At 40.1% G+C, this 288,358-nt stretch overlaps 1 protein-coding gene across 3 annotated transcripts; it reads left to right on the top strand.

Moving 5' to 3' along the window:
* Positions 1–56,879: 56,879 nt before the first annotated feature.
* On the top strand, positions 56,880–266,250 carry nlgn1 (neuroligin 1). Of its 3 annotated transcripts, XM_036586466.1 has the most exons (7): positions 56,880–57,390; positions 57,993–58,052; positions 131,307–131,366; positions 135,432–135,584; positions 258,351–258,563; positions 261,221–262,010; positions 263,631–266,250. In XM_036586466.1, exons 1-7 carry the CDS (start codon positions 56,895–56,897, stop codon positions 264,463–264,465), a joined length of 2,607 nt encoding a protein of 868 aa, XP_036442359.1. In that variant the 5' UTR covers positions 56,880–56,894; the 3' UTR covers positions 264,466–266,250. The 3 variants fall into 3 exon arrangements, with proteins under 3 accessions (XP_036442359.1, XP_036442360.1, XP_036442361.1); XM_036586467.1 differs by lacking the exon at positions 57,993–58,052; XM_036586468.1 differs by lacking the exon at positions 131,307–131,366.
* The last annotated feature ends 22,108 nt before the right edge of the window (positions 266,251–288,358 follow it).

The raw sequence follows: 288,358 nt of genomic DNA, 5'->3' as shown, positions 1-288,358 counted from the left end.
AACACAATCATAACCACTTCCCCAACATGGGTGGAGGCTAAAAAATCTACATTTTTGCAGAAACTAAGTCTGTATATGCCAACTTTACTCCCTTTGACTGAATAGAATTGTGAGGTATTAATGTTGTGTTGATTTTTTTAATTGACTTTGTTAAATTGGCACAAGTTCTCAGTGTGTTTGCTCAGTACTCAGGTGCAGAGTTGTTTGGAAGAAAACAGCTTTATTGGAAATTGCATGTAGACAGAGCTGTCTGTAAAGGCTGCATTTCACATAGCATGTCAATAGGACAGAGCATTTTTATACAGTGTGAGCTTATACTTTGTAGCAGTCCATGCACAATAGTCTATTTAAACATAAAGTGAGTTACCAAAGAACATGATTTCAACAATCGCACTGTGTTCCTGGCTTCAGAGGACATTCAGCTACAGCTCAACCAGTCAATTAAAATTCAGATCCTTTAAATCAGTGGGCAACAACCTTTTCCCTGGAAATTTCCTGCAGAGTTTAGTTCCAGCTTAAATCGAAAATGCTCTGCCCCCCTTACCGAACACTAATGCAACTGATCCAGCCAAACAAAGACTTCTGAAAAAGTCAGTTAACTGGAGCAGGTGTGGCAGATTGGGGTTGGATCCAGACTCCACAAGAAGGTAGCTCTCCAAGACCAGGGTTGGTGACCACTGCTTTAAGCCAATTAGGATCTGATTTGTTGTTCCAGAGAAACACCTTGAACTCTTACTCATGTTCCTTAATCGCTTAAATGGCGAGCGCCTGCTGACAGGCCCAGTTTTATTGCACACTTGTATAACCTAAGAGTAGCTCAACCAGTTTTTACTGAAGTCCATGTAATTACTGAATAATAAGCTATAGTATGTAATAAGCCTGGGATTTTAAGGGGTTAAACCATTTCTAAACAGTGTATTTAGAGGGCTACAGGTGAAACTCACTACAGTAAAGGCTCAGTTTCAGTAATGACGCACAAATACCACCTGTTTAGAGGATAAAGAATCTGGGAGCACATCGAAAGACTGGTGTTGGAGTGACAGACAGAATCTAACTTGTTTTGTGGTGAGTGGTATGTGTATAGCGATTAGCTTGTTAACAGTTAGTTACTCATTTATGTCGTTTTTTTCAGTATTTCCTGGCTTTGATTTACTGACACAACAGGTGGAAAAAGAAACCATAACCACTCTCAAGAGTCCGGACCAGCGTGGAACGGCACAGTACAGCCCTGAGAACCATTCGGCCTGACAGTGGAAATGAGGCCAGTGTGGGCAGTGTGGCAGGGTGTGGAAGAAGCTGGTGCCATTGGAGAATACCATGGCGATGAAGGGGGTACCTGATCCATAATGATGTTTAGGTAGATGGCACGTGTCAATTTGACATCCGCTGTAGATGCTTTCAGCGGTGGACAGGGGTTAGCACGGGTACTCTGACTGGTCTGCTGCTATGAAGCCCTATTCACAGCAGGGTGCGATGCAATATGTGATGTGATACATTTCTCCTCCCTGCAACCAGCACTAAAAATTTCTGTGACTTGTGCCACTGTACCTTTGTCAGTTCTGACCAGACAGGATAGCCTTCATTCTTCATAGGATGAGGAGCGGAGTTTGAAATCTAGAACTAATCGTCCAACATCAGTACCTGACCTCACTAATGCTCTTGTGGCTAAATGCAATCAAATCCTCACAGCAGTGTTCCAAAATCTAGCGTGAAACCTTCCCAGAAGAGTTGGGGGAGTTACTGCAAAAAATAATTAGAGCTAGATTATTTCGTAATAGACGTTATGTATTATTCTAGAGATTTTATTATTATTATTATTATTAGATTACATAATTAGAGGAGGGAATTCACCAAGCTGTGGGGCACCTCTGGATTAAATACTCTCTAAAGGCACAAGGCCTTTTTTGACATAACATGAGTGGATAGTAGATGGTAACTCACATCTTTCTACCACTTAAGATGCTATTGTTAATGTTAAGATGCTATGACATCTCATTGGCATTTGTGCAGAAGAGCATCATTGATTACTATCAAGCAATGCTTGCTGTGCTATCAGATTTAAGTCCTGGCATTCGCAGTGCTGCACAAAGTAGTGTTTCCTCTGCTTTGACACACCTGCTACAATTTCTGAGCTAATTATCAAGTCTTTCACAAGTCATATCAGTTGCATTCAAGCAGGAAATACAACAAACTCTGCAGTACTGTGGTCCTCCAGGAATCAAGTTTGAAGGCTGAGCTTTACAAGAACTGCATCATTACGATGCAGATATTTAAACAAGCATATTAGGTTGATGAGAAGAGTTCTCAAAATGGAAACAGAGGATGATTTGCATTTTAGCAAGTGTTTTGTTTTGTTTTGTTTTTTCTTTTCTAGCAATAATGCAGTGTGGTGACTGTGTCAGTAATAACTTAAATCCACAACCATCTGTTCTTCCATTACACTCCAAACAGATGAAGCTTGTATTGCTGGGAGGCGAATCATATTCACATTTGTTGTTTGAGATGTTAAATGCTCTGTATGACAATGGCTCACATCTAATACAGTGTAGATGGTTTACACAAGCATTTGTCCTGCTCTGTGTTTGCATAACCCAGTTAGATGCTGTAATAAACTTTGGTAATAATCCAGTAGCCGTTGAATTCAAATCAACCTCACTACAGCAGGAATTCAAGGAATTGTTAATTGAAAATTTAGATTTAAACAGTTATTCACTTTGCCCAAATGTAGTCAATTGGCTGAGACATGTTTGGAGTCCAAATTTTGATTCTTTCGTTTAGAACTGGAATGGTGAGGATAACATTGCTAACAAACACTAGAACTCAATAGTCACCCAAACAGTCCAAATAATTCCTGTAAGATATATCACCAAAACTTCTTTCAACCCCATCCAGGTCTTCATTAAGTTTGTGCAGACTTGTTTGTGTGGTTTAGGATATAGTATACAATATACAGACTTACTGTGAACTACAAGAACAAACAAAACTGTGGACAGCCATTTCAGGCAATGTCAGACAAACAATGTCAGCTGATCTAGAATCAGTATTTGTGACAATGACTTTCATAAATATGGAGGAATCTAATGAAAGCTCTTTCCTTCTTTGTAAATACCAGCCCAGGTGTTGTCTGAAATGGCTGCCCTGAAATGGCTGCCTGAAGTTCTGTTCATTTTTAAAGCTCACAGTAAGTCATACGTTGCTCTAAACCACTTCTGCACGTCTTCACAACCTTAATGAAAACATAAATGTAATTTGAGCTGGTTGAAAGTTTTTGTGGATATATTTTTACAGAAACTATTTGATCTATTTGGGTGACTATTGCGTTCTAGTGTTTGTTTGACGTTAGTCTTGTAGCTCCACGTCTAACTTAAAGAAGCAAAAGTTGGACTCCAAACCTTTTGGCTAGTCGACTACATCTGGGGCAAGTGGAAAACTGGGTTCCTTTAAAGCTTGTGCTTGCATGTTACATTCTTAGTAAACTGTAGTAGCTGATAAAGTGACTGATAAAATTCAGCTAAAAGGTAAATTAGTGGCAACACAATAGTAACAACAGCACTGACACTAATGCTAATAATAGCTTTTCAACTTAAAATGGAATTTCCATCGATTTTTCACAGAGAATGTCAACAGAATCATTCAGAGTCATTCAGAGTGGTTTGGTGTGAAATGCTCCATTCCATAGAAACTTACCAAGTCAGAGCTGTTCACACTAGACGTCTGAAGAGTTAAATGTTGCTAAAAGTTCACAGAAAGTGATTACATAAAAAAGGTTTAGCATATGCTGACTGATGCCTTAGACATTGTTTTACAATAGTTTTGAGATAAGCTTTAGGCCAAGAATATATTTTATTAATGATTTTCATGGCAGAGTGATATAAGCAGGGTGTTGTGCTCAAAATAGTCCCCAAAGACTTTTACCATTATGTCACCATCAGCAATCAGCATTACATATAAAACTCAGAAGACACGTGTGGGTTCACTGGTTGTTTTGGATCGTAAATAAAACGGCTATATTTCTGAAAAATCAGTGGAATTCCCTTCTTGTCAAATGCTTCAACTGCTCCAGGATTGTCACTGGGTCTACTCAAATAAAACACCCTAAACATACACTGACTGACCCCTTTATAAGGCACACTTACTTTGTATCTACACTCTTTGTGTATTTTATCAGGTCTGCTTACCATATAAGTGCATTTGTAGTTGTACATTACAGATGTGTCCATCTGTTTTTCTGCTTCTGTTGGCCTTTCATTACCGCATTCATAAGTGGTCAGGCATTATGTAGATGGTGGATTATTCTCAGCACTGCAGTGACACTGACATGGCTTGTTAGTTTGTATTGTGCTGGTACAGATGAATCAGATACAGCAGTGTTGCTGGAGTTTTTAAACACTATGTACATCTAATATCCACTCTAGACACACATACCTTGTTGGTCCACCTTCTAGATGCACAGTTTATGTTAGTCATTTGCTGTTCCTTCATCAGTTGTCATTCTCCATTGGACAGCATGCTGTCGGCTGGATATTTTTGGTTGGCTTTCAATTTAAGGCATAAAACGCATTATGCTCATGTGTTATGCACAAAACCAGCATAAATGTACAGTTTATGGGCCGTGTGCTTGGTAAAATGTAAAATGTGCTTCTCTTATTCATGCATATGCATTTAAGTGAGGGCTGTGCAAAATGTGGGAGACTCATGCAAAAAGTGAGTAAACATATTACACGTGCAGTTGATTACAAATTCCGCTCAATTTAACTGAAGTTTGGCTTGCGTGCAGACTGTTTCGTGCCCACCCTTTTAAATCCAGGCACTGGGGTTTAAAAAAACATGGAGGCACAAGCCGCAAACTTATGCTGCATATCTTTTTTTCTCCAGCTTGTTGACAGCTGCATTATTTCACAGTCTCTTTTAAACCTGCCACCTCACAAGCAAGCAGAAAGTGGGCAAGGTTACGCAGCCTTAGAAAATCGAAAATTTAATTTTGGTGCATAGTGGGCTCATATTGCAGTCGCATTGAGGTATATTTTGCAATGCATCTGCACTCGTATGTACATCAAGCCCTGAGAAGTACAGTCTGTGATTGTACAACTACAACATGCACGTATATGGGAAATGGAACTGATAAAATGTACAATGAGTGTAGATACAACTTACTGATTTGATGTTGGACAAAACATTTGAATCAGCATAAATCTCTGATTTGATGAATTTGCGTTGTATTGGCCATTGATTCAACTCTGAAAAATTAACCATGTTGATCATTGACGTTGGAAAATTAACTATGTTGATCAATGTTATTTCAACAGCACTCTCTGATGGTTGAATAGATGATGATTCAATCTTGATTACAGTCCTGATGCTAATTTAATGTCGAAGCAATATATACTCTGTTAGCCTGTTTACACCTTGCATTAACATGTGTTTTCATGCTGATAGAAGGTGCAAAAAGACCCTGTGATTGAGCAGTCTTGATTTAATGTTGAAAGCAGAGTAAATTTAGTTCAGTATTTACAAAATATAACAGGGATTTAATCCACCCTAAGCCAGAACAATTTGCAAGAGTAGGTGAGTGCACTGTTTGGAGACTTACTTGAAGGCTTTTATTCCTTATAGAGGCATGGCAGAGCTTCTTGGACAGAGAGCGAATCTCCAGTCCTGTAGGCTGTTTGTGTTACCCACTGTGACTTCTTCACACCTTTACCTGATACAGATTCTACCAATTTGTGATGACAAAAGTTGGTGGATTCATGCTTGGCAACACAAGGTCTTATTAGTATGCGAAAAAGGTGTAAAGGATGGTGCCATGGGTAAAGCAGTCACCTTGTGTACAGATGTTTAATCCCCATTCCAGGCAGTGTTACCATATAGATAAAAGTCCTCAGGTAAGTTTCCCAATGCTGCGCTTTCTTACCACTGTAAACTGCTCTGGATCTGAGGTTCCCTGAGACAGCAGTCACAGGTCCTCACATGGCGAATTAATGCAAAATGTTGTACTCAACGTCGGCGTTGTTTTTTTTTTCTCAATGTAGCTGATTTAACGTTCCCTTTGCCATCAACAAAGCAAAAGTCATGCTTCTTATTCACCAGCTTCATGTTTGAATTTTCCCGTTCCACCTTAAATGGTGCAGCAGTTATTTGAAGGGCCTGAATGTAAGGTGCCAGAATGTAACTGCTGCACCATTTAAGGTGGAATGGAAAAATTCATAAGAAGCTGGTGAATAGGAAGCTGACTTCAGCTTCATTTGCCGTCATCAGTTAATACACTCTTTAGATAGTAATGTGTGATGTGAGCCCTCGTGTTTATAGTATTCCCAGAGTATTTTATTTTTATATGACACTCCTTACAAATCTGTGCCATATCCATGTCCTGTCCCTCTGCTGACCTCACCAGAAAAAAAATTCTGCACCATCTAGTGGACTAAAAATGCAATTGATTCTATTATTCTAGTACCAAAAAGATTAATTCATATTTGCTGTGTATATAATAAAATATCAATACTTGGTGTCCATATATCGATATATCAATATGGCTGTGCAAATTTTGAGATAATGTGCTATATTGATTTTTCCCCCACCTCTAAAAAACATCATCCATGTGTAAATTTGGTAGCGAGTATGTAGGTAAAAAAATAGGATCATTTTGACATCTTATAGTGATCTTCGCAGGCGAGCTGATGCCTCTTCATTGACATACCTGAACAATCTTGACAAGGTCTTAGCTGAGGAGTTAACTTTGGTTCACTTTATATGTTTTGTGAAGAATCAATTGAGTCTTCAGCAAAATCAAGACCTTTTCAGCAAACGTTAGGCCCTATCATGATCAGCCCTGTCATTTAAAATGCAATCAAATATTGCACAATGATTGATGTTGCCTATTGAATTTCACTTGCCTGTATAACATAATAAACAACAAAAAAACTAAACTTTTCTGTTTGTAGCCATGTATCTATGATGGATGAATTCTGTACAGTGTACATGCGCATGAGCTTTTATGACATCCCACTATAAAGCCACAGGCAATAATATGGCGTTGGTCCCCCCTTTGCAGCTATAACAGCTTCCACTCTTCTGGGAAGCTTTCTACTACATTTTGGAGAGTGTCTGTGGGAATTTTTGCTCATTCATCCAGAAAAGCATTTGTGAGTTCAGAAACTGATGTTGGATGAGAGGGCCTGGCTCGCAATCTCTGTTCTAGTTCATTCCAAATGTGTTCAATGGGGTTGAGGTCAGGGCTCTGTGAGGGCCAGTCAAATTATTCCACACCAAACTCACCGAACATTATTCCTCCTCTACCAAACTTTACACTTGGCACAATGCAGTCAGGCAGGTGACGTTCTCCTGGCATTCACCAAACCCAGACTCGTCCATCAGACTGCCAGATAGAGAAGCGTGATTCATCACTCCACAGAATGCGTTTCCGCTGCTCCAGAGTCCAGTGCTTTACACCACTCCCTCCCCTCATTTGGCATTATGCATTTTGATCTTAGACTTGTGTGTAGCTGCTCGGCCATGGAAACCCATGCCATGAAGCTCCTGATGCACAGTTCTTTGGCTGATGTTGCTTCCAGAGGCTATTTGGAACTTGTTAGTGAGTGATTCAACAGAAGATAGGCGCTGTGCACTTCAGCACTCAGCGGCCCCACTCGGTGAGTTTGCGTGATCTATCGCTTCATGGCTAAGCTGTTGTTGCTCCTAAGTGCTTCCATTTCACAATAGTAGCACTTACAGTTGACAGGGGCAGATCTAGCAGGACAGAAATTTCACAAACTGACTTGTGGCAGAGGTGGCATCCTTTGACAGTGCCAGGTTTAAAGTCACTGAGCTCATCAGTATGACCCATTCTACTGCAAGGCTATGTGCTTAATTTGATCCACGTGTCAGCAATTGGTTTGGCTGAAACACCTGAACTCAGTAATTAAGAAGTGTGTCTCAATACATTTGTCTGTATAGTGTAGGTCATGCACTTTGCCAGACCAATCATTAAGCTTGATTTAAACATTTAGGTCATTTTTGAGGTTGTACTTTAGCATTAATGTGCAACCTTGTGCAATTTTCTAACATTGAATTAATGGCCAATACAACGAGTATTGCAAATGCAAATTCAAAATCAACATCAAATCAACACTACTTTAATCACAGCTTGCTATCTACTTGAGTTTATGTTTGTACTGTTTTAGTTTTAGTAAACCCAGTTACAATACTAGAGTAGCTGAAGGCCATTTTTGCCAGAAGCATGAAACAGTTTTTTCTAGACGTTGAAAGGCTATTATAAGCATTAATATCAATGCTGTTGTGACTAGTGTGTTGCCTCAAATTTACCTTTTAGCTGAATTTTATCACTAAGTAGTTAATTCTGCTGACCTTTCGACACCGAGTGTAAACACTAGGTGTGTAGGTGTATCAAATAAAGTGGTCAGTGCGTGTATGCTTTTTACATTTTAGTGTCAGTAATATTGTTATTGTTTGAAGGTCAGTGGTGGAATCACAATATCATAAACTGCAGCAATCCTAATTATGCTATTTTGCTTCTAAAATTGCATAATTTATGTAAGTGGTATCTATAGCATGTTGTATATGGCCATACACTGTATCTGGTAAAGCAGTCTCATATTGTGTGAGTGGTGCAATATTTTAAAACATGAACCACCCCAGTGACTCGCTTGGCATTCACTTCACGACCTGTGGTTAACCACAAGCTATTACAAAGCACCCAGTAGGCTAATACCGTGACAAATCAACAAAGAGTGGACTTGCAGCTAATTGACTAGGAGAATTTGGTGCGAAACATTGCTTGCCTTTGGTCAAAATTATAAACTGAAAGAGAGAGAGCACATGCAAGAGAGAGACATCAAGGACAAGCAGATGGTCTTCATATTAGTTTGAAGTTTATTAGATCACGCCTTGAAGACTCTCCACCTGACATGTGAAATGAAGCTAGAACTGTTTGATTTGAAAAGCCAAATCCATAATTTGCTGCAGGGCCCATGCAGCGACATGAATCTAGCCCGAATGTACTGAAACATTGAAAGCTTGTTGTTATTTTTTTTTTCGTCAAGTGTCAAGTGTTAAAGGAGCATGGTAAAGTAACCAGAGGAGGAGGGACACAGTCAAGGTGCAACTCAGAAGGCACTTGCAGGATTAGAGAGTAATGAGAGCACGACTCCATCGGACTGCATTAATGGCTGTTAATACCTTTCAATTGTGTCAGCACTGCGAACAACAAATGAGAGGGGTTGCAGACAGAAAAAGCATTTACCCTCATTCAATAGAGGACTTTGACACTGCCTGGCATTGATCAATAATCCCCAATTGAGGCCTGAGCAATGTGGCAGTGTTTGTCTAGAGTGCAGCTAAGGGGTAGAAGGTGAGAGGAAAGTACACGTCAGGCTTTGGACATCACAATCTGTCTCAAAATGTGGAGTCCAAACTCAACAGGAGAGCTTAATCAACACTCATTGCCTGAGTTTAGCGTGCTTTCCAAAGACCTGATGGTGTTCTGAATGAAATTCATGGGCAAGTTGGCATTAATCGGCAAGAGCTTCAAACCAAAGCATTGTTTATACGTGTCACTCGGCTGGCCTTAGGACGGATAGCGTGTTGTCACAGGGAGTGGGTTTCTAATAAAGTGTGGAGGTGAATGTGAGATAGGAATAGAATGAGAGAGGCAGTCAGAAGCTGCTCTGCCTGGAGTTGACTCACTGATCAGTGGCACCTAGAGCGTTATTGAAACAGATCCCCAGGGAAGTGGTGCAAGGTTAGAGATAGATTTCGAATCTCTCTAGAAGGAGGCACACAAGAAGCTTCTCTACTGACTCCAATCTTAATACTGATTCTCTTACATGAAGAGACATGCAGGGGGGACTGTGCCCAAGAGATTTGAGATGGACAAGTTTGTGGTTGTCTACAGACCCCTTTCTGCTGGGCACCAGGTGCTTTACTTCTCTTTGTTTAAGTGGTAGTGAGAGAGCAGTTTTGCTTTCTGTACTGAGGGTAGAACTGCACTCTTAAATGGGAATTCCACTGTTTTTTCAAGATTCCTGCATAATTCAGTCAATAGGATGTAAACAAGATCACACAAAAAAGTGAAATGGTTCCATCTAGCGAAACTTACCAGGTCAGAATTATTCATAGCGGAGGTGATAGGAACCAGACATCTGAAAGCATTTAACGCCTCTAAAAGCAACCTCACAGAAAGTTATTACCTGAAATGGCTATGAAGACCCTGCCTGAGGCACTGTTTTATGATAGTTTTGAGATGAGGTTTTGGTCTTAAACATATTTTTAGAATCCATTTATGGCAGAGAGGTATGTGCATGGCATAGTATGGCAAAATAGCACCCAAAGAATTTTTTTTAAATTTACCACTATTTTACTATTCTCATTATCACAAACAAAAGCTTGCATATGGATCACTGATCATTTTGAATAGTAAATAAAATAAAAATTTGTGTTGTAGACATCACAACTCCTGGTTCCTGTCATCACTACTGTCCAAGTTGGTTTCTCTACAGTGCACCATTTCACATCAAACCACCGTGAGTGACTTAGTACCAAAAGGTACCAAAAAGGCCAAAAAGGTGCCACAGAACAGGGCTGTCAAACTCCAAGCCAAATTGGGTTCTTCTTGGTGCTGAACAATTTTAGCAAAATATTGTGTTTTTTTTCTGTGTTTGTCCAATATTGTGATTGCAATTTAAACTGGGATTGTGATTCCTTTTTATGAAATAAAAGAGTTGGATCTAGTATGTCTACAATCTTAAAATTTCCTTAGAAACTCCATAGAAAGAGTCCTTATATGGAAACTAAGCTCCAAAAATGTCCTGTTTTAAATGTATTGTTTATTGCAAAGCATCACATTTGCATATATTCACCTATTCAACCTACAGCACTTTAGCCCTGCCCATTCATATTGAGGTTGTAATTAAGTGTTTCAGGCTGGACTGCTTTTTGTATGAGGCAACATACACACACACACACATTTTCTAAGCCATTTATCCTTCTGGGTCGTGGGGAGGCACAATACAGTGTAGCCTATTAGAACAGAGGTCATTTACATATATTAGTCTTAAAGGTACAGTAACAAAACTCGCCTGTTTAATTCTAAGGGAAAAAGAGAGGTTGGAAAATGGTCATGTAAAAATAATTATGGCTGCTTTTGGTACATGAAACAAGAGAAATGTTGGTACATGAAACAAGTAGACCTCAGGGGAAAGGAATAAAATTCAAGAAAAATATAGGATATGGGCCCTTTAAGGTCCAGGCCTGTTTTTTTTTATTATTTTTTTTTTTACCAAAAACACCAGCATATCAACAATTACTGTCTTGAAATTCAAACACTGACAGATAGTGCCAGTTAGTTGTGGTTGTGTTGTCATGTACACAGCACATGTGGTCTGCTTCTAAATGATTACGCTTATTAACCGAAAACTAGTTAAGACAACGTTATTGATACAAGGCTTTCATTAAAATTGCAGCTCTGATGATCTGAAAATTGCACTTTTACAAATTGTGAATTTGATACAAAAATGATACAGTCTCTAAGCCCTAGTTCCTGTTTGGCAGGGTGTCGAGCTCCAGTCCTGGAAGGCCAGAGTCAAGCACAGTTTGATGATTTACCTGCTCAAATGCATCTCATTTAGCTAAACAGTTAACTATCAGGTTTAGTTGTGTTCTAGCAGAGAAATCACCAAAATGCTGTATTCTGGCCTTCCAAGATTGGAGTTTGACTCCACTGCCATAGAAAAACCACTTTAGGCTCTCTGAAGAATGGTTTTGCCAATTAGATACACGACTGTGAAGAACCTTCTATGCCAATTACAGGTTCTATGCCAATTAAATCTTCTCCAAGACCCATACGGCCAAGGCAAGAAGCTTATAGCATCCTTTATTTTTAAGAGTGCAAACTCTGGCTGCTCTGAGAATAATTGTGACTCATTTCTGGTCAGTGAAGGAAGGCTGTGGTGTTTGTGGGTTGGAGGTTTTCTGATCTGCTCATTTTGATAGTGCTGCAGTAATGGCTATGGTTCTGATGTGATGTCCTGGCTCTGTGCTGCTGTGCTCCCCTCAGTGCAGTCCAGGCCTTCTCGTCGCTAATGGAGCCGCGCCACTCATGCTTCAAGAGGAGCCGGCGAGCTCGCAAATGGCGCGCATAAATCATGCATCCCACGCCACAAAGCACCTGTTAAAAATGCATGCTTTGGAGTACAGCCGTCTTTGGCCACATGAGGAGGGAATACAGGGTTGCGCTGGGTAAAAAAGAAAATAGAGGGGTTGGTCTCTTTCTAACCAGCATCATTGCCATGGGTGATGAATTAATGTCTTGTCATTCTGAGGCAGTGGCTTAAAAGGCTGCTGGGGAGCATAAATAGCACCGATGTTGTCATTCATTTATTCCCGCTCTGACAGTAATTGACGCTGCACCTCGCCGGCAGTGTGTTATTGTGCCTCACGCTCGAACAGAGCAGGACTAAGTGAGTCATTTTGACTTTTGCTTCGTGCAACTGGTGTGGCCCCTCGCTGTCCATTATAAGCCCTGCGCAACAATCGCAAATGGGACTGGAGCAGAACATGGGGGCTGTGAAGGTGGATCCCCAGGCCCAAGTCACCATCGATTCTGTCTTTACTGATGGTACAGCAGTCAGACAGCAATCAAGCAGTAATGTCGAGACTGCAGCGAGGGGAGTCCGCTCAGTTAGAGGTTGCCTCAGTATATCAAATTCTCCCAACAGTGGACGTCTGGCTACAGTACGGCATGGCTGACCCCAGTAATCGTTAACCCAGCAGGGCGTCTCTCTGTTATATGGAAGAAATTTCGCTCTGCCCTGAGGTTAACACACTGGGGCTATTATTGCATCATCAAGATGCAGTGCTGATGGCAAAAGGGAAGAATGTGTGCTTTGGAATATAAAGGTTTTGACTAAGGAGCATCCCAAGTCGCCCTAAGACCCCTTTCTGGCTAATGTACAGGACTGTGCAAAAGTCAGAGACCACCCTTCATTTATTGAATTTCCAGTAAAAACAACCATTAAGTATTCATAAGTTTTTCAGGGGATATTTCTGAGGAGATTGGGCATAGATAAGATCATAATCATGGAGAAAGCCAAAATGGAAATAGGGGGAAAAAACAGGAGCTTCCATGATAATAAAAAGGTAGAGAGAAAATAGTACTTCTATCAACCATGCAAAACCTGGTACACCTTCAGATAAACAGTACTTAAAGCTTTCATCTTTAAGAGAAAATCAAGCTCTGCTCTTATTTCAGATCTGAAAAAACACAGGTATTTCTGTCCATCCTTCCACTGTGAGAACACAACTCATCACTGGGATGTGTCAAGAAGCTTTGACTAAGAGGAAAAAAAGAAAATCAAATGAAGAAGCTGCTGGTGTTATAAGAACAATGTAGACTGACACCCTAGATTCCAGACCTGGGGGATTACTTGGATCATTAGAACCAGTTAATGCAACCACTTTCTAAGACTGAACTTTAAAGATGTGAAAAAATATCCCTGCAGATTTCCTTAAAAACTTGAAGCAAGTCTCCCAAAAAGAACCGAAACTGTAATAAAGGCAAAAGGTGGACACACTAATCTCCATTCTGAAAATAAAATAAGTGGTTTGTGGCCTTTTGCACAGTACTGCACCACTAGATGTTTGTAACTCACATATTTGAATAGCTTGTTCTAGTCTTTGTGCTTGCAAGTGGGTAAAGGAGCTGAACTAATTTCAGTGCTTTTGTTCGCTGCTCTTCGTGGTTCGTGGTGCAGATGAAGACTGAACAACAAAGATGGAAGCAGGAAACAGCGCTTGATCCCTCTAAGATTTTTTTCTTCTTTTTGCTTGCACATAATTGGATCTGAGCTTGGCTGGAGAGAAAACAAAGAGAGAATTGGCAGATATACATTTTGCTGCTGTGCACCATGTCTCCATGGAACAATCGGCATTCATTTGTTCTTTTCAGATGAAAAGAACCTGAATTTTCAAAATTAAAATGTTGTTTTCTCTAAAATAATGTTTTTTTATTCCCCACGACACATCAAAGGAAGCAAGAGCAAAATGGTCCTAAATTAATTACTTAAAAAGTTAGAAAAGCATTTCAGAGAGTTGACCCTTGCCGTCTGCAGCCTCATGCAATACAATAAGAGAACATTAAGGGAATGGGTCACTGAAACTGCGATGAGCCAAGTAAGGGACATTCAATCAGTCCTGGACCAATTAGTCTTGTTATCTCAGGTCCTCTGAGTGGAAATTAGGGTTTGCATTACTATACACCCCTTAATTGTGTTAATGTTGTTTAAATGAGAACTAACACGTATGCTCATCAACATCCATGACCTCATTTATCTTTGCATTTCCTGCACCTTTAATAACAGATGGGGTTTGCTCCTACTACCGCCGCTTTTAGGCTACACTTTGGTTCAACTTTAGCTGCTAATTTGGCTAATCAAATGTGTGGCGTACAACTTTGATTGGTTTTGAATTGCTTAACTGTCAAGTTGCATGCCGTTTCCGTGTGAAAAGCCAGCCTTTGAGTTTGAGAAGATCCTACTTTTGAACAGGTTCTACACCCAAGTTTTACACTCCTGAAACAGATTAAATAAAACTTCCAGAGCAAACAGCTGTGACCTTATCAAACGATTTGCTTGGCTAGAAGATCTGGGAATCTTCCTTTGCTTGGCACATCTGTACCTGGCAGACTTACAGTCAATGCATCTTATAATCAGTGGATCAGGAGAGTGCAAGCCCTGGGTCAGCAATGAGCCTTCAAACATTGGCTAACCTCCCCTTTAGTCAAACATAGCAGTGCTGTTTAGGTTTTGTAGGCTAAAAGTGTTAGCATGCATCATCAATTACCCTCGCATCCTGTTTCTTCTGCCCTGTCATCCTTTGCTCCAAATTCCTGTCTGAAGGGGGAAGGTGGGGGAGCTAGTCGGGGGAGGGTTATCACATCACACTGCTGTGCTTGCTTCCCTTCTAAGAGCTAAGCCAGGCTAACGCTGTATGAAAAAACAGGCCAGATATGTCCTGCACTCAGACATCTAAATCCTAATCCTTTTAACTGAGATTGTGCAGTATGCATTATTTAGTGAAGAAGGGTCATTTAATAAGGGTGGGTTTCTCTTCGGGTCCTAGCGGCTGACATTATAATCTCTCACAGTTCTGCAAAGCATATGAGGCAAAGGAATACACTGGGATAGAAAAGGAAGAAAAGTGCAGAGAAGAGAATATTTCAGAGGATGAGCGTTCACTGTTTTATAAAAAGAAGAATGAACAGAAGAAAGTTAAAAAGTTAAAATTTACCTATTAAGACTAAAGAACTACAGCAGTTTTAATCATGTGTGACACCCAGTTAGGCTTCATATGTCCAAATGGGTGAGCAGAGCATGCCTAGAGAGCACAAAGATACAGTCTTTTCCTGATTTCCTCATGCATTCTTTGCGTTTGTGAGCTTTTAGGCAAAATTAAGATTAATGAGAAAGCAAAAAACAAAAAGCAAAAAAAAGTTTGTCAGTCAATTGTGACACTAACAAACCTAAAACAGAGCTAATTTTAGAAGCTCAAGAGGAATAATTGAAAAGTTTATTATATCCACTGAAGGCTCTAAACTTTGCGCTGGGGAATCACATCCCAGAATGCATATCTTTCCCGTTTTGAGTAATGAACTAAAAGCGTTAATTAAACGAGCAATTTTCAAAATTCATTTTTGTCACATGTCTAATGATAGGCACTTTAGTTATTAAAAGTCAATTGATCTTTTTATTTTCGAATAATTGTAGTTTCAGTGAGTGTTTCTCAGCCGCTGAAAAGTAAAGAAAATTAAAAAGCAGACTGAACTACTTCAAGGCGGGTTGAATGGTCCATTGTTGATTATCATGGTGTTTAAATAGCTGGGATTTTTTTCCCTTGCTGCTTTCTCGCTCTCTCATTGTTTTCAGATGACTTTATGGTGATTGCAATTTGCCATGATTGTTCATCCATTGCTCATTTCGTCCATCGCTCAGAAAATGGCGTTCAAATTTTACAATTTGATAAATTACAACTTAAGTATTTAATCATCATTTTCAGATATCCCCAGATTTTACTGTTCATGGTTCCGCTCTGACAAAATGCGCTCATGTTGCACAAAGTGTTTTTAATCTCAACATCAGGAAATGGTTCTTGCATGATTATTTTAAAATGAGATGCATTATGCTCATTGAGTATGGGAATATTCATTGTGCATCAGTGCACCATTCTTCATCCTTAATGTATTCCATGTATGAAATACTGGGTGGAACTGCTGCAGCAGCAGTAAATAATTTAGGTGGGATAAATAGTCAGCATTGGGTCCTTGTGAGGATGATAAACATTCAGCATATGTGCAAATATGTAATAACACTGCCATCGCCTGAAAGTGCCTTGTAGGGCCTTTCCCCTGATAAAAGTAATTTAGAAGAGAAGCCTGACTGTCGTCGTAAGACCAAAAATAAAAATAGCAGTGTCGTTTCCTTTATGTCAGTCAGGGAGGCCATTTAAACAGTGTATTATACTTGTCCTTTTTGATATTTACTTACTCTTTTTATTCCATGCCTGCTTGCTTGTCTTATTTTTCTGTTTTGGCATGTGCTCATTAATTTATCTATTTCACATTTCCTGTGTGCCAACATTTAAAAAAAAAAATTCTCACTCTCTTAAATGACAACGAGAAATGAGTGTTCGAAATTCTAAGTTGAAAAAACCCCAAACTGACACTAATTAATTCTCTCTGTGATTGGCTATCAGAGAACGCAGTGTGCAGTACAACTACTTGATGCGGTCTGTGTAGTGTCTGCCTCAGTTTGGCCGCTGGCTTTATTGAATTTGCTAGCTTGTATTTTACTGCTCTGGCTACTTCACAGACAAGCATAATTTATTTTGTCATGATTATACAGTAGTTTCATAGTTCATGTATAATTCATCACCGTTTGCATGTACACCTTGAAAGTTGATGTTGATGATGTGAAAGTTCTCTCTGCTGACTCCTTGAACCCACCACTAACTACCTACTCTTATCTTTACTTACCTTTTGTGCTGAGATTTAAGTAGCACCCACAGGAAAAAAGGATTCAAGTACCATCCACAGGAACATGGCCAGATCAGATTGGAGCCAAATAAAAAAAAAATGGCATACTGAAAAAACATTTGTGGAGCAGATATACAGTTGAAGTCATAAGTACGTAAGTACATACGTACACTTAAAAATCATATTTTTCCCCTCCACAGATTCCATCTACACAAACTATAGTTGTAGCAAGTTGTTGAAGATATCTAATTTGACACAAGCGATTTTCCAATAAATGTTTACAAACAGATTGTTTCACTTATTATTCACTATATTAAAATTCCAGTGAGTCAGAAGTTTACATACCCCAAGTTGACTGTGCCTTTAAATAGCTTGAAAAATTCAAGAAAATGATATCATGGGTTTAGAAGCTTCTGATAGGCTAACTGACATCCTTTGAGTTAATTGGAGGCATACCTGTGTCAGTAATTTAAGGCCTGATATCATGGGAAGATCCCAAAAAAAAAAAAATCTGTATCAACAATAAAATGCATCCTGTCCACATGACCTGAAAGGCCACTCAGCAAGGAAGAGGCCAACATCGCCATAAAAAAGCCAGGTTATTTTTTGCAACTACACATGGGGATCTTACTTTTTAAAGAAATGTTCTCTGGTCTGATGAAACAAAAATAGACCTGTCTTGCCATGATGATTATTATTATTTATGGAGGAAAAAGGGGGAGACTTGCAAGCCAAAAAAAAAAAATACCATCCCAACCGTGACGCATGGGGGTGGCAACATCATGTTGTGGGGGTGCATTATGAAGAAGGAAAATTATGTGGAGATCTTGGAGCAACGTCTCAAGACATCAGCCAGGAAATTAAAGCTTCGGCGCAAATGGTTCTTCTAAATGTACAGTGACCCCAAGCATACTTCCAAAGTTGTGGCAAAATGGCTTAAGGACAACAACGTGAAGGTAATGGAGTGGTCATCACAAAGCCCTGACCTTAATCCCATAGAAAATTTATAGATAGGGTAGATCTCAAAAAGAAGGCCTACAGACCTGACTCAGCAGCACTAGTTCTTATTGTGAGCAGCTTGTGGAAAGCTACCCGAAACTTTTGGCCCAAGTCAAACAAGTCAAAGGCAATGCTACCAAATACTTACCATGTGTATGTGAACCTCTGAGCCTCTGGGAATGTGATGAAAGAAATCAAAGCTGAAATAAATCATTGTCTCTGGGATTATTCTGACATCACATTCTTAAAATATAGCAGCGGTCCTAACTGACCTAAGAGAGAATGCGTACAAGAATTAAATGTCAGGAACTGTGAAAAACTGAGTTTAAATGAATGTGGCTAAGGTGTAAACTTATAACTTCAACCGTAATTTCATATACTGCCATTAGATGAGACTAGACTCTAAACTCTAGACCAGTGTTTCCCAACCCTGGTCCTGGAGGCCCACTGCTCTGCACATTTTAGTGCTTTCACTGGTTTAACGCACCTACTTCAACTCTGTAAGTGGTTGTTAATGAGCAGGGCTGGGTTTCCTAAAATCATCTTAGTGTCAAGATTATCTTAGCTGGTAGAGAGAGTATCCAGTGTGATGCTCGCTTTTGGGAAACCCATCCCTGATTAGTTAGCTCAGGTGTGTTGGGAGCAGGGAAACCTGAAAGCAGCAGGAACAACAGTTACACAGAGAACAATAAGCAATTAACTGTGCCACAATTATCTCTGTTCCTACACCTCACATAAAGCCCATCTGCTAAAGACAAAGCAAAAACAGAACTCAGTCATGTTCGTCATGTTTGGAGAAAAAAGGGTAGTGCATGTGACCCCATGAATACAGAACAGTGAAGTACAGAGGTGGGAGCATCATGATATGGGGCTACTCCTCTGGAAACTGTAGAGGGAATACTGGGGATATAGTAGAGAATTAAAAATCACTAAATGAAAACATGAATGGAGCAATGTACCAGGAAATTTTGGAGGAGAATGGAATTTCATCGGCCTAGAAACTGAATCTAGGTGACAACAACCCGAAACATACAGCCAAAATAACTCAAGGCTAGTTTTTAAAAAAGAAGTTTGATGTGGCCAGTCCCCTGACATGAATCCTATTTTATTATGGATTTTGATATTGTGAGTCCAACAGTGGGCCCTCGTGACCTTGGGGAATTGCAGATGGTTTCCCAAGAGAAATGGGCCGAAATTGATTCACAATGCTGCAAAAAGCTAATTACTTTTTACCATATGACATATGCACTGGTAGTCTATTAAATAATAAAACTAAAAGTGTCTGAATACTTGTTACCACTCACACTACTTGAACTCTAGGCCCAGACCTTTTGTTTACAGTTCTCTGGTGTAGCCTATGAAAGCACTGGCATAAACAAGTCTAACAGGTGTTTACCTCTATCCAAATTTTTTAACAGGCAACATTTTGCAAGCCAATGTCTGGTAGCCGGAACAGCAACAATTGGAGAGAAATAGAGGAGAAATGTTGCATTTCCACTTCAGTGTCAGAATTGCCTGCACAGGGTCCAGTGAGACTGCCTAATGACTCAGAACTTCATTGCATGTGTTAAAAGAATGGGATGCATATGAACAATTCAACGATTCAAAGACTGGGATGCACATGAACAATTCAACAGACATAACTAGACATGATGGCTTTCTTAACTTCATGAAAGCATTACAAATGGGGGCCCTTTATCATTCTCATGCCATGAAACAATGCTACTTTCTTATGTTTCTTATGTTTCCTTTTAGCTAGAATGCAATAGCATCTGCTTGTGACTAGACGACATTATACAATCAGGTTACTACACCCATGTCTGTATTCTCATTATTTACATGTTTCAATTCCATGACTTTTCAAGGCCCATAATACTTTGGTTGATAGTACTTTAAATAAAAAAAAGATGGAATACAGCCATTGCAACTCCACTGGCAGCGGCCGCCATTCTCCATCAATAATGTTCAAATTCCACCCAACAAAGCAGTTTGAGTTCTAATTAAAGATGGTCTGAACGAGAAGTGAACCGAGACCTCAGCAGAGCCGAGCTGAAGCATACCAGCAGCAAACAAACAGCTGTGGTTTTTCAAATGAAATCTCTCTTCCTGCTATTTTTTCACCTTTTTCTTCTTGAAAGTGTATTTGTGAAAATAGTCTAGGGAAATTGAGTACAACCTTTCTTAAGGTAAAGAAAAAAAAACACTTAAGTCACTTTATTAGCTGTCTCATGAGGCGAAGTCAGTGCTAATCACAGAGCCATCACTGCTGAGGGCTGAGGTCTCCTTCTACACATATTTAAAGGGTCCATATCCTTGTATTTGATTTTTTCCCTGTGGGCCAATTATGATGTTGATGTAATTTTATGTACCAAACATAGTCACAATTCATTTTTACATGGCCAATTTTCACCCTTCACCCCGTTGTTTATCCCTTTACAATTAAACAGGCCATTTTTGTTAATGTTCCATTGACTCATATATGTGAATGACCTCTTTTCTAATTTGTTTTCTTGTGGCATGTATTGAATTCTAAAAGCTTATAACTTCAGCATGAATGGATGGAGCTGACATGCCTCTAGGCTGAATAGGTAAATATAAATTTATTGGTTTTCATAACATCACAAAAACAATGAAACAACAGTGTCAAGACAGACTGTTCTGGTAGCTTCTGCTGTTATTTCCATATATGGACTGTATAGACTGGAGAATGAATGTTACAAATTTAATCGTTAACAGTGTTTACATATTACAAACCCAATTCCACAAACTGGTACAATAGGTAAAATGCAAATAGGCACTGCATTAAAAACTGGCATGTTTCTGTGATGGATATCACCCCATGTGGGCTCAGGACAACAAACCGTTGTCAGTAAACACTGCATCCACAAATGCAAGTTAAGACTGCACAGTGGAAGTCATATGTCAACAATATCCAGAAACACTGCTGAGTTCTCTGGGCTCAAGCTCATCTGAAATAGACTGACACGCAGTGAAACTGTGTATTGTGGTCTGACAAGTCAACCTTTCAGATTGTTTATGAAAATGACGGATGTTGGGTTCTCTGGGCCAAAGAAGTAAAGCACCATACCATCATGAAGTCCAAAAGCCAGCATCATTAATGCCGAAAGATATATATATACATTTTGGAGCGATATATGCTGCTGTTTAGATGCGTCATTTTTAGAGATATTGATGCTTATTTCAACATGACAATGCCAAGAAACATTCTGCATGTGTTACAGCAGCATGGTTGCATAATCAAAGAGTGCAGGGATAGACTGGCCTGCCTGTCTCCTACAGAAAATGTATGGTACATTATGAAATGCAAATTATGACAATGAAGGTCCTGAATGGTTGCATAGCTGAAGATTTGTATAACTGAAAAATGGCAAAACATTCTGGATATAATTACAAAAAACATCAAAGGTAAAACATTAAATATCATGTTTTCAATTTACTACAAGTTAAACAGAATTTACTTGTAACTTTCTGTTTTCATTCAATTTATATTTTCTATTTTTATTGATATTTCATGCACTGTCCCAACTTTTTAGATGCAAAGCATCTCATAGACCTGACTTGCAACTCACTTGCTCACCCACTCACTCACTCACTCACTTGTTCACTCACACACATTTAACAAGATTGTCCACAAGGGGGAGCTACTGGTGCTCTAGTAATGTCTGTGTGTGTCCAGACCAGCAGGAGGTCTTATATTTGCAGCATGTATGTTTGCATTTGCAAATCATTCTTGGTATGTTGAGCTTGTTTGCTAGGTTGTGCAACAACTTTGTGTTAGTTGAAATGACCATTGTGGACAAGTGACAAGTGTGTGCTTTCAATGACTTTATAGCAGGAATTGACTGACCATTGTGATGACCGGGAGAAATCCCAGTAGGCGGCTGAGCGAAAAGAGAAAAATGCGTAGTTGTTATACTGCTGTAGTCCTATTTGAAAAGAATATTTAGCACATGGGACAAATGACATGTATCAGGCAAATACTGGAGTGTGTGAAAAAAACAGAACGTTACTTAAACAACATGCAAAAGAAATGAAGAAATGGATATCAGAAGGAGGAACCGCAGGGCCAAAGTGCAGAAGGGGTGAATTAGCTAGTTCATTGAGTCTACTTGCACACTAAGGCTACAGATGGCTAGCTTAATGGTAAGTTACTATCACACCCTTGATAATTAACTAGCTAGCTAACTAGCAGTCAAGTTACAGTGTGGTTGACATGTTTACGCTCATGTATTTTACATAGATAAACTTGTAACTACGATAACAGGCTTAGTCCTAGGTGTGTGAGTGTGTGTGTGTTGGGGGGGGGTGTTGTCGTGGTCTATATATTATATATATGTCTATATATTTTTTCCATGTGGGTAGTTTTATTTATTCTTTTTTAAAAATGCAATACATATCATCTGACATTACAAGAATGAATTTAGCTTAGGAAGAGTTTCACTTTCTCATGTTATGCTACTCGAACCTATATAAGTTAGCTGGGTTATGGTAATGTCCCCTGCAACAAACAAACAAATAAACCAACCAACCAAACAAAAATACAGATGGGGTACTACATGCTGGTAATTTGCATCACTGATCCTTGTTTAGAATTGGGTTTCTTTCACTGAGCATAGTAATACATTGAATGTAATAGTTGTGATACATTGTATCACATTGTTGTAATACATTGAATGCAATGGTTGTGTTGATGGTGTATGTTTTATTCATGTGGAAATAATGCACACATTTCAGCAGATGAGACTTATTTATGGCAGTAAAGGTAGGCATGTTCCATCCCAGCGGAGACGGTGGGGGTGGGAGTTTCTATTATCCATTTTTTTTAAAGCTTCTAAATAATTGAAGTATGCAAGTCTCTTTCTCTCTGTTATTATTGATGTATTTAAGCCACCCACTGGAGAAAGCTGTTAAGAATCCTGTTAGGAGTGCATAACCCGGGTTTCTGTTAAGGCTATTTAAGTGTGTTCTGTTCGCAAATGATTTATCTTTGGGTTATGCTTTCATTTGAGTAATATACAGAGTGTGTTTTTCTCTATTTCTGTAGTCTTCTTTTTTGGCACCTACTTTTATTATTTCTGCTGCACCTGCATTCATTTTGAGAAATTATCCTATTTTTGACATTAGTCCAAGCTGAACCTTGCATTTTATGTCCCCCATTAAACTCTGGTAGCCTTTCTTACAGAGAGTCAAAAGTTTGAGCACAGCTACCCATTGAAGAGCTTTTTTTCACACGTTTTACAATAAAAGTGAAGACATTAAAAACATGTATTAACACATATGGAATTATACTGAGACCAAACATAGTGTTTGTTTTAGACTCTTGCTTCTCTGAGCTGCTTTTTCAACAGGACTGAAGAAGATTCTGAGACTGTGTTGTTTTTGAAACCACTTGTTAGTGGGAATTTAAAAAAAATACAGTAGTGTGCCAAAGTCAGACACCACCTTTCATACATTTTACAATAAAAGTAAAGACATTAAAAACATGTATTAACACATATGGAATTATACTGAGACCATTTAAGTCAAAAGTCAAGCCAGTAAACAGCTAAAGAGAATTTCTTTTTTTCAGTATTTAGTGTGCCAACACTTTGCCTTTATTAATGCGTCTAATGTTTTCAGGGAGACATGCTTTAATATTTTTTGAAGAAATCTGCAGGGATAATTTTCCACACCTTTAAAGTTCAGTTTTAGACATTGACTGCATTTTCTGCAATTAAAGTAGTCCCATCCTAAGATGTTTAGATCTGGACTCTGGGGTGGCCTTTTATTGTTCAGAGAACACCAGCAGCTTCTTTGTTTGATTTTGTTGATTTTTTCTTTTCTCACTAGCGGTTTCTTGACATCTACACATCCTTTCAGACCCATAGCGTTGAGGTATCTCACAGTGGAATGATGGACAGAAACACCTGCGGAATTTTTTTTAGATCTGAAGCAAAAGTGGATCTTGATTTCCTTTTCTCAAACATGAAAGCTTAAAGTACTGTTCATCTGATGCTGGTGGTCTAGCAGGTCTTGCATGGGTTTTACAAGTCACATTTTATTTTTCTCTTATTTTTCTCTTCCTTATACGTCTAATCCCCTCAGAATTATCTCCTGAAAAAATAACTTGGTCATTTTGATAAATAATAATAATAATAATAATAATAATAATAATAATAATTTGTCCAAGGTTTTAAGAATATGGTATAGCCTCACTTGCTACATTACATTCAATGGAGCTGACACCCAACCAATAAACTCCAAAAACCAGCTTAGCTTTGTTCTGGCTTAAACATAATACCATGCCAAATAGATCACTAATATACTGTACACTCTCAGAGAAAATGTGCCATGTTGTATCTTCTTGTCAGTAGGATGGTACCCTCAAGGGTACATTTTAGCACCTTTAGTTAGAAAACATAATTGTAGCATATTTCATTGCAGTTATAATTTTTTTCAAGTTGCACTGACTCAGTTCACCCTCAACTCCAGACTTTTTATCTCATTTTTCTATTTGAAAAAAGGGTATGTTAGTCATGTGTCTCCCTTATGAAAGTGAATGTAGTGTATCTTTAACCTTAAGGTGTTATTGTTGTACAAACCGGATTCCAAAAAAGTTGGGACACTAAACAAATTGTGAATAAAAACTGAATGCAATGATGTGGAGGTGCCAATATCTAATATTTTATTCAGAATAGAACACAAATCACAGATCAAAAGTTTAAACTGAGAGAATGTATCATTTTAAGGGAAAAATATGTTGTTTCAAAATTTCATGGCGTCAACAAATCCCAAAAAAGTTGGGACAAGTAGCAATAAGTGGCTGGAAAAAGGAAATTGAGCATATAACGAACAGCTGGAAGACCAATTAACACTAATTAGGTCAATTGACAACATGATTGGGTATAAAAAGAGCTTCTCAGAGTGTCAGTGTCTCTCTGAAGCCAAGATGGTAAGAGGATCACCAATTCCACCATTGTTGCGCAGAAAGATACCAGAATGGTGTTACCCGGCAAAAAATAGCAAAGACTTTTAAGTTATCATCATCAACCATGCATAACATCATCAAAAGATTCAAAGAATCTGGAACAATCGCTGTGCGTAAGGGTCAAGGCCGTAAAACTCTACTGGATGCTCGTGATCTCCGGGCCCTTAAACGTCACTGCACCTCAAACAGGAATGCCACTGTCAAGGAAATAACAGAATGGGCTCAGGAATACTTCCAGAAAGCATTGTCAGTGAACACAATCCACCGTGCCATCCGCCGTTGCCAGCTGAAACTCTACAGTGCAAAGAGGAAGCCATTTCTAAGCAAGCTCCACAAGCTCAGACGTTTGCACTGGGCCAGGGGTCTTTTAAAATGGAGTGTGGCAAAATGGAAGACTGTTCTGTGGTCAGATGAGTCACGATTTGAAGTTCTTTATGGAACACTGGGACGCCATGTCATCCGGACCAGAGAGGACAAGGATAACCCAAGTTGTTGTCAACGCTCCGTTCAGAAGCCTGCATCACTGATGGTATGGGGTTGCATGAGTGCTTGTGGCATGGGCAGCTTGCATGTCTGGAAAGGCACCATTAATGCAGAGAACTATGTTCAGGTTCTAGAACAACATATGCTCCCATCTAGACGTCATCTCTTTCAGGGAAGACCCTGCATTTTTCAACAAGATAATGCCAGACCACATTCTGCAGCAATCACAACATCATGGCTACGTAGGAGAAGGATCCGGGTACTGAAATGGCCAGCCTGCAGTCCAGATCTTTCACCTATAGAGAACATTTGGCGCATCATAAAGAGGAAGGTGCGACAAAGAAGGCCCAAGACGATTGAACAGTTAGAGGCCTGTATTAGACATGAATGGGAGAGCATTCCTATTTCTAAACTTGAGAAACTGGTCTCCTCTGTCCCCAGACGTCTGTTGAGTGTTGTAAGAAGAAGGGGGGATGCCACACAGTGGTAAAAATGGCCTTGTCCCAACTTTTTTGGGATTTGTTGACGCCATGAAATTTTGAAACAACATATTTTTCCCTTAAAATGATACATTCTCTCAGTTTAAACTTTTGATCTGTGATTTGTGTTCTATTCTGAATAAAATATTAGATGTTGGCACCTCCACATCATTGCATTCAGTTTTTATTCACAATTTGTTTAGTGTCCCAACTTTTTTGGAATCCGGTTTGTACTTTTAATAGTACATTCACATTGTTTGAACCTTGGGAGACATAAATGCACCTGTGTATCCTTTTTTCTAACACTGTACACTGTGGTTTAATGACAGCTGTGGTTTATGATGGCTACTGAGGGAACATTTTTAACCTAAAGTCACAATATTAAAAACTAACAATATGTATTAATATGAATTTATTGCTGGTGAGTGGTTCCTTCTGTGAGTTTTGTTCTACTGTGTGTTACATAGTCGTCGCCATTATTGGCTAGTTTTTCACTTGAGTTTATTTTCCTGTAATGTCTACTCCCTACGGTGTGTTATGTTTGGGTGCGTAATCAACACACATGCTTCATTTAGGCTTTTAATGAAGGCCGGCGGAATAGGGACTGAGTTCATATTAATTACCTTTAGTATGGAGTATATTCAGTTCTTCACTCTTCCAGATTTAATCAGTGGCTAGGGGTGCTGCTTAGATTTATGCAAGGAGAAAGAGGGAGAGAGAGGGAGAGAGAGAAAGAGCGAGAGAGAGAGCACTCCTCCATGGCATTTTTGCAGCTATTTCCTTTGTAGATCCGGTCTTGAATCGCTGCAATTACTGTACATGTCTTTCTACAATGTAGAGTTACCATATGTGAGCTGGCACATGATGCCAGAGGCTGGAGCAATGTTTCTCTCTCTCTCTCTCTCTCTCTCTCTCTCTCCCTCTCTCTCTCTCTTTCTCTCTTCTCTGTCTCTTTCTGCCATCATGCAATACAATGGTGGTTGAAGAAGCACCTTCACAGATATAGGCCACTCTATACAGACTCCCTTCTCTACACAGTTAGCAAACATCATGGCTCTCTGCACTCTCCTAAATGGCAGTTAGATGAACAGTTTTATCCTCCTCTCATGTGGCTTCTCTCTCTCTCTCTCTCTTTCATTCCCCACACTCCTCTCCCCAAGCTTCTCTCCTGCTCTGTGTAGCAGGCAGCTCAAACCCTTTTCCGCCATTGATTTTCTGCTGTGTTCACCTGACTTGGAGTGTAGGGGTAATGCGTCGCATCAACAGCGTTCTCCAAATGGAAAAAAAACGGCCTTGGAGTATCTATGGCAACGGCGGACTGAAGGCTCTTCATAACAGGGTGACAATTTTCATAGTCGTACTTCCACCCGCGGCTGTCTCCTTCTCCTCTCGCCGCAGTCTTGTGTCCCGTCTAATAATGTCTGTGCTTTGTCAGGCTGCTCTCTTGTTGCCATCTCTCACTGCCAAATGATTCGGAGCTTTGTGCTACTTAATGGGCTCATTACATGCCAGGCTGCCTGTTGCGCTCTAAGAGTGAGATCTACCACTATCATTAAGATAAAACGTCAGGATTGTGCAGAGGAGGTCACAATGCCCAACATTTAAGAAGGTAAAAAAGATTCTTTGAAGAGAAAAACAGCCCCCTCTCCGCAAAGCCTGGAAGTGATGTAAAGTAGGCTGGTGGCTGAAGCTTAATTGGTTGTTGAGTGAAGGTAGAGAGTCTGTAAAATCCAGTAATAAGATCCTGGTATCCTCCTGAGAGATGGGCAGGATGAGCCAGATCAAGCCTTTGATAATCTACATGTATCTCTTCCCGATTATGGACAACTTTTATGAGATACACTTCCATTACAGACATGAATCTACCTATAAATTACACAATGGGAAAGGATCAGAGCTCTTATGCATTGTAGCAGCTGCGTATTTCTCCTTTTACTAACCAATTACATCAATAAAAGGTTTGGAAATCTAATAGAGAGACATGCTTCACTTGTTCTTCCTGGGTCTCCATACCTCATTATAAGAAATGGAGGATGTTAGATGTTTATCAGATTTCAAAACAGGGCAAGGGATCTTTCGCTAAAAGGCATATTTCTCAAGGCAAAATCCATTTAGATCTCTTGTGCTCAGGTTATTATATCTGCACCGTGTTGATTTTTCACCAGGCTAAAACTTATTATGCCACCCGAGGGCGGCTCAGAGCAGTATGCGGTTGACAAATTCATCCATGTTTTTCACCAAGGCTTCTCCCTTCATCTGCTGAGCCTCACTCTGGCAGATGGCGCAGGAAAAACTCGCGGAGTTCCTGGCTGAGCACTTTTCTCCCCTCTGTTGTCAAAACTAAGTAAGAGATTCTTTATTTTCCCACATTAGAGAAGATATAAAGCTCCCAGCTCCATAACCCAGGCTGATCGAATCCACAGTGTTTAGGAATACAGATTAGCAGCTGCTGAGGAAAGACGGCGTACCCCTGTCCTACAAGGACGCTGCATGCAATTCCAATGCCGTCGCCATTTTTTTCAAAGAGGGCCTGTTCAGAATTCCGCCCGGATCAGTTTGACCTTGCGTCAATTGAGAAAAACAGCAGTGCCGCCCTGCTTCCTGACGCATTGTAGTCTGCGCTTTATTTATCCACTCAGAAAATGCGCTGAGCTCCACCTGCTAGCTCTTCACTCCCACCGCACTCATATATTCAACTCGTCTGCTCGGCAGGGCCCAGTCCAGCCAGCGGAAGCAACAAGCGCTCATCATTCAGTGGTAACACGGGGTCAGGGAGTTAATATGCTCCCTGTCTCTTCCCGACTCAAATCTTGCGGTGTCACTAAAACCCGCCCTTTATTTATATTATTCATAACTAACATGGTGGGGTTCTTGTTTATAGCGTAAAGGTCAAGTTAGCCTCGCAACATGGATGACAACAAGTAAAAATGCCTGCTGTCACAGACAGCGGAGGCTGGTTTGCAGCCACTCGGCAGTGAATAAGCAGACGGAAGACTCCTCTGGAGCATTTATGAACTGAATCACTGAGCTGAAAGCATTTGGAGGAGTTGGATGAACCCGAGTCAAACAAACGCTTTAGTAATGGAGACAGGCTGTGGTTTGCCTATTTTTATTTCTTTTTGAATGTCATCTGCCCTTGAAAACATTGAATCCAGAGCATGGACCCACGGATGGAATCCTTCACGTGAATAAGAATGTTTGTAAAGTGATGTCTTTCTCTGATGCAACACTCAAGCAATATTACTCAATCGTTTCTACCATTTTCTTACTGGAACTGTCTTTTTTTTGGTTACCTGTCTTTGGTGGAATGCCTTGCAGCACTATACTGCAGCAGAGGCCACCATCAAGCCTTTAGTCCGGAGTCCATTGCACTGTGGTTTTGCAAGGTGGGCTTCTTCTGCTGTCACAGTTGTTGACCCCGTGGCAAGGTATAAACAAGATTTAGTGAGAGGTCAATATGTGCTGGGCAGTCTCAGCCCTTTCACTGGCCTGATGTAATTGGAAAAGGCTCTTCATTTTTGGAGCATCCAGGCAGCAGTCAGTATTAGGTGTTCAGTAACTCTCTTTTTCTGCCATAACGGCATTGATTCAGTGGAATGTTCCTGTTCATGTTTGCATCATGTTTGCATCTACATTTGCATTAGCTCTTATTTGTGCTGCTTAGTGTACGAATTTCAATAAGAACACCCGTTCAAAAAAGCAATAAAATGAAAATATATTACAATATTATTCTATTTTGTATTTCAGAATATATTTACAACATATAATAGTATATTTCATTTTCATGGTGATGAGTCTACTGGGCTTACAAGTTGACCCATCTTTTGCCCAGTAGAGGGTCTAATGTATTGGTTCTAATGCGTGATGCTTTATGCTTCAGCTTTTGCTTTTCTATGTAGCACTTATTCCCAGTGGGTATGAGTTGTGATTTAAAGTTCTGGAGCGAAGTGAGTTCAGTTTTCCAAATATCCCCATGCATTTGTCACAGATTCAGGATCAGAGTTTAGCCAAGGGGCAGTGGGCTGTGGATCAGAATCTGCTTTATGGTGCTAGAGGAGGCTTTTAATTTCAGCCCCTGCTCTTCCCTCTCACAGATTCATTACAGTTTGATGATATCAAATGATTGCCCCTCTCTCCAGAAACAATGGGCTGCTCCCTCCCCTGGCATCAGATCCGAATTTGACGTCTCACTCCCCTAGACATCAGTATGAGTCACTTTGCCAGGACATGTCTGCCTCTAACCATATTCTTTTAGAAGGAAGCGATGCTTTCTGACTTGAATGCAAAATTAAGATGAAAGGAACTCGGTGGAAATTTCACTGGTATTCTACCACAGAAGCTGTGCACCAGGCTTTGCCATGGAGAAAAAAAAACCCAACACACTATTTATTTGTTTATTTTCTTTTGTTTACTTGCACTTGCATCTAGCAGGTGCAGGGAAATCTGAGTGTGTATTTGAAAGTGGTTACACGTGGGAGTCATCAAGCCACAGATCCAAACATGAAATTTACATTTAAAGTAACATATTTGCAGGATAATAATGATGGACAAAAATGAATAAGCCTTTTGCTATGTGAGGCAAAACATGGAAAAATGAATGTCTTTTAGTCATATAGCTTCATTTAATCAATGTCTTTTATGTTTAGACTCTATTGCCGTTTTTATGGGTTTTTAAAAATGCAGTAGCTTAATTTATATCCAGTTTCTGTACCTGATTTTGAGTTTATCACAACGGTATCTCTTGGTTGCATATGTGACCTTCAACATGATCAATATATCATTATATATATCATTATCATATCAATATATTTGAACAGTCCGGTTACCCATTCGCCTTGTGTTATAATTTCATGACAGATGGACAAATAGAAATGGTCCAAAATTATTTGGAAAAAAATCTTGTTACATTAAATTCTGTTGAATTGTTTTCATTCTTCTCCTGTAAAGGTACCATTTTGGAGATGGAAAGAAGAGAGAAGGTTTTGCTGAGACAGCAACAATATGCTACATACATGAACTACAGATGTATATCCTTTTTTTATGTTTTGCTTTTTCACATCATTTGAAAGCTCCAGTAGTCCTATAGATTGTATGAAAACGTCAAGATGAAAGGACGAATGGAAAGGGTTCAAAATGAATGGGGCAGTCATGGGCTGGAGGTTAGGGAACCAGCCTTGTGACATGAAGGTCGCTGGTTCCATCCCCTGAGCCGACAGGACATGAGTGAAGTGCCCTTGAGCAAGGCACCTAACCCCCAACTGCTCCCCAGGTGCCGTGAATAGGGCTGCTCACTGCTCTGGGCAGGTGTGCTCACTGCCCCCTAGTGTGTGTGTTCACTAGTGTGCATGTATGTGGGCGTTTCACTGCACAGATGGGTTAAATGCGGAGGTCTGTTTCCTCTGTGTGCAAGCACAGTTGGCCAATGGTTCACTATACATTCAAAATGGAAAAAAATCTTGGTACTTAAACTTTCATTAAAAGTTTCAAGCATTTTGTCCTTCTCCTGAAAAGTTACCGCTTTGGAGATGTTCAGACAGCAACGATATACTGCCTTCTTATGTTTTATACTGAAACTCTTCCCCATAGAAAGCTCTCATCAGTGCACTCTCTTGACTCCCTTTAATTACTGCATGCATGCCTTTTGCATTCCAAGCAAGAGCTGTTGTAAAATCTGATCATATAAACTTCCATTCTGTCAATAAAAATGGATGCATGGTCACTTTAAGCAAATGCGATTGGACACATATTTGATAAATGAGGTCCTGCGTCTCATCTTTTTTGCCTTTCGTCCAGGCCTGGAATGCAGCGTATCTCAGCGAACCACTGCCTTATGGCTTTCATTTGTTTAATAAGCTGCATTTTGGTGTGTTAAATGTGGCAGATCCTCTCAGCGTGTTTATCATTTTCTTATTCACATCTGACATGGCTGAACGCACGGGCCTTTGCAGATACGCAACAGCCTTTAAGGTAATTTATCACACAGCATATGCACACTCAGCCAAAGGCAGATGAGGACAACAGAATGAAAAGAGCACCAGCAGACTGATCTGTCACAAAGGACAGGGCTGCCTTTACCTAGCCCTTCCATTTGCGACTGATTAGAGGCTCTAGTTCAAAATTTTGTCGATTAATGACTTTGTCTACTTCCTCAGATGTCTGATAAATCCACTGACACCCTTTTTCTTTCTCTGCGGATAGTTAGCAGGAATGCTTAGTTAAACTTGGCAAAATGGATGAAAAGAGATCAACACTTCCCAGAACCAGAGAAAATGATATCTTACAACTTCCAAATGTTTCTCTGTTTGGACTTCATCAGTCAAACCTTTGTGTTTGCTTGCTTGTTGTAGTTTTCTTTCTTGTGTAACTTATTATCAATTATTCTACAATCAGAAATACTTAAACGCCTTCATACAGGCCAGTGCAGAGAAAGCCTGGCATCAGGGAGTCATTTAGTGGGGCAATGCCCCACCAACCAATCACCACGCCCCACTAAACTCACTGCTTTGTATATGCTTTTATAGCAGGTGGCAAAAAAATAATTATAGTGAAGCTAAACTTTATGTTAGGGTTACATCTGTTAACATAATTGGGTTTACATGCATCACTTTGTATTGCCTGCATTTTTGGAACATGCTGTGCGTTGTGGGAAGATAAATTAGCAGACAGATTTTCTAAATTGGCACACTTTAGTGTTTTCTCTGCTCCCAGCACACCTGACCTAACTAATAATCTCATTAGCATCTCCTTAGTGAGTTGAAGTGGGTGTGTTAAAGCAGGGACAGTGCTAAAACATGCAGGGCAGGGGGCCTCCAGGACCAGCACTGGGAGACTATCGTCTATTGAGCTGAGAGGTGCCACCACTAGTTTCGAGAGCACCGATGAAATGTTGAGTAAGTAAAACAAGATGTTTAATTGCCAAAATGCTGTAGCGTCTGTTTAAAGTAGCAGGCATTTTATATTAATCAGTCCTCAGTGAACTGTCATTTTCTAAGACATTTTAATCTTGAGCAAAAGCTATCAAATCTTAACTAGGAACTCACTCTTCTTTTTGACTTTCAAATGAATTTTGCAAAGTGAACAGGTCGGATGTTTATGGAACTGTAATTAGTTGCATGAGAATGCTGATTCTAGAATGACAAAACTCGCCTCCTGGCTCACCTGATCCTGCCCGAACCCTCATAACAAATGAAGCTGGCTAAGAGTGGCTTTGTGTGGTGCTGGAGGCAAGTGCAATCACAAATGGAGGCATTTTCATTTTGATTAATGCAGTTATGGATTATAACCTGACCCATTTACTAATCACCCTGCCTGTGCATCAGTGTTGTCTTTGCCCCAGGGTTGCTTTCCACAGCAGCCATTATTGAGTATCCTGCATCTCCAGGATGCTCTTTGAGGAACTGAATGTTTATATGAGGGTTTTTTTTTTTTTTATTGGCTCTGGAACAGTTTGGTCACATTGAATAGTAAGTATCTGATATGTGTTCATGTTCCTGATGATTTGTTAGTTGCTTGTAGAAACGTTAGATCTAGAATAACTGGATAGAAATACATTTATTTATTCACTGTAGTGTATCATACATGCATTACAATATTGCTTTTTTCTTTAAAAATCATTTTTGATTGTTGTCATTCTACCAGCAGCAATGATACCAACAATGCAACCACGTTTTGGCTTAAAAAAAATTCTCAGATGCACATCCCACATGAAAGATTTTATCAAGTCAGTTTTATCAAGTAAACTAGTCTTTTGTAAAAAGACGTGAGGTGTTTTGGTGTACATGATTTAATAGCTTTGTAATTTTTAGTTGTGGGAATTATACTATAGGCTTAAGCTTTGCAGCAGACAGAGGTACACTTTAAAAAATAACAGTGCCAAAAAGAATTCTCTAGACCAGCACCATAGAAAAAACACTTTTTGTTCCCTAAAGAATCTTTTAATCGATATAAAAATTATGTGTAAGTGCGAAGAACCTTTAAAGAACCTCCCCATGAGTTCTATACCACTTAAAGTTTTTTTTTTTTCTGGCTATATCCACAAACCATTTCGGAACCCTTATTTTTAAGATTGTAGAAAGTCTGCAATCCAGAGTGGTCAAACGTGTGGGGTTTGGTATTTGTAGACTGGCTCATTTTTCCCTCTTTAAGCTGGAAGGAAACGCACGCGGTAGGTGAGGAGGAGGCAGAGAGGAGGGTGAGAAGGAGGGGAAGGGAGCTGCGCCTCTGCCGTGGCCCCTGGGAACACAGCGCGGACCGGCTCCTCGGAGCCTGCCGGAGGGGGAGCGCTTATTACACCAGCGCCTCGCTTGGCACGCCGCCTTACGCTTGGGGCCATGGCGGCATGTGTTGTAGCCTTTCATCCAAAGCCTCTGTGCGGCTCCCCAAACATCTGGCTTCATGTTTGTCCTACATTGTGCCTAGAAAAACGGAACAATTTGCGGAACGGCACACCGCCTATGAGTGACGGCAAAGGCAACATATGGGAGAGTGGCTGGCATGGCAACAGGTTCTCAGAAGCTTCTCTCCAATGCACACAATTACACACAATTGCACCAATGATGTCTCAATGAGGGAATGTTTGGGCTATCACTCGGTGTTTCAGAGCAATCATCATGGTCGATATAGTGGTGTCTGTAAAGATAGGCCTTGTGGTTTCAGGCTGTAGGCTCCCAGGCATGGATTCTCAAAAGTGAAGTGAATGAGTGGTGTAATTGGCATTGTTGGGAAGCTCTTAACATTAGGAGACTTGATGATTGCTTAAATGTTGAGCTTTGATCTGTGGATCCATTGGAGAAATATAGCTTTGAAATTTGGTGGGAGGACTTAATCATAGCAGAGGTTTGAACCTTCTTTTACTCTTAAAGACTAAAATGCATCAAAGTTGAATTAAAAACTTTCAATGGCTAATTTGCTAGTGCCCACTAAAAGAGAGGAAAAAGTGCCAGCATTAATTAATATATGCAGCATTACTGACATGACATAAGACAGGATGCTACAGAGCTAGACAGACCCAGATCGCTATAGGCATTTTTTTTCCTTTCCAAACGACTCTGTAGAAGGACACAAGGACTATATCCAGTAAATTGCCTCATATCAAATGATGGAGACAAGCTGTGGCACGGTAGGGCCAGCCCAGCAGTTATATGCCCAATCCACATGGATTTTATGGAGGAGAGCTCTATCTGCACATACCCACGCAACACAAAGCCAAAGCTCAGCCCTCATTATAACATCATGGAAACCCTTATTATGACAATAGAGTCTCTGATGACTTCACAACAGACATTGCCCTGTCTTATCCTATCATTGTCATGTCTTTTTCTGCGTGAAACCCCAAGCCCTCAGCAAAGCAGCACAGGAAAACCTCAAAACCCCCTATGTCACCGTCAAACCTGAAATGGTGGGGGTCTGAATTTGGAGTAGAGAGCTCAAAACTCATGATTTCACATATCACACTGTCAAAAGGAAATGAGACAGACTTGGATCTGCTGTACTGCAAGAGACTGCTTTTTGGGAAACGTACTGTTTCTGGCATCCATGAATATGCCATAGCGTGGATTGTACCCGCTTTGTTTAAATCAACAACACTGACTGACTGAAAAGACACTTGCTTGATGCATGTGTTATACAAATATCCAAATGCAAATGGATGCATAGAGGTAAATGGATGCATTGCTCAAAAAATTACCAAGAATTCTATGGACTAAATTATCCCTTACTACTGAGTTGTAGTTGACATGTTGGGATCGTGTGCATATCAGACTTAGCAATAATAAACAAAGGGCAGGGTTAGCAAAGGGTCATTTCCAACTTAATGACACAGAATACATAACTGTTTGACTAAAATGTATTTTTATATAGTCTGGGGGAAACATATAAAAGCATTAGTTAAGTACCCTGCTATACAATAAAATATACTTTCACTACTGAAAAGCTATTTGACATTACTGGGAAATGTAGTTAAAATAATGCATGTACATACAGTGACTCTACTGCCCAACACTGTCTAAAGCTGGCTTTGGAATAAACATCAGTGCTGGCGCTGTGATTTGAGGTTTTTAAAAGATGGAAGAAGACAACCAAACCAAGTCCTTGTGCATAGATTTTTATTTTACATTTTAATTAATATATATTTTACCGTAAATCGTAATCGTAATAGGCACACATCCAAAAGAAGCTCAGGAAACTGCATTGAGGCCTTTATCTTTACTAGCAGAGGTGGGTAGAAACTGATTTTAGAGGTATTCTAAAGCCAGTAAAAGTATTGTTACGAAATGATGACCCGAGCAGAAGTAAAAGCATCTGACAAAAACTTAGATTATAATAAAAAATCAACAGGTCAGGAAAAAAAGACTAAAAATGCACAGGACTGTAATGGAACTTCCTGGTTCACCTAGCATTTATCAACAAAGGAAATGACGCTTGTAATGTGCTGCTTTTCAGTTTTCAGTACTTTACACCTAAAATAAAAGAGAAAAGATGGAACCAGAGAAGCATTAGCAACAGCAAAACAGTCCTGTCACCCTAAAGAGGAAACAGAAACTAAATGTGACTATTTATCATATTCTCTCATTTAAATATGTCTCTGAAGGTTTTTGTCTTTCAGGTTATTGTATCACGTGGTACGCCTCGTACGGTACCTTAGCATTTGAAAATACTCCGAAAGATATAACTCTAAAAAAAACTGAAACTGGGGAACTAGTTGCTCCCCGTCTCTGTTTACCTGTTTGGGGAGGGCACAAGTAGGCAGTTCTTTTAAAAAAGATCGTTTTGTGGTCACTTCACAGACTTGGACTTAGCCAATTAAGTCTGTCATCCGGAAAAATGTAATCTCTGGCTATAATAGTTACATTTGGTATGTGTATCCGGTGTCACTTTAAAAAAAATCACCCTCAGAAACAGTGAAGTTCCTCTCAGCGCCACTAGGCGTGTCGATGCTCCATTTTTGAAGCTCTCACGAGCGGTTCATCCTTTCCGTGCTACGGACAAGTGGAGATATCTGCATTTTATCAAGCTTGCACTCAGAATCGTGAGGAACGGATAAAAAAGCCCTTAAAAAGCTCCAGTTTCTTGGACAGGGTTTTTCCTTATGGCGGTAAGGTAGCGGTCGAAGCTTCTGGACGCCGTTGCCTCACGAGGAGGAGATGCGTTGTGGATTAATATCAGTCTCCAACTGCGTTTGGGAGATTCGTTTTTAGGTGACTCTACGAAATAGTTAGACCCGATAATGTTGAGCACTTGAGTGAAGTGTGTCTTTTTTCATTCCTTTTCCTGGACTTGCTTTTCGTTCGGAATCTTTCTTGTGGTACCAGTGGAGAAGAAAATGTTCTGTCAGAATTTGGGGAAGGCGAAGAGGCAAAGTGTCTGAGCGAGTACTGGGAAATCGAGCTCTGTGGTAATTATGCGAGCTATTTTTCTACTCACGTTGTTTTTTCGTTTAAGAGGGGTTGTCGTGTCTTCTTCACCACCTCAGTGCGAATATTATCAAACGGATAGTTCTAACGGATTGAAAGAAACTATGGACAGGGGGGCACAACGTCTGTGAACTTGGTGCGTTTTTTGCCATAGTGAGGCTGACACAGTTGCTGCTGCTGATGTGGTCTGAGAAATTTCCACTAAAATGGATTCTTTTAGAACAAGCTGTAGGCAAAGACAATGGTCGATAAAACAGGCATTGTATACTGAATTACCCCTTTTTCTCGATATCCACAAACTGGAATCCCTTGTAAAGTTGCGTGCATTTTCTCCTTTTTGTGTTGTATTTTGCCACTGAAGCCTGGCACCCTACTTTTGGCTATGAAAATGTGACTGTAATGATGTCTTGTTGGTTCATTTCGTGGGTGAATGTGGCGAGGAGCTGGAATAATCAGCCATTTAATAACACCTGCAGCCCTCCAAGAGACCCACTGCCAATAGTCAAGTGTGTTTAAGAGATGTGGGCTAATGTATTCCCCTGCAAATTGTATCAGAATAGTCTATTCTCTTTTGATTAAGGTGAATCTCGTTTTAGCAGCCTTAATTAGAATTAATCTCACAAATTACTCGAGCTAATATTAATTGACTGATAATGAAGACTTGGAGCTTGGGTTGCCTCAGACCGGGGTTTGCTTTTTGGATGGGAAAGCTTGGATTAAAAAGCTGGCGGATAAGAAGCCATTTGTGGTGCTGGTTGTGGTATTGCTTTTTCATTCCAGGAAAAAGGAAGAATATTTGGACTGAACATTGCAAAGTAGGCTACTTGTAGCCTGGTGGTTAAGATGGGCAACTTGACATTCAGACAGTCATTCTATTTTTTATTTTTTTTTATTCAGGCTAGTTTCAGTGGTAGGCAGTGTGGCTTTTTTCTACTTGCATAGTGAGTCTGAATATGTGACCATGATTTTGGAGATTAGAGGCTTCTACTTATGTACAGTCATTTTACATGTACATTGTACACTATGGCTGTTATTGGACTCAAGGAGAAGTTGTAATTGAAGCTAATTTATAATGACTGCTGCTTATTTCTTTTTGGCATACCTTTTGATACACAGTGAACTAAAACTTGGGATCTGGGCTTTACAATAGTCTACAAGCAGCATGGCTTCTTTAATTTATGACTTATATTTACCTCTTTCATTGGCTAGAGACACTACAGAAAAAAAGGAGTAGCAGGCACATTAGTTTACTTTAGATGGTGCATCAAGGCAGATGAGTTATCATTTATTTATCACTAAAAGAGCAATGCAGTGACATCTGTAGACATAGGAGGGCTCAGACATCTTCAGCCAAAGGGTTTTTATTCTGAATGCCTCACAAGGAATGAATTACAATGAGAAGCTGTTTATTCACCCTATAGGTCTGAAGTCCAGGTACCGAATCTGTACAGGGGAGGGAGCTAGTTCATAAATAATGGAAGCATTGACTCAGCTGCATTGGTTCAGCCTGTTCATAAATTACGAAATCCTTCTCTTAGGCCTATTTGTTTTCCCTTTTTGACACTTGTGTTTGCCATCAGATGACGAGTCTCTCTCAACCAGTCTGTGTAAGAATTCCTGTGGTGGAAGCAGTGCACTGCAGCATTCAACAGTAAAATGATAAATGAGTCTTGGTAACATTTTTCCTTCCTTTCCATACAAAAAAGTTAAAGCTTAGACTTGTGTGTTTATTGTTTGACTCATTCGTCTTCTCCAGACTGCTGAAAGATTTAATGCTGTTTCATGATTCATGTGAAAGTCTTCCATCTCCATTATTTAATTCAAATCGTACCTGATTGACACATCTGTCGAGCGATGAATAATTCCAGTCTCTTTTGGGTAGCAGGTTATATTAGGAATTATAGTACTGTTTAAATTTGCGGTCATAGGGAGCAGTTAGAAGGCATTTCTTTACAGTGCTCATTTGCAACATTGTGGGTCATTTTATTTGTTTCAGTCATGGTTGAAACATCTGTTTTGGTGTTTTTTTTACTTTGACTTGCACTTTGAAATAACCTGCAGTGGTTTAGAACAGGAATCAGAAGCACACCCCTGGCGTTCCCACCGGTTGCATAAAAAGCATCATGTACATGTTTCTTGTAACTGTCTGTCACTTTTTTGCTGGTAAAGGTTTTGACCCACTCATCCATACAGCCTACTAAGTGTGTTATCCTCAAGGGCTTTCATGCATGTACAGCCCACTTCAAGTCCTGGAGATGCATCTAGATTTGGGTCTGGGCTTTGACTTTGACTTTGCTATTGTAGAGCTGTCCCTTGGCTCTGCTATTCAAGAACTGTCCCTCTTTCCTTGTTTGTGCTTCCTTTTGGATCATAGTCCTATTGTAAAATCCATTTTCAGTTAAGCTACAGCTTTTGGACAGATGGCCTCACATTCTGCTCAAGTATTCTCCAAAAAGCTTTGGAATTTATGGTTGATTCTGCAGTAGCCAGCTGCCCAGGCCCAGAAGCAATACAGCAAAGGCAATTTTGCAGACATGATCTGTAGCATTGCAGCTACAATATTATGTCAGCTTTGACTCACTGGCCTATAACATGTCATTCATGAGATCTCAGATCTTTGCGTGCAGATGGTTCCTCCTTTTCAGCCTCTTGCTTAGGTTGAGTGTGCTTAATCTACATCTGACAGTTCAGTCATGACATTGACATCAGCTTGATCATAGCAAGTTGATCTTTTGATGTTAACCCTAGGCCCTCTGAGACTCCTTTTCAGCCTTTATCAGTCTTTTTTTCTTCTTGGTAGCTTTCCAGACCAAGCTAAACCAACCATCTAATTTCTTACATAAAGATTTAACCTTTAATATTTGGATACATGGATACCAATGTACACAATGACATTATGTACTTTGGTATCCACATATCCAAATATTAAAGGTATATTAAAGTATGAGAAGAACTGTTTCTGGTATGACCTTGATGGGATGTGGCAGATTAAATGCTCCAGTCTTCGCAGCATTATTTATTGATGTTTAGATACTGCAATGCAGACTTAAAGCCTTTTTATTATGTTAAATCTATGCTATGACTGCTTGTTATCTTTCTGTTTAGACTGCAGGCACCCCCATAGACTCAGAATGCTCTCTTTTCTCTGAAAGACATGAGAAGCTGTGTAATGAGAGTGACGTGATTTTTTGGGTCGGTTGCTTGGAGGTTTATTGCCATTTTTGGTGTTTGCATGTTTTAGACGAAATATTGTGAATATGTTTGTTTTCCGGACTAACTGACGCACAAGTGCTAGGAATGGGAGGTATACAGGCTTACCCCTGCAAAATATTGTCTCATGATATGAATTTTAGCATATTGTTGATATCATGATAAGCCCAAACACAGTGACTCACAAAGGGCCCCACCCCTGAGACAAGGAAACCTATATCCATGATTTCTTTGTAATTAGGTTAATCTCACACACAATATACCTGCGTGTGCCCAAAGAATAATGTTCAAATGTCCTGTAAATGGCTGATTTTATTTTGCTATAATGTAGTCTATGGTGGGGCATGGGAGATGAGGAACTAACAGAAAGACACTGGGAAAACTCTAAAACATGAATAAATAACAATTTATGTAAGTAACTTGTTTAATTACAATGATTGCACCATTGCAGACAAAGAAGTATGCCGTTAGATATTACGAAGTTCGTTCAGTTAACAAGTTTTGTAGGTGGGTTACGTACAGATAATGCTAACTTTAAGACTTTTTAACTTTTTTTTTAAATAATATCAGCATCAGATAGATGTTTAGATTTGGCATAAATTTCAAAGGAATATTTTATGACATATTTATTTTACTCTGTTAAAGCAGAACTTTTAGGCAATGCTACGCTAGTGTGCAAAAATGACTGTATTTTATATATTTGTAATCCCACAGAAATAAATCTTATATTTCTCTATAATATATTACTATGTTGGCAGTATGAAAGCACTCTGATGGGGAAAAAAGTGAATAAATGTGTCTTTTACAAAGAGTCTTTTACTCAAATAACATCTCCTGAAATTACTAAAATACCTTATTATAGCCATTTCTTCTCACTGTATTTCAGTAGGAGTTCAGCTAGCTCACTGACTGCACAGAAAATGAAAGCACAAAACTGAAGTAGTTTGCAGACACTGAATTTGCACCCCTGAATTGCATTCATTTTGATCAAAACGTATTGTTACTTTAAAACGGATTGATACAAAATTTAAGCATATGCTGTGTACCAGAGGTATTCAACTAAAACTTGGGAAGGTCCAGTTTCATCAGATTTCTTTATAAAAAAGGTCCAGATTAACAAACTAACATAAGTGAAAGGTGACAACAGTTAGCTTTACATGCTTAACCATTAATAGTTATCCTTATTAATTACTACTAAATAGTTGACAAATTGACTATAATAAATTATTATTAATTAGTTTAAGCAGTTAATCAAATAAGACACATCAAACATATTTTGACAAACTTTTATTTTCAATGTAGTTTTGTAAACTGAGTTTTTTAAAACTGTATGGCCATTTGTCCACAGAAGGTAACAATTCCTATCTTTTCATAATATAAAATAAATGAAATAAATAAAAAAATAAACCTAAGTTAAAGTAAACAATAATAAAGGGTATTCCTAATGAGCATTTCATGCTCTTGTGCTGTCAAGGAATGGAATGTCTCTGTTTAGATGAGCTGCCTTCAGCTAAATGTAAATGCATCAGATTGGATAAACTGTAACACCACTGTAAAGCCACTCTGGCTCACATTGCTGAAATATGACCACTATTACATACATTAATTAGCTTTGCTACAGGTCAAATGCTCGGTCTGATCTCCTGAAAGTACTTGCTGGGTCCGCCAGTTGACAAGCCCTGCTATATACTTTATGGCACTGTATGTGGGTGCACCATGAGAACATGTGTTGGAAACACTGTCTCTGTCAGTTGGTTTGTTTTTTTGTTAGTTTGTTAGCATTTTACTTGCTCCGCGCTGTATTGGCACTGCTACAACGTGCAAAATAGAATCGAGCAGGAATGAGGAGGTAGAAGATATCTGAGCGTAGGCCTGAGTGATATCTAAAAACATTTAGCACAATATCTTGTAGTTAAAAAATCATGATTATCAATAACATGCCCCCACAAACAAATACATGCCTTCTGCTGCAACCTCATTTTTTGAGCCCTTTCTTTACTGCAGCGAGTCACTTTGAGGCAAACTGAAGTTCCAAATCACATATTTGTTTCTAAAAGCATTTTTTTAATTCCATTCAGTCAAGCTAAACCTAATGTACATTAAAATAAGTAGAAAGGGAAGCCACGTGGTAATGCTAGCATTACAGCGCATAACAGAAAGAACTATGGGGCATGCTCCTGCACACTTCTTAAACGTGAGCCCCAGTTTCCCAACATATTTTCAAGCTGTTTAATAGTAAATTAGTCCTCTCTAATTATTTCTCAGTTCTTTTTCCAAAATGGCGATTATCGCCTTTTACATATTGCCATCGGGGTACATGTCCATCATCGACAATATTTGATGACATCGCCTGGTCGTCCAGGACTACTTGAGTAAGTGCAACAGTTAGTTTTTGCCCAAAGAAAAATTTAAAAAGTATAGAAAACTTTTAGTTAGGGTTAAGTAGGAACCTTTTGTTATCAACGTTGAAGAGTGTATAAAATGTATGTAATAATACAATAATACTACCACTACTACTTATGAATTAAGTCATTATGGACCAAAGAAACTTAAATATCATTTAGGCTGTTACAGAAAGATCAGATTAGTTTATTTTGCATGTGCCTTAATGCATGCGTCAGTATATGAATTTTCCTCAGTTTATCTTATGAGTCACTTTGGATGGAAATGCAACACCCATGAGAACTGAACTGTGCATTCCTTCATGTGGAGTATAACTTTACAGCAGTTAAATGAAAGTCACTCATTTGTCTTTTTCAATACTTTCTCTGTGCGGGGCATTTTTACCTGCTACCTCTTTAGACTCCTGTTTCCTGACTTCCAGACAAGGAGCTCTGTTTGCAAGTCTTCTGCATAGTTTCTCTTCTCCCTACTGAGAAAAATGATTATTTTTGCTGTAATCATTTGTGCATAGCTGACATGCCTGTGCACAGTGGGCTTAGGGAAGAACAACAGCGATTGCCCTTTGAAGCGTACTTCTGTTTTCCATTCTTATGTCTGTGGTACTTAAGATTTGCTATGCATACTTTATGATGAAGGACCAAGCGGGTGGGCTTCCTGTTGCACCTTTCATCATTCCTCTCTTCTTTTGGTCTTAGAGGCTTTACCTTCTGCACCAGGCTTTTATTCGTTTAAATGTGGTCAAAGCCTACTGCTACATAGACAGTACAGCTCACAGTGCTGCTGATCAAACGGTATGTTTGTGTGTGGAATTAGCTTAATAAGGTGAGAAGGCCAAATTTTGTGAAAGGAGAGATCTTCAGTTTGGTTTGGCTTTGGCAGATGGGGTAAGGTAATGGGGTGGAAGAGAAGGGAGATGAAGTAGGGCTGTACCATAAAAGGGCTACATTTGGTAAAATGTGAACCCACTATTTTGCTGAAGTAGGACTGCGACGATTACCACAATACTGCAGTAGTAGCATGCTGACCGCTCTGGTGGGCATGTCCTTTTTATATTTCTTTATATTACATTTACCAACACTTTAAACCAGAAACAGGAGCCATGACACAAACAAGCTTGCCTAATTTGTGCTGCTGATACTTTATTTTCAGTGATATACAGGGTGCAGTAGACTAGCCACAGTTTATCTAAGTTAGTCTCATGCAGAGATATAGCTGTATGCAAATGTTTGGGTACCCTTGGACAAGTTACATGTTTTGTTGATTTTTTCTTAGTTCAAAGTACATTTTTAATGCACAATTATTTTATGCTTTATCTTATTTTTTCCAATATGTTAAACTCAGTAAATAAATAGACATTATGCACTTAACGTTTCAAAAATGCCATATTTAATTGTATATCCTGTAGAGGATGTATTAACCCTTTTACCTAGAAAGTCAGCAAAACATGTCATTTGACTGTCATGTTCAAAATTTTGTGACTGTATAGACATGTTTTTTTTTGTTTCTGTCTTTTTTATGTTGTTGTATTAAATAGTCATCCCAAGTTTGGAATGTGTGCTACTACTGACCTCCCCCTCCCAGTTTCCTCCAGTGGTATCTCATATGGTGGTAACCAATAGGACAGAAAAATCAAAAAAGAGATCTACTTAATATCCCTGTAGTTTCTTCTAGACAGCAATAAGATTAAATCAAAAGACAAAGGAGACTTTTGCTGAGGTCTCTTGCTGCCCAGATGCTTCTTTTGAGCGAAAGAGTTGAGTAATCTCATGTCTGTGAATTACTGATGCTGTGAATTACTATTATAATTTTTATTTGGCCCAGAAGTATCTCATGTCTCCTTTTTGTCTAATGTTATTTTGGGAGGCTCCCCATTAAGTCTGCGGATACATAAAGAGCAACATTTAAGCAATAAAATTTTCCTCTTTGAATGAACTCAAACGCTGTGTTGTTGACAACTTAAGTGCATAGAAGTCATCCTCACTTGTCCTGCAGTGACCCTAGTAGTCATAAAGAAATCCATAGCAGTCCCCTGCCCCACTAGCCTTTACAGCATGAAGCTCCTTGTGGAGCTTGGTGTTGACATTCCCCTGACCATGTGCTTTCTGCTAAACTTAAAGCCTGAGCCCATTTTAAGAGCCTAGCTAGTCTGATCCAGCAGAGAGAGAGAGCTTTTATCATGGCTGAGGCATAGTACGAATGCAGGGCCTGTTCTCATGTGAGTTGCTCTTCGTTGCCCAAGTGCAGCTGCCCGGAACGACTTGACCTTTCTCCTTCTGTTTGAGCACTGCCATTTTAATGGACTGGCAGTCACTTTTGTTTCTGTCCATTATTCTCAGCACTTTAGAGACAAATATTTTTCTTTCTCACCTTTTAAGGGAAGAAGACGTCGGGCACAGTGTGTACTGGGGGGCTGAAAGTGCCAGACGAAGCTAAACTGTCTTAATGGACTTGCGTATTTTTGCCACCCTCCCATCATCAGCACAGTCAGAATTCCACTTCCCACCTCTCGATCGGTGGAAGAGTGCAAGGGCTCCATGGATCGATGGGCATCCTGCCGCTTGTAAAGTGAGAGTGAGAGAGAGAAAGGAAGGCTGGAGTGTGTCCTTTATTCTCTGGTAATATTTATACATGCACACCTGCCCACCCTTGTAGGCAAAATACAGTCGGGTCCATAAATATTTGGACAGTGACAGTTTTTTGTAACTTTGCCTGTGTACACCACCACAGTGGATTTGGAATTAAGCAGTCAAGATGTGATTGAAGTGTAGGCCGTCAACTTTAATTCAAGGGGTTTACAAAATATTGCATTAACTGTTAAGGAATTACAGACATTTTCCTATTTTCACAGGCTCAAAAGTAAATGGACAAACCTAACAATTATAAATACAAGGATTATTTTCAATACAAATCCTTTGTAGTCAATGTCTTCCTGAAGTCTGTAACCCATGGACCTCACTAAATGCTGAATCTCCTTCCTTGAGATGTTTTGCCAGGCCTTTACCTCACGCCCTCAGTTGCTGCTTGTTTGTGGGTTTTTTTCTCTTCAGTAAGTAAAAAAGCACGCTCAATTGGGTTGAGACCAGATGCCACTTAAGAACATTCTATTTCTTTGCCTTAAGAAGCTCTTAGCTTGCTTTTTCTATATGTTTTGGGTCATTATCTGTACTGCAGAGTGCCATCATTTTGGTTTATCTGTCCAAAGAATCTTTCCAGGACTGGGCAGGCTATTTTAGATGTTTTCTAGCAAAGTCTAATCTGGCCTTTCTGTACAATTCTGTAATCATCCACTTTAGCCTCTTCCAGGCCTTTTGGTGTTTCTGAGCTTGCCAGTGCATTCCTTCTTTTTAAGAATATGCCAAATTGCTGATGTACGGAGCCCTGCTGGTGACATCCTGTATAAATAAAAATTATGCATAGCCACAACTTAGTAAGGCGTGGGAATGAGATGATTAAGTCGTGGCCACGACTTAGTAAAGCGTGTCTCATGCGTTAATAAGGCATGGCCACGCATTATTTTTATTTGTACAGGATGTCATTATCAGGGCTTTGTAGATTTGGCCACTCCTAAAATTTCTGCTATCTCTCTGATAGGTTTGTTTTGCTTTTATTTTCAGCCTAATGATGGCCCCTGTCACTTGCATTGACACCTCTTAGGACTGCACATTGAGAGTTCCCATAAACAGCTACCAAATGCATATTCAACCCTTGGAATGCACACCTTTTATCTTCTTAATATATCATGAAATAATGGGGGAACAGGCCACATCTGGCCATGAAACTGCTTATCAGTCATCTGTCCAGTTACTTTTGAGCAATATTAACAGTTAATGCCTTGAATTGATGCATTAATTACATTTTGATTGGTTCATTTCAAGTCTGTTTTGGTGGCGTACAGAGGCAATACTTTTGAACCTGACTGTATTACTATCATATGAAGCACGCTTTGCAAATTCACATGCAGATGTGTGCAGATTCAGTGTAAAGCATCTTATTATTTACATGCTAACTGATTATTTGCTTTCTTTTTGTCGCTAGTCTTAACTTGCTTACAAACTAGACAAGGCAAGAACTGAGGGGTAGGAGAAAATGCGTGCCCGTCTTGTCTGTCTAAGACGCAACTGAATGGAGCAGGGGCGGAGTTTGTATGCTTTAAATTCAAGCGAGTAAATCAGACTTAGGTCTTTGCCAGCTCATACATGTTTTCATGCAGGCATGTTCTCCCACCTGACAGAGCTAACGCTGCTAGGCATGTCAATCCTGGAAATTTAGCTGACGATTAATTGCCATATAAATAATTGAGATTAACAGTTTGTCTTTTTTTAATTAATGTTTGTAAGTAGTAAAATATCATTTAAAACTAGCCAAATTGACTAAAAACTTGGCCACTTTTAGGCTAATACTAGCCCCCAACTGACAACATAAATGGCTGCAGCTCAAATAAACAAACAAACCACTGCCATCTATGGGTGTCAATCAGAAGGCAGATCTGTTTTTTTGTAAGACCTAGTATGTCTAAATAACTGTTTTGGGCTTTTTTTTATATACATGCATTTTAATCAACTCAACAGATGAAACTGCACCTAATCAATCACATTCTGTTTGTTGCGACGTAAACATAGGATTGTGAAAGCTACCAACTGGGGAAAATAATAGCAGTCAGCTCAAATAATTGCGATCAGGTGATTATGTAATGCTTGTAACAGGTCTAAACGTAGCGTCGTATCTAAAATACACTGAAATACGCTGTGTTTTTCATGCTGCGTTAGTTTCTAGTGTGTAGGCACCGTTATTCAACCAGTGGTCGCTGCTGTATTGTTTATTTCGTTTGCACATGGACAGTGGCAAGATATTTACCACCTAACAAATCACATTATCTCCACCGAACTACTGTGCATCATCATTAACCAGAAGCTAATCCAATATTTATGTTTTATGATGCGATGAAGAGCCATCAGGATTTTTTTTGTAAACAGCTTAATCAAGCAAATTAATCAGTTAGGCTCTGCTGTGCTACAGAACATGTTAAAAGTTTTAATTACCATGTTGATTTCCTAGTGACCATCCAGGCCCTCCCAAATCTCTCATCTGCACTCCAAATGAAGCATCACGAGAATAATGTACCCATTTTGCCTCCTCCCTAGTTTACAATTCTAACCCCTGAAGGTATTTAAGCATCTTCCGAGCACTTCAGCAACTGACTAATTATGACTTTGATGTCAAATAATTTAATTGGCCCTCCTGGTTCCTTGACAGGCTTATGCTGATGGGCTGAAAGGGCCTGGTTCTTGGTACAAGCTCGGGAGTTTGGAGAGCTGGCCCCCTTCCCCGTTTGCATTAGCGGGAAATGTAATCTAATTGTGCAGTTTATTATTTTCTGAATGTATGATAATGACGTTCCCACGCATGCTGTGTTCAGGCCTGGTCTTGGAGCCCTGTAGAGAGCGAGTGGGAGGTGTGTTCTCTCCTGAGGCCTGCGAATCGTTGGAGTGCTCAGGCTGTCGACAAAGCCCATTCGTTCTCCACGCCAACATACCGCTTCACTGATGACCTCGCAGTGCAAATGTCACAAGATGGCAGCCAGGTGAAATGAACAGAACTAAATGGGTGCCTTCCCACACATGCAAACACATCTTTTTTTATTGTTTGTACCTTTTACTTTTTGCATGCACGCCCTAGAGGGAGTCAAGCTCAGGGACCGAAAGAGAGAGAGATATAACAAGAACAAGAGAGCACTTTTACACTATCAGAGTTGTAGCACAGAATGTGTTTGGTTGGCATGTGGGCTGGCTGTTAGCTTTTGCTAGAATGGAGAGGAGAGAAACCAGTTGAGATCTCAGGCTGGACGGATGCTGGCGGTGCCCAGAGCCTGAGCTTCTGCCTGCAGGTCTTCAGTCTAATGCATAATGCAGTGCTCACCCTTGGTAATGTTACTGGAGGCATGTGCTAGAGCTATGAATTAACCAATTAATCTACCATCATGCACATTCATGTACGTTTTTCGTGTCTGTGGCTTTGAGAAATCTCTTGAAGTAGACATCTTTTACTCTCTATGTGCTTGAGTGTCCACAGTCAGAGTGGCCTCTTAGCATGTGCTGCACCGTTTAAAGTAATGGTTTGACAAAATATCTAACTTACAAAATTTCTTGTTACATAGAGACATGCAGGGTGTCTGAAATTTGCTTCTTTTGTTTTGCACTGGAGCTGTAGGACAAATTGACAAAAGTACAAACAAAGTCTACTACTCTTTTTAGATATGCATCTTTTTACAAAACAGTGTGTCAGGCAGTGTCAGAAACCACATAAGCAAGTCTATTTTTAATTCTGCTTTTTATGAGACATGGTTCTACCATAGTGTTGAGAAGCTTTTGGCCTACATTCATTTACGGGGAAGATGAGGTACATTTAGGATGTTGTAAGGTAAAATAGTATTTGTATGTACCACAATTGTATAAGTATGTACAATAATATCATAATCATATCTGGATTAACAGACAGTTGCCAAAAATATTGGCATTATTTTACTCCAGGAGAGCAGGACTGTGCCAAAATGTCTGCATCTAGAAATACATGTTACATTTACGTCTGTAATGGTAGTTGAGATGCTTCTCCTCACTCAAAGTGTTCAGTAATCACTCTGCTACAACTCTGCTCTGAGTTTTCTTTTTCATTCTGCTCCATGTCTGCTCCATATGATTTATTCTTATGATATTTATTTAATATCTTGAACATATGGCACCTATGGACACTCTGCAGTTCATGGTTTATATCATGTACTGACATCATTAAAGTCTGCGTAAAGGAAGTTCAGAGAATTGTTTCTAAACACTTTAGACATTTTAGAAAATAATTGCTGAAAACGTGAAAAGGCTGAACTATGTAGTACTGAATTGTGAATTAGGCTGTTGAACTGTTTTTCTTCATTTTTATATTGTGGATTTTTTGGGCAGGCCTGAAATCATGGCTCGATGACACAATGGAGCCATGACCCCTAACATTATAACAGTATAAAAACTAGGGTGCATTAACATCAGTGGTTCTCTAGCTTGATCGGAAACTTTGTTTTGTTGTATATTATTTATTGATAGCCTAACTTTATTTGGCTGGGTTATGCTAGTCAGTCATACCTATTGCTAAGTTTCATACATTGCATTCTGTTGCAGACTGAGAGGAACGAGGTTGATTCTCGGTTAGGTCAATGTCCTCTGGTTCTGAATTGGATTCTGGCTCTGGTGGCTCAAACATGTATGGCTGTACAGTCCAATAAAGCTGCTAGATGGAGAAATTCTGTGTGTTTGCGTCAGCTGAAGTGCTGCTAGTGGTTTCATTTCAATTCAAGAGAGGCTTTGCTGCCTAACCTAGTGAGCTAACGGGTATGCTAACGTTAGTACGAAGCTGGTATCAGCTTCCTATTTGCCAGCTTCTTGTTAGAATTTTCCCTTAAATGGTGCAGCAGTTACAGTTACAGCAGTTTTTTACTTGCTTCTGCTTTACACAGACTTAAAATGAAAAACTAGTTGAACATTCAGTGCTGTACACAAGTTTTTCAGTGGGTATAGGCTTAAAACAGTTGTCCCATAACAAGTCAGAAAACAAAAAGCTGTGGTTTATCCATCTGCAGAAGTACTTGTCACATGGAGCTTGGGAGACATATGTTTACAGATTATGAGAATTGACTGGTAGCAAAAGAACGACAAGTTTTAGCTTCTCCTTTGCCATTATGGCACTTTTGCATACATATCAAGTTTATTTGTTTTTTCCATCTGTGACTGCAACATTGTACATTGTGTTCAGTAATGGCTTAGTAGAAGTACTGTTAACTGACACACGTGTCAACCTTTCATGCTCAGCAGATCCATTTTTACACTTGTGCTATAAAGGTATCTCACACCATTCATTCTCACATTGTCTCTGTACCTGCTAAAAAAAAAAAACATACACGCATACACACAGTCAATCTCAGCCAGCAGCGTCATGTCTCATTACTCCTGTCCCCAAAGCATGAGTGACAGCTTTTACAGATGGCTGATGATACAATGAATATCTCCCTCTTTACACAAACGGCGGTCAATTTTTAATGAGGCTGAAGAGGAGGCTTTCCGAACCCACCTCTGAATTGCCCTGATGCTCTTGGTTTGGGCCACCCCAAATCTCATTCCTCCTCCAGCAGCGGCCTGACCTGCAAGCTAAGCACATCGGCGAAAATAGGCATATAAGCCAGCGCCTATAAATTTCCCCAAAGCCTTATTGGAGGTGGAATGAGATCATTAAGGTCAGCGCTGAAGCTCTCGTGGACCTAAAGCACACAGTGATGAACTGTTGGGGCTTTTTGACTGACTGCCGCAATAACCCGCCTTTGTGCCCTATGTTCCACGCTTCTGACAGCTCGCGCTAAAATAATAGGTCGTTTGTTTTCCACGCCGCGCTAGCGTCTAATCAAAGACCTTCCTCCAGCTCCTACAGAGCGAATATTCAGAACTTCATTAAAAGTTCTTTGATTTGAATTCTCTCCTCTGTAATGCTTCCTTCTTTAGCGCGTAGATTGCACATATATTTGGTATGCTGGAGAGAAACTTTTGTTTTAGAAAATAGCAGGGTGGCTTACTGATGTTATTTAAGGAACCAGTGTAATTTTACCTTTTTTCCCCCTCTCACTCTTTGCCAGTGAGCAAAATGCATGACTGACGTTCAGATAACAGCTTAACCACCGAGAGGAATGTGGGTCCCATAATGTGCTAAAATTGCACAGAGGACAGGAAGCGTTAGGATGTCTATATTAATGTGGATGTGTGTGAATTTTAATGGGGATTTTGCTACTAAAACTTGCATTCAGTGTGTCAGGCTGTAAACGCTTCGAGGCTAGGAGAGAGCAAAGCTTGCAGTAGAAGAGAAACTACTAAACAAACAGTAAAATGAACACAGGAACTCTTTCACAGCACCACCTGGCCAATTGTTGCAAGGCTGAGAAACATCATAACCGATTGATCCACTGAGTTTCTGAAAGCCCTGTGGAGCCCAAATATGTGAATTGCTTTCTAATTAGGTTAACACTGGTCTTGTGGGCACACAAGATGTATGTAGGCCATGTGAATAATTGGTGGCTTTCCAATGTTTGCCTGTACTTTGCCAGAATTTCTCCCTTTTCAATATAAATTGGGTAATCCTAATCATGGCTAAAGCTTGTTTAAGCTTTATTCTCACCAGTTACAAGGCCGATGTTGCTTGCCCCTCCCACATAGCGTGGCTAGATCCAAATTCAAATACTAATATACTAAATGGTATCTCAAAAACAGCCTGCCACCATGAGAAGTCATTTATTAGTATAGTATGTATAGTATAGTCATAACACAGTCGTAACACAGCGCCAGTAAATATAATATATAGCTAAAACATTTTGCTGAGCAGTAGAACTGTACAGGTCACAAAGCTTCATGGGAGTGCCAGCGTCCATGCAACACGCTTTGTAATTGTGGGAAAACACTTGTAAAAGCTGTGTTTCGGTCTTTTTTTAGCATTTTGATCCTTGATATAATGTCATATATGTGTATATATATATATATATAATTGAATGAGGGGGTGACACAGCATATTATGTTGTGCAACCTGTAATGTGTATGACCTCCAATTCATTGGGAACCTACGTTTTGAACGCAAACAGCTGAGGGCGATGTGACCTCTTTCCTTCCCTATTAGTGGGGAGTGGGAGTGGATAGTAAACTCACATGACAGCGAGCATCAGATAAGCACAATATCTTGCAAAACAGCGTACAAATTTTAGTTGTAGCTCTTCAGTAGAATATTTATTTGATGCACATTTTTTTCTCAAAAAGGCTTTTCATAATGTCCTTAAAATTCTGGAATGTGTGGTGAAAAAAACTAAAAAATGTTACCTATTATACTTTCTCCCTAAGTTCAGTTAACTTGTTTCTGTAGTAACCAGCACGCAAGAAATTTGTTTTATTGCACATACCGTGCTGTTTGCAGGATACTTTCTTCTTCTGTAAGCTGTCCTTGCCTTTTTTAAATGGTGATGCAGCACATGACGACACAGCTCAGCGAGCAAAGGGTCTGTCCGTAGCCATGGTGATGGCAGCTTTCTCCTTCTGCTGGAGTGGGACAAGGGCATCCCGAAGTTTGCCCATGCACTGAAACTCTGTCCCTTAAATAGAAGTGACCTCCACAGCTGCAAGTGCAACTTCATATGGAGTGATGGTCCGTAGAGAAGTGAGAGTTGGCAGGGACTGGTTTGGAAAAGACTGTGTTGAATGTTTTCAGCGTTTTTGGGATGATGGGCTACAGCGGTAAAATGTCTACATTTTATTAATGTCACTGCATTCAAAGCCCTGTAGAAAAAAATGAAGTTATTCTCTGTAATGAAAACTCCATAGCAGCAGAGTGAGGAGAGTGAAAATCTCCTTCGGACTGAGAAACTTTCTCTCAGCCAGCAACGATCTAACCTTCACAGCGGTGAATGAAAATCTCCTTCAGACTAGGAGCACTCAAATTTCTTCTTCCCTTTTTGTCTTAGTGCACTTATTAAGTGATGTGCTCAAACTGCGGATGGTGGCATACCGATTAAGTTTTGTAATCAAATTTGGTCGCTGCATGCTTGCGGTACACACCTGAAACAAAACAGATACCACTACATGTAAGAAACGTGCCAACCAATCAAAGTGCCACATGACAGAACTGAAAAAGTATTAGAGGGCTGAAAGTTTTGTTTCTTTGTCTCTTGAGACACAGAGATGCGTTAGCAATGATGCATTTACTCTTCCAAAAAGAGACTTTTTGATTCTGTCAGCTCATTGCAGAACACAACCTGATTCTCTTTCTTTGTCTGATTTGATTGTGCTTGGATGTTTAAGTGTGTGAGCGAGATTGTTTAGCTGTTGAACTTTCACATAAAGTAAAAATAAAATTTCTAATTCTGTATAAAGCAATTTGCATGATTACCAGAAGAATATCACAGTAAAGAAAATCACCGCTGGATAAAGTGCTGTTGTTGCTAATGACTTTAATACTAGAAATGTACTAGACAGGTATCAATGAATTTATACAGGTTGGATGCTGAAAACATAAGGGTTAGACAAGAGTTTGGCATCTATGAGATATGTACTTGAAGAATATCAGATATCTGCATTGGTCCACAATTCCAGACAGTTTTCCACATGCCCAGACAGTTTTCACTGTTGCTGAATATGTAATGTAACACTCAGATTTGGCACCATAGAAACAGTTAAATATCTTGTACTATATTTCCTCAGACTTTAAGCTACTATTGTCAGAGATGTTGGTGTAATGCTGGTGGCAGTAGCACATAAAATTGAATTGGGATAACTGCCTGTCATCACTTGAAGAATGTACTGAATGGCTAGGAAGATGCTCTTGAAAGTGCCTGACTCCTCTACAGAGGCTTGTTGAGAACACTGCCTTTCAGTGAAAAACTGAAAAACTTCAGGTGAAAAACACAAGTTCAGCTGTGAAAAGATCCATGTGCTTAAATCTGAAAAGAATGCTTCAAGGTTCTACTTCTGTCACTTGCTGTACATAAAACAGTGTAAAGAGAATGAAGACTTCCTACAGATATTTTTTTTTCATTAAAAGGTTAGACCCTGGTGCTTTCACTCAGACAATACAAACCCTCATCTCCTCTCGCTCCCTCTTTTACTTTACTTTTACTGTCTCTCTCTCCACCTGAAACTCCCCTCCATGTCATCTGTGACACACTCCTTCTCATTACATAGACAGCTTTTACAGCCAGAAATATCTGCCTTTTTATTTGCCCAGCCATAGCCTAAACGTTTGTGTTGGCTGCCAGACGTGACCAAGAGGCTCGTGGTGGGCCCTGGGTGCAGTTTTTCTTGCTGCTCTATTGTAAAAAACCTCCCAAGCAGTTTTATAGTCTCATTAACAATACAGTACACAATCAATGCAGTGGATTTTTCATTTCATGCCTCTTGTTTATTTGTTTGCCTGATTATTCGAGAGCACTGACTAGTTTGCATTTGTTTGGATGTATATCATTTGTCCTTTCCTGTCAATAGATACGGTTTGTTTTGAAATATGGAGTGAGAAGGGCAGAAATGTGGACTGGGCCAAAACAAGATTGAATGGTCATAGATAAATAAAACAACTGCAGATAAATCACTTGATAATTTCAAGACTCTTTACACAAGACCCACTTAATTACATCACAGCTTTGTAAGGTAAACAGAACTTGGAATTAGAGCTGTTAAACTAAGGCTGAGTGACAAATATTATGCTGTGAAGTCCTCTCAAGAATGAAACAATCATCAATAGTGATTAATAATTGTTAATAAATAGCTTTAGCGTTATTTCCATGAAAATATATGTATGGAAATAAATGCTATTTTCTCATAACAGTTGCCCTGTTAGCCCCCTATTCTAGTCAAAGACAGCAAAGATTGTTGACAATGACAGTGTAACCGAAATGCTGGGATTTTCCCCGCCTGATAAGGCTCCAGTTTTTGGCTACATCGTAATTTACCCATGGTGACATATTTTGGACCAAACTAATCAGAAAACCTTTCAGCAAGATCAGTGGGCTCTATTATGTTGGGGGCAGATAGCAGGTCACTTTAGATTTGCAGCTATTCAGCCATCTCTGTTCGGAAATAGCCGCTACTGTATGCTGCTCCGGAAATGCCGACTCTTCTGTGTCAGGGACTGAATGATCTGCTATTTATGAAGCTGCGAGAAGCGTGATTCTCGGGCTGTGTGTGGTTTTACAGTAATGTTCAAGACAAGCGACCCATTGTTGGTGAACTTAAACCTCTATTGTGTTGCCATGGGACTTGTGGCATTTTGTTCATTTACCATGCTAAATGAAGGCCATGTCTAAATGCAGCCGTCACTGCATCCGCTGAAGCATGCCAGCCTGCAGTTATTAATGCACCCCTATTCCTCATTAAAATTTGTTGTCTGTGGAGGATCCAAAAATAGCTTTCATATGTATGAAGTGTTGAAAAGTGCTCTCATATCACTTTGTTGTGTAAGAAGATTGTACAAATGAAAAATGAAATATGCCATGCCAGGGAGTTTTTGCTAAGCTACTTTTGATGTTTGTCCATAGTATGATACTAATTAATTAAAGCCTCTGTAGGCTAAGCTTGTTTTTTGTCCTCGCTAATAACAAGAATAAGCTGACCGAGTGTTCTTCCTCTGCATTACCTGTATTCACCCCACACAGTTCAGTAAAATGCCTTGTTTGTTAATCCCTTAATTCGTGCCACATTTTTAGACCTATTGTATCATCTCTGCTCTGAAAGTGGCTCTTTTGAAGCTGCATCGATGCCAGAAAGAGATGCGAAGATTTCCCTAAACTAACTCTGTCTCACTGGTTGGCTATGATGGATGCTGTGTCATGTCAGTGAGCTCTGATTCTAGAACATTCTGCTTGATAGCAAGCATGCAGGATTGTAACGGTCAATAAAGTTGCTCTCCCCATCTGCCTCTAGCTTCGATGCTAATGAATTCTTTTTTATTTCCTGCAGGATATAGACCCGAGGCTGCACCCAGGCGTGATTTATCTGAGGACGTCCCGCCACAAATGGCCACCGCTCCCTCACTCCGCCCCGTAGCCAGGATGGAGAGCTGCGCTGTCGATAGGATGCAACCTGATGAATAGCGCGTCTTGCAGGGTGAAGATGTTGCCTGGCCATGTGTAGCAAATCAATGAGGGAATACTTGCCATGCAAAGAGCTGTTGAGCGTTTTGACACCCCTGTGTTCTGAAGGTCCAGCCACTTGGCTTCAATCACAGCCATCCCGCAAGTGGATATTATAAACTAGTGCTGCTGCTGCTGGGTGTTGGTGGGGGGTGGGGGGGTTTAGTGCACCGCTAGGTGGTGCGGTGGAAAAGGAACCATGCTCCTGCAGCGGCCTAGCAGGTTCCGCGGTGGCTGGAGAGCCGTGCAGCCGCGACCCGGCCTCAGTGCCGTCTTTGACCTGCCGTCCCTGCTTTGGCTGCTGGGCCTGGCTCTGCAGGCCTTACCGGCCGCCTCGCAGAAGCTGGACGAGACGGACCCAGTGGTCACCACGACCTATGGCAAGCTAAGGGGCTTCAAAAAAGAACTCAACAATGAGATCCTAGGACCCGTCATCCAGTTTCTGGGCGTGCCCTACGCGGCACCCCCTATCGGGGAGAGGCGCTTCCAGCCCCCTGAGCCACCTGTGTCTTGGCCGGACATCCGGAACGCCACTCAGTTCGGCCCGGTCTGCCCACAGACCATTTTAGAGGGCAGATTGCCGGACGTCATGCTTCCAGTATGGTTCACCAACAGCTTGGAGGTGGTGTCGTCCTATGTACAGGACCAGAGTGAGGACTGCCTTTTCTTAAACATCTACGTGCCCACTGAGGATGGTGAGTTTTGTGGACCGACGGATCGGCCCTGTCTCATCACCTCTCTGTATCGGTATCTCCTCTGTGCTGAGTGTAGCGAGTGGACCTAGAAAAGCATGACCTCTGCATGTCAGCGTGCATGCCACTGCTTTTATGTGTGTGTCTGAGTGGGAGGGAGCTGGAGCGCATATGTGTGTGTAAGCGTGGTTAAGAGCGTGTGTGTGTGTGTGTGAGTGTGGCTGTACATGTCTCCTAACCTCCCTTGCCATCCCCTGCACAAGCACATATTTATGTGCCATAGCACGTCCATTTTAGGTGAAGCTGGATCCTACTTGACTACCTCCTTTGCACTTATATCTCTGCCAGCAGTTCATAATGTGTCCATTGTGTGTGCTGGCACAATGAAATAGGATCTTAGAGGGAGAAGCTCATTTATAGTGATAATGATGATGATAATGAAAATGAAGATGATGATGCTAATGACGATGAATTTGAAGACAGTGAGAGCAGCTCTTCATGTTAACCTCTTTCCCTCCTCGTCTCAGTCACTCAGTGCTGTTGCATGCTCCTGCTGTGTGTAACGGAGCTCCATGTTATTTTTTAGTCTTCTATTCATTTTGCAGTCAAAAGAATATCCAAGGAATGTGCCAGGAAACCCGGCAAGAAAATATGTAGAAAAGGAGGTATGTATGCACTGACATGAAAACAAAAAAAAGAAAGGCAGCGATCTCCCCCTCATTAGCACCAACCCACATAGAAAAGCTTTGGGTATGAAAAAAGCATGCTATTACTAATGTTGTTAACACTTTACCGAAGGGAAGCATTAGTAAGACTACAAGACACCTACATAAACCTAAATGTTCTTTTGTAAAGGCTTATTCAGACATTCGTCATAAAGCAGCTTTTGTCCACTTGACATTTGTAATTAGCCTATATAAATGACTCTGTATACCATTCTACAGAATTTGTTTAAACTGCAGTCCTACAGTTAAAAAAGATTTTTAAAAATAATTACGTATTCAGACCTTTACTACAGGTACTATACATTACTTGATATAGTAACAAGCCAAGAATAGACAAAACCATCATTTCATTTATAGAGTACTTTCTGTTGGGACCCCTTAACCCCAAATTTCAACTTGTGAAAATAGTACTTAATTTTTTTTGGCTATATATTTTTTTTAATATATCTTTTTGATTTCTTGTAAAATGAAGTTGAAAGATTTAGATTTAACATTTAGATGAGTTTTTAAATTAAAAACATTAAAAAATGCTGTCCCACATTTTCATATCACTACCAAACCACAAACATGAGTTTTAGTCCATAGGCAAAGCCTTATTTTAGCCACACTCCTGCAGAGTGAGACCAGAAAGTGAGTCTGCATCCCTGTCCCTCATGGCCCCGTGGTGAGCAGTTAGATCCTATTGTTTTAAAGTAAATGTGTCCCAAATTCTGAAAATCAGTTTGTGACTCTAGGAATTGTCACTACCGAAACACAATTTTTCCACGTATGTAAACTTTTTTTTTGTTTTAATGGAAATGTTCAGGTGTGTACAGCTGTTATCTGTGTACAGCTGTTAAAACTTGTCTTTGCTAGCCATGTACTGGGTAGTGTATTTTCTCAAAATAAGCTAAAACTGTCACTACAGAAACATTAATTACTCAGACATTAAGTAAAGTTTTGGTAGTGTTATGATTGTTTTGGTAGTGACAAAAAAGCAGTGTTCAATCATTTATTTTAATAAGATGAACATAATAAGGTACAGGGTTATTCGAATCAGTAGGATTTTATTCTGAAATCCAAGTCAGTTATAAATCCAAAATGTGTTTTGAACCAATTCTTAGGTTTATGTCATGTGTCATAAAAGGCTTATGAAGGTGTCATGTAGCCTTATGAACACTGCCCTTCAGTGAAGCGTTAATTTATTATTAATCTTAAGCGTCCTCTCCCAAAGTGCAGGCCTCGGCTCTCTGATTTGCTGCCTGGTCGCAAGTCAGAGAAAAATGGGGCCCACAATTGATTACATCTATGAGGAGTTAACTGGGGAGACCATGCCGCCTGTTAGATGAGCGCACGTTGAACTTGCAGAATCTAATCTCAATTAAAAGAGTTGCTATCTGGAGTCCATTGGCTTACACTAGCAGAATCGATCATGCCTTCATCAAGATAATTTCCCGGCCTGACATACTTTCCATTTCGCCATGTTCCTTCTCATGCCACGGTCCTGCTCTGAAGGTCCAGTGACCGTGGTCTTTATATAGAGTGTACAGTTCATATAATGTAGCCATTTGTGATTCCAGTGGGAAAAGAACACTGAAGTGTTCCCTGTTTTACCTTATCCTGCCCTTCCATGGCCAAAAAAAAGAATTAGGGAAAAAAACAAACAAAACAGAATCAGGACAGTGACGGCAGATGGAGCGGAGATGGCTTTGGTCCAGCTTCCTGTTCTGTCTGTTTTCTCTTAACCTCAGCCCACCCCCAAACCCCTCCAACCATTGAGGTTAGCACTTCACTCCCCCTTCTCTTTTGACCTTTTCTTCCTCTGACTCATCTAAATCACACTAATCAAATATTCCCTCCCTCAATACTCACCACAGCCATTATCATACAGACCTTTCAGAATCTGTTCACTTTCGCTACTAAACACCTTGTGTTTGTCACAGACCCCTGTTCAATGTTTACAGCGTTACAGAAGAAGGAAAATTCACCTGTGCTCCACGAAAGACTTAACATGTCATTTTTTAAAAGAATTAGAGTGACTTTCACCTAATGGTCAAAAAGATGATTTGGTGTAAAAAAGTGTAGGCCAATGGGGAGACTGATAGCATCATCTTGATTGTGTACAGAATGTTTATACTACAATGTGAAAAATGTGTGGACATGTTTTATATACTAATGTGCTTAAGTTGTTCCTAACCAAAGCTCTACAGTGTTTCAGTGCTTATGCTACCTGTCTGTCTGCTTTATTTCAGCTATAGGAAAAATATTCATGAAACACTACAACACTGTTATACATGTGTATAAAACAGCTGAACATCCTTTTGCCTTTTATAGTGCTTCTTCCATGTCAGATGAGCCTGATTTTAGGTCCGAAATCTGATACACTGTGGGTGATCATTGTGCTTTGACAGTGCTTGTGTGCGTGACTATGCTTGTGATGTGTTTATTTTGATGGTAGGTTTAGACCGTGGTTGAAAATCAGATTGAATATATTCACTCTAACAGATACTGAGAAATACGGTATCACAAAGGATTTCTTCATGTAGCATTTGTGTGAATGAGATTAGTAGTAATTTGAGGCCAATTCAAAAATAATTTGAGATGTTAAATCTTGCCCTTAGGCATTAGATGAAGCTCACTTAGCAGTCAGGAGTTTTCAAACACAGAAGTATAGCTATGAATGGTGTTTGTTAAACATTTAAAATAGGGTAATGAATTTGTGGAGCTGAATCATTTGGTGAATTGTTTTCTGTGGTATTACTGAGACTTTTTCTTTTCAGTCAGTAAGGTTGATGCTTTGGTCAGTTTGGATTATTGGATTCTTATGTTAATCAAAATATAATGCTATCATGTTGTTAATGCTTAGCCCTTTACAAAATAGCCAAGACAAAGTGCCCATTTCTGCCATTTACAGCCCTATTCGATCTGGATTAGTTTTGCCAGAAGAGGTCTGGTAATGTAATTTGTAAGGAATTTGATTGGTCGATTTGTATGGGAAAGAATATCTAATAACCCCAATCGAAACGTCATAGCCCTGGTGTTCACTTAAGCGTTAAGATTAGAATTAAACTTCCAGTTAATACCAGATAGAATTGCATTAGGCTAAAGTAGGCTGATTCAACTTAACAAATGTCACCCAATAGGACAGAAAGTGCTCTGCCTTGTGAGAGGTATTTCAGATATTTTCTTTTAATTCTCCTTCTAATTAGCTTATCACCAAAATAGTTTTAGATTACAGCAGTCCTGTTTTGAACCTAAGGGTACAGGAAATGTGCCGAGAGCTCCATTTTAGCAGTTAGCCAGATGTGCCAATGTCTATTACTAGGATTTGTTATTTTACGTTACCTGAGGCCGTTTTGAACAGGACTATTGTTACTGAAGAGGCTCCGCATTTGACGAATTGGAAGATAATTCAGTCTGGAATTGACCTGTAAAAACTACAGACTTTGCAGATTTATACTGGATAAAAATCAGAGATCTTATTGATAGAAACTCAAATTACAGTACCTCCTCAGGTAAGCGTGGTACAGCTTAGAATAGAGCTTAATTTAACCTTTCTCATTAATATTGTGATGTCTCAATGCCGTTATTGCATTTATTTGATCTGAAAAGAATGTGATCCAACAAAGTCTGCTTCCTTTATTTTGTTTTGTCACCTTGAATAGGAATATGTTTTACATCAGTCACCTTTTATTGTTAATCTAGTTGTACAAATCAGTAATAAGGTCTTACTGACCTGAATTCGGTTGTGAATAAGCACACATGCTTGCACAGGAAATATTGCAACAATAAAGGCAGCCTGGTCCTTTGTTTATACAGTAGTAGAAAACATGGTAGCACACATAAAGCTCCAGTTCTACATGCTGATACATTATACCATGTCTGGTGTGGTCTCATGCATGCCGTTACTACTCTTCTCTGCCAGATTAAATGAGTTCAAGAAGACAGTGTTGGAAGGTATTGCTGGCTTTAATTGGGTTACAGCGGCTCCTAGGATATGCAGACATGATGCATAGGTGTGAATATTTTTTCTTATCTTATTAGCTACAGTTAGTTTGGAAGGCATAAGCATTGACTACTCCAAAAGAAGTAATAGAGCAGGTTGTACTGCCTTGAATGAATGAATTACCTGTATTCATTTCTGACATATTCTACAGTTTGGCAATATCATATGTACTGAAGGACTCTCAGTAGATTTTGTACTACCCTATGTAGAGTAAAAGCGCTCCCTCTTGTTTTTGTTCTCTACTTCTGTCTCTCTGTCTCTCTCTCTCTCTCTTTATTGCTTGCTTTGCTCAACCATTCTCCGTCCCAGTTTTGTAATGTTTGACAGGCATCCTAGGGGAGGTACTAGAGTTGTGATGCATGCTGTAAACTGAGGAGTGGATCCTTACAGCCCCCATATCTATCTTACTCTGTCTCTCACACTCGCACTCTGTCTTAAAGGGATGCTCCTGTGCTTTTTTAAGCTAACATCTGTTGCTTCAGCACCTGCCCATGAGCTTCAATGGATTTTCTGTTTTCTTTTCAGGAAAATATGTTAAAATTACTGCCCATGGTAATCGACAGTATGCTACAGATGGGAATGATAGAGATTAGGCTGAAAAACACTAAAGTATTCCTTTAACTGTGGAGATGTCAGCCCTTACTCCACCTGTGTATACTGTCATAGGCAAACATTTGGGTGCCTTTTCTAAGTGAAAATAAGTATTATTGATGCACTGAGCCGTTTTTTTTTCTCTTGAAATACCTGATTTTGTACCTGCTGATACTGATACTTACTCTAGCAAACCTTAATTAGCCTATAAAGCCTAGTATTTACATAGTTACGTGTGTGTACTTAAAATTCTGGCATTATAGATATACAATGCTGCTTTATGGTATCAGTATTCTGTCTTGCTGATACCAATACTGCGTTTAAGTGTTCATATCGGCATCAGTACCAGTACGGTACAACTCTAATAAATACACATCCTAAACACACTTTTAAGGTGTGCATTTTAAAGGCATACTTTATTGTTTACTTGCTGTATTTAACATACTTTTTTCCCAATATGTTAAACAAAACAATTAAATAGAAAATGTTTTAAGCTGTAGAGGATGTGTTAACTTATTTCCACCTGGAATATAAGCAAAACATGGTATTGGACTGGTGTTTAGACATTTCCAGTGAGTGAAGTTTATTTTTCTTGAGTAGTTTCAGCAGAATAGTGAAAATACAGCATCATGTTTTTCTCTCTTCCAGCTTTACTGGTGTCTAACTTGCTCAGGAAGTCAAACATGAATTATTACTTCGGCGATCAAAACGAGCTGCTTCTTAAAGTTGATTTGGCCAGCTTTGAAAATGTTTATATGATGCAACACTTTAGTCTACTTTGGATCGTTCTGAATTATGAAGCAACAAAGTATTAAATGTTCTTATTATTTTTGGCAGATTGATTTGGCCAATAGTCCTGCTTTGAGAGCAGTTTAGAGTTATGATATAAAAATACAGGATCAAAATGGGTGACTGCACACGCCTGCCACCATTAACACAACAAAAAAGCTGTTGGGCACGTAAGGAGAAGGGAATCTTAAAAGTGATTATTTTGACACTCATTAAATAGTAATGAAAATTAGAAAATTGCAGTAAGCCATTTGCTTTGCTAAGTATAATCTGAATGTTTTATAACAGCATTAGATGGAAATGGGCACGCATGGTTTCACCTTGCTGTGTCTCCACATTAGGAGGGAACAGAGTATTACATACACACAATTACTTTCCTCTGTGTTCTCGGAGAAGATCTGAGCTGCAGCATGCAGAACATTGCAAGCTCGCATGAATTTTTGAACTGTGAGTGTAGGAGCCGGTAAAAATACTTCCAGTGTGAGGTTGCAGTCCATGTCCTTGTTTCAGTCTAATTTTCCTTGCACTTTTTGATTTTCCTCATGGTTTTTGACTCTGATATATTTCCACTGCATTATTAAGCTCATTTTTCTGAAGATGATTAATATTGGCCATTCGAATTACCAGTAGAGTGGGCGGTTTTACCTTGACTGAAATTGCAAACAGACTACACCAGATGTTCACGTAGCAGAGCATACACTGTACACTACCGCTCAAAACTTTAAAATCACATTCAGAACACGTAGTAAATCTGAATAATTCAGACCAAGCACCTGTGGATATAGATTCTGTAGTATGGAAAAATTTGGACAACCCCTGGTTTAAATAAAATGTTTTTGTTGATTTTGATGAATGTATCATATTGGGGGGGGGGCAGTAATGGCTTAAAGTGCTAAAGTAATGTCTTATTTTGAATTTTATAAACAGTTTTTCCCTCTTCTTTTTATCTTATATTTCTGTACCTTCTAGCTACTATAGTTTACAGGCTGCGATCATTACTTTTGGTCTGTGCTTTAAGGCTTAAGTTGAGTGTATATCCATTGGTTTTCAGTCTACAGTCTTCTTTAATCTTTGCTTTCTTTCATTCATCATTCAATAGAAACCCATTGATTTTTGATACTGTTTGAATGTTCAGCCTTCATGAAAGTTTCAAATGTTGTCCAAAAGCACAACTGCCTTCGTCTGTCTAACCTTGCTTCCTAGCTTCCTTTTCATTGCTCTGCCATCTCATAGAAATACACTGATTTTGTTACTCTCTGAATTTTTGAGTACAGCCACTGAATATGATAAAAAAATCTTGCTGTTCACCCGCAGCATTTCATACTCATAGCACTCATCAGTCTAATCACTCTATTAATTTTTTCTTTCGTTTCTCCATAGCAACCCATAGATTTTTTATAACACTTGAATTTTTACGTTAGATCTCATTTGTTATAAAGATTCGATTACTGACTCGAAGCACACATCTGCACATAATACTGACACCAGTGATCTATATATCTATCTTTCGTCTCATAGAAAGCCACTGGTGTCACTACGTGTTGAGTTTTCAAGCTAAAACTAACAAATCTGATCAAAAGATTCAGCTGTTGGCCTAAAACACATGACTGCATTTTCATAGATAGCAATCGTCTGTCTTACCCTGCTGTCTTTTCTTTCTTTCGTCTGACCTCCTCTTGAAAACCATTGATCCTCATTGTATTTTTAAGCGAGAGCCCTCAAACTTGGTATAAAGATTCAACTGTTTACCCAAAACACATAACTGCACTTCATACTGAGGGCAGTCCTCTGTCTACCCCTACTGTCCTTTCATTCCTACTTTCTTCTGTTGAAACCCTTTCATTTTCTAGTCCTTGAATTTTTAAGCCAAAGCCACAAAACGTGGTGGTGTACAACACTTGACAGTTAACTAGTAATAACACTTACCTGTCGTTTTATTCATTCTTCCTTTGTTCCATAGACGCGCAATACCTCAGTATTGCTTGAAATGTTGATCTGATGCAACTGTCAGATTTTAGTGGGGAAAAAATGTAGCATTGACCCAGAGCACATGGCTGCACATGAATGAGAAACCATGTAGTCTATAAAACACTTCTACACTTTCTTTCATCTATATATAATTTCAAAGAAACTCAATGATTTTACTGCTTCTTGAATGATCATGTTACTCCCTTTAAGTTTGCTAGAAAGGTCTTTTGATGTAAAGCACAAACCTGCATTTGATGCTATCAGCACAGTGACCGCCAACCTTTCAGGTTAGACAACAATCTTTGCCTAATTTGCTCACAAACTTTACTTTCTGGTTATTTTTGTTGTTTTACTCCAAGTGGATTAAAATAGCACCTGGAGTAATTTTTGGATTATTGCAAATCCATTTTTTAGAACCTAAGACAGCTATGAAAACTAAACTGTCATACATTCATCTCTTTTCTATGCACAGAACACAGTGGTAGTAAGTAACAGTAGACAGGGGCTCTGTAGGAAAGCAGAACTGTGTTATGCTTAGAGTGTGTGAAAGTGCCAGTGCTGTTCCAGAGCGCAGCAGAGAGATGGTATGGGTAAGCTAATGTGTGGACTGACTGGGCTGGTGGCAGCTGTGATAAATTCAGAGAGCCCGATGCAGAGCTGTTTAAAGAAAAAGGACACAGTCAGCCTTCCAGTGTTGGGCTGTTTTGTTGCACAGAACTACTTAACATTGAGGATAAGCTTCGCATTGACTAACAGATCTCACTTAGGACATTTAAAACTCTTAATGGCCTAGCTCCTTTGTGTTTTTCTGATATGTTGGAGCGTTGTAGCTTGGCCAGACTATTGTACTTAGCTACTACAGGGGCAGTCATGGGCTGGAGGTTAGGGAGCCAGCCTTGTGACCGGAAGCTTGCCAGTTTGATCCCCTGAGTCGACGAGACACGACTGAAGTGCCCTTGAGCAAGGCACCTAACCCCCAACAGCTCCCTGGGCGCTGTGGATAGGGCTGCCCACCACTCTGGGCAAGTGTAATCACTGCCCCCTAGTGTGGGTTCTTCACTGCACAGATGGGTTAAATGCGGAGGTGAATTATCTGTTGTGGGATTAATAAAGGGTAACTTAACTTATACAGACTTACTGCAAGCTCCCCGGATCGCGTACAGCTCATTTGGTGGAAGATAATTTTCTTATGTAGCTCATAACTTTGAAATAGCCTTCCAGAGAATATACTAGGGATGCAAAAAAAAAAAAACACAAAAATTGTTATCTGTAACTGAACACAGAAATATTTTACCATGTGTTAAAAGTAACCTTCAATTTCTTGGTTGCATAAATTTGCACACTCTTTTATAATGGGGGCTGTAGCTGTGTTCAGAGTTTACCAATCGCACCAAAATCATGTCCAGAGATAAGTAGACAAGCACATACCTGCCATCAGTAAAAGTAATTAACCCCAAATACAGAATTAGCTTGTTCTGTAGATCTTCCTTAAAGTTTCATGGTTGCATCCTTCTAGAATAGTCATGGTCCAACATTTACAGAATTAAAAGGCACTGATCAGGAGTGGGGCATTAATGAATATAAATGTCTGGGTGGTACTGGTCACCCCTTGTGTGTGACAGTAGTTTCCTCTATTCTGCGTGTCTGTGGGGGTAGAGTGCCAAAAGCCATTGCCCACCAAAAAAAGATCATCCAAGCCCATCGGGTTTGCAGAAAGTACATTCACTCACTCAAAACCATCTGTTCAGATAGATGTTGAAGTTTCTGGCCTTAATTCAAATAGATATATTTCATCCATCTAGTCAAGATGGATGGGATAGTGACTTGCTCCAAATATCATAATATTTTGCTCAGTCAGACCTCAGTCTTCTAGAAAACCTGTGGAATGATCTAAAGAGGGCTGTGCACAGGACATCACCTGAACATTCGGAGGAGCTTGAACATTGAAGTCCAAAAGTGAAACAAAGTACTGTGGGTGTGTACACACTTGCGCAACCAGAATATTTTCTTTGATGTACTCTCCCTTACAATTAGGTTTTTTTGTTTTGTTTTGTTTTCTTGAATTTTCTTGGCTTCAGGGTGACATGAAAGATGGAATCACTAATTCTTGATTTCTGGCTTTACAACATGGAAACCTGTAATTTCAATAAGGGTATGTAAACTTTTGTGAACGCAGGGTGAACATGAAAATAAGGTGAACACAGTTTCCAGTTTTCATCACTCCTCAGTGATTGTAGGCCTCTTGCTCTTGCTGATTCTTGTTACAATTTATGATGGTGGCTCTTGTGGAAGTGACTCGTTTTTTAACACATCTGTTTTAAGAGTACACATCTGTTTCAGAAGTTTGTTGTTGCTATTGTTAGTTTGCTCTTCATAAACCAAAGCTGAAGGCCAATGCTAACTTTACTGAAAGAACTGGTATTGCGGATATTAGTAGTGCATTTTGCCTGTAAATCATACTTTAGAACTGATGTATTTCTGACAAATTCACCAAATTTACCACTTTCAGTAACAGTAACTTTGGGGCTCTTGAGTGGCACAGCCATCTAAGCGTCCTATCATCAGGAGATCGTGACTTTGATCCCTGGTGATGCTACAGCCATCCGTGGCCGGGATGTCCAAGAGAGCACAATTGGCCTCACTCTCTCGGGGTGGGTAGGAGGCCTTTGCCCTCCTAGCACTGGTAGTATTGTGTGAATGGGGGAGTCCTAAATTGTGGGTGGAACTGAAAAGGTCTAAATTGGGCAGAAAACTGGGGGAAAAAATCCTCCCAAAAAAACATTGACACACAATGAAACACAAAGTGGGCTGATATCACTAACAGAACTGCATCGGATATAAGCCTCAGTGGGTGACATAACAATTGACATGACATAACAATTCCAAGCACAGTACTTACGTTAGGGATAAATATACAAAATACGGGGGCCCACAGGACACAATTTACAATATATACTGCAGAAACATATAAATGCACATTAGCTTTGCTCCCATTTTGCAGCACTTTGATAAAATAAATATCCAGGAAATGCTGGTCACACACAAATGTAAATTGATACAAATGGACCCACCCTGTATTTCCATGCATACAAGTGTGCTTGAATACATCTTTGTGGAAATTGTGCAAAAAATGATGTGCTGCAAATATTGGCTCCAACACCGACCTTTCTAACTGGATCAGAATATCCCTAATTTTAATTCTGAATGTCACAATACTGCACTGAATCACTGGCCCCTGGAGTGGAGACATGCAGCTGTAGTGTCACATTGATATAACTCTCATAGGGAGCAGCTGAATTTCAAGCGTATAAGTGGTCATGGCGGCTGCGTCATCCCTTCATCCTCCATTCATCTGAACTGTAGGAATCTGGTGATAACTCCAGTGCCAAGTCGCCTTAATTACAGTTTATGCTAAAATGGCGAGTGTTGAAGACACAGACTGGTGTACTGCACTTGGCTCAGTTCCCAGCTGAGCTCAAAGCGATTTCTCATAAGTAAATGACAACTATTGAACCTGGAGGAGAGAGGGGGAAAAAAAAGAGAGGAATTGAAGCGACAAGCTGTTGCAGATGGCGAGTGTGCAGGGGGAGTCTAACTAAATGCATAGTTCACCTTGAGCTGGCAGTGAAAGGACAGCACTTGACCCGGTGTCTGTTTCAAGTTGGCACTACAGCGGAGTGTTCAGTACACACACACACACCAGGCACAAGAACCCACCTATCTAATCCCTGAGTACCGAGTATTAAACCAGTCCAAAACATTTGCATTGTCACATATTAACACAAGTGGCTCTTGAATGGGAACATTTGACACAATATAATGGATTGTATTCATATTATAAGCCATGTATGTGCATTGTAAGAGTATTATATAAAGTTCTGGTTGACTGCCCTGTCTTTGTGCCTCATTTAAAAAGCAGTCTGGGCTAAAACACTCGTTGTAACTCATGTTAATGGGCGGAGCCAAACTACTGTGAGCTGAATAGGCAGATGTATGTAATTCACAATGAGCTGCTTTTGCAGCTCATTTTCCATGTATGGACTGTATTGTATATTTTGAAACTTGGGTATCATTGTTTACAGTGTGGATTAAGAGTACGTAATGTAGTATACATCACATACTCTTTTATTCCACACTGTAAACTTAAATTAGTTTACTTAAAAAACATGCAAACTTGTTGCCTTGAAAAAGTTATATAAGTTATGTAACAGGTACAAGCTTATATAACTTCATAAATGAGTTATAGTTACTTTTGAATTTTCAGTGATCCCTTCTACTGCAGTAAATAACGTTAACTCAGACAGCCCAATTAATGTAAATGGTTTCCACTGAGCTGGCAGTGCTCTTCTTTTTCGAGTTCTGCTTACGCTTGAATTAGTTAGATTAGCTTGAATTAAATGCTTTTCCTTTTGTAATGTATTGGCATCAATTTTAAACAACTCCAGTAAATTAATGAACTGTTGCATAGGATATAAATTAGTGACTTAGATAAGACTAGAATCACCCATTTCTGAGGACTCTAATAGCTTAATGCATATTTTCCAGTCTATTAGCATTTATGGGTACAGGCTGAACTGGTAAACCTGAACACAAAACAACATCATGGTGAAAAGACATTGGCACATTAACACAGTACAGCATTGCACAGTTGTATTCAGACTCAGCTGCTTAGCACAAGGAATATGGCTGAGTGCCTTCCTCACTGGTTCTTCTCTTGGCCTTCCACTCTTTCAGAAAATGGCTATCATCATTTGTGTAGTTAGATGTTAAAGGGCACAGAACATGGAAAAGCAAAATTTCCTCACTTGTTGATCTAGTATGTCAACATTGTTAAGATTTCATATCATTCACTAAGATATAAAAACAAACTGTTTTGAATTTTTGAATTATTTTGTGATGTCACAAAAAAACAACTAATTTACATAGATGTCCTCATTTAGTCTATAGCAGTTTAGCCCTGCCCATTCACACTGAAGTTATAAGGAATGTTTCAGCCCAGACTGCTCTTTCACTGAGGCATAATACAGGACGAACAATCAGAACAGAGGACATTTACATCAGTGTTTCTTATGCTGCGTTCACGAAAACTGGGATCTTGGAATTTTCCTCTCGAATTGTCCTACTTCCCATTCATGCAATGTTGATTGTGTAAGATTGGGAAAAAAATGGAGGCTCACAGTAAGCTAGAATTTATTTAGCTGCTGTGTGCATGTAAAAACTCTTAAAGACCTGTTTGCTTTGTGCTTCATTTATTTTTAAAATGGATGTAGGCTGTGGCAATTCAGCATTAATATAGTCCTGAAAAACCTGTGCAGTTTGATGAAAATCTTGAAGGGTTGACAGTCCCAGTATATATGTTCATCAGCATTACACGCAAACAGCATATCATACCCAAACAGAAACTCGAATTCTGTTTTAAATGCTTTTTGTATATGTTAAAGAGAAACTTTCTGAGTAGGAATTACAAGTTCAAGGGACGTTCACATGGATTTTTCCTACTTGGAAGATGGAACTTCCCAGTTCCCACTTGGACATGAAGGCAGCATTAATCTTGCTTCTGGCGACCCCAGGATTAAGAAACTGATTTACATCTATCGGTCTTAAAGACACAGAAACATAAAACTAGTTTTATTATGAGGATAAGGAGAGGTTTGAAAATGGTCATGTAAAAATGAATTATGTATTTGCTACATATATCTAGCTCTAAATGGACTTATGGAAAAAAAATACAATGAAAATGTAGCATATGGCCCCTTTAGGTTCTGAGATGAGCATCTTCATCAAGCCCACCTTTTTGTTTATGCACCTGTGTGCTTCGGGATTGTGCTCTGTGTAAGTTCTTGGAACTGTCTCACATCAGGGCACTAAACTTTCAAGACGGAAGCCACCCAGCCAGTGTCTAACTTTCACCCCCCTAAACATTTCATCATTGGTCTATAGTTAAGACCCATAATTAGTTTCACCGATCTCGGGCAAGTGTGACTAATAGGAATTTAAGGCCTCTGCCAGTCAAAGGAATCACACTTCAGTGGCTCCTCCATTCTCCTCCTACTGCTGCGACCAGATATACTCCAGCACAGAGGAATCAATTGGCTTCTTTGTGTCGGCTGTCACTGCCAGGGCTGTGCCATCAATAACTCATCACTTGAATGTAAAGATATTAGTTAACACACTCCTGTGTTTTGCAGCTGCGCAGCCAGTGGCCATTTATGCAGCGTGATTTTATGGTAAAAACTCCTTGCAAATACGAACATATTGTTGGATTTTTATATAACTGCTAACATTTAATTTTTTTTGTCTGATCTCATGGCTGCTGCTGACTTGCAGAATCAGTTGTATCTAAAGAGTATCATGGCACACAACACCCAATAAGAGGATGCTTTATTAGCATAGAAACAGCTGCTGGCTACATTTAAATAGGTGCATTGAAGTAATTTCCAAGAGCATATAGTCCTGTATTAATTTTTAACAGACATGCATTTCTAATATTTTATATATTTAAAATTTTGATACACTATGAGTAAATATTTAATAAATATTGGATAGTTTTAATTTGTCAGATATGCAGAGGGAAAACGCATGGTCATTTGAGCACTCAAAGTAGAGATGCCGCTTATTCAGATACTGAAACCTTGAGTATCAGCTGATATTGAAAAATTAATATAAAGACATAAAATGTTCTGTTCAAACTGCTTCAACACTCAATACCCTACAGGTACATACAAAGCCAACGTAACAGTTAACCTGTTAGTTAGTTCCATTAAACATCTAAGGGCAACCATGAGAAATTTTGGGCTAAATGTAGGTGGAAATGTAGACTTATTAGGATTTGTTATTAGGAACAAACTGAGTGTGAAATTTCTAAACTATTCAGTAGGCTTGTTCAAGATAAACTGGGTCTCGCCTTGGTGGTTGGCGAGAGAAGCCAGTTTCAGTTGGGGTAGGAGCTGAAACGAGCCGTCAAGCTGGACAGGTTTACTGGCAGCACCCCAAAAGAGCCGGCAGCTCTGGCAGCCTTCACATAGAGCGTACATTTGAATTTCACATGTGAGAATAATAACCACAAACACGGTATGTTTTAATAGATGCTATATTCATTACAGTTCATATCTACAAGGTTGTCAGAGAAGCTTCTAGCCAATGAGGATTAGACTCGATCGTCATCAAGCTGTCTCTCAGCTCACGCAGTCAGGTGGTGAGCAAATGTGCCATCTGGCTCTGAAAATTGCAGCTGCGTTGCTCACTGCGATATTATAACGGCGTATGTGACGTGCCGGTGCCTCTGACATTAATCAGACAAAGAAAATTACTGGCATGCACCTTACCAAACCAGCTGATCATCTGTGTGGTGCCGCGTTAAGTGCAACAAAACTGGTGTTTCATGAAGGCAGAACTTAAAGTGGGGGATGATGGGACACTCATTCTTCATTGTACGTTACTTCCATAGGCTTACAAAAGTTAGTATGGCTGACAAGCCCTGCCAGAAATCTCCAATTTAGCAAGTAGATGTGTGCAACAACAGTTAACTATACTGGTTTGCTAGCTACTTTGTTTTGCTTGTGTTATTGATTGTACTCCGGATGTTAAAAGAGCGCACAAATATAAAATAGATGCTTCCAGTCCTAAAATCTAATTGGCTGAGTTGCATTCAAAGCTGTTTTAAAATCCTTGATATAAGCATGCCTGTGACCGCTCAACAGCTGAAGTCTGTATTGCTGCGCCAAGTCTTGAAAAAGCCTTGTGTTGTTAACAGATTAATCTTTACCTTTAATGCTGATCACATGGACCACAGAGTGTACTGATGAAGTAACTTGCTTTTGTTTAAACTGAAGGACTGATTACAGTACTTACGATATGATTCATTTAAAATGGCAATATAAAAGACTAAAGAATGCCACGTTCCCTTTCAGGCTTGTGTGCTTCAAATGTCCATGTTTCAATCAGACCTTCCCTTGAGTAGCATGAAACCCAGGCTGAATCTCAAACGGCTTCACACTCCTATGGAGTATGCTATGGAAATTTCGAAATTCTAGCTTCTACAGGCAGAAAGTGCACTATTTGTTGAGTGTGGATGTGGCCAAATCCCAAATGACTATTTGTTGGCCAAATTATAAATTATGCACTTTTGTAGTGCTGGAGCCAGTATTTAAATTCCTACGTAGTGCACTATGCAGGAAGCAGGGAGATTCAACCCCAGCGTGGCAATAGGGGTGCTGTTAGCTTTGTGCTAAATAAGACTTGTGGTGGTAGTTTGGTGACCAAAAAGTACTTATAAACTGAAGTCTTGTGCATAAAACAGTACTATGTTATAATACGGTCATTATTAGAGTTTAGAACTATTGACCAACTGTGCTTGTACACAGAGGAATTAGATCTCTGCATTTAACCCATCCATGCAGTGAAACACCCACATTCATGCACACTAGTGAACACACCTGCCCGGAGCGGTGGGCAGCCCTATCCACGGCGCCCGGGGAGGAGTTGGGGGTTTAGGTGCCTTGCACTTCAGCCGTGTACTGTCCGCTCAGGGGATCGAACCAGTGACCTCCTGGTTTCCAGCCCACTACTTCCCCTCTGACAGAATGTTTTTCTACTTCGTTTCACGTCTTGAACTCCCTTCTATGTGACACAGTCTCAGTAATGAATGGCCTCTCGTGGCTTATTGCTTAAATAAAGCTATGTCTATGGAAAATATTGTTGCATATTTTTTAACAGTTGGATTTTGTATTAATAAAGTAGACCTACTGTATTTCCCCATTCTTTCTCCAAACCCCCCAACACATTTCAGGCACAGAAATTTTCCTTGCTTTAAGCCCTGAGTACAGCACCAAAATTTAACAGGGTGTCCACTGAAGTGTATTCTTAGATGATCGCATCTAGTTCCGCGAGACTGGCCGTGCAAATGTGTGCAAAATTAGACTGTTTAAAACAAATTAATTTTAATTCTAGATTAATACTTTGCAAGCCACTTGTTCTTATGTTAACATTACTCTTCTGCAAAAGTTCCTCAATGGTTCTTGGCCTTAAGGGTACTTTTGTATATCTTATTTACAAAAATGGTTCTTTAAGGAATTATCCATTGTAGGAAACCAAGAAAATTCTTCCCTCGCATCACTCCAAAGATCTCTTTTGGGCATCTTTATTTGGCATGGGGCTGCTTCTTTTATCACGTAATTAACTTTAACTTGCTTTACATTACGTTGCGTTGCATTCTGTGATATTTCAGGGTAAATATTATACAGAATAGAATGAGATTTATTCTTTTTACTTCCTATATCTGATCCAGCATTTTCTGCTATTATCTGCCAATAACCAATGCCAATATTGAGTATTGGATTGGTGCCGTCTCTAACTGAAAGCTTTGTAATATGAGGTGTTAACAGACGAGTGTATATTTGGCTTTTTCGTATTCACTCCGATCTATGATGGCTATGTGAAAGTAAAGGAAATTAATAATAAAGGCGAGAGGAGTGCATTAACAGAGCGTCAGTAAACGAGCGGTGATGAAGAGCGAGTGAGAGCCGCAGGAAGATGGTGGGAGGAATACAGAGAGAAAGAGAGAGAATCAGAGAGGGATAGTGAGACATGCAGTGTGCGCGTGAGTGAATGAGATAGAGAGAGAGCTATACAAGCCTTGAGCTTGTGGGCAGGGTTTGCATAAGCGACTGAAACTCCGAGGGACTTCACCTTGAATATTAATGGGCGTTGGAGCCCATCAATCCCCAAAGGAGACAGTCCTTGTGAGCTCAGAATGCTGCTGTTGCTCGATTTGGAGACCTTTGCAATTATTTTAGCGTGACAAGTAGGCAGGCTGTTTACTGCAGAATTAGAGGCCATCGATACAAATAGTATGAGGACTAAAAAAAAAGCACTGTCAAGCGCTGATTGACCAAGCTTAGTTTCCAAGGTAAATTGTGTTGCTCAGGGCACAGATGGCCAATATGACGAGATGTTATTGTTGTCCTGATAAATTACGTCATAGCATGTCATGGGTATCATCAGTATTTCTAGATCTCCATGTATTAAAAGAATGAGACCAGTTATGTAGAACTTGTAAATAACAGTCAGTGTTTAACTGGATAAATGTCATGGTAAAAAGAAACTGATTGGATGTCAACTGATTATGCTATTGTCTCATTTATTTTTTATCAGTAGCTTAATGTTTTTCCTGCTGTCCCTTTTTAAATGGCTTTCTACTGAATAAGTTCAAATTCTGCTCCTACAATAAAAAGAAATATTAAAAAAACAAGTATTGAGAGATTTATGGATCATTTATCAATTTAAACCCAAGGTATTAATTAAGTAAATAAATTCTATTTAAATAAATACGTTTATAAAAAATTATATTTAAATAAATAAATATATACAAAATCATCCTTTATAGTGTACTTTCTATTGAGAGGTGGCTGTTGCAAACTCTATATCTTGAACTTTAACTTGTGAAACAAATTCATACAAATTATGAATTTAATTTTTAAGTAAAAAAAAAAAAACCTACATTCAGAAAGTGCTGTCCCATATTTTTGTGTCACTACCGAAACACAAAGATTTTTAGTCTATAGGAGGAGGCTTTTAGGCACACCCCTTCATCCCTGTCCCTCATGGACACATGGTGAGCAGTTAGATTCCATTATTTTGAAATAAATGTGTCCAAAAATCAGTGTGTAGTATTAAAAATTGTCACTACTGAAACATGTATTCTCTGCAGTAAGTAAACATTTTGCGCTTTAATAAAAAACATGATTTTATGTGTGCACAACTGTTCAAAACTGTGTTTGCTACTCATGTACTGGCTAGCATTTTTGAGTTTAAATTGAACTAAAATTGTCAGTACTGAAACAGTCACTACTGAAACATTTGGTAAAGTTTCACTAATGACATGAATGTTTTGGTTGTGACAACTTTTAAAAATGTAACGAATTATTTTTTTATTTTAATAAGTCTAATTAAGGCATAAGGTCATTCACGGCAAAAGGATTATGCTTTATTCTTTGTTATATAAACTGTTTAATAATATTGTTAAAATGTCTTGCGCTCATTATTTTCCATCACCTTTTTTTAAAATGTAGCCCTAGTATTGCTATCAAAACGTCAGAAAAACAAAATATCACTATGGATATTCTGTATTGTGACAATGCTTTTAAGTTTTATGATCTTATATTTTTGCCACACCTCTCATCCTTAGCTCAGGGGCACATCACTTTAGTAATTTAGCAACCTAACTGATGATTTAATGTTTTAGGGGGAAGTGTAATGCATGGTATGCCTAAGCCTTGTGGTTATATTCGAGGTGTGAATCAGCTGTCTCACCGAATGTATTATACTATAAAATTCATTCGTGACTGCGATGTGAGAGGTGCTGCAAAGCCTTAAGGGATTTTGCAGTTTGAAAATGAGCTTATTTCAGTAATACGGAATTCAAATGAGAGAGAGAGAGAGAAAGAGAGAGAGAGTGAGGGGATGACAAGATCTTAATCATACTATAGTATTTCATATTGTGAGAAAAATGATAGCATCATGTCATACTGTTATACTAGTATAATTAGCGGGATATGAATGCTGTGCATCCTGCCAGGAAATATAATATGCTCTGTGTGTGAAATTTCCTCCAAATTACCTGCTAATAATCGTACAGTCAATTCATATCCAGCCACGTGTCTAAATAGTGGCTTTAGCGAGTACATAAAGCAATTGCTAATGCTATTGATCCCATTATGCTGCCTTGGTTGAATACAAGGAAACCGATATGCGAAAGCAGTCCGTACTGGAAGATTCATCTTCTTTGTTTGAGATGTGTTTGCACTGAAGTCGTTATTTATTAGTGCTAATTTGAAACATATTCACATTAGCATGAAAACACTGAATGCATGTGATGAATGCTTGCCTTTTAGATGTAGTCCTTCCAGAGCTGAAATAAACAAGTCAGTGTTGGTTCATATGTTAAAAAGAATTATGTCTTCCAGTATTCTGAGTAAGGAATTCAGATTTTTAGCGGTGATAATAATGGTGCAGATGGTGCTTATTCTGTCAAAGTAGCAGAGAGCAGTCTAAATCACGTATTGAAATCTGGAATGCATCCGAATATTAAACGCTGTTGTGTTGTCCAATTGTAGATTTTCATGTAGAATATAAAATACTTTGTCAAGAAACTGCTTCGTAGCATGGTTTAAAAATGCAGAAGTGGAAGAAGAAATGTTAAAATGGCCCAAGCACTTGAGAATATTGATTATAGCAGTTTCTGAAGTGGTGATTGGATTAACAAATAAAAAAGACAGGTAGGCTTTCAATACTTTTTTCAATAAATATGTCTTTGTGCAGAGTTGCCCATTTCACAGACAACAGCCTGAATCATTGGATAGTGAAGAAAGTGGAAGCTCATGAGGCTCCGGGTGCTTTTCTAACCACCATTTGTGAAATTATAATGAGCAGGACTGCAGTGACCTTTGTGCCTTGCTGCAGAACGCACAGTGTACATGAGGACAGGAAGTGAGGGAGAGGAGCATTTGGAGTCGCTCTCGGTCTCCCATCTCCTGAGAGTCCAGCATCACGAACTAGCCGCATCGCAGGCCCTTTGTTTTAAGAGCGTTTGAAAGAAGCAGGGACTGGTCCCCAGTGCAGCGCCCCGTGGCTAACTGTCCAAGGAGAGGTGGCAGTGATAAAAGTTTGAAAGACGCACCTCCGTCCCAGGCCACCTCAGAGCACCGGACAGATTGTCGCTGCCGGCTCCTGACTGCCAAAGCATCTGCGTGGCCGTCAATATTAACGAGAACAGTGCACACTCGTACCAAACAAGGAGGCAGACAGTGCCTTAGACCTGCTCTTTCTTTTGATGAGAGCAGAGCAGACTTAAAAGAGTTGAGTTAGCTCAGAAGAAGTCATAACTAACATTACTTGTGGCAGTGGCTGTGTTACTCTGAGACAAATGCAGTAATTTGATCCCCTGTACAGGGTAGAGAAGCTCTTTTCTTTGAGATCAGTTCCCCCTCAGTGTACTCCCGTGAGCGATAACTTGGAATTTTAAAAGCAAACTTCAGAGTCCAGCCTCCGCTCAAGCTGCTCTGAGATGCACCAGTCACATGTCTGCTTTTTTATTGAATTAGTATAAGACTCCATGGGCTTCTTGGCCTTTTCAAGTCAGAATGAGTGCTTATGTACCCAAAGCACGTTTGCGCTGGGATGTACTGCTTTGTTATCTGTTTTGTGTTTGTGGGCGTGTGCCTGTTGGCTAGTCGTGAGTTATCTTCACCCAGCCAAATTAACATTAGACGCCTGTTAATGTTCAGTAAAGCTGCACTTTATTAAAGAACTACAGGCTTAAGAATGTCACGCAGGTTCTTTGTATGTAGCCATAATCACGCGTGACTGCAGAATCCTTGCTTTGTAATATTTGTTGAGTCTGTTATGTTTGTAATTGAGTAATCTACCAATTATTTTGGCCACTGCCTCATTCCTGTCCAACAACTATTAAATTTGGTGTAATGAAAAGGAAAAATGTCCAAACCTTGTCCTACACTCGAAAAAGTGAACTTGATATAGTTATGGAAAGGATTTCCACACAGTTGAATGGCTTTCTTTCAGAATAAGGCACACACAATTTAGGCTGTTGAAACTGGCTGAACTTAATTTCCAACTCGTTGAATTTTTTTTACTAGTGTTGATTTAACTTATTTTAGTCCAGCTTATCTTACTAGAGTTGGTAAAACAAGTGGAAAAGCTTAATAAGTTATATGTAATATAAAATTATGTTTGTTCTCTCATTGGGTGAGGAGGCGGGGTTAGGCTAACTTTGTGGTTTAAATTTTGTACAGTTATGCTTTGGATAAACATGTGAAACTACCCCAGAATTTTTTGATTACATGTCATTTTCATACTTCTATTCACAATGAAATTTGACTTGTCTATGTTGTAAAAAAAAAGGTTGTTCCATTTTTTGTTTTTATTGATTTATTTTTATTTTTGCTTAGGCAGGTTGAGAGTATATATGGACCAAAGGAAATTTGTATTTGTCTGATTTGGGACTTTCATAGGTTAATCAAATCATCAGTTTTAAAAAAAAAGTCCAACCAATAAAGTAGACGTAACAGTAACAAGACATGTATAGCTATTCAGTGTTTAGAAAGACTTAAAAAAATAAAACATTATTTAAAAAATGCATGTGAATAGATGTGTCCATTAGATTTCTTACTGTAAGAGAGACCAGTAAGAGAATTTAAAATATGCATTATCATCATGCACACTGCCAACTACTCTTTGCCAATATATCAAGAAGATACATTTTAATCAGTGATTTTCTATATTTTTAATTAAATTTTCAATAAATATTTGTGACAAATTTGTTTTAGACATTATTGGTTTGGTAAGATAACTCATGTTCAGAGTGGAGACATTTGAGTATTCAAATCCCTTTTCTTAAAGCCAGGACAAATTCTGGCTTTTTTGAATATTAAATAACACATGCAATATTAACGTTAGCATCTTAAGATAGCTGGGCCAAACTGGGTCATTCTGCGTCCTCGCGTTTACTCTGAGGCCGGGTACAGATTGTGTTATTTTAGTGATCTGGGCAGTGTAGTGTGCTTTATTGCTTTTGGGGAACACACCTGATGCCTCTTCAGCAGGGCATAGTTTCTGCCCTCAGAGCAGCATGCCTGGGACGGACAGTAGGTTTCTCAATGTCCCTCAGTACCAGCCTCGAGACACATCACAGGACTGCGCTCATGTTCTATGGATGGACTGTTTGAGTACCAGTCCACCTGGATTCTGTCATATTTTGGCTGCGATTGCCAAAGTGCCTCAGCAGTTTGGATGTTTGGATGTCCAGATACAAAACACTCTGTTCCTTTAGGAATGGTGTGTATTTCCTGTCTCTGTTTGCTCGTTTTTGATCTTGTAAACAATAAAAAAAATGCTGTGTTTGTTTCTAAGGGATCTCTTGCAGGGGCGATATAAAGCAGTATTCTGCGCTAGAATAGCTTGGTGTCATTTCCTCACTTAAGTTGTCAGCTATGTTAACTGCTGGGCCCTGATTAAGCAGCGTGCTGGCATTTAAAAATCCTCACGACAAGCTTGGCTACTTCTTCAAATCCTTTCTCATAAAACGCAGCAAAAAAAAAAAAGAGAAAAGCCCAGATTCAGGGACAGGCTCTCCCACTCCTGTCCCTTCCTTTGAAATTTAGCAGCACTATCTCTCTGGTTGCATTCTGTGTTTTTGCGGAGCCGCCGTTTTGAGTAATTGTAGCTCAGGCTCAGCCTGTGTATAGTGTCAGTGTGCAGTGGCTGCCTTCCTTTGTACTGTCTGTTAAAATGTGTAGCTTATCTGGCAATAGCCACACAGGCGCATGCTTAATTGCCTCGGACTCTCTTTGTTTCGAATCCCAGAGAAGCTGCTTTATGCAGAAAGGCAGGTTAATTGGTCTCTAGCCTGATAAAGTTGATGTCTGAAAGAGCTCAAACCAATCTGACTCTGTCCACTTAAAGTGCGGGCTTAACATTAGCTCACATGCCGGAAGAGGCTTATTAATGACAGGTCTGTCGCATTAGCCCTTCGTTATTGTCCCGGGCACTGTACTGGTATTGATTTTTGTTAAGTAGAAATTGTCAGGTTTGTCAGGCACAAACATCCTTGGCCTTTATTACAGCAGTCAGCATGGATGTGGTACGAGGAGATGGGAAGAAACAGATTTTGATGGCGTTCGCTGGGCAGTGTTTGTACTGGTTGAACCTGCAGTGCGTGGCAGTGCCTAAAATGAGGCATGTGCTGTTTCTGAGTAACATATTGATAAGGTCTCATAAAGATACTGCACTTGTTCATTCATCTTTCTGTCATGAATGGAGTACTGAATCTCCACAGCTCATAAATATTACGCTTTCCACATATTTCCACACTTTCCAGATATCAAAGACAATTTATTGTCAAGGTGGCCTTGTGATTTATCTCAAATATAATTCCAGAACATGCTACGTGAATTAACAGTACTTGAGTAAATGGTTAAGAATGCTTCATTGGTAGAAAGTGAAAATGCTTAATAATGCACTACGTATGGCTAGGCCTGTGCTGGTAGCCTGTGCTGATTCCTCACATAATTTCCCAAAACCAAAGTTGTTTTTCAGTTTGAAACCTGATGCTGTGGTCTCCCATATGGAATGAATATCTATATTCCAAATGTATTCTTCAAATATGTTTTTGCAATGTATGAAAATGGCCAAAAATGTTGTTAATTATATTTATAAAATGCATTTATTTGTATTTGCTATTATACTTTTTCAAAAGGGTTCAGATATAACTAAATATACCTGAACTGAATGAACAGTACTGGCTTTGTATTAATCATGAACGTATGCAGTAAGACAGCACTCACACAAAATATTTCAGATAAAATATCAAATCATAACTGCGTTTTCATAGAGTATCAGTACCTACAACACTTGTGTTTGCCTTGTTAAAGGTTAATTTGCTAATATTTAAAATTAAGATACTGGAATATTAAGTAATTTCAGAAGGTCTTCCAAAATGTAAAGTGCATCAGACAAGTGTTTTGGCTATTTTCATATATTTACAAATGTATTTGATAAATATACTTACATACATATATTTTTGTATGGAGCTTTTCTATGTGTAACATTTCCCCATAGACTTTAAAATAAATTTGTTTTATATATATATATATATATATATATATATATATATATATATATATATATATATATATGTGTGTACTTGGTTTATATGGCAGTATATTTTGAAATACATTTTAGTGTTTGGAATGTATTTCAGCATGGACTGCAAAGTATTTGAAGTGTATTTTTCCATGTGGGCTGTGTGGCCTAAAATGAACAATTTTATCTATGGTAGGTACAACAACGGTAGTTTTCGGTGGTAACTCAAGTAACTATCGCTGTGCAGAGGCCTGTATTAGACTTTCAGAGTTATCCCATGAGATTCGAATGGTCATGTTAATCGAAACATTTGTAATATCCAGAAATCACTGTTTTTATCTTGTATAATTTCAATTATATACTACTCATACCAACCAGCACATTTTCCAAGCTTACTGACCCTTTTTGTGCATCATCTAACACCGAAAACTACAACCCCATCACTCTGAGCTTGTGAAATAACAACATTTGCAAATCATTATTTTATGGGTAACTTAGTTGGTATGACAGGCGAAGCAAAACTCAAGGACATAAATTATTGTTTTTCTTTAAATTACTGTTTATGTTGAATTGATATATGTAATGATATAGAAAGAGAGCCTGGCAAAGGGTTGATCTTTAAGGACTTTTATTTTGTAATGTTTGAGAAAGAATGACTGTCTATACAAATAGTCCTAAAAAAATATAAACCCACCCTTTTCACTTTCAGCCCCATTTCCAAAAAAGTTGGGATGCTGTGCAAAATGTGTATAAAGACAGAATGCAATGATGTGCAAATAATTAAAACACCATATTTAATTGATAATAGTACAGAGACAGCATATCAAACTGAGAAATTGCATTCTTTTTTGAAAAATATTTTGCCCATTTTGAATTTGATGCCAGTGTTTCAAAAAAGTTGGGATGGGGCAACTAAACACTGGTAAATATGTGCAGTGCTAAAAAAAACACCTGGTGGAACATTTCACAACTAATTTGGTTGATGGGCAACAGGTCAGTAAGATGATTGGTTATAAAAAGAGCATCCCAGAGAATCTTTCAGAAGTAGAGATGGGGAGGTCTTCACCACTCAGTACAACAATTCAAGAATAACGTTTCTTAGTATAAAATAGTGAAGGACTTGGGGATTTCATCATCTACGGTACATAATATTATTGAAACATTCAGAGAATTCAGAGAAATCTCTGCATGCAAGCGTCAAGGCAGAAAACCAGTACTGGCTGGCCATGATCTTCGGTCCCCCAGACAGCAATGCATTAATAACAGATATGATTCTCTGTGACACTTTGAACACCATTGTCTTTGAACATAGTTCATTGCTGCACCTACAAATGCAAGTTAAAACTCTAAAACGCGAAGAAGAAATCATAAATAAACTGGATCCAGAAACACTACCGCCTTCTCTGGGCCCGAGCTCATTTAAGATGGACTGAGGTGAAGTGGAAAAGTGTCCTGTGATCCGACGAAACAAAATTTGAAATTCTTTTTGGGAATGGTGCAACGTCCTGCAGGCTAAAGAGGAAAAGGACCATCTGGCTTGTTATCAGCACACAGTTTAAAAGCCAGCATCCGTAAAGGTATGGCATGGATGATTTGCACATCTGTGAGGGCACCATTATTGCTGAACAATATATATATATATATATATATATACATACAATATATACAACATATGCTGCCATCCAGATGACATCTTTTTCAGGGAAGGCCTTGCTTATTTCAGCAAGACAATGCCAAACCACATTCTTTATGTATTACAACAGAATGGCTCCGTTTTAAGAGTCCAAGTGCTACACTGGCCTGCCTGCTGTTCGGACATGTCATCTATTGAAAACATTTGGTGCATTATAAAATTAAAAATATGACTAGGAAGACCCCAAACTGTTGAGCAGCTGCAATCCTATATTAACCAAGAATGAGAAAACATTTCACTTTCCAAACTGCAGTAGTTGGTCTCCAAATGTTTCTGTTAAAAGAAGAGGTGATGCAACACAGTGGCAAACATGTCCCTGTCCCAACTTTGAAATGTGTTGCTGACATCAAACTCAAAATGGGTATATAGTTTTCAAAAAAATAGTACAATTTCTCAGTTTCAACATTTGATATGTTGTCTTTGTCTTACTGTTTTTATTTTTTTATTTTGAATATAGGATTTGAATGTTTTGCACATCACTGCATTCTGTTTTTAATGGTTTTATTTACTTTTTGTACAGCATTCCAACTTTTTTGGAAACGAGGTTGTAAATTAGTTTTTCATACCCTGTCTTAGAGATGAACTGTAGATTAATTTATTTAAGCTTGAAACTCATTTAATAGCTGAATTTTGTCTCTTTGCATGAAACATTATGAACTAAAATGGCCATTATTTTCTTGGAATGACTCATCTGTCTTCAGTAAGGTCTGTCTTGCTTAAAGAAAGTGATAGGCATCTTCTGAAGATAAGTCATCGGTAAGGGTATAAATCTCTGACAGTATTTTCAGGGTTCAAGCATGCAATGCATCAAACCCTATTGGAATTGTCAAAGTTTTTCTTATTATTCTTTTTCCGACCTGAAACGGAATGCACAGACCAAACCGTAAGTCCCAGAGACACCAAACTTGGTCTATAGGTAGTAGTCCCTCCCGCTACTCAGGCGCAAGAAATCAGCCCAGTCGGCCATAAGGGGACGCTATTGCGTTAATGCGTTTTGGCCTGTAACTCCTAAACCAGATTTTTGCCACACAAGACATATTTTTTTCCTGGTTCCTTGGGTCCAAACAAACAACTTTGCCATTTGGACCATTTAGCTCCGCCCACTTAGATTTTGAGCTAATTTGCGTAATATGCGAAATCTACTTTTGCAAACTAGTCCTACAATTTTCGCCCGATCCTCATGTGATTGGTGTCAAAAAATTCAGAAGAGCCTGAACCTCAATAATTGTCAAAAACATTTTGAATTTTCTAAACAACATGGTTACCATATGCAAATCACCCCTTCTGAATAAATTCAAAATAATTCAGAATTAATTTAAAATTCTGTAACTTGACAATCCTTCAGCCAAAAAATTCAAACTTGACAGACATATTTGTCAGAAGATTCTGAGGTAGCCATACGATTTTTATGTGCATATGTCATTAGGGGGTGGAGTTAATGCTACATGGCTGTTTCTTAGCATCCGTACATCCGATCAGGCTGAAACTTTGCAAGCAGCATCTACTGGCCAGACTATAAGTGATTTCTTAAGGACAACTTAATTCATTGAAGAATATGGTCGCCATCGGCCAATCAGCATTCAGCAGGCTTTTGACGGGCTTAACATTGACCAGTCATCATGAAACTTGAATGGTCTCTACATATAGCCACTTTCTAACAACCAATCAAGTTTCAAAAGATTTGACCACTGGGGGCGCTATTTATAAAAATTATATTACTATTTTATTACAACTTTGCTTGAAAATCCTTACGTTTCATATGTAGCGCGTTATTCCAAACAATTTTGCAAGCGCATGTTTATTACAAAACTGCACAGTTTTTTTGTAATCGGTTAAATGTTTGAAAACCCTACTTTTCGAACTAGTCCCTGGATTTTTAACCAATCTTTTCGAACTTGGTCTAGAAAAATTCTTTGGCATCTGTAGGTAAATAATTATCAAAAACATTTTGAGTTTTCTACTCAGTGTTGTGTGGAACAATCAATTTATTACTGCGGCCATGGCTTTGCTAACTTGATTAGCTATTACTCATTAGTCATTGGTCAGATCATATCCAAACTTTAAGGATTTTTACATATTTAGACTTTAATGGGGCATGCCACTTTTGGTCCAGATTGGCCTTTAGGGGGCGCTTTAGCACCCCAAAACACTTAAAAATCAATAAAAAATGCTATTACAATGTTATTACAAGGTCGACAGATAAACAGTTGGTGCCATATGACTCAGTTCACTCACTTGAATAACTTTCTAATTACATGTTATGTCAGAAATTGTACTGCTTGTCTGTTATTTTGGCTTATTCATTCAAAGACTACATTATACAAAGGCTTTTTATACAAAGGTCAGTCTGACCAAAACTTGGTAAACATCTTTGGATATGGTCCCTGATCAAGAATCATACCATATTGTGGCCTTTTCACTAATTCTGACACACTTTCATTGAGCTCATACTTTACTCATATTTTTCAACTTTTTATCTTTTTCAACTTTATTCATATTTTTGCCTGTAACTTTTGAGAGTAAGATAGAGACAAAATTGTTTTTTTCTGCTGATTCCTTGGGACCTGCTGAACAAGTGCACCCCAGTCACTTTTAGCCCCTCCCACTTAGTTTTTGAGCTAATTTGCATAATGTGAAAAACCTATTTTCATCAAATTAGTACCCTAAGATTCAGAAGACACTGATCCTCAATAATTATCAAAAACATTTTGACTTTTCTACTCAATGTCTTGAGGAGCAATCAATTAATTACTGCAGCCATCGCATTGCTAGCTTGATTTGCTATAACTCAGTCATTGGTCAGATCATCTCCAAACTTGCAGCAATTTTACATATTAGGATTCTAATGGTCTCAGCCAATTTTGGTCCAGATTGACCTTTAGGGGGCATTTTCGCACTCAAAAACACTTAAAAATTAATTAAAATGCTATTACAATGTTATTACAAGGTCCACAGATAAACATATGGTGCCATGTGACTCAGGTCAGTAACATGAACAACTTTCTAATTACATGTCATGTCAAAAATTGTACTGTTTGTCAGGTATTTTGGCTTATTCATTCAAAGACTACTTTATACAAAGGCTTATTATACAAAGGTCAAAAGGTCAATCTGACCAAAACTTGATAAACGTCTTTGGTTATAGTCCCTGATCAATAATCATACCATATGGAGGCCTGTTGACAAATTCTGATCCACTTTCACTGAGCTCATCTACGCCTAAAGGGCCCTTTATGAGTGCATTGGGCCTCATTATGGCAAACATCAAATCAAAGGGCTAAATATAGAACCAATCCACTGTGTAAGTGCTACTATGTGAGAAATGCTGCCATTAGTCATGTAGTTCTGACATCTATGTTGACAAACTCTTGGATGTTCTACAAACCAGTGTAGATCAGTACATATGAATATAAACCTATAATGTGTTTAAAGATCTCTGCTCGTTGTTTATGGCAACTGAAGGCCTTTTGATGAACTGACTTCCTTTCATTTTTAGGCCTAATGGGCTAAACGAAAAGCTTGAGGCCTTTTTAGGCCTAATAGGCCAAACGAAAAGCTTGAGGCCTTTTTAGGCCTAATGGGCTAAACCTGCAGAAGAGCCCATACTGCTGTTGCGTGCTTGAACCCGCTCATTGCCGCTTGCGGCTATATTGATTTATTTATGATTCTTTCAGAAGCGATTTGGTGCATCATGGTGTCTGAAATTTCTCCATGATTCAAGTTAATGATTTTTTAGATTATTTTAAATATGCAAATATTGCTGGAGGAGCTATGCATACAATGTATATGTAAACAATAAAAAACAATAAACTTTTTCTTGATTTTAATATTTGAAAGTACATTGAGATTTTCATTTGGGCCGAAAAAATAGTGCACGCCACATTTAATATAATTATAACTGATTATAATTGATTATTATGTTACTAAATCAATATAGTTGGATTACTACCTTCAGATCAATAAATCAATGCATTTTTACAACACTGGTCATTGGTCTTGGGTTTTGTTCTTTGCTCAGCTGTACTCCAGTGCCCTCTTGGTTCAAAGGCCTCCTTTGCTTGGCACAGATACATATCTCTTTGAATCCTAATGATGTTTTGACAGACTTAATAACACACCATGGCTGCTCCTGTTCCATTAAGAGGAAATATGTTTTTGACACAATAAAAGATGGTCCAATCAATCTTTTGCATTTCACTAATTAAAGGTTGAGGATGAGTAATAGACGAAGGAACCATTTGAAGGACAAGATGCAAGGGGAGAGGGATGAGAGGAGATAGATGAAGAGAAAGAGAGGCAGAAGGTGTTAAGTTGCTGGAGTTTTGGATAGTGTCAAGCTGAGTGTGACAACAAATGCTCTGTGCACCCCCAAAAGCACAGCAGCCCTGAAGAGCCATGAGTGCTCCTTTCTGTCTGCTAGATGGCCAATTACCAGTCCATTCTTCAAAACACAGCGCTCCATTTATTGTTCATTTATCAGGAAATCATGTGAATAGGTGCTCTTCTAGGGATGTTTCAGTGTCATTGATGTAGGGATGTACATGAAGGGATATGCATTTCAACTAATTTTGAGATTGAAGTACTTCTGTGTTGGATGAAATGGAAGTTCCCTCCCAAGATGTAAGCTAAAACTATAGCTAACCGCTGCAACGTGGATGCTTATGAGGACTCCACTGTTAAGAAAAACCAACATAGATCAGCATAGCTGATCACCACCAAAACCAGTATATGTTGTTTTTTGGATGCTGGTCAACCAGCATGACCTTGCAGGGTGACCAGCTAAACCAGCACTAGACCAGCTTAGATCGGCATGGAATCCATGCTGGTCTATGCTGGTGTTTTTCAGCAGGGTTGTCGTCTTACACAAGGTATTTTCACCTTGGTGTACAATGTGTCAACGTGTTAGCTTGTCAGAGAGACATATTTCCACTGTTTTTGAATCTAGCTAACATCGCCTACAGTAGATAGCCTAGTTAGCAATAAAGCCGCACTAGATATTCCTTCTCAGTCACATCCTTACGTGTTTTTTTTTTTTTCAACATTCTCATGTTGAGGCACTGTGTTTTGGAGTGGTCCAAAAGGCTTGTTAAAACATAAAAGTGGCATTTCATTGAATCGCTAGCCTATATATTTTCTGTCTTCCTGTGACTAGCAGAGTAGTATTGAAGCACTGGCACCTCAAATGGAGTACTCAAGAACCCCTGCACATCACTTTTAAAAAGAGCTATTTTCCTGTCCTTTTAGCAATTTGTGTGCTTTTGGCCATTTTAGATATCACAAGCCATGAAAAAGTAGTGAATGTGTGAATGTTTGGCCTGTGGTTTGGATCCAAATATAAACTCACATCATGCTGTCACCCCACCTCCCCCCCAAAAAAGGCTCATGTCAAGCTGTCAAACCCTCACTTTTGTAATAAACCTTTTCCATTATATACTCCCCAGTCCTGATACAGCCCAAATCACATCATATATAATCACATCAACAGTTTGGAGAAAACTCATCTGAATAACTCTGACTGATAGCGCTGAGCGATATGGACGAAATAACACACTGCAGTATACCTTTCACTACAATAAAGTGCATTAGTGAATGCTAGATGTGGTTACACTTTGGTGTACATTATTTTAAGGGCTATATATAAGGGCTGGTTACAGTTAGCAAAAACTATTGTCCGCTGTAACGCAAATGAGAACTAAGTAGCTTTGTGGAAAAAGCAATTTTTGCCTAACCGTAGCATAGTCCACTGTTGGGCTAATTTAGCATTGCTGAAATTATGAAACTTAATTACTTTGAGTTTCTGACAAAATACTTACCATAATACAAAACTGAAACGAAATAAAAATTAACCCAAAAACTAAAAAAAAAATCTAAAACTTCTAATGCATTCACCTGTCCAGGGTGTTTCCTGCCTTCTGCTCAGTGACCGCGGGGTAGGCTCCAGCACAACCACCCCCCAACCCCCGTGCCCCAGGAAGATGAGCAGCTGAGAAAATGTGTGTGTATGTGTACTAATGCATTCTTAAAACTCAAACTAAACTGTGATTACAAAACAAAATAAAAACAGTTAATAAAAATAAAAACTAATGAAAATTTCAAAACTGTAATTACTGGTGAGGATGCTTACAGCGCACAAACAAATTTAGAATTTTTGAAGGTTATTTGTGGCTCATTTGCACAATTCAGCCATTATTGCCAATATTGTGATGATAATGATATATATCGTGCAGCGTGTTACCCTGACAGTACCGCTAACCACAATGAGACAAAGCACTAAACTGATCTCCGAGCGGCAGAAAAGGGCAAACTTCTCCCTCCACTGCAGCTGGCACCACCCTGACCTGCCAGACTGAGCCTGGGGAGGGAGAGGGGAAACACAACAGTGCTTTCTGTCTGTGTCTGGTATTTAAGAGCTGAGAGGAGAATAAAGGGAGATTGATGTTTTGATGGATAGTCATTGACTTCTAACCTTTTCCCCCCACGTTCCAGTGAGGCGAGCCGTTGTCAAATGGCAGAGGAAATTTGCAAAGCTATTACCAGAGTGTCTTTCTAAATCATATGCCTCCGAGTGGAGATGACTCCTATAATACCTGCCATTTACTGGCCAAATTATCTATTATATTCCAGCCTGGTGTGTGGCCAGGGTCGTCCTTGCTTTGGGGGGGAGGCAGGATGAGGGGCTTGTACCAGAAGCAGCTGGGAATAATTTCATACCATGTGCTTTCAGTGCTCTTGCATGCATGTCTTGTTAGGTGCAGTTGGTTTGTTATTATTATTATTTTTATATATGTTATATTACATTATATATTATTATTATTATTATTATTATTATTGATATTGGCTCATGGATTTAAACTGTTGATAGTTTTGTTATTGCTCTTAGGTTTACACAATGACATCAGAATCATATCAGTATTGGCAGATATTTGCTTGAAAAATATCTAGTGGTTGATTTGATTTCAAACCGATACAGTCATATGCAAAAGTGTTGGTACCCTTGGACAGATTACATCTATTGTTGATTTTCACAATAAGTACACATCAGATCTACTGCAGAGAACACTTCTGCACATTTTAATGCACAAATACTGTTTCTTTGCTGAATTTAACATCAGAAAAAAGTATAATATAGAATGTGGCATGTGCAAAAGTTTTGGCACATTTTACATTTTCCCAATATATTAAACTCCAAAATAGTTTAGTGCTGAGCACTACAGTTTACAGAAAGCTTGTTTTGACTTCAACAAGATATGTAATTTGACTGGGGGTGTTCAAACACCTGCATACAGCTGTATTCATTGTATTTAGGAAGAGGTGAATGTTTAGGCAGTTGTGGGCTGCTGTGCTAAAATATCAGCATTTAACTGCATTCGCAGGCCTCTTCCCTCAAAATAGATCTGTTCCCAGTTTCACTCTGTATCTGCAGATATGTACCTGAAAAATATCGGATTTGAGCATCGGCCCAGAGTTCCCTTATTGGTGCATTCCTAATTATTGGTGTCTGTAAGAAATGCACAAATGACTCTATTAATAGGGTGTTAGTATTATTTTAGCTCTTCTAGCCCTTTTTAACTTTGACCTCTTTCAGAGCAAAGGGAATCTTTGGCTGTGAGTTTTTGATGTGTAATTAGGAAGGCCATGGTACTTAAACACAGCACATCTGTCTCTTGGTCTTTTCAGCGCGCATACATTAAAAGGTAATTAGCCGATCTCCAGCGATCATCTCAGTCAAGAGTCGATTAGTAAAGGGTTTTGTTAATGTGACAAAGGATTCCGAGATAGCCCAGAAGTGTCGACAGTTATTAATTAATAGGCTGTAATAGCTAAGCAACCAGGGGTAAGCTGGCTGACATGCAGCCTGTCGCAAATGCTGAAGCAGAAATGTGATGCGGAACTTTCTGCTAGCCTTTTGTCCCGGGGCCTATTTTTGGGGTCATTTTTTTTTTTTCAGCGCTGTTATCTGCTATGTGTCAGGTCTATCCGAGCTGGTTGTTCTTGCTGAAGATGAGTATAACGAGCAGCTTCAGAACTCGTATGCGCTTGTTAGGACAGGTCCTGTTGGGACTGTTCCACTGTCTATACAGTGTCACCCTCTTAGTGCCAAACACTGCACTCTCCAACCGCCACAAGCTGTACTTCAGAATGTTATTGTTGACACCGTTCATGAATATAATGTGAAAGATGCTATTAAAGACAGTTTCTTGAATTTGTTTATGCTGTCATGATTACTTCATTTAACTAGATTAAAAAGGATCATTGATTTAAACTGACCTCACATTATTTTGAAAATTGTTTGATGATCCTTCACTATACAGTACGAAACAGAAGCAGATGCACTTCCTAGTTTTATTTTTGGAATCTTGAAAGGTTATGCATGGTTTGTTATTATTCAGTCTATTTGTCAGTTTGGCCTTAAAAAAAATCAAAACATTAGTACTAATGTAATAATGGCAGCCATATTGTTTATAATACAAGTTTGCTCATGAAATGACATACTAAAAATAAGTAATTACACTATATTCTTACACAGTAATTACCTTCAAAACAGAGCCAGTCTCTTTTAGCACTTGGTCTTCAAATGAATACAGGTGAGCATGTCTTGAAAAAGCACTTTCAAAAGCACTTTCACAGTTACTTAAAGACTGATACTTTTATTTTTACAGATAGAACAGGTGGCATATTCATCACACGCCTTGTAAGACAAGGCTAAGGCTGGGAGACCATCCCTCTCTCCATTCACATCTTCGGTGCTCGCTCAGATTCGCTTATTCCCCTGAAACACACTCGTGGACGGACACGTGGACCATCTTCTCACACCTAGCTATGCTCAGGGAAGAGGAAAATGGGAGCAAATGGGAGCGGGAGGTGTTGGGCACAGTGGGCCACGTTCAGAAGCCTGTCCAAATATTCCATATGGACACCCGCATCTGACGAGGAGGGTTGGGACGTGCCTCTCTGCCAGACACTAATGCAACATCCACGGCCCCCTGCAATAAATTGAGTGAAAACAACTTGAAGTGGCTGGCTGCTAAATAGAAGATGAGGAGACAATCTGGTCATGCCTTCGGCTGCCAAATGAGAATGGCTACTCAGGGCATTAGGGTGAACTTGCGTGTGGAAGGAGCATGTGCATAGGACTTTATGCTTTATAGCCACTGTACCTTCCCTGGTGACATGAGCAGTCAAGGCTTTAATGAGCATGTGTGCTCTAAACCCACCAACACCCTCTGTAGAACATATAGAGGGTTTTATGGTTTGATTAGGGAAAGGTGTGGAAGCTCTTTGCTTAATTTGCTGGCCTTTAAAAGGGCCGCAGGCATGTCTTTTGACTATTTGCTAAGCAGGGTGCAGCGCCGGTGCAAGGCTTTATTGGTATCTGTGCTGTATTGATTAAGTGACAGTGCAGAGTGCTCTTCCTGGCCAGACAGTGCGCTTCCTCATGATTGTTTTGATTACTGTAATACTTGAGTGACCGATGCACTTTCCATTTCCTTGCGCTCATACGCGAGTACAGCAAGACAAAGCTTTCGGTATTTTCGCTTCCACATGCTGATGGTTCACTTCCAATGTGTGAAGCAGTGATTAAAGTCTGTTGATGTTGATGAAATGTCTGCTTTGTTTTTAGATCACTTTGCGCATCTTGCACTCAAGCAAGTTTACCTATTACAGTTTGATATATCTGCAGCAGGAGTTTTTCTTTTGTGGCCTGTTTAGCTCTCTTTTTTTTGGTGTGCATGTCGTTTGGTTTCCTTTGTTGCGTTTTGTGGCTCATTTTGGATTTGGTTGGATTTGGACATCGTTTTCTTCTTTTACACTTTTAACAGTTTCTCCCTGCATTTCCCTCATTTCTCCCTTTTCACCTTATTTTACTCCTCTTTTAATAACCTTTAAACAGTGGCTGAAGTCACCAATTCATGTTGCTGACAGCACTAAGTTCCCCAAAGCCCATGATTGTGAGGAAATGGATGTGCAGGAAATAAACAGCAAATCGATGCAGGAAAGTACAGATTAGTGCGACTAAAAGGATGTTTAATTTGTTTGGCCAAAAGCATTTTTTAGATGTTCTTATATGCTCAGTGTGTTCTGTGTTCTATGTAAATAAATAGAGTTTTAGGATTAGACTCATGAGGGCTGTCTCACTAACAGCTCATTATCAAAAGTTTATCTATACTAAAAACATGGTATGTTGTTCAAAAACATTGCTTGATGAGTAAATTTGTTAACATTGGATTTAAACTTACTTTGGTCAGTAGATTATTTATTATAGCACATTATTTTATTTTTTTTTAAATGATTTTTATTATACTAATGACTGTTATTCACTACACATTAACTGTTGCTAACCTGTCAGGGTTTATTTGGCACTTTGCAGTTTGTTGAATCAGTTTCAGACTGAAACCTTATTGATGTAGTTTGGGTGTAGACAGAATTTTGTTGGGCTTAGGTCAGTTTCAGACTCAAAACGCGATGCTGTGTGTTAAGTCGGGTTTGGACAGAAAATTCTCGTACTGTATTCAGGTTTAGAGCAAACTTTCAGGCCTGATTAAAACTAAACTTAAAGGCAAAGCTCAGTGCAGATGGTGAAGGTGTGCTGGTCAACACTGCCTGTTGTTAATCGATGGATGTAACATAAATTATCGTGGCTGAAAAGTCCATTCAGAAAACAGTAACATGCATGTAGATTTATGGACACATTACATGCATTAAAAATTAACATCACCTCTTGCAACGGAAAAATGATAGCATTTCGCTTGCAAGCTTGTTTTGCTTGTATTATTGCTTGTAATTTTTAAAAGAGACTAGGGAATTTGTGGTGGATTTTAGAAGCACTGTACCCTTGTTTTTGGTGCATTGTGCTGCAGTACAGCACCAAAAGTTTAAGAAGTTGTCCCCAAATGTGTATTCTCATTACAAGATCACGTCTGGCCCAGCAAGACTAGCTCCTGATCAGCAGGGCCTTTTAATGATTCATAACAAGGATCTTGTTAATTATGTGAACAGAATGCCCGCCTTTAAGTCACAAGCCCTGGATAAGCCAAGACAATTCTCAGATCTTGGACTGGGGCTTAATTTAGTAAACAGCATGCAGGCATTAGCCAAAGTTTAATTGGAGATGCATTTCCCAATTTAGCCTCAGCCCATTCACTTTGGAATGGAATGAATAACCATTTAGGGCTTCTTGCCCTCAGGGGAACCGGTCATTTATAACCTCTCGCCAGTTCAAGCTAAGGGAGTTTATTACCATTAAGCTGGCAAACAAATTTAGCCCCCGTGCACCCATTCAGTGACCGATCTCGAGCAATCTCTTGGTGCTGGGGGTCTTTAGATGTCATTAACAGAGAGTATCGAGCTCCACAGAATATATGAGACCCACTGTTTAAATTTAGAACCTGTGTTTTTTTTTTATCTCCTCTGTCTAATTAGGTGCAGTGGAGACTAATTGTTAATGGCACAGCCGTTATTGCTCTGGGTTTCTTTATTCTAAATGGAACAGGCTGCTTTTGTGAGGTATAATTAGGTTTTATAGCTTGAGCTCCAGTCCAGCCCCCTTTTTTGTGGCACTGCTCAGTTTTTTACCGCACCGACTCCGAAAAAGCAATTAGCACAGGTCCGGCATTTCCTTCTCAAAGCGCCAGTCACTTTCTCTTTTTTATTAGTTGCAAACATAATCCTTTTGTAGCGCTCCACTTAACTCAGTTCTGTGGATTAATATCAGAGACAAGGCTCTAGAATCAGATATTTGTTCATTCCCCGACATCAACAAGCAAGCACTGGTATTTGATGGAGCTAATGTGAGATGGAGCTCCTCAATCACTCTTTCAGTATGGTTGACATTATTCATGCACACCTGAATCATTTTGGATAATAAATAGCGATACATTTTCATTGAAATCATGCATTATATAAAAAGGCCTCATTCCTTCCTTTAGCCGCTTTACACTTTTGAATTATTCATCTGCCACCGGCTCAGTTTTCTATGTTTATTTCACTCTTGCCTCTCTCAGAAGTCTCCATCATATTAACACCCTATCACATCAGGTCTGTGTTTTCGCGTTTGGGCTCTGGCCAAAACATTGTGTTTCTGGGTTTAGCGAGAAAATCTCGCCACTGAACCAGAAACATGCCTCGTGCACTGTGTCAGTAGAATAGTTTATCAGTGCATGCGAATGTGTCACAGTCATTAGGTTTAGTGAGGCTGCTTATCGCTGCAACCATTTGTTCTTTCAGGGTATCCGTTAAGTACATAAATAGTTCCGTATCAGAATAATCAGTGCTGGAAAAGGACATTGCACAGTAACTTGGGCTTGTTCTCACTGGAGTACATCTCCCAAATTTGCCCTTGCCACAGGCAGATTTAGCTATATGCAATCTTTTGCTAGCTTGCGCTGTCCTTTAGCAGATCAGCTAAGACTAAATTACAAGAGCATAATGAGAATCCATAGTAATCTATAGGGCTTAGAGGCAGTTCAGAAAAGGGTCTCCAATTCCAGGCATTTGGGAATTGAAAGTCGACTCCAAAGCTCCACACAGAGACATTCAAGCTTGCCTGCTTGCACATGGACTGTGAGATATTCTATGGTTGCTCTTTAGACAGCCCGTCTGAAAAATATGTCCTTACGCAATGCCCACATTACTAGGACAAATGTACAGTTCGTAATAAAAAAGTGGCTTATAATCAACTTTGTCAGTGCTGAAGTTGCTGAACCACCCGAAGTTGAGAGAGGAAAATAAGGTACAGTTAGCTAGCCCCCAATAGTCAGCTAATTTACCTAGTGTCAGCTCTCCAAATGACCTCACTGTGGTCAAATACTGTAGGTCATGTAACGAAACTGACATCTTTCGTCCTAGAAGAGCAGTAGAGGTGGTAGCACATCAAGATCCGATGTCATTCATACCATCAGTCATAATGGTGTGTTTTTACTTGATATTTTACTTTTTGTTTTGCTGGATCTCCTTCTTTATGTCTTGATATTTGGAATTGGGAAAATCGTGTGGAATCAAATCATGGAGTCAACTCCATCACTTCTTTTCATTTGGAATCGGAGTCGGAAGTTTAGAAACAAAGTTTCTAAAACAGGGCAGCCCTAGCATCTAGTAATATACTGATTAAATATACTGATTATTTGAATGACCATGAAGTATCAGGGTTTTACACAAAGACCAAATAATTAAACTGGGCTTAGCTAAATTATAACACATAAATATAGATAAAAAATGTTTGTTTTAATAAACACGCACACACTACATGCTGTAAAATTGGGCATGTCCATTTCTTATTGCCTGTTTCTTATTGTAAGAGAGGCCAGTAAAAGCACTAAAAATGTGCATCATCTTCACTTAGACTGCCATAATTGCTAAAAAAGGACTGCCAAAAAATGCTGAAATTTAATCAGTGATAATGATAAATCAGGTAATCAAGACAGGCCTATTAGTGACATGATGTTTACATGATGTTTTGGCACCCCATTACCCCATTAACTACACTGCACAGTATAGTCAGACAGCTTGCTATTTAGTAGCTTTGTCTTCCAGTCCACAGGCAGAGTAATGCGAGTGCCTAAGGCTTCCACCCCACGGCTTTCTTCCAATTATTGAGGCCACCCAACCTGGGCGACAAGCAAGCCCACTGTCGCTGAGCCCTTTGCGGTGCTTAACTGGCTGGCTCAGCGTGAGACGTTTTCATCTCCTCTCTCGCCCATTTCCCGCCACTCTGAAGGACTTATCTGGTGCACATCAGAACAGACTTTGATGTCCTGTTAGTGAACCCCCTACATAGCTCCCACTGATTAATTTCTTTTCCATGCTTTTCTATTCTTTTCTTTTTATCTTTTTTTTTTTAAAGGGAAAGCTAGAATGCTCTTTTACATTCTTTTGCTCTTGCTTTGTTTTGAAGTGCTATGTGGGTAATAATCTGAAGAATTATATTATGGCCGTTCGATTTGGCAGACAAAATGTTCTAGCTTTAAACTGATGGAAAGCCCGTTTCTTTTGATTTCGAAGCCGAACTCAGTCTGTCGTTTTTTTCCTCGGGTTAAGTTTGTACACAGAACAGTTTGATTCGGTTCATCTGCAGCAATTAGATAATAATGAATCATTAATCTGTTACAGTTTAATGCAAGAAAGCACACAACATCTGTACAGCACTCTTCATTGCTCTCATCACTCTCTGCATCAGGTAACAAGGACACTTTGGCCTTGAGGTCCGCGAACATGTGCGTATTGCTTGTGCAAGCGCATTAGTGCTATGCTTAACCGAAATTGATCACATGCCTTGAAATTCCCCTCCCAAGATCATCTCCCTTTGTCATCGTTTTTCACTTGTCAGTCCTTTTAATTGACATAATTAATTTGCTTATTGATGGACTCCCTTGCCTGGAGGTTTTTAACTTAAAAAAAAGCAAACATTTCAGTCGGTTTAATGAAGTAATTGTGGGAATGATTGTTTATACTTGGTGAGTAGTTTGTGTGAAACTAATGGCTTTTTGCGCTAATTAATTGATCCTAACCCTACTTGAATAAGCATGCTTTTAATTGAATGTGACAGGGGAAACAGGTTCCTCTCAGGGGCAGTTTACAGTAGAAGCAAATCACTTGATGGATGATAGACTTTGTCAGATGGGAAGGAAAATGGTGTTTTCGAGCCGGATCTAGGTGCAAGCACTTGTAAATATTCATCTGCTTGTTAGTCTTGAGTGTTGATTTTTTTTTTCCTCTGTGCTGGAAGGAGGGTTTTTTAACCTGCCCCAAGCACTAAGAAATAGAGCCTATCTATTGCTGATTACCCGGCTGTTGTTTATGGAGCAAGCTCCAGAGACACAGCACAGCGAAGACTAGTGCAATCAAAGTTTAGAGCTACATATATGAAACTTCTGTGCATCTTTAGGTGCCACTAATGCCCTTAGTAAGTTCTAGTACTAGATACAAAGTAGTAAAAAGTCATTGCTCTCATTAATGCTGGTGGAAACTACATGATTATAAGCCCTTGTAAGTAATTGGAGAGGCTCATGCTGTGAGTCTTAGCATGAGTCTTCTCTAAATGTCAATTTTAGTAGAATAAAGTGGATGAGAGAGAACAAAGTCACACATGCAAGCTATAGCTGCCTGTCAGTCTGTGTGCATATAGTTAAACCAAGAAGAGTGAAGTTGTCTCAGTCCTGTCAAGTACATTCAGCACAGTCAGCTTAGCAATAACACCAGCATTGTGAAGAAGCTGGCAGTTAGCATGTTAAGAACAATGTCATGCTTTTCAGTTCTAAAGCTATGCAGACCCCAACTGTGAAGAGACAAAGGCCTAGAGAATTTTAACCCACCTAGGCCTGACACTATTATTACATAATTGCCAAATAGCAATTATTTGTGCTGACCACAATTATTCAAGTTGACTGCAGTTATTTTCCATTTTCCTGTTAGCGTTCATAATCAAACAGAATGTGAACTGTGTGCAACAGAACGTGAACTCTTACAAAAACAACAAAAGTTCTGTAACACCAGTGCATTCTGACTGATATTCAGGTGTTCGGTAATAAATCTGTTAATAAACAGATACTCAGTTAACTGCAAAAAAAGCAAAAACAAAAAGGAAGAAAAAACAGACTTTGGCCAAAATTTGCATAGGAGTGTAGGTTTTTAGGTTATAGCGCTGAAGGCTACAATTCAAAACATCAAAAATAGTCAAAAGTAGGTTTTTTTGTGTCAGATGAGTAAGAGGCTGCTTCAGATGAGCTACAGAACTAACACTAATCAGAACACCATTGGATGCACATGAGGACTCGTCATCTGCGAATCAAGGTCATTTCTCCTCAGTGGATGTGCCAACATGTTAGTTTGTTAGGGTAGTTATTTATTTTTTTTATTGTTTGTGGACCTAGCTAACAACAGCTAAATTAGTAAGCCTAGTTATAGATAAAGCCGCCCCAGAGTCAGCTACACCATCTTTGCCATAGAAACATGTTTACTTTAAGGCATATTGTGTAATATATATACTCAGTAATACAAGCGAAACTGCCACATGTTACAGTCCTGTTATAGCATGAAATCAGCGTTTCCCTGGATTAATAGCCAATATATTGTCTCCGTCTTCCCTAGAAGAGACATAACGAATACCCAAATATCGTTTTTTTTTTGCCTGTGACCCCACCCAGCCCTCTTGATTTTTCTTCTTCTCATTGGCTTGTAGTTAAGTGAGGCGAGCTTTGTAAGGTAGTCACAAGAAATATCTCTACATTCATTTCTGCATGTTGTAAATTACAACTGTTGCTTCAGGATGCAAGTACCTCATACTTGGTGTCTTACTAAACCCTCAGACCTCCAACCTCAGCATCTTGCCACCATTTATTAGCCATGCTGGTAGTTGACATGAAGATCCGGCTCATTATGGCAAAGCTTAGGCAAATGATGCCCAAGTGCAATGCAGAAGGGGATCAACTCGTTAAAGCTCAGCTGGATCATTATGATGGTTCTCTAATGCTTGGATAAGTCATAACATTAGTGTGGAATCCATGCGCAGCCATGACATCTGATTGATTTTGATTAAGTGGAGTAATTTCCCAGCTGAATGTCAGCTATATGGAGAAATAATGAGTGATGAGTAGGCGATATTCTCATGGCACCAGCCTGAACTTCTGTAGCATTTACTGGGGCAAAGGATCCGGAAAGAGTTCGCTTTGGATTAGAGTGGAGTGTGAGCTGATTGGTTCTGGCTCCTAAAAGTATCTTGAAGGATTCATTTGTCTGCTCATGCGATCAGCCATACTACTCACATAAATCCATGCTTTCCGATTGTGGGAGGGAAATTGCAGTGATTGCATTGCTGCACTGTTGATTAACATAACTGACCTTGATAAATATGCCATGAAGCCCGAACAATATGATGATGGCATATTTTACTTCCTGCCTGTTCTTGTGCTCCCTTCCTGATAAATATGCTCTTAAGTCAGCACAAACTGTACCATGTTATTAGGCAGCTTTGTGCTAGTGCACAAGATAAATATCATTTTAAAGATCTGACCCTTTGTGTGTTTACATTATTAAGTTTAGAAGTCACACAGCATAGCTTTGCTTCTATGACTTTATTACTGAATATATTTATTGTTCTCTGTGATGGTTAGAAGCACATTTATTGTTTAGTCATGCATCATAAGTTCCACCATGGCAGAGGCATGTGACATAGATGTAGTGGGGTACAATTATAAAAACAAGGTCACTGATTTTTAACAGAAGACAATTTATGCTTGCAATAATGATTTTTTAGGTGTGCTTAGCTTATAAGTAGTGATGCTTGAGTAGACATACTGCAGCTAAGGGGGTACACGCTTGCAAAATGGCCATTCGGGATATAATATGCATTGTACGTCATATATACATTTAGCATTTATAACATCTGGTAAAGTCAGCCAGTTCTGGCTTTGTTTAAACAGTATTGTCTAGTATTAGCTGTTCTTAGTGATGAATTCTGGGACATGATTTTCTTTTTTTCAGTGGTCTGAATATGTCATGTCTGATTAACTCACATTTATTCAACCTGCCTCTCAGCTGTTTGCCCTGAAATTGGTTTGTTGTGGTTTTTTTGAGCCTGCTCTTTGTGGTATGCTTTCCTTTCTCTTTTCTTCCTTGACAGTATGTTATAGCAGGATGTTTTGTTCGATACATTGCAGGTCCTGTTTTATTAGCTTGGTCATTCTGCTCCATAACTCTTGCTTTAGCATAGGAACCATCATGTAGGAATGTGCTCGTTTTAAGACTTTGCAGTATCTCCATGGTGCAGTTAGCGTCTGGTTAAAATCAGTGCATAGCTTTGATGTTTAACAAGTCGAGGCAGTGTCTGAGTCTTCAGTCTGGTGGCGAATGCGGAAAGCGAAGAACAGTGCTGCGGTCACCTTTTCTTTCATTCTCTCACCTTTGCTAGAGTGGCTGCCAGGCTGCTAAGATTTAAGGTTTAATATGGATGCTGTAAATGGGCTCACCAGTTCTGGACAGACCTTGGTGTTGATGGGGCCGGACAATAGAATGTGCCTCTGGAAAGTGGTGAAAGTCCAAGGCCGCTGCTTTTCCTCTCCATGTGGCTCTGTCCAGCCCCATGGACAGAGAAGGTGGGGTCTGCATGTGGACCCCCCCATTCCCATGCACCGCACGTCCAGCTCCAGTGCCACAGTGGTTTAGCAGGCACTCTGTTGCCATGGCGACGGTGTTAGGGTCAGGCTCAGGGCCCTCATTACGAAGTTTTAAGCATATGCACGGCTCCCCAGAGTGACAATGGAACACCTAATAGTGGTGAGTGCAGGGGCCCTCATGGACAAATCTCTCCTTACTCCCCTTTCACCACTTCATCACTTGCTCCGAGAACGCAGAGCACCTCCCGGCCTCCTGACCGCACATCCTGTTTTCTTCAGAGCCGCACTCAGCCAGCAGAATAGGGCCCAAAAACGTGCCTGCAGTTCTCCTGGAATAGATCATCAAAGCATTTCCACAGTGACAAGTGGGGAGGAATGTCCAGTGTCTGAGTTCTTAAACTTACTACTTATTAGTTTTCTCTTCAATTTTAAACACATAGTCTAGTTTTTAAACACATCACCATTAAGGCAAGTCTGGGTCCCTTAACAACTTCATTAATATCATCTGTTGGGCACCCGGACCACGCCAGTCCTTCGTTCAACTCTTTCTCCCAGGCTGTTGGAGCAACTGCTGCACATGCGAATTGTTGTGGAATTACATTAACTGAATTACAATTTTCATAATTTGCTTTATCAGACACTTCCAATTCGGGTGGCCGAGGCGCAATTTGCAAGGCGAACAGCATTAGGCACTCACTTATAATGTTTAATAGTGTAGATGAGGCCTTAATATACTTCTTATTAAACTTTGAATTGCTCTCGGTGTGTGCTGCAATTTATTCTGGGTGTGAGTCTTCCTTTCCTCAGAGTGGCTGAGAGCAGAGCTGTGAGGGGCACGGGCTGGAAGAGATTAGCATTTAATAGGAGTTTCAGGCTCATTTTGAGCTGATATCTCTTGTCTTCCGTCCTGCTCGTGAGGGGATTGCATTAATCAGGAGCTGAGGCAAGACGTGATGGAAATCTTCAGATGTGGATGCAGAAATTGGTGCTTCATCCCTCCTTCATTCTCTCTCTCTCTTTTCTCGCACAGAGCTTAATTATCAGCCATGTTGTGGCTGTTTCTGGAGAGTTCTGGTGGTAGATGCCATGTTTCATGGAGCTAGTCTTTGAGGGTGACTCCACATGCCAGGCAGCCTCCATCTAAGACAAAGGCAACCAATGTCAAATGGACCACTTTCCTGTATTCCACCCATTTAAGTGTGAATTTGGCAGCTTCTAGCAGTTAATTGTCTCTATAGCATGAATATGCCTACATGTGGTGCAGAAGGGAAGAAAAAAAATCTTTAGTTCTGATTGAGCATGCAGCAGCAGGCATTGACTCAGCACTCAGGAACAGAGGGGGCTGCTCATAAGAGGCCTGTGCGAATGCAGACGGTGAATACGTTTGACATCGCCCTTCAGGTCCGACGAGATGCCGCCTAAATTAAGTTGCTTAAATCTCCAGGCAGCTCAACTTGAAGCGAGGTCACAGAGCAAGAGCGAGCCTCCAGTGAAAACTTCCGCTCCTACTTAATTGGGAATTTCAGTGGAAATAAACCTGCTGCCTGTGTGGAGAGGGGAAAATGCTTAGCCTGTGGTCGGGGGGCCCTTTGGTGTTGTGCTATTAACACCACTCGAGGTAAAATAAAGAAGATGCTTCTGAGAATGCAGATTATTTCCTGTTCCTCTGCTTCTAAAAACATGCAGAAAGAGCTGAAAAAGAATACTGGGATGGTTTGAAAAGTTCCTATTGTGATATCAGTGACTATCATGATTTTCAGTGTTTTCTTTTTTTTTTTAATGGCAGGGATATGGTAGAGGTAGGCTATTTACTTCCATTGTAGCTTTTAAAAAAACATTACCGTACAGAGTAAAATACTAGTCATGAGTTTTTATGTCTGATTCTGATTCCAATTTCTTTACAGTCATATTTGCCTGTGGGTGATTTCTCTGGTTTTTATTCAAATTTTTAACCACAAGCTCATACTATGCATGCTAACTAAACACATAAAACACACCAGCATATTTCCAGGACTTAATAATATCAACAGAATTTTGCTGTTTACTAAAAATGAACTCTTCATCAGTGAAAAAGCACTTGCCTAGTTAAATGACATGAATGCATGTTATTTTTATCATAAAATTGCAAACCAGATTGGCCAAAATACAAATAATGTTTGTGTTGGAATAAAAATCTGCGGATTTCAGTCTTGGCTGATTGCAAATTTTTTGCATCCTTAATATAGAAAATGGATAGCCATTCATCTAGTGTTGCGCCAGTACCTTATCACTTTCAGCATATGCCCTGAAACAAGCACAGTATGACACTTGCATGTGCACCAGTAGATGGAGCTTAACTGAGGCAAGCAATGTGTCGGCAAAGTGTGGGACAGAGACAAGCAGTAGAAAACATGACACCTGAGGTGGAACAACCAGTAAGGATTTTAGTACATCAAATGTAATTAAGCATTTAAAGGTAAACCAATCCAAAGAGCACCAAGTCTTTTCATAGCTCTGAAACCATTCAAATGTGAAGTTCTCAGTCAATGCCATTCATTTAAGCTTATTATGTTTCATTTGTGGCACAGAACACACACACACACACACACATCATCTAAACCGCTTATCCTTCTGGGTCGCGGTGGGATGCTGGAGCCCATCCCAGCTGTCATTGGGCGGAAGGCAGGATACACCCCGGACAGGTCGGCAGTCCATCGCAGGGCGGCACAGAACACCGCTTTTGTCAAAATTATTATTATTTTTTTAAACAGTGGAATGGTATAAATATAAGGATTTATAGCCACCTCTAGGCTAGGTTAGTTAGGTTAGATCGGTTTGGGTCGGTCTTGGTATCGATACATACCAGAGGATCAGGTATCGATATTGGCATCGAAAGGGAAAAAGTAGTTTCAGCGCATCTCTGCATGCAGCTGTTGTTTATGTTGTGATCTGTGTTTTTGAATGCAGTGCAGAAGGATACGGCAGCTGTGTACCTTTGTAAGCAGCTGTAATATACTGTAGGATAGCAGTACGCTCTCAGTGCACTGCCAACGTCTGTATATTTCCATAAGGATGTGTAGTAGTATGTTTGAGTGAGGATGCAGCACAGGAATTTTTTTACTCTGCACATATTAGTGGCTAGCTCGTGGTCATGCTGTCCAGCTTGCTCTGCTGGCCTGTCAGACTGAGAGAGAGCCGTGCTTTGGCATGAAGAGAGAGACTGACAGCCATGGCCCCTGCAGCCGCAGAAGTCCCCCCTCTCGGACATCGCGGTCTCTCACACGCGTACGGCCTGTAAGCCTTGGGGAGGAGATAGTTTTCTCTCTCTCTCTCTCTCTCTCTCTCTCTCTCTCTCGGGCCTTCTGTCCATCCTTCTCTCTCTCCTCCTCCTGTCTCTCACTCTCTCTTGCCTCTCTCTTTCCCTCTCAGTCTCCCTTTCACTCAGTTTCACTGCTCTCGCTGTCTCCTGCTGGCTCTGTCTCTCTCTCTCTACCTTGTCATATGTAATTTTTGACGTAATTCCTCTCAGTGTCCTCTACTTTTCCCCACTTGGGACATTTTCTGATGCCTAAATCTGTTTCTGCACTGTTTCCTTTCTCTGTTTTGATGTAGTCAAATTTGCATAAAAATGCCTAGATTTCATGTAATGATGTTGATGGTTGCAGGAAGGGAATGCATACCATATGCATGGTGCATACACATACACACGTTTTCTTGAAGTTTGTTTCAGCGAGGTTTTATGTGACATGGTACAGTGTAGAGAAATGTACTGCTCACAGCACACAGCGAAAATAAACATTGTGATTGGTTAGAGGGCTCATTTGCATGTTTCAGCCCTATTTGCATATTGCCTTCTGCTGTATCAGTATTGCAAAGGTCAATAAAGCAATAACAATTAACACATTATATATTGTGCAGCTCTAACACAGACACACGCACACACACACAAAAGTGCAAAAGTCAGAGACCGCACTTCATTTATGTCTTTACAGTCAAAGCAGCCATAAAGTACATTCATTATTAAAGTTTCATTTTTCAGGATATATTACTAAAGTAAAATATAGTCAATAGTAAGTTTGATTCCTGTCAGCCATGCACGACCTGGTAGTAGGCCTGTCACAATTATTGCATGATCACCTGATTGTAATTATTTGAGATAATCACAGTTATTTAATCTGACCACAGTTATTTTCCACAGTCATTAGATTTCACAATCATGTTGTATCACAGCAAGTTTCAGTGTAAGATTCGTTGGCTTGAGCCAAATAAACATAAATAAAGCAAATCCCTGATTCCTCTAACTTTTCTTTTTCTAACTTAAAGGTCTAACTTTTAACTGCATCCTATAACATTTCGGGGAAATATTTGTCAATTTGATAGCTAGTACAGCTGATGCTAAATTTAACATGTATTCTTACAGAACAAGTGTGTATCATTCAGATTTTTATATGTTTCAAAAGAAAAACATGAACTTTAACTGACACTTGTCACGCAGAATGCAGTGCTATGTGCCATCACTTGTTTGCTGCAAAGTAAAAAATTAGGTAAGCAAAATAATTAATAAGCCATATTAAGCTGCGTTAGACTTGTACTTTATTTGCATAAAATGACCAACACAATTAAACCATAATAAAATCACAATTATTTATACAGCAATTGATCATCAGCTAAAATTTCATGATTGTGACAGCCCTATCTGGTAGACCACCAAACCTGTCATCCAGTAAATAGTACCTAGTGTGTTTGGGATTAGCTGGAAAGCAGAAAGTGCAAACAAGTGCAGTCTAAGGCTAAACTTTGGAAGTGTGAAAAAACATAGCCACCTCTAGGCCAGGTTATTTAGGTTAGATCGCTTTGGATCGGTGTTGGTATCGATACATTCCCAAGGCTAAACTTTGGAAGTGTGAAAAAACATCCCTGCAGATTTTTTTGACAAACTGAAAGCAAGTCCTGAAAAGAGAATGGAACCCTAAATACTGGAAAAAAATTATATTGAAATTATATTTAGGTGTTGAGACTTCTGTGTAATTTTCTGTTTAATATATGTGTTTTGCATATTCCTGACAACAACTTTTGCTTAATTCCGTGTTGGCTGACAGGCTGGACGCACACACACACAGCTGCAGTGCGTATTTCTATCTTTGTGGGGTATTTTTCATTGACATCAGGGTTGCTGTAGTATTACTGTAGCCAGTGGCTGTTACCTTAATCTTAACCTTGTCAACCAAAAGAAAATCTTCCGGCTTTTTTTACTTTTTCAAATAAAAGTCGCATTTAAAAGTAGGTTTTTCCTTGTAGGTCTGATGCAAAATTCCCACACTATTAAAATGTTTGTTTGCAATCATCCTTTTACATTTTGTCCCAACAAAGAGCTACACAGTCATGCACACACACACACATATATACACACAAACACATTCAGAATAGGAGAGTGTCACGCAGGACTTAGAGCTTGTCCATCTGCTGGCTCTTTCCTGTCCTGGGTACATTTAAGCTAAGAGCTGTGAGTGGGTTGATGCAGTATGCTGCCATGGCAACCCAGAGCTCACCTGCTCCTCTGACTGGGCGGTATAAAGTAATGAGTGTTTAATATCTGTTGGGAATGGAATATGTCTGCAGAGCTGGCAGGTCCTCATCCATTCAGCCTGCGCTTTGTCTCACTTTCTACTCCCACTGCTGTGAATAGCCTCCGATGAGTCAAACTTTAACATGGGTCACCAGCATCTGCTAGAGCACACATGTACCAGCGGAGGCGCCGTGACACACTGGGACTCTGTGTACTCTGTGTCCATTTTCATGGGTTAGCCTGCTAATGCTAGGAGACAGGGCCTTTTATGGTTCCACTCTGTGGCACAGTTGTACAGTCTGCAAATAGATATGGGACCTAGGCTTGTGTGATGTGTTTTTTGGGACACAGTGCTGTTCAAAAAGTGCTTCGTTATTCGCCGTATAGGAATAAAACAAAGGCATATCAGAGAGTTGCTTGTATTTCTGATCCAGCTGCCTGTTTCCTCCACTTGCAGGCTGCATTAGCGACTGGTTACAGATTTGTGTCATGCAGCTTGACAGACAAGATGGTGTTTCATCGGTCAAGCAGAAAATTTCTCATTGGTCTGTTGCTCAGTATATCAAATCAGTGCACTGCAATCAGTGCTGACATGACAGCAGCATAGTGACAGCTATAGAAAGACAGTTTTGTCAAGCACTGGGTGTACATTACAGCAGGCTGAGCACTACACTTTGTAAGAGGATGAGTAAGTGATCAGTAATTGCTGGTTAACTTACATGGACCGTGTCTATAGCGAGTGCAGTCTAGAACCAAAAAGTAAACACTTAAACATTTAAATATATTAACATATGCAAACAATATACAGCATGCATTGCATTGGGACACTACAAGCTTTTCTGTTATTAGCTATTGGTATTATTTGTCCAAGCTTCCCTCAAGGCAGATGAGCCCATGCATAAGCAGCAGTCAAGCCAAGCGTAAACCAAAATTCCACTTCTTTTTAGGGTACATTAGAAGCACAGAACTTCTAATAATGGATCTGCTTGAGAAACCTCAATGTACCTGTTTCTAACAGAAAATACTATGTATACATAGCTTCTGTAGCTTCATGTTGGAGCATCAGTGTACAGGAGTCTCATGAACTATTAAAGTGAAGTACACTTAAAGATTGTGATCTTCAGTCATTCACAACATGAATGCACCATGCATTTATGATGAACGTCAACAGCAGAGTCTATATATAGATGTATATGGTGAACTGTTAAAGTATAGGTGTAACTGTAGATGTATGGCCTTGAGTTAAAGCTGATTTCTGACCCTTTAACCTCACGCCCTGTTTACACTTGGGGGAAAAAAGGAAAACAAATGGAAAAACAGGGGTTTACAAAACTGGATTTCAAAAAAATATTTGAAAAATATACAGGGAAGGCCATCCAAGACCTGGTAGATTGCAAGTCTGAAGGATAGAGAGAAAAAACAAAGCACCACTCTGTTTATTCATCTGTGTTTCCATCCTTCCACTGTGAAAAGGCAAGGGATCTTGAAGGGATGCATAGCTGTCAAGAAGTTGTTACTGAGAAAAAGAAAGAGATTAAAAAAGAGAGAAAATTAAAGAAGCTGATGATGTTCTCAGGACAATGGACTGGTCACCATGAGAATTGTGAGAAGTAGAAAATGCAACCAACTTCTAAGACTGAACTAGAAAACTATCCCTGTGGATTTCTTTGAAAAACTGAAAGCAAGTCTCCTGAAAAGAATGGAAGCTGTAATAAAGGCAGAGAGTAGACACACTGAATATTGAACACTTTGCTGCTTTCTGCTGCTGGAAAATGAATAACTAGTAGTTAGTAGACATTTTGATTGGAAATTAGATATATGAAGGATAGACTTTTGCACAGTATTGTACACTACATAGACAGTAATTGCATTTGTTATCAGAATATGTTCAGATCTAGCTGTTCTGATCCCGAGGTAGTCAAACATGCTTTTTTTTCGCAGTCTAACATCACTTGCAATCCACCCACAACTTTTAATATTATTCCTGCCTCTCTTGATAAACAACCATTATTTTTAGGCATTTGTGTGTGTCCTCATAAAAGTTGAAAAGCAAGTTGCTGCCTGTGAAGGACAGAACTGTGATGTTTCACCACTCCTGGCTGTATTCTTAACCTGTGGTATTCATTTAACCTTGCGTTGGTTGTAGCTTCAAATGTCTGGACTGTTGTGTACCGCAGTTTAAAATGTTGTATAAAGCATTAAACCCAGCAAAACACAGCACAGGAGCTATAATTGAACAGAGCTAGTGTAAACATGCTGTGTCTTGATTGGATGATGATGATCCCACCTATGGATTGGACTTAATTGAGTGCGAACAGGGCTTATGTTTCATTTTAAACCTAATACGCTGGAATACAGAGCAGAAAGAATCAATAATTGCTTATGAATGTGATACTCTGTGCTCTGCAGTGTTTATTAGATGAACGAAGTGGGAAGTAGCATAATGCTCAGTGGTTAGTTTGGTCGAGAACCTTCGCAGCCTCTGGTTGTTCTCCCACAATCAGAGCACTGCAGCAGTACCGCAAGTGCAGTGGTACAAGCCCTTAGAAGTGATGATCAATTGGTCGACGTCGTCCACACAATCTATAGCTGACCGTATGCTGAACGATTTTCTGCTAGCTTTTTAATGTATCTATAGGACAGGTCGATCCCTCCGTGGGAAGAATTCTATATTTTTGCGTGATGAACTACTTAATCATCCCCGTCTGCCACTTGAGCGAGAAAATCTATATCCATTTTCCTTTTGTCTTTTATTGGTCTGCGGTTTTCAAGTCATCAAAAAGAAAGGTTTGGGGGGGTGGGGTGGCAGGGGTTGAGCTGATAAATGGATAGACCTCAGTTTGGCATACTTTAATACTAATTAAAGCTTTCTGAGACTAATTTACTAGTTCATTACCCTTCCCTGGGGTGGCAATATGTGGGCGTTTACCCGAGCCAAAAAAGAGCCCAGACTGCAGTGCCTCCAAATAGATGATTGCTGAGATCCCTTTTTGCCTTGGTGCACTTTTGACAGTTTTTTTTATCCTTTCTAGACTTTTTCTTTAATTATCATTAACTTTCTATTGAATTCTTTTCTTTTAAGAAACCCACTCGTGATTGTAGATGGTTATTTTTTGGCTATGTTATCTGATTTTTCATATTTGGTGTTTCTAACTCTAGACGTCCTTTTCTTTCGCAGTAACTGTCCATTTTTGTCAGTCTTTTTCTTTCTCTCTCTCTCTCTCTGCCAGTGCCATTTTATCAGTTAGCACAGTGTGGGCTTTGTCAGTGCAGGGGCTGCCCTGGTACATATTTATACAATTTGAAGCAAACACCAAATAGCTTCAAAATGAATTTGGACCGGGTGGCCGGCTCAGTGTCAGAGCTATTTCTGCCTGCCCGCGTGTGTGTGTGCTGCGAGGACAGGATCTGATAAGACTGAAGCGCTCTGTCCATGGCAGAGGTTTGATTCACTGCGCAATATGTCTACGCACATATGTCCGTATGAACTCCCTTCACTCCACAGGCCATTAATCCTAAAATAGGTGGTCTGTAGCGTCTGAAATACTGCTGGCTCAGAGTAGCACAGCTCCTGAATTGCTAAAGTCTATAGAACTGTACTGTGGGTATAAACGAGGGCTGGCCAATAAGGCAATGTAATTGGATATGAAGAAACGATTGTCAAGTAACCAGATCCTAGTTCTTGAAAGGCAATAATTGCCAATGTTGGGAATTGGAATTGATAGAGGACTACATTTAATGGGATACATTTAACCCATTCATGTCCTTATCTGAAATTTTTAATTTCTTTGGTGCATGTGTTTTGTTTGCTTGCCTGAGCATAAATCAGAAGACATTTTTCAAATGGATCAAACCATTTGGCTAAAATGTGAGTCTTTATTATTTAATTTATCACAGCAAACAAATAGTTGACTAATTTTCCCCTTTCCCCAAATTAAAAAGGGACTAATAGAATTCTAGGTTACCAAAAAACTAAACTAAAGAAACAAACGTTTCCAGTGAATCATCCCTTTAAATTCATGGAACTATTTTTTTAACAAAATGATAGAAAATCCAATTCTTGTAAGTAAAAGTATGAAAATGACTGTTATCAAAAATTTCATCACTCTGGACCAATTATAACCACTTTTGCAGTATTTTAAATTCATTTTTAGCGTGAATAAACAACTTGCCAAATTGCTTCATTTATTATATGTACAGCAAATTATGCACCATCTCTGTTGTGGGCTTCCCATATTGACATACTGCCTGTGGAAAATTCTAAGCATTTTCAGTATACTTTGTGTCTTGATGAGTCATAAAAATATGAAAATACTTTTTTCATTGTTTACCTATATCTGTAGCTGAATTTCACTGCCACACTAATATGACAGAAAATATCCATTTCTTTATTAAACACTATAAGCCTACAGTACTGAAAGTATATTGATTTGTGCATTTTACTGTATGTCCAAAACTGTTGAGCACTAGTCATGAGCTCCCAAGATGACACATTGATCTCATGCAGCTTCACTGTGAAATTATATGGAATGTGATCTAACTATTCCGTCTATTGTGTTAGAATAGTACTCAGAAACCTGCACCAAGATGAAGAGACCACATCATATTCCATGCCATTCAAGCATTTTTTTCTCTCGAGAGTCAACAGCATAGCAGTTGACACTGTAAGCCAAAGATGGAAGCATTCTGCAAGATGTGCTTGAGTGTGTGATTTCTGAGGTATGTAATTTCCTTGATGTCTGTGATGATGTATGGGATTAGATGTATTCTCATTGTTTTTCATTTATGCTATATATGCTTAAGGCAACTGGTCAATGACATCATCCTTAGCTACCTCTCGTGGATGCTAACTTTGCTGAAAGTGGTGCTCCCCAACAGCTCACTGTACAGCACTTCATGACTGTGCAGAAAGCCGCACAGTATCGTCTTATTTATTGATTTCTTAAATCAGATATCCTGGAGGTAGCTGTGTAAAGTGATTTTGGCAGTGTCCGACTTGCTTTTAATTTATCTCCGTTATTTTGCGTGTTTTGTAACAGAGTCAGCAAATGAGCAGCAATGTCCGACCTGTGCAATGCAAGGAGGTGCTCATTAACACCGGGAGAGGAGAGATCAATTAGCAAGGGTTGGGTGCTGATTTAATTGAACGTTCTGAAGATGTGCTCATTGATCAAGCTTTGTGCTTGCTGGGCCTTGGTCGTTTTGTTTTTGCTGAACTGTGGAAAGTCTATAACTGGCTGACTGTTTGACGTACACTTAATGGTGTATGTGTTTTCCCTTCTGCTTGCCTCTTGCTAACTTAAAATTGGTATGTTAAATCTTTGATTTACTCTCACGCCTCTTGAAAGTGCACCAATACACTAGGCAGATGTAATATAGATGAATAAACGTGACGGAAATTAAAGTTTACATTTAGTCAGTTAAAAGATTATAAGGCCAGAATGCTTTAACAGTGCATTATTAGCTAGACCCCATCTTCTTTTGTGTGAGTTATCTAGGACTTGACTGATATGGGCTTTAGAAGTGTCAGGAGATTGCTCTCTGGCTTTTGAAGACGACACATCACGGAAAGACCACATCATACACTCTGCTGACGTTTTTTGAGAAGATAGATCAACTAGAGAGCGAGAGAAACCAAAATCAACAAGAATTTTCAAAAAGACGTTTTCTTTTTTTCGTCCAAAGGAAATATCTTCATCTCCCCTGTAAAGGAGGCTCTGATATTTCCAATTTTTTTTAAGTCCGCTCTAACAGACGTTAATATAAACTGCACCTCAGGGTTTATGCGTTAGTTTACTAATATATTTGTCTCTTTGGCATAAAGAAAATTTCACTTTTAAGCTTCAGCTTATTCACCCTGGCTGTCAGGATACGTGCCTCTCTTTGAAGCTGATGAAGGGGTGTAAACTTTAGAAAGCTTTAGAAGACAGACATCAAAGACTTTGTAATAAATCCATTCTGTTATCAGTCATGATTTTGCTACATGAAGTAACAATGTACTTAATTGAACAAACATGCCTACTTGTTGCTGCTGTTAGTTGTACAACACAGTATTGCACCGGGGGAGAGGAGGTGTATGACTTAAGAGATCAAAACAGAGGCGAAAGTACTGAATGTTTTCCCGGAGAACATATCCGCTGGCCTTTCGCGAGCTCACATTTTTCCGTGTGCCACGAAAGAAGTGGTGGAGCATGAGAGATCGGATGAAGTATTTGGGCATGAAATATTGATTAAAAACAAAATTTGTAATTTGTTGGCCCATATCAAAGGGATCCCTGGGTGTGGGCGGGAGGGGCAAGCAAGCAGTGTTTGAATTCGTTTTGCGGGAAGAGATGCCGCATAATTCTGCTATGTTGCTGGAGACGAGGGGCTGGACTTGAAGGATGTTGATGGCGGGCTTCTGCACTGGGAATGCACTTCAGTTCCCCCCTCCCCTCCTTTTTTCCCCCCTTTCATCCCTGCCTCTCAGTAATGCAGCACTTTGAAATTGAAATGATGGGGAAATATAATACGGTGGCAAATTAGCCCGTTTGCTGTCCCGCTGATGCCGTAGCGCCTTTGAACATGGCTGTCTGTCTCCTCCGTCCCTGCTCTCGCCTGGTGCTCTGGTCTCATGTCCAAAGCTTAACACAGACAGGACTCAGCCTTACATGCCAGACTCGCACTGATTGGTGAGATTTCACCTGTGCTCCAAAATCTCTGGTTGCATGTGCAATGTATATGGATGTCTTTAAACTAAACATTCCCGGCTCAGGCTCCATCCCTGATGATGTCATAGCCTTCCATCGCTGAGAGTCCAAGACAGTGTTATTGGCCTTGCTTTCGCTGGGTAGGTAGAATGGCCCCACTTCTACCCCATCACTCAGCGTGAAACTAGCTAATGTGGGCATCTGTTAGCTAAGTTTACACAATTAGCAGCTAGCATGCTCCTCTAAGTGTATTGAGCCATCCAATGATGGTGTGTTAGCAGCAGTTTGGAAAGACGTGGTGTCTGGCTTTACATGTCTCAGAGGAAGCATGTGCTAGTCCTCACCCTCCCAGCTTAGTAGCATCATGTGATTGAATTGGCAGTCTTGACTAAGACTAAATTGGGGAGAAAATTGGGTAAAAATTCAGTTTTATTCTCTAAAAAGACATTCAAGTTTTGTAAACGTGTGAAGAACCTTGTTTTGAAGTTAAAAGAATGTGCGTGTACATATGTAAAGTTCTTTTTCCAATCTCTTTTTCCAGCCCCTCTTTATGACTTACAGTTAATCAGGCTGGTTTGTGTTACTTTGCCTTTAGGACTCACATATGTTCTGATTGGCTTCCCTGTATGGTGGCTCGTTCAAAAAGCTGTCCTGGCTGAAACACGGCTTGTAACCTCAGCATGATTTGGCAGAGCCAGACTGCTGTAGGCTGAATAGGTGGGTATATGTAAATGCATTGGTTTTCAGGACACCACAAAAACAGTTCACAACAGAATGTTTTTGCAGCTTCCATATGTGGACTGTATGGACTAGTTAATGAATGATACATACAACTTTGACAGTATTTACATTGTATATCATACTCATATTTCAAAAAGTGAGGAAGTCTTGGGTTTTTCAAAAATGTGAAAGTCTTTAAATAGTGAAGTGTGGCCAAAGTTGCGTGTTTACTGACTCACCACTCGACTTGGACTTTCCATTAACCGACTCGCAACTTGTCCTAATAATTAGGACTCGGATATGAATATATGAATAAAACGTCTTTTCCAGTCTTACACGTCTGTCTTGACTTTCAGATTTGCTACAGTCATGCACGGTCATTACTACAGTGCCGTACTCCTGCAGCTCGCAGCAGCGTCAGGTTGGATATGGCTTCAGATAATGAGCATTTCTTTATATAAAAACCTTCAGTCTGATGGAAAGAACAAAGCACTCCATGCAGTAAATGTGGTGTTTAAAGGAAAGAGGCAAAACAACTTCAAATAGGTGGGTAGTCTGAATGCTGGCTACCTTAAGAGTTCACTTAACTGAAGTTAGTTGAAATTATAGGAAGTTACAGATCACATTCCTTTAAAACTTAGAAAACTTCAGATGGGTTAGATGTTGTGCTAACTGGATAGCATATTTGCTATACAAGTAGAGACTACCCAACCATTGCAAGTTGTTTTGCTTCTTTCTTTAAATATGGCATTTACTGAGTGTAGCATTTCAGGTCTGTGCTCAGACCCAAGGTTTTCTGTAATGAAAGGCTTGTTATTTGAAGCTGGTTTTAGCTGGGGTTGATTTTGTATAATGCAATGCCTGCAGCTACCAACAAGACTAAACTAAAACTAGAACGAGAAGCAGCTAATCAAAGTGTGAAACTACTCCCCTACATAGTTAGCGGCATTAGGGAGTTTATTCTGATGCCTTTTTATATGAGTTTAATCTGGTGTCAGAAGTTACTCATCTCAGTGCGCCGAGGTCATTTTTCATTTTCACTCTCTGAACATAATGAATAGCCTGAGGAAGAGAATGTGCATGATCTGGCTCAGGTTTCCTATCCATGTCTGTTCTTAGAGTCCTAAAGTCCCCCTGTCCTGCACATTTTAGTGTTGTCCCCCCACCTGATTCATCTCACTGGCTAATTAAAAAGCCTTTCCTGAGCTGAACTGTGAGTGGGTAGAGCAGAGAAGATATAAAACTAGAAGTGTAGAGCTAATCCTGGTCCTGGAGACCCCATGAACTGCACAGTTTGATGTTTTCCAGCTCTAACACACCCACGTCAACTTGGGGTCTTTACATTTGTTGCATCATGTGTGTTATAGCAGGGAAAACACTAAAATATGCAGAGCAGTGCCTCTCTGGGCCTTGACCCTAAATTCTGTGCCTGAAAGGATTCAGAACATGGACATCGAAGCCATAGTTGGACAGGCTTTGCCTCAGATTGAGTGTGAGTGGTGGTAAAGTGTGCTTTGGATACAGTCCATGATGCACTGTGAAAAACCTTGCCTTCGCCTTTGTTAGGAGTGGTTACAAATGGTACAATGCATTTGTCGAGTTTTTGTGAAGCTGCCCATAGTCAGGTGGAAGAGCAGCGTAAAGGTGGTGACGGACAAGCAGCACCATGAAAAACAACAAAAAACCTCTCTCTAAAACCTGCCTGTCTCTGTCTAACTCTCTGTTATGCTTGCCTTCTTTCTCTCTCTCTCTCTCTCTCTCTCTCTCTCTCTCTCTCTCCCTCTCTCCCCATTCCTTTCTCTTGCTTCCTTCCTTTCTTTCTTTTGTTTTCTTACTCTCACTCTTACACTTTCTTTCTTTCTTTCTTTCTTTCTTTCTTCCTGTCACTCTTGTGCTCTTTCTTTCTCTCTGTCTTACTATCTCACTTTCTTTCTCTTTCCTATTTTTCTCTGCCTGTTCCTCTCTCTTTTTCTTCTTCTTTTGCTCTGCCTCTGTCCCTTTCTCTACTTCTATTTATCTCCCTCCATTTTTATGCTTTCTTTCTTAGTTTTTCTCTCTCTCACTCTTGCATGCTCTTTCTCACTCTCTGTCTTACTATCTCACTTTCTCTTTCTCTCCCACTTTTTCTTTGTTTCTCTTTCTTTCTTTCTTTCTTTCTTTCTTTTACCTTTTCTCTTTCTCTTTATTTCTTCATCCCCACTGTCACTCTCAGAGAGTCAAGACACCCTCTGGCTGCCAGGTTAGGGGAGGGGATTGGATGAGTGGAAAGGATGGGAAGAAATCACTAGATGACCATCTCTGATATGCTAGTCAAGTCCTCATATCACCATACACGCTTCCTTTAGTCCATAAGAACGCCGTTAGTTTAAATTATATGCATATCATATGCCACAGCATATTCCTGGAGTGCAGACACATGGTACAGTCTTTGTTTTGGAAATCATCTTTTGTTGTACATGGTCAGTGTGTGTGTGTGAGTATTTAGCGTATGTATGCCTTCCACATGCCTTTTCCTTTTTTCAGTATTTGTGCTGTAAAGCTGAACCTCATTATGCAAAGCCACTGTGGCCATTAATACTATCTGTCTGTGATATCTATCAGTGGACCCATGCAGACTCTCACAGTGGCGTTTTACCCAAAATGCGCGATTTGTCTACAGAGATGGAGATAAGCTGAGAGAAGTCAAACCGCTTTATTGTAATGTTTGATAGAGGCTCCATAAGAAAAGAACTGGATATAAAAGCGTGTTCTTTGATGCAGCGTTCGCAGAATGAAGCTTGACACTGAGTCTTTCATAGTAGCACAAAAGGGCGGTGGCCTTCATGCTTCTGAGAGTGTGTCTTAAAAAAAAAAGATTTGGAGTTGGTATCACTTTATTTGACTTACAACAGTGTGCTGCCAACAAAAGTTCAGATTGAACACAGATGATTTTCTTCACTGTCTGCCTTGCTTTGAAGATTGTGTTAAAATTAGAGCTGCACGATATGGTCATAATATGCAATGCATCACAATATTTTGACACCCAGACACAGTGGTGCCACATTCAAAACCAGCACAAAGAGTTTTATCTGACATTTCATATTCTGTACTGCACTAAAACCAATTGAACAGAACTAAATATACTCTTTTTAATGAATTTAAGTACTGAAAATATCCACAATATATGCAGAAAGGCACATTATGTATCAATATATCAGTCATAAAGCATATCATGTATAATTTCTCTTTATGATGATGCAGGTTTTTTGTGACAATAACCATTACTGTTTTGCACATTTTATACACAAACTTAGGAAGAGAGAATACTCATGTTTAAAACATTTTTACAGGCTAGTATTTAAGAAAAAAAGTAGTTTTGAGCTGTGCACCTAGATGTTTTGTATTTGGATGTTAAGCCAAAAGGTTAAGTTACCTATTTTGCACATGTGGGGTTCAAGCCCAGCAGAGAAGCACTTGTTAGTTCTGATGCTACATTCCTGCCAATCTAATTACACTACTCTGGTGCTACACATGTGAGGTGATTGTTATCACAGCCTTTAAAAAAGTGTTTATCATGATAACGATAAAAATGCATTATTTATTATGCAGCCTTAATATCTAAATGCTGTCAGATTGATTACACTCAACAAGTATTGGTATAGCGTGACACATATTGACTTCCAATGAGTGAAAAACAGGAGATGAGGAGGTGTTGAATTGATGCGACGAGTTAATGTCCAAAACACAGTTGGGCAAAGGTGTAGGCTACTGGGGCCAAGCGTATAGGCATGATTCTGTCATGTTTCCTCCGGACTCCTCTTTCTGGGGAAGCATGCTCATTACGAGCTTTGTCATCTCTTCGTGTTGGCGGTTATGGCTTTGACAGCTCTTAATGAAATCCCCCCTCACAAATCTTACCTGCCTTTAAGCCCTGTCACTCTCTCTCTCTCTAATGAGCACCGGGGCCGCTCGCAATCTGAGGCGGCCGTGACATTTTGGTCGACGCTTTTCTTTTTCTTTTTTTCCTTTCTATCCTGCTCTCCGCAGGGGCTCTCCAGGAAAATAACCCGGTGCTTGTGGCTCCAGCTATTGATATTTTCAAACGGCAGCTTTTAGATCTTCCTTCACTGGGTCCGAATACCCTTTTCTCCTCTGAGCCACAGAATGTCAGCCATTTTGGGCGGGATCAAATATTCATGAGAGCTCCTTGTAAGGCCCTCTCTTGCATCTGTGTGTCTCACTTTCCTTCCATCGCTACGTCTTTATAGCGGCCCGTGATGTTTCTTGCATCATTAGCGGAGGAACACTGAGGCTCTGTTCATGTAGCAGAATGAAATATTCATGCTGTTGAGGTTCGGAATTAGTGGCAGAGAAAAGGAGCATCCTTTTGATGCTGAATTTCTGCCGGAATTAGAAGCGTGCAAGACACAAGGGGTAAAGAGTGTGTGTGTGTGTGTGTGTAAGAGAGAGAGAGAGAGAGTGAGAGAGAGAGAGAAGGTGAAAGGATTGTCAACATGATGCTGTCATGTAAAACAGTAGTGTGCAGAGAGCGAGGTTGATGCCCGTTCGACACGGCTGCCACGAGGGAAGCTGACGTCGGCTCTGCTTGACAATGCCTGCTGGAAATAACACTTAATTCCTCCAGGAGAATCCCCTTTCTTTATAAATGCCTCAGTAATAGATGCTGTCAAAGTTGATGGGAACGAAAAAAATATAAAAAAAATAAAAACACTGAATAGTAAACGCAACACCCATGCTAGAGTGCTCGAGATGTCAAGGTTTTAAATGTCTCCCTTGCAGCAACTCTTTCTCTCTCTCTCTCTCTCTCTCTCTCTCTCTCTCTCTCTCTCTCTATCTCTCTCCCTCTCTCGTTTTCTTTCATTAAATCTGTCTCTCTAATTTTCATTATCTCTACATCTCTCTTGCTATTTGTCTCTCTCTCCCTCTTGCTCTTGTTCTCTCATTAAATCTGTCTGATTCTCACTATCTTTACATCTTTCTCTCTCTCTCTCTCTCTCTATTTCTCTTGTTCTCTCACTAAATCTGTCTCTCATTCTCACAATCACTACGTCTCTCTTGCTATCTGTCTCTCTCTCTCTTCATCTTTCTCTTGTTCTCATTAAATCTCTCTCTGATTCTCACTATCTTTTCATCTTTCTCTCCCTCTCTCTCTCTCTCTCTCCCTATTTCTCTTGTTCTCTCACTAAAACTCTCTCATTCTCACTATCTTTACATCTTTCTCTTTCTCTCTCTCTGTCTCCCGCTTTCTCTTGTTCTCTCATTAAATCTGTCTCTCTGATTCTCACTATCTTTACATCTCTCTCTCTCTCTCTCTCTCTCTCATATTCTCTCATAAAATCTGTCTCTCTGATTCTCACAATAACTACATCTCTCTATCGCTCTCTTATTCTTTCATTGGATGTCTTTTTGATTCTCGCTATGTCTACATTCCCCTCCCTCTCTCACACTTTCACTTCCTTCTATCTATTTCTCTTCTCCTCTCCGTTTCTCTTGCTCTCTCTTCCTTCTCACCTTCCCCCCTCCCTCTCTCTCTGTCTGTCATTGTATCTCTCTGATTCCCATTATTTCCACATCTCTCCGTGCTGCTCTCTCTCTCTCTCTCTTTCTACTTTCCCTCTACAATAAGAGTAATAAGCATACCTAAATGGTTACATAATATAGCAATTAATCATCAAGTAATGATAGAAATAAGGACTAGCATTACTTACATATTATTAAGTAGTTTATAATCAATAGTATATGCTTAAGTAATGTCTCAATTAATCATTAATTATTGATAGTAATGCTGACTAACACATCATTTTACATATCATTAAGTAGCTTACAAATGTGTTAATGTGACTCAACATTTGGGACAGTAAAACTAAGCACTAATGAACATTTTATTGAAGTCCGTACAAATGCTAAATAAAGTTTTAATTACATAAAGTCTTAAATGTCTACTTTATGAAGATTTAATAAATGTATAAGAGAACAGAGTAAACATTATATACTGGTTAGGTTATGTTTTAGTTCCCTTATAAAGTAGTTCTTAACAGATACATGCCGAAAACATTACAATAAGGGCCACATAAAATAATTATTAATAAAGCTTAAATGATAATTAAAAAAAATATTTACAATATAATACATTATATTGAAACTACTACATTAGAAGTGAAGAAATGTGCTAACATCTACTTCTTGAAGAGAACAGAAAGAGCAACCATCTACATGAAGACCTCAGTCATGTCCTCAAATCTCACCCTCACCCAAAAGCGTTAAATGTTAGCACACTCTGTCTACCAGTTAAGATGATCTTCACTCTAAGATGGGAAACTGAAGATGAGCTCTTTTGGGAAGCTGGGCTCTGATTATTCAGATCAGGGAAACACCTAAAAATGCAGGGCAGGATACCCCAGGAGCAATTTAGGCAACTGAATAATACGTCTGTCTGACAGTCTGCCATCTTCAAGTATTTCAGTTGGTACCTTAATTAAATTAAACAATTACTCAATATTAACATGAGATTTTAGTTTTTGGCAATGTGATATTTTTTTGAGAATGATTCAGTTATAAGGTTTTAAGTAAGACTTTATTTGACATTATCATAGACTTCAATAAATTGATCAATAGTGCTTAGTTCTAACTGTCCCAATTGTTGAGTCATGTTTATTAGCTCATTAATAAACTACATAATAAAATCTGAAACAATATGCTAGTTATCATTACTATCATTGGTCAATGATTAGTTGTGACATTACTTAACCATTTAGTAATGTTTATAACTCTTTTAAGTACCCCCTCTCTCTCTCTCTCTCTCTCTCTCTCTCTCTCTCTCCCCTTCACTCTGTCATTGTATCTGTTCCTCTACTTCTCTGTCTTTCACCCTCTCTCTGTCTCTTGCCCTCTGTCATCGTGTCTCTCTGATCTCTATATGTCTCTCTCTTTCTCTCCCTCTCTTTCTGTGCTGATCTCTCTTTCTCTCTCTCTGTGTGCTTCACTGTCTCTTTCTCTCTCTCTCAGTGTATCTATCCCTCTGAATCTCCCCCCCTCTCTCAATCTCTCTCTCTCTCACACACACACACACACACACTTCCTTTTTTCCATCTCTCCCTAACTCTTTATCGCTCTCTCTTTCACCCTCTCATTGTATCGGTCTCTCTCATTCTTCCTATCTTTACATCTCTCTTTGTCTCTGTGCAGCTCTTTCACCCTCCCTCCTTCTCTTGCTCTCTCACTTCCTCCTTGCCCTCTATCTCTCTCGCTCGCTACAGCATACGGCGAGGCTGCCGAAGCTTTTAGCTGCATCCTGCTTGTTTGCTTGCCTGGGGCTTGTTTAGCTGGGATGTGTGAGAAGCCTTGTCCCAGTCAGGCATCGGAGAACACGCCGCCTGTATGGCTGTGTACTCGGGTATACATCCCTAAGTGTGGCCGGGGGGATGTTTTCCTTGGAGGGTGCTGCTTCGCAGCATCTCTTCCGCCTGCTCCTCTGCCTGCCCCCGCCAGTTCCTCCTCAGCAATCTGGAGCTTCCAGTGAGGCAGCTTGTAGGATTGTGTGTTTTAGGAAGTGAGCAGGAGGCTTTTCTACCTGGTGGTGGGTGGCATTGATAAAACTCAGTCTCATAATGTTCTCCAAATATATCACCACAATAAGTTAGCATAAACCTAATGCAGGATTTCCCAAACTCCCTTTTTGTGTGAAAAAAACTATAAACCTCCACAGATGTATTTTATAAATACAGTCTAACTGGCATTAAGCAATGTACAGTTGTGTCTGGTGTTTTGCTGTTAGTAATTCCCTGAGCTTCCTAATAAGAAGCACTGAGTGCTTCTCAGAGTTTGTGGCCAAAGATTGTAGTCTTCACTATTTTGAAGAAAGTTTGAAAAGAATTTTGAAAAATTCTTTTGTTCTCCTGATGTAATTGGGGTGCTCATTTGCTAGCACCTCCAGACAGGTGACACATTTTGGTCTACTGTCAGTCTTCTTGATTAAACCAAGCTCATTGCTGTTGTCACCGTACTTTTGAAATTTAGTCGACTTCGGCTAGAGTCCTCATCCTCCTCACTAAATGAGATGGTCTAACTCTATTCAGCTGTTTCAAATGTTTATCCATTGTTGGTTTACAGTTAGAATAAGCAGGTGATTTTGCATTAACGAGTGATAACAGTACTAATATTGTATCTTAAATCAGGTTTCTGTTGTCTCATATCAAAGTTTATACTGGCTCAGAAAAAACTCAAGTGTGAGTGGCAATAGGGTACCTTTGCTTTAGATGTACACTGTGGCTCCACTGCGATCATGTTATGTAGCAAAAAATAAAATTGCAGACCCCCTAGCTACATGTTGTGGACCTCACCACTTTGAGAACCAATGAGTTAATAAACCTCGAGTACTCGGATACACCTGACATAGCTTGTTGTTTTGTTCTGTTTTGCTTTCCCAAAGTTGCACCAAAAGGGAACCTTCCGCAGTTTGGTAAAAGTAAGGGATAAGTCATAATTTTTGAATATTCAAATAGTCATGAAAGAAAAATGATTAGTAAATTAAGATTTTTGATATGCAAATCAGCTTCTCTCGAATGTTATATATTCTCATATTTAAGAACCATGAGATCTCTGCCAGAAAAGCCTATGCCTGAGTTTCCTATCAGGGCTCATTTTCCCTCAGTAGCCTGTCTATGTTTCCTTCTTTGTACTAAACAGGGCTGGTTTTCCCCAAAGCATTAGTGTTAAAGATCATCTTCACTGGCAGAAAGAGTGTTCAGTGCAATGCTTACTCTACCATTTAGGAATCTTTGCACTGAAAAGCTTTTGGGAAACCCGGCGATGTTTAGTACAAAGAAGGAAGCTTAGCTGCAGCCTTCTAAAGACTGCTGTTTACTAGACCAGAAGCTCATTGCTGTGCTGCTAGAGGGCATTTGGCACCCAGTAGCACATTGTACAGTGCAGCTAAATCTTAAAGATTTGAGATTGACTTTAGATTGTAAATTTCAAGCTAGTTGTCAGTTACTGTTGATTTGTGGTCCAGATCTGGGTTTCATGTAGTGTAGTAATAGTAAGATGCTGCTATCTCTGGTGCCCCGTGTGTCTGGTGTACAGTAGCCTGTAGCCTTAAGTCCTGTACTTTTTATTTTTTGGGCGGAGAGTATTATTTAGATTTTTTTAATAGTGCCTTACAGAATTGGAAATCAGCTTTGCCTGAAATTCCCATCCCTAGTAAAAGTTCACCAGACAATATTGTTGTAGGTATTATATTTCCAAGAACTAGTTCCACCCATGGCTGCCTTTGGGCTGATGAATACCTAAATTTTCTGGTGGGTTTGCTGTCTGATGGCACACCTGAGCTTCTGTTTACACCGTTCATTAGTAAGCTGTGGGTTTTTCACTGATAGCTTTCTGCTGAATGACGCTGATGACTCAGGGCCTCCTCCAGAAAGCTTCCTCTCGCTCTGTGTGCTCATTAAGTCCCATCTAACACGCAGAAAGAGCATAATAGCATCACCTGTGTGCACCATAGCATGGCTGAAGAAATATTGACTCTATCCCAGGTGCTATCTGTTCTTTAGTCATTTGATTAGAAGATGGATTGGTCTTTTAGTCTGTTTATTGAATGGATTAGCTTGGCACACAGAGTTTAAAGTGTTCTGAGAGACATACACATCTTGCCTGAGTGAGGCCAACTGCTCGATTGGTCAGCATGTATTGAGCTCTAGGCTCAGGCCAATAGACCAAGACCGATCTTCTCATATGCACAGGATTATTTATTGAGACATTTTTGCACTGGATTACTGATGTGCATTAAAACAAGCCCTTCAGATTATAGACTGTAGATGGTAGTCATGACCTCCTTAGGAAGTTTAGTAGCTATTTCTGCTTAGCGCTTTAACTCTGTGATTTGCCCTGTGTTGGCTGTCCATAGTGCTGAAGCTTGAGCTCCCTGATGAATGGCTGGACTTGTCAATGGACTCAATCTGAAATCGATCGGTCTCGAAACATTAATTACCCCATCTGACTTCTGCCGCAGGTTCATGGAGCACAGGGTGTCTAGGGCAGAAGCAGCCAGTGGAGTGGAGTCTGCCTGCATGCTGCATTAGAGAAGCCTCCGGCATGAAGTAGCAGTTTATCAGCTGGGGGTGAATAGCAGATCAATAGTAAGCACAAGGAGGAATATGCCAGTGTCAGTGAGGACCACAAATGATAAATCAATCTACTGCTCTGTGACAGCAGAATAGAGAAAGAATTACTGTGTGTATGTGTCTGTGGGTTTAGGAAAAAAAGTTTGCGAGTTTCTACTGGAGAGAGTGAAAGTCGGTGAACCCAATCGCTGGGGTCAGATAGGCGCTGAGGTGGGTTTTAATGATGAAGTGGCCGACAGACAGTGGACAGGTGTAGAGGTAGTGTCCCTCTCCCCTGGTCAGCGGGATTAATGCCCTTCACTTTCTAGCCCCCCTCCCTCACTACCCCCCTCAAACCTGCACCCCTAGGTCACTATGACAGAGAGGGTGATGGAGTGGCCTTATAAAGTGAGCCCTCCCACACCCACCTTCCAAACTCATCTGTCTGAGCCATTTGAGATGAGACACTAGTCTCTGACTCTTAATGCACTGGACAAGACACAGGAACCTCCTCACACTGACTATTCTGGGTTGAATATCAACAGAGTGCCAAGGAAACATGACATAGTGCACAGATATTGAGCTAAAGAATGATTTTCCAGTGATGTGTCCATGTTTAGCTCACAGATGCATTCTTTCTTAGTAATTGCTTCAAATTAGACGAGAAAAATATTTAGCCTAATAAGAAATTGTAGCACACAACTCAAAAAATGTCATTTATTAAAATTGGACTGCTAGAGTGTTTGTTTAGACTCTCTACATAACGATGAGTTTCAGGACCTATATCCTACATTTGTTTTACATTTTATTTTTTTCCCTGGGGCTACTTATACCATGTTTTGGTTTTATGTATCAAAAACTGTTAAAATTAATTTTCAGGCGATCATTTTCCAACCTCTTTTTTCCCTTGGAATTAAACAGGCTGTTTTTGTCACTGAGCCTTTAAGACTGATAAATGTCAATGAGCTTTGTTCTGATTGGCTTCCCTGTACCTCAACTCAAAAAGCAGTCCAGGCTGAAACATTCCTTATAACTTCAGTGTTAGTGGGTGGGGGTTAAACTGCTTTAGGCTAAAATAGGCAGACATATGTTAATATGTTGGTTTTCATGACATCATAGAAACAGTGAATTCATACTGGGCTATTTTTGCCCTGTTTTAGTTTCCATATATGGACTCTACGGACTTCATTCACTAGGGAGTGAATGATATGTCTGGAATGTTTTTGGGACTGTGTTGCTGTAGCTGATTGAAACCATGTACATTTAAAACATCATAGAATTTCACATGTTGCTAATACACGCTGTGTAAAATGACATGGCATCTGTGGTTTCCAAAAAGTATTTCAAGTTTTGATTCATCTGACCACAGAATGGTTTTCCATTTTGCCTCAATCCATTTAAAATGAGCTTTGGCCCAGAGAAGATGGTGGCATTTCTGGATCATGTTGACATATGGCTTCTTTTTTGCATGATACAGCTTTAACTTGCATTTGTGGATTGCACTGCAAACTGTGTCCACAGACAATGATTTCTGGAAGTGTTCCTGATCCCATGCAGTGATTTCCAGTACAGAATCATGCCTGTTTTTAATGCAGTGCTGCCTGAGCACTTGAAGACCACGAGCATCCAATATCGACCATCAGCCTTGTCCCTTGTGTACAGGGATTTTGCCAGATTCTCTTAATCTTTTGATGACATGATGTACTGTAGATGGTCGGATATCTAAAGTCGTGAATTAGTTGCAAATTGCTCCTCCAGCTGTTTTTTATTAGTACTACTTACTTTTCCAGCCTTTCATGCACTACAGTTTCTTATTACATTGAAAGAAATATTTGTTCTGTAAAGCTTGTCCAATTTTGCTATGAAAGAATTCATATGCGGGCAGTGCATGGATATGTCTGTTCACATGTCCTTTATTAAATGAATTGAACGCAACCTTGATTAATTGTAGCATTTATACTTAGTGTTTCCTTTATAAGGTTATTAGCACAAATAGTCTGCTACTCCACACTGTAAATAATCTTGCTTTATTTCTATAACATGCAGATATGAGAGATTTAGTTGCTGAAAGACCGAACATTAGAAAGGACTGCATACATAAACTTGACGTTGAGTGTGTTATGATTTTGGTGGTGGTTCCAGCATGTGAGAAACAGCTTTGTTCTTGGGATTTTCATGCAGTAGAGTCTCAATTTACTCAATTCTACAGAGAATGTTGTGATAAACTAAAAACGTCCAGGGAGTGGCAGGTCTGTAGGTGAATACAGCTTGTTAATGAGAAAGGTCAGAGTAGAATGGCCAGACTTGTACCAGCAGAAAGGCCACAGATAACAGCTCTTTATAACAGTGGTTTGCAGTGGGGCATCTCTGAAGGCACTACAGGCCGAACTTTAAACTGGCTTTGCTACAGCAGTAGTAGACAACACAGATGAGTCTACAGCGGTAATGTTTTCAGCAAATTTGGGTGTTTAAACATTGGAGAGACACTGGCTGGTCTGATGAATCTCAGTTTTTACTGTGATACGCAGATGGTAGAGTAAAAAAATTGGCTTAAATGACACGTATCCATGGATCCATCCTGTTTTAGACCACATCGGGTTCTACGCTTGTCAGCTAAGAACACAGAGTTGAGGCTACAGAGGTTATGCAAACACCAAATGGATGTTTAAATATTGGAGAAATGTTGCCTTGTCTGATGAATCTCGATTTCTACTGTGATATGCAGATAGTAAAGAATTTGGCATAAATTGCATGTATCCATGGATTTATCCTGTCTTGTGTCACTTTTACAGTTTGGTGATGTAAAGTGTTGGTGTACATTAAGACCCACTAGACATCATTCCAAAGCCACACCACATCTTTTTAAATTTACACTAGTTCCATGACAGTAACTTCCAGTAGATCTAATATATAGATCCAATAAAACACTTGTGAGATGAGGTGCAGTGGCAAGTTTGCAGCATGAATGTGATGATATCAAGACAGCATGGACAAAAATACCTAAGTAACATTTTGACCATCTTGTTGAATCCATTCTGAAAAGAATTCTGGCTGTTTTGGAGTCAAAAGAGAGTAATTAGTACAACATAAATGATAAATGATAATAATAGAAGCACTTGAACATACATAAAGGCCTTGATTCTTATGAACATTTAATTTTTGTTACTACAGTATTAGCTCTCATTTTCTTTCACAGTGTACCATTTTCCAGTCTGTGAACTGCATAGTTGCCAGGTTTGTAGTTTTCTCACTATATTGGGCTAGTTTTAAAATGAGGACACATGGTGCATTTTTTCAGCTGTTTTCAAGGTTTTATTGTGGAGAGTAGGAAATGAAAATAAATAGTTTTTTGAATGTTTATTGATTTTGAATAGATGGCAACCCATGGGTGCTCTTGACACACACACACACACACAAAAAAATTATGAGGTAAAATTTGGCCGATACATTAGTTGGCCAATAATCCTGGCTGATATTGAGGTACTGCAGATTTCTCAGTATCAGTTAAACCTGCCGATAAAGCTCTGATTATGGCGTATGTTTTTTGTTCTAACAGCTAGCCTCAAAATGCAGTGTTCATATCATTTCATATTTGACAATTCAGAGTTGACTGAGTCATATCAGTCATATCAGTCAGTAAAACACTGTTTATCTAAATCTATTGGAGTTTATTTTTGACCATACTAAATTATATCAGCTGTTATTATCATGCACCAGAGCTTCTAGCTGTTCATAATCAGTATTGGTTTCATATTCGTTGGGTCCTGCAAAATAAGTGCATCCAATAAGAGCCGTCTTCCAAAGTTGGATTCGTCCTGAGAGTTACAGTGTGTTCATAAGTGATATGTCGAGGATTTCCACAAGTGAAAAATATGATCCGTGGCTTGTTTGAAGAAACTTTCTTTAGCTGTTTTCACTAGAGTTTGATCATGTCTTTTTGTCTGCAAGTGGACATTTCAGAAATATGTCTGAAAAAGCTGGTGTTTGGAGTTTGGTATTCTTTTTGTATGTCATTTCTCTGACAACTTGAAGATGTCTGATGAGGACAAAATGCCTTCTGCGACTCATTTATGATTCCTGTCTCTTCGTCTCCGTAAACATGTTTGACATTAAACGCTGCTGAGGGATAAACTGGGCGTAGCTCGTTCCAGCCCTCAGTAGGCCTGGAGTTTCGGTTCATACTCCCCTTCGCATCAGCCGGCGTGGAGTCATCCTCGCTGTGATTCCTGAACCCCAGATAATGAAGCCTGCTCTCAAAGCAATTATGCACAGATAAAAATCTCTTTCTGTTATAAGCTACAGAGGCATAGAGGCCAGCAGGCAGGGATATTGAGGTCATTTTCATTATAATTGATGGTATTGTGTGGGCTTCCTTGTTTTACTGCTGCTGGTTTTATCAGAGTGGACTTGGTATTTGGTAAGAATTTGCTTTTTATTTAATTCGAGCACATTCTGCCTGCATTCTGCACTGGCTGTTGTTGGGGAAAGGTCCTGTCTTAATGGATTATGTCTGATGGAGATAAATGGACGAGACGCCCTGCGTTTTGTTGAATTCTATAATGAGCCCAGGCAATCCGCCTCCGTGTTGATGAACCTGGAGCTATTTGACATTGAAAAAAGATTAAGAAAGATAGAACATATCAGTTGTGGGTGAAAAGCTGAATCTATATTACAGTTTTGCTGTTAAAAAAGCACTTTTTTATGTGATAGCTGCTTGTATAATCCAGACAGCTTAAATGGTTTGTCTGAGGCAGGGCCAATATCTTGGTTGAATATATGGCTAAAACAATTGGAAGACACTGCAAAACAAACCTGTCATATGGATGTGTCAAATATTGATGTACAGTCCAGTTCAATCATTTATTTTCTATGTGTTCATTGTCAAAGTATTATGTTTCTGATAGCCGTATAAAGAACCTGAGCTATGTGTTTAGTTTTGTTTTGAGACTGAATAAGTATCTTTGAATTGTTTTTACATGTACCCTTACGTTTCAGGGCGACTGGCGGAGCTGCAGAAGAACGACTTTATGACATTAACATTGATTTTCTCCTTCATAACACCTGCTGTTGTTTTCTGTCCCAGTCTGGAGGAATTAAGGAGACGTCTCATGCTGGGCAAACACAGGGACTAGAAAAGCTAAACTTCATCAAACGAAATGGACGCAAAGCAGTGCATGGCCCCCCTCTCCCTCCCTCCCTCCGCCCGTCCCACCTGTCATTCCTGAGAGAGTGTGGGTCAGGAGCGCTGGCCCAGGCTGTGTCAATAAGTGAAGAGATTGCCGTTTGAAGAGAAGACCTCTTCATTGTCCATGACCACTCGCTTGCATGCACTCGGCTAGCCCTCGCATGACCTTGGCTGGCTTTAATTATGCTTTTTTTATATGTGAATGCATCCGTATATGTGTATGTGCGTGGGTGTGCATGCGTTTGTATGAGTGAGTGTGTCTGGTGTTGGGATCTTTGCGCTGCGGATCACGCAACGAATCCCTGAACAATGAACGTTAGTCTGCAGCAGCCTCTGACAGCCCCTCTGTGTGACCGTTTTGCAGATTATCAAGTGAACACTGAGCGTGTTCTCAGTTAACCCCAGTCCATATGTTTGGAGCCATATCCTGAATTTGCTGCTTTCATTTCCCTTTTTACTTCTTTATGGCCTTTCAATGAAATTGAATACTTTCATTATCTTTTATGTGCCTCTCCTTTTCCAAACAGTAAAGTTAGTACATACAAATATTGAAGTCCATCTAGTGTTGAATATTCATGAGCACTGATTGTGCGTATATACTATTAACTGTTCAATTTGAGCAGATTTGTAGCTCATCGTTCACTTTTGTAAAGCAGTAAAGATGAGGGCTGTTATTGGCTACCCAGTTGTTATTGTATACTGAGAGTGTTTCTAATGATGATGAGTGTTTCTAAGACAAAGGTCAAAATGTAATGTCTTTTTATTGCCCTTTGACAGCTCTGAGCATTTTTGACACCAGAACTGCTAAACAAACTGGTGCAAAATGAGACTGTTTGCCTAATTCATACATTGACAAAGTGTTTTTGAGACTTTTTTTGCACTGGATTTTCAGATGATCCAGTACAGTTCTCTTTTCTTTATTACTTCTTTTATTGGCTCCAGTGTTTGACTCTGCTTTAGATTCCAATCCTGAAATGTTTGAATATTTGCTTGCTTAGATCTTCTCTAAAACGTCTTTTTTGCTTTGTAAGGTGTCGCTTAAAAAACAAAGAAACGAAAAGAAAAAAAAAAAGAATCACTGCAAGCTCTTTGTATCTCTGAAGCGCCTTTTAAGGCTTGTGTGTTCTTGTATTCTCTGTTTCCTACATCTTCTCCATTCTTGATCCTAGGTCCTCTTACAAAGAAACAGAATGATGATTTAGGTGATAATGACGGTGCAGAGGATGAAGGTATTTTTTTTTTATGCCAAACTGATATGCATGACAAGGAACCCTCCAATTTTTTTCTTCTTTCTTTTTCTTAAATTTTCTTGTCCTTTTTTTGAGAGTGAAGATTCTTTTTCTTCCTAGTTTTTTGCTGGATGTGTTTTGTCTTTTTTGCTTGATGTTCTAAGAGTATGTCACATGTCTCCCGTCATTCCAGACACGTAATTGTTAACCTTCCATAGGTTTTTGCTTGAATTCTTTTTAATTTTCTTTTCATTTTTACATGTTGCATCCCACCTGAGAAAAAGAACAAAAAAAAAAAACTAATAACCCTAATACCAAAATCTTAACACCTTTTTTGCATGATTTTTCTACCTTCCTGCGTTTTGAGAATTACACTTATTTAAAACTTCTGAAGTAGAAAATCCAGATTAATCTTACAACTCAGCTAAAATGCAGTGACTGTGAGGCTGCTCAGAGCTCAGTTTCCTATGCAACACTGTATGTTCCTGGAATAGGTAATATTCCCAAAGGCTACATACTTACAGCATTAATACTCTATAAGGCATTTTATTGCCTACTTACTTGTCCTTCAGTCAAACATTCCCTTGCCGTACATCTGTACGTACATGTACACTCAACATTCTTTCTGATCGAATGAATACATCCATTGAGTTCTTGATATTTAAATTGAAATACACATATGAATCAGTGGGCGATTCTTAAGCAGCGTTATTACATCAAAAAAAAAATCCTTTCTCGTTAATGACGGACCACAAACTTAACGAAGGTTGCCTTCTGTATAATCAAGTGAAATAAGCACCAATTAGAACCAGCTAAAGCCAGGAAAGAGCTGAGATCTCTTTGATCTGCACATCAAAAGATTAGAGCGACACAAATATACAGTGAGAATCCTGGCGAGCGTCACGCATTAGCTCCATCTAAAATTCAGAGCGCACAAAATAATCCGCTTAAGCGTGGGAGACAATATGCTGGGCCGGGTGCTGTCCCAAAACTTGGCAGGATGCGTTTACAGTACGTTCACCGGACCTGCGTTTTAAGCTGACAGGCCCACCCCCCCAGTGGTACACGGACCATCTGATGTATATCATACACTAAAGTGCTTACAACTATTGTAATTATATGTTGTTATACCATGTCTACTATTGTCAGGTACAGTCTGATTGGCTGTCCACACTGCCATGCTTTTACGCACTCTTATGCACCAGTCCAATAAGAAACAAAGTTTTTCAGGCAGTTGCTCACTGTAAAAAGCACTGAGCTGTATTTGACTTAACTTGGAACTCGGAGCTCGGAATTATAGCATTTTTCACCTCCAGGGGTAAAAAAGTGGGGTTTAAAACAAAAATGCAAGTGCAAAAAATGAAAGTGAATATTGTTAGCAACAAGCTAGTTTTACTTCTCAAAACAGTGGGATCCATCAATTAATGTGAAAAATCTAAACAATCACTGTCTTATCTACAGTTACCTAAGGCAAACACTTCAATAGAAAACTGGTTTTGTATCACTGTTGACAGTATAAGCAGGCACGTTATGACATCTAATGTTAAACTCAGCTGAAAGCCGAGGGCACCCTCCTGACATTCTGAGAAGAAATTTCAAGTTGATGGGGAATTTTCTTTAATTTTTCCTAGTCAGAGCTTGGAAATTCCAAGTTGCAAGCTTTAGTTGAGTGCATAATTAGAGTTTAGTGACCTGTAAATAAAATATCTTTCTGTGTCTGCTCGCACTTTGTTTTTTGGGTCTGTTTTTGTTGCACCACTTCGACAATCCTTTGTCCCTACACTCCAGACCCTAGATCCAAAACAATGGTTTATGGTTTGTCTTTTTACAAGTTAGTCAAATGACCCTGTCCTGTCAAACTAGGTGGATCTTGGGCACAGTAAGCGCTGAATTCTACCAGACTCTGTGACAAAAGGCAGGAATCTGGCTTGCGAGACTATGGTCAGCGCTGCATCCAGAGTCAACCTAAGACTATCACAACCTCAGCATCCAGCTGTTCCTCTGGAACACTAATGGCTTCCAGGAAGCTGAAAGGTGCCGCAGCAGCCGAGCTGTTCTGCTCTGTCTGTATTAGCCTCTCAGCGGTCCCTCTTTAAGCCAGAATGGCTCCCCGCGCACTGAAGAGGCATAATGGCAGCTCTAATATCAGGCCAGAACTGCTGGAGGGCGGCCCACTGTCCACGCTTTTGATTCAAGCACCTGCACGTGAATAGCGTGGAACTGGCCTCATCGCCTCACCAGTAGGAGCTACGCTGATTCACCATGATGGACCTTCACAAGCGGGCGAAGCCAAGTCCTCCGCTGAAGACCAGTGCACACGCTGAGAGGAACCGAGGATTGGTGGGGGCGGACTGAATGACTCAATTAAAAGGATTTATGCTGGAGAAACGAAAGCCTGGTCTTCAAAACTAGCCCTTTGATCGGCCAAAGTAATGCACTGGGCTTGCGTCACATGGACTGTTTGACTTTGAAAATGTTCTCTGTTCTAATAGCCAAAGCACGAAAAAGAAGAAGAAGAAGACGTTCTTTTGATATTATTACTAAGCATTGCATACTCAAAGCTATGCTGAGAACCGGTCTTATTTATAGTTCAGAGAGGGATTGTACTCCATAAGTGCTCCTCTGTTTGTCCTAGTGTAATATTACATTCTCAAGAGAATTATTTAAAAGTGGCTCGCAGATGCAAATGCAGATACAGTTGCAACACAGGTCATGCTGGAAGAATTATTTTCACTCTTTGCTGTTCAAATTTTTTTGTACATTAGCGAGAAATTATTATTCCAATCAGTCTATTATTCCTCCAACATACTGTGGAAAATTCATTTTAATTTGTATGATTTCAAAGGATTTTTGCTCCGTCTCTGTCGTACGGAGCAAGAAAATGAACAACAGCATTCATTTCTTTGAGGAATCGCTATCTGTCATTATCTTCAGTTGGGCTCCTGTATCCTTGCTGTGTTAGTTTATGCACTTGTGTGGATCCAACTGCTCTGGAGTGATTCAATTAATTCATCAAAGTGAATGGGAGATGTGAGGACTCATATATGTGATTTCGGGCAAAAAAAAAAGAGAAAACCAGAGTAGATTTGTCACTGCCTGCTGTCTGGCTTTCCCTTTGATTATTAATATAAACTATCTGGAACGCATTTTGACATGCTCACAAACCCACAGGTACACATATATATTTACATTTTCTCACACTACGGACATGCACACAGAATGTTAGTAGGAAGGAATGAAGAACCTTTAGGATTGAGAGTAAGACAAGAAATATCCAAATGAGAGAGAGAGACTGAGTGAATTGGGACTAACTGAAAGCCTCTTGTCTCCAGGCCTAGAGAAAACATTTTGGAAAATAATTGCATTTTTCATTTGTTCTTCACTTTGTTATGAGGCTTCATGGAAGTGCGTCCCTGAGCACCCAACTTCAATAAATTATCGGAGATTTATGTGGATTCTTTGTACCCATGGTGTACTGACTGTCTCCTTTGAGCAAGATGAAAGTGATCATCGACATTGTTCTTGTTTTGAAAACACCCCCCCGTGGACCGAAACCGTTCGCCCAAAGCGGATTACTTGGCCCTAGCAACGTGCTAATATAGGCTTCATGTGAATTTTAAAATGCTTTATTTGTTAAAGGAAATTGAATCCAATAAGTTAGTTGTCATAGGTTGGAAAAGATACAAAAGGAAGGTCATTAAGAAGGAACAGATGAGATCTCCAAGAGCGTGTCGGCACTTAACTCACAGCTCATAGACAATGAAGGATCAATTTAAAGTTTTCGGCGCTTGCTGCTGAGAGGGACTGGAGGAGGAAAAAATATTGCAAAAAACACACAAATACTTAAATAAGTATACGTGAGTATGTCCAATCAACAGGAACATGACAAAATGTTGCTTAGGGAACTGAGCATCTAATATCTAAAGCCAAACCTAGCTTAGACCACAAAATAGTAAAGCCAGTGTGGCAGATTGGAGCAAAAAGAGAGCCAGCCTTAGTTCTGATTGCATTTTCAGGTGTCAGTTCAAATTTGTCATTGAATTATTTCTTCTTCCTTTCTCACAGACATTCGTGAAAGTGGGAGTCCTAAGCCAGTGATGGTATTCATCCATGGAGGATCTTATATGGAAGGCACAGGAAATATGTTTGATGGCAGCATCTTGGCCAGTTATGGCAACGTCATTGTCATAACCCTGAACTACCGGCTCGGCGTGCTAGGTAAGGGTCCACTCCTTCAGTTCGGCACCACCCAGCACCCTCTACAAGCTGATGAACACAGACAAGGTCACTTTAGAAGTTCTTGCAATGACTTGGAGTGGAACTAAAGTGTCTGGCTTTCGTCCTTAAGCGAGATTATTCTGTCATTGCTTTTCACCAGTGTAGCGTGTTCTCCTGCGAGAACAGATTTAGCCTCCTGTGAGAAGCAAGTCTGCTCTTAAGCATTAAACTGGCAGCACCATATTCTCATCAGCAGTGCATGAGCAATATGTCTTACAGAAAACCAGGCTATAGCGGCAGAGAAATTAAGCCGATAGTCAGTAAGTGCAGCTCACTGTAACCATGACCTTTACTTAAATCAAGGCCAGATCTTCTTGTTAAACGAGAGCTGCCTCTCTCATAGGCTCATTTTCAGTGGAACACACGCACCAGAAAAGCTGCTTGGATAGTTTTGTCGTTAACAGTGGTGGCAAATCAGAACTGCCTCAAGCAAATCTTTATCCATTTATGATCTCGGGTTTTCTACCAAAGAAGGGGGGAAACCTCGTTTTTTTCGGCTGCTTTGTGGGCTTGTGTTTTATAGTGTGTGTTGTGAGAAGATTTCCCAGCATCTTAAATGAGTTCCAGGTAAGTGTATCGTTTAAATGATTTAAGACAATGCACTCCTTTCATCTCCGCTTCAGTTAGGCTCAAAGTAGCCTCAAAGGAACGTGGCTCGGATTGGACGGGAAGATCTTGGACTGTGTCTGGAATGAATACAGTGATGTGTGATTGTTGTTTGAATTTTTGATACTGGCTTCTTCCTCACCTAAACCAAGAACAACACCACATACACACTAAATAGGCTAAGGCACAGGGTTGTGATTGATAGCTAATAATAACTTTATGGTCTAATGAATGTGAATATGGAGCATTAGGTCCATTTCCCTGGCCTGTTGAGAAGCCAGTCAACCAATTTGCAGTCAACTCCTTACTCCCCCATATTGTTGTTGGCAAATCGCTAACACTGACCTTTGATTTATCTGATTTATTTGAGTAATTATTTTGCTTGTAGTGGTTTTATAGGTAACAAGTATTGGACTTTTCTGCTTTACTAAATGCTACAGGCAATAAACTTAGTTTCTCTGCTCAAAGATCACTGAGCAACATATGCTCCATACACTAATGATCCACACTGCAGACCTTCACCTGCTGTAAGACTGTCATACGTTTATGACTCATATGTCATTCAGTAATTGTTGTTTAAGACATCTAAAGCCACTAGGAGGCCTGAATATGTACACACCTGCCACAGCTCCTAATTTGTTGTTATACTGTTTGGAATGTGAATAAAGGCTAATTCCCCTGGGTGTAGAGGCAAAAGAGGATGCTGTGTTAGTGAGAAGCCTTAATGAATTGAAGCACGCACTACTGTCTATGCATCATTATCAGTATTGTTGTGGATTTATGGAGCAAGTCACACTCATCATGCCATTCCATATAAAACTGTACCCTGGCAGCACATCAAACTTGCATAAGGGCCTGTTTAAAACAGCGTCATCGGAGGCATAATTTTTGGCAGTGGCCCTGCTTGCCCTGATCCCCTTCATCAAGGAGATTGATTAGCCACGTTCTTTGAGTCAAGCCTTTTCCAAATATCCTCCAAATCCAATCAATAAGTCGACGTGCTTTGTTTCTGGGGTTAGCCATGCAGCACAGGGATGGCCAGCGCTAGAGAGCAAGTAAATTACCAAAACTGGCTCACAGTACCCCCCAGTTCTATATCTTGGACCTTCTTGGACTTGTGGTTCTAGCAAAAACCTTTCAGTGTTTCTTGTTTTTTTTGTTTTTGTTTTTCTCCCAGGCCAGGTGGTGCCCTTCAAAGCTGTCATACATATGTTGTCACTAAGCCAAGAGTAGCATCATCACACATTAATTTTTTTTAAAAGGGCAGTATTTATTTTTAAAAGTCAGTTAATTTATATCTGCAGAAATCACGTGTGAATGCTTTACAGTTCGTACTGGGCCAAGGACTAATTTGCATGTATTTCTATAGAAATGTAAGAGAACAGTGGTTAGAGTTTAACATTAAGTACTGTTTGGATTTGGAGTTGTTGACTGTTATTAGGAATGCTATACATCAGTGGACACCAGTGAGCTGGACCTGGAAATCGCCTTCGTGTGGACTGTAGTTCGTACCACAATCTGCCACATCTACTCCAGCTTAATAACATCTTGAGAAGTTCTTGATTGGCTGAATCAGATACATCATTATTAGGTAAGGGGGTGGGGCAGCATGTTAGATGCAGGTTTTTAAACTCTTCAGGAAAGTAGACTTCCAGGAGGGCGGTTGCTAAAGGAAGTTGTTTGCTTATGTCTGCAAATATCCAGAAGGGGGAGGTCCATCATTCGCTCTAACAATGATCCACACTTGAGATCCGAATTTAGCGCATTTAGTTCATCTTTCTGTATTTGAAAATAGATGAATTTTATTTTGGCTAAAATATAAGCACATACCTCATAAAAGAAATTGCTAGGAAGCAAACGTTAGCCTGCCAGTTACATCCTAATATCGGTATTGCATCAAAGCAGGGTGGCATGTGAGTTTGGCTGGGTCAGCCAGCTTGTCTATTTAATAGTAGAGAAAACACTACCTTTAATAGTTATACAGCCCCTTAATTATGTGGAGGCTCTTGAAACTTTGTTTGAAAAACTTTGAAAAACTTTCTTCATCCTGATTTCATTTCATTTACGAAAAAAGTTCATATTTTTCATCCATTGAAAGGCACCAAAAGTGGTTCTTCTCTGGCATGTCTCCAGCTAACTGTTTTTATTTTCAAGAGTGCAGATTGACTGGAGATTGAAATTGCTGATGTGAAATCCAAGTAAAAATTCTCCAAAGCTGCTTAATTAAGTGAAAGTCATATGTGAAGTAACACCTGCTCCTATAGTCAGCCATCTCCATGCATAAAGTGAAGCTTTTTGTTTCTTTCTATAATACCTGATGGCAGTAAACCGAGAACAATGCCTCTTTTGTACCAGGATGACAAATGTGTTTACAGCCAAGGTGCTAACTGTGTGTAAACGGTCGTGGTTTTGACTGCTTACATTCAGCAGAGGAGCGTGCGTCCTGTCAGCGTGTCAGCGTGAGGCGCGCGCCGCAGATGTAGCCTGTGTGGGTTTAATTGTGTCTAAGGTGTGTTTGCTCGCAGGCGCGTTAGCCTCTTTGTTTACCTGCTTTTCAAATCTTCAGTGCTGGCTTTTGTTCTCCCCGAAATAATTGGTTTTGGTGTTTTTCTGTAATCATTCCAAAGTGGCCCTGCATTGCGGATTATTATTTTTCATGCTTATTAATTTCTTCTCCCTCGAAATAAATACCCCAGATACTTGGTTTCATTAGTGTTTCCCTCACCACCTCTCCACCCCCTCTTTCTTTTTCTCTCTCTCTCTCTCTCTCACTCTTCCTAGTGTTTGTATTGAGCACTGCCTAGTGTGTCCTTCTATACCTCTTGCTGTCTCTTTGTCTCCTCCCCCGCCTCCTCCCAGTGGGCTTGCCATGGGGTCTTTAAAGAAGCATGTTTAACATCTGACCCTATTCTGTAATGCTATGTCAGGGGAGATGCTTAATTTCAGGGTGTTTATTAATCTTTTAACAACGATTTTACTTCATTTCAAGATCTTTAGTTGGCCTTTTTTTTATAAACTGCTAGAAGACTTAATAAAATCTTTTGTAGGCAGTGGTCGAATGTGGTTAATTTTTCAAGATAATAGTGATCATAGGAAACATGTCTCCACCGGTCAAATAGCATATTCTCCAGCCATGAACTGCATGGATAATGTGCCATGTTTTGTTAATACATTTCGCAGAGAAGCTCTTCGGCTTTTGTTGCGTCCAAAGCGTTAGAAGCACCCTGAAGCTTTAATTGTCTGTATGTGTTTAAGCAGACGCTGGAACTTGAGGCAAGGCATGGCTGACTGTAGCTCAAATGGGAGTTGATATTATGTCTGGTGGCTGCTTTGGTAGAGGACAAAAGAGACGAGCGCTGGAGGACGAGGGCCATCTGCCGCCAGAGAGTTACAGCATTGTGAGTCTTGCTAACTGAGGAGATTAGCCTAGACTGTCCATTTGTGCCCACTTCTTCCCTCCTCCGCCTTCTCCAGACCTTCGCGCTCTCCCTGCCGTCCTTCCAATCTTGCTGCCTCTCCTTCGTCATGGAGTTCCTGACAGGACTGTGGTCATGAGTGCGAATAGCTCCATAGCTCCGGGCTCTGTTAACTGTATGGTTTGATTAAGAAGTGTCACTGTGGTTGAAACTGCTTGAGAAGTTTGAATCTCTGGATGCCAGACATGAGTGTTCAGATTGCAGGGACTCTCTCATCTCGGTGGAGTCTGTCATCCGATCCTGTTCGCTTCTCTCCGCAAGCCCAGCGTAAGTAATGGCATTATTTGAGAAGGTGCTTATCTGATTTCTGAGGTTGGAAGAGCTGCCCCTGCTCCTGTGGTTTTATTTACTGTATCAGGACCCCGGCTGGGAAATTGCACTGGAAGCCGTGTTTTATGTGTAACTCCCATAATTTACGGCTCAGAGCCTACAGGAGTTATCTCTGAGCTAGGGGCTTCCTGTCACGATGACCACCCTCGCCCCTGGGCCTGCTGCTGCATCCATTTTGCCGGCCGACAGCAGCTGCTGTGAGGGGATAGGCAGGGGGGCACCAACAGATGGATGGATGCACATTGAGGCATCCGTCTCTGCCATGGAACCAGGGATTAGCTCGGCCCTGCTCCTGGGCATCTCGGTGGAGACCAACTGCCACTGTGGATGATCTAGCTGCTCAGTGGGGTTCACACGGCGATGTTAGTTCTGCCTGGGGAAAACAGACGGATATGTTTAACACCTTCAAAATGAACTATACAAGAGGCTCAAAGCCAGAGTGAGAGTGGGACAAGGTGGAATTGCTTGAAAAGATATGAACAGGAAACATCTCTACTTTTGGACTTCATTGTTTTGTATGCTTGCAATCCCCACACTGGCAGCAGCCAATCTTGATCTCAATCCAATATTTATATTTTAGATATTGTAGCTAATACAGCTAAATGTTCAGGGTTAACAGTAACGATTGATTTCCAGGGTAAGTACAATACTAATTTGTAAAAGCTTGGAATCCAAGATGGCTGACAATACCAAGAATACAGCCGATGTCTGGTATATCTGTTAAAAGTTTCTACTCAAAAAGGTCTAATTATGTCATGTCAAAGAGTGTGTCATAGATATTTAATTTGTGATTATGAATAATAGTAGTACATATCTACTAAACTATATATATTGCAGTTAGCAGTTTCATAATTTAAAAATCAAATAAAAAAATCTATAAAATTACTGGCCTTGAAGTTCTATCACCAAGAATGCCATTAAATGCTGTTATGAATTAGGCGAAAGAAAGACGAGGTACATCTGTGCCCAAAACATCGTTTCCCTCTGTCTAGACAGTTTTGGGGGATTTCACCGCAGGAAATAAGAGTAGAATAACGCACATATCTTGCTACCTCTGCCTACCTATATCTATCACAGGGCGTACAGCTAAATTCCAGCCTGAACAGCTTTATTAATTTTTGTATTATTAAATGTTCTATTGTTAAGTGTTGTTGCTTTCAGGATTCCTTTAACAGAGCAGATATTACTCTTTTAATGAAAAAAGAATGAACCCTCACAAACTTTTAAATGTTTTGCTTTTTTTTTGAAAAGTGAAAAAGTAATTTTTATTTCAAATGAAAATTCATTGGATTTTTAATGTGGATCTGAGTAATAAAAATGATTTTTTTAAAATCTGAAAAAAAATTTGACTAATTTGTGCATGAAAGGGATGCTACAGTAAAATCACTTCATTTTTAGTATGTGCATAGTGTGACACTATGATAGTTTTTATTTTTTATTTCAAATACTTTTTATTTTTTTATGTGAAACTTCCATTTTACTCTGTCATGATATGCTATAATAGCCAGATCAGATTAAAACATCACTAATTCACTTGATTCATTGACAGGATGGTTTTCACACAGGTCCAATTGTGTTAAAATGTCTGTGTAAAATACACTTCTATCATCAGCTGCTGTTGCCTGACGGGCAGTGGCGGCTCCTGCTGACGTGGCACCGCATGCCAATTTGTTGGCCCTTTAACTTGTGCCACATTTTAGAGGTCAAAGCCACTTCCCACCGGGAACAAGATGCCCACTGCCATGGCTGGTCAGCACTTTCAGCTTTGCGCTCTCTTCTGACAGATGGCCAAGCTAGGTTGAAGGAGTTATGACATTTATTTTGCTGTAATCATGCGCTGATGCACATGTGAAATGGACATCAGTGAGGTTATTGTCATAGAAGGCATGGGCCAAAGCACTGCCACTCAGTGTGAGAATAAACGCATCCTTCACAGGTCCTGTCAGAGTCCCTCAGGGTTGTGTCGTTCCGTATCCTGTCTGCTCTGGAAGCGTGAGATAACTGAAATAAGCATTTAGTACTTTCAGGGGATTACACTTGGCCCAAAGCTCTGAGATACTTTCCTATGGCTGGAGCCCTTCCTTTCTCATCATGGTGAACCTGAATTTGTAAACAGACACTCTGACATGGGGATAGAGTGATGCCACTGTGGTGCGGGAAATATCCTGAGGTTTGAAGCTTTAGCAGTCTTGCATGTTTCTGCTGCCTGCCCAGACTCTTAACATGCTTGATTATTAAGGATTAAGATTACCAGACGCCACAAAACCTTGAAGCAATTTATCATGGGCCTTGTAACTTGCCTCAATCCTTCGCTTGGGTTCATATTTTATTCTGTTGTAGAGGAGATCCACGGTTGTATTTTGTCCACAAAAGCAGTTAATCGTGGGTTAGGCTTTTCCCAAGCAGATGAAAATTTATATCTCTAGTTCCTCTAGTTGCTGGAGCTTCTTGCTTCTTGTAATTTGATTTAGTTTGCTGGGTCAAGACAAAACTGTGTTTTTATTCCAGAAGACTTTCCGAAACAGTTCTTGGTGTTCTTCCTAGCTGTGAGGTGAGGTGCTCTTTTCATTAATTTGTATGATGCCAAGTGACTGCACTTTTAAATTTTCCTCTAGTTTAAAATGTAATGAGTAGTGTTTTCATTTATCATGTAATAGAGTCTAAAAGGAATAGATCCTTTTTCTATTAAAGGGGAAATTTTGTCATATCTTTGTCTATCCTGTTACATATTTTTGTCTCTGTTGACCGAGTACAGTGGTAATGTCATCTGGCATTGTCTTCTTTTGACTAGTCTAATACCTTAGTAAATCCAGAAATCCCTTTGAAGGTCAGCCCCCTCCCCCCCATTAAAGCATGGCATTTGTCATTCTTTCCTGCTGGAAAAATCAACACAATATGGAGGATTATAGGGGCAGAGATCCGGCGTGAATAGAGGAGTGTGCCAACCACTTTGCCTGTGCCAAAACAGGAGAAAACAAATACGGGCGTAGAACAGTCTACATAGGCCTGAGTCTCAGCCTCTGCATGCGGTAGAGGTACTGAGGACACAGCTTGATTTGCATGTTTAAATTACAGCGCCATCATATTGCATCCTGCTGAATTCAATTACATGAATCATCATTAATAGGAACGTTTAATCATTGATATTAATCACTCCAATTATAACTAATTTTCCCTCCATCAGATGGCATAGCAAAGTGCTGCCATGGTGCAGGGACATCATCATATGTCTTCGGTCTTGATTCCGCTTCCCTACCTTAGCTTAACCTTTTATCTCTTTGATTCATTTCTTCTCCACCTACTGTGTTGTTGTTGTTTTGCTGTCCACTCTTTTTCAGTCTTTATCACAGGGGCACTTAGAGTGTTATGTTTAATATCTCATGAGAACTGACTGTGGAACTCCTGCATGTAGCACAGTGACTGAATCTTTGAGGTATGTGCCAGTGGAAGTTAAAGGAATAGTTTGGCCAAAATACTAATTTAAACAGTTTTGCACTTCTCAGATATAGTCAATCAACCAAAACATGTTTGCTGTCCAAATTTTGCCTGTTTAGTTTAGCACTGGAGCTGCAAGGCTGAAGTAGCTAAAAACTCTACAAATCAAGACTACTATAAACTATCGCTATCCGATCTGCATCCCCTACCCGATTTGCACCATTGTCACACATGCGTACACTGCATTATGTTTTACAGTGCTGCCCCATCTGTTTTCATGACATTGTGTTGACAGATTAACACAGCTTGGGAAAACATACATTTCACTAGATCATTCTAATTTTAGCAAATCATCAGCATGAACCAAGCACACATGTCATTATAAAGCAGTGTTTAATACTGATAATATTTAATATTAAGTTTCTTTCTATGGGTGAAAATGCTCACTTTTTGTGGCTTCTTCACCCAAATTGTGCACTAAATATTAGATAGGATGTTACGCAGCATTGACTGAATATAATCAGCTTTCATTTAGACATTTAATGCACTGTTCTAGACACGTTTGTGTCTAGAAGAGGTTATATAATGACCTATGTAGTGTGCACTACATAGGGAGTAGGATGCCATTTGAGATTGAGCCTATATGTACGTTTGTAAATATACCAGTGGTATGAAAAAAACTCTTATTTTCATAAAATCTGATTGAGGCAAAATGAGAACATGAAGATATTTCCCATGAAAATTTCAATGAGAGACCATGGGATCCTTTGTTACAAAGAGGGAGCACAGGGTCTGGGGAACATAGAACCCTGGGAATGTAAGGATGACTTCTTATTACCCTTGTAGCTCCAGTGCTAAGTTAGGCAAGCAAACGTTTGGACACCAAACCTGTCTTGGCTGATCAACTACATCACGGGTAAATGGAAAATTTATAAATTTGATGTTTTCGGCAAACTATAGCTTTAGCAGCCACAACCATCAATAAGGGAGCCTCTGGTTGAAAAACTGAAGTACATAAGCTGGAAAGATTTATACACTGTTTTTGCAGGCCACCTATGTGTTCCTTGTGCTGACTCAGTAGCCAGCCATGGCTCAGCATTGATTGCTGCTGAGGGATCTCCATTGAAGCTTGACTGCTTTTTTTCAGCGATTGGTTGGGAGAGGGGAAGGAAGAATAGCTAGAAATATTTGTCAAAGTCCCTTGTTTTGCAAGGTTTCCCCAGTTGGGCGACAGAATGTTAGAGCAATGACCTTTTATACACATCAGCCTTGCAGGTTCATAGCAGGCCCCTAGAGAAGCAGAAGATGTGAAGGCTGTAGTCATGAGATAGAGATTGAAAAAAAATCATAAGCTCCTTTTATAGCTCCTTTGAGGACCACACTCTCATATATTTAGTAACTATGCCTTTTGAAGACCTGTGACGTCAGATATGGTTGATTGCTGGATCGCTTGCCCACAGAGACTGGAGCCTGTCCAGATTAAAATAAATGTCTCTTAATTTGCAGTCTTTAGAAGAGGCTTGTCTCTGTCATTATGTTGTTCTTGATGACTTTTCCGTAACACTGTATATCACATAAGTCCCCAATTAGTGTGTTGCTCTTGCAGGAAGTATAATCACAGCTTGGCATATGAGTTGACTGAAGTGGCTGTTTGGTAGGAGTGTCACATTGTAGTGTCAGGATCTTAATGAGTTCCCTCTCCAGTGGTCTGAGCATAGACGTTTTAGCAGAAGGTAAAGGACGTGGAGGCTTACACAGGAGGACAGGCTGTTAGGAGACTATAGCATCTGTGAGCCCTGAGTCCGAGCAGGTTCCTGGCACAATAGTCTGTGGCAGCAGTGTGTAAAGAGGGAATGGAGCCCTTTGGCTGGGAGGACATCAGCCCCTGCCAGTGGACAGATGTTAAGGCCTTCCACAGATTTCTGCCGCATCCTCACAGACGTGGTTCCAGCACACGTCGGAGGAGCTTAGAACTTCAGCCGTGCCATGATGATTTTAACCACCGGACATGGGATTTTTTCCCCCTTTGCTCACAGGAAAGTCTCCTCTCTACGGTTGCTGGTTTTGTTTTGGCTCTCTTTTAGAGATCGTTAATTGCGGCAAATGAAAAACATTAACTCGGAGGATGTTGTTTTTGTTTTGCAAGGCTGAGCTGAATAACGAGATTAATGGAATGGAATGAATGTTAAGAATTGAGATTCAGAGCTCAGGACGAAAGGCTCTGGTTGAAGGTCTGCGTTTATGATGTCATAAAATTGCTGGAATGGCTTGTTATTGGTACTGCCACAAGCTTCAGCTGCTGTATTTTTGGGTTCTTGGAAGTGCTGCAACCGAGCACTTTATTGTGGGTTATTCTTGAAAATTTGTGTTAGGCAGTATTGTTTTACTGTTTTTACTTGTTTTGTCACTAATCTTAAGCCACATATTTCGCTGAAAAGGATTTAATAGCTTTTAATAGCATGCAGAGTGTTTTTAAGGTGTCTGTCCTGTCCTAACAGGATTTAGTCAGAGAGAATTTCATAGTGCGTTTGTCATTCAAATGTGGTCATTACCATTCTGTACAAGTAAAATGCCTCTTATTTGGATTTGGCTATTCTATTCTCCCCTGATATAGCCCATTGTTCTACTTGGACATTCTGCACCCGCTTAATGCATTTTGCATCCACTGTCCCATGATGAATATGCATAGCACTTTGCTGATGATACGGGCCTGCTGTGTATTTCCACCAGCCCACATATGGGAAAAAACCTTGGCAGTCAGAGCTGTTTAAATGTCAGCACTCTTCCTACCTACAATCCGGCCACTTAGCAAACAAAGTCAATATGTAGAACACATTGTTTGCCTGCCATTTTGCAACCACAGAGCGGGAGGTGTCATTAGTGGTCTCTGTTGTTTCCGGTGTGCTGAATCTGTTCTCAGACTGTTCATGATATATTTGATGTTGGTTTTTTATATACCATCAATCGACAGAGTTACTTTTCATTCCATTTCTCTGTGCGTTCAAACAGTGCAGGGAGTGCACTGATTTTGTCACCCACACCGATCATTTAGAAATGATTTGTCACATCAAGAAAGAAATTGTGCTGAGAAACACAATGCGCAGCACATTGTAATAAAACTCAGCTCATTTTAGACAGACGGTTTGCTAGAGTGTGTTTGTCAGTGACTGGCAGCTGTCCCTGCCCTCGGAGTGACGGAGTGAGAGTAGGCCGTTTTAGTCATGATTCATACGTTTTACACATTCCAAATGCCGAGCTGTATTAATCACCGTAATCCAATTACATGCAACTTTACCATATGTCTGCGCTTAATGTCATGAGGCAAATCCGCCGCTGGAAATTGCTGCCGAGTTAATTGGCTTTTTATCCGTGCGAGGCTTGTAAGTCATCCATTCACCTAAATCACAAGGTTTAGTCACCAGATTTACTCCCCTCAACTCTTCTGTATTTGCCAGAGTTCTGCCAGCGCTGATGCTGTGATGTCATCTGTCACAGAAGAGTTGGGTCGACTCCTCCCTGCCGCTCTTCACTCTGCCCTGCAGGGAAAACCAACCGATAGGCTGGATGTGAGCTAGTCGCAAAAAACACAGAGCCTTCCTCTCTTAAGGTTACCATCGGCGCTGGGCTATTTTCAGAGATGACACTTTTCATGGTGTGAAAGTGGCGACAGTTGCAGCTATCCTAACACAAAGCTGGCCACCTCACACCTGCTCGGTGGCTCAAACACACGGGGCATCTCGGTGAAGAAGAGCGATTTAGTACACTTCACAGCCCCCTTGTGTCCGGCACCTCGACAGACGAAGATGTTTTGTGGAGAGCACACATGATGTTGTTCTCTTTTGATGGTCTTCTGGAACATTCTCTGTTGTTATTTTACATTTTCCAGCTGTCATAACACAACCTTGTATCTCTGACCCAGTAACATTATTGAAGAAGGGGAAAAAAATGTTCTTTACTTCAATGCAGGGGTGCGCAAAAGGGCAGAAGGGGTAAATTAAACACATTGGGAAAAGACAGGAAATGCAAAAATGTAGCCTGTGTAAAATGTATGGCACATTTTATAATTTTCCAATATGTTAAACTTGGCATAAATACAAATTGTGCATGACAGTTTTCAGAAAAATGCTATATTGAAGTTTATTCCCTATAGAGGAGCTTATTTTCACATTATAAATCAACAAACCATGAAATTCCCCCAGGAGTGTTCAAACTTTTGCAGATGACTGTATATTATAAAACTATGTTTGATCTCTCAGTGCACGAGGGTTGGGATCAAAACGCCTCCCCACGGGACAACTTTGACCCATGGGCCTTACTTTGGGCAGCCCTGCTTTAATGTAACAAGATTTTATTCCAAGTCATTTTTGGACCATTTATCATCAAATATTCACACAATGTAAAAGGCAGTGGGCATTCACAATTGGTGTAAAGAATGTAAAAAAAAGTGAGTTACAGGGTGTGGATATGTGACACCGATGATTTATATTACTCCACATGGCTTTCTGGAGACTTCGTCTGGTATGCTGTTGATATAAGGGAGAATTATGTTCCCGTTTAAGCGAAACCTTCCTCTAGGAAAAAATGATATGATTAACAAACCCGTTGACTTAGGGAATATGAGCAGTGATGCAGCAGGTCTTTGTGGGATTGCAGTCTTACTGTAATTCATTGTCATTAGTTGAATTCATATGAGCGAAAGCAAGCAGAACACAGCTAGCTGACTGTGAATTGGCTTTTTTTTTCGAGTGAGCAGAAATCACACTCAAGCTGCTCGCAGGCTGAGAGGCAGGGCAGTATCAGTGGGGAATGTGGTGCAGCCATGCAGTCATCGTCCTCATCCCCCACCCATTTCATCAGTCAGGCCCTCTTGGTTTGTGTGTTTTTTTTTTTTTAATGCAATTTTCCCTATTCAAATGTAACACTGAAAGATTGTTTTCATTAGTATCTGACAATAACTGGGATATTTAAACAGATGACTGGGTTTCAATTTCATCCCCTTGTCACAGAATGAGCCTTTTAGGCCTGTGCCTAGGAGAGAAGGAGCGAGATGAAGAATGTGCCGGTTTGCTTTCGGAGATTTATGTGAGTCAAACCCGGGGCATGGCTGGGCTTTTTTTAAACAGTCTTCATTAGGCTTGTAGCTAAGAACAGACGGGAAGAATATATTGTATATGGTAGAAAACCATGGTAGTTTCATCACGGAAAATAAGCCACCACTTTAATCTATTCATTAAAGCTACTCCATGTGGTTCTGAGTAATGGAAAGAGTATTTTAATAAGTCTTAATATAGATGACTGGAACAGTATAATTTGTATTGAAATATTACAATACAGGAATAAGCATGCCTTCACTATTGTTCTGTACAATAAAACTAACTATCAAACATGACTTGATGTCAGCTTGGTTCTGTACTTTAAATTATTGTGCCATTATTATATGTTATTATTAATATTGTGGGCATAGTTAATATTGTTTTGCAAGAATAGCTGGGTTAAATCTGTCATATATTGTATATTGCATATTGTAGGATGACTAATTCATTACAGTCCTACAGAGGAGCTCCTTGATTGTTTATTTTTGTATTTCTTACATAGTTACTGATGAGGTGATCACAGGGGAGGGTGCGGAGTAGATGTGGAGTGAGATGTAGAGACTAGAGGTGGCAAGTGTCTTAATCAGCTCCCCTGCATCTAATGTGATTGTTGATCACATTAAGCATGGAGGATGAGGAAATGATGAATGAATGGTGAATTAGAGGCATGGCCTCACTGTCAGACTGCACAGAAACTAATCAGTACTATTCTCTCTCTGCCCTCCTCATTCTAGCCCTAAGAAAGCAATCTAAGGATAGATGTGCCTCAATTACATTCAAATAGATCAAATTTCACACCCATTCATTTGCCAGCAACATGGTGCATGATAAACATTGTATTGCTTCATTAATAACCAGACGTCACCCTCATTAGTCCCCCTTTGTGCATGACTAACAGGAGGGATCATTAGTCAAAACCAATATTAACAGGTACATCCAATTTTCATACCTCCCACCATATTAACAGAATGCCAACCCCAAGTGGTCATTAATCACCCGCTGCTGAGTGAGTCACTTACGCACACACAAGCTCACACACAGGCATATACAGCATCTAACGCAGGATAAAGAACAAACAGTTGTACAAATATACAGCTTAATACATGTCTTGTGTTTTTGTGTTGAAGGAGTACTTTACTCAAATAAATAACATTGCTTGCTAATGAATGAATTAGAGGCCAGTAAGCATTACACAAACCACATGTCTGGGTGAAGTCAAAATCCTAACAAGAAAATCTGGCCACTTGGTGACCGTTTTGGCAAGGCCCCGGGCATTTAATTCCAATCGTGCAAGACCAGGCTTTTATCTCCTTGAATGCAGAGAGACCAGTGAACCTGAAACTAAAAGCCAGATTAGCGTTTCAGAAACGTATTTGAAATCACTAGTAACAAACTAACAAGTTTGTAGCTCAAATAATGCATGTTTTTTCAGCTTGTTCTGGCTACTGTGCAGGAGAGCTTTTCCTGCTTGCGGCTTTACCAGCAGGCCAAGTGGTGCTATTTATCGTAAAGCGGGACTTTCTCCTGTAAAATGATGCCACGTCGAGTGCTACAAGGTTTCCTATTCATTTTTCAATGACCTCTTCATTTATGATGTTTCTGGTGAAGTGTTCTTTGAAGTGATTAGCGTTAAAGTCTTCTTCCTCTTAATTTCTTTTGCATGTTGCTTTTCCCAGCACTGATGCCCCTCAGCGTTTGTGAGGAAATAGATATATAAACTTTCAGTAGGAAGATGAGAGTGGGCGGAACATGGATCTGAAAGAACCACCAGGCAGATGCGTCTCTTCCTCTGCTTGGCCCCAGGGGGTGCAGGGGTAACTTGGTGGCCTGGGGAGATCGCTCACTATCTGCAGCTAGTCGTGCCATTCTCACTGTTGGGGTTTCAGGCGGTGGAGAACAGGAGACCAGGTGAGTGACAGGTGAGCGGCAGGGCTTAATTCCTGGGGAATAGCTCCAAAGCCTGGGTAAACAGCGCGCTGCATTAGAGGGGCTGGTGCGTGGGAGCCACTGAGGCAGTGCTGGCCGGCCCATAATCTCCTGCAAGTACAGCCTGCGCCATGCTTTTAATTTAGTTTTCGCCCAAGTGGGTAAGCTGTCTGGCTACATGGAGTAGATCATTATATTCACAGGTGGGACCCGACGGCCTCTCTCCCAGGTGCTGAAGTTCACTTGACCTCTCCATACTGCTTAGGAGAGAGAGAGGGAGGGAGGAAGATCCGCCCAAGCCATTTCAGATACACATACCTAAACTCAAGACATGCATATCCGAAATAGAAAGGTTCTTAAATGATGTACCTTCATATAAAAAAAGCATTAATTAATGTGGAACCTTGATACTATGTGGAGGTTCTTTACGGAACGAAAAGTGGTTTTTCTGTGATGTCTCTCCAAAAAGCACCATGGCACCTTTATTTTTAAGCGTGCATTCTTCAAGCCTATCCCCTCCGGTAAATCCTTCACATGAATCTTTTGTCTGAGCAAAGGCAATACCAATGCATTACCTATTGCATCATGGCTACGGCTGTATAATTCCTTGCAGTTCCTTGCTCACTCCAAAGATCCAATGCTGATTGAATCTGAGAGAAAAGTTGGACCATTGCCCCAGTAAGAGTGGCTGTATGTCTCTAGACAATCAGATCAGTTGGCCTTCATCTCATTATCCACTGTAAGGAAAGGCTAATAAAGCAGTGCAAGCAAGTCAAGATCCTGATTATCCAAGAATATCATCTCTGTCTCCTTTGTTTTTCTTCCCAGCGATGTCTTGTCTGATGTTGTGTTCTGTTTTGGTTGTTCTGACTCATCATTATACAAAGGACGCCAGTGTGCACATTAGCATTGGTTTAAACTGTTTTGTGCGTGTGCATTAAGAGGAAGGGGATGGCGCATGCTAAATTTGTGCTCTTAGCTTGAAGAGATTGTTCTTGCAATTACCAGAGGACCTTTACATGGTAAATCTTTATAAACGTAACTATCCCAGATTGGTAGCACAGAGCTGCCTGACAGCACTCGAAAATGACGTTTCCACTGCACTTCTGCATAAGTGACTTCAGCTGAGTAAAATCTGGAGCGCAGATCAACCTCTTCAGGAAGAGCACAGCGTCCTTGTCATCTCCACGAATGTGTATTTCCAATTTGTCACGGAATGCTTTATGAGGAAACAGATGGTTGTCACAGGCAAATAAAAACACTCAGCTCCACTAGCTTTCTGCGGGTTTACAAGATGAGTTATTGCTTTGGAAAAGGCTCTGAAATTTCATAAATGAGATTGGTTGGTGTTTGGGCATGTTGCCCTAGATATTGATAAGCTTGTTTAGAGCAATATGAAGTGTGTTCATTTTACTTACATAGTTAGCATTTGTCATGCCTGCTCTGCTTCAGACTAACATAATGCTTTTGTGCTTTAGGACTCACTGTTATAGTCCTTATGTTTTCTTAAGCAATTCAGATTTTGTCTTATGGCATAGATGTAACCTGCGAGAACATGCGCAGTGTTGTGTTACCAAGTCCCCCTTCACTTAGGCCTCCGCACAGTTTCCAGATCCAGATCTGACAGTAATTGGCAGATTACAGTCTCCGCAACGTTAAGCAACACAACTCGCCCGCCCAAGCCAAGGCATTTTCCATTACTTGCCGTAATTGTCCGTGCTAATTATTTTCCCATTATGATTACACAGTGTGCTGGCTCTTATCAAAAAAGTGCCTCTTTTTAGAGTAGTTTCCTATTAGCTGTCCCACGCTATCCCCCATACCCCCCCACTGGCTTTGATTGTGATGACAGTGCTGTGGGATTATACAGACTGTCTGATCTCTCTCTCTCTCTGTCGTCTCTCTCTCGCTCTCTCTTTCGCTCTCTCAGTCTCTGACTCTCTGTCACAGTACCACCCCAGGCCAGACTGCTCAATGTAACCGTAGCAACTGAGCTTCCCCATTGTCACCAGCTGAATCTTGTTAGAGTATGCTGGAACTTCCATTTTCAGGGGTTGTGTTGACTCTTTGTGGGGTGATCGCCTGCAAGGATCTGCCTTTGCTTTGTGTGCTCCTTCTCTTACATTTTAATTCTTATTATGAGCTGATGTGTATGCACAGGGCTCTCAGGTTATTGCATCCCCCGCTACGGGCTGCAAAATCCCTGCGCGTGATTCATCTCTGCCCCCTCACTGCCTGGGCAATGCAGTGCTCGGGTTAAAGGCCCTCGACTCCTTCTGACGTTATCAACACCCTTTCAACTCCCCTGTCTTTGCTTTGCACAGTTGGACTGTGTTCTAGCTCTAATTTCTTTGCAAGCTCAACTTGAGTTTGCCTTCTCTTCGAAAGTACACTCATCTGTCTTCCTTTTTTACAGGTTCACTGAAGGTGATAGTACATTTTCAGTCAAATGCGAGGTGTTAAAGTAGAGAAGCTGAGGTCATGAGTGAGCAAGATGTGTTACTGGGACTGTGTCTTGTTAATGCATGGCCAGCGCTGTAGCAACCGACCTTTATCTGAACTTCCATCCATGTGTATGGTACGAATGATTGGCTTCTTTACCTGTCTGATGTATTAAATTGAGTTGGAGGGAATAGAGTGATCTTGTTTGGAGCTGTTTGGAGACCGTTTTAAGCTGTGTTGATGAGTTTCAGCATTTACATGGACCTGCTGTGCTTGAATCTTGTGAGCTGCTCAGCAAAGGATGATTTATTAACATTCAAAAAATGACAAGCTTATGGAGTGGAGAGGGAGCCTGATGGTTACAGTGACTGCTGACCCTTTAGCATTCATCTCCCCTGCCCGCAGCCCTCAAATGAGCAATATTACATGTGGGAGTGGAGTGAAGGGAGAGCTGGCGCTTCAGCCTGCTTATTAGATGGTTCTGGGAGGATCCTTTGGTTAACCTTTCCGCGCCAGGCCCCCTCAACAGCAAATAAGCCGATACCTCTTAATTGTCTATCTGTTTTGCATGCAGAACGCAGGCCTCACTCTGGGAGCATCCAGCTGAGCATGTAGGCCTCACCGCAATGCTAAAACCTCATTACACAGCCCCTGGACGAACTCGTAGCTCTGAGGCTCTTCACATACAATGCTTTTACCAGGAGCTGCATGAATAAGTTTAGAGAAGGCAGCTCTGGCCAGATTTAGATGTTTCGCCCTAAAGCATCTGGTTGCGGCATTTGAAAGGACTACGTGGGAGTCAGCTGCTCTCAAATGCAGCACTTTCCCTTCTGTGCTTTTTTTCCTTCATTGACAATCTGTGTGATGTCTTTCTTGGCAGACAGGTGTTAGTGCAGAGTGAGCTGTGGGGGTCAGTGTTATGAGCGAAGTCAGGCTGATGTGTCGGTGTGGTCAGCATGTAAACGTGTCTGTCACCTGCACCCCATGGAGAAGTAGACTGTACTGCCAAAGGGCATGATAGTTTAACCACCCGCACAGAACAGAAGGAATCTTGAATGACCTGGGGCGAGCAAATGCCCTTCATAGGGCACCCTGTACTTTATGAAAAGGTTTTGAGGTCCCACTCAGTTGATTTGGTAATAATGATTTGGATTACACTGGATTGTTGACTGTGGAGCATTTCTTATAGGAAGGCCAGGCATCAAAAAAACTGCTACCACCACCACACAATTCTTACTTGTACTTAAACATAAAATATATACATAAAATCATTTACCAATTTATAGCTTTCCATTCTTTTGCTTCACAACAGTCACTCACTGTGTTCTGTGTTACTATCAAGATTACACAGTATGTTTAATAGTTTGCCACTGCTTGCAGATAGCGTCCTGATTGGTCCAATTCAAATGGCCACAGAATTAAACCAAAATAGAGAAGTAGAAGTCAAGTAAAGTTTGTGTTGTTGAGTTTTATTGTGATACAGGTGAACCCAGTAGGCCTAAAAGTTACATTAAGCATATCTATTTTCCTGTAATATAATTGGTTAGATAATAAATTCATACCGTATGTTAAGCCCACTCCCAACAATGTATATCATGAAAAAATAAAACATTCTTGAAAGTGGTCTGTAATGGGTTTTGGAACAACCTTAATATATAACTTAATATAACTTAAATTCTTATTTTCCATTTAAAAGGTGTATCTGTTGAAGTCTTTTAATAACGAACTATGGTGTAATGTTATTAAATACATTTTTGAAAACATGATTTGAAATTTGGCCCTTAGCCCACCACAAACATGGGCACCCTCCCATGACAAAAGGTTCAGGCACCACTGCTTTGTACTATTCTATACCGTTGCTTTTGTTTAGGTGATGAAGTAAAGCCCACGTTCCACCCAATAATATGACCAAAGCATCAATATAACAATAGCAGCCTTGTCATGCGCACAGCTGCACAAACCCACTGTTTTCTGGATCAAACTCAGAAGATAGATGCCTCTTCTTTCTGTGCTATAGGGACCAGTGTTATGGTAGCAGATGACTGTGTAGGTGGTGAAGATAAAGTATCCAATCCCCCTTGAAAAGCATGTCATATGAACTATTTATTGCCTCCACCAGCAAAGAAGTGGAACATGTGTGTATGTGTGTGTGATGGGGTTACTCACTTTGATTAAGCCTGAGTCCTCCAGCAAGCCATGATACTATGTGACCATACAAAGAGCTTTTAGCTTTCCTCCCATGGCTGCACCATATAATCTCTTCTCCACCAATGCAGCTTTGAAATAGGAATGTGCCGAGTACCAATGGCCGATATCAGGAACGCTGCAATAACTGACTCGGGATATAAGTCCTGTGTTGACCGTTTGGGAAGGAGCAGTAAATAACAGAGACTGTTATTGTGTCCTGTCTGCTTTTGCCCAGCCTTTTCCAGCACACCTTTTGCCTTAGCGGGAAGATTCATAAAGAAAGCATCACAATTCATTTTTCTCAACCTGCCTGCCCTTCACAGCTCCTGTTTTTGGGGGTTTTTTTTCTCCTTAGATTGAGATTTGTTACTGTATACTTTCAACAGGTGGAGCAGTAAAAACGAAGGAAAAGCGATATTCATTTCCTTTATTGTATTTGCCACAGGGGAGCCTCCTTCCTAGTTGAGCATGGGTGGGAGAGAGGGACAGATTGGTGCTGGTTTAACAGCTCCAATGATCCTGGAACGGAAGATATTGACTGCAGTGCGCCTGGAGGTCAATCGAAGTTCACAAGCCGAGACCATATTTATGACAATCTATAAAAACACAAGGCTTAAAAGTACAGTGGAGCTGGTGGGCTCCCGGAATTTGCTGTCAGATTGATTGCCTCTGTTTGCAGGTAATGCTTTTCTCCCCTTCTGCTTCACTCCCATTGCCTTTCTCTCTGATTATTTACTCCCTTTTTCATCAGTGCTTTTCATTTTTGGGAATAACCTTCGAACCCCTGCACTTTATCCAAATGTGACGTCAAACGGAGCTTTCAGCAACCCTCTATATCCAGCTCTCTAAATACGGCGCTTTACTGTGTGATCTGGCTTGTTGGCAGTCGCTGGCTTCCTCTGCGCGCTGTGGATGCGTAGAGTTTGGGAGTCCAACTGTTACCAAGGTTACAGTGCTTGACCTGACCCCTCTTTGCCAATCAGTCCATTAAGGTCTTGACAGCATTGCAGTCAAAGAGAATTGGCTGTTTGTAAGGTGATATATCCCATTCCGTCCATTATGTCCCATCTATACTTTATCACTCCTGCTGCAGAGACCCTATACTACTACTGCGTAGTTCTGTGAGGCTTGTAAATTGTAAGTATAAGGCATGTCTTGAAAGACTGTGTTCATCAGTAGGGGTTTTACTGTTGCACCCTTTTATTGATAAATAGAAATGAGGTACAGCATTGGGTATACCTTACAGAGGTCTAATCAGAATGTATAATCAATATCCTGATTATACCTTTTAACTTTATATCTTTCCAGCACTAATTCCAAACCTTAGTCTTGGGAAATTCCTGCGCTGAGCAGCTTTTCATCATTACCTGCTCTGACGCTCTGGCTTTCTATCTTTTCCTGTTCCTAAATATCTAATTCAGGGCACGAAGTGCTTGATGACTAGTTGATGAATGGAATCAGGTTTGTTATTGCTGGGCCAATGATAAACTGCAGTATATGGGTGCTCTAGGGCTGGAATTGAGAAGCACTACTTTAAGAAAGCACAGATAAAACACACCTAACGAATGCATCGCATTATCACAGGTTTACCCCCCCCCACCAATGTCAGATGCTCACATTTAGTCCCTAAGGTTAAGAATGAAAAACTTATCAGGCTGTCACCATCAGTAAAAGTCAAGGTGATTACGTGCACTAATTCTTAATACTGGCTCTATGTTAGCTTTTCTTTCTTTCTTTCTTTTTTTTGTTCTTCACATTAGGCAGACTTAGACCTAAGCCAGGCCCTGAATCCGATGTAATCCCCGCTCGTTTGGCCTGAAACCTCTGGCATTCTCAATGAGCTTTAGAGGTGATGCTGCTTCGCCATTAGGGAGCCTGTGCATTGTGCAGGGGCTGGAGGTTGGACGACGAGGCCAGAGGCTGGCCTTGTTTAATAAGTCTGCCATCGGCTCGTGGGGGTAGCCCCCGACTCTGCACACTCAGGAGCTCCGCACCTGATCCCACCAAAATCACCTCCACCTGCCCAGCTGTGCGTCGGGAAATATCCTCTTAACTGTAAACGAGTTCATCCTTCCCAGATAAAGCGCTCCCATATGCATAATGAGAGCGCGTGAGTGAGCGAATGAGCGCTGGTGCTCATTTATCTCTCTGGCTCCCTCTCTTTTGTGTTCTCCTCCCTTTCCCTTTTGGCAAAGTCATGGCTGCGTTCTGACCATAGGCCCCAAGGATGTCCTGTCAGAGAGAAAGAAGTGATAGGACCTTGCGTGTGTGAAGAAGTGAGGGTGTGAACGTGTGCCAGGAAGCTGTTACATGCCCTGCAGGTCTGGCCCCTGCCTGCATTTTCTTACCCGGCTGCAAAGTAGAAGGCTTTGGATACCTGCTAAAAATACAACTCTTTCCCTAGAGCGCAGAGCAAATCTTGCACCATCCACTGACCAGCTTTAGCTTCCAGTTCTCTGGGCATTCTTCATCAAGCACCATTCTGTCAGAGGTAGCAAGGTCTGCTAAAATTGTATTTCTTTTTAAATGAAGTCTTGTCGGGTGCCCCAGGCGCGTAGGTCTGCACCTGTATTTTATTTATTTCATTTTTTTTTTTTCAGCATGACACCACCTTCTCCTTTATCTGTCTCTGTTGTTGCACTGCACTCGGTCTACAACAAAACTATTTGTAGCCCTGTCTGAGGGCTAAGCTGCCGAGCTCTGTCCACGCTCCGCTAAGATCGATACCTACACCATTTTGCTTTCCCTCCGTGTAACCTCTTGCACCTGACACGTTGACATCAATTCCCTGTGACAGATGACAAAATCCTGCTATGCACCATCCATCTCCCACCAAAGCCTGGGAAGGGACCTTTCAGGGTAATAGGCTCTAATAGTCTCTCTCCTTGAGTGGCGAATTTCTCTTGCCAAGGAGGCTTCGGTGAAGGTGTCTGCTGCTAGTAGGCACCTGGGGACGATTCGTATGAAAGCTCAGCACAGTAGCACGAGGAATAGCTACGGAGCCCGTAGCAGTATCTGTCTGCAGCTTTGGCAACAAATCCCCCGTCTTTCGGCGGTGTGAAAGGAGGAATTATTTTCCTCCATGCAGCTTAGCCTAGCATTGTGAGGAGAAGTTATTATCATGTGTGGAGAATATAGATGCCATGACATTTTCCCTTTTTTCGCAAAGCAGAGAGGGGAGGCCTTCTGGTGACGAGACACGCGATTAAATCCCGACTCTGGGATTGTTGCAAAATCCATGGAAAGACGTTGCTGGAGGGCTCCCTCACTCTTCCCAGCAGCCCCCCGCAATATACAGGGATGGATCAGATACAGTAGGCAGCGAAACATAGCATCTCCATCTAAAGCAGAGCTTAGGAGAGCCACTTAGAGAGCAGTTAATGCATTTGCACTGAAAGGAAAGAAGAAATGATTTGAGGGGATATGCAGTCATTATAATAACTACCCAGATGTGGGTGCTTTTACTGGCAATGCTTGTCTTCCTATTGTTTTGTTATTTTTTTGTTTTAACATCTTCCCAAGCGAAATCAGAGCAGAGAGAGCATGTAGGTAAATGTTAATTTCATGCCAAAACTTTGACAGACTCTCACCTTGGCCAGGAGACCACAAAGTGGATTTCCCTTCACTTTGTGTCAGGTTTGACCTGAAATGTTCTGCCATGTATTAAATGTCACTAGCCAGTCCACGGGAAGTGGCTATTTAAGCTACAAGACTTACAGTAGATCTTGGCTAAAGTTGTCAGGCAGGACGTGCCCTTTCCTGGTCTCCTTTGTTTTAGTTCAGTCTTTATTCTTTTTTAATTTACCTAATAAAACAGCTACTTGTGAATTTATGTCCAGCAATTATCCCCTTCAAAACATGGTTCTGAAAGCTTTTATTCTCTTTAATAGTGTTAACGTACTAAGCTTCATGACCATTTACTGTGGCACAAACACGGCAACAAATTTTAAATGGAACTACCCCAAAAAAATCATGTTCTAATGTATTGTTTCAATTATTCATATTGGCAAGGCTTTGTAAAAAGATCTTAATGACTTCTGGAGCACCACAGCGAGCGGTTATTAGTGTTCACTAACACATTAGTACAGCGCAACGTGTCAAATCAATAATAATTAGGGGATGAAAGTTCTTACGGTTCCTCCCTGTATGGTTTCATTAAAGGGTTGTTGCTATTAGCCAGGCTTTTGTGGAGGGCGTTTATGAGTGAATTGTTTTGAAGCGGTGCAGAATTTACACTTTACATAATTTCAGTCATTGTCGATAACAGGATCTAAATGATATTAAACTTTTCTCAGATTCATTTTAGGTCCTGCATGGGTGATGATTCCATCTAGCATCTCAATGGCTGCAGGATCTTACACATTAATCTTGCATCTTCAATTACGTCTGTATGCAAACATATATCTTAAGAAATGTGCATTCATGTGACAGGGTTTCATTTACTCTTCCTGTCTGTCAAATTGAGAGCAGCCACTCAGCCGTCATCTCCTGAGCACCATGTAAAGGTTAGTTAGCATGCATTAAATTCTTTCCCATACTGCTCGGAATAATCAAGGGACTTTGGCTGAGTGGGTGTAGATCTTAACGCTAACAGACATCACAGGAGATTATATTTTGCAGCTCTTCCGTTCTGAATGCCCCCCCCTCATCTGTTTGCGTGATCTGTTCTGAAGCAAGGTTATATAATAGGTTTAAAGTGTCGGTTTTATTCCTGACTAGAGACTTGCCCTTTTAAATATTTGACCCTATCAAAATAATGATATGAAACTGAATTATTGATTGTTCCCAAAGGTCTCCGAAGTGGTATATTGCCACATATGTATTCCAGTATGCCTTAAACCCAAGGTCTTTGCTTATTCTTCCAGTCAAGAAAAATGAAAAGCACATGAACACGTGCACATGTACACTTACCCTTGGAAATGCATAATGCTTGTTTGTACATCCCACGATGGTGGCACATGGAAATATGCAAGGCCCATCCAGCTCTAAAGCATCATTGGAAATCAATAGCTCTCCTGTTGTTGATGATGTTTTCATGAAAGTGCTTCCTCCTTCCTCTCGCGCTCTCTGCTATTCATATTGATTTCGTTGTCGGCCTCCCCATGTAACAGTGTTTTATCCTAGCTTGTCATTCTATCATTGCCCTTAACTCCTTGATTATCACTGCATGAAGGACGCAGCGCAAAAAACGGCAAAATGGTTGAAAAATGTTGGTTCACAAAACTCCAGTTGAGCAATTATTTTTTGTTTGTTTGTCTCCCAGAGAAAGTTGCACATAACAGGCTAAGTTTTTTTCCCAATATGGTGGTGATAAGTATTTCCTCATGAAATCTTGATTTCAGCACCAAGAGTCTGCTCTGACTCAAATTATTTCTGAAGACTTTCTCATAGTCTATCCTCAGCATTCTCAGAGAAAGTGCTGTGAAGCCCAGAGTCTCGCACTGTAGCTAAACTGAGATGAAGCACCTTTAGGGGGACGCCGCATGTGTTTAAGGTTAAGGCACTGAAACAAAAAGTGGCTTTAGGCCCTGGGAAGCAGTGAAATCCCTCTCTGTGTTACCCTCCTTTTTTTTAACATGCTCCGTTTCCTTTAAAGTCTTAATGTAAAGGAGTCTCGCAGGGCCGTATGTGTTCTTGTAACGAGAATACACATCCACCACAAACAAAGCTATGCCCCCTCTAAATCCCACCACAGATTCTTCTATAGCAGGGGTGGGGAACTGAGGGCCAGAGTCCAACACAGTTTGGTGATTTCCCTGCTTTAACATTCCATCTAAAACCTGGCAATTAACTGGTGGGTTGGATTACGTGTGTTTGACCAAGAAATCACCAAACTGTGCAGGAATCCAGCCCTCCAGGACTGTAGTTCCCCACCCGTGTTCTAGTCTCTGGTTTTTTAAGCAGGTGCATGAAAATCAAGCCATCTAGTGAAAGGTTATCATTAGCTAACTGAACTGTTTTTCCCTTGTGAGAGGTGTAATTTATTTTTACTGCATGTAATATATTCTCCTCACACGCAACACACATCTACGTGGTTGTTTAGAATTTTTTGAGAGGTCTAACTTACATTACATCCATGGGCTAGTGACAGGCTTGTTGTTCATTGGACAGTGTTGACAAGTGTACCATCACCCCCTATTTTGAGCTCCATTTTCACAAGGCATAGACTTTCACACTTAGTTTGTTTCCACATATGTTACCATTCACATTTTGCCCAAAATTTCTCATGACTGTCACCAGACTTTCTCGTTACAAGATCGCATCTGGCCCAGTGAGTCTAAATGTGGAGTGACATTAATGTGAAGGTTTAGGGATAGACTTCTGTTAGAACATTGTAAATCTCTGCACTTGCTTCTTGTAAGCCAGACATCACTGGACAATCATAATTGCCTTTGTAAGGTTGATTGTATTATTTCCTCTTCAACCCCTGATGTTAACATTAAGTGACTCAGGTTCTCAAACTGCAGGTTCTGATTCTGCCCCTCCGTATGTAACTACCACAGATCTACCACAGATATTTTAAATATTTTTTTTTCCCAAGCACACTTGGGTACTTAATCAGTGCCACTGCTGCAAGGCCTTTTCCACCAGGTACATAAATGGCTCCGCTGTGTTTGACGTCCATATGGGAAATTATCCCCATGGTTGAAAGGTAGAATGGAGCCACCATCTGGTTCAGGGAGAGTTCAGGAGACCATTGCTTTTCTCTAGAGGGGATCCCCGGAAGGACGGAACAGTAATGGATTTCTAGCACTACAGCGAGGTCAATATGAGCTTTACTGTATCATTAGTGTACAATTAAAGGGCCTCAGTGACATGCAGTTATGGCTGGAACACTTCGCAAAGTAACGCGAGGGTCTCAGCATGCATCACAAATGTCCCCCTGCTAATGAATTGAATTACAAACCTCGGACTATTCCACAGGAGCTAAATTGCCAATCTCCCTTGAGCACTGGGCGCCACTCAAGTGCTTTTTTTCCATAAATAGCCAAAGAATCCCCCAAGGGATCATTAGAACAACCTCCCCAAGTCTATGTTAAGGATGAAAACCGGAGAAATGAGAGGAAATGATTATAGAACAAACACTCGTGTCCGTTGTCTTTGCTCGGACGAGCAGGAACACCACTTGAGCTGTTTTTCGCTGTTTATCGCTCTCCAAGCTTGATTTTTCAGCTCAAGCCCACGAAAGAGAGCCAGAGAGAGGGAGAGAATGAAAATGAGCAGGTTCATGGCCTGATACTGATTGTTCCAGAGAAGCTTCACCAGTTTTTATACACAAATGGCCAAGTGCCCTCCAATATGATAATCTTTGCCCAGAAGCACTTTCATATTATTGTGTGTCAGATAGAGAAGCAGATAAAGAGGGCTCTGCAGAGAGACAAAGCAACAGATTTACAGTTTATGACCTACCGCCGGCTTTACCGACGTGCATGGCAGTTCTTGGGCAGCAATTAATGTTATCATCTGTTTCGCAAACGCACATTGAATGTAACATTAAGGAGGATTAATGGTGAGCAACAGGAAGCCTGAGGAAGGAAAGCTTATCTGCTGTTGAAAATTGTGGGAGAATCTAATATCAACGGTATTAAAGTTTTAATATTGTTGGATGTATATATATATATATATATATATATATATATATATATATATATATATATATATATATTACTGTATTTGCTAGTACCTTATGTGTTCTTATATGCACTATTGATTTTGATGTCTTCCTGGATCGAAAACTAGAGCGCACAATGAACAAATGGATTGCTTGACATTCCACTGCAGGTGCATGCCTTCCTTAAAGTTGACTTAAGCCCAAGACACCTGGGCTGCCATTAGTAACTAGAATTTCACCAAGGGTGGGTTTGTTGAGGTAAAAAAAAGAGAAGAAAAAAAACAGTGAGAGCAATGTAATTTTAAAAAAGATACCTCTGCAGATCCCCAACAGGACCTCCTCCAACATCTCTCTCTATCTTTATTCTTTCTCTCTCAGTTTCTTTCTCCTTTATTCTCTGTCTCGCTCTCTCCCTGCTCTTAATGAATATTTATGTGGCCCACGTTGATGAGTAACCATTGGTTACTTACTTCTCAGAAGAGAATTCTTTCCCCACCATTGGAGTCTGGACACCGGCGAAGTTTGCTAGCGCGGCTGTGAGCTTGGCACGTCACATATCTCACTGTGTAATTCCTGCTGTCAAACGGGCTGTTACCAGGGCGATGGCGGGTGCAGCAGGGCTGCGGCTGAGGATGACCACTGCTGACACGTTTCGCTGTGATTAGTGGAGAATTAGCCAAGCCGCTCCAAAGAAGAGGGAGGGGCCAGAGGCAAACTCGAGCCTCATCAGTCGTCTCTGTACTTTATAAAGTGGGCGAGACAGATAGAAAAAACAAGAGAGAGAGAGACCCGTCTGTGTAAACATTTCCCTCCCTGAGGCTAAGGGGAAGAACACAAAGGCGTAAAAGCATGAAGGCTTGGTATCGGTGGTGGCTCACTGGGCCATACCCAGTAAAGCAATGAGGCCTGTAATTCACTGGCCACAGTTTAGGCCCTACAGGCTAGGCTTTATAGTGGGGGTGTGGATGATGGTGGGGGATACAAAAGCTGGCAGGTCCTTTACCTATTTCAGCAGCAGCCCGAACCCACTGGACATCAGTGGACAGACTCATATGACAGACAGCCATTGAACTTTGAATGAAAAGAAACCTTTTTAAAGTACACTTTGGGGCTGCTAAAGCAAATATTTTCATTTTTGAATATTCCCCTGAATATTGTCTTGAAAATTTAAATATTCTGTAAGAATAAGGAAAGGTCAAGATGTGATAGTTGAAATACTGTAAGATAATAGAAAAACATCACTCGTTAACAATTACTGTCAAGCAGCATAAAGTGCTATTCTGTGGGAATCATGTCCAATCTGGCAACCCTGTCCAGGTTGCTGTGACTTTCTGAACATGTTTTTTAATCACATTGTCTTAAAAACTGAAAACATCTTTTATCTTTTTACCATGTTGCAGATTATGTATGAGCAAGTTTTGTATGGAAGCAGAAAACGCTAAGTGCAATTTGATGAGTATTGAGACCGCACCGCACAATTAAAACCCACAGTATTGCCTCAAGTTAGATATCTAATACAGGAGCGCCCTACCTCTGACTACTGCGGAGATACCAATATGGCTTTGACAGGAAAAGACCATTTAACTGACATGAAAAAAGACTAAACATAAATCCCTGTTTTTGCGTGACATGCAGGAAGATTATCTTGCTCTCTTTATATACGCTGCTACCGTGTGCTAATGGTGACTCGCTAGTGTTGGCTCCATAAGCAAAACGTTCCGTCAGACTAATGGAAACTGATACTCTGAAGTGTGTTCTTTCATTGGTGAAAGTATTAGTTACTGAAATGGCATTTCTGTTTAAATATTTTAGTTAAAAAATGTGTTGATTTTATTGAATATTCATCGCAGCCCTGATAGTCTTAATACAAAGATAGCAAAATGGTTCTTTTGGTTCCCTTGTAGTTCTCTGAAGAAATACTTCAGCATTTTCTATGTGCTGCATTGGTTGTATACAGTTGATTTCCACACACAGTTTCAGTGTATTTCTGTGGACAGAAAATAAAAGAAAAGCAGTCACTGAGGACACATTTACATGTTTAAAGGATCTACCATTGAAAGGAGTTGACCCTTTTATGGCAGGGGTTACCAGTCTTATCCGTAAAGGGCACCAATGGGCACAAGTTTTTTTGCTTAGCATGCAGTTCACCTCATATAACGAATTAAAACCAACTGAGACTGAGACAAACTGATTGATTGTAATGAAAACCTGCAGCCATGCTAGCCTTTTGTGGATAAAATTGGTGACCCTTGTTCTATGACATTACTTGAAACAACCTTTTTTTTAAATTTAAAATAAATAAACTTTTTAAGGGGGTGGTGGGCTCAAAAGACAGAGGGTATAGGTGGTTAAGTAGTAATTCTTAAACCTTTTACTTCTTTAGCACAGAAAACAGGCTTATCTCTCATCCTATCCTTGCCTAGATAGCAATTATCAATCTTTATTTGATACCGTGGCATTTATTATACTCCATTTGGGTTATCAACTATAATTATGAATGGATGGTTTGAGTACATTTTATACATTCAAGTGTTCATGTGTGCATCTCAAAGCTGACATAGAAAGAATAAAGCTGTCAACAAAAGATATCTTACGTGATATAACGCCATTCATCCAAACTGGATAGAAAGCAGGGACTGCAGCTTTACAACTGGGATGATCCTTTTGCTTCCCCCATCAAACTGTGCCCTAATAATAATAATATATACAAAATATTTATGCATACATACAATACATGTGTGCTAAGCTGCCATGATCACCTAATAATTTAGAAACATACAGTATTGCAGCATACACCAATCAGGCATGACATTGTGACCACCTCCTTGTTTCTACGCTCATTGTCCATTTTATCAGCTCCACTTACTATATAGGTGCACTTTGCAGTTCTACAATTACAGACTGTAGTCCATCTGTTTCTCTGCATACTTTGTTAGCCCCCTTTTACCCTGTGCTTCAGTGGTCAGGACCTACGTGGACCCTCACAGAGCAGGTACTATTTGGGTGGTGGATCATTCTCAGCACTGCAGTAACACTGACGTGGTGGTGGTGTGTTAGTGTGTGTTGTGCTGGTACGAGTGGATCAGACACAGCAGTGCTGCAGGAGTTTTGTGTTGGCCATCCTCTTGTCCTTCATCACTGTTTACAGGACACTGCCCACAGGATGCTGTTGGCTGGATATTTTTGGTTGGTGGACTATTCACAGTCCAGCAGTGACACTGAGGTGTTTAAAAACTCCAGCAGCACTGCTGTGTCTGATCCACTCAGACCAGCGCAACACACCACCACCACATCAGTGTAACTGCAGTGCTGAGAATGGTCCACCACCCAAATAGTACCTGCTCAGGGGTCTTGACCACTGAAGAACAGGGTAAAAGGGGCTAACAAAGTATGCAGAGAAACAGATGATAAAATGGACAGTGAGCGTAGAAACAAGGAGGTGGTCATGATGTTATGCCTGATCGGTGTATTCAGCAGTAATACAAGTACAGCAGCAATGCTAGACAAATACAGTATTGACAAAACAGCAGCATGCTAACAGCAGTGCAACGTGTACTTTAGTAATGCATGTAACAGCAACATCATTGCAGCAGTATCAAGGAGAGTGCAGTAGGTGCATCCAGTCTTTGGTACACAATCTCTCTGCCTCGTGAAGGATGAAAGGCACATGAGGACAGAGTCGGGTATCTGCATCCTGAAACCAGATTTGGGCTCTGTAATGAGATTTATTTTTATGAATTTTAAAGAAACTTGTTTATTATTGAACAGTAGTTAGGCATTTGGATATGAGGTCTTTTGAGGTGCTAGGAAAATAATCATGTAGGCAGAGCCTCTCTAAAAATTATATACTGCCAGTCAGAAGTTTGTAATCACTATTCAAAAATTACTGTTTTTTTGCAGATACATGTATAAAAGGACTGTAATAGGCTTCAAATAATTTGTAGGAAGCAGTATAAAATAATAATTTTTCAATGATGAACAAAGTTGTAGGTGATTTTATAATAATTGAGAAAGCTGTATAGCATCGAGATTTAAGTTATAATAAAAGTAATATCTAGAATGCCTCATATTTGTAAAGCAGTGGCCAAATCTCACTTATCAAATCAAACTATTTGTCGTAATTTTGTGAAAAGAAATTACTACAAATGGATGTTAGATTTTGTTTAATTACATTTACTTTTTTTTACCATGTCATAACTTCTTGTTGTTCCCAAAAAATCCTTTGTTTTGTGAATCTGTTTATGACTATATAAGTTAGTACTGAATAACATTTATTAATATGACAAATAATTTTGCAGTGGTAGTGTAAAATCATATAAATATAAATAAGTACATCTGTTCAAAGCACCTGTTGTCATGTGGTATGTGTGATGACAGTGCAGAATGCATGATCTTGGCCTGAGACAGAACAGCTGGAAGGACGGCAGACAGATGAGACAGTAAAGGCAGTGAGTATATGGACGCACCGCAGGGATTTAGAGCATCATACAGCAGCCCTGCATGCTCCACAAAATCGCTTCGCTTCCAGCCTGTGCTGTTTATTAAAAGCTGCTATGCGTTGTTTTCCATCCGTGCCTCAAGCTTCCCACCCAGCTCATAAACACTGTCATCGATATCAGACGTGGGTAGTGGGGGGAGACACATTCGCTGCGGTGTCTGTCTTTTGTTTTGTCCCTTTTTGGCAGTTCGATTACAGTTGGGGAAAGAAGCTTGGGGGGGAAAGTAAGGCATCACGCTGCACTGTGCTCCCTGTCTGAGTTAATTGGGGTCACTTGATGTTGTGATCTAATCTTATCTAAGTTGGGCCTGGTACAGCCCGTTTAAGAACTTTTCTAAAAATTGCACATATGTTTACTTGCCTCCGAGTTATTTTTGTGTGCGAAACATACTGGATTTCCAGAGTGTACAAGCATGTAAATGAGAGTCCAGTAATGACGCCTCTGCCGCCTGCGGAATAAGAAACCTGTGACGAAAGCGTGTTGGAGAAACGTCGGCAGAACAGCAGACTTTTCTGTCAAGGTTAGAGATAGCCTTTCAGTCGCTGCTGGGGTGCTTCTACTGCCCTATGATTTATCACAAAAACATATGCCAGAGCCATGAATATGCATGTGAATGACTACTTGAGACCCTCCTGGCACTGAATTTATCATTGTTTTCAGTGTGAATCCTTAATCAAATTAGGATAGCATGTAATTAAGGCAGCACAGTTGCATCTGTTGACCATTTTCTCGAATTGATAATGATAGGCTCAGTGAATACAATTGAAGCATTTTGCAACACGTACTTAAATCAATTAGCATAGCCTCAGGTCTTCACAGAATCTGCTCGTACAGGTTAACATGTGCTTTCTTTTTTAAACTCCTGCGATCCCTGTTTATGCCTTGATGTATGAAAGCATTATCTTAAATGTCCACCATCTGTGGGTGACATTTAAGTTGGCCATCTAGGGTGACCATAGAGTTTTGTGTTTTATAAAATGGCTCCAGATGGCTGGTATGGTTTTAAACCTTCCCACCAATGCCGTTTTCTCTCCACATCATTTGACAGAAACGGCAACAGAGGAAGTTAGCCAAGCCTAGAGGACATTATTTCAGCAGTTACAGTGTAGCAGCACCTCAGTCATGTTTAACAAACCATTGAGCATGAAGCCACTGCTTAGCTCCGAACAGGTGTCTCATCGGTTTGCCGTTTCTTTCCTGCCCATTTTAAATGTGTTGTCTAATCTGAGACCTGTTGTGAGGCAGGATGGGATGGTGTGAAAATTTAATGATTTCAGTGACTGAAATGTTCATGGTTTTGAGGATTATTGCAGTGTTTTGCAGAGGGAAAATGCCTCCACCTTTAGAACAGTGCCCAGTGTTGCTCAAAAAGATGGGGACATCTTGCTCTGGTGTATTTAATTATTTTTTTATCTGGAAGAAGCCCTGTAGCAATATTGCATCACATTGCCATCTAGGTTTTACAGAATGTATAATGTATATGTCAGATTACCTATAGACATTAGTCAAAGTACAACACAGAAAAAAAATATTTAAAAATATGAAATTACGTCTCTGTTTATGTGTTAATGATTCCACTTCATTATAATAAACCATGACAGATGACAAACAAAACATTTGAAATGTCACATTTGTTTAGTTATTAAATAATAAGTACTGCAAATATATTAACTACATCATGATAATTGTGTGTAGTATTATAATGATAATGATGATGTTGATGATGATTATTATTATTGCTACAATAATTAACAATTAAATATAAGCAATGGTATATAACATTTCACTGGTAAACGCAAATGTTTATTGCACACTACAAAGCACATTAGGTATGTATTTAACTCTGCTTAGCTGCAAACCTCACATACGAACTCCAGCAAGTTGGACATCTGTTGCCTAATTCTAGCTAATTACTGCAGCAGGTTTGTAATGCTAATGCTAGTTAGCCAGTGAAAGTACAGTGAACAACATTGTGTCTTTCTGATGAAAATCTAGATAAATAACATAATGTACACACATAGATTATTATCCAATAACAAAAAATTAAATGAAAAAAATTAAACTAACCCTGAAAAGTCGAAGAAATGTAAAAAATAAAGTATATCATAGCCATGCAGATTAGATTTGCCCTCATCATTTGATCAGGAAAGAAAATTAGTGGGTCGTCTTTCCTTGGGGGACTTCTTCCCCCAAGCTACCCTACTAAAAATGTTTTAAAAGCACTAACACTAAAGCACTAATAATTTCATCTATTGTACTGATAGACTTTTTATTGAACCTTTTTTATACCCTATTACCTTTTATTAAACCTATTTAATCTGCTTCTTTATAATACCAAAAAATGAATTTGCAATGATAAATAAATAAATAAATAAATAAGAGTGAAATGATCTCCAGCACTATTGCTGTTTACAGATTCCAAATATGTGAACATGGCCTCTACTGGCACTTACATTGCAGGAAAACTCTAGTCTATTTCCACTTTTTTAGAACCATGGTAGTCATACAGTTTTCAGAATTATTATTCAGATTTGAAATGGTATCATAACTGGGTTTAATACTGCGGTGTATCCCTCCATCCTTCGTTGTAAAGGAGCATACCTGCCTCCAGATAAGTGTACGGTTCTTAATTAAATAGCCGGAAGCATTTAAACTGTGCTTACAGGGGATATAATATGCTCCTGCAGTTTTCCAGCAGCTGCCAAGTATCAGTGGTATCTGGTCACTGAAGAAGTTGAAGCAGGCTAAAGCCCCAGTTTCAGGAGGAAAGAGCATCTCTGAGCGGCCGGCTCAGAGGAGAGCTGTGTGGAACAGAATGCTGGGCTCCGACAGGCTAATTTATCATAGTCCGGTTGCCAGGGCAACCCTGGTTCTTTTGGAGTCATGTGATCACGGGCAGTTTTTGCTGGTGACTAGTTGTGAGTGACTTTGGGCTTAAGAGAAGCTTCCTTCGTACAAGCGGTGATTATAGGCGAGCGCGGAGGAGAGTGACATTCCTCTTAACAATCACGCTCTGATGACAGCCAGCTGCAGAGCCAAACAAAACCTCCTCCAGCTTTCTCTCCGATGTGTTGTGATAGTTGCACAAAACATTCGTGCTTCCTCTTAATTGTACTCATCAAAAGGGGTTTGGTGTTGAGTGAGTGGCTTATGTGTGTGAGTGCGCGCATGCGTGTGTTTGCCTATCGGCTGCGGATGAATTTAAATGACGTTGAAGAGAGCGCCGCCGCCAAGTAACACTTTCTTTTTGTGACAGGCTGGCTGGCTGCCGTGTAAATTCTCTGGGGTGGGGGGTGGGGGGACTTCGTCTCTGGATGGAAGGGTAAGCGAAAGTACAATCTGCAGCCAAAACTCCACAGATCTGTGCTGCAGGAAGCACATGCACACATATACACAAGCCCGACACAGTGCCTCAGTGCAGCAGTCTGGGTTCATTTGCTGGGAGCTTCCAGGGCTTATATAACAGAGGGGTTCCGGAATGGAAAAGCGACATGAGCCACAGATAAAGGGAGAAAGCAGCACTGCTCTTTCATCCTAGTCAGGGTCAGCTCTTTCCTGGCTACTCACCTGCCCTTGACCCAATCTCTTTCTCTGTCTGTCTGTCTGTCTTTTCTCTTTGCTGGTTATAAGAGTGCACAGCTAGATTGTAGAAATTTCTCCAGTTCCAAGCTGGCTTGCAGTCAGTCACTAATGATTTTACGTAATGAACACACAACACTCGCATCAGTGCCATGTGATATTTTGCTTTTACCGATATGTTCATTTTTAGTTTTAGCAGAACAGATAGATAAACAAAAACTTGAAGGAGAAAAATCTTCATAATTAAGTGCTCCATTCTAGAAAAACTTAGAGTCGGGATTGTTCACAGTGGTGGTGATAGAGACCAGATGTCTGAGATGTTTAATGCCACTAAAAGCTCCCTCACAAAAAGTGATTACATAAAATGGTTATGAATACGTCGCCTGATGTCTGAGGCACTGTTTTATGATAGTTTTATTACATTACATATAAAAACTCAGAAGACGTGTGAACATTCACGGGTCATTTTGGACAGTAAGTAAAATAGCTACATTGGCTTTGTAGATACCACAACCCCTAGTTCTTGTCACCACTGTAAAGACATCTGAGTTGTTTTTCTACAGTGAACCATTTCACATCCAACTGCTTTGATTGACTTTGCTTACATCTCATTGGCTGAATTATGCAGAATTTTTGAAAAATTAAAGTGTCACCGGTGTTCAGAATACAAAAAATATAGCAAAACAGCATAAACTCCATAACACTAACTTTCTTTCCTGGAAATGTTATTTATGACTGAGTAGCATTTACAGTCAGGGGTTGGCAGATCTAAAAAATTCCCCTAGCCATTTGGCCTGTCCACCCTGTGAGTCTTAAGAAAAATAAAAACATGTTTATTGTATATACATTGTATTTCCAATTAACAAGTATGCTGGACAGATGCAGCTTTGAAAAAAGAAACATTTCTTTAACATTTTACATTCATAAGAACATTAATGGTGGCTGTGGTGTTCCCTCCTTCTGATCTGGTTTGCCCTGATATCATTCAGTCTAGGTTGTGTTATTATATACTGTTTAGCTACTGCAGTGATAGCTGTTAGTGAAATGGCAGCTTATTTTAAGCTGCAGTTAATAAATTCTGGAAAAGGTAAGTGGCCAAATATTCCAGTATACAGCCATCGCTACCTTCATGATACCTTCCAAAAGGCAATGCAGTCATTTCATACTTTATCTTTTTAATAAAGTCGCTGCATAGATAACGTGGCTAAAACAGTAACTGATTAAAGTTGGTCTCAATCCACACATCGTCAGCTTTTCAGGCTCATGTGTGAAGTCACACTACTTATTATTCAGTCAGTCTAGCTCGTATTACTTAAAATCACAGTGAATCTGAAATCATAATGTGTACTGTGACATATTTCCGAGTGAAACATACTTTCAGGGAGGGTCTCTGAGCTAGCTGAGCATTTTTGCTAGATGATAGGTGGGGGAGGTAAGAGTGGGAGGTGCAATGTGGTGTTACTGGTTCATGCTTTTACCCACCTGCTGGTGCATGGTGACATAGCCAAAAATCAGTAGACAGCAGAAGAAGGCAAAAGTCATTGAATATTGATGGAAGATTATAGGAAAACAAGAATGTTGTCTCTTAAATGCTATAGTATGATGAACTGTGCTTAATATGGCCAGGGACATGAATTAACAAGGGAAAAAAGTTTCAAGACTTGGGGGGGTGGGGGGGGGAGCAGCATATCATGTCTAGCACAGTTGTATAAGCAGCAGAAAGATTCCCCCTCTAGTGCAGGCAAGTATACAAACACCCTACCTCCTTCCTTAAGGCTCCGAGCAACTCAGTAGGCTCACAATCCATTTTGACCTTAAGCCATACAGAAGTAGCTTTTGCCACAGAGCCAAAATAGTCCGTTCTTCCCTCACTAACTGTAATCCAGAGGGGTGTCGAGGAGGCTCAAAGAGAATTATTCATTTCTGTTTGCATACCAGCCTAGAGTAAAACCAAGCCTGTGTTCAGGGAGAGATTTTTTTGAAGAGTTCGCCTTGGGCAAAGAAAGCAAGAGTTGCCTCCTTCAATGCAAATCTGGACAAATTGGTGAAAAGGCTTGAAAAAGAGAACTCTTGAATGTTGATGCTGCCAAATGAATCCATCAATAAACAGCTGATTATTAAATCCATTATGTTTATCTTGTCCTGCCGGGTTGGATTAATGCTGTTTAAAGGGGGGTTATCGCATATTTGACAGTGCTGAATGAAAATAAATGAATAGTTAAAAGGAGACAATAGACTGATTTTCAAGTGGCAAATTCAAGTGGCTTGCTTACATATTATCCCACTTTGTCACTGTGGTGACCTTGCAGATTAGCATCGTTTTACTGTTAATATATAGCTCAACCAAACATGCTAAAGTGACTAACAATTAATGGAACCTAGCAGCTGATGATTAGCATGATGCCACAAGTGTATTGGTAATTGGTGGCTACTTGTGTTGACTCGTTGTAACATTAGCAGTTGTGACTGCACTATTCCTTTAAGAACTATATACCACTGATGCTTTTGCATGCTAAGATCATTAGCATTTTTGGCTGAAGTGTTCCTTAAAGAACACAGTAGTCTTGTGTGCTTATTGTAGTTTCACAATTCGAAGACAGTTTCATTTCCTGCTCCTATTACAAATCAACTCAACAGATGGCCATTTAAAAAGACTGCTTTCTACCTTGTTTCAGTCATTTCAAAATTTGTGATTGTCCGACCACATTTTTGAAGGGTGGGTGAGTTTCTTCTCCGCAGAAGTACAAGTTGAAGTCTAATGTAACTGAAAGTAGGTCATTCTGCAGAATTATTTAATTAATAATTGCAAGACACTTTTGACAAATTAAAGTGCTCACATAGCTTTATGCTTCGATGTAAGTTCACTCGCAGGTCATGCTTCCTGTGTTTGACTGCTGGCGGTAAGTGCTGATTGATGTCCAGACTAGTCTTCTTTCGAATGTAGGCCCTTTATCCTGCATCAGTTGTTAATTTTCTCATCCACTTGCAAGAGAAAGTGGCATGTAGGCTATTGTAGTAATTGCACAGAAGCTACATGAAATGACCTGTCTAGTTAAGTCCAGTGTAATATTTTTGGTAGCATTTATCTCTTGGCCAGGTCACTCTCATACATGCACTGGTTTGCACTGGTCAGAATGCTGCTCTGGCTCTTCCTCAATGTGGGGATGTTTTAATTGGGTTAGGCTGTACGGCAGGCGCTCTAAGCTGGAAGTGTAATCTGGGTTTACACTGGCCCAACATTAATCAGTTTTGCATGGCCGTTCTGGGAGAGAATGCTCATCTCCACTCGGTGCCACTATGTTTCATTCTGCCAGTGCTGTCCAGCTTAGCGTGGATGGTTGGTTACCTGGCTCTGGAGACGGGCTAAAGAATAACAAACAAAAAATGTGGTCAAAAAAAGGCCTTCAGAAGCTCTCCAATTAACAGAGGGTACATGAGGCAGCTCTAGTGCATGATGGATGAAGTGGGTGAAGTGTTTTGGACAGGACAGCATGTTTCCTATTATGGCCGATGCACTGCTCCTTTCTGCGCTCAGGACAGTTCAGCCTGGAGAAACTGCACAGTTACATGGCAGTAGATGTTTGATAGATGCCATTGCTTTTTGGTATCATAGCAAACTTAAAACTGAGGCAGCAAATCATTGCCATTTACACAACAAGGCTTGAGAGGTCTGGAGTCAAGTTCTGGAAAAGCTTTGCGTGCTTATTTGACATTTTATCTAAATATGTGGCTGAGGAGCAGTATCAAAGCTTTTCCCGATTCGGTGGTCATTTCTTGGCTTGCCCACCACCTTTTTCCATCTGCCTTGGCTGACCTTTGAGCAGTCTGGTCCCTTTATCATGAGATGTGTGAAGATTAAAGGAAATAACAGTGTTTTTATTAAATCCCGCCTGGCCTGTCGGGAACCTAGTCCAATTAAGAAGCAATGGGTGGCCTGCTTGTAGCCTCCACCACATCTTGTGACATTTCACTCCAGCCCATTGCAAGGAAGAGAAGGCAAAAGAAAGCCGAAATTAAGAATTAATTTCAGACCTGTTTAGCACACAGGCACTTATCAAAGCAACAAAGGCTCTTGTCTGTGGAGGAACAAGGCGGCGGGCCTGATATGCATAAATTGGCTGCTCTGTATCTTTGTGTGAGTGACAGAGGCCTAATCATATTCAATGGAAATGAAGTCCAGCGAGCTCGATTGCAGGTCATAGGCAACGTTTTCCTCAATATCACCAGGCGGAATCTGAATGCTTAATGCTACCAGGCAAGCTGTTCCTAAACATGGTGCAACGATCATGACGAACTTGGACCAGTGGAATGAAATCAAAGTCTGGACACAAGGCTGTGAGCCTCCGCTAATTTGTAAGCTCCCTTTCACCTCAGTTAATTAATAGGAAGAGAACACAGAGAGCGGATGCTAGCGCTTTAGGGTAAAGAAGGTTGGCTAGAGTTAGATGAAGTACGAGATGAGGGTTGACATTCAGCCTCTTCAATTTTGCTCAACACAAATAGCTTTGGGGGAGCCGTAATTATCTTTGGATATGTCCATTAAGATTGGAGATGGAGTACTAATATGTTGTTATTATGCAGAAAAGATGAAATCAGAATACCTTAGCTGCTCAGGGGTCTCCGCGTCGAGGCAACGAAATGCGGTTGGAGTGCCCCACAGGTGTTTATCCTTGGATGGAACTCAGGTGTGCGCCCAAAGTGAAATTAATTGGAGTAATAGGTTGTGTATCACAAAATAAGTTACACAGATCTGATAGTGACCTCCCCAGATTTAAAGCCACGTAAAATCAATACGGAGGAAGGAGTGCAATTTTCATTTTCATTAAGCAGCGCTTTTTGAGGTGCCCAGCCAACTGCTGTGGGAATAGAGGCCTCTAATATAATGAGGATGTGACTGTGAACAACACAGTCTCTTCACCCTGACTGGTTTTAGTAAGAGGAGCATCAAATTAATTGCTGTCCAGCGACAGTGAATTTCTGGAATATGGCAGAGTAAATGAAGCTACCTCGGCTGCCTCCACCTACTCACTCAGGCTTCAAGCCTCTTTAGAGACATTGTCATTTAAGGAGTTTGAGTCACTTTGTAAGTTAAGGTAGTTCATCCTTGAGAATGCTTACTAAAAAGCTGGATGAGTCAGACTGCAGATGTATACACTGTATTAAGTCATGCTTTACATTGAAAGAAATCGTATTACCCATTGCAATGCATCAATCTGAAAGTGGCAATTTTGTAAGCACTTAGAAAAATATTAAATAAAGTATGCAGTCGATTTTTGGCCAAGGGCTCCCTAATGGTGCAGATCTCTGAGGATTCTCTCTGTTGTCAGGAGACTAATAGTCTGAATTTTGTGAATCCTCATGCGATAGACTCAGGACTTATGCAAAGGTTTAAACCCCCCAGTTAAAGTTTTGTTGATTTTTTGAGTGAAAATAAGTACATATTCTCTACAGGGAACTTAAATATGGCATTTTCATGCAACTTTTGTGCACAGTTTCTATTTTGTTGCTGAGTTTAACCTATTGGAAAAAAATCAAATATGAATCGTAAAATGTGTTGAAACTTTTGCACAGGCCATCTTTTGTTTAAATTTTTTTCCAATCTGTTAAATTCAGCAAATAAACATTCAAATGCGTAGATGTGTTTTCTCTGCATAGGATGTGTACGTATTTGACAAGGGGCACCTAAACTTTTGCATATATCTGTACCCACTAGGTGGGAATTGGCAAGCGGGCTGGGAATTTTTCTGAATATTTTGATACTGATACCAATATTGATACCTTGACTTCAATACTGATTCCTGAATTATAATTTTTTACTAGAAGTGGGCATGGCTTAAACCAGAAATGAGTCCTAGAAGGTGCTAGTAGTGGACATATTTACTGATTACAGTGGATTGCAGACTACATATGCATTGAATGACACCAAATTTTAGATTCTGTACCATAAAAATACCATAAAAATTTTAGCAATGACAATGTGGGTAAAAGTCTTATGGCATGTTGTTTTTTAGTATAAATAGTTCATCCAGTCATGTTTTTATATGCAGTATTATCTTAAAAGAATTCTGAATCTTACCAAGATAATTGTTCAGATTGTGGTAAAAAAAATGTTAGATTTCATGACCTGTTGAATTATTTCATAAAGAATTGTTATCAAAGCAGATTGTTACTCATTATCACGCATTCATGCCCTAACATTCATATCATAATCAAAATCCAACTGTGTCCTCAGGACCCGCTAGATGGTCCACACTTTTGCTCCAACCCAACTTCCAGCGCATATGAAGGAAAATACTGGACCGTCTAGGGAACCCTGAGGATCAGGTTGGCAGCCACGTGTACTCCAGGGTACACGTGTACAATCACATCACAGATTTTTATCTAAAAAGCTGTTCTCTCCTCATGATGAAGCGAGAACTATTGAAACAGCTAAATTGGAATTGTGTTACAGCACTTTTGCTGCTTGTAAGTCAAACTGCTGACGAGTCCACAATTCTCAAAGCCGCTTTGATCAGGCATAATTAACTTCATCATGGCAGCTGGATTCACGAGTCTAAACGTGTGCCATTTGCTTTTCTCCGGCCGCGGTCAGAACTTTCTCAGATCCTGCAACTATGGTGTGCCACAGGGGAAGCGATGACATTAAAAGCACCTCACAACTGGCATATCAATTACCAAGGCTCCAGGGTGGTGGAGAGTGGCAGCTAATAAATTGGGAATTCCTGCTGTCAAAGAACATTGGCAAGATACTTGGAAAAGGATTCATGTCACTGGAGTGGCAAGAACAAGCGGGAGGCGAGAGGGAGACACCAGTGGAGCAGAAACTTTGAAGGAGGCATTTTCATCTTTCTCTGCTGAAAATGCTAAGAATAGGGACAGCGTTTTGCACTCTAGCTGCTGTATATTATGGTTGTATGGATAGTGCAGAAATATTTGCATTAAATAGCTGTAAAATATGAAAACAAGATTCTCTTTAGCATCAGTGACTGCCATTGGCTTGTGATATTCTGCTATTGCTATTGTTGGTTCTACCCGACAGTGCTATTTTGGTGTAGGTAATATGCTGATTATTTTGACTATTAATTGTGTAATTAGGGAATCCATTTTAAATAGTGATTCAAACTCAAAAAGTGTACTTAACTGAACAGTAAGAAATTTCAAAATACACTGAATCCAGAAAATACTGAATTAGAGGTAAAAAAGAATAAATCAGATCCAATTCTGTAGCAAATCTAGCCTGAAATAGCACACACTCATGTTGTTTATTGCCATATTGTTCGCTGTATAGTTCTTCCTGTGGGTTGGTAGAGGCCTGCCATTTTGAACAGACAGGACAAATGTGTAGGTGGGCTGAACTTTAAATTTCACTCTTGTAGCTGATGGTTATAACAAATTAGTAACTTAACCAACCCATAAGCCATCTTCTAAGCACTGACCTCATAACTCGGAACTTATTAATAATAGAAAACAAAATCTACACTTGCTTTGCACAAAGAAGCAATAATGTCCAACATGAATCTGCTTGTGGTTTCGCTCTGTTGTTCAGGCGCTCAATGAGCCACATTCAGAATTGGAAACCTGTTCCTAGTTGTTGTGTTTATTTATGTCATTTGGACAGCTTGGCTAATTTTGTTCTTTTAAATAAGTCATGTTATATGCCTCACTCCAAATGCAGTAGTGATGGTCTTGAGGTTTTTGGCCTTTGAGCTATTGTTGAGCTTTTGTTCTGAATTCAAAAAGCTTAGCAAATATCTTGTAGCTATAGTTAGTGGATAAACTAGAATTTTGAGTGGTCAATGTAAAAAAAAATGTTGTTTTAGTTTACCTCTTATTCTATTATTAATTGAGGGCTGGGCGCGACACCCGTGCGACCCAGGATGATAAGCGGTTTGTGTGTGTTATAGGGCTGGGCAATGTGTGTTATTATTGTGATAAATTATATCACAGTATGTCACAGTATACTTTTCTGAATATATTGTGGACATCGTCAGTACTCCTAAAACACGGAACAACTGCATGTTTAGGTAAATGTGAGGGTAGTTAGTCCTATTTAACTTGATTTTTATGTGAAACATTGGATACAAATCAGTGTTTTTGGTAGTATTTTTTAAATACGACACCACTGTTTTTTTTTTTTTCATTCCAACTTATCAGATGTCTGAAAATATAAATGACCCGATATGACATGTCTTGCGAAATTTGTTGTGTATTGTGGAAACTTATAGACGTATCTTGATACTGTATTTTTGCCATCATTCACCTCAAGAGCACATTTTAAAACTTGTAGTATCTTTTAAATAAACTACTTGTAGTAGCTTTTAAATAAAAAAAAACAATCAGGCCTATACTCAAGGCCTCAATGTTAGTATTTCTGTATTGGAAAAAAAACGGTATTGTGCTGTTTTTAATGCTAAATAATCAAATTGCCAACTGATCATTGCTGATTCTTTAAGAAGGTCAGTTATAATTGCTGTGATTTTAGGAGTTTGAGTGATCATGACAGCCCTACTATGCTATTAGCCCTCTTTCAGTCTTTCTGGTATATGTGCTTTAAGGAGATATTTTCTTTCTCTCTTCCTCTTCTCCTTTCTTTGCTTGCTGTGAATATGTGAGCCATGGGAGAATGATGAATTAAAATCTAGAGAGCAGTACATCCATCTCTGTGAAGAATCTGAGGGCCATAATAAATGATCATCAGGGTCATGATCAAGCGCACACTGACAGGGGCTCTATTCAGCAATATCAGACACAGTGAATCGAGCCGAGGCGTGCATATATGCTAATGACGGAGAGGAGTCTCCTCTGTCTGTATCTTTGCGGGGCGGTTGGGTATTGACAGAATGCTTTGCTGCAGGGGAGAGCGAGATCGACTGTCATAATTATTCTGCACAGCCGACGCCAGGCCCGACCGTGAAAGCCTCTGAATTATCGGAATATGCATTTTTATGATGAAGGTAATACACAATCTCATTTCTGTTTTGAAGATGAAATATAAAACGGGGCAGTGCGCCGGGCCCGGATCCGCCATCAACAATGAATGTGAAAAGTTACCGCGGGGGCAAGAGCAGAGAGCAGTAGAGGGTATTGGAAAATGGCTGACTTAATGTTCGCCTCCATCAGGACCTCTGTATTTTCGCTTCTGGGGAAAGGCGTATTACTTTTTTTTTTTTTCTTTAAGAGTGGTAGCAATAGGACGTTCAGCTCCGAGTCGCATCTCTCACCATTCTCATACAATTTCAACTTTCTCTCAGAAGCGTGTTAAAAGGTCAAATTCAAATGAGGGGATGCAGAGTGAGGTTTTTTTTTCCCCTCCTTAATTCGTCTCACATCTGTATTGGCAGCAAGAATGTTCGGGCTTTGTATTTAAAATAGTTTGCCCTCACTTGACTCCGCGGTTCCTCTCTCAATCAGACGCCTCACTTTTATTAACCTCACCTGTTGGAAAATAGTGTTCCATTTGCCCCAGTCTTCGCTGATCTGAGCGCCAATTTGGACAGGTACGTTAAAATGAATAAACCTACCAAATTTTACGGCTGTTAAGGGAAGAACCTTTCTTCTGAGAGCAGGCGAAATGAAACTGTGACCAAGGTAAGGTCTCTGTGTGTATTTGAAATTGAATTATTTTCAACAGCAGCCAGAAGTCTTGCTTTAATATCCAGTAAGCAGTCTGGATATCATAGAAAGAAGAACGGAGCACTGTAGGAAGGGCTCCACACCTGGCCTGCTTTTAGATAGCCTATGGACTCATTACACCATCTGTGCCTGGACGCCAGTGAAGTGCAAAGAACCACGAGATCTGCTTGTTTCTCTTATGCCCAGGACAACCAAGCTCATTCATGGCATGTAATCACAGCATACTTGTTTGAACAGATTATTTATTTATTTATTTATGAATGTAGAATTTTTATACCCTTTACTGCAGCCTATATAGTGGGACGAAACCTGCCATTTGCACCTTTTTACATTAAAGGGGAATATTACTAATGTTTCAATATTTCTTCATAATTAAATGGAAAATAAAGCCATTCGGGTTGGTTAGATTTGAAATTGCAGGGAAACTTACTGTTCATTACTATTGTGGTACTAGGAACCAGGGGTCGATGTCTACGTGAATCGTAGTGAACACAAATATAGCCATTTTATTTGTTATCTAAGATGACCTACATGTTTCTTCAGAGTTTTTATATGTAATTTTGATAATGGTACAGGAGTGGTAAACTTGAAAAACATTGTCTTTGAGGATTGTTTTGCCCAACAATGCCTGCATGCACCTCTTCACCATGACTGCAGTTTAAAGGGAAACTTTATCATATAAAACATGACTTTCTTGTAGTCTGTAAACATAGGTAAAGTTTCACAATGTACCGTTCACAGCCCATTTTGAGTTTATTGTTTTTGTGATGTTGCAAAATCCACCACATTTACCCGTATCTGCATCATCAGTCTACAACAGTTTAACTCCACGAATTCATGGTGAAGTTATAAGGAGTATTTCAGCTGATTTTAAATGAAGCACAATACAGGACAGCCAATGAACAGACCTCATTTGAATATATTAGTCTTAATGGCATAGTAACAAAAACAGACTGCTCAGTTCAAAGCATAAAGAGAGGTTGGAATATCATGTAAAAATAAATGATGACTGTTTTGGGCACTTAAATCTAAACAAACCACAAGGTAAAAAAAGTAAATACAGTAGGATACGGACCAGGCCAAAACCTTTTTAAAACTAGAAAACAGTGTTTCACACTTAACATGTGACCTTGATTACCTGATCATTAGTGGACAGTGCTAAATACAGGTGTGAACAGAGAGACACGTTGTGATCTGATCACTCAAACCACCTTTGGAGGTGGTCAGGGATGCACATGACCACAACATTTACTGTGTGAATGTTAAAGCATCTTGATGTGTCTTCAACAGCAGTGAATTGTAATAGCACTTTCATTTGCACAAAGACGGACTTGCGGTACATTTTTGTCTGACAGCAGATACAGTCAGAGACTGATGTATTGTGGTCAGTAATGTGGTCAGTGGTCAGTAATGTGGGTGGTACGTTTCCTCCAGTCACAAAATCTTTTATCATTTTAGTTTGATGAACAGTAGTAATTGTACATATTCCTGTTTTGCCGAAAAGAACTATAAACTATCCTATACTTTTTCCATGTTTTTGTCATTGTTGGACATTGAAACAAACCAAAAAAAGCCAGCAGTTGATACAAGATGTGGATTTGAATGTAACTGTAATTTGCTATATAATTATGTAATTACCTTTGAATAGTGTAGCAAAATGACAGTAATAACTCTTGACTTCTACAGCTTACGTACCTTGATTTTCTCCTATTCTCTCTGAGAATGGAAGAGAAAAACAATGAGTCCTTATCTGAGTACAATCACACACAGTCTCCACGCTGGCGGTGTCGTTTTAAAGAAATGTCGAGCTGAAGTGCCGGCAGCCACTGGCCCATAACATAGGGGTCATCTGTATTTTTATAAAGAGCTTGTCTCGGCGCATACACACCGTGTCCCAGACGGGGAGTCAAAGTGGCACTCCAGATGAATTTGCCCATTTATTTAAGCTGACTTTTCATTTCCACGTTGGGGGGGGGGCAGTTGTGGACTGACCGCTGATGATCAGCAATAGCCAGGCCCAGTTCATCCTCCAATCTGCGACCTGCAAAATGGAGGGCAGAGCCGGGGAGATTTTGTTCCCTGTGCGCTTGCCGTTGGGGCGATGGGGATGATGAATGCACTGAGACCTTTCCTGCAGGAATTCATTCTTACTCAGATTGTCACACTGTGGTGTGGAACGTTTGCTAATGCTGTAACCTGGCTTTAACCCCCAGCACTAAACTGTCACAACCCCTGACCCCTAAAGAACAAGCTAGGGATCTAGACTAGCTTTCTCTCTCTCTCTCTCTTACTCACTCACTGACTCTCTCACACGCTCTCTGTCATTATCTCTCTCTGTCTGTCTTTCACTCTTTCTCTCTCCCCGACTTTCTCTCACTCTCTCACTCTCTTGTTCTCTGTCTTTGTCACTCTCTCTCAATCACTCACTCTCACTTTCTCAGACTTTCACTCTCAATTACTCTTTCTTTCTCTCTGTCTCCTCTATGTATCTCTCTCAATCTCGTTCTCTCTCAGTTTCTCTCTTCTCTTTCTATCTCTCTCACTCACTTGATCTTAATCTCTCTGCCACTCTCCCCCCTCTCTTTGTGTCTGTCTCTTTTTTTTCTTGCTTGCTCTTTCTTTTTCTCTCACTGTCTCTCTCTCTCTCTGTCTTTCTTTTTCTTTATTTTTTTCATCTTCCTTCTTTCTTACTCCTCTATTTCTTGTTCTTTTTCTCTCATACTTACTGGCACTCTTTCTTTCCGCCTCTCAGTCTTTCTCTCTCACTGCATTTGTTTGTTCTTGTTTCTCTCTTTCATGCTCTTTCTCTTTCTATGCTCCCTCTCTTTTGTTCTCTCTTGCTCTGTCTCTGGCTCTCTCCTTTGCTCTCTCCCCTGCTATCTCTCTCTCTCTCTCTCTCTCTCTCTCTCTCCATCGTTCCCCCGACTCTTCACCGTCCCCTGCCCAGGATTTCTGAAATTGCATATCGTGCTAGTTATCTCATTAAGCCATCAGAAGCCCCTCCATGATTAAGCTGACCGAGCTATCAGAGGTGTGAGCTTTAACGCTCTCCATGCTCAGTCTCCTCTGTGTCAGCTTCTGCTCTGACAGCTCCCTCCATGCAATATCTCCACCGAGACAGAGGCACAGCCAAGCAGTGTGTGGATGCAGAGGTTAATTTAAAGCACTGTCTTGCTTTTTTCATTGCTCCTGGTGATGAAAGCTTGATTAAAGTGATTTGTTTTGGTCTGGATTTGATAAAGTGCATTCAATCGGCTGGATAATGCCTCGACCCAGGCACAACAGATGTTGTTTTGTTTTGGGTATTTTTTCTGTCTTGTAATTTCTTTTCAATCAGCCTCACCTGCCCTCTATGGCCTAAATATAAAATATTGCACTTTTTTTTCCTCCTCATACAGCAGTTATTGCCATGAAGTCCAAATAATAGAAGCAATCTTATAACCTCAAACACTGCTAATATGTCTATAAACTGGTTATATGGACTGTGTGGTTCTTTTTTTTTTTAAGTTGCTTTAGTATTTTCGAGTTTGCAAGGACTGGGGGGGGGTAGCAGAGGAGACTGAGGAGCGTTTGTGTGTGTGCGCGTGCGTGTGGACAGTGGCAGCTGGAGCCGCTGAGCTGTGCCGGGAGAATGGGCCTCTGTTTGTGTGTTTGGCCACGCAGGAGGGCCAGCAGTATAATGGCAGGCATCTGCAGGGCCTCCATTACGGCGGCCCTTGCTCGGCCCCACTCCGCCAGCCTATTTTCAAAGCAAATTAGCCGCCGGCTTCACACGCTACTGATCGCACTCACCACCCACCAAGCGAGTGTGCACTGGCTTAAATGTCAAAGCGTTTAAGACGCTGGCAATAAGGCTTCTTCTATTAGCCTGCCAGCCAAGGTGGTCGGGTGGGTTTGTTTGGGTTAACTCTGCAACTCGGAGCACTTCCACTACCCACTGAATTGTCCACTGTCTTTCACGTGGAGCCAGAGCTGAGATAATGGCTTATTCTATTTATTCTATTATGGGAACTGCATCTCCACATCAGAATAATTTGGTGGTTGAACTGCACACATGATTGTGTGTACCTGGCTCAGGAGATGCGTCTTTGTCTGTGCGCGCAAGCACGTTCGCTTACATGTGAGTGTGTGTGTGTGGCTGTTTGTGAATGTGAAAAAGACAAGTATTACTTCTAGGTAACATCCAGTACCTTGTTTGGGTAATGAGTTTTTCATGAAATTAAATCATTTGTACTGGTGGTGGGTTTAAATCTATGTGATGGCTCAAGAAGTCAGGAGCCAAATTTTTGTTCTAGTTTTTGTTTACTAATTTACAACATCTAACAATATAACAATATAACCTTTTACTATATTCATGTCTATTTTTTGTTCGAACAATAGAGTTTTAATGGCATCAACATGATGCTTAGATTAGATCTGACCAGTATTTCATAATATTTCCATATTGAAGATGAATTTAATCTGTTTTGGAAGAGCAGAATGTTTAGAGGACTCTGGCATAATAAGCTGAAATATCTGCATTTTATTCATTTTACTGCATTTGCACTGCATGAAACATCTCTCTACAAAGCCTCGTATCTCCATTTTCACCGCTTTTCAGTTTTTGACATAATTTGAAAGTGCCCTTTGTGTTGTTTGTAAATTTCATGATAAATGGATCAAAAGACTTGGAAAAAAGTCTGGTTCCATTGACTTACATTAAAAGTAAAGCATGTTTTTCCCTTCTCCTGTAAAGTTGCCATTTTGGAGATATGAGGTTTGGTTACAACACCAGCGATATGTTTGCCAGTATGTACGTTAGTATTGTAACACTTAAGTCATTAATAGTGCATTATCACAATTAATTATTAGCGCTACTAATTATCTTAAGACCATTAACACATAGTTTGGCCCTTTGAATCATCTCTAATTCCAGGCTGAAGCCCAGCTGCCTGTACATTGTGGCTATGATAGAATCCACACTTGTAACTTGTAGTCCTCTCATTTAAATACTGCCTTTTAAAAAAGACAAGCTCCATTGATGGGTCTCTTGATCAAAATGTGTAAAAACTAACCAAGTTTAATTTTGAATGTTTTTTTTCAGGTTGAAGAATGGCGTTCACTAGAAATGAAAAGGCATTTTGTGTGTTAGAATATGCTCAAACACAGTCAAAAATAGTTTGCAGCATGCATTTTTGAGAAAATTCAATAAAAATGCACCAACTGGAAAGTAGATTTGGACATGGCACAAAAAAGTCAAAGCAGAAGGCCGTCTGTGCAGGGCAAAGGGATCTGGACGACCACCACTATCGGAAGATATTACATTTGTGAAGCTTTGTGAAATCGGTTATAAAATCTACATCCCTCTGAATTTCTTGTTCGAATTTTAAAAAAAAAATCTTGTATTGTTCAACATGAAGCCTATTTAATTTTGTTTGCCTAGGACATGCAGTTACTCAGATATTCGTCTGATATCTCAAATGATGTCAGTTTTTTTGGGACACGCTGTGTAAGGGATGTATATAATATGTTTGTATGGATGCAAACATATAACATATTTTCATGGTTTGTTATTGTCTCACAACTCTGACTTATATAAGTGAACTGAACTAAATATTCATTTAAATCCTTAATTACTAATGTCATTGATATTAACAGTCATAGCATTTATCTCTTGTTTTTATTACTGTATTCACCTTTGTCCATGTACATATGCACTAAGAAAAAATTGTCATACATTGCCAGTAAAGTGATGCTGATTCTAGTTTTTGCTTGCAGGACTGTGGGTGTGTGGGGGTGTTTGTAGCAGAGTATGTGTGCTTCTGTTAGTCAGCAATGGCAGCACAGTGTCAGTTAGCTTGTATGGCCAGCAGAGGGAGCGGGACTCAATCAGTCTACTGAGACAGCCCACAGCTCCTGCAGCTTCAGCTCACTCACACTGCCTAAAAAACAGACCCTACACCAACACTCGGGACAGCCAGCAGCATTGCAGGCTGGCGTCAGTTGCTTCAAATTCATTGAACCGTCTCAGCGGCATCTCTGACCTCACGTACCCTGCAGTGCCGTCATCCGCAGATTGTCAGGGAACGCCATTTGCACATCAGTCGTTTCATTTTTGAGGAGCTGACACACCACATTGTGTGCGCAGTGAAGTTAACAGGCCCGAACACCGGCTCTCCTCGCTGTCCTTGGGTAACAGCCATATGGTGTTTTGCATGTTTTCACAAAGCACAGTGAGATGGATGGAAAAGTAGATAGAGAAAGAGGAAAAAGGGGAAAAAAATCAAAACTCTCTTTTAGAGTGAACTTATTATTGCAGTGGATCGCATGCATAATTCATAGCGGTTTTTCATGATACCTGTGCAAGCGGAGAATGAGAGGAAGACGTGGAGAGGGGTGGGGGATGAGGGCATGCCTAATTTATGGCTGCTCTTATATTAGAACCGCGGCGTTTCTCAGATCACACATTAGACCTTTCAGAAAATATGTAGTCCCTCGGCCCTAATGCCTCCTATCTTTAGCCTGGGCTTGCCCTGAATAGCACAGTTTAGCGGATTCCTTTGATTGAAGTGGATGGAGGAGAAAACCGACTCCGTTAAGGGCCGCGTTTTCTCCGTTTTTGCTTTTATCTAAAAAGCCTGCATATATCTCTCTCCACAGTGTGTCATCATTTATGTAATCTATTCACAGACGCAGTTTGAGACTTTGCCGGCGCTGTGCTGGGGGTGGCAGACCCAGGCTTGGAGGGAAGAAGCCTCATGTGTGATCTGTCCCCTGCACTCTGGAGAGACTGTCTGCAGCGTGGTGTTGGCAGCTGCATGGATGTGAAGTGCTTTTTATACACCTCCTATCCCAAGCTTGCAGATACAGCTCACGGATGGTGACAAAGCACTTCTGTGCAAGCGGTGCCGGTTATCATAGCTGTAAAGACATTCTATAGAGCACATCAGACTTTCTGCTTCTAATAGTAGCAAAGTTCCAGAGTCTGACTGTCTCTGTTTTATGCTTTTCTCCCCCATCTCTCTGGCTACTGACAGCGTTTTTCAGCCAGGGATACGTCTAATCTGTGCAAAGTGCCTGCTGTAAATATGGAGGCTATGGGGAGTTATTTTTTCCTGTCCTCCCCAGCAGATTGAGATCAAAGCTCGTCTTAATTGCCGAGCACGGGCCTGACCCTTCTCACTTTGCAGCCTCAGTCACGTCTCGCCATTAAACAAAAGCAAAGCGCTCGATTCCGCCTCCATCATTTGATTTGCTGCAAATCGGTTTGATGCAAAATCCCAGAAGGAAGTGCTGCAGCTGGAGAGTTTTCCCTTTAGAATTCTGCTCAAATCTCCCTCTGTCTCTCTATCTATCTCTCTCTCTCTCTCTCTGTCCCTGTCTTTCTTTTTTCATTTCTCCCTCCCCTTTTTTTCCTCTTCATTTCTAAAGCATCATGTCAGCTTAATTATCTGTACTTTCGGCAGGCTAATAGAATCCCTCATGATATAGCACAATTCTGAGGAAGCAATGAGGCCGAACTAATCTGGATTTGATCAAATATGTGGATGTGCACTCCGCTTGGATAGCACGGTTTACATATTCAAAGCCGCACTCTCTTCTGACTGTCTCCAGTGGAGGTAGAAAGGAGGAGGACGGCTGACTGCTTCAGCAGCGTCTCCAAACAACCAGGCCTGGTTTTCTGAGCTCGACTGTATCTCCTGACTTCATAACTTCAAAGCTCTCTCGAAGATGTTTCTTTGCGCCACAAAGCATTCTTTGAACAATACAATAGAAGAACCACTTTTGGTTCCCTGAATACCCATGTCTGAAAAAAAGATTTATGAGTGTGAAGGGTTTAAAGAACCTTCCTAGAATCCTAGAGCCTATAATCTTTATGTGGAAAGATCTCAGACTCACTCATCTCATTCAAATGAACAATTTTTTATGGATGTTTCATCAAAGTTTTTTGGCACTTTTTCAAAGTGTAGTTTTTCAGGGGTTCTTTAGTAAAGGCAATGGTCATATATAGAACCATTACAACTTGCAGTGGGTAGCGCTGTTGCCTCACACCAAGAAGGGCCTGGGTTCGATTCCCCTGCCAGGCGACCAGCGTCCTTTCCGTGTGGAATTTGCATGTTTTCCCAGTGTCTGCGTGGGTTTCCTCCCGCAGTCCAAAAACATGCAGTCAGGCCAATTGGACATGCTAAATTGCCCTTAGGTGTGAGTGTGTGGGTGTGTGTGTGATTGTATATGTCTGTCTGTCTGCCCTGCAATGGACTGGTGACCTGTCCAGGGTGTTTCTTGCCTTCCACCCAATGACCACTGGGATAGACTCCGGCACTCCCCATGACCCGGAAGGATAAGTGATAATGTTTGTGTAGTAGGACTTTTGGTTCTCTAAAGAACCATGTTTGAAAAAGAGACCAAACCTTTTAAAGGTTTGACAAACCTTCACATAAGGTTCCATACCAATTTAAGGGTTCTTTCGTAAAAACAGTTATTTATTTAACTTAAAGAACTAATTGAATGGATATCTGCATTATAATTATGTTATAGTCACTGAAATATACAAACTCTTTAACAAATAAAAATGCCAAAAAGGGCTCTTTGTAGTAATGTCATGGAACCACTTTTGGTTCCCTAAAGAACCTTTCTCATTTTTGGTAAATGAGATGAGTGGTGGTGAAGAATTGATTTTAAAGTTTAATGAACCTCTAAATAATGTAAGGGTTCTACACCAACTCAAAGTTTTTCCTGGAACAGGACTGGCCTGGAACCATGTATATGATCCTTTATATTTAACCTAAGAACATTTTGAAAATGGTTATATTTAGCACCAAAATGTCTCCACTATTGTTACAAGCCATAGAAATATGCCCTTATCAAAACTGGTACTATATGTTACCAAATATAGGTTTATTTGCTATCATACAGTACCATTTTGGCTAAAAGTGCATTTCTATTGCTGCTTTAGGGGAAGTGTGCCTTTTGCTTTCTGTTCTCTGAGATGTGCAGGCCATGTGTCATTTTCTGTAGGTTTAATCACTCTCTGCTCAGTTTGCTTCTCCAGTTAACTGGACATTCCAAGAACTGTTTCAGTCTGAAAACATGGCCTCCACAGCATCCTGCTCATTGCGTCTGACTGAAGTCAGTGGCAGTAATGCTTTAAGCAGAGGCTTCTCAGGAATGGATGATGTTCAAGGACACATGCGGGGTAACGCATCTTGCTAGGTTGGTGTGTGAGGTTTCTTAAGCTAAATGAAATTGGTGGAGAAGCTCACTTTTATAGGGTACTTGAAATCAGGGTCATTCAAGTGGGAGGTGTTTTTTTTTCCATTTCATTCTCACCCTCGAGGAAGGATGCTAAAAAGAGACACGTCTCCATGGGGTCTGATTGCTCGCTTTATTTGAACGCCTCCTTGTAAAAGTGACTCTCGCCTTGATTTTCTAAAGCATGGACCAGACCGCTATCTAAAATGGAAACGGGTGGGTTTAGGGATGCATTCATATGTGTTTTTTTTTTTTATAGACAGACTACATATTCTTTTATCTTCAGGACACAAAGCTTTTCTCGATACCCTGATAGCTAGAATAGACTGGCTGAAGAGAAGGGAGAACATTCATATTCTCTATAATATCCATTCATGCATGCTGTCATAGCGAAGTCTTGTCTTGCTTTGGTGAAAGCTGGTTGCATTTTAAGGTGAATAGCAGCTCTGGCTTTGTCTGCTTCTAAATGAAGAGAATACTTAAAGCATCACTGAATAAATTTGTCATTGTTGAGGCCCACAGGACAGACGAGTATTGTGAAACGTGAACGCTCTCTTAGCATGGGTTCCTCTACGAAGTATAATAACTGCTCAAATCAGGAGTAATTAAGACCCAGCATCAGACTCAAGGGCAGGTAAATTGTCAGAGGTAGTTCTCTCTCTTGTTCATTCTCTCTCTCTCTCTGTCTCTCTCTCTATCTCTCTCACTCTCTTTCTCTCAGCCACTTTTTCTAGTTCTCACCAAGACTCAAGAAAGAGGCAGTTGCTAAGAAACAGTAAGTGTGGTACATTAGCTTGGTTCCTTTTTTCTTTTCTTTTTATTTACTTTTCCTTTCTTTCATTTTTTCCTTTTCTTTTACTTTTCATTTTCCTTTTGTCGCTGTGACAGATTAAAAAGAAAAGCAGAAAATAAAGCGTCAGTAATATAAATGCTTTTTGTTGCCTGTGTTTCAGTGCAGTGGTGCAGTCTGTAATGAATAAGTGACAGAAAGGCATCAGTGCTGATGGATTCAGTAACTGTGGTTTGTGCTGCAGTGAGCTCAGTCTGGATCCTCTCTCTCGCTCTCTCCGTCTCTGTCTCTCTCTCTCACAGTAAAGAGCTGACGTGTTTGTACGTCATGTGTGCAGACAGAGTGACAAAGACTACTTTCCCTCATTTTCTTTCTTCCTTTCTTTCTTCTTTCTCGCTTTTTCGGATTTTTTCAAATCTTTTTTTCTGTATTTGATCATTCTTTTTTGCTCCTTAATTCTTCATTCTTTCCGTATTTCCTCTGCCTTCATTCTGTCTGTTTTCCTTTCTTTCTTTCTTTCCTTCTTTATTGCTTTATTGCTTTGTTGTTCTTTTTTTCTTTCCTTATTTCTTCATTCTGACTTTATTTCTTTTTTCATCCATACTCTGTCTATCTGTCTGAGTTTGTTTTTCTTTCTTTTTTTGCATTGAGGCAGTAGGCTACCTCAGAAGGAATCCAGAACTGATAGTAAAACTGTATTTGGCTGAGAAAAGCTTCAGTTTTAACAGTCCTAGTTCATTTCAGTCGATCTGGTTCATAACGAGATGTTTGTGGTCTGGTTGTGTGTTTCCACACACACTCATGTACAGTAGTGTTTGTATTTATCCTCCTGTGTTCCAGAAGAGAAGTGTGCTCTTCTGCTTAAACTCACCCACTTCTTTACGCAGAAGACCTGTGTGTGCACGTGTCTGCACATGAGTGTGTGTGTTGTGTGTGTGTGTATTGTGTGTGGGGAAGGCGTGTTGAGATAATGGATCTTCAAGATTTTACTCCATATTTTATGCAGCTTGTCTTTTTAAATGAACTGTGAAATGTAGGCCAGGGCCACTACTCTTACCATGTTTGTCCCTGGCACAAAGGAGCAGAGCGAGAGAGAGAGAGAGAGAGAGAGAGAGAGAGAGAGAGAGAGAGTGAGAGAGAGAGAGAGAGAGAGAGAGAGAGTGAGAGAGCGTGAGAGTGTTAAAGATAGTGTTGATCTATACTGGTAGGCTGGTACTGGTGTCACGCAACAATATTAGGTTTTATTTGTAGTGTTAGTGATAAAAAACAAGCATTATATGAAAACATCCATGATAACATTCTTTTCTGTAGAACAGCGGTGTACCTGTCACGCTGGTAGAAATACATTATGTAAGGTTCATTTTAGCATAGATTATAATGGAACAAAACAGTCCAAGCAAAACAAGCTATGTCAGGTTTGTAAAACAATGTTTTTTTTAACAGACTAGCAGGAACAATGGGTTCATTAACTTAATTAACAGTTAACAAATTTACACATTTTTCCTCTTACCTCAAACGATCAGCCAAGACATAGTTTCCGTCTTCAGGGTTGCTGTGGAGCTACAAAGCTAATATAATAAAAGTCTGTCTCCCAAAAAGAGTTATAGACTTGCCTTACTTACTATTGATAGTCAACTGATACTGTGATACTGTGAAAAAGATAAAAGAAAAGAAAATCGTAACTTTAAAATAGTTTTGCACGATTTTATTTTAACTTTGTAATAGTTCTACACAGTGAGGAATCTCACAGACAACAACAAAAACAAAAAGAACAAGAAAACAAAAAAATCTATGAATAATCTGGATCTTTAACAAACATAAGACATATGAGAAAGATAACATAAACAGAAAGGGCAAATACATGCTCATACATAAGCAATTCTGATAATACTGATTATATGAATACTTTCATAGTCAGTAATAAAGACTACTTGTTGATTATACTTCTGAGCCAAGATTTCGTTCCACATTCAGAACCTAAAGACTCCACAAATCCACTCCACCCCCACTGAACCGCATCTTGCTGCCGATTCATTTTATTTATTTGAAACGGCCCATTGATCTTATTTAACTCTGCTGCCAGAGGAGTTACACCATGTGCATGTTGGCCAGAGTGAAACGTCAGCATGGAGAATCCAAACTTTCTACGGGCTACTGTGTTTTCTATTTCTATATAAAAGATGCACAAGGCTTTCTTTATTATTGGATGCACTGTGATTTTTTTATAGTAAGAGCTTGATTTGTTTAATTAGAGTAACAATTAAATGTGCTTGAAGTGTGACTTATGTTCCTATTAATGTGCTGTTATATTACTCCTCTAACAGTAGTCACTGCTTTACATGGATTTAATTGTTATTTTCACTGTGATGTGCTTCTAACAGTAGTTACTGGTTTGTATTGGCTAACCTAAACACCTCTGTTCAATGACAGGCTTGTTTCCTTTCTTTCACAGTTGTATGTTCATTGTCAAATTGTTGTTCTTAATTCATTTTGCTCTTGTCTTATTGTTTTGCCATCCACTGTCGATCAGAGGAGGATGGGTTCCCCTTTTGCGTTATTGTTCATTATTATTCCTCTTGCTCTTAGCGAGTTTTTTCCTCGACACTGTCATCCTTAGCTTGCTCATTTGGAGCTTGGACCTGTATTTTCTGGAAAGCTGCTTTGTTACAATGCCCATTGTAAAAAAGCGCTAAATAAATAAATAAATCTTATCTATTGTGTTTCCATGGACTGGCGACCTGTCCTGGGTGTTTCCTGCCTTCTGCCCAATGACCGGTGGGATAGGCTTCAGCACCACCCACGACCCAGAAGGATAAGCGGCTTAGATAATGTGATAATGTGTTCAAAAAGGTAATTTGGGTCACAAATGAAATGAAAAACTATGAAATTTCAGCTTTGTTAGATCACATTCTTTACATATAAAATAGATGCAGTTACAGTTTTGAGAAAACCACACTATTAATGGAGCGGATTAAATGGCAGAAATAGCAACGCATCAAAGAGGCTGCAAAGAATGACAGTCCGGCCCAACTACGAACAAGAAAGGCAAACTTACAGCAGTATTAGGGCTCTGTTAGTATTGGCTCACCCTAAATTAGAGTGGTGGAGGAGTATGTGTAGCCGGAGTTTGAGACACTGTCGCTCGTTCTCCCCTCCGTGTCACTCTCAATCTCGAGCGGGGGCCAAGCGTGGGTCAGCCTCAAACCGCCGCATGATTTGGCCGGAGCATCTTGGCCCGAGAGGCAGGAGGCGTGAAGAGCCCCCCCATCAGCGCAGTCGCTCTCACACACCCTCAGCTCACAGACGTGCACACACTCCCTCCACTGCTGAAGTGAGCTCAGGCTCCGATATGTAGGTCATGTTGTGTGAGCTCGTAGAAGCCCGGGCCCTGGGAGGTGGGTGGGGGGATTAATCAGTGTTTTAATGGTGATGTGTCACACAGGTTGTTTTGGAAGAGCAGTGTGTGCAGACGAGAGAGAGAGCGAGCGAGCGAGACTTGATTAGATGTTTTTGAGGCACAACTGTCTAGCTCCATGTCTCCTGGTTTCTAAAATTACCTCGGCTGACATTTGGAATAGGGCACATTTCTAAAGCTCTGACAATGGAAACAGTCAAGTTGATAGTCTGCAGGGAGTCTTCACTGAACACATTAGCACTGTGTCAGCCTATTAGAAGTGTGTGTGTGTGTCTCTGTGTGTGAATTCATATTTAACTGAATTGCGTTCTGGCCTGTGGGTCCTTGGCCATGCTCCTAGTTAAGTGCTTCCTTGTCAATAAGCATTGGAGATGTTTGGTTTGTAAGCAGGGATTTGCCTCTTGATGGCCTTCAGCCTTTCTGAAAGAAAGCCCTTCAGACCAGCCAGTCCCACGCTTCGTCCAATTCTCACTGCCCTCGCTGTGGCCTCTGCTGCAGCCCAGGGCTTTAGGGACACAGAAATCTAGGCTGAAGACATCAGTAGCTCATCTATTCAGAACGTCTCCACGACATGGCAGTGACAGCCATAGCAGTATGACATAATACCCATCAGCACGCATAATGGCCTGGGAAACTATGCTTTGGAGTTGGGCTATTGAGTGTAAGGATGCTTCAACAACTAACTATATCTGTTTTACAAGTATGTTTCCACCATTTGCCTTTATTACAGCCTCCATTCCTTTGGGAGACTTGCTTTGTTTGCTTCTCATGATCCAAGGAATCCCAAATGGAGCGTGGGGTTGACTGGTAGCCTAGTGGCAAGAGAAGTGAGCCATCAGTCACAAAGTTGCAGGTTCAAACTCTGCAACTGACCAGGTATACCTGGTTGTGCCCTTGGGCCAACCAGGTACAGCACCACCTGGGGCAGTGGGGGGGTTAGGTGCTGTGATGCTCCCCGATTGGGCATAGTTAGGCAGCAAAATGATAAATTTCCCTTGTAGGACCAATAAAGTGCATAACAAACACATTCAGCAATGACAAGGTCTGGACTCTGGGGTGGCCAGAAATACCTGTGTTTTTTTAATAATTGTTTTGATTTTAAAAACTTAAATAAATGAATGGTGGTCTCAGACTTTTGCACAGTATTATGTGTATGTTTTTGATTCATTTTTATGAAAACAAGTGTGATCTTGCATTGGAAAAGTATTGCTTTCAAGACTGAAGATGTTTCAGGGCAGATATAAAGCTGTGAAAATGGCACTGTCATGGGTCATAACCGTGCCACCAGAACACGGTGCAAAGCCTCAGTGCATAATCTGGCATTAATGTAGGAGACCCAGCTTGAGCAGGCAGCGCCACGTCTCCATTGATGAGAAATCAGATTGCTTTTTTTTCTGGCAGGGGAAGAGAGAGGCATGTTTGCGTAGCAAGCAATTTGATTAATCCTCCTCGAAGATGCTGAGCCCAAATATGTGTGTATTGGTGTCGTCGCCATTTAAAATGGAAATTACAGAAACAACTCCCAGCTGTTAAACTGTGAAATGGGTTTATCTAGTAACTTATTCATGCACATTTGCACCCCCCCACAATTAATTTATTGCAGCAAATAAGGGCAATTAAAGCAAATATTTTAGTATGTTCTGTAATTCTCTCTCTGTCAGCAAGTACATGAAGTCATGAAGTCCAAATGTTTTTTTTTTTTTCCCTCTTCACACACATACACACACACACATGCTCCCAGAGTGATCTGTGGTGCGTGGGTACGGCTGCAGAAGTGTGGCCGGGCGAGGTGATTCAACTTGGTGTCAGTTCTCGTGAATGATGTGGCCTGGTGGCAGATGTCTGGCCTGGTGCCAGCTCGTGCGCCACGGTGTTAACACGTGCCGTGCTGAAAATAGTCTTGTTAGCTGTGCACGTTCATCATCAAAATGGCATTTATATGACTGAGAATATCACTCAACCTCCGAGACCCGAATATCTGCTCAGCATCTTAAGTAGGAAATTATACTCCCTTGGATAATTATATCTCCGCTTTAATACAGCATTCATGTGCTGTGAAAAGAAGAGGGAGACACTTGATTTTTTGTGTTTGTTTGTTTGTTTTTTCTCTGTGTTTTGATTTTCAGTGCATTTGTCATTTGATTAAGTCAACTAGGCACTAGGTGACTAGAATGGTTTTGCAGGTGTTATGACATGCTGCTAAAACATAACATACAGATTGCTGGCCTTGATGGCTTGTTTGCCTTTGCATGTCATGGAATGCATGCATTTGAATTAATTGAGGGCAGTCAAGTGTGGGGGTCAGAAGGGGATTATGTTTGCTGCTTATATTGTATCTGTTTAGTCTGTTTCTGTGTGTGTTCTGTCACGGACTGATTTGTGATATCTTTAGTGATATTTATTATTTTATTCATTTATATTAATATATAGTGATGTTTTCCAGGTTTTGAGAAATATTTGTTAATATCTGATGTTTGTCTGTATGAGTTCAATAAAAATGAAAATATTAGGGCGAAAAAGGGCGAAAAATATTGTCATTATGTTGTGCTCCACTCTTGCCGTCTGACTCAAGAACCTGCAGTTTCCCCTCCTTGTTTCCAAGGGAACTGTTTCTAAGGTTACAAGTTTACATATTTTTCTTTCTCCTCGCAGCAGCCATACAGTAGGAGATCCCCCTCCAGCTAAAATCCATGATATGATGTAGGTCTTACACCGCTTCGTCCTGTAGAGACAGAGAAAGGGCTTTTGATAGTTCTACCTTCATCTGGGCTGAAGTGCCCTAGAGGACACTTCACCGCTGTTCTTTGACATTGACACCATGTGACGGATACTCCCTGAGAAAGAGGAGTGAGTCCAAGAACTGTTGTTGACGTGCTTAGTGAAATGTCTCCATAACTGACGTCCCCCCCCACCACACTTTTTTTCTTCCCCTCCGTCTCAGATTGAAGCCTTTTAGACATGTTAAATTTGCCTTTGCGCTCATGAAATTTGATCCTAATAGCTTTCTACATGTGTCAAGTTAATTAATTGCCTCGTATAGCTAGGAAGGCTGAGCGGCGGGAGGGCGTCCAATGGCCTCTCCTGCTTTCCGCCGTAGATTAATCTAACGGGCAGCACCAGGTTGTTTTCACCATTATGGCAGCGAAAAAAATAGGGCCTCTCCAAGGATGTTGCACAAAAGCGAGTGGGAGAGTAGACTGCTGTATCTTTGTTGATAAATCCATGGTTAAGTGGTCAGGGCCTCGCTTGATGCACTTCAAGTGAGCCATTTTGTCATTGATCGGACGTTGTGCTGGTTTTAGAGAGAATGCGGTGAACTCTCGACAAAGCCAAGGGGAGGGAAAACATTTGTCCTAGAGACTGATTAATCATCCGTTGAGTTAATGGAAGTCTTTTGTCAGCGCAGATGAATGTTTAGTTGTGAAGGCACATGCTGAATGTATGGCAGCACGTACTCAGTCCACATTTGTGCTTATTTGCACTTTGCTCTCGGGTTATTTTTGAATCTCACTTTTTAATCTTGCTCATGTGAAATTTGAAGCTCAGTTCCTTTTGATATTCAACAGGCAGCCTCATTTCCTGCTTAAAAAAGACCTACGTCTACACTTTAGGGTGTGATTACATGTTGGTAGCATATTTTAAAAATGTGTACAGTAGTGTGCGAAAGTCAAAGACCACTTTCATTTATTTCATTTCCAGTCAAAACAGCTATTAAGGGGGGAGCACTGTCTACAACAGACATAATTGGCAGTTAGTGTTCTCCTCCAAGCACATTCAGCTGTCCAGTGACACTGCATTAGCCACAGTTCGCTAAGATGCAGTGGCTGGCTTCAGTTGACTTGGAGGAAGTCTGAGACTAATTGGGGAGAAAATCGGAAAATATCCATTACGGCCATTAAGTACATGTAATACTTGTACTTAAGTAGATGCAGAAAACATGAAAAATTTTATTCCAAAATGCTGTGTATTTGTATAACAATTTTGGGTATAACAAGTTTTTGTAAAGAATAGCAGCTGACTTATAATAGGAAAAAATTTATTTCTCTAATAAAGGTGATATTAAACATAGTAGAACATTGATATTTATTTTGTGTGTAAGTCCTACTCCCAACTATGTACATCATTAAAAAAGAACATTCTTGAACGTGATCTATAATGCATTTTGCAACGAAACGTTTCATGTATTTAAAAGAAAATTACACAGCTTCAACAAGTAAATATAATCACCTTTATTACAGCTTCCATTCTTTTCAAGAGACCGGCTTTCATTTCAAAGAAATTTGCAGAAATATTTTTTCACACCTCCAAAGTTCAGTCTTACTGGTTAGTTGCATTTTCCCCATAATCCCAAACACATTCAATGATGTTGAGGTCTTGACTTTGGCATTGCCAGTCCATTGGTCTGAGAACATGTCTTCTTTTTCCTTTTCTTGACGTTTTCACATCCTTTCAGACTCATAGTGTTGAGTTGTCTTCTCACAGTGGAAGGATGGACAGAAACACCTGTGAATTTTTTTAGATCTGAAGCAAGAGTGGAGCTTGATTTTCTCCTGTCTCTCAAAATGAAAGTAGTGTTTATCTGATGGTGACAGTTTTGGTGGTCTACCAGGTCTTGCATAATTTTTTTTTAATAAGTTTTTGAACTCCAGTTTAGAAAACTCCTGTTCATTTCACTTGTTTTCCTTTGATTTTCCGCTTCCTTATACAGGTGGATTATTTTATATCTAATCTCCTCAGAAATATCTCCTAAAAATGAGTAACTTGTACTTAATCGGTGGTCTCTGACTTTTGGATTTTTTGTACTATACATATAAAAATTGTTCTTCTTCCTTTTTATTTTATCCTTCTTCTATTATTATCTTTATTATTATTATTATTATTATTATTACCAGGTAGAAGCACTGTACAGAAACTGCATATCTACTGCAGACAATGCTCTGTGGTTTCTATTCTTGTGTCCAGGGCACTTTTCATAGAACCTAGTGCTGGAGGAGCATTTCTGTCCCCAGGCTAGAGCATGCTGCTCACATCCATTTTATCATTCAGCTTCATTTTAACTTCATGAGGAAAGGGAGAGAGCTTTGCATGTAATATTTAGAAGGTCTGGTCTGAAATATGCAGGAAATCTCTTTAGATTTTTGGAGCAAACCCATGGGAGTCGTGCCTTGTCCCTGCTCGAGATGCAAAGGTTTCTTCTTTTTTTCTCTCTTGAACTGACCTAAGTGGCTTGAAGCCATCTTCTATTAGCTGACGCTACCCTTGCTAGCCCTCTTCTCTGATGCACATTCTGACCCTCCTTGCGTAAGCCTTAACAACCTCCCCTGCTAATTACACACGATTTAGCCCCCAAGTAACTGATAAGAGTTAGATGAGCTATGCTGGATATATTTCTGCCCTACTGTACGCTGACGTCAGTCCCTGTGATCTCAGGGAAATGATTGAGGCTTCGTAAAAAATACCTTTTGTTCAACCTTTTTTTTTTCACTTTTATACGCATGACCATCTAGGTTTTTATTTCACATCAAAAAAGGTAATCCAAGGCTCTTTTCATCCTCAAATGGTTGTTTGCGTAGCTGTCTTCACTTTGGAAAATTGAGATTTTCATTTGTGATAGTTGGGCTTTTCATGGTCGAAGAGAATGACTATCCAGCCATGCTGCAGGAACCATTGCACCTCTCTGTCTCTTTTGAGTTTCCCCACATATGATCCTATTTAAGATCAGAGACAAAGGAACAGTGCGAAGGTAAAACATGATCATTTGACAAGTGAGAAAAGGGAAAAAATGGTTTTGTAACAGAATATGGCACCCATCTGTAAAATCCAGGGAATAAAGCCTTTGTTAGCTTTCGCTGTGCGCTTCTTTGTTCATTTTTAGGAGTTAACTAAAAATGCTTATTGAAGTTTGATGAGATTAGAGTTTGCCTCAGTTTCTGTCACAAGCGATGGTGATGTCTGTTATACCAAGTGCTAATGGTATGTTAAATTAGTTTTAGCTCTTTTAGAATGCAGCATGACCTCGTACATATATGGCGGTTTGAGGGTGCCACTGACCTTTTGTCAACTCTGAAAGATAGCTTTATAATTCATTTAGCTCCAGGTTATTTGTTTTTATTGCGTGCTGTTATCTCATACCTCTTTGATTTTTATCTGGTGACTGCCACGGATGCTCTGAGGGGTCTATTTCATCTCTGAACAATGTATCTGACAAGACCCCTTAATGAGGCCCACTACACATTTGATATTAGGGCTGACAGCATGTCCGGAGCTTTCTCCCAGCCGAACACGCGCTCGCAGCTCCCTGTAGACATTGAAAAACAAATAAAGGCTGTCTAATTTACACTGTATGTAAGGGGTAAGGGCATGTATTATGCATCCTGTGTACATAGTTACATACTGCGAGGTTTTGTTTTTGCTGGGTAGCTTCGCTGAGCAACATTTAGAACCTTGAGCACACTTCTCCTGCCTTTTGCCTTTCAAACCGCCTCATTGGATTTCAGAATTAGCACTGATGTGTTTCCCTGATCTTGTTGCAACCTGCTGTTCTTTGAGTTCAATTGTTGGATATGCTTGCATTGTTGTCCCAATAATAGATTTTGCTTGGATGTTTCACATTAAGAGTGGGCCCCTTTGACCCTGTAATTCTGCTAGCGACATGGCTATTTACACTCGTTTATTCACAGCCTGCCATCAAATTTGTCCTGGAAAGGACCTAATTGAATGAACTTTCATAAAGAAAGCCATTACTGTATCTCAATACTGCGAAGTCCATATGAATTTGTAAAGGATTAATTTTGTATTAGCAGCCAGGGCTGTTCTGGCCTGCACAAATGCTAATTTTAATGGTTGAGCTACTTTTAAATGTCTGTAAATGTGTTCTGGTACAATGGCTTCCTTCCTAATCATAGTCACACACTGTCATCCCTTCTCTGTGGCCGTATTTCAGCTCCGCTCCAGGCTCAAGCTGGCACGCTTCAAATGAAAAACAAAAGAGGGCCGTACACATGATTTCTAAAGGCTGTGGCCGATGTGAAAATCCCCCCCCCCTTCTTCCTTTTGCTGCCGTTCATTTAAATTCCCTGGATTTGTTGGAAATTCTATTAGGCCTCAGGAGAAAAAGTCTATTGAAAGATATGCAGTGGATTGAGGATCTGCAGATATTCTTTTAATGTTCTACGAAAAGAATTAGAGGACTAATTTCATTAACATTGTCGGCGCATAATCATTCCGCGACTGGATAGAGTGCAGAGAGAGTCATCTTGTGCTAATCAGGCTTTGAAATAATGGGCAGGTGATGAGGAGAATATGCTGCGTTGGTTAGACTTCAAAAATAACCTTGAGATGGCTGACAATGCCCCGTAGAATAACGCTAAATTGAACACGGGCCTCGTGCTTCTAAATTTGCTCATGAACATATGTCCTGTGTTTGTGTTCTTTTCGTTTTTCAGGCCCGTAGTGATTGTAGCGAAGGGCGTGTCTGGGTTATTCTCACCTCTGAGATCCATAAAGGAGAGTGGACGAAATAAAGGATTGAATGATGGTGAGAGAATGAAAGGAGTGAAGTAGATCAGCAGTGGCTGAATCGCAGTGTCTCACCTCTCTCGTCTCTCAAGGTGCCATTAAGTAACTCTCCAATTACTTTTAATAATTATGTAATCAACCACGCCTGACGTGCGAGAGGCTTTAATTAAGTTATTAATTAGTTGAATAATGTGATTTTTTTCCTCTGGTACAGAAGCCTAAGTCGCCCTCTCAACTCGCAAAATGAAGGTGTAATTAGCGTGTTAGCCAGGGAGATCCTCATGTAACAGTGAAATAGCTCACGTGCGAATTGTTTTGGTCTGCCTGTAGAATATAAGCAAGCCATCTAATGATGCCCATTAAAAGACATGTTTACAACAAAAGATTTAAGTAAAAAAGCCACTGCTCTTGCAAATGTCTTGCATTAAATGGTTGAACAAGACACCTTACGAAAGGAATAAATATATGCAGGGATATAACGTGCTCTGCTTCTCTCTATACCAGATCCATTCTATTCATTCCATTCATCTGTTCTATCTACATTTGATATTCCCACAGAAAAAAAAAATGTTTTCTCGTCAGCATAGTAGATGATGTGTTATAGTAGATCATCAGTAGCTTTTGTGAAGAAGTCCTCAGCTCCTGCACTTACAGCGTGACCCTGGCCTCCTCATTGTCAAGCTTGTGCTTTTTAATTTCAGATGAATGTTTTGCCCTCCTGTTTTGATGATTATGCTCTGCCTGCTCAGCTGGCTGAACTACTATTGAATCCAGCAGCTTGCACAAATGAGACCTTATGAATGCTGAAAAATGCAGGTGCTCCACAAATGCTACTGACAATGCAGAAATGATCTGGTGTGTAGCTGGATGCATTTAGATAGAGAGTGCAGGAACAGTTATTATACTCTGTTATATATAGAAAAGTGGTCTCTGACTTTTGCACGAGTTATTCATTTGTCAGGATCAGGAAGAAAAGCAGAAAATGAAAAAAATACACAGTAGCTTCAGCAACAGAATATTTTTTCAGTATTTACTGTGTCCACTTTGCCTTTATTACAGCTTCCATTCTTTTCTTTCTTTCAGTTTTTCAAAGAAATCTGCAGGGATATTTTTCCTCACCTCCAAAGTTCAGTCACAGAAGTTGGTTACATTTTCTGCTTGTCACTGATCTCAAACAAGTTTGATGATACTGATATCTGGGCTCTGGGTTGGCCAGTCCATTGTTCTGAGAATACCAGCAGTTTTCTCAGTTTCTTTTGCAAATTTTCTTCTTTTTTTGTACATATCTATTTTTTTCAGCAGCGGCTTCCTGACAGCTCCATATACTTTTTCAGACCCATATTGTTGAGCTGTCTTCTCACAGTGGAAAGATGGACAGAAACATCAGTGGATTTTTTTTAATCTGAAGCAAGAGTAGTGCTTAAACTCTCAAAGGTGAAAACTTTGTCAGGAGTCCCATTGTCTCTATAGATTTTAATAGTTTTTGGAAAACTACTTTTGGAAACTCATGTTTTTTCAATTATGTCAATTTAACTTCTCACTTCCTTATGCAAGTGGTTTATCTTAGAGTTAATCCCTTTAGAAATATCTCCTAAAAAATTATTTTCTACTTAATGGCAGTTTTGACTAGAAAAAAAAATGTGGCCTCTGACTTTTGCCCAGTACTGTATACATAACATTTTTCACAGCTTTGATGTATATTAATGTAACAACAGCTTATTCCAAGTCATTTTGAACCATTTCTATTCTAAAAATTAAAAATTAAGAGCTTTTTGGTATTACACAATACATGCTGTCATATGCTACTGAATACATGCTGCTGGCTGCTGAAAAGAAAGTGGAGCCTCATAAGGGACTTGATCAAAGGAAGGTTCCTATTTTTCCTATCCACTTCTAATGCTGCCATTTGGCTGACCTCCAAATCTCTGAACCTGGAACAAGGTTAGTGCTATAATCTTCTCAACATGCTGAGATTTTTATGTTACAAAACAGAGGACATTATTTTTAGGCTAGACACTTCATGAGTAAGAGTAGACACAGCCTAAAATCACAGAGCTGTGAGAATTGAGAGCAGTTGAGTCCATTTGCATCTTGACTGTATTGTTTTTTCTTATATCGCTGTCTTCCTGCAGTGGCCCCTTTCACTCTTCAAGGACTCTGCTAGCACTGGGATAAGTGAATGGCTCTCAGTTGAATGCAGAGCTTGTGGAGTGAATTATCAGCCCACGTCCAGCCTCATGCCCCTCTGCCCTGCCTGCCTAGCCCATATGTCAACATTTCCATAGCTGTTTTTAAGCTCAGCATGGCCATTTTCACAGTCAAAGCATCTCTTTACCTGAATGCACATTTGGCTATTTGAGCAGTATAGCTAAGGAGGTTAACAGCCAAACAAAGTACGCCGTCTTACCGGCTTTGCCATTCAAAATGTGTTTGTTTTAGAACCCCAGGGACAAAATACTGTATGTTTTCACTGAACACATTGAAGTATGTGTTTCCATGGACAGACCCCTTCATGCTGTTTGTGTATTTCTGTATGTGGCTCTAGCTGTGGCCAGTGTGTCATTAAGGAGAGGCAGTGAAGCTGTTAGTGTCTTTAAAGGTCAGCCTGAAGACTAAAGTCTCAAAGGGGACAACAGAAGGTTGACAGAAGCAGGCTTAGAGATTCATTATAGCTCCATTTGTCATTTTTTGCACCTAACAGCAATCAGTAGATAGGCAGCCTCATTAATTTTGTTTGCCTCCACCATTTCACTTCTGTTGGTCAACTACATCATGCTGAATGATTCTGCTGAACGTTTCGACATCAACATTAAAGAATAGGGGAGAACGGGGTTGGTTAGGACAGAGGTTGGTTGGTACAGTGTTAATATTTGAGTCAGTATGGTAAACTCTCACAAAACTGTAACATCAAAATGATCACCCTCTTGACCAACATTCATCCATTTGGTCAAGAGGTGTCTCCTGGTGTGGGTGGGGTTGGTTGGCACATTGATTTTAGGGTTGGTTAACCTGTCACCCTGCCCAAGTGTAGCAATATTGTGTACATGGCACAAATATATATATATATATATATATATAAATATCATTCTAACTGAAATAACAAGAATGCAGTGTTGTTCTATGTCAATATTTTTATTAAATTTACATTTGGCGATAAGCAAGTGTACCTCAAGAAGAAAATAACATAAATGTGAACCCAAACTATTTATGTTTTAAAGGTGATATTTTAATCTGAAGACATTTAACTTTTATTTTATTTTAACATACATTTAATTCTAACAACACAATGTTTAATTAACTAGTAATGGTAACTAATGATAGTTTTTTAAATACAGTCTAATAAAATAATCTAAATTGGTAAAGTGCCCCAGATCTTCTTAGTGTTCTTTCAGATGTTTAATTAATTAAAAAAATTATTTGGTTGTCATTTTTTTTGTTTGTGGTTTGGTTTACATTTTTTAATATATTTTTTATTTATTTCTTTTTCTTACTTTGTTCTTTGAAACTGTAGCTCTTGAACATTGTGCCAGCCATCCTCATAACATATGCCAGCCAGCTCTTATCTTGGGCTGGTTGGCACAAGTGCACAGGATGGCTTTAGTTATGAATACCCTAATTACAGGACATGTTTCCTTACTTTGAAAATGTCTGTTCTTAGCTAAGATGTTCAGCTTTCATTTGCTGATAGGTAGGTTTTTCGAATGTATGATATGCCTGGGACACATGCCGGAGAGTGTGCCAACCAACCCCACTCTCCCCTGCGCAAATATGCAATATGGTAATTAATGAAATCTCTTTGACATTCATTGATGCACACACCATTGTTTTTGTAAAACCCGCGGCAGCTTTTAAAACCAGTAAAACACTGTGTGAATATTAGTGCACAAGGTCGTTAATATCCAAGATTGAGACTCAACCAAACAAAACATGTAGCGAGGATTTCCTAAGCCCTGGGCTCCTGGTGAGCATCGGTTTAGAGTGCTTGGGCTCAGCAGCAAGGATTTCTCCAGGCTTCTTAACAATAGCATGCCCATTTGATTATTCGAGTCTGGTTTGCAGTGTTGGTGCCATGTTGCTCTGGTTTGGAGGCAGACCTACGGGGGCCTGGCCCAGAGCTGTTTACACACTGCGAGCGCTGCTCTGCCCAAGTGCTGAGCCGCTTTCAGCACCCCGTGCTTTGTCTCAGCACCCAGAAGGCTGCAGGAAATCGTTTGTGCTTATTGTTCGTGTGCTCAGAGTGGACTGGGGAGATGTGCTTTGCCGCGTGGTCCGCCTCCCCTTTGTTTAATTGGCTAAGACCCGTACTACTGCTTAATCCTGCCAGGGCCTCCTCTGCTTCTGCAAGAATTGATTCCGAGTGGGCAACGAAGTGCTCGCAAAGCACTCTGGGAGCAGTCAACTCGAGCAGCGAGAGTGTTGTATTGAATTGTCAAGCTACTCCATTACGTATTATGTCTTTCTAAACCTTGTGTAGTTATGTGCTTTTATTGTGTTTCATTCATTTACTTTCCTTATATGTGAATCTGTCTATTAATAAATTCACCATTAGCCTGCATATACCTGTTACCTTAACAGACATATATTGAAACATTAATGGATCCCAGGTGATTATATGTCAGGATTCTTTAGCAAAAAGGGGTCTGTATACAGTCCCTCCCCATTTATTGGCATCACTGGTAAAGATGAGTAAAAAGGGTTGTAAGAATTTCACTTTTAGGTAAATTAGCTTAATCTCAATCAGAAAAACTGAGAAAAGTACAACCTTTAATTGAAGTAAATTTATTCTGAGATGAAAAAAAATACTCATAAAGAAATATTTTTTGAACATAACCACATATGCCACAGTTATTGCTTCTAGATATTCTTAGAAACAACAAGTAACTGAAGTTTTTTTCATTTATATTTTACTTTTTTAAGTTATTTATTTAGAGTGTCTGGGAACTTTCAGGCAGTAATCCAGGAATTGCTGTTTCACTGGGGTATGTATCTGAGGTGAAACTGAGGTCAGATTCCTTTAGTCTCCAACATGGGAAACACAAGAGAACACACAATTCAAATAGGGAAAAAGTGCGTTGCCCTTCATAAGTCAGGGAATGGCTATATAAACAATAGCTACTCACTTGAAAATGCCCACATCTGCAATTATGGCAATAATTACAAAGTTTCACTCAACTGGAATTGGGACAAAACTTGCCTGGACAAGCACCCAAATTTTGCCCCCATGCACAGAGAGGAGGATGGTAAGAGAGACAAAAAAAACCCAAGGATCATTGTTAGAGAGTTTCAGAAAAAAAGTAAAATCTGGGGGTCACCGAGTCTCCTACTGGGACTTTTTTGACTGGAACTGCGTTCTGTGGACAGATGAAATGCAAATTGCCACCTTCTGACAACACTCAGTATGAGCTTGGCATAAAAAGAAAGATGACTACACTGAAAATAACTTGAAGCCTGCTTTTAAGTATGGTGGAGGGTATGTGAAGTTGTGGGGCAGTTTTTCCTCTGAAGGCCCCTGTTAGGGTACATGGCATTATGGACTCTATTGTATACCAGGACATTTTAAATCAAAATCTGTCTGCCTCTGCCAAGAAACTAAAATGGGTCATCATTGAATCTTCGAGCAAGGCAGTGATCCCAAACATATGTCCAGATGAATGCAAAAATGGTTTATTGAACATAAAATCAAAGCTTCTACCATGGCCAGCTCAGTCCCCTGATCTTAACCCCATAGAAAACCTGTGGGGTGAGGTAAAGAGGAGAGTGCACAAGAGAGGACCTAGGACCCTGGACGATCTGTAGAAATTCTGTAAAGAGGAATGTCTCAAATTCCCTCCTCTATATTCTCCAACCTTATAAGATGTTATATTGGCAAAGGAAGACTGTACATAGTGTTAAATGCAGGGATGCCAATAATTGTGGCACATGTGGTTTTGTTAAAAAATGTATTTCTGGTTAGGGGATTATTTTTCTCAGAATAAATTTACTTCAATCAAAATTCACCAAAAGGTACATTTCTTTTTACTCATTTTTACCAGGGGTACCAATAATTGTGGAGGGAACTGTAGCATCAAAACAAGGTTTCATTGCTTGTAGCAATAGCACCAATTGCTTACTAAATGTTAAAAACAACACAGTTTGGGTCATTTCTGTAACCCAGTGCTGGGTTTGGGAACAATGGGCGGAACTGAGCCAGCAGCTCAGCAGGCTGATTTATAAGAGTGACTCTAATAAATGTTAGATCCAATAGTGAGTTATTTTTTAACTCTTTTGTTGAGTTACTGTTCATTTTTATTTTATTACATTATATTGCATATATATTACATATATTACTTTCCTAAATGAAATCAGCCCTTTTTATTAATATTACTCCAATAATGACAAACTATTCAATAAAATCAAATTTTTATTAATAGTTAAGCTTCTTCTCAGCTTGCGGCAAATGTATTGATATGTTTGTTCCAACTCATTAAGAGAAGATTAAGAAAGATTTTAAAAAGTAGACAGACAACAAAACACAAAGCAGACATTCTGCACTCAAAGACACACTTTATCCAAACTATTCTATCGTACTTTAAGAAAGGAGTTTAAAGTCTAGTCTATTTTGTTTGGTAAAGAAATTAGCAGTGTACCTCAGTTGGTAGGCTAGCATTAGCCAACTACTCTACAATTACTACACAGATAACATTATTGTCTAGTTAAAAATGACTTAATAGTGAGCTATAACTTTTGGCAAATATCATAAAATTGGGCTAATACCAGTGACCCTCTAATTAGACAGTGGAAACAAACATTATAAGCTATATTAAGTTAACAGCTAATTTTATCAGTCCCACATCACAACAAGAAAAATGCAGTATATAATTTCTTTTCTTGAAATACAATACTTTTGTACAATATTGATTGGTTTCACTTAATAGTAAACTAATATATCCAAAATTAACTCATTGGTACAGCTGGGCTACCCAAAAATGATCTAGCAGTGTGTATATAGAACCATGTTTAAAAGATTATTTAAAGAACTGTGTATCCAGATATATCTTTAGAACTTTGAGTGTAGACTAAATAATAAATTGATTATAATGATAAGAAGACAAAAAGTGATGCAACAGACAATATTATAATGCATAATTAGAGTGGCACCTAAAAATAACTACTTTTATAATTGCAAAGAGCTATTTAAACATTTGGACTGTTCTTTAGGCCATCATGGTTCTGTACTTTTACTGAAGAACCCCTGAAAAAAACACTGAAAACATTGTTGTATCTGTCTGAGTAAGAGTCGACCATTTCACACAGGAAAGTGGGATAATGCAAAAGGCAACTCACCACGTTTTTGATTTCCAATCCATTAAGCATTTTATTTTTTTAAGCTGTAATGTTTTATGGAAAAAATCTGCCTCACATAAGCCTCAGCTTCTGTGCTCATCTCTATCTGAGAATAACTGTGCGTTTAAACCTTTGGAAATTGAGGAACCATCATTAATGCCGGTGCTCTGTGGTTTGGCTGTTTTGGCTGTGTTTCAATACAGAATAATGAGCAGCCAGATGTTTCACTCAAGCTATTGCTTAACTTGGCCTACTGTTCTGTGCTGGTAGGAGCTGCCATTTTTAAATATACTGTGGTGGGGCGACTGTTAAAGCAGTTCTTAGAATGTACAGGAATGGTCACACCTTAATCTCTTAGGGAACGCAGATGTGCATACAGGGATGTGTGTTACCTGTCACACTGACCACTTCACATAACAGTGAAATTATCTGTATTGTCAGTAATTTCATTGTATTTTCATGTCATATTTGTTCTTGTTTTGCTGCATTTTTTATACTCAGTAATGTGGAGATTTAGTTGGAAACATTTGGTAAAGATTTTGTTATCTTGGTATAATTTGATGATTATTTCAAGATTTTTATGTATGTTACATTTCTTTGTTACTCATAATAACATCAAATTGCTATTGTTTGATTATTTTACTGTGAGCGAAATATATTTATTTTAATGGTTTGGCTCTCCTTTTCAGTTGCTTTTGTAATGACAGGAGCACATTAGCTGTTATTATTAGCACACCAGCTATAGTTTAAGATATTGTGGACACATTTTTTTAATATACTGTGCATGTTTACCAGATTAAAGCCTTCACTCTTTGCATTAACTGATATTTAATTTGTCTATTTTTAACATCAGTTAGCCTGTTTGTTAGTCCAACAGGGGAAATTTGACCTCCGTATTGACCCACCCGTGCGATGAAACACCACATACACACTAGTGAATGCACACACACTAGGGGGCAGTGAGCACCCCTATCCATGACGCCTGGGGAGCAGTTGGGGGTAAGGTGCCTTGCTCAAGGGCACTTCGGTCACGTACTGTCGGCTCAGGGGATTGAACTGGCGACCTTCCCTAACCAGCAGCCCATGACTGCCCCCTGGCCAGTTGGAGCTCCATAAACTTGGTCTTAACCAAGACAAAAAGCTGATTATGAAGGACCTAACCAAAAATACTGAAGACACTTGATCATTGGAGTCAGTCCATACGGCCCCGCAGGCTTTCAGCTATTGCTGGTCTCCATGTCTGTCACAGAATTTTTCTAAAGATCACTTGCTACACTGCAATCAATAGCGAATACTAATCTCATTCTTCAGAGAGTCAGTGGAATTCAAAGTAATACTGAAAGAAAAAAATGTCAATGTCTGCCTCAAGGTTGCTATATTGAATAAAGAAAGTGTACTGTGTCTGAGAAAGAAATGCTATTGTTTGGCTAAGTGAGTAATATAGAAGCTACACAGCATTATCTTTAACCAGCCAAGGCCATCTGCAAGGTGACCTCACTAGATGTTACTACAAGTCAGGGCAATGTTGTACCTGATGATCTGTTTCACAGCTTAGCTGGGAACCTGGTCACACGTGGATGGTCAAGTCACCTGTAGACTGGGTAGAAATACAGCACAACATAGTGATCTTGCTCTTCAAACTCCAATCAAACACCTCCAAAACATATAGACTGAATTCACAACACTGTACAGAACAATTTTGAGTATTTATTTGGAATACACCTTTGATTCAGAGGTCATGCATTTTGTGTTGGGGTACTAGAAGGATTTATTCAGTGAGCCTTTAACAACCGTCTAAGTGAACACCTGAAAATTATGAAGATGTTCTAGTGACCAGTTTACTTAGTTTACTCCTGTGGAACCAGGTGCCAAATTGAACACATATCTATTTGTCGTGGTGGATTACTTTAGCAAATGGGTGGAAACATTCCCAACACAAGCAGCAAAGACAAGCAAGCAACAGGCACAGACACACATGGTGGCGTGCAGCAATCACAAACTGTAAACTGTAAACCGCTTTTTTGTTGGAGATAAACACCATACTTGGGACAGATGGCTAGCTGAGTTTCATTTTGCAGTTAATGTCACAGGGCACTTCCAGTTTGCTGCAGCAGAATCTGGCATTATGTAAAATCAAGTTAAATGCCTGATTCAAATATATTTGGGGAAATGATGCAGATCTCAGTTCTGCCAATAAAAATAAAATGTTTATTAAAATATTCTATAGATTGGCTGAATAAAAGGCCACAATCTGCTGGGTGGTGGATTCTTCAGAAATCTGTCCTGATGGCTGGATCCCCTTTCTTCCTCTTGAAATGAAAAACTCCAAGTTCTGCGACAGGTTTATAAATCAAAGCAATGAATTTAGGCAAATGCGACAAGTGTGCGTGTATGTGGTTTTATTGTACTGCTGCTAGTCACCTTTTTTAACATGCTTTGTAACATGATTACTGTCTTTTTGTTTTCTAACTGTAACAAAATACATTTCCTTTCTTTGTACCCTGGTAACATAACATCTTTACATGTATTCTATTACTACCAGCAAGTCCTGATCCAGCTTGTGAAGGAGAGTGTGAGTAGAGCACAAACCTAACTAGGCAGATACTCAGAGAGGGTGATCTATAGCCAAGAAAGGAATCTGGTAAAGGCTTACACGCACACATTATTACAAGCTGATGTAGATTTTAATGCTAAGTTGGCAACTAGATGGAAGAAGGCTGCCAAAATAATCGAAAAACTAGGCTCAGTGAAACACCTATAAGTTAAGATATTCATCTTGTTAAAGTGGATTGGCTAGTAGATTTTTTTCTCAAAAAGCCTGTATCTTGGCTTTGAAACACATGTATGTTTTGTCTGTGTAATGTAATCATATGTGTGCTTTGAGGTCTGTTACTTTGATGTTCCAAAGATCTTCTTATTTCAAGAAATATTAGTGCAACATGCATGACAGAACGTCTGAAATGAGTGAGGGCGGAGGCTATCCCAAATCTTTAGTTGCCAGGACACACCTTTTCATTATTAAATGGGACATTTGGAAGAGAAACTAGCAACAAAGGCAGAGTGGCAAGGGAGGACCCTGAGACTAGGCCAATGTGACGTCAAGGCCTTCATCTTTGCATGGGCTTCATTTTCTGTGGGGAGATGAGTCTATTTTTTTCTTTACACATAATGGTTTTCTGAAGGTTTCATATAAAATATTTTGTTGACTTTCTAAGTAAATTTAATACATCCTCTTCAGGTAGTATGTTTCTTCAAACATGCACAAACAATGCACAATTACTGTTTATTAGCTGAAGTTAACATATTGGGAAAACATGAAATGTGGCATGTGTCCAAACTTCTGAACACATTTTATGCTGTATTTTATCCAAATCTGTTAAGTTGTGCAATTACATAGAAATTTTAGACTAAAACATGTATATTTAATGGGAATTCCACTGATATTTCAACATGTATGCATAATTACATGGTTATGATGTAAAAAAAGTCATTCAAACTTTTTTTATTGAAATGCGCAATTCTAGAAAGACATACCAAGTCAGAATTGTTCACAGCAGTGGTGATAGGAACCAGACGTCTAAAGTTAGTACATGAAATGGTTTGAATACTTTACCTGATGCCTGAGATTTTAAGATAGTCTTACAGTAAGATTTGTGAACAACCACTATTTTACCGTCATCAACATTACATATAAAAACGCAGATGTGTAATCTCATTTGTGCTTTCAGACAGTAAATAATGACCACCACTGTTAAGAAATCAGTCTAGCAGTCTCTTTATGGTGAACCATTTCACTTCAAACCACTCTGAATGACTTTGTTTACATCTAAACCATTTAACTACGCAGATATCTATAATAATCTGTGGAATTTCCCTTAAAGTTTGTTTCCTGTAAAGGATGTGTGAACATATTAGCCATTATAAAATTAACAAAACATGACATTTGACCACAGATCTTTACAAAAGACTGCATATACTGCTTCTCAGTTGTTTAATGCATATGACCTGCATTCATGCTTTGCCTGGCCCCGGAAGAGCAGTTATATTCTTTAACATCAAAGAATCATTGAGCTCTGGAATCTTCCCAAATGGTCCGACACAATGCTAGTGTGGGTGCTAATGCAAAGCCGAAGTTAGCGATCCCACTACTCTGCATGTAATGCAAGACCAGATGCAGTTCAGGGGGTCAGGCCAGCTGTACTCCTCCCCACTCTGCCTGCTGCTGAGGAGGCTAATGCGAGAGCGGCTCTGGCATTAGAGAGCGTGTGCTCATGTTTGTGAGATGCCTCGCCCGGAGCTGTGCAGGGAGTCTGCTTGAGGATTATGGAGGAGGAGAGATTAAGAGGCTTTCTCACCATGTTGGTCAAACACTCCCTGCTTGTCCTGCTTGTCTCCAGCTGCACATTCAGCTGCTGAGCTGACCCCTACCTGGAGAGGTGAACTCCTGATGTAAAGCCTTTACGTCCCACTCACCATGCCTCTTTTCAGTCAAATGGGCTTGCACTGGATAACGTGTTCTTTTTGTGCAAGGTTGCACTTCCCTGTATTGTTTTATATAGCAGAACTTGTTTGTAACCTGAGTATCTACACTGCCAGTGAAAGGTTTGGGTACACCTTGCTTTCTCTTGAATTTTTTTTGTTACTTTTCAGTGACTCTCACTGGCCACTGTATCTACATTACTTGTCCAGTTAGTGGACAGGTTCTCTTACCATATAAGAGTACTTTGTAGTTTTTCAGTTAAAGATTGTAGTCTCATCTATTTCTCTAAAAATAGTCGACCATCCAAAAATATACAGCCAACACCATACTGTGGCCAGAAACTGACCACTGATGAAGTACAAGAGGAGGTCTAACACAAACTTTGCAGCAACAGATGAGCTATTTTGCCTAACATTAGGACAAATAGCAGAAAACATCTATTTAACAGAAAAATACACAGAAGCCTAATCAGCTGAACATGTCATGTTTTTCAGTATTCACTGTGTCCATTCTTCACCTTTTTACTGCTTCCATTCTGTTTGAGAGACTTGCTTTCAGTTTTCCAGAGAAATCTGCAGGGACATTTTTCTCTAAAAACGTTTTAATTTCATTTTCTCAGGAAAAAAAAAAAAACCTACACATCCTTTCAAACCCATAGCACATAGAGTTGCCTTCTCAGAGTAAAAGGATGGAAAGAAGCACCTGTGGATTTTTTTTAGAACTGACGCAAGAGTAGAGCTTGATTTTCTCCTCTTTCTCAAAGATGAAAGCTTTAATTACTGTTTATCTGATGGTGACAGTTTTGGTGCTCTACCAGGTCTTGCACAGTTGTCAGGCGTTCCATTTTCTTTTTATTTTTAAAATAATTGTTAAAGTATTTAATTTTTTAATGTTTTGGAAACTCCTGTTTTTTCACTGATTTTCCTTTTCTACAGGCTTAGGATTATCTACATGCCTTTCTTATGCACATAGATAAACCTGAATCTGAATCTTTTCACAAATATCTCCTGAAAAATTAATAACTTGTACTTAATGGCTGATTTGATTGGAAATTAAATACATGAAGGGTGATCTCTGACTTTTGTTCTTTGATAGTACTGTAGGCATGTCTGATAAAGTGGACAGTAAATGTACACAGTGTTTAAAAACTCCAGCAACACTGCTGTGTCTGATCTGTTTATACCAGTGCACTATACTAACAAGCCACTGTTGTGAATGAATGATACCCCACCCATTCAGCGGTGGTTCTGTGGGGGTCCTGACCATTGATAAATGGGGTATTCACCTAAATGGTAAGTGGACCTGATAAAACAGATAATGATTGTAGATGCACGGTGGTCAGTAAGTGTATACACTAATACACACCCACACATTATCCTCCTGGGTCGGGGGGTGCTGGAGCCAATCCCAGTAGTCATTGGGCGGAAGGCCGGACACCCTGGACAGGTCATCAGTCCATCATAGGGTAGACACACGGACATACGCACACATTCACACTTAGGGGCAATTCAGCATCTCCAGTTGGCCTGGCTGTATGTCTTTGGACTGTGGGAGGAAACCCATTTTTCAACATAATCTTTACATGCTGCTTCTGTTTTATATGGTTAATAACCACAGACAATTTTGATGCATTTTCCTGTACTTATCAAAAGAACAAAACCTGTTGACTCGATATACATGTATAACAGAAGCAAATGGACAGATGCTCAAGCTATATGGTATATGCTTGTTTTATTACAAACACTTTCAAAAAAAATACACGTCTCCAGACGTTTGACAGGCTGTTTACAAATTCTTGCATGTAGCTCATTTGTACGAAATAGTTGCGCCATAAACTTAATTTTGAACTGTGAATTTGACTGTAGGGTGTGATTATACAGAGCGTCCAGTTTCTCCTCTGCACACACTCTTTTTTCCCTCTCTGTCTGGATTGATGGCAGGTAGTGGCAGAGAGCCACAGAGAGGTACTTTCAGAGTTTCCTGCTGCTAGGAAACAATGTGGCAGAGAAGTGCTAGCCTGGCCCTGTCCTGAAGGCTGAGAAGTAGAGTGAATGTCTGGCTTCTGAGGACTGCATGAGCTTCCCATACCTCCATACAGAGAGTTACACACAGACACAGAGGACACAATGTACTAATCTTTTTGTGGCAGTTAACAGTGCAAATTGGATGCATTCTGCTCGTTTTAAGTATGAAATTATATGTATATTAAAACACAAAACCCGCTTCTCTTCCTCTTGCTTATGCATTTGAGGAAGGGCCACGCAAACGTTGGAGAATTGTGCAAAATGTATTTGGAGATATTACACGTAACTGATTACACATTCCGCTCCATTTACAAAAGCCTGAGCAACTCACGATGACTGGTTTCACTTTGAGTTTTTATCAGCCTTCTGAAACAATGTACAAGTTTGTGTTAGGGTCTCAAAAGATGAGTCCATTTAACAAAGTCAGCTAACAGCAGTTAAATAGAGGCACGAGCCTCAAACATGTGCTGAAAGAATGTTTACCATCAGAACGACACTGTTTAAACTCTCAGAATCAGATGTGTACGTATGATGTGATGTAAAATGCGACACAAAATATTCCATAATGCATAATAATTGTTGACAACTCCATTATTTTACTGAGCCTTTTACACTGCGAGCTGTTAGGGGGTGGGGCTTTGCGCAGTTTGCATGACAATCTACAGTCTCAGTAAATTGGGTGTTTTTAATTCAGCCGTTTTATGGACACATGTTGCAGTCGCATCATGTCGCGCTAGTATGTACAACTTTCTTTGTCAGTAAAATGACTCTCCTAGTGCAAACCTGCACTTAGCAAAAGGTTATGTAGTCCTTCTCCATTTGAGGACATGTTCTCATAAACAGGGCATATTCTTGTAAAATCATTTCTGTTAAAATGGCATTGAGTGCAAAAGGAGTGATATCAATATTCAAACTGGCATGGCTGTCTACAGTGCATTCAGACCCTTTCTGCATTATTATATATGTAGTAGGCATGCACTTTGCATTCTTTTGCCTGATACTTTATAGTAATTTATTGGCGAGGATGAAACGCCATTTGTCTGAAAGCTTTTCATGACGGTAAGACCTTGTTATGCCACAACACCATCCATTTTGGCCCACGTGGGCCAATGCGGACATGCAGCGCGCGAAAGCCGATCTCCTGCATTATTTATGCATTGGCATTTCTAAGATGCAGCACGATGCACTTCGTCTGTGATTCATTATGCCAAGATAGGAGGATATTGATATAGTTTGTGTCACGCTAGCCAGGCGATAAAAAATATCATATCCCTTCCAAATAGATTTCCATATTCATCCCTTTCCAAATGCAATAGCAAGGGGACCCTTTTATTGAGATGAAGCATCTGTCTCACCAAATATGATGTGCTCAGCCAGGTCTTCCACTGTGATGGATGGCTCTGTGGTCACTGTGTTTTGTTGAGTTGAGATTCTGATCTTTAAGCATTTTACCTGTAAACCTCTCTATTGAGGGCAAGAAACAACATGCAACCATTTATCTTAGACCAGTGATGTTAGAGGAAGAAAGATTGATTTTAAGAGATTGTTGTAGAGAAGTAGCGCCGATAGCTCTGATAATAGTTGTTGTGGTGACTTGGTTCTTTCTTGTGTAAAATCGACAGCATTGCCCTTATTCCTTGTGAAAATGAACTGAACTGCAGCTTAACTAAAATTTTTATCTTTTTTTAGCACAGGGAAGCTGTTGTAAGTTGAAGAGTGCTGAAATTTATGGCAGAATATACAGTGTACATAGTGGCCTCATTCAAAATGGATCATTTAAATCAGAATGTTTGATAACTATTATGTGGTGAGAGACAACAAAATATACAACAAAATATATAACTGACCAGTATATATAACATCAAACCACTCTGTTTTCTCCCATTCTTGACTGTCTTTGCACAAATGAGCAGTGACCAATCAGAGTGGCGCAGTAACGCCAACTGTTGCTGCTTTTTAACATTGTGGTTTTGGTTAAATATATATATATATATATATATATATATATATATATATATATATATATATATATGTACTTGGAATACACTGAACATTAAATCTAAAAGCCATTAGTTCATGCTCTCTAACCCATAGGGTGCAAACAATTTCAGATTCAGCCAGAGGCTGAGATTTATGTAGTTGGATAAATTGACCAGTTATGAAGCTTTTGTTGCATGTGGGTGGGTGTGTGTTTTGACTCATGGACTCCAGGTGAACTTGGCATGTTTAAATTAAATCAAAGAAAATACACCCGTCTCTCAACTGACTGAAGCTTTTGAGCATGTAATGTAGTTTAGATTCATTGTGCGTTTGAATGTTCTTTTTAAATACCATAAATTAGTTTGCTTTATTAATTTGGTATGTGCCAGTAGTTTTGTAATCCGTTTCAGTAACGGCCGTTTCCAAGTCGGTGATTAAACCTTGTCCTATACTAAATTACATTGTAAATGGCGATTCTCAATTAAAAATACTCAGCCCGGGACTAAGCTTAATCTGTGGCCAGCAAACCAGCCCATGGGTGGGGACAGATTTGTGTCTGTCGAACTGCATTGGGTGCACTGGCTCTTGTGCCCTGTATTAAATTGTATGGCTCAGAGAATAGCCCTCCCAAACACATGCATGTAAAAGTTCCTGGCATTGGAGGGAAGTACCATTAAATGCCAGAGTGCCCTTGCGTCAGAGAGAGAGAGAGAGCTATTGAACATTTACAGCTGTCCTGCAAATCTCATTGCCGGGGCCCCGTCGCTGTGGTATGATTTTATTGCGTCCCCCACCAGCGTGGAGATGGAGGTGATAACCCCATTTCTCCAGCCCAAGAGCTGAGCTGCAAACTTTCTGATTCCTGCTATAAATTGCATTTGGACCCTGCGTGTGAGAGCACAGGAGGGGACCTGGGGGACAGACGGAGGGCTTCTACTGTTCCACCACCCACTGCGCCTCCTCCTTACACTGCACATTGACGGTGGAGCCCGAAAAGACATTTACTCCGAGTGATGAGGAGTCCCATTAGCTTGCTTTGGAATCCAAGGTGTAATTATGTCTTTTTTGTGTATCCTAATTATAGGCGAGCTTCCGGTGTTCTTGTTGTTGGCGGGTGAAATGTTTAGATAATTAACATGGTTCAGTGGTGAAATCATATTTTGAGAAATGCACTCCAGGCATGTGGAGTGAGTGGGACTCAAATATCTGAGCAAACTGTTCTTGAGAACTCAGTGTGTGTTGTGGAGGACGCATGTGCGTTTTACACCAGTGCGCCTTCCCTGCCGACTGCCACAGTCTTTGGCATCAGTGCAGCCTCTTTATTGAATTTTCTGGAGGGCTTCCTCTTTCTCTTTTCCAGACAGTTGCCCATTGTTTTTCACGACTGTACACAGGAAGTCTGTTGCTGTAGCTTAACATCTGGTAATGAAATAGTGACGCTGCCGTGATTTGAACTGAATGGCCGTCAAAAGTGCTTTATCTCTTAACACTGAGGCAGTACAAGCCAATTTACGCCCAGCCAAAAAACATTTGAGATGGAAAAAAAGTCATTCAGACTCTGAAGTTCCAGCCATCTTGAATTCTGACTCTGTATTCCGCTCGCCAACTCGCTTGCTGAGCGAAGGCAAGCATATGGATTAGTGTGCAGGGAGTAGGGAGGTGAGCCTTGCCTCCACTTTGTTAGTTTTGATTGCATTTTTGGGCAGGAGAAGCTGGTTAGCCTGCCAATTACGTTTTGTCCTCCCCTGTCTTTTTAGCTGGCTGATTCCTGCCACCTCTCAGTCACCTTCTGCTGTTCTGGGCTGGGTGAAGTGGGGTGTAATAGCTTTGGCTGGAGCAGGAAGCTCATGTGCGCTGCCCAGTTAGCAATGTGCCTTGGCCATGCCGCCTCCCGGCACAGGTAGGGGGGTGTGGGCCAGACTGTGTTTTGTTTTAGAGCCTGTCCCCAGGGTCTTGCTTTTCATCTGTATTTCAGGGGACCATGCTGAGAATGCCCCCCTCCCCAATCTCACCCGCCTCTCTTTCATGCTGGCCGACTGAAGGGCTGCTAATTAGGCTTGGCTTGGGATGGCGCCTCCTGCGCTTTGCTCCGGATCTCCACAAACCCTCCTACTTTTCAAGGTCCCGACAAAACAGTGACAGCACAAGAGGCAGTCACCATGCTGTGCTGAGCCTTCTGACGTGTAGTAGTACTGTTTCACTTTATCTCGTCACACAAGGGCAGGCAGAATGTAGAATAGAGCAGAGTATTCTTGTCTTTATCTATGCCTGGAGATATGAAACAATAGTTCATAATTCCAGTGTTCTTTCTCTTTAGCTAAATAGTGAGTCAGGCTTAGCATATGAGGCATTTGTGGGAGTTTATAGATTGGCAAGAGGGGGTCATTCATCTGCTGATCACTTTAGAGTGCCTGGCAGAGTGGACTCCTCCGCACCTCGTCATGAAGGGATACTTGCTGGAGGAAAGGCCTTTTGAGAGAGCACACTTGCTTTTGTTTCTCTCAGCTTGCCACGGCTGTTCTCTTGTGTTGGAAGCTGGATGGGGAGAGGGTGAGGGGGAGCGACAGAAAGGAAAGGAGGCAGAATGTTAACGTCACCTCTCTTTTCTCTGACAATGCTTCCCCATAGCGTCAGAGACGGCTTGAAGCCAGCCTGCCCAAGACCAATCAGCCACTTCAGAAATGAAGTTGTTCTGTCAGTAAGAGCTCTGCCTGCTTTTATTCTTACTGTGTTCAACAAGATGATTGTTATAGCCTTTAAACTCTTAAAAATATAGGTGAAAAAAATGATTCTTTGGAGAAGTGCCATTTAAAAGGGCTGCCTAAAGCATTGCCTGTGGGCCAGAGTTGGCCCGTGAGCACTTTGATTTGATTTGGCCTGCCAGAAAGTTACTGAACCACACATAATGAGAGAGCAGTGTATTTATGCTATAAATAACTTATTTGATTAAAAACAATGCTATTTTTAATGGTTTTCAAGTATTTTCGTAACAAAATGTAGTGTAATGTAGTAAAAAAACATTTTTAAAAAGTCAGTTTGAAATTAAATTATACTGTATGGCCAAAAGTATATGGTGACTTTGAACATGGTCTAGGTCTAGGGCTTGGGCTTAGCCCCTTTGTTCCAGTAATAGCAATAGTCCCAGTACATTACAGCAATGTTACAGCATACAGAGGCATTTTAGACAATTGTTTGCTTCTAACTTTTGTGGCAACAGTTTGGGGAAGGCCCTTTCCTGTCCCAGCATGACAGTAACCCTGCATACAACACAAGGTCCATAAAGACATTGTTTGACAAGGTTGACGTAGACAAACTCCAGTGGCCTGCACAGAGCCATGACCTGACCTCAGCCCCTTTGGGATGAATTTAAAAGTTGATTGCAAGCCAGGCCTTCTCATCTAATGTCAGCCCCTGGCCTCACAAATGCTCTTTTAACTGAATGGGCATAAATTCCCACAGTCACACTCCAAAAAGTTGTAGAAAGCCTTTTCAGAAGAGTGGAGGCTGTTTTTGTCTGACACCCACCTCCACCCCACCCAGAGACAAAAACTTTGGGCACCACTTCCATAGAAAAAAACACTTTTGGTTCCGTAAAGAACCTTTCATGGACAGTTCTTTAAAGGCACACGTTTGTAAATGAGGGAAGAGCCTTTTTTAAAGTTTAAAGAACCTCCATATATGTAAAGGTTCTGTACCATTTTCCTAGAATCACATATCCAAGCCAAGAAGCATTAAGAAAAATATTTAACTTTAAGAACATCGATTAAGGTTAGTTCAGCCTAACGGGCCTGTTTGCAGCAATGCTACGTCTAAGCGCTTGTACTAAGGCAATCAACAATCCTGATCCAGTAGATCGACTTGCAGTTTTTTTGTATTCTAACTGTTGCCCTGCATTAGTCTTCCAATAAGACTGTGTAATGTAAATATGAATGCTACCTAAAGAAAGGTACTGACCTCAAGCCAGGAACAGCTTGTACTCGTCTGAGTGCTGGGATCTGCGCTGTGGGTGTGAGCGCCAACGTATGGCCAGCAAAAGGAGAAGATCTGCTCTGGACATATGTTAGACTGTCTGGCCCCGAGGAACCTACTTCTCCTTATGCCCATTTACTCTGCAGTGAGGAATGAAATCGTCTGAGTTGGCTTACAGCTTATTTTAAACAACTTCGAGAAGCATTCTGCCTGTTAACATAAACGTGAGTTGCTAATTGCTCAGTCCTTCAGCATGTTTTCTTGTTAAGTTATGTTGTTCATTGCAGTGTGTCACTTGCCTTACTTCTTCTGACAGCAGGCCTTTTTTGTATCCACCAGCCCACCGCTAGCTTAAGGTTAAGCCAATGCTCTAAGGAACAGTCACACAGGGACTCTGCTTTATGCTTCCACAGCCTCAGAAGAGATTGGGCCCTCCGAGCAGTTGGAGGCCATCCTGGAAAATCAATAGGCAGTAGTGTCGCTCAGGTCTGTAGAGATGGTGTTGGGAACAAGGTCAGAGATGTTATCTTTGGCAGGGGGGGCAGGTGCAATGACAGTGGAGTGGATTTGGCTAGCTCTGTCGTGGCATGAGTCAAGTCCATACTCAGTTCATAGCAGGTCTGAGATATACAGAATACAGCTTGCGGATTCACAATTCATGGAACGAAGAGTTTGAGTTATAATCTAATTAATCATTATGAAATCTTTCCACATTCAACATTCTGTAATATATTCCCAGTTTACTTTTTCAGTTTGAGGGCTAAATTTATCATAGCAACACTAATTATAAATTGCTTCAACATATGATTGCAAAATTGCAATCACTGCTTGGAAACACATGAATTAGTTAAATAATGTGTGGCTTGTCTATTTATTTTGCTCTAGCGTTGTTTTTTTGCAAGAGTCCAATGCTTTGGTAAATCCAGCACAGATGTTGAAATGAGCTTGACTCCTCCATACTGAAACAGGTCAAATTAGCAGATTTTGGAGTGGCAAGTGTTGTGACGAGCTGTTATCTGAATTGTGGCCATGACAGCTTCATTTTGCTGCCAGGGTGGCATGGCATACTTTAGAAAGCATCTCTACCACCACTTTCTCTGTCTCTGCAACCAGATAAAACCCGACCAAAACCCACCCTTATAAAAACACTCTGAGCACAGAAGCACCATTTCCTTCCATTTTCTCTTCCTTAAAAAGAGCTTTTATTGCAGATAAATGCACTTTGCAAATCTCGGGCCAGGCCGCGTGGCTGGTGAAAGGCAGGCGTGATTTTCCATGAGTGCCGCTGACTGTTATTGCAAGGAAGATGAGGCCCTGCTTCATTATAAGTCTATTAGCAATCAGCGAGGTCCATTGGCACTTCATGGGCTCGGCCAGCACTTAGCTTCCGACTCGCCACCCCTGAGGCTGTGCAACACACACACGTACGCACACAGTGGTGCCATGGGCACGAGGAATTTGAGAGAAAGAGGGGAGGATGAGCTAGACTTCCAGGGTAGTCATAATCTAGAAAGAAAAATGTGGTTGGGGGCTTGTCGGTTAGATATTGCATAACATACAGTCACATGTTATGGAGAGGTTTCTTGGTGACAGTGATGACACAGGAGCACTGGATTACGTTAGCATTTCACGTCTATGTTCATAAATAGTCCATTTCTCCATTTCTCGCCCATAAAACCATGTAAAAGAGTAGGGATGCACCTATACAGGAATTGTGGACCATTGCGGATATCCAATATTTTTCAGGTACTTATCTGCCAATGCCAGTGCATAAAATGTAGATATTGTGTCTAAATCCATCTGGATTAGCATTAATGACAACATATTTTGTCTGTAGGGTTACAAATGAAGTAAAAAATAAAGAAATAAATAAATAATAAAAAACGCTGATATTTTAGGATGGGTGGCATGTTGGCGCAGTGCTTAGCGCTGTTGCCTCACAGCAAGAAGGGACCAGGGTCCTTTCTGTATGGAGTTTGCATGTTCTCCCTGTGGGTTTCCTCTGGGTGCTCTGGTTTCCTCCCACAGTCCAAAGACATGCAGTCGGACTAATTGGACACGCTAAATTGCCCCTAGGTGTGATTGTGTGTGTGGATGTATATGTCTGTCTGTCTGCCCTGCGATGGACTGGCGACCTGTCCAGGGTGTATCCTGCCTTCCGGCCAATAACAGCTGGGATGGGCTCCAGCACCCCCCCTGCGACCCAGATGATGTTTTAGGACAGTACCCCAGCATTGCCTAAACATTTAGCTTATCTGAAGTTCTATAAACACATCATCAACCATCAGTTTGAAATATTGGTCAAATCTAAACAACGTCAATTTTTTTAAGCTATTATCTACCAATGCCAATATGAGTCTGATGTCATCATGCATCCCTATCAGAAAGTATTGTATCATTGTTACAGAACAGTGTATTTCCGAAATGTTCAGCTTCATTATGCAAGTATGTACAGTACCTACACATGTTGTTCAAAATGGAACAAAGCAATTAGCAGTAACATATATAGAAGAGATGGCAGCAATCCAATATCGATATCAAGCCAATATCATCAGGAAATATTCGATCAGATATCAGAAATAATTCAATCTAGTCCTGTAACAAATCTAACCTGAAATATCAACACATTATGTGATGTGGTTTGCTGTGTATTTCTTCCTATGGGGTAGTAGATTGTTTGAGTAGTTTGAGTATGATAGGCTACTTTTACATGTTCATTTTAAGTGAGGCTTCAACTAAAAATAGCCAAATTAAAGCTTAGTAGTTTTTAAAGAAAAAAAAAAAACGTTATAAGCTAGTACTCAAAGTTCAATAACAGTATCGGCATTGGAAAATTAAAAATGGTGTCATGCCATCTTTAGTTTGTAGGGAACAAAAGTCTTTTGCCCCATGTCAAAAACTATTCCTACAACAACACTTGCTAAGAACAAATTTGTAGTAGATTAAACTTAAAAGTCCAGTAGATTAAATTTAAAGTCTAGTATTTAGAAGCTATTTACATATGCAGGTGTTATAAATATATAACACATACAGCACTGTGCAAATTTCAAAGAACACCCTTCATTCATTTCGTTGAGAAAATATAGAAAATGTGACTTACTTCTAAGACTGAGCTTGTTTTCAGTAATTCCTTTGAAAAAAACTGAAAGCAAATCTCAAAAAGAATAGAATCTGTAACAAAGGCAAAGGAAGGGCACAATAAATACTGTTTTTTTAACACCACATTTAGTTGCTGAGGTTTCTGTGTTTTCTTGTATTTGTATAGGTAAGAGTTACAGGAAGAGGTTATTTCCATGATTGCTTGATCATTGTATTGTTTCACTGCATTGCTCCTATCAGCAAAATAAAAATTCCCTCAGGGCCTTTAACACCTTCTCCTGGAAATGCTTTTAACACAGATTACCCAAGGTGGGGCAAGTGGTGGTTTTGCAATTTTTGAACAACACAGATAATAAGCTGTTAGCAAGGAATTGCTTTGAGTGGGACAAAACCCCCTTAATTCAGCTAACATAGACTTCCACTCTGTTTGATGGTCTGGTCAAGTGTACATGGCTCACCCCTGCCGTGAGCTGCTCACCTTTATGTTATTAAGTTAAAGACAACTCTTGTAGAGCGGTGAAGTGTTGCTTTGTGCTGCACTGCTCTTGAGCCTAATCAGTTGATTGGGCTGTGGTTGTGTGGTTGAAGAGGGGGGTAATGCCAGCATGCTGACAAGCTGTTAGGCCTGGGAGCCCACAGTTAATAGACAGCTAATATCATGAGTGAACGGTAAAAGCGGAGTCTGATCCGACGGCGGATTGAAAATCAATAGTCTATTATAGTCGACAGGGCAAGCGAGGCAGTGGGGAAGGGGAAGAGGAAGACTACTGCTTGGGGCAGCTCCAGCCCCAGTCTCTCTCTGTCTGTCTCTTGGACTCTCTGTCTCCTTCCCCTCCTCTCTCTTCTTCTCGCCCCCTCCTCATGCCAGATTCACGCTAATGAAGTAGCTGCCCGGAGAGCAGCACAGCCTGCAGGACTGGAAGAGCGTAATGAGCGAGAGATAGGCGAGCGAGAGAGAAGGCCAGCCGTGCATGATGCAGCCACACCACAGGGCGTGCTGACATACAATTAAAGCCCTTCATCACTGCACGACCCCCCTCAAGATAGTGACAAAGAAAGAGAGGGGGATAGAAAGAGAGAGCTTGCAAAGCAAGGAGTAGCTGAAAGAAAAAGATGAAATCTGGTGGCCAGTTTGCAGGGGGTTGTTTCACAGCCTAATGGCGCCTTGACATGGATGTCACCTGGCTGGAGCTGGAATTGTGTTTCTGAATGTCGACTCGTTTGTTCATGGCTATCCACTGGGAGATTTTCTCAAGACAAATATGGCATCCGTATTGCACATAAAAAATCTTGAGTGGGGCTTGTGGCTGGCTACATGCATGGCTGGTTTGGGGCAGGGTGCTGGGCGTGCCCAAACTGAAGTGCATTCAGCCTCTTTTGGCTCTCTCGTACACAGCAGCCAAGGGGAGATCAGCTCAGGCCATGAGCTTGTAATGACAGAACATCTGCCAGGGCCGGAATGTTGTCGCAAAATGGGAGATGGGGAGGAATCAGGTGGGTTTGGCAGACCACTTTATTTGGGACCATCTGGGTCGCATAAGAAACCTCCAAGGACCTCTTCTATATGCAATACAGATAAAGCAGTCAGCCTTGAAAAAGTTCTACTTACTCCCAGGCAGATTCCAAATTTACAAAAGAAGGGCATGACCTTTATTAACAACAGAGGCTGCCCAAGTTTTCATCAAAGCACTTTTGGACCATACTAAAAGCTCCAGCTGTCTGGTCTTCATATGCTATTATTACTCTACAAAGCTCCCAGAGAATTCTCATGTTCTCTCCCATGACTGTCTGGGCCAGAGGTTCATACAAGCAAAGGCAAAGTGCAAAATGTGCCATGATGTGACCACAATATGCACTCCCATTGCATCTGAAATTAAAGTTAGATTTACTAAGACTGTAGCTCATCACACAAACTGCACACCAGACCATTTACTAACTTGGAAGGCACAGCGAGATGGTGGAGCTGTCAGCAAGCTTGAGACAAAATAAAAGTTCAGTCATGGGACACAATCACATGGACTGCGAGCAGATATTGCAGCAGCATCAAGGCACATTTTGCTCCGTCTCCTTACACATGTACTGATCCTGAGAGCTAATATAATGTTATTCTTATGGTAAATATTCTTTCTGCACATCTCTGAGCCTGTGCCTCCATCTAACCGCTGTGTCTGCTGCCATTGTTAAAGGAAGTCTCCCAATAGCACACCTTTGAGTCACTAATGCAAATTTACGCCTGGCTCAAGCTTTAATAAATCAAACAGAATATGCAACTAGCCATGCTTCCAATATCTCCGCCCATTTTTTGTGTGATCCTCCTACGTTTCGCACAAATGCATATGCAAGAGAGAGAAACACGTTTTGCGATTTTCCATCCACATGGCCCTTAAACTGCATGGGCAGAATGCATCAGCTTTGCATGTAAAACGAGTGCTTAGTACACAAGGCCCTTTGAGATCACTCCACTGAGGAAACAAGGGTCAAAGAACTCTGGTGCTTGATTTCCAAGTCTTGAAGAGCTTAAACCTACTCCACCTCCATCCATGGTTCAGAGCTATACCTCAGCACAGCAACTCAGATCCTCTTCTTGAGGGCACCAAGAATGCCCTTCCTTCCCTGCTTTAGTATTCTAGTCCCTCATTAGTAAAACGAGCTTCACTGTTAGGTATGAACTCCTCGTCTCTCAACTCCTTGCATCGTGGTCTTTAAGACTCACCTCTTTAAGCTGTTCCTTGTCCAAGCCTGATCCATGATTCTTTCATAGCAGTGCAGGGTATGTTCACACATTAACTTTTGGCCTTGGAAACCAGTACAAAGTACTGCATTACTACTTAACATAATCTACAGAGATTATCTATACATAGATTATCTGTGCAGGTATGTAATTTAAACTGTGTTTACTGTGACTGGCTAGTTCTTTATAAATAGCCAATTTCCAAAGTACTGTTCAGTTGGACCAGGTTTCTTTATGTTATAGAGAGTAATGTTGAAGTAATGAGTAGTAAGGTTATCATTACAGTTTAAGAGAAGTAATTAGTAATTATTACTGCATTACTTTTTTGACTAACAACACAACACTGCTGGAAACAGAGAATGTTAAATACTTGTGAATCTATTTACACGGTCGAAATTTCTTTTTTCTAAAGGAGTCTTGGGTATTTCGTCTGGTGTAAAACTGCACTTTGAAGCCTTAGTTACACTTGCTTTTGATCATGTTAGGTTAAGATTGTAGTCTGGTATGAATTCTCTTAGATTCTTATAAATTCTTTCAGATTCTCTGTGTACTTTTTTATCACTTTACCCTGTAGTGTTGGTACATTTATATAATTCCCTCTGGATAAGAGTGTTTGCCAAATGACAGTTAAATGTAAAAGTAGACATAATGACAGCACTCTGTCCGTTAGTAAGGAGACTTTAAAGCTTCCCACATATGCACTTCCCCCTCATGTACAACGCACTGCTTTTGACTTGTCATGTTGGCTTTTTTCTAGTATCGCAAATCTACCTCAGGCAGTGTGATCCTTCACCTTGGTGACTCACGACAGTTTTGAGCAAGCCCAGAAGAACCAGAAGCTTGCAGCAAACGGAGCTGTGGTTGGGAGTTTATTCCAGGCGAAGGGAAGTATTGACCTGGAAGTACTTCCACATGGTACACTCTGCGGAGCCAGGGACCGCTAATGCTACACCGGAGCATCGGTACATCTGTGACAGGCAGACGCTGGTGTTACATAACCATCGCTTTCAGAGCCCAGCATCACCTCTGCCTCAGTGTTTCATGTGCACTCCCACACATACTTATCACCTTATCTCTCCATACACTTAACTGCCTAAATTTATATTCAGATCGAAAACATATACGTTTTGAAATGTATATGAATGCACCTGTTATGTAAGACAGCTGTAGTGTACAGGTATGTGGCACATTGTGCTCAAGCATACATTTATTGCATGTTCTAATCAGTGAGCGTAAGTAGGACGCAGTATAATCTACCTCTCAGTAAGGCTTATTCTTTAAATGTGGGTCAATTAGCAATTATGGTTCTTTTGTTTTAGATGTACTCCATACTGTTCCTTTGAACCTTATTTTAGCTAGAGTGTGGGCCTGTTTCAATAATATTCTTTTTAATGCCCTCATCCACTTCAATACACTACTCTGATGTGTGTCCCATCTATGTTCCACAAGTGATCACTCACGGGAGATGAGGAGGAGAAGCAGTGAGATGCAGATTATTCAGGTTAGCCTCAGTGAGCTAATCGGTTAGTCCTGCAAACTTTATGATGAAGTGTGAGAAGTGTGAACATAACATACATAAGATTTATAAATAATTACTTTGGCTGTAAACGTTGCTGCAGAACCATGTAGGCTTTAGCGTGCTAAATAGCCAGCAGAGGAAAGTGATGAATTTGTATAGGCATGTATTTAAAACCAGGTAGTTTGCAACCAAAAACCCAGCAAATTGAATTTTATGGTTTTGAAATATTAAGCATTTTAATGTAGTTTACTGCTATGGCTTATAAACTACTCTGTCCACAATTATTTTTGGCTTTGAAAAGAGAAATGCATCAGGTTGCAGTGATTTCTGGGCAAGTTCTGCTCCAAAGCCAACTCTCATGTTCACTCGATCCCTCGGCCCTCCAAGGGCACATCTTATACACTTGACTGCAGCTAATAAAGTAATGGAATGGCCCTTAAGATGGTGCCGGGGATTCCTCCAAGGGTGAATGACCAAGACCAAGTGGATGAGGGCATGTGAAAACCTGTACTGAAATGGGCAGTGTCACTTGCTTGTGCTGTCTGCCTTTCCTTTAGGACATCTAGGAAATGCCCTTGATAAGGAATGGGTTATAACCCAGGCCTGAATTTTTAAATGCTAGCATATAATGCCAATCTAGAGTCACAGCCAGTCTAAAGGCAGGTTGATATTTGCAATATGAATGCGCTCCTATCCCCAGAGAGAACCTTCATTTTCCCCAAATACCAGGAGCTGCAAGAGGTGACATTTATGCTATGAAATGCATGTCACTTGTCCCTAGGCAGTGTGCTTCCCTTAATACATGTTTAATAGCAGCAGTAAAAGCTTATAGCACTCCTTCCATTTTCCAGCCAGCATCATTACTGAATGAGCACATGCAGACCATCCTTGGAAGGATATCTTTTTTTTATTATTTGATTTATTATTTTTTTCCCCTGTCCTGGATGCTCTTCTCCCTCATTCCTATCTTTTTCTTCCTTGCTCTCACTCTATCTCTCGCTCTCTCTCTATCGGTGCCTGTGCACTTTGCATGTTTATATCTGGCTGAGCTCCAGTGATTTTTGGGTACAACTCTTGTGGCAGTGCTGCCAACACCTGCTCCTCTACCTGTCAGGCCTGTGGAGTAAGGCTTGTGTTGAAATATTAAATGCTGCCCCCTGGCTCCTGCTTGGCTCCAGGAAGTGTCTGGCTGCTCTGTGAAGTGAGCGAGTGACGGAGGAGGAGGTTTCTGGATCCAGCTACTGCCACCCGCTTCCCCCTGGAGGCAAGAATCTACAAATATTTGAGACAACGATACGCTGCGCTGTTTTCGAGTGAAATTGCAGTTGATCAAATTAGGCCAGAATAGGGATATATTGAAACGTGAATTGTATTAAGCCTAATTATGGCAATACATAATGGCACTGTTAGCCAATATGTACTGTGGTAATAGCATACTAAATGTTGCATCACATGCAGCGAAATAGAAATTTTAATTAAGTGCAGCAGCCATTTCTCTGAAATCTAGGAGTTCAGTATGATCTGTAGTATCTTGGGAAGTCATGTCTTCTTTCAGGAAGTTGCTGTTTAGAACTGAAATGGTGCCAGCATTTTCTTAAAAAAAACATCTCCAGTATTGGAGCCCCATCTCCAGTATTTACTACATGGCATTACCACTTTTTGAAGCACAGCCGCTGAAGTTTCTTTTTCATCTTTTTTCTAATCACACGTTTCTGCGAAAGCAATTGAGTTTTTCATCAAACAGCTACTATTCATCCTCCTATAAGCCCCAGAAGCGGCTAAAAATTCATTTTTATCCTTCTAACCATGACTCAAGTTCAACAGTGTTTCCCCTCCCTCTATTACATGCCAGCATTTTTACCCCAGGTCAGGAGAATTCCGCCTTGAAGAGAGTTTAAAGCTAGCAACAGTGCTTTAAGTTGGAGAGCGGCTGTTCTGTTTGTGGTGGATTTTGCAGTCTGTTAGGGTGGCCTAGCCGGCCTCAAATCTTCTCCATTCATGCTGCCGTTCCCCCCGGGCCTGCGAGCCCAGCATGGGCCATCACTGCTTTGAGCCCCCTCTCACATCCAAGCAGCCCACTTCAGCGTACATATCCTTACTGACGTCTTGCCAAGCGAGGGTTTGTGTACTCATGATGCATAGTGTTGTCATCTTCAGCAGCAATGCAGAGATCAAACAGCACCTCAAATGACCACAACTAATGAGTTGGGTTTTTTTGGGGGGGGGGATGTGGGGGGGTGTTTTTATTTGTTGTTTATTTGTTTTTTCTTTTTTGAAATGTGCCATAGTAGTGTTTTGATTCCCCTCGCCTTATGCAAAAATCTCCTCTTAAAGGAAATGTCACCCGGATAATTAATCCAGCGCACGCGTCCTGCTGAGAGAAGCAGAGCATTTAAGAGGGAAAACAAAATAAAGTTTGCGAGCCGGAGTTTCTTCTTTCTGGAAACGTGTAGCGGTTCTTAGAGAATTATTGATGCCTTGTTGCGGAGAGCGCAGAGAGTAAATAAGACCAAAGCATATGCCAGCAGAGGGGAGCAGAGATTTGGAGTAATTAAAAACTCAGCCCATCAGATAGGGCTACGTGCTGGATTTAAAACACGCAGAGACGAGGAGAGAGGAAAGGCGCTGGAGCAGGCCCAGAAACGAGGTGTCCCGTGAGGCGTGCGCACCTTATGAATATCCTTCAGGAGCGCTCGCTGACTCCAGAAAAAAACAGACCGGGCTGTTTGCTGCTTTCATTGAAGCGCTTGTGTCCAGGGCCTTGAGAGGACATTCAATTAAATATGTATTTGTTCCTTTAAAGCTGTTTTCAGACTTAAACCTTGTCTGTTTGATGTCAGTCACTGTAGAAGAGGTTCAGTGTGTTGCTGTAGAGCATTCTGTGTTCAGACCTCAACATCATCTAGATTCAGACCTCAGCCTTTTGGCAGCCATTTTTTTCCAGCTGATTTCTTATCTGCTCATCTCAGGCCAGTCGTCTAAACTGATACATTCTGCTGTGTGCCATCGCTTCTGTATTGCAATTTATTTGCTATCATGCTCTGCAATTCACATGTCAAATCTGATATGGTGCCACTATACTCCCTTATTATGTCAGTGGCGTGTGATTCATCAGGCACAATACAAAAGGACGTCTGCAGTCAGTCCTATTTAGCCAGTTCTCAACCAGCTGCATAGCGTGCATCTTTGTAACGCTTTTTTCTGTAATACAGCACTCTGGACATGTTCCGTTTCACAACAGTCTCAGCTTCACTAAAAAAGTGACTATTTCTGCTCATTAATAACGTGATTTCTCAGTTCTGTTTTTGCATTTACTTTGATATGTAAAGATGATCTAACTAAGCTGAAAATTTGTAGATTTTTATTTTGATGGTCTCATAAAATGCAGTTTTGAACAAGCAAGCATATAAATAGGAATGTACTTCAGATGCCATTTATTGTTACTTTGATGAAACAAATCAATAATAAGCCCTGAAATGAATGAGCCCCCCGATATGAATTCTACTCTGAATGTGTGCACACTTACATAGAAGCTATCACAGTGCCCAAAAGAGGCAGTATGGCTTCTTTTATTATAGTGATAAAAAGCACAGAAACGTACAATTCTACAGATTCTGATGAGTTAAAGTTTCTGATTGTGTCTCCAAAGAAACGTTAAAGGGTAATCTAATTTGTCTAAATTACTGCTGATTAAATGGTATGGATGGAAACAAAGTTTTTCAGATTGGTTTGAAGTAAATTGCTTCTTTCTGGAGAGATTTACTGAGTCAGAAGTGTTCACAGTGGTGGTAAGAATGCTTCAAGTTGAGTGCGTATGTCTACAAACATCAGGCAGGGGGAGCTCTCATCGGTTATACTCATTGATAGAACAGCGGAAGGAGAAAAACTACGCTTTAGTTTCACTTCTTTTATTATTCCCTTTTCAGGAGTACAACCCAGATTTCAATAAAACCAAAACCACCCCAGACTAATACCTCAGAATTTTTTTTTATTGAAATTCTGTAATTAAAGCCAGCTGTGACTAGATGCTAGAAAACTAAGCTGCTCCAGTTCGCCACTTCGACCCCCTCGGATCTGTGCTGTACATGGGATCTGAATTTAGTGAATTGAGTTAATCTTTAAATTTGAAAAAATACACCTCCTGGGGAAAATATGCTTTGTCTTGTTTTGACTACACATGTGGATGCGGGGCCATCGCAGGTCAGTATGGAGAAGACTGACAGAGAGAGGACAGGGCACTCTGGCAAGTCCACACCATGGCATTCGTCACTGTCTCATTTGTCTCTGTGCCGCAAGCTCTTAAGACGCTTTTAAAAATGCATGAAAAAAAATTGCGAGGGCAACTCTGCCTGTAATCTACTTTTGTCAATGGCATTGTAATCTTGTTTCTGTTGCGTGCTGGGCCTGAGCTAATGGGCGCTGGTCCAGCTTGAAATTGCGCTCCGGCTCTGAACCCTGACTTGTTGACTTGCTTTCGGAGCTGCTGGGGACATGCACAGTTGCTGTGAGGACAAGCCACCCTAATGGTAGGCAGCAGCGTTAGATGTTAGATGAAAAAGAAGTCTCTCAAGCTAAGTGGTGATGATCATTCTTTGTGAGAAAATACGGCCACAGTCTAGCGACCAGACTTGCAGTCACCTCTGCTTATCTTTTCGTTATTATGCTGCTATCACACAGGCATTTCTGTATTTTAAAGACACAAATTAAAATCAAGAAAGTGATTCATTTGTTGAAAATGAAGTTCAGCACTTTAACGTTACTTTTTCTTTTTTATTCATTTAATTAAGACTTGCCCTGACCCTGTCTTTTGGTCTGCTTTCGCTGTGATTAGAGGAGAAGAAAAGGCCTTCAATGAGAGAGAGAGAGAAAGAGAGAGAGAGAGAGAGGAATTGCTCTGTATGGTCATGATGTGAAGCTGTTGAAGCTGTTAAAAAGGAGTGTGGAGGGCCCACAGCTCCACTGTGGCTGTGAGTGTGCCTCCGTGTATATATGTGTGTATGTGTGTGTATGCAGTGGTAGCTTCCTGCGAAAGCCAGGCAGGCAGCTATAATGAATCTGTGGCTGGTGCCAGTGCAGCACTGCGGAGATGAAATTGCATTGGCCTTTCTGGATTCTGAGTTAATTGGCTGATTGTGGAGCTCTCTCTCTGCCCATAATTTATGACTCCCCCACCCACCCCAACACCCCCCCCACATTGCAAGTGGGACAGAGAAGCTGCACTTGACCTTCTACAATAAAGGGACTGCTGATGTTTGGATGGGTGCAGATGGCAGCAGAGGTGAGAGAGAGATTATGCTGAAGGTGGGAGGAATGGTGAAAGTGAAGGGGAGGAGACGTATCTGCCATCAGGTTTGCTCATTGTCAAATATGTACCATTGTCTTTTAAAAATGTTAGAAGCATGGTGAATCACAACAGAGCTGATGAGCCTGTGCTTAAACTTAGTATGAAATGGGCATACTCCTACACATATAATTCTTAAAGGTCCTATATTCTACATATTCATTTGTTTTTCCATGAACACTAGTGTGGTTTGATATAGGGCTGCACAGTTATATTGATATCAGTAGATATTTGCTTTACAAAATATTGGCATCAGACCAAGATATTTAGATTTGATCAACATTTTAAACCAAAATTCGATTACTAGACGAGAGAGGACAGAATGCATGGGATACTGTGGAGTATTTTATTTACATTTACAGCATTTGACAGACAGTCTTATCCAGAGTGACTTACAATTTGTTCATTTTACACAGGAAGGAGAATGTAGCGTCTGGAGTCTTGCCCACGGACTCTTATTGGTATAGTGTAGGGCGCTTACCCAGGCGGGGGATTGAATCCCAGTCGACAGTGTAGAAGGCAGAGGTGTTAACCACTACACCATACCAACCATCATTTATTCATTGTACTGCATTTAACCCCCTACAAATAAGTGTTCCATTTCTCTGTAATGGTAATCCAGGAGTATCTAGTTGTAATTTCTACATTTTATTTAGTTTATGTATTGGCACTGACAGATATGTACATGAAAACTATCATGTATCGTCATCAGCACACGATCCTTATATCAGTTCTTCCCCAGTTTAACGTACAGAAAACATCCGTAATTGATTTATTGAACCTCTCTATCCCTAAATATTAAACATAATATAATTGTGAAAGCTGTTTTTTGTTACTGTGCCTTTAAAACTGATATATGTAAATGAGCTCTGTTCTCATTGGCGGACTATTATGCCTCATTCCAAAAGCAATCTTGGCAGAACTGGATAGAGGAACTGTTAAGTTTGGGCAGAAGTCCTTTGGGGCACAAACTTTTGCGTCCCGATAGCCAGGAACAGTACTTCTTTTAATTATCTTTCTAAGCGTCTTCCACTCTAATAACTATGCTACAGACTTTCTACAGTTATTTTTTATTACTTCTATGTGAATAGGCAAGCGAAACTGCTTCAGGCTGAATGGGCGCTGTTATGTAAATGTGTTTTTACAGCTTGGTTTCCATATATCTACTGTATAGACTAGAGAATGAAATGAGTGAAATGTTTACATGATATATTTAACAATTTCGTTTTTTAAAAAGCATCAGAAAATTGGTTTTCCATGTTATGGGCCTTTTAAAGCACAGCTTGGACAAAGCAGAAGCTTTCTGTCAAAGTTGACTAATCCGGCATGCTCGAGCCATGTTCTGTGACGAAGCGGTCAGTCTTCCAAGTCCCACAGTCTCTGGGGCTGTGCTTCGTGCCTACTGTCTCATCTCCATCCCCCCACCACCCCGCCCCTTTCTGTCTGATCGGAGCCCAGCGTCCTCTCTCCTCCAGCAGAGCTGCACTCTTGTGCAGTGCGCCGGGCCTAATCACAGCACTCTGGGCGGGAGATCAGGCACTGGACTTGTCCCAGAGCAGCTGCTAGCTCTTCTTCTCCTCTGCCTTATCCTCTCCTCTCTGCTCTGCTCCGAGTGCATGAGCTAGGCTGTCGACTCTAGACACCCCCCCTCTCTCATCTGCACCTCTCTTTTCTTCCATCTCTTGCTCGAGTGGGATATGTTCTAGGGAAATAATGATTTGGTCCATGTTTCTCTCTCCCTCTCCCTCTTTCTCAGTGTTTCTCGCACCCCCACCCCCACCAAGTTCTGATGTCTTAAGCACAATGCACAGCTCCCTCGGAAAAAGGCTAGAATGTCACTGCTATTTGAAATCGTCCACGTCGCATGACTCACCGGTTACTGTCCCCCTCCCAATTAACCTTTCAGAGGAGGAAGCACTGAGAACGCACAGAAGCCGGCAAAGATTAGCTATTAATTTGTTAGCTCTCTCTGCCAAGATGATTTATAATGACTTGCCGAGCACTGACTCTTTTCATATGCTCGGGTCGATGTGTGTTTGGGGTGGATTGTCAGATTCCATCACGTCCCATAAATCGTGCTCTTATTCTTGTCCTTGAGTGGGAAGACACTACGTCTGTACAGTAAGACAGAACAGTCTTTTATTTACTCAAGAGCTTTAGCTTACTGTTGGATTTATTTATACTTGCCACGAAGAGGGTCTTGAAAGAGCAACACTATGAGGGGTATGCAATACAACTATATGTTATCATTATTGTGATAAATTTTGTCACAATATGCTATTCTGAGTACATTCTGGGTATTGTTGCTACATCTAGTACACTAAAGAACTGCATCATCAAAAAGATTTAAGCCAATTATAGAGAGCCTGTAAATAATAACAACCAGTGTATAGTGACTAACTGTGTAGCCCCCCCTGCTCTTAAAAATGTGTTTTAAAATGACCCTCATGGATGGCTTATAATAATTACATAGATTGGCATTTGTGTCAAATACTTCACTATAGCGAAAAGTTCACATTTTTCCAAGTACCATTAAAAAACTATTTGCAAGGCAGCATAGTTTTGTACACCATGATTAAGCTTGATCCTGTTGAGGTTCAGTATACTAAAATCCGTAAGTTTAGAGGCTAAAGACTCAAGTGTGAGCAAGTGAAGTCAAGTGAATGATGTTTGAGTGACATCTTGTGTAGTGTGTTGAGCCAAATTATTAGCCTGCTAAGCTAGTGCTGGGCATAATCCACTCCATTGTGCTCTCCTTAGCACTGTGCTACATTTAGCAATTGTTGCTCGATTTATAGTTTAATATTTATTGGGTGGTGAATTGAAAATCTTACTACTTTATTTTTTAATTTTTAATGTAACAGCAGGAGCTTATTTTAGTTTCTGTTGTGCTTCATCTCAACCGTTCAGCCTGTATTCCCCATTCCTCAATAGTAAAAGCACAGCGTACAGAGGAGTGGGGGAGGGATGGGGATGAGAAACCAAGAGGCAGGAGGGCGTTTACAATGGAGTCTTCACATTCTTAATGTGGGATATTAGTGTGCCATTTTTAGTAGTTTCCTTGGCCTTACAATAATATAGAAAATTATGTAACAATGTTATTTAGATCATAATACATATTGTGTATTATGCAAATGTATGATGTATTATAATATTATACTTTTGCTATTTTGCCTTCCCTTAATGTGAGTACACATATAGCAGTCTCAGAGTTTATGAACTTGCACTTCACCAGTAATAACCACTACATAAGTAACTAACTGGATGAGTAGTTATTTGAGTTGATGTGCATGGGCTCCCTGTCCAAGGCTGTGCTTTCTATGAGGGTTTCCCTGGAGGCCCAGAATGTCCTGTGTCCAGAATGAGGACCAGAGCTGTGGCTGGAGTGATGTTTTATTAACCCATCCTGCGTGTTGGCTAGGCAGCGGGCTGTCTGATTTGCTCCGTTCGTGTGTCTGCTGGGTCTCAGTGGGAATCCAGCTGAAATTGCTTCGCAGCAAGCTGTTTGATCCTCTGCTTTTATTTACTCCAGCGGGCTGGATCTCCTAACTCACTGGCTGGGATGCTGAAATAAAGGGGCATTATTATTTAATTGCCTGGCATGGAAACCACAGGGTGAAGTTGTGTAAAATACATGGCTTGTGAGCAGCCCTTTCTTTAAGCGTCCATATCCATCATGTCTACATCTCACACCTGAAGCGAAATCTGTTTTATCTTGCCTCTGCATCCTTGGTTAAAAACTGGCATGTAAATGATGAAGAAGCATGGTGGATGGGTTGTCAGACAGCTTGAGCTGCTGTCTTGCTATTTCTAGCTCTGTTGTGTGTTTTTTTTTTTGCTTTGGTTTTGGTCTCTGTGGACACAGCTTTCGAGTTCACACAGCGAAGAAGGCTCTTTAAACAGTTGGGGCCTCTCAAGCAAGAGCACCCCAGGAGTGCAGAGAAGAGCCAAAGCCTCCTGCCCAAACCTCCAACAGCAGCAGGTCCTGCTTTGATTGCGCATGCTAATGAGTGCAAATTTATGGAGAACACTGCAAGGTAGAACTCCAGCACTTTCTTCTGGGCCATGAGGAAGACTGAGGCAGAAGGAGGAGTGGAGTACAGAGAGCACTTATATCCTGGCAGCAAGCTTGTTGACCTTGTTAAAGCTGAGAGCTGCGTCTCACACTCTTGTTTCGTCGAAGTTCAGTGCTGATTTCGCCACTTCTTAATTGCTGTAATTATTCAATGATACTAAACTTGGACTCTTCTTGTGGAGAACATCTATCAAAGCTATCGCATGTACATGCAACAAGGCCAGTGTTGGCTCAAGTCACGAAAAGTCTAGTCTCGCAAGCACAAGTGAGTTGGCTCTCCCATCAGATAGGCGGTATTTAAGCCTGACAATCAGCGAATGCCATCAGCTCACTCACATCATAAGAGCTCTGAGAGTCAATCAGGCCTAATGGTGGTGGCAGCCCTGACTCAGCATGTCTCTTGGCATGTTTTATGCCTTTGCTTTGTTTATTTCCATTAAATGGAAGGGACCAGATAGACTTGCCACTGGCAAAAGCCATTGCCCGTACAGGATATTTTGGATCTCTGCATATGATTTCTGAGAAAAGTATTTCCAGTAGAGATATGCTTTACCAGGGAACGCTACTGCTGATATGCTTATGCTAGCTGATCTGGTGACACAAGTTAATCCAAATACAATGCTTAATTTGCAGCCTGATATTTTATCAGATTTTCCAGCTAGGATTTAAGATTGTATGACTCCGAATGACTGCATTCCAGGTTAGGAATGCTGTCCTATCTTTCTATTTGTTCCCTTCAGCTGCCATCTCTCTGTGTGAGTCTCAGATATACAGTATTTTGTGTCTCTGTCATTCATTTGATTTGTTCGGCCATTGCAGTAAAAGTAAAGGATGCAAATTGGATGTGACAGTGAGAAAGGTCAGCCTTTTTCTAATTACACTAATTGTACTATATAAGTCTATTCTCGGTAAGACTGTAGCGGTGGAAATCTGAAACTCAAACTGTTTCAGATTTATACTCAAACTAAGCCAACAGAAAAACTTTTAATTTTTTATTAACTTCTGATCACATCTTAATACATCTGACTTTCAAATTGCAGAATCTCAAAATCCTGGAAGTAAGACAATGCAAGAGGAGGCTGCAACTTGAGTGTAAAAGCCTTGTTTGTGTGTCTTTATTGACTTATAAAATAAAACTACAAAACATAGCTGTGTTGGATGTAATTGTGCTATTTCTAGCAACAGTTGCAGTTCAGCAAACTGCCTGAATGCAGCATACCTCTCGTGTGCTGTGTGTACTTGAATATGAAGGTAACACTGTGTTTTATGAGCATCCTATTCCTCTGTAGAAATAACAGAGTGAACTGTAAACATTCAGGTCAAATACATAGCGATGAGTGCTAATGGAATCAGGGACAAGGGGTCATGTTGGTGTCTTGTACAGTGTATTTGTAGTATCATTGTAAATTTTGAATAAAGACTGAAAAGCTCCATGATGCAAGAAGGACTGAGGCCACAATGACAAGGTCATGGCTTGTGGCTGAAAATACATCTAATGTGATATTCCTGAAACAGGGATCAGCCACAATCTTCTGTACAGATATGATGGTACATGACATGTGGTGGTTTAGAAAATACAGCGCTTTCTACCTGAGATGTGTGGCATTTTTAGTGATATGTTTCTCAGAAAAATGTTAAAATGATACAAAATTACAGCTTGGATTCTGTCTGTTACTATGATTTATCTGTATTCTAAGACCTCTTTATGAATTAATAACTAAGAATTACTGTCAGTGTTAAGATGATAGTTAAGATCAACTAGTGTCAATATGCACCCAAGTAAATAAAAAATGTACTACATATTATCTATGTTCTTTGTGAATTTAGTGAATTTAAAATACACATAAATGTCAGTAGAAATGAAAAGCTTTGGGGTTCATATCCTACTTTTTTCCCCAGAGGTTGTAAATGTATCGGTTGGGGATGTCACAAAAACGTTGAATTCAAAATGTTTTTACACCTTAGTTTCCATATGTGGACCATATGGACTGGGGAGTGAATGGCATGATTTGAAACTTTTACATGCTACATCAGTCTTTTATTTAAAAAAGTGAGGGAAATTAGGTTTTACATGATATGACCCATGTAAACAACCTAGTTTTGATTTAATACATTTGCTAATGCGACCACTAGACATTGTGGACCTTGATCATTGGGTTTCTGCTATATCATTTGTGAATACCCTTCTCATTGCCTCATAGTGGCATAGCTGTGGTACATTTGTAGATTATAATCTAAGATTTATATTGTAGTAATCTATTAAAATTATACTGATTTGTTTTCTCTTAGGAATGGCTATGGTTATGGCCCCAATGATGTTATAAACAGATATTGTGATGCTGTTTCCATAGTAGAAACACACTTATAAAGCAAGGGGAAGCTTTTTGTGGCCCTGGTACAATCAAGGTGAGCAGTGATTTCTGGGTTTAATTGTACAACTTGTCTGTGCAGCACTTTGTCAGGTTCAGATTGACTGCCGGCCCTCACAATAGCTCATTTTGACCTTTTCCTCCCTGTCCAAATGCTCAGCAGGACACTGGCAACAATCAGCACTTCCTTCATTGTCAATTGCGCTCATTTCCGAATGGAAGAATGGGGGAAATGTGCATGAGCGTAGAGGGTGGGATGCAAGTCTAATTTTCACTGCCCTGTAGGTGCATACGGGGAAATATTTATTCCTCTCCAGCTTTTGCTCTAGCTATCGAGTCCTATTTCCTCACTGCCCACTGTGATTTACTCTCCGAGACAACTAAACAGACACAATTAGACACAGGTAGATAAACGCTTAGCCAGTGTCCTTAGTTTCGCTCCGACCTCCATTTTGCTGGAGTGCGGGAGCTCAGCCTCTGAGCTGAATGGAGACGTAGACGCAGGTTTTTCTGAGGCGACGGATGCTGAAACAGTGGCAGGCTAATTGTCTGTTTGCATAATGTTTCACTCATGCTGGGAAGAGAAGGATGCGCACAGCTATGAGTAGAAAAACAAGCACAGAACGTTTTTTGGAAGACTGCCTCTTACGTTTACAGTGGAGATCATCTAATGTGTATGGCATAGCATTAGCTTGATCCAACTGCTTCTAGAGTGCTAATTTGAACGGGAGTGTCCTTTCTACTTATCATAGTTGTATTGTATATTATGATAAAATATGATGCCACTTCAACAGCACAGAAGACATATAACCACTTAAAGGTACTGAAAGAATTAATTATGGAAGATTATAAAACTGGATGAAAATGAAATTCGGGGGTCTCAGCACATTTGTAAATCTAAGCTTTATGCAAGCATTTCTTGATGTGATCACTTGTTGGAAATGATATTTTCTTAATGGATAATACAAACACGCTGTTGTAGATGCCACCAGTAGCGGTGGCATAATAGGCCCCACCCACTTTGTCATTGGCCCACCCAAAATGACTGCTCAAATGTATTAAATCTTATTAATAAATAACCCAAAACACAAATATATCTGCACTAGCTAAATATGTGACATATTCCAAATGTAATTTTTGCGATTGATGAAAAAAAAAATCCTGTTTACTATAACTATGAGGGGTTTGCTAAGCCTTTCAACTTTGGAACAGGATGAAAGTTTATTATATATAAAAAAAAAACCTTTCACCATTGTGTATTGATTTTATTTAAAGCTTTATGAAAAGCACAAAGGTATCAAGCACACCATATAACATTACATTAATATAGTAACTGCAAACAGTTTCTCAACTTTGGGCATGGCTCATTAAATCTAAAGGCACAAATGTCACAATAATAGAGAGAAATTGAGGATATTAAAGTTAGATGTTATTGTTTCTTTCTGCAAAGCAAAAGAAACAAGTTTTTTTTTTCTGTTTAGCAAATGACTCCTAGTTATGGTTACTGCTTTGTTTATTGCAGCATCCCCACCCACAAATGTAAAATACATGATCCAGCCCACTCATGACTTTGTCCTGTCTACCCAAAGACGTCAGTCTTGACGCCATTACTAGATGCCATGGACTGCCCCATGTACAACGGAAATATATTTCCATTTATTTTTCACAATGTGTGTCATGTTTGGATGCCATGGACCACCACGTATGAGTCAAGTTTGTAACATATTTCTAAATATTTTTATATGTATGTAAATATTAAAAATTACATTTCATCTAATAATTGCAAATATTTCAATATATTGACATATATGTTGATGTAATAGCATATATGTAAATATTAAAAAATAATACAGTTAAATATATTGAACACGTATTTAACACATATATTGCATATATATATATATATATATATATATATATTAATATGAGGAAATAAGTGTACGCATATTTTTCTTCCATATGGGGAATGGAAGCTCTTTGTCTCAGAAGGCTAGCTCTTTGTGTGGTTGTGTTGGTTGTTGCTCTTCCTTTTAAAACCCTGTACAGGAACATGTAATTCACTGTTAACGATCCATCAGATAATCCAATTAGCATGTTCTCTCGATGCGCCTAATTCTCATATTAAACACAAATCATTGTTGCTAAGAGGGGGGAAGGAAGTCCTTCAGCTCCCACACCTGATTCACATGAATGCACCTGCCGATTCAAAGCCTTTTCTCTCCCCACCATTCCAACAATCGCACCTTTCTTTTCTCATTAATGCAGTAATGTTGCCATAGAGAGGCTGAGAGGAGCGAGTGTATCTTGGACTTGTTTCCTACACTAACTGCCTGCCTGCTGCTGAAATAAAAGAAGCTGCTCTCTGGTTTTGGTTGGGGTGCTAATTGGAGGCGGTTCAGGCCTCTACCCGGATGAGAGTGGGTAATCACAGTATGGGGTGTGCTTGGCCTGCTCCCTGCCTGGCTCCAGCCCAGTGTCTGTTCTTACTGGGCAGATCAAACCCAATAAGCTCGTCTGGGCAGCCCAGAAAGTGTCAGAATGTTCTCAGCATCCCCAGATTGAGAAAGGGACTGGCTGATCCAACTTTCTTTGTAGCTCGGGGAATTATTGCCCAGTTGGTGCTTTATACATCACCGTGCAGCCGGAGAAGGCCAGGCTGGGGGCCTCGTAGATCTGCTGGCTTTACAGCGGCCTGCCCGTGAGCTTGGCTGCGGAGCATGCTGTTTACTCGCTGCATGGGAACATTAAGCGATGACTCTCTGTCTCATGGAAACAGCCACAGGGATAATGCACCTCCTCAGGTCCTTCATCTGTGCAGCCTGCAGCCCAACTGCAGCCAGCCCTTCTCTAGCCAAATGCACCACAGATATAGCATAAGATTTCTGGCCCTTCTCCCTTTCTCTCACCATTGATCAGGGTTTTTTTGGCACATTAGGCCTTATGATGTTTTTCTTCTGCTGGTTGCTCTAATTTGGGATTATTTCTGAGCTTTCTGCAGGTCTATGAAGTGCACAAGCTTTTGTTTACAGGTGGTGGGCGTGCTATAATGATTTGGTTTACAGCTGTTTTTTCCAACTTTGGTCATGCAGCTTCTGCCTTACACATTTTAATGTTTTCCCAGCATTAGCACAGCCACTGTAACTCAGAACAGGCTTGCTAATTAGTGACTTGTTTCACAAAAGCAATTAGCTAAGATTTTCCCTCACAGGTTGCAGATCTATTATAAAAGGTGTGTCACAGAAAAATATTGCTCGAAAATCACCAGAAAATCTGCAACCATTTCAGAGTTCTTCAAAAAATTGGCTTTGTTTGCAGATATGATGTTTGTTTTGGTTGTGCGCCGAAAGAGAAAGCAGCTAGTGGCGCATGAAGCATGAAGCACATTGTTTTTTGGTAAATAATTTTATAAATATTTCAGCAAGTTAATAGTGGTTATACAAGTACTCTGTTTGTTAAAAAATCAGCTAAAAGTGGCAAGTACCTGTTACAAGCTACCTAAGCTGATACATACACAATTCATTTAGAAAATACATAAAAATATATGCATAAAATGAATTGATTAGTGAAAAGAGGTTGTGTTGAACACGGTCAGATTTATTTTTGATCGCAAAATAGAACAGCAGATAATAGCATGATAAAACTGAAATCTGTTTTAATATAGTGTGTTTTAATCTATGACATTTTTATGCATATGTGAATAAAACATTCTAAAAAATGAACAGTTTTAAATTTATGTAGAGGAATTTGGATTGGTGTGGAGGTTCATTGCCTGAGATTGTGATTTCTTTGTAAAACTCTCCAAAACAAAACCAAAAAAAGCAAGAGAAAATGACTCATTGCAAATTAATCCCAGTCGATAGTTGATTAGTTGGATCAGGTGTGAGAAATCAGCAGAGAAATCACCAAAACATGCAGGGCAGGGTTTTAGTTTTAGAGCCCTCTGTGTGCACCAGCAAGAAATGCAACATCCCAAGCTACACATGCACTGTGGATTGGCATGCTGTCTACTCGTCCACATTTACATTCCAAGAAAGATTTTGTCATACTCAATAAAAACCATGAGGTGGATCTAACAGTTGCACTAATGGTCCCCTCCTGACCCGCCCCAGCAATTCACACAAACACTCTCACCTGGTCTGCCCACTTGATGTGGGATAACTAAGCAGCATGTGTTTTACATTCCGAGCCACAGAATACACATAGAAAATTCATGGGCCATCTTATGGTGTTAAAGTGTGCCTGTTAATTTTAATTAAGTTTGCATGGTTGAGTGTGATGTATTTAACTCTACCCCTTGCTTATGTTAAAGTAGCCATGGTAGTTAGAATACTGGTGTTGCTAGTGAGCTAATGTAGGCTCTATGTCATCTATCGTAACCTTCAAAAAATATACAGTGCTGTGTGAAAGTCAGAGACCACCCTTCATTTATTACATTTCCAGTCAAAAGGGCCAAGCAGACGTTTCGACTTTTACCAGGTCTTGCACTGTTGTTAGGAATCCCAGTTTCTCTGTATCTTTTATTTGTTTTTTGAAGTTTTCTTTGTTTTGTAAACTCTTGTTTTCTTACTTATTTACCTTTCACTTCCCCCTTCGTTATGCAAGTGCTTTATCTTGTATTTAATCTAATTAGACATATCTCCTGAAAAATGGAACGAGTAGCTTGTACATAATAGGCATTTTGACTGGAAATTAAATAAATTAGGAGGGTCTCTGACTTGTGCAGAATACTGTATTTTGTCCCAAAAGCCTCTCCATTAATTCAGCATATTCACATTCGGTGTTATTTTACCTGCTTTTACACAGTTAAATATAACTAAAAGGTCATAAGCATTGTTATAATATACAAGTGTTAAAATATTCCTCATAAATCAGTTAAACAGAAAGTGAAAAGATTCAAAAGCCAAGATTTTATTTGAGATATAATCCCTAAGCAGTCAAGCTATATTCAGGCTTCAGTATTATTTTCTAAATAAATGTGGGAGCGTGTGTGGATATGAGAGTGTCTGATTTTGACTGAGTAAAAAATGTGTTTTTCAGAGAAGTTAAATTCCGCAACTGTGTGTATGTGCACAGATACTTCAAGAGAAGTAATAAAGTAGGGACCTGCTGTTCTCTGGCTTTGAGAGCCAAGTCTCCACCATGTGCCGCAGCGCTGGCTGTTTGTGCATATCACATATTAAGACAGGTTTGACAGCCGGTCCCTAAAGAAGGTCTCTGTCTCTGTTTAAATTTTCAACAGCCTGTTAGATTTGAGCATTTCCAAGCTTGCCTCAAGTCTTTTAGATGGGCCCTTTGATGGAGCAGAATCCATCAGGATTTTGCAATACTAATACAATCAAACAGGAACGGCTGACGTATGCGTCATTCATAATGCAGGAGCACCACAAATATGAATAAATGATAACCTCCTAAAAGGGAAGCAAGACGAAACATGCCTAATTAATGTTGTTTTATAATGTCTGGCGATTCTTTTAGTTCTGAATTTGCTGGACATTTTATTTCCAGTTTGACCCCAGTTATGTTTGTACTTTTGTACCTCGAGATGTAGTTTGGAAATGACCATTTGCAAGTCACATATGACATTCAGTGAACAAGTCACTGGTGATCTCATTTTCTTTTGAAGTCCTCAAGTGCTGATTGCTTGCTTTTGTTTGCATAGCAAAACTGGAAAATGCGCAGTAAAGGAAAACAGTTACCTGTGCCTCTCACCTGATCGACAGTTCAAAGGAGCTAGAGCTCGAGTTTGTTGAGAATTTTATCACACAGATGTCAGGCGGTGACATTAACTGTTTAGGTTTTTTGCAGTTGATAAGGAGCCGATACATGTTTGGCCATGAATAATTCCGCCGTTGTCGCTTTGTTGAGGAGAGAGTTTTGTTTGGGAGGTGTTACCCTTTTCTGTGTCCTTGTCATTCACAAAAGATTTAAGGGGCAAGTTGACTCAGATGTTTTGACTGCGCACCTAGAATGAAAGTGAAAACAGAGCAGTCTGTGAACGAACATTCGGAAAGCACATTTCCAATAATGCGCCCTATGATGCAAATAAATCACGTACGTGACTTGTTTAGTGAAGCTAAAGTTGTCTGGATCGGCATTGTGCTCTGTGCGTATTACACACTGGATCTGTACATTTTTCCTGAAAAATGGAGTTACTTAAGTGGTGCTCACAGACTACAGTTTGTCATTAAGTATTGTATTTTCCTGTGTTTCTTTGAAACGTTTCCTCTTATATTGTGAAAGACTGTGTACTCTTGAGCCGTGTTCACATGGAGATATTTCTTTTCAAGCGACTTGTACAGTTAATTTGTAAATCATACTCTAAAATGGTAAAGGAAAATGTTACAAGTATGTCTAGACATGCATACAACACAATTTTACGTTTTGCCAAAGAACAATCTCAAATGTTTCTCCTTCTGAAACTCTAAAGAACTTTTTCCCTAGTGCAGCATCTCGGGATGAGTCTCAGTGTGACCTAGGCAGGAGGGCATTGAATAATGAAGATAATTATGAGCTAGCCGCAGGAATGTGAGGATGGATCGATAGCTGTGTCTAACCCCTACATGAGGAGTGGGGGCGGGAGGTCCTGAACAGCCAGTGACATTTCATCTGGGCGGCTGTCAGAATGCACTAACAGGGATTTTTTGGCGCTTCAGCGGCTGCGGGTTCAAGCCCGGCTCAGCGGGCTCCTATTGGTGCGAGCAGCTGAGGTGTTGGCGCCGGCCACCACAGCTGTCAAACACGGTTAACCGCCCTGGCCCCTGAGATACCATTCAATACTGTTCCTGCAGCCTCCTCCATGCCCTCGCTGACATCTCATCTCTTGTTTTTCAGCAAATGCATCTGCCTGCTCTCTGACTCTGACAGACAGACAGGAGATGGGAGACTATGTTTTTTTACCTGTTATTTTTTGCAAGAGTTTGTGGATCATGGTATTTGCACCATAGCTTTATACATCATACAGTACTGTGCGAAACTCAGAGTCCACCCATAAATATAAGTTTATAACATTTCCAGTCAAAACAACTATTAAGTATAAGATATTCATTTTTACTTCGGATGAGATTAGATATAAAATAATCTACTTCCATAAGGAAGGTGAAAGTCAGGAAAATAGTTGAGTTTCCAAAACTGATGTGAGCTCCTAACAATTGTGCAAGGCCTGGTAGAGCAGCAAAACTGTCACCATCAGATAAAGAGTAATTAATGCTACCATCTTTGAGGGGTAAGAGATCAAGCTCCACACTTGCTTTAGATTTGAAAAAATTCTTAAGTGTGTGAGAAGCAGAAAATGCAGCCAACTTCTAAGACTGAAATTTAGAGAAGTGGAAAAATATCCTTGTAAAATTAAGTTTTTTGGATAGAATGGAAGCTGTAATAAAGGGAGTGGCTGGACACATTAAATATTGAAAAAAATTATATTACATCTAATTTTCAACGGTTTCTGCATAATGTTCTGTTTGTTTACTGCTTTTTTCCTGAAGCTAAAAAAATTCTATATAATAGTCTTTTTGACTGGAAATCAAATAAATAAAAGGGTGGTCTCTGATGTTTGCACAGTACTCTATGTCTGTACTCATATTGCTGCAATCCCCTCTGTCCAGTGCAAGTTTTAATGTTAATTCGGGCAACTAGTTTGAGTTAACTTTCATCAAAGCATTGCTCGGCTCTGATAACCTCTCTACGAAACTCTGGCTGACTGATTTCATCGACAGTCTTTGTTTGATGTCGGAACTCAGTCCACAGAGTAAAGCTCTATTCAAACTTGGTCAGGCTGTAGTTCTGCAGAGGTTGTAGCTCAGACTGGAACTTGAAGCAGGGATTCTTCTCTGTTTTGGCTGTCCTGTTGTTGCCTCAAGTTTAGCAGTAGTCAGAAATTAAATCCATGTTTGAAAGCCCTATATGGTGTTTTATAAAACACCACAGGAGTTTAAGGCCCCTAACCAACATGTAACTAGGTTTCCTTTTAAATTAACCAAATTCAGTTCAGTTCAGTGAACCTAAGGGTAACCAGTTGCAAAAGACCTCAGTTCTTAAACAGTTTACAAAAGATGACTCAGTTCTCTTTCTGATCCTCTTTGGCAGTGATGAGACCTAAAGCTACTTGTTCACATCACAACTCATTGTTTAATAAAAGTAATAAACCACCAAAGGCTGTGTGCTGCAGCGATTTCACCATAGGTAGAGTGTTAACTCTGTGTTGCATTGTGCCTAGCGTCACCCTTTAGCCAAAATAAAATCACTCTAACAAATGCACTCTCATGGCTTATTGTTTTAGTAAGCCCACACTGCTGTCTCTTCGTGAGATCGCACAAGCTCACAGACAGTCTTTCAAGTGAGTAGTTTGTTTTTACCCACTAAGGAATGGAAGACTGAGGTTGTGTACATACAATAAGCCTCGAGGTCCTTTAACCATAAAGAACACGCGAAGCAGAATGAGGCCGTTTTGTTTTCACAGTGCACAAATCAACCGGATCACAAATTGGACCACAAATAACCATACTGAGACCTCAGGAGGTGGTGAAGTTTGGAGTGTTTGCATCTGTGTTGAGGCCTCTTAGTTTGCTGTGTTCACATATGCACAGAACATGACTCAGAGGTCTGAGTCCACTTGAAAGGCTGAAACAGTGTGAAAAAGGACTTGGCTGTGAAAATCTGATGTTTATGCTAGCTGTCCACTTGGCTAGGTCCACTGCAGAGTTGAAGAGCTGTTCCTTGTCACCACACATCCATACGCCCAAATATGGCAAAAGGAGAAGAACCTGCTTTGTTTACTTTCTGTCTTTGATGAAACCATTATGCCAAACATTTCAGAGCGAGGATAATAAAAGTAACTTATGCATGTGCAATGCATATTTGAAGTGTACTTAAAATACCAAAGTCAGAGCAGCTTATAAATACAGAATGCCCCACGACTGAACTCCAATCTTCAAAGACTGAGGAAGCGTGTTGCGTTAGAAGGGTGTCATCTTCATAAATCCGAGGAGTTTTTAAACATGCAGGATCTCGGTGTTGGCCTCCCTGGCAGCGGCCAGCCGTGCCTGTGCTCCAGAACGGGGCTGACATTTTCAAAGGCGTGTGTTTGCTACTGGAGGGAGCGTGGACGACAGGGCCTCGTCTCGACATCATTTCCTCCCTCGTCTTGGCTCATTAGTGAGACCTTGCCTGCAGGTTCCTCACAGGTTTCTGAAGTCATTTCTGCCTCACGCTAGGGGAAGGCCCCAGCTCTTCTCAGGCCCCAGAAGGGCCTTGGATCGTTATCAACGCAAAGTCTGTAATACGCCAACGTCCTCTATTAGCTGAGGTTAGTTTTTGGGTCAGTGTTTCTGCAGCTTTCGGGCCAGCAGCGAGAGGAACGGCACTCCGCACGCACTGCCTCGCCTGTCTCAGAGCAGAGGAGAATTTTCAGCCTGTGGATTGGAAAATGGAGGGCTATCTTTAGACTTTCACTTCTCGTGAAAGGGTTTTTCTTCCTCTCTCAAGCTGCAGCTTTCTCGTTCTCTGCCTTTCTCCTTTCCTTCTCTTCCTTCCCTCACTCTCGCTGTGCCTCTGCCTCTCCCCATCTCGCTCGGATGTTTGTTTGCCGGCTGGGTTGCATATATGTGTCTGTGTGTGTGTGTGCGTTATTCTGCCAAAACCTGTTATCTGTATGCAAATGTTGTTCTTTTCTACGGAAAGGGAGCTGGTTAACAATTCAGATCAGGTTTTGGAGAATTGCGACTACAGAGAACCGTACCTCAAAGCGAGCGACAGCACAGTTGCGGTGTTTCATGTATGTTGCATGCCAGTGGTTTGAGAGAAATCATTTTATGTTGTTGATGCCTGACGCTACAAACTGTATTTTTTTTCTTTCTTCCCTTTTCCCACATAATGACTTTTATATTACTGTTATTTTTTTTTTGCCATAAATAAAATATGCTTGCTTTGTAACCTTTGAATAATGTCAGAGTATCTGCAGAATTTACTGTCTCTGTATTGATATGCATATAAACTCACATATTTTATCCCAGTTCCAAAGCTGTCTTGTAAACCTGTCTCCATTTGTCAACAAGTATCTATAATTACATCGTGTCGAATATACGGCTGTGAAAGGAGCCTTTCCAGTGTGAACCTAAAACTCACCAAGGAGAACGTTTTTGGAGTGGTATTTCGCTCTAGTTACTCCTCCCAGCTTCCAAAGAAGTAAATGTTAAAAGAGCTTAGTAAAACACTTAAACTATACAAGGCTCTCTTTAAGTTTCCTTCTTAGTGACGTGGTATAATACAAACACCCCCTTTTACTCTGGTCTGCTGGCATGTGGACATTCCAAGACTGAAAGTGTGGTCACATGACTAAACTTAAAGTTACTATTTAGGTTTTGTTTATTCTCTGATAGGCTTGTTTGTGGTCAATAATCAGTATATGTATGCACAGGAACCAGATAGCGTACAACTCTGAAATACATTTGCATTTTTCACAGTTATGAAATTGCACGCAAAGATAATCCAGTTATGAAAATGAATCTATTCCAGGCTATTAGAACGCTTGAGGTGCATGAGGTTGTTACAACTGTGAAGCCCTGTGGTGTCTCCATGGGGTTATTAGAGTACCTCTGTTTTGTTTAGTCTTGTCAGTTGATACAGTGCATCAATTAAACAAAGGCACCCAAGTGGAAGAAACGCTGTGCAAGTGTTTGCATTAGCCTTCATTAGTCCCCTCAGTGTTGCTCAACTGGGGCTCAGGGTAATTAAAGTATCACCGATTTCTCAGACTTCAACACCAGAAACCACACATACTTCTCGCAGACTAGAACATGAATATGCATGCTGTTTCCACATACGCTGGCATTGGTAGTTTAGAGTAGCTCCTTGTTAAATGCTTTCTTTGCACTCCTGGCCTCATCGCTAACTGACGCAAGGGTTGTGCTATTTACGTCGAGTTTATTTTGCATCCAGTTTGAATGTGTTTTTGCCCTATGATGCAGCATGTATTGTGTGGTTATGAAGTTTTTCACTGGATCTTAGTACGATAAGAAGCTGTAAGATATGTTCATCCACAGGAGCAAACTGTGGGCATAGCCAGAGGGAATTCATTCACAGTCTCTGCAGAAATAGAAAATGAGAATGACATTAGCATGATACAGATCTGACAGGGCTAATGTATGCAAAGTGATGCACCATTCCAAACGGTGGTTTAATGCCATGATCTGCTCAATTATTGAAATGTACATTGAACTTTCATTACTCATATTTACCAAGGGAAGATGATTCTGTCTCAGCCTTTGTTTGGATTGCATTTGCTGTTGATATGCTAACACTGTGAGGTCTATAGGCATTCATTTTGTATTAGTGTTTATTTTCTGGAAGTTTCGACGTAATAGTTGGTCGGCCTGTCTGAAGGTCTCCTAGGAAAAAGTGAGGAGGTGGATTTTCAGGAGAATGTGTGTTACTTTAACATAATGTACTCAAAAAGGAAAGAAAAAAAATAGTGAGCGTGTTTTGCCTCGGGCAGCAGTTTTTTCAGGTTCAGGTTTCTGCATATCAAAGCAGTAAAACCAGGAATAGATCTGTCAAGTCAAATCCACTCGGGATCCCACAAAAGGTTCACTTTTGTTAACCTCCACCGACCAGAGCGCACCGGTACCTCTGGGACGTAGGTGCTGCTCAGTGCCAGGAATTCATACAATAGATGGGCACTGCGCAGTTCATAACTTGAATTACTTTCAGAATAATTATCACAGTGCAGTACTCCATTTCACCACACGGGGCACTCCTAACGTCTTTCTAGCTGCATCCACACTGTCACAGATTTGCTGTTTTATTTTCCTTTTTCCTTCCCTTCGGAAGTGTGCTCTTGCCGTGCCAACCTAACTGTTTGGAACAGATGGTTTGTGCTTTAGTCATGAGGTCTTTGGAGATAGATGATGTCTGTGTGATGGCGGAGGGAAAAAAATATGAAGGTGTTGCCACACTGTAAATATTTTTAGGGACACAAACACATTGACGGGCCCCATTTGTTCCCTTAGCGCACAAGAACAGGCGGAATGAACAAATAAAGCACTGCTGCGACGGCCGCAGTGTTTCTTTTCGGAGAAGTGAGAAGTGCCAACGTTATAATAGAACATCCCAAGGTCTCATCTGGCTTTTGCCGCTCCGGTCTGTCTGCTAACCTTGAAAAGAGTGGAGAAAAATATCTCTTTGACACTTCAAATGTTACATTTGAAGGGGGGGGTGGGGGGGTGCTCCCAATTTGCTTCTTACTATGTCGCTCCGTTTTTCTCTCACCTTCTATGTTTTCCTCCCACTAAAATGGAGATTAATTCAACACCTCAGCCGTATTGGCATTCTGAGAGGAAATGATTAAAGAACATGACGCTTGGAACTGAAACCCCTCCGTCCTTCGTCTGTTCGGTTCTGAATCTCAATGTTTCGACCTACAGATACCCATCAAACTGCTTTTTATTCATCCATCGGAGAGAGGGCTTGTGTCATAGGGCTGCAGGTAACATGAGCCGGCTGTTTGAAAACATTGCGTAGATCCCTGGCATTCGTGAAGACTCCTGTGTGTAGATGTGGTCACGGCCTCATTTTAAAAAGGAAGATATGCACGTTCGCCGCATTTATCATGATGCGCTTTCATCACAGCACAACAATTGCCAGAGGCCCCTTTTGGAGTGACACACATTTGGTGTTAAATGTTATTCATATTTAGAGCATTTGGCATGACAGCCACAAAGAGGTTGTTTCTTTTTTTTGTAACTTGATGTGTGACATGATGCAGCAACACATTTGCATAACACAGAGCAGGAAACTCAAGCTAACAGCATCTTTTATTGGTACACATTTGTCAGTGTTGTTGGTGTTATTTTCAGGAATGGAATGTCTTCACATAAACATGCACTTTACAGAACAAAGAGAAACGTGATCTTGATTCTTACATGTCATCACTCTTGGAACAGAAGCTTGCATCTCTGAAAGGAGAAAAACATGGAAATTTATGTAACAATTTTTTTCCCCTGATAATTTTGGGCCATTTCTATTAGTCCATTCAGTATGAAATGAGTGGCTGGAAAATACAAAAATGGATGATTTTTTCATAAATTAGTATGTTTAAGGGATGTCAGGATTACTTTACTGAACGCAATACATGATTTAAAAATCAAAGTCTGATACACACACATATATATATATATGTGTGTGTGTGTGTGTGTGTGTTTGTGTGTGTGTGTGTGTGTGTGTGTGTGAAATGCATTAAAAGCCATTTTCAAATTTTGTTTTTGGGTGAAATTTCAGTGCTCTACATTGACTTGCTCATTTCCTATTATCCTCCTTTACAGAAGAATATATTTTTATTGTGTTAATTGGGGATTTATTAAAATTTACATTTTTCATATACAGTACTTTGCCAAAGCCAGAGACAACCCATTTGTTTACTCAATTTCCAAATGGCCATTAAATAGAAATCTTGACTTTTGCGGATGCTACTGCCACTTTTAACTCCTCCATCCTTCCAGTCTTAAAATCAAAGTGTTATGACTGTGTCTTCCCAACAAAACATGTTCCTAAAGCTGTTACTGACATTTATCCCCTTCAAAGAGACACTAACATTCACACAAGCAGCTACACCAACACACCTTAGCTACCTTGAAATTTTCTTGATGATGTTAGACTCCTAACAACCACGCAAGACTCTTCCACTGTTAGAGGACAACTCAGTGATATGGATCTGAACGGAAGTGTAACTGTCAGGAAGCCATTACTGAGAAAGGGATATAGAAAAACAAAGAAGTTTGCACTAGTTTGGGATTCTCATTCTCAGAGAAATGAGTCTGAAATATGCACACATGCATGCTAACTGCACAGCATGCCATACCAACAATACCCTGACAAAATTTCAGAACATTCTGTTTTATTGGGTACAGCTGTAAAATCACTCTTAAAATGCCATTGATCATTCTAGCCATTCATCACCAACCCCATTCTCTCACACTGAGCCGACTGTGAACCCTCTCTGTGCTCTATCTTGAATAGTAGTACCTATTTGAAATGGTGGGCTTAATCAGCCTTGGGCAAGACTGTGAATTTCACTTTTGTTGAGTTCTTTGAGATCAGTAGTTTTAATTCCACATTATATTTTTAAACTGGGTTTATAAATTAGACCATGCAATACATTTTTTAGTGATACTTAAAAATTTCCTTAATGGTTATTGGCTTTTGGTTATTGATTTATGGTTCTAGAGCAAACCATTAAATGGTATACAACCTTTATATTATAGCTTTTTCAAGGTCCCTCACACTCACACATTTCACTTAAAAAAATGGTTCTTTTGAAAGGTTCTATTGAAAGGTTCTTTATGGGACCAAAAGTGGCTCTTCTGCAGCTCCAAAGAACCATTTTCCTTTTTGCCAATTAATTTGCTAATTCAGTCATCTTGGAGCACACTTTACTTCTACGTTGTTGGATAAGTATCACAGCCAATGTACAAATGCAACCACTGTTGCATAGACAAAAGTGCTAAGTCACTGTTATTCAACATGGGAAAGAGATTATTTAATGTAGAGCACATCATTAGGATTCTAAGTTTATAGTAAATAAATAATGCAGTAAATTAGTTTCCATTTTAGTACATATTTAAAGCTGCACTACTTAACATTTGGTGATTTGGAGACCTCTCTGGTGAAAATGTGTAATTGCATGCCGAATACTGCAAGAACATTAGGTGACATTGTTGTACTTCAGACCCTGAGCAGATGAATCTGAAAGTTGCAGGTGTGTCTCCTCAGGACATAAGTGAATTATCTTCTATTGTCATCACATCTTTATTAGTATAATGTCGATTTTGCATTTGAGACATGAACATCGAGCCGGACATTCTTATGACATGTGAGGTTAATAAGTAAAGATGTAATGTAGTTCAAAAAACTCCTGTGAAATCAGACTCGACCCCTCTGACTTTTAAATTACTGTATCAGGCTTCACAAGGTGACTCGCGGCAGCGCACACACATCATACTTTAGTGGGTTCCGACTCAGTAATTCTGCTTTTTTCAGTTCTAACAAAAAAATCGAATGTGGTGCTGCTTTAATGAAAGAATCTCGAGCAAATCTGTTTTTTTGACCAGTATACAGCATACACTCTTTATTCACAAGCCCGTGTGGCATGCACACAAATTGTATTCTTTTTTTTTTTTTTTAGATGTATTCATTTTTTCCTGTGTGATTGGATTTCTCTGTCAGTATGAGGGTGGAGAGCATGTCGCTGCCTGCCTGTGTGCATGGCCAAATCTGCTCACAGCTTCAAGCAGCAGGCATCAGCGGCTGATGACCTGCCTGTCTGCCAGCTGATTGTTAATCATTTTCAAGCCTGTGCCTGGCCCCCTTTGATTGTGCTACACACTACTTTGGCTAAATGGAATCAATTAAACGTATGATTGTAGATGGCGGCAGCTTCCAGGAGATCGGCCCTTTGATGTAACAACAAAACTAGATTAATTAAAATGAATAGAGAACTCAATTTAAAAAGGTGCTGCACTGAGGGTCGCTACTGCTCCGAAAGGCTGTGTGTACACAGTGTGTAAATGTGTGTGTTGGTTTTTGAATCTTTTCAGGGACAAAACTACTGAAAACAGGAGAGGCCTGCAGGACCTGAAAAATGGCCATGACTTTGCAAACTAAAAGAGTAAAAACATTCCTTTTTGTTACTGAGGTTCAAAGTTAGGATTATGTTCAGAAAAATCTTGCTTCAAATAGGTAGTTACATGTACATTTACACGTGTACATATATATCAAAATGTCTGACTAAATAACAACTTTAAAAAGTTGTAGCACTTACAGTAGTTTTACAGTATGGTAGGTACCTAGTATGTAATATGTAAATATGTAGTAAATACACTGTTTCTGATCATTCATCCATACTGTTATACTGCAGTAATCTAGAACAGGTCAGAACATTATGTATGGTTATGCATTGCACACCACAAGGAGAAGAGAACAGGTAGTTACAGATGAATTACTATATACAACAATACACTTTCTTTTACAGTCCTATGCATGTGTTTACTGGAGCAATTTGGTAGTAATAATCAATAGTAGAGTTCACTACTAAAAGAGTCTCTGTGAAACTTTCATGCGAATCACTCTTTGGTTAGCGCTAACAAACTATTATAATTCTATGGGGACGCTAGCATTATCGTTGAAGTGGATTTTGTCCTCATATTTTAATCGATTTTTCACAAATAGGCCCAAAGGCCTAGCTCTAATAGTCACAGTTCACCACTGACACCAAGTATTGCTTAAGTAATTACCTAATTATTGCATGTAAGTACTGCTTTACATACATATATTATGAGAACATTTATCAATAAATATTTTACTGTAACGGATAACATGCAAATGTCTTTATTAATCGTCAAATCAGTATAAACATGCGTGGCCACTTGTAAATGATCAAATGAAGTTTATGTAGACAACACATATTTATATAGACAACAAGAATAACTATTAACTATTTGAAAGAAGGAGTACAAGCAAGATTACTGCGCCTTATCAACAGCCTAGGCTGTCATCAGACTACATTTAAACACATTTTAAAAAACTAGATTATTTCTTTCAGCATGTTTCTGCATTCATGAAAAAAGGCTATTCTTTTTATACAGGGAGTTGTGCCATTAGGGGTAAATATCGAGGTGACAAAGTTAAAATAAACCAAACAGGAACTTTAGTGTTAAATGCCTCGGTGCCAGGCCAGGAGAGTGGGTTGTTGTTACTGAACCTCTGAACCTCTGCTGAATGGCTACAGTGCAGTTATATCCACATATGCAAAGCAGCAGGAGAATGTATCATGAATGAATTTTAGGTATTTTAAATTTTTACTGGACATTGTGTCCGGCAGGATTTTAATTTACTGTCTTTTTGCTGGGCAAATAATAGAATTTACAGGCTAAAGGAAACCCCTATAGAAATACCTATGGGATATATGTATGACCCCATGTCCTGGGATTGTATAAAAGCAAGTGGTGTGTTTGTGTGTGCGTACATGTATGTCCAGTTTAGTCACTGTAATGTTTCAATTACATTGCTTTTAAATGAGTACATGGTGAAACCAGTTGAAGGCATACAATTAGCCTGCACAACTCATTAGAGTTACTGTTCTTGACGGTGCATGTGTGATTTCACTGTGGAGGTAATTTAAGTCAGCGAAAGGATGAGACATTCCTGTCATCCATAGCTGAAAAAAAGATTCTGTATTGCCTGTATGTGCAACTGGGCAACTGTTCTGTGTAATGGTATGAAAGAGTAAAAGTGAAGGCGTGGATGAAGCCATTAAGATCCACTGGTGCTGTAATTGCTGTGTTGGCTGAATGAATAATCTTTCGCTGAAAACGATAACATATGAGTACAAATTTGCAGTCTTGTTAATTGGCACGAAAGGCATGGAATGGAACAATGGGTACTTTCTTAACAGTCCGTCATCAGGGATTCAGTGTAAAACAATCTAATTTCAGGCCAGAAGTGTAGTATTACATGCTGTATTTAGTGACACTGCTTAGTGGCAATTATACAGATTCAGTTGAGTATCAAGAAAAAACCTAGTTTAGCACACAATTAAAAACCTTAAGAAGGTGGGAAGAATACATGAAACAAAGAAAAAATACTGAATTATTTATCTGATTTTTTCAGTAATACCAAAAGTCTTGTGCAAATGAGGCTCTTATCCTGGTTAATGGTGTCATTAGGCTCTACACTGTTTGTCAGGGGAGGTCAGGTAAATTTGTGAGCTCAACGATATAAACAATCATTAAGAGGCAGTTACTTCAGCCCTCCAGAGGTGGCCAACTGTCATCACTACAATTAACGAATGTTACGTTGTTTCACTTTTGTACAGGTGCCCAAACAATTTGAAGCAAAACAGAGGAATGATTAATACCAGAACAACTTCTCTGCCCCTGTTGTTATTGGTGAACAGATCTTTTGCACCGCACTTTCTTTGTATGGGTCTTAAAGTCAAGTGCTTGTGTTCTCAACCTATTTTTCTTTCCTCTTCTGCAGGTTTTTTAAGCACAGGAGACCAGGCGGCCAAAGGGAACTACGGGCTCCTAGATCTAATCCAAGCGCTGCGCTGGACTAGTGAAAACATCGGCTTCTTTGGCGGTGACCCTTTACGCATTACTGTTTTTGGATCTGGGGCCGGGGCCTCTTGTGTGAACCTCCTCACTCTGTCCCATTATTCTGAAGGTAACCGCTGGAGCAATTCAACCAAAGGTATAATGCAGAGGTTGCAACTTTTGACCCTTTTGGTGTTTGCATGCCACTTTGTTGCCACATTTAAGGCCTGCTTTAAGACTGTGTGTTCTTACGTGTTTGAGATGCATTTGTTCTTACATATATTTGCATGGAATCTTCAGTTTTGTTTTTTTCTCCCTTCCTGTACTCTGAAGGTGTGCTAACAGAACTTACTTGATAACTTCACCACATACTTCCAAACTACACAAAGGAAGTCCCTAGGGAAAGGCTGATTCATCTTTTTCTTTTATCCAAATACCCTGCTGTGTGTAGTCACGTTTGGATTAGGTTGCAGAATACGCTGTAGTGTTTAACAGCGGTGTGTGGCAGCAACACCCATCCATGGTCTCCTTTTGTTTTCTTTCTTCTCCTGTACTGCATAGTAATGCATACATTCGAGTTGTACTCTGTGTCACTGTTTCTACAACTGTACTTTCATTCACCATCTACTACCATTACCTTTATGGGTCTTGATAACTACAACATTTTCCACTGGTATTGCAGACAGCACTGGTAATGCATGCGTGATTCAGAATTGTCAAGCCATCAAGGTTACGGGCAAAGTCACAGGCTTCTCATTGCTCCTGCATTAGAACAGATCATTCATCATTTCCCCCTCCACTGGCACACTTTAAGGGGCTAAATCAGTCTGACCTGAAACCAGTTGCTTATGAAAAATGTATTTGAATTGGTCTCTCGGCTCATCTTTATTCAGTGGAGTTCATACCGATCGTCATGCTTTCCACACGCATGCTTTCACAGTTCAGGAGTAGCATTTTTCCTGTAGAAGTAACCCATTGACATGGAAAGGGTAATTAATTAATTCCATTTATCTCTTTGCGTGGGAGGTGGAACTGCAAAGGTCTTTCCACATCAGCATCCCTTGACATTATCACCATCATTCAAACAAACCTTGAGTTGCCCTTCTCACTGACCTGAGAATTACATACTATCACTTCACCGCTAAGTAAATGTTCGTTGCCTAATAAGAATAATATTAATATATAATAATAATATATAAAACTATATAAGAATAATATATAGTTTTTTTTTATTATAAGGACAGTAATTGTCATAACTCATTATTTCCCTGCTTGTAAATCATTATAAGCAGGATGATAAAACAATTCTTCATAAATGACTTTGTCAGTTGTTCAAAACACCTACATAAGTCATTCATATAAATAGGCTCTTAGGAAACACTTTACTGAAGGGCAGTGTTCATAAGGCTGTATAACACCTGACATGAAAATGATATACTGAACTGTTGCACACACAATCACACGTTTCTACTGTAAGAGGCAGTGAAAATGCATGCGAAAACCCCGTTCTGCAAGCATACATGCAAAGTTAGCGTTGTCTAGCTAACAAACAAAACCCCTAATATTTCCCTAAACATCTGATGGCATCCAGTTAAAAGTTGTGAATGTGTACCTGGTAAAAAGAATTGTGTTGTTTCTATCAGACCCACAACGTGTCTTAGTGAATATGTTTCCTGCTTAGTTTTATTTTGTCTCAACTGAACTGACAAATGTGATACGATGTGGCATGGAAAGTAATTATGGTCAGCTTAAATAATTGCGGTGAGCTTAAATAATTGTGATTATCTCAAATTGCAGTCAGGTAGTTATGTAATAGTTGTGACAAGCTTAACACCTACATAAGCCTTGCATTGCTTTAACACATTATTTGTAAAGACTTATTTCAACAACTAGTTTGTAACACATTAACTAAGGTGAAATGACATCAAAATTGACAAAAGCAGCCTTTATGACAACTGATGCTTGTTGGAATAAGCCTGTATTGATGTTTGTCAGTTGTCATGAAAGGCTTATGTAGATGTCATGTGGCATTATCAATGCTGCCGTTCAGTAAAGTGTTACTGAGTCTTAAGAATGCTTATGTCAGTAATGCATAATATTCAGGCTATTTGGATAAATTAGAAGCATCAGAGCAGAATTGAGAACAGGATGTCAATAATGTTAATAATTTTAATAATAGTAATAATAATAATAATGATAATAATATAAAAAATAAGTAGTTAGGTCCCTTGTTTGTTTCTTTTTCTGTCATCGAAACAAGAGAATCGGTTGAATAACTGTTCTGATTTGTATGTCATTTAATATCTTCCATGTCACCACATCTTTTTAAATAGACTGTTTTATATTATTCCAACCAAAAGAAAGAGTATGCTGGAGACTGTCATAGTAACATATAATGTCTTACTTTGCTGTGCACACAAACGCACTGTCTTGCTTTCTTGGTCTTGATTTGTTTGCATGAAGTTTGATATTCTTTTCTGATACTAATTAAGCTAATGCCTCATTGTTTGTGTTGAGAGAGTAAAAGCTATAATTCATTAATGCTGTCATAACAAAGATGTGGTGCTCAGTATCAACTCATACCTTCAATTCTTTGCATACTCTGGTACAGCACCAAAGAAAAAAGACAATTTTTTAAGTACATAGTCCATGCTCATATGTGGTTACATTCTTATTTGCATGGCATTTGTCTGTTTGTGATTTTTAAATTTACAGTTTGCAATTTTTTTTCAAACATTGAGTTTCCTCATAGCATTTATGTCTATGTATGTCCACGGTTGGGTATCGTTGCCAATATCTTATTTATCTTCACAGGCCTCTTCCAGAGAGCTATTGCCCAGAGTGGTACAGCCCTGTCCAGCTGGGCTGTCAGTTTCCAGCCTGCTAAGTACGCCCGCATGCTGGCCAAAAAGGTGGGCTGCAACTTCAAAGACACAGTGGACCTGGTGGAGTGTCTACAGAAGAAGCACTACAAGGAGCTTGTGGAGCAAGACATCCAGCCTGCGCGCTACCACATCGCCTTTGGTCCTGTCATTGATGGCGATGTCATCCCTGATGACCCGCAGATCCTCATGGAGCAAGGGGAGTTCCTGAACTATGACATCATGCTGGGGGTCAACCAGGGCGAGGGCTTGAAGTTTGTCGAGCTCATCGTGGATAATGAGAACGGCGTTCAGGCTAATGACTTTGACTACGCCGTGTCGAGTTTTGTGGACGACCTGTATGGCTACCCTGAGGGCAAGGATATCCTGCGGGAGACTATTAAGTTCATGTACACCGACTGGGCTGACCGTCACAATCCGGAGACCAGGAGGAAGACACTGCTTGCTCTTTTTACTGATCACCAGTGGGTTGCGCCTGCAGTGGCCACGGCAGACCTGCACTCCAGCTTCGGATCTCCCACTTATTTCTACGCCTTTTACCACCACTGTCAGACGGAGCAGGTGCCACCCTGGGCAGATGCGGCACATGGAGACGAGATCCCCTATGTTTTCGGCCTGCCTATGATCGGACCCACTGAGCTCTTCCCCTGCAACTTCTCCAAGAACGATGTGATGCTCAGTGCTGTGGTGATGACGTACTGGACCAACTTTGCCAAAACTGGGTAAGTCATAAAGAACAAGGACTTATTTGAGTCTGACCGATACATTGGTTGTGCTATTAAATTGACCGACATTGAGGTCCCAAGGATTTCTCACACTAATAACGTACCAATATTTAGTGGCTTGTTTTATATTGTAAGACATGATGTGAAGACACTTAAGATAATTGATCATTTTTGAGGATTTAATGGTTTGAAATTTGTATGCCTTTTGCATTTGTATGACTTTATGGTGACGGCTTAGTTGACAGTCACCCCCTGCTCTCTCCTGTCACAGCAATATAGGCCTCCCAGAGGAAAAGAATATTGTAAGATCTCCTCTTAATCTTTTTTCTCCAAGACATGGTTAAGTTCTGTTTTAAATCATTTTGAGACATTTCCCCTATTTCTGAAATTCTGCTCTTGATAAGCAACCCTTATGCTGAGTTTACATGTTAATGGTAGACGGATGATGGCAAATCAGGTATTCCATTGTTTTCAGTGGAGGCATAAAATTCTGCCACCATCAGCAGTGTACCACAGTGGTCAGCAGAGCATTCCGCCAAGAATTTCTTTTTCTCAACTTTTTTGGGAGCTATGGTCTAAATGCCTCATTGTTGAAGTCTGGTATTATACCATCTGTTGTTGGAAGAAAACCTCATATCTCCAAAATGGTAACTTTACAGGAGAAGGAAAAAACCTACTTTACTCTTAATGTAAGTTAGTGGAACCAGATTTTTTTCCAAGTCATTTCAGGTCCTTTCTTTTAGTCCATTCTTCGTGAAACTTACATACAATGTAAAGGGCAACTTTCAAATTATATCAAAAATTATGACAAAAATGGAGATTGGAGGTTTTCATGGAGGTTTTCCTCCCACAGCAGCGATATGTAAGTTCAGTGTACAGCGATATGTAAATTCAGTAGTTTTTTGGCTGAACTGTTTAAGTTTGATATTAAATTAATGTGTTTTTTTCTTCTTCTTCTTCTTCTTAATCTTCACGTTGTTGCTAGGGAACTGTTTCCAATAGGACTGCACATAACAAAGCTTCAATTTGTAGTGATTCTCAGGTTTATGATATATGCTGCTTATGACTTTTTAATTGCCCGGTGATGTATCCCTGTTCGTCTTAGGTGTAATGTTGTAATTGCAGATACAGACACAGTGATGATGTGGAATACATTTACTGGTTATTTGACTTTGCAGTAGATTTCATAAAATCTCACCTTGGATGTCGCCTCAAGTTCGGATGACGAATCAATTTGTGCTACTTGCAAATGTGTAATTTCGGTTCTCTGACTTTTTCCTCTTAATTAAGAAGCAGTGGCAGTTTGTCAGGAGATTGTGATGTTCACTGAGAGAGAATATTAACAGTCTCTCCTCAGTGCCTTTAAGCATGTCTCTGCGTCAGTAATTGTTTTCTCAGGCAATAATAAAGTAGAATGGCCTTTTCTCTGCCACACCACACAAGCCCAGGAGGACTGTATGACCACTAATGACTTTCATATATAACATTGACCTGCAATCTCACATAGGAATGTCGAGAAGATTGATGCACTCATTTTTCACGATGAAGGTAGTTTACAGTGTACTGACTTGCACATCAGTGGGACTATGATGCTAATCTGTCCCCCTTCCCTTGCAGTGACCCCAACCAACCGGTGCCACAGGACACCAAGTTCATCCACACTAAGCCCAACCGCTTTGAAGAGGTGGCCTGGACGCGCTACAACCAGAAAGACCAGCTGTACCTTCACATTGGCCTGAAGCCCCGAGTGAAAGAGCACTATCGCGCCAACAAGGTCAACCTGTGGCTGGAGTTGGTTCCCCATCTGCATAGCCTCAACGAGGTCACCCAGATCATCTCCACCACCACCAAGGTTCCACCACCAGAGGTCACACCACGTGCCCCCAAGAAGATACCAGCCAACACCAAGCGTCCCTTCCCCACGCCCTTCCCTACTGAAACGCAGGACAGCCAGAACCAGAACCAAAACCAGCCCTTCCTGGTGGACCAGCGGGATTACTCCACAGAGCTGAGTGTGACCATCGCCGTGGGCGCCTCGCTGCTGTTCCTCAACATCCTGGCCTTTGCCGCGCTTTACTACAAAAAGGACAAGCGGCGGCATGAGGTGCACCGGCGCTGCAGCCCACAGCGCACCACAGCCAACGAGCTGCCCCACACGCAAGAGGAGGAGATCATGTCCCTGCAGATGAAGCACAGCGACCTGGAGCGCGAGTGTCGCGAGGCCATGCACCCGCACGAGGTGGTCCTCAGGACTGCCTGCCCGCCCGACTACACGCTGGCCATGCGTCGCTCGCCTGACGACATCCCTCTCATGACCCCCAACACCATCACCATGATCCCCAACAGCATGCCTGGTCTCAGCTCGCTGCACCCCTTCAACAGCTACCCCAGCGGACAGAACAACACACTGCCTCACCCGCACCCCCACTCACATTCTACCACCAGAGTATAGCCTCATACGTGCGTGGCGCCGCTTTCAAGCACACCCAAATACACACAGATAGACACACCTGGACAATACACACTCTCACCCACAGGCATACCGTACAAGCCCACGGATTTCTTGGGGAACATGTGTGCGCTTGCTGTTTCGAGGAACATGTGGAATACGGCACAGGGTTTTTTTTTGTGCTCCCTGGGAGGAAAACTATCATTTTCTATTAGAAAAAAGGAGATGAGAAAATGTGTGGAAACATTTCAAATCTAATGAAAAACAGAGATGGATGTCTTTTTTTTTTTAGTCCTGCTGTTGTGACGAAGCCGGGGCCATTTCCTGGCAAACAGATATCACTCCAGGTTGCTTGGAACGATGGCTTGATTCAGTTACCCAGGGAGGAAACAGCAGCAGCAGCGGCAGAGATGGTGTGTGGGAGGCCCCTTTTGTAAATGAAAGAAAGCATATTGTTTTCCCGAGGCATCGGATTGTAGATTACTCTCTCTAGAGCAGAGAGGAGATGCTGCTTACCTAATTTAGGCATGTGTTCTCCTAAGGATGGAGGCATTGTAAGATACGGAATAAAACATTAACGGAGAAAAAGAGGAGGACAAGAACTCCTCGAAAATATGCACAATAGAGACATTCACCAAATGTCTTGGAATCTTTTTGTCAGTTTATTTTTTGGGAACAGTTTTATTGTATAGAATCTATTTACATATCTAGATATGTACACAAAGCACCAATGCTGTTCAAGCCCTGACTGCGGGGTGTCAGTACTGGAAAAATCTGCCAGCAGTTCATATAGCGAGTGGGAAGTTCACTGGTTTTTCTGGCAGATACAGCTTCATCACACAAGTGCTGTCTATTCGGAGAACTGGCGGACAAATAAAAAAGGGAAGCTGGATATTTTTAGCACGAAGCGCATGACAATTTATCTGCTTGGTGGCTGTTCTGCTGATTAAGTCATTATTAAAAAAAAAGAATAATAATTTTCATCCCCATTGGATTTGTTTGAGGAAAACTGCTCTGATTGGCCCAGAAACCTACTGAAATCGGAATACAGTGACACAAGCGAAGGCGATGGGTCCTGATTGGATGCGGGGAAGGGAAAGGGGCGGGTATATGCTAAATAGAGTGCATTCACAAATAGCTTGAGTGAACCTGGTTATAAGGACTAGTTTTGTACAATGTGTGTTGGTAAAACTTTTTAATAGTGGTGAATCACTTGCTGTTTGAGATCCCATGTGTGGGACATTCATTGTACTCTTTTTAATTTGCTCATTTTGGTCTCAGCTGTTATACATTGTTTTTTATGTTTATTTGTTTTGTTTTGGGGTTTTTTCTTCTCATCTCTGGCTTATAGGCAAAGACCACTTTTACCTTAGAAAACAACCTGCGTGGTTTAATTCTCATTCATTTCTTTGTCTAACTCATCAGGAAATCCCCCCTGCATAACTGGTGCCCCGGGGCTAGGAAGAAATGAAGACATATTGCTGGGAATCGTTCTGCATAACTTTAGCTCTGTGGAACATGATTGGTTGCATTGATTTTGCTTGTGCCCTTTATTAAGTCCATGCTGTAGCCCTGCTTAAAGACGAATGCTTATAAATTTCTGCCTGTCGCGGGGAGGCTATCTGCTGACAGTGTGGATTAGGAGGCCCTCTCATCCTACGCCTCTGCATCAGATTGCAGCAGGTGCAGAGGTGGCAGTCTAAGGAAGAGGGAAGCCCTTACCATGTCAAAGCAAGCTACTCTAGCCCCCATTTGCATCCACTGTACTAGTCACGGCCCTCTTGCAAGTCTATTTTTTTGTCCCTGCTATAGTCATTGCTGCACAAAACTAGCCATTTTGCCATTTCTGTTTCTATCTGTATTCATTTTGCCCCTTTTTAGCCTCCTCACTGAATGCAAACATGTTATCACTCTGCAGAGAAGTAACCTGTCAAACACAGACAAGATTTGGGTTTATCAACAGCTTGAGTTTCAAAGTGCGTTAGAAAAATTAGTTAATTTAGGCTTTACTTCCCCCAGCAAGTTGAACAGACTTTGTATGGCTACAGACAAAAGTGCTGTCTGTCTTTTCCTTGCTAGTCCTTGTGCTTTGTATTGACCATCACACCATGCTACATGGCTGGGCAAAGGCATCACTCATGGTCATACACAACTCATTTGAAACTTCAGACGTATGACTAAGACAGCTCCAATGAGGAGTAATGAAAGGAATATTTCAGCTAATCTGCTGAATCTGTAGCGTATGGTTGATTATGATATGTAACTGACAAGTGGTATGTTTTCCTTTATATCAGTAAAAAAAAACAGAAACCCATTGAATTGAACAACACTTTAGGCATCTGCCCATTTGCTTCTATTATACATGTATTTTAGTCAACAGGTTTTATGATTTTGTGCATCAAAAATATGGTCCATTGTAATCAACTCAATGCTACAGAGGCAGCAGATGTGGTTTAGGTTGAAAAACACTGGGGTATACCTTTAAATAAACAGTTTGTAAGTTGAGAAGTTCAGACAGACAGGATCTGTTTGAGAAAGTTGCAGTGACACAGTGCAGCGCCATCAAGGCAAGTGGGAGAGGTACAGAGAAAAGGACAAAGAAAAAGGAGAGAATTATGCAGCTCTCTCACCGCCCCGGCGACCTGTGACATGCGGCGAGTCCCAAACAAGATGTTCCCGCCTAGAACACGGCCTCCCTGGGGCTGCTCGGCTGCGCGCTGGCCCTGCGTAACAGGACGGTAAATACAGCGCAGAATAAGCCCTCTTTCCCACAAATGCCATACCATTAACTAAAACCCCTCAGCACATCCCCCCTCACTCAATCAATACAGGTATGAATATGCAAAGCAGCCCTGCCCTGAGCCCCCATTCCAAATGAGGCTCCTTTTCAACAGTGTTAAAATTTAATGAGCCGTTCATACAAGGGGCCGCTTTGAGGATTCTTCTCGTGCATTTGCATGTAGGGCCAAGGTGAGAGCTGGGCTACATCTGTAACCGCAGAGGACTCCTGAAGCGTCTCCTGAACTCCTGAAGTCCCACACACACACACACACACACACACACACACATAAGCAACAGGACGCAGCCTCATGACTGAATGTAATACAATACTGAGTGCCATTTATAAACAGTAACCAAACCACATAAATCTGATTTCTTTTTTTTATTTTTATTTTATTCTTGTTTTTTCTTCTGTCTAAGCTTCAAAGGGATGATCAAAAATGCCTGTTCATAGGAACCATATCAGAGGGGAGTTGTAATGTAGATTATTTGTCATTTTGTCTTTATTTCTGGTTAAATAGGATTTACTCTTCTGGAGCACAATAAATGATTTTATTAAGCTGAATTCAAATCACTGCAACTCTTTATTTACCCTGGGTTTGTGAACATCTTACAGCATCCAGTGAGTCCTATACCCACAAAAAACAGAATCAGTGTGTTTTACACTGCCACAGTGTCATGCTCAAATCAGTCCTTTTACACTGCCACAGTGTCATGCTCTATCAAACCCATATTCCTTGGCCTCAGAACATCTTGTCAGAATTCTGAACTGATCTTGCAATAGCTAACTTATTCCTATCTGCCTATCTCCATTAGCTAACCCTGGCCAAATCGTAAGACTTCTGTGCCCACTGTATCATTACACAGGGATATAATCAAAGAAATGGTTCAGGAAAAATTCTAGCTTAAGACAATGTTCCACTTATGCCAGATGTAGTCGATCAGCCAAGATGTATTTGGCGTCCAAATTTTGCTTTTTAAGTTTTAAAGCAGAGCTGTTGGACTAATGCTGTCAACAGTCACCCAAATCTTTTCCATAAATACACTTTCAAAATGTCTTCCAACCCGCTCAAACCACATTCAAGTCTTCATTAAGATTGCGCAGACTTCGTTTGTGGTTTAGAACACAGTATGACTGGCCTTGGAGCTACGAGGCTTACAAAATTCAACACTTTTTTAAATAAGGGTGCCAGAAATGTTTCTTTTTATGATGCCACAGAAGAACCACTTTTGGTTCCCAAAAGAATCTTTCAGGGATGTTTTTTTGGAGAGCCATTTTTATGAATGTAATGTGTGAACTAGAACAGCCTTTTTAAAGTTTAAAGAACCTCCACATACGGCAAAGGTTCTAGCAAGAACCCTTAAATTGGAAAGGACTTTGATATTATGTAAAGAACTCACAAATCTCTATCAAACAAGGTTCTTTGGGGAACAAAAAAGGTGGTTGTTCTATGGCATCGCTTACTGTTTTTTAAGCATGAAGATTAACATTTTTATTAAAAACCAACAGAAATTGCTAGCATACTCTGTAGTGTCCATGTGCTTGCATGACATGAGTGCCGGACAGCACAACACCTCTTGTCTATGATGGCTGCCCCAAGCATTCAGCTACATGGTGAAGTTCATAGTTTATATATTTACAGTTCACAATAAGTCATACCGTGTGGTTAATGAAGACTCAGATGTGGTTTGAACAGGTTTCAGGTATTTACGAAGTGACTCTTGACTTCTAGTGTTAGCAATGTCAGCATGGCCGTAACCAGCTATGAGGACACTGAGGTCCGGACCTCGGTAGTTTCAGAAGGATTCTTTTTTTTCCACTTTTCTCCGTTCATGAGATTAAATGTAGAAACAGCACCGTCTACCCAGGGGAGAAGGGTCTAGCTGTAGACCCGCAGTCTCAGCTCCGGATATGATGTCACGTAAAAGCCCATATAGTCCAGGCGACACGCGTCGCTCGACAATAAATGACGTAAAAGAGACAGAATGTATGGGTTGCCAGCTATTCAGAACTGGGATCAAAACACATTTTTACGATGATTTGTTTTTTCAAGCCGCGATTACTTTAAAAAGCAGTTCAAGTAGAAAACACACCCCTCCACAGTGTAATTTTCGCACTGTACTTTCAGACTAACTGGCATTTTTGGAAAACCGCGAATCTGGCAACCCTGTGTGACAGAGAAAGAGCTCGAGAGTGAAACGCAACGCGTGTGGAAAACAAGTAGCTAACGTTAGTATTTCTGATTGCCGTGGCGACCCTGGGCTTAAATTCCTACTGTTAATGCAGTTTGACTGTAGCAGCTGTTTTCAGACTGTTGTTTGCGGTTTTACTGTTGTTTAATTAGCTGCGTTGTCATACAAGTTTTCAAAGAAACTACAAATGATGTTCTATTCTGTTGTGTCGCGGGCGCAGAGCTATGAAAGCCTACAGCGTTGCGACGTCTATCGAATACAGTATTTATTTAAGCATGAAATGGTTATATGTAGAACTCATAGTTCTGAACAGAACTATTTTCTTTACTAAAGAAACACTGAGGAACCTTTTAAGAGTCTATGGGTCCAAACACCAGTAAAATACACCAACTTATATATACCAGTAAGCTAATTAACCCCCCTTTCACAACCTCAGTATTCTCTTTGTTTCTTACAAAAAACACTTGAACGCGCACGATACACAACAAAAATGCCCCGTTAAAATTCTCTCGTAAGGGCAGGAAAGTGTAACTGCGATTCTGGAATGAACCACTAGAGACGTACTTGTAAGGAGCTGATATTGCGGGTCTGAAAGTGAGGGGCTGAAAGTGCGGTACTGCGGATCTACAACTGGACACTACTGACTCAGGGCTGCAGCCACGGTGTCACAGACCCACCCAAGAGAGACAGAATATTTATAATGCGTCAGTTTTATGACAGTGCATTCTGATTTGTTGTCTGTGAGCGCTGTTACTGTATTATGGCCAATCAAAATCTGCCAGACTCCGCCTTATTTTCCTCAACCATCCAACCACCGCTTAGCAACCGCTGCTATCCGCAATTACTTCTGTACGTTAGCAGTACGTTCGTGACTAGCAATGGGACTCCGGGGTCCTCCTAACTTTCGGAAGGGGTTTATGAGATTCAGTGTGGAAAATGCCGACGAAACTCGCCAATAAGATGTGACTGATTCTTAGTTGACCTCAGAACAGCTGTGGCTCGGCCACAGACTTAACTGTCCGCTCTCTTTATCTCTCTACGAGATGCTACACAGCCCAGAGATCCAGAGTAACGTTAACGTTGACTTGCAGCACACACGCTATAGGCTAACACATAACATCGCTATGGTAAAAATGTAGCTAGCTAAGAGTTTATGAGCGCAATTAACACAGTAAGACTGTAAAATGCAAACCCTGTATTTTATTTTTTTGTTTGGACTGCTCGTAATGTTGCTGGCTAAATCAGCATGCTTTAGTCCAGCTTCAGTAACTGCTCAGTTTAGGCTACAGGCTTCGTAGTTGGCTGTATTAGTGATTAGATCAGAAAGTAAAGTAACCTACTCATAACATACCACAAGCAGCATGAGAAGGTTCACTGTTAACTAGCATGTTGATAGAATAGCATCATGTAAGTTTATTAGGGACTCAGCAGGTGCGTTATTTTGTCTCATTAACTGAATTTTGTCTAATTAACTGTATGAGTAGCTGCCTTTTGCCTTTTATAACGTATGTTTAATGTGTGCTTTTTCCCGAAGACAGAGATGCAAGGAAAGGAAACAAGCAAAGATAGACACAGAGAGAGATAAATGAAATAAAATCAATGTGAAACTATCAGTTTGAAACTGTGATTTAGTGTAGGTTTAATTTTAATTTAATTTTAAGCTAAAAATAAACATAAATAAAGAGTTAAATGATTAAATAAACTTAAACAAGGCAACTGGATGGCAGTTATTTTATTCACTATGAGATGTAGGTCACATGCCTGCAAAATGGACCACACTAAAATTTTGATCCTAGTTACGGCCCTGAATGTCAGCCTCGTAGCTCCAGCGCTAAACTAATGAAGATAAATTTGGACACTAAATTGTGTCTTAGCTGATTGGCTATGTCTGGAATAAGTGGAAAATTGGGTAATTTGATTTTTTTTCACTGAAACATTGCTTTAAGTATCTAATGTTTTCACTTGAAAAGGCTGCAAGAGACCTCTTCCCAGTTGAAGACATCTGCTGGACACAATAAAGTGTGAGTTAAAATGTGATCCGAGCCAGAAATCATCTTATTTCTCCCTTTCACATAAGTATTGATCTGCTGGTATTAACTGCGGCTGCTTCTTCTGCCTTGCTGAAAATTGGACGATTTTGAAATGTAATTGCTTAAGGCAACAAAATGGAGCTGACGCCTTTTCTGAGTTCATGATTCTGTTTGGTCTTTGTAATATGAAATGCAGCTATGGGTGTGTGGCGGTGTGGCATTAGAATCACCTTAATCATCAAAGCAGTTTTGGAAAACAAGGCCTGTTAGAATGGAATGAGCAAAATATACATACATACATATATATATATATATATGTAGGAATAGATTTTCAACTAAACGTTTGAAGGTACTGTGCATAATTCAGTATAAAAGCCCCCTTATGAGCTGTTGTCCTATTTAAAAACACGTTGTAGTCTTTATATGTAGCATTAATAGAATTTCACAATTGTAACCATATTATTTTAAAATGAGCGGTTAAAGATGATAAAATATATTGAAAATGGCAAAATGTTTCATTAGGTCATGTATAAACTTTCAGTTTTTCAGCATATTATCTTTCGTAAAGCCCCTGTTTGTTGGTTCTCTCTATGGACAACAGAGTCATATTATTTTTTAATGGACCTCAGACTTCTGCCTTAACTCACTAATTGATGTCCAGTGGTTCTAGTTAAATAAGGAGAGAAGGGTTTTTGACTTGCTTTAAACATGGGAACCTTGATAATTGGCCCCCCTGTGACATCGGAAGAGGTCTTTAGTGAGAGGTTGAGTCAGTTTACTGTTCATGCTTTTCATAATGCAATTCCTGGCATGTTGAAGAATGGATGAGGGGGTTTTCCTGTATCATCGATTACATTTTTCCAGATGAAAAAAGTTCAGTTGAGTTCACTGGAGTAAGACCATATTTCTCCTTTTTGGCAGCAATTGAAGACAAAATACAAATGCAGTCTGGTTATTTCTACTAATGGTTAGGAGAGTACTTTTTTAGCCCCACTTTTTTACCACTGTTAAAGAGAGGAATAGTCATTTTGGATAACTTTTAGGGTCAGCATGTTGTGGACCACCAAACAGTTCACTTTTGATAGCCAACCAACTGCTTGCACTGTTTATTTCTTATCCCCAAGCATTTTGTAGGCTCAGATAAATGCTCTGTATGTAAGCAATGTTTTTGAATAGACAATGTTTTGAAAGGGTAATTGTTCTATTAGCACAGTGGCATATTTTATAAAGCTGAAGCAGAACTGAAGGTTTGCCCATTCCACCATTGTGAGGCTGCTGAGAACTTTATGTAACTTGTTCAGTATTGCTGATAAAAGTCGCTGATCACTGGGTAGGTTACAAAATGTACAAAATGTTTTTCATTGTGGCAGCATTGAACACAAGGGCTGCGAACTGCATAAATTCTCCTTGATTTACCAGTGGACGTCTCACCTTGTCACTGGCAATCGAAAGTGTTTTTTTCTTTATGAGTTATTTTCTACCAAACCAGATATGTGATTAACACAAACCGCCTGAATTACATTTCTTTGTAAGTGTTAGGCCCTTGGCCACTTTCATTGATTTCACTTTGTGTTTGGACTGCCATAACTACATACACATTTTTAATATCATAAATAAATATCATATTTTTAACTTGTTTGAGGTTTCGTTTCCTCCAAGGTTTGAACAAGCCCTGTCATGCTACATGTATGTCTAAAAAGTACATGAGCCCAACTGAAGAGGTAAGAGTATTTATTTAAGTGCCATACGGTTGATATGATCTGTAAGTGTGTGGTAAAGGATACTAAATTATATCAGTGGGAAACCGTGACTAGCAGAGCTAGGCCTGCAGTTTGAGCCATAGAAGTCTAATTGGTTAGTGCTAAGCTAACACTGTTGCACATTAACATTTTTGGCTGATTTTGATTAAATATGTACATTTGAGACTTGTGAATACATTCCATATGTTTTATCTGAGACTTGTAACATACAGACATTTTACCATGTATATGGTTAAATGGTTGCATATATGCATATATGGTTGCATAGTGATTCCTTAAAAGAGCCCTGACATAAAACTACAATTTTTTTTTCTTACAAAACTGGTTGATTGTAAATCAAAATGTGATTGGTTGATTGCACTGGCACAAAAGTAACTCAGGCTTTCAATTGTGCATGTTTACAGCTTGTAAAATCAGCATAGAAAAGCATTCCCAATAGAGTGGGACACTCTGGAACAGCTGCACATGAGCCTATGGTTGTAGAAATGGTATTTCTACAATATTTGTAGAGTTCACATACAACAAGCATAAAGATTGCATTAAATAAAAATTAACTAAAAAATTATAGATGTATTTTTTTTAGTTCCCAGAAATCATTAGATCTTCTCTGAAGCTCTAATGGGCTCTGAGGGTTCCTCACTGAATTATATTAAATGATTAATTCATATTTTGGTAGATGGATGAATTCTTATTGGAGAAAAAAATTCTTATTACTTGTCACTGTACTTGTTTGTGTAACTGGCTTTGGATCAGGGTTTCAATAAAAACAAGGTCTTTCTCTTTTTTTTTCCTTTTCCTGTTCCTCTTTAATGACCAGAGCTCTCAAGGCTTTAGTAAGAGCGACTCTCTCTGATATCCATGGTGACAACAGCTCAAGCAATGCTTGGTTATTTTAATTCATTCAGATTGCATGTCATGCTAAATAATTAGGCAGTACTTGCTTGAAATTCTAAAGAGGTTAGGAGGTGACTGGGCTTCTTTCAGTTCACACAATGGTTTCCCAGGGTTTCGCTGTAAATGCTGTTAAGGATTTCATTCTGATTTTGCACTTCCGACAAGTCTCCGCTTATCAAGAGGGCTTACAATTTAAAGTACTGTTTTTTTTCTTGCGTAAACTCTGTGATCAGTGTGGGTTCTGACTGTAAGGTAACACATAAAGTAAACCACTTAAAGCAAGAAACTATTTTTATATAAGTACTTCATTTCATCTGCAGTTGTGTAAAACACCAGTGCAGTGGTGCTGATCAAAGGGAAGCTCTTGTAGGTATATGAGGTTAATGTTAACTCAGGGGCGGATGCTCCTGACGCTTGCACATGGCTTTCTCTGCCAGAAATACCGAATGCTGCATTCCACTGTGATGGAGAGATGAAAAGAAGAAAGTGAACTGTAGGCAAAGCAGTCTTTTTTTACTCTTCTTCCTTTGATTCATTCTATGATGTATAGTATATTAAACATTACAGTACACTGATAATACAGTGGCTACAACAATTTTGGCCCAATCCCATTTCTTATTTTTACCCCTACGCCTTGTTTTTGAGTGTCACTTTGCCCCTCGGAAATGAGTCACAACGGGTAGTGGTTGAAATCTTCCCCTACAAAATGGGACCCTCAAATAAATATATGGTGATATAAACCTGAAGTCATTTTTTTTTCTGCCAGCTTCTCTTTCGAATTTTCCCATTCCACCTTAAATGGAGCAGTAGCAACATTCTGGCGGTTCAGGCACCAGAACTACTGGACTATTTAAGGTGGAACGGGAAATTTAGCTAGCTAACTACAAAGACGTTAGCATAGTACTAGCGATTTTTTTATGCTTGTTATGAAGAAAACGACCATAATACATTGAAACAACATTAAACTAAGATAATACAATGGTTAATGTAATTTTTTAACGGAGAAAATACTTACATTTGTGGGTTTCTTTGGTCTCTTGCGCAGCCGTCTAGCTGTTATTTATTTTTTTCTCGTAACTCTCAGTTTGGAGTGTGCCTCTGAAAAACCTCCGTTTGAAGGGCCATGTAGCCCTAACACTTCACCCTACCCCTCTATCTCAACTAAAATCGGGACACCCTAACCCTAGACGCGCAAAACAGAGGGCTAAGGGCTAAGTGGTAGGGGCAAGGGGTGAAATGGGATTGGGCCTTTGTCATGGTAATGCTTTTGATTCTTTTATTTCATTATGTGTACATGTGTTCATGCACAGAAATCCTGTATGGTCTTAAATTTTTGTTGTTATCCTTTTTTTCTCATTGTTTATTGCTGACATTTCATGAGATCGGCGGATCTCAGGATTACTTACAACTCTGATTCTGCAGTATATCCACTAACCTCAAATGCTATGTGACTTAATAGGCCCATATCATGGAAAAACATTTTTTTTTTTGTTTTTTCTAAACAAGAGCTTGAGGTACTATATACATGATGTTAAAGTTTCACCCTCAGTCCATATATGGAAAGTGAATTGAATTAATTGTTTTTGAGATGTTATAAAAACATCCTGTTCAGCCTACTTGCGTTTTAGGGCACTTCTACGTACATCTGCCATTTTTCCCTGTCCAAAGTGTAAAATGTAATCCCAGTGATTTGGAGGGCACTCTAATCTCCCACAGTGCACTCACAATTTCTTGTGAACACTGTAGTTCACTACATGAGCTGAATATATACCAAAGTACAATGGGAGCTCCTGTTACTAAGCAGTGGACAGAGGAACGTCAGTTAATGTTAACATTGGCCACAGAGTCACTGAAAATGAAACTTAACAGACTCTCTCAGCTCTGTGGTGAACCACACAGCTGAAAAAAATAACCATAACTCATTTACTGCCTGCTGCTCAGCAGAGAGCAAAAAGAGTGAATAGTGAACTGCTGTAGGTTACTGCAATCAGGTAACTGTTGTAGGTTACTGTAATCAAGGCCCCAGAATTAGATGTTTAGTCAGTCAAGTCAGTATGTTATGATGGTGGCAATATTTGTACTGCTTTGTAATTGGTTACATCTCTGATTTTAAATTATATTGACCCTTATTAGTCCCACAACAGGGAAATTTCACTTCTGCATTTTGACCCATCCCTGCAGTGAAACACCGCATATGCACTAGGGGACAGTGAGCACACTTGCCCGGAGCGGTGGGCAGCTGGGGGTTAGGTGCCTTGCTCAAGGGCACTTCAGCCACAAGGGCACTACTGTCAGCTCAGGGGATCGAACCAGCGACCTTCCAGTCACAAGGCTGGTTCTCTAACCTCCAGCCCACAACTGCCCCCTATGTAAATTTCCCCCCCACTATTATGAAAAGATCACTATATAGTGCACTATTTAATGTGTGCAGTCAGACCCAGCAGTTACAGTGCACTGGTGGGATTTATATACCATGCGCTTCAATCCGGGTCTGGGCCGCTCTGCTGCTCTGCACGTGCCAACATGAACAAGAAGTGTTTGAAATTACAAATATTTTTACTTGATAATGATTTATTTTCGTGGAATGTGATCTGGTCATAATAATACCAGACGACAGCAGTGCAAAGCAATCACACTAATTACACATCTAATTTATCACAAAACAAAATAAACTATTAATAATTTACATATATTCACCCACGATTCCTGCTCTTACTTCAACGTCCTTCCCCCAAATAAACGTCTGTCATCAGATTAGGATGTACATTCAAAAGTTCCTTCTCTTTTATTTGCCCCCGAATACCCACGTTGGTGCCTGGGCACATATCTACAAATAAGAAGCCACCTTCAGCGTCGCTTGAGCAACTAATATCAGTTTGTTTATGCAACAGATGAATGCTGACGCAGGTTGTTGATGAGAAAGTGTCCAAATTCACTTAATGACGCATGTGGTTCACATATTTAGTAAACTAAATACTTCTCTACATAACACAATAATAATAAGGGGCTAAGGATACATTTCAGTTACAACTAAAGAGTTTTCAGCTCAGTACTTCTTTTTTAACAAGGCATAATACAGGCAGCCCATCGAAACGGTGGTCATTCACATATATTAGTCTTAAAGACAAGGTAACAAAAACAGCCTGCTTAATTTGAAGGGATAAAGAGAGGCTGGAAAGTGGTCACATAAAAATGAATTATGACTGTTTTTGGTGCATAAACCCATACAAAATGGACCTCTGGGGGGAGAAATAAAAAGTACAAGAAAAAATGTAGAATCTGGCCTCTTTAATGTAGCTCCTGCGTATCTGTGTAGGACTATTCCATGGGACCGGATAAGATGGGCCCACAGAGACTGAACATTTGTAGTTATTTTTATTTATTAATTTATTATGAGTGTCATTTTAGGCTTGCTGAACTTTTTTTAATGTATATGTTTCATTCATTTAATATTTATTAAAGGTTAGTTTTAGATGCCAGAATACAAACAGCAGTTCATCTTGCATTCTGTCACACGTTAGGCCCCTCTGTGCAAATGTTGAGTGGTTTAGCCTAGTCGGGGTCTCGAAGTCATTAAGAAAAACAGAAAATAAAAACAGAAAAAATGGTTAAGACAGTATGTCAGTTTTTTGAAGGTAAAAGTGGGCTATCAAGATATTGTGGAGCTTGTAATAAAAAAGGAAACCTATACTATTAAAGTAACTGCAGTTTTTGAATGGAAATGAGCTGTCTAAACAATCTGCCCTGTCCTATGACAAATTTTTAGTTTTTTGTATTTTTTTTTCTCTCAGTGACTGAAAAGTTATAAAAGTTCCACACAAAAGTAAAGGTGAAGTACAGTGCCATGACAAAGTATATGCCCCGATTTGTCACACTTAATCATTTCAGGTCTTCAAACAAAATGTAATATAAGACAAAGACAACCTGAGTGAACACAAAATACAGTTTTCAATTATTATTTCAATTATTAAAAAATACAAATTGCCCTCTTAGTTACTAAACCAGTTATGAAACTTGATCTTTAGAATCAATTAAAGTAGACACATCCAAGCTTGATTATTACCAGCCCTGTTGGTAAACACTGGGCAAAATGGATATTCAGTGGACAGTTGCATGCGGAAAACCATTGCCAATTTTTTTTGGAAAACAGGTGTCCCATTACATCTGGCATTAAATTACCAACATTCCACAATAAGAACATCATACCAACAGTAAAACATGGTGGTGGTAGTTTGATGTTATATGGATGCTTTGCTGCTTCGGGGCCTGGGTGACTTGCTGTAATTGACGGAATATGAATTCTGCTCTCCGTAGGATATCCAGTCATCAGTAAGGTTTTGGAGTGGCTTATGTCATCAGTAAGGTTTTGGAGAGCTTTCAGGCATATGTTTATGCCTGAAAGCTCTCCAATATGACTGAACAGAGATCACCATCCACATCCAGGCCAGTGCGTTCACCGTATTATATTTGACTGAATTCTCATAGGTTTTTTCTGTTGTCAGAAGACATTTGATGGAGCAGTATGTTGAGCTAAAATAGCACTTACATAAGTTGTCTTTGAATAGGAGGGAATTGGACTTCTTTCAGTTCAGACAATGGTTTCCCAAAGTTTTTTTTTTTGATTTATTGAGTTTTTCTCTCAAATCAATAGTGCAGCACACCCTGTGTTTTCTTGTTGTCATGTTCTCCTGACCAGCGAAATATAAAAATCAAATTCTACTTGAATGTGAAGGTGAAGTTGAAAGTGGTCCAGCACCCAATATGTATTGCCAAGGACACTCTCCAGCCTCCCTGTCTGTCTCTCGGCCTGGGTAAAGAATGAATTAAAAACAAATCTCTTCGTTGTTTCATGACAGAATTTTATCGTCAGTAGCTGGATATATAAGTATGGTTGTGGAGATTGTGGTGGACTTTGAATGATTTTTCTGTCCTGTACAAGTCAAAAAGAGTTGAGAAGCACGAAACATTTCAGTTTGGGCCATACAACGTACTACTATGCAGTCATGTTGTTTATATTCATATTCATAGCTTGCTGCATGCTAGAGAAGACAGTATAGTAAACACAGGAGTTGATATTAATCGAGCTATAGAAAACAAACAGTAGGGTTATTAGAATTTTAGCACGTTTCAATGTTGTGACAGTTTCTGCTTAGGCAAATGCGGTAAGGCAAGGGTCCCATGCATGAAATTTTCAGGGGCTTCCAAAATTCCTACTGGCACCTCTGCCTACCTGTCTTGTCTTAAAACCTCAGTACAATCTGTCAAACTGCGTACTCAATTCCAGATGGTGTATTTAATAGGTTTCTCGTATCCAGCACACAGAAGAGTGATATTAAAAGGATGAACCATGACTAATCAGCTGGGATTTGCATCCATTTCATCATCCCTCTCGGACCATATTTCCCGTCTCTTTGGCTCGCCTATAAGCTGAATAGATGGTTGGTTGCCCCCATCGGTTATTCAGCTAAAGAACGTCTGGCTGTCATGTTGAGAGAGAAGAATGCTGGGCCTGTGTGGGCCCGGGTTGTCAGGTAGAAACCACAGTCACCCTTGACAATACTGCTCTCCTGCACCTTATTATGTTTGTTCCACGCTCCAGCTCATGATGGACGGCCACCGTCAGGGGATGTGTCCTAATGTGAGTGTCTCCTTCTCTCTCCTTCCATTGCTTCTCCTCATTCAGTCCCTAAGCCTCATGCCAGCTCCATCTATTGCAGTGTCCTGCCCTCTTTACCACAATAGGGATATTAGTAAATCGGAGTGTAGCTATTTTCAAAATTCTGCATCGTGCACTGAAGTAAATGCTTGACAACAGTAACCTTTGTAGACAGTCCGTTAACATAGAAAGGGCTTTTGGGTCCACCCCCCCCCCCAACTCTCGGAGACCAGTGTTTATTGATGGCTTGGTAGTGGAAGAGCCTGCACTCTAGATAATAAAGGAGAGAGTGGATCTGTCCAGGCCAATGCATCAACCTGGAGACTCTACAGTGGAAGACTCATTGTTTTCCATTAAACAAGGTAACAAGGCAAACCCCATCCCCCACTATAAATTTAATCCGAGATGCCATCCATTATAGCACTAGCCCAGACCACAGCCATAGAGGACATTCTACCTGCCATTTACTTGATACCGGCCTAAGACTGAGAAATCTGGAACCACCTGGTGGATAAAGGAGAATTAATGGCAGACCAGAGTAGTAAGTTTATAGATGTGTCTCCCTTGAGTAAGTGCTCTTTTAACTCAACTTACTGCTCTAGCAAATGTCTTTTGACGAAAAAAAACAAAAACAAAAAACACATGAGAATCCAGTCAAATGAGGAATGGTAACCCCTCTGGCTTTAATGTGAATGGTGATGTACAGTGATCTCTGTTGAGAAGTTCAAGTTCAAGTTGCAAGTGATCTGCAAGTCAGAAACATACAAAACCTCAGATCATCAGAGTTCAGAACCATGAATAAAAGTAAAAAGAAAATAAGCAGATAGGATGCATTTCCACAGCAGTAGAAAGGTGTTCAGTAAATGTGCAAAATACAAAATGTCACACTTTATTTTTCCCTTATACTCCTTAAAAACGATTCTTTAAAAGAGAATTCCAACGATTTGTCAAATTTTCTGCTTCATTAAATGGCTAAGATGTAAAAGATGTCAGAATTGTTTACAGTGGTTATGATAGGAACCAGACATCTGAGGAGTTTAAAGCCTCTAAAAGCTCCCTCACAGAAGGTTATCACATGAAATGGGTATAAATATGTTGTCTGATGCCTGAGACATTGTTTTATAATAGCTTTAAGAGAAACTTTTGGCCTAAAACTTTTTTTTTAATCTATTCACGGTGGTACATTCAGAGCGCTGTACGGTCTCCGAATAAAACTTTTTTTTTAAATTCACCACTATTTTATCATTATTGACATGACATATACAAACTGAAAAGGTGTGTAGATTCACTGGAGGTTTTGGATAGTAAATAAAATGACTATATTTGCGTTGTAGATTTTGTGACCCCTAGTTCCTATTACCACCACTGTAAAGAAATTTAAATCTACAATGAGCCGTTTTACCACTCAGAATGACTTTGTTTACATGTCAATGGCTGAATTATGTAATTCTGAAAATTTTGTGCATTCCCCTTTAAAGGTTCTCCAGTAAAAGAAATGGTTATACATGAACAGCCGTGAACCATTAAAAACGTTTTGAATGCATAAATGGTTCTTTACATGTTCAAATTGTTCTTTATGGTGGAAAACCTGTTGTATATGGTCCTTTTAAGAACACTTTCAAAAATGGTTCTAAATAGCATCAAAAGTGTTCCACCATTGCTACATAGAACCTTTTTTGGTAATGTTCCGAACAAATTGCTAACAGTGCAACCACATGGCTGACTTGACTTTTTGATTAGCACTTCACTTTTTCAAAAACGTGAGTGTATGATGAGTCACACAACTGTCCAAAATATCCTTTTTGTAATGAAATATCTGCGATTCTATAGTCTTGAGACCTGATTGCAGTACAATACATTAATCCACAAATGCCATTGTTTCATGGAATAAGATCTGAAGGGTTTGATAATCTACTATTGGGCTCTTATACCTGTTTGTCACTGTTAATACTATAATACCATTGAGCTGATCTGGGATTAGTGAGAATACACCTGGGCTGATACTGGGAAATAGGCATTTGAGGCTAAGCTGAAAACAAAATTGTCTTATGCATCCAAGCTCAGAGCCTGAACATAAGCCTGCATGCAAGAAACTCTGCAAATTACCACTGCCACTAGAAGTCAGCTTCTTACATACAGATCATAAAATATTTTTTCAGGCATTTTAGTCAAAATGCACAGAGAGGAGTGTTTATAAATACATTCTGATCATTTGTATGACGTTGAACATTTCAGTTGAGATCTCTGCTTTATTAGGGTATACCCTACTTGACGGTGCTGGTTTAATTAAGCTGTGATCCACTTATGGCGTATGGTGTTTACCTCTTGCAATATTAAACTACTGTTTTCTGTGGTAGTTGAGAACCATCTTGTCTCTTGTCTGCTTCATTTGCGGATTAAAAAATAGGGCATCGTATTATCTAATGGATGTTTGTCTTTTTCAACACAGATGATGTAACCTCCACTCCAATGCAACTGTTTGTGTAACTGTGGCAACACGGCAGAGCTTTTGGTTTACATGTAGCTTCTAATTATCATCTCTTAGTTCTCTTCCCAAATCAGTGATCATCACCTTTTACACATTGCCATCAGGTTACTTGTCCCTCATTGATGATATCTGATTACATCGGACTAATAACTACATAATTAAACTCTAAAAACATGCACATTTAAAACTATGTAATAAAATAATTTGATCATGAAATAAATGAAAATATTGTTCCCTGACAAATTAAAATAGTTTAACATTTAAAAACAAGCAGATCACATAGTAGCAGTTATAACTGTACTGGGATGTACTCAGTGATGTTTGACATATGTATAATCTATATACACTATATGGACAAAAGTACTGGGACACACTTGCTAATTATTTAGCTCAGGTGTTTCAGCCACACTCATTGCTAACAGGTGGATAAAATTAAGCACATAGCCTTGCAGTCTCGACAGACAAACAGGCAGTAGAATGGGTCACACTGATGAGCTCAGTGACTTTAAACATGGCACCGTCATAGAATGCCACCTCTGCCACAAGTCAGTGTGTGAAATGTCTGTCCTGCTAGATCTGCCCCTGTCAACTGTAAGTGCTATTATTGTGAAATGGAAGCACCTAGGAGCAACAACAGCTTAGCCACAAAGCAGTAGACCACACAAACTTACAGGGTGGGGCCGCTGAGCGCTGAAGCACACAGTGCCAATTCCAGCGGTCGGCAACATGCGGATCTTTTACTGCCCTGTTTTCGCTCCATGTCAGAATTAGATTTTTAGGTAAAAATAAAATAAAAGCACTCCACCACTGGACTCTAAGGCAGTGGAAACATATTCTTTTCTATCATAACTTTTCTATCTATGCTTGACTGCATTGTGCCAAATGTAAAGTTTGGTGGAGGAGGAATAATGCTGTGGTGTTGTTTTTCAGGGGGTGGCCTAGAACCCTTAGTTCCAGTGAAGGGAAATCTTAATGCTTCGGCAGACCAAGACATTTTAGACAATTCTGTGCTTCCAACTTTTTGGGGAAGGCCCTTTTCTGTTCCAGCATAACTGAGCCCCAGTGCACAAAGCAAGGTACATAAAGACACGTTTAGGTGAGTTTGGTGTGAAACGATTGACTGGCCCACACAGAGTCCTGACCTCAACCCCATCGAACACCATTGAGATGAACTAGAATAGGGATTGCGAGCCAGGCCCTCTTGTCCAACATCAGTGTCTGACCTCGCAAATGCTCTTCTGGATGAATGAGCAAAAATTCCAACAGACACTCTCCAAAATGTAGTAGAAAGCTTCCTAGTAGATTGGAAGCTGTTACAGCTGCAAAGGGGGGACCGACTCCATATTAATGCCTATGGATTTAAAATGGGATGTCAAGTGTAATGTGTAGGTGTCCCAATACTTTTTTCCATATAGTGTATGTCTATTTATGGTCCATATCAGATTATCGCATGGGGTGAAATGATTTTCACACTACACTGGGAGGGCCCCAGGAAATGCTCTTTTCTCTTCTAGTTCAGTGCTGAGGTCTCTTGTGGATAGAAGGTAGACTTGAAAGAATAAGAAGGACTGCAATGCTAACTCTGAATCCTTGACACTGATATTGTATTCTGAGCTCTCAGTCTTGAGTAATGCAGCCCCTGAACTGTAATCACTTCAGACTGATATTTTTCAGACTTTTTGTCATCGCAGTTGCCACAGTACAAAACCCAAACTACCAATAACTGCCTGAGCTCTCTGACTGATGTTATCAAACACGCTGCTGCCCTTGAGCAGCCTTACAAATACCAGACTCCTGAACAAAGCTTAGGAGGTTTTTTCATTGTTCCTTTAAGCACTGATGTGTGGCTGTAGTTCACTTTTATAGGCCTGCTTAATTCAAATGTTATCTAGGCTAGCGAAATTGGGTACATCACACATTAAATATGAGTTGCATTAGCATTCCAACTTCTCACATGTTCTTACCCTTCGTTTCTGAAGTATGTATGTTAAAGCAGGTGATTATTTCTATCGAGCTGCTCCACATTTCTTCATAACTCTGATAGATAAATAATTGTCCTTTAATGTCACAGTATACCTCTTGGGTGTAGGAATTATGATTTGTTGCAAGGCAAATGTAATCATAATTTAGTGCAATCAATCTTTCAGAGTCTACCTTAATCAACAACTCAAATGAGACCTTGCTCCCCCCATAGCCCATAAATCACCTGCAACACACAACCTTAATTTCACACCGAGCAGGAGCAGTTGCAGTGACCTCCCCTGGTCTTATAAAAGATCCAATGTCAGTCCATCTTTCTCTGTGCGAGAGGAAATAAGTTTGGTTGCAGTAATTTCTGGAAAGCTGACAAGTTTATTGTGTTGTGATCTTCTGGGCCCTGAGTGATGAAATGACACAGCGACTGTAAAATGTTGATCTGGTGACACTCTCTTCACCTTGTTAAGGCTGTGCTGTAGAAGAATAGCCTGGATCTCCTTTGCTTGACACCAGGAGGTGAGAGAACTTGGACTGACCTTTTGTATTTTCTACACCCTTTGGCAGAACCATAATAGGACATGTCATAGAATCATGACAGAGAGAGTCTTCACTTTTTTAAACAAGTACAGCTGAACTGGAAAGGTTCATGGGTTTTACTGCTCAACTCTTCTTTTCTCCTTGTTTGGACTGTTGTATCTCTTGCAAATCCACAATTTGTTGTATTTGTTTTCATTTGTGCCAAATTTTCCCAGCGATTTTACACTCATTGATATGTTACCAGTGACTGAGTGGTGTAGTCATAAGAAAAAATATGGTTGTATTATTTATCTGGGCCAGCCCAGCAAACCAGCTTAACAGTGTTTTTTAGCAGTTTGAAGCCATCAATGCTGAGTGAAAAATTATTGACTTTTCTTTCTGTAAAAGACTGTCTGCACATTTACCCACAAAACTTTAGTATTTCAGTAAATAGAAAAATACATACAATACTAATGAATTGTATCTGTTTAACGCCCATAAATGTTCAAGGCTCACCAATGGACCCAAAGTTTTATAATACACTTCTATATCTTCTAGAAATGAGAATAGCTCAGCCAATTTGCACTGAAGTCCCTGTAGTTACTGAATAATAAGCCTTAGTATGTAATAAGCCTGGGATTTTAGAGGTTAATGATAAAGGCCATAACCTTAATGTTTTTTGTTGCTGTTTTGCATAGGAATGTCTATCTATCTATCTATCTATCTATCTATCTATCTATCTATCTATCTATCCATCCATCCATCCATCCATCCATCCATATATGGTCGCACTTTATTTGGATGGTCCCCTATAGATGCTCTACAGATACCTAAATTACTAGCAAACTTTCTGGTGATATTCAGTTGATTATCAACAACAGTATGGTTATGATTAGGGTTAGGAGTAGGTGTAGGTGTTGCCTTGAGGTTAGGGTTAGGGTTAGGAATAGATTTAATAAAATCCTTCATACTGAACTTGAAGTTCAGTTACATATAATATATAGATATTTAGTTCAATGCTACTTAAAGACAGACTGAGCATTTACAAAGCATCTACAGTGGACCATCCAAATAAAGTGTTACCATACACACGCACACACACACACACACACACACACACACACACCCACACACACACACACACACACACATAAATCTAAATCTTTCAACTTCACTTTAAGAGAAATCAAAAAGATCTTGATGATTAAAATTAATACAAGAAATGTATGTATTATTTTTACAAGTTGAAATTTATGAGTCAGGGTTTGGGACCTCCCAGTAGTACCCTATGAATGATTATTTTGTGTGTATTTAGTTCTTTATTATCTCAATTAATGCCCTGGGTTTAAATAGATCATAACAAAATCCTTGCGCTTTTTTGTTTACTTTTTTGTTTACAACTAATTCTGTAGAATGGTCCATATACATACATATACATTTACAGGGACAGAAAGTGAGAGAAGTGATTGTGTGCAGAGAGAGATTTTAATTGGAATGTTTTTGGATATTGAAATTGAAATGCTGTAACAGTTGTTCATTTATTATGCATTATACAGATTACTGTACAACACTGGTGTAGTTTGATTTTGCATTGCCGAGACAGTGAGTCAGAGATCCATGAACTCCCATAAGCAACTTTGCTGTTCTTCCCTCTCTGTTCCACTCATTTTTGGATGGACATAAAATAACTAATTGCAAAATAAATGGTTATACCTGAGGGGTTTTTTTTAAACCCTGACATCAGTGTCAGCCCTCTTTTTTATAGACATTTCTGAATATTTTGGCTATCTATGAGTCTATCTTTAACAAAATTGCTAATAGCCTGTGGAGCTGCTGAAATGCTGTCAATTTCACACAGCTGACATTAGCAAATCTTACACAATATTAGTTAACATTTCAGGCTAACATGCCTGACTAGCACGTAATGCTAATATTTAACAGAATCAACATTCAGAGGATTTTCTTTCTTTCTTTTTTCCAACGTGTCTATTTCAACTCAAATTGTATTTGTCTGTGTCACATCATGTCTGTGAAAGGTGGAATGTGTTGAAGGTAGTTTAAGTTGAAGGGGCTGCCATTTAAAGCAGTATATGTGTGACGTAACTGATGACTTTTTTTTGCTAACTTACATCAAACAGAGTGTGTCATACAGTGATTTAATGAGATGTCGAAATATAGAAATCTACCTGGCTCATCAAACCACTGCTCTCTTGTTCTGGACAAACTCCATGCAAATGAGCTGAATGGCGAGCAATCAGATTATTGATATGTGGCTCAGTAACTATTGTGTCACGGCCACAGACACACAGTGATATATAACAGAGAAACACACAATGGTTGATAAAATGATATTATTACATATGAGATTTTTTTTTTAAGTTTAAAATGCAACATTTATTTGGTGTTTTGGTGTTAGAAACTGGTCTATATCTCTGCATAGACTTTCTGTATTTGCACCTCAACCTGCTTATGTTTAAGTGACGCGCTCCTAAAGTGGCCAGCAGTTTTCGGCTCACTGTACTACGGCGTACGGTGCTGCAGCAACCTCAGCACCCCCACTTCTCACATCCCTGCTGACTGCAGGAGACTCGAGCACGGTGGTATCCCATGGTGATGCCCATACAAACAGATGGAAATGTACCAATCAAATTTTTTTATTGACCATGGAATTGACGAATCACATTGTGCTCCATGAAACAGCCCAGTAAAAAGGCAGTATTCATCTGTTTCAGTCATAGGACTTTTTTTGTGCAGTGGCCATATTAATCACTGTCTCCTGCTAAGCCTGAATGGGAGCGGGGATGAGCTCTGACGTTACTGTTATACTGATAAAATATTGCAGCGTTTACTGCTATTAAAAGAGACACAGCTTTCACACAAGCTGTTGTTGGCCACAACTACACCATACATAAGCGAGTTTTTTTCTGCTCTAACAGCTCGGTCACTACCCAGCTCACGCCTCCTCATCTCTCCTCTTTTTGCACATGCACACACAAGCATGGCTCCAAGCCCCGCACTCTACAAGCAAAATGAACCCGGTGAAAACATGCTTGAAGAACGCAACTAAAATTAACGTGTAAACATTTCTTCAACATGCCATAATACTTGTCAACCTCACTCATGCTACACTTGCTTGCCATTTTAAATCTCTGTGGACACCAGCGTCTGCTAAAAACCCAAATGTGATGTTTATAGACTCTATATATAGTTATATTTGTACATGTTCATTCCCTGAGCTCTGTGAAAGCCTGAACATTATTAAAATTGGCTACTGGATGGGTAAACGGTTTAAAGAATGTAAAAAGGTGTCTGTGAACAGGAAAGAGGTGTGACATTATCTTTGAAAAAAATGTGTTAATTGTCTTATGTAGTTTGGATTATCAAATGAACTGCGTGGATGTTATGCTCAGAGATGGTGTTGATCAGTTTGATTAGTTTTGATGGCTTGTGTCCAGTAAACATGAATGTTAATAATATTACTGCTGTAACTAAGTAAGTAATTAAACATTGTATCAATTATCTTATACCAGAAAATAGTACAGTTTTCCGATGGCTGTTCTCATATTAATCTGTAAAGCACACAGAATGTATTTTGATTCTC

This window comes from Colossoma macropomum, unplaced genomic scaffold, assembly GCF_904425465.1.
Source record: "Colossoma macropomum unplaced genomic scaffold, Colossoma_macropomum, whole genome shotgun sequence".
In the NCBI taxonomy this organism is placed as follows: domain Eukaryota; kingdom Metazoa; phylum Chordata; class Actinopteri; order Characiformes; family Serrasalmidae; genus Colossoma; species Colossoma macropomum.
Note: the sequence above shows the minus strand (reverse complement) of the source record. Positions and strands in the feature narration are given on the sequence as shown.

Excerpts from the sequence above, each read along its gene's own strand:
- nlgn1 (XM_036586466.1), top strand. The coding sequence starts at position 56,895 with ATGCTCCTGCAGCGGCCTAGCAGGTTCCGCGGTGGCTGGAGAGCCGTG. Across the intron at positions 131,367-135,431 it reads TGACGGTGCAGAGGATGAAG|ACATTCGTGAAAGTGGGAGT; the intron begins GTATTTTTTTTT and ends CCTTTCTCACAG. Across the intron at positions 258,564-261,220 it reads CTGGAGCAATTCAACCAAAG|GCCTCTTCCAGAGAGCTATT; the intron begins GTATAATGCAGA and ends TTATCTTCACAG.